At 46.1% G+C, this 288,358-nt stretch overlaps 2 protein-coding genes and 3 long non-coding RNA genes across 26 annotated transcripts; 3 read left to right on the forward strand and 2 right to left on the reverse strand.

The window, feature by feature from the left end:
• Window positions 1–7,248: 7,248 nt before the first annotated feature.
• Window positions 7,249–20,712, reverse strand: LOC144616727 (uncharacterized). 10 transcript variants are annotated; one of them, XR_013556421.2, is made up of 6 exons: window positions 13,830–19,374; window positions 12,987–13,069; window positions 11,887–12,146; window positions 9,816–10,110; window positions 9,531–9,575; window positions 8,263–8,659 (listed from the first exon to the last, which is right to left on the reverse strand). XR_013556421.2 is itself a non-coding variant. In XM_078448964.2 (5 exons), exons 1-5 carry the CDS (start codon window positions 13,970–13,972, stop codon window positions 9,629–9,631), a joined length of 570 nt encoding a protein of 189 aa, XP_078305090.1. In that variant the 5' UTR covers window positions 13,973–19,374; the 3' UTR covers window positions 9,565–9,628. The 10 variants fall into 10 exon arrangements, 2 of the variants coding, with proteins under 2 accessions (XP_078305090.1, XP_078305089.2); XR_013556414.2 differs by adding an exon at window positions 7,249–7,816 and having other exon boundaries at window positions 8,279–10,110; XR_014137782.1 differs by having other exon boundaries at window positions 8,263–10,110; window positions 13,830–13,947; window positions 14,316–19,374.
• Window positions 20,713–25,189: 4,477 nt separating this feature from the next.
• On the reverse strand, window positions 25,190–124,768 carry LOC132668748 (uncharacterized). Of its 10 annotated transcripts, none has more exons than XR_013556405.2 (12): window positions 123,878–124,768; window positions 85,077–85,221; window positions 83,402–83,973; window positions 81,344–83,000; window positions 77,015–77,171; window positions 76,326–76,373; window positions 71,690–71,846; window positions 70,386–70,510; window positions 69,866–69,924; window positions 69,583–69,750; window positions 50,039–50,124; window positions 25,190–29,909 (listed from the first exon to the last, which is right to left on the reverse strand). It is a non-coding gene; the product is annotated as an uncharacterized LOC132668748 (long non-coding RNA). The 10 variants fall into 10 exon arrangements; XR_013556406.2 differs by lacking the exon at window positions 70,386–70,510 and adding an exon at window positions 77,716–79,428; XR_013556410.2 differs by lacking the exon at window positions 70,386–70,510 and having other exon boundaries at window positions 124,148–124,768.
• NR2F2 (nuclear receptor subfamily 2 group F member 2) lies at window positions 122,880–136,255 on the forward strand. Of its 3 annotated transcripts, none has more exons than XM_060617752.3 (3): window positions 122,880–123,265; window positions 131,132–131,659; window positions 134,487–136,255. In XM_060617752.3, exons 1-3 carry the CDS (start codon window positions 123,223–123,225, stop codon window positions 134,759–134,761), a joined length of 846 nt encoding a protein of 281 aa, XP_060473735.1. In that variant the 5' UTR covers window positions 122,880–123,222; the 3' UTR covers window positions 134,762–136,255. The 3 variants fall into 3 exon arrangements, with proteins under 3 accessions (XP_060473735.1, XP_060473734.1, XP_060473736.1); XM_060617751.3 differs by lacking the exon at window positions 122,880–123,265 and adding an exon at window positions 128,408–129,542; XM_060617753.3 differs by lacking the exon at window positions 122,880–123,265 and adding an exon at window positions 130,422–130,967.
• A 14,912-nt stretch (window positions 136,256–151,167) lies between these two features.
• Window positions 151,168–216,412, forward strand: LOC132668750 (uncharacterized). Of its 2 annotated transcripts, XR_009605770.3 has the most exons (4): window positions 151,168–151,952; window positions 210,759–210,842; window positions 213,826–213,953; window positions 215,421–216,412. It is a non-coding gene; the product is annotated as an uncharacterized LOC132668750 (long non-coding RNA). The 2 variants fall into 2 exon arrangements; XR_009605769.3 differs by lacking the exon at window positions 215,421–216,412 and having other exon boundaries at window positions 151,274–151,952; window positions 213,826–214,510.
• LOC132668751 (uncharacterized) lies at window positions 189,969–192,823 on the forward strand. Its single transcript, XR_009605771.3, has 2 exons — window positions 189,969–190,696; window positions 190,867–192,823. It is a non-coding gene; the product is annotated as an uncharacterized LOC132668751 (long non-coding RNA).
• Window positions 216,413–288,358: the final 71,946 nt, after the last annotated feature.

Here is a 288,358-nt window from a genome sequence, read left to right on the forward strand (position 1 = left end):
GAGCTGCACAGAAGACAGGCGTTGGCGCATCACACGAAGCGAGCCTACAGGTGTTCTGAGCTGGGCTCACTGGTGGGTAGAGCAAACAACTGAGCTCTGGAATTTGAGCCTCTAAAGTGTTATCAGTTGAGCACCTGTCCCGAAGGAAGGACAACGCCTTTCATTCCATCACCCGCGGGCGGGTCGGCTCCGGGCTGTGTAGAGTTACAGCCGATCCGATTTAGGCACGCCGGCTGAGGCGCTCCTGCTCCAGGGCACGCTGCCAAGGGCTCAAGGTGAACGTCGGCAGAGACTATCTCCCTCCCCGTCTCCCTCTCTCCGCGCCATGCGCAGCGATGTGCCTCCCCCCCTGTCTCTTCCTACGTCTAGCGCTTACCGAGCATCCGCGGTGCGCCAGGCGCTGTCCCAGGTTTTCAGGACCGCACCGCCTCTCCCTTCTCCCGGCGCCACCACAAGGCCTCGAAAGACGACCCAGGGCACGTAGGTGCACCCTGGTGCACCCCAGGTCACGTGGGGCGAAGCGGCGGAACCGGGATCCGAAGCCGGGCTGCGTTTGGACGCCAGAACACCTGCCATTTCCGAGGCATGCACAGGTTGCCCCCAAGCCTCACCCTGCCGGCGGTCGTCCGTCCCCCCAAGGAGCTGGCCTCCTGGATGCCGTCCTTGACCCGGTGTCTTGGGGCTCGGCCCTGGTTCAGCCCTTCTTCCGTGGCCCCAGTCACCAGCCACCAAGTTTAAAACCCGTCTCTCCATCCTGGCCTTTCTCCTGCACAGCGAGCCTGGGGATTCGACTTGTTGCGCGCGTCTCCACTGCGATGGGGGGGCTCACGGGCTCCCCCGGCGCTGCCGCCTCCAGGACCGACCTGCGTGAGCCCGGTCCTCAGGGAGCCTCCCCTCCCCCACCTGGGCACCAACAGCCCCCCTCTCTCCCTTCTGCTCCTTCTTCGTTCCCACCACCCCTCAGACTCCACCTCCTCACTCTCAGATCTTTCCCACCATCCCCGTCACCTGCCCAGTCCAGCCATTCTCGACTGGGGACAAGTCTACGTCGCAGGGGGCATCTGCCTGGAGTCGTCACAACTTGGGGGGCAGGGGGGCAGGGGACGCCGCTGCCCTCCAGTGGGTAGAGCCCGGGGAGAGGGCTCCGTGCCCAGGACAGCTCCCGCAAGGCAGGTTATGCAGGGCAAGACGTCAGTGGTGCTGAGGTTGAGAAAGCCCAGCCTAGCCCAACCCGGCACCCCTCTCTTCCCCGAACTATTGTCGTAGCCCCAACCCATCTCTCCATAGCCACCGGACCCTCCTCAGCCCATTGCCCCCCCCCCCCCCCCGCCAGAAGGACCTTGTAAAAACGCACAGGCAATGCGTCCCCCTTCAAACCCACCGGTGGCTTCCCTCTGCGGATAAAATCCACCCTTGACCTGGCCGGGAGACCCAGCCTGTTTCTTTACCACCATCAAGCCACTCTTTCCCTTTATCTCGGCTTTCTTCTCGTGCCTTTTGCCTTTCGGAGTTCCTCAGCCCGTGCGCCTCTCACATTCCCCTCCTACCGTGGCTCAGATTTCCTCTGGACATAGAGGACTCCACTGAGTTCCCCAACTCGCCATCGACACATCCTACTGTGGTTATCTCTTATCTGGTAGCTTTGACATCACCGGGCACATTATATATTCCTTTGCCGCCGTCGTTGTTTTCTCCCTTCCCCAGCGAGCCTTGAGTTCCGTTACAATAGAGATGTGTCGTCTCTTGTTTGCTGTTGTATCACAACCTCCTGTAACTGTGCCCAGCACATAGCAGGTGCTCAATAGGCATGGGGGGGAGGGGGGGTGAAAAGTATAGAGGCACAGATATTTCGGCGTGTTCTTAATTCCCATATGTTCCCCATGTTCAGCATAAAAGGACCCCTGACATTTTCTGTTGCCGGACTAGCATAACAGAGACAATCACCTGCCAAGATTCCAGAGAAACCTCACCGAAAGCAAATAAAATGCTGATTCCGCCCAGCCGCTGACTGACAGCTGCAGGTACGCTGAACATCCAGGCCGTGTAGACCACCAGGCAGGCAAGTCAGCCACGAGCGAGGACCACACACCGCTTCCCACAACGCACAGCATTCGCATTGAACCACAAATCAGAAGCACCGGGCAATTTCCTCGTTTGCGGATGGGATTTACTATCGAAATCTGGGTGGACCAGAAAATCCAGGGAGCCTGGTCGTTATAGCCACGGGCCATCCACCTCTGGGCAGTAGACCGTTCCTTGCTGGGCCGCAGGTGCACCTGTCTCTGCCTTCGCAGGGAGAGAGGCAGCCTCTCTGGATGCCGAAATATCAGAATATTGAGAGATGTTGATGTCCTGGAACGCCGGACAGGTACAGTCACCATAACAAATAAAGGAGAAATAATTTCGGAGCAGTAGTAAATGAGGACAACGATGATGGTTATAGTAAGCGCAGCTGGCACGGGCTGATTGCTTACAATATGTCAGATACTATATACGGTCTCATTCAGTGTTCGCCACGCGGAGTTTTTTTTTATTTATTTATTTTAATGTTTATTTTTTGAGAGAGAAAGACAGAGCAGAAGCAGGGGAGGGGCAAGAGAGAGAGAGGGAGACGCAGAGTCCCAAACAGGCTCCAGGCTCCAAGCTGTCAGCACAGAGCCCGACGCGGGGCTCGAACCCACAGACTGTGAGATCGTGACCTGAGCTGAAGTCAGATGCTTAACTGACTGAGCCACCCGGGCGCCCCAGCAACGGGGAGTTTTATAGATGGGAAAACTCAAACACACTGAGGCTGGGTAACCTGCCCCCCCCCCCCATGTGGCTGGTGAGCTGCAAAGCAACGACATGACTGTTGGCTTCCAAAACTCAGGTTCTTTCGTCATTTTGCCTTTCCATGTAAAAAAAGGAGACCAAGCATCCTTCCAAGAGCTTTTTAAGCGACTTCCGTGACTGTAAAGATGGAAAGAGTAACACGGAAAGCATAAAAGGGAACAAGACGAGGCAGTAAATAAATCCCAAACAACCCAGTCTCCAAGTGCTTTTAAAGCGAGGGAAAGAGCAATATCCAGCTGAGCTGGGATCATCACGCTGGGCTTCACGAAGGAGGTGATGATTGAGTTGGATGTGCTTAGAAAGAGGGAGAGGATAACGAAGAGTTTTGCAAAAGGAGAAACAGCATAAGGAAAGCCGTGCCGTGAGAAATTCGAAAGACATATTTGGGGTTAAATAGACCAACGTGGCAAAAGCGAGAAGGTTAGCTAGGGTAGTGTTTCCCAAACCTTTCAACATGGTGCCCCTGCTTGTTATGCACAGAAAAGGGATTTGATGTTCACTGTGCTTGGGAAATGCTAAGTCAAACAAAAGTTTGCAGGACTTATCAGAGCCTTTAGTGAGGTTAACTGCATCGGGAATCTCGAGGACAGGATATAATTATAATGCTGGCTTTGTTTACCAATTCATTTGACAGGTAGGCCCCCCCATTTTTCTACAGAGGCCCAGTTATCGTCTCATTGAACTGGCAGTCCGTGGAACCAGTTTGGGAAGTTCTATTTGTGTAAACATCATGGATAACCGTACAGGAAAGCCTGACAGGGACCCTTCCACGGAGGGCCTCGCTGCTGCATTAGGGAGGTCTGTAACTGTAGCACCAGGGAGCTAGGGAAGGCTTCCGGACAGGGAGCAGTTGTTTGAGAAGACCGGTCTGACAGGAGAGGAACGCATCAGACCCAGGACTATCAAAGGGAACGACTGTGCGGTCCAGCTGGGAGGTCATGAGGGTCCAAACCCCAGGAAACCCTCTCTCCATCCCTCTCCATTACTCCAGTTTCTTGTCACCAACACTCTGAGGCCCTCATCCATTTCCAGAGATTGTTCAAACACCCACGGCCATGGCCGCGAGGGGGGAAGGGGGCAGTCAGCGAACGCTGTTGGGAGGCCGGCAGAGAACCTGTGGAAACGAATCTGATCGTATCACTACTTTAAAACCCTTCAGGGGTGCCTGGGTGGCTCAGTCGGTTAAGCGTCCGACTTCGGCTCAGGTCATGATCTCGCGGTCCGTGAGTTCGAGCCCCGCGTCGGGCTCTGTGCTGACAGCTCAGAGCCTGGAGCCTGTTTCGGATTCTGTGTCTCCCTCTCTCTCTGACCCTCCCCCGTTCATGCTCTCTCTCTGTCTCAAAAATAAATAAACGTTAAAAAAAATTTTTTTTTTTTTTAAATAAAACCCTTCAATGGCTCCTCATCTTTCTTAATGGCCAAAAGAAAATATTGCCCCTGGCCCACACGGGCCTTTCCGCCTCTCCTCCACACCCCAGACTGTGCCCACCTTTGGCCACAAATTCCCGGTGGGACAGCCTTCCCAGACGCTTCCTTTGACTGCCGGCCCTGTGAGGTCAGAAACACGTCTGTTTTTACTCCTCCCAGTGACCAGCACATAGTAGGAGCTCCAGAAACTCTGTCAAGCGAGTGCACGGATGGGCAGCTTATCCCCTGGAACAGATGGGGTGGGGGGGTGTGTTGGGATACCTTCCAGCAGATTCAAGCAACTTCCAGACCAATCCCCCAATATCAAGATTAACACGCTGTAAAACAAAACCTCTCCGGTGCCTACACAACTCTTTCTATTTGCCTTTATAGCTCACGTGACGTCTCATGTTTCTGTGAGTCAGAACCTCCAAGCTGGCAAGGATTCCATTTGTCATTTCTCCGCAGGCAGAAACCCAAACACCGCAATCTCTGATTGCTTTATCCCTCTTCCTATTCACAGATCGCCCCTCGGGAGGCATCACGTCTTGATTTCCCTTCCTGGCTGCTAACACCTGTCGAATTATGAAACGGGGCACATTTCTTTTCTCAATTCTTACCTCTCCTTGACCAAGATTTCAGGGGGGATTTCAATCAGGAGAGTCACGGCGGATACCTGCCCCTCCCGCCCCCGCTTCCGTCTCCCGAGGAACCTTCCTTATTGAGCTGCTTATGTAGGTTAAACCACACCATTTGTTTTCTGCGTTTCAGAAGAATATTCGAGATCCTCAGAGTCTTCCGGATTTAGCCCACACTAGATTTTTCTTCTCATCTCTCATACTGTCAACGAACGGGCGGTTCAAGCTGCCCCGAGTTGTGATGAGCTTCAGTGTCTAGAATCAAAGATTATTTCATTGTTGCTACCGTTTCCCACTGACCAAACTCTTTTCACAACTTCAGGCGGTGGCCTGTGCTGCTTGCCTCTTGCTCGGGCCAGCCAATCCGAGGTTTCAAATTGAGTCCGGCTCTCAGACACTGATTCGGATTTTAAGGGGTGGGGGGGGGGGGTCGGGTGACATTGGGGCTTTATTATGCCACGACGTCAGTTCTGTTACTACCACTCTTTCTAAGATATATTTGTGGAGACCAAGGAATGCTTTGAGTCTCCTTCTGGAAGAAACCTTTTCTTCATTACAAAATGCCAGATAAGGGGCTCCTGGGTGGCTCAGTCAGGTAGGCGTCTGACTCAGCTCAGGTCGTGATCTCACGGTTTGTGGGTTTGAGCCCCCACTTCTGGCTTAGAGCCTGGAGCCTGCTTCGGATTCTGTGCTTCGGCTCCCTCTGCCCCTCCCCCGCTCGCGCTCTGTCTCTGTCTCTCGAAATAAATAAACGTTAAAAAAAAAATTTTTTTGTTAATGCCAGATAAGCCCCAGGGCATTAAGGTTTTGCACACAGATCTGACCACCCTGCCGGGCCTAGAAACATTTCTCTGCAGTGCTTCCAGAAGGCATCCTGCCCTGATGATTCAGCCCCAGGCACACCCAGGATTCTTCACACCGCACCTCTTACAGCTAGAAAAGATTTCTCTGCATCCCTAGGCTAGCGCTTAAGCCAGAAGAGTGGGTCACAGAACACTTTCAGCCAGCTGAGCCGTTCTTAGGCGTGGTTTGTGAAGCTTTGCCTTGAGAACAGTCTAAAATGAATGACCGATTTGGCCACCCTCTGTTTTCCCTTTGTCTCCAGAAACCCCCGGAATGTTCTCCGAGATGCCAGGAGGTAAATTAAAAGCCCCACTCATTTATGTGTGCTGCCCAGCCGTGGTCCATCAACATCAGCACCTATCTTTGGACACTGCCCAGATAAGTTATATTTGATCTAGGGACCTATCGGTGAATTGTAGGTTATATCTAATTACACTCATCAGCCAGTGTAAGTCAGGAACAAACCTTTCTATTTCACTCCAAAATACCGTGAAACCCCTTCAGGGAGTCTAATGATTATACTGTAGGGGTTTGTATGAACCAACGAGGGTAAATAATTAGACTATATTGTTAATTAATATCGCAGTGCCTTCTAGCACAAAGAGATTTAAGATTATGATGGTATTGAAGTAACAGTAAGTGGAGAAACTCTTGCTGTTGATGAAGCCAGGAGGAACAAAGAAAGTTTTGTCAGACTGACAAAAATACCCTGCAATTCTGGCAATCTGATGTCAAAAGTTTCGAGCGTGTTTAAAGGAAGTTTTCAATTTAGCGAGTGCTCTGTTTGCCAAAATGAATGTTGGTCTTTATTACCAAAAAGAAATCCAGAGAAAATGAAAGGCAGGTACTGTACATTTCTACTTGGCATGACAGCAAAACTTTTTGTAATCATGTGAACTTTCTGGAAATAATAACAATTAACGCAGATTTCATAATGGGCACTGTTTCAATTTTTGTTTCATTAAGCTGCGTAAAAATACAGGCTCATGAAAAAGCCGGTTCAATTAAAGCGTGAACTTTTCATGATTTCTAACACATTTTACCTATTTTTAATTGATGGAAGTGTTACCGTATTTTGCCAACCCAAGAATTTTTCACACTTCTTTAATTCAAACCAGCTTGATTTTTGCAATTCAAATAGACAGGTTATTATTTGGCATTAACTGGAAATCAAATAAAGCAATAGTAAAATTTATTAAATAGATCACAATGCACACATTATTTCCTAAAGAAATTTATTGTACACCATCAAAATACAGGAAATCAATTTTTGTTTCGCCGTAGCTAATCCTTACAACTCCTTAATGAGGAGGATACTAATATTCTGCAAAGATGATTTGGCAAGGGAGCAAATCCAAGCTTTAAAAAGTTACCTAACTTGCCCAAGGTCATATAGCAAGCACAAGGTCCATGATCCTAACACAGGTAATCTGGCCACCTGTCATATCTTCTATAGGCTGAAGATAATAAGTTCCTTGAACAAGGGTTGTATCTTCCTTTTTCTTTTTTTTTTTTCTTGACATATTAATTTATATGTTTTTTTGTTTGCTTGCTTGTTTTTTTTTTCCCCGATGCACTGTTCCTGGGCAAGGCACCTATTAGTAAATCTAGTTAATGGCTTGTTTTCAGCTTTCTATTAAACACAGCTCTCTACAACCTACATCTCTATACATTTACGGTCAAGCAACACTTAATGTTAATTACGGTGATTCCTAAGTCATGGCTAGATAGCAAAGAGTCATGTGAAGCATCACAGAAAGGTAAAGTTATGTCCACGTGTATCTTGAGCTACAGATTAGTTTCTCCAACTACTGAATGAGTCGATCAACGCTGTTGGTCTTATAGACACCACAATTATATCACAGCCCAAAATGAACCAACTTTTTCACCTTCTACTCAAAATCTCTCTTCGCCCGAGCTTCCCAACTAGACCCCAGGGAGTAACCCTCGAGTACTTTTTTTTGTCACTCACCCCCATTTGGTCACAGAGTATCCATTCTACCCGCTAATTGTCTTTCGGTTCCATTCCCTCCTTTACGTCTTCAGTGCCTTGATTCAGACCCTTACGTTCTTCTGCCCAGAAGATTTTTTTTTGACTTTTTTTTTTTTATTTATTTTTGAGACAGAGAGAGACAGAGCATGAATGGGGGAGGGGCAGAGAGAGAGGGAGACACAGAATCGGAAGCAGGCTCCAGGCTCTGAGCCGTCAGCCCAGAGCCCGACGCGGGGCTCGAACTCACAGACTATGAGATCGTGACCTGAGCCGAAGTCGGACGCTCAACCGACTGAGCCACCCAGGTGCCCCCTTTCTTTTTTTTTTAATTTTTTTTTTTAATGTTTATTTATTTTTGAGACAGAGAGAGACAGAGCATGAATGGCGGAGGGGCAGAGAGAGAGGGAGACACAGAATCGGAAGCAGACTCCAGGCTCTGAGCCGTCAGCCCAGAGCCCGACGCGGGGCTCAAACTCACAGACTATGAGATCGTGACCTGAGCCGAAGTCGGACGCTCAACCGACTGAGCCACCCAGGTGCCCCTGCCCAGAAGATTTTTAACAACTTGGTTACAGGCCACCTTGCACCCAGTCTCTCACAATTGGTATTCTTCCTCGCAGGTGCCCACAGTTTCTCAAATAGAAACTATTCACTTCTTTTTTCAATTTTTTTTAACGTTTATTTATTTTGAGAGAGATCGGGGTGGGGGGGGAGGGGCAGAGAGAGAGGGAGACACAGAATCGGAAGCAGGCTCCAGGCTCTGAGCTGTCAGCACAGGACTCAAAACTCACGAACCGCAAGATCGTGACCTGAAACAAAGTCGGACACTCAACCAACTGAGCCGCCCAGGTACCCCAGAAACTGTTCACTTCGTAAAGACAGCTGACAGCTGTTCCTGCCTTAAAGACGTATTTCCCACCGTGAGATCCGTGGAACTCTGAAAACACTGTGAATAGGGAAAGACAAATAGGTTTAAGACAAGCTCTTGGAGGGGCAACTGGATGGCTCGGTCGGTTAAGCGTCCAACTTCAGCTCCGGTCATGTTCTCGAGGTTCATGGGTTCAAACCCCGCGTTGGGCTCTGTGCTGACAGCTCAGAGCCTGGAGCCTGCTTCGGATTCTGTGTCCCCCTCCCTCTCTCCCCCTCTCTGCCCCTCCCCTGCTCATGCCCCGTCTCCCTGTGTCTCTCAATAATAAATAAACGTTAAAAAGTTAAAAAAAAAAAAAAAAAAAAAAAGAGACAAGCTCTTGGAAATGTATAAGGCAGAGTCATATATTAAAGGCCCTGAGAAGTCCTGCAGGAAAGAACCCCATCCAACAGCCTAACCCTGCGTTCCCTACTTGTATTTGGCCTTAAAACCCCCTGTTTTCACAAACAATACCAATTACCACCTCAAGGAACCAGTATTCTTCGAAGGATAGCTTGAGAAAATACCGTCCTGCCAGATACATTCACTGCCATGCCAGCTCAGCCGCATGATTCACCACCTTCCTCAACCAATTACCAATTAGCCGTGTTCATGGCTCCTTCCGAGGTGATCACATACTCATTGTGTCGAGTTAAACACGAAGCCCCTTCAGAACAGAAGGTCTGTTCCCCGATGTTTCGATCTGAAGAACTTTTCCTAACAACTTCAAGACCCAGCTCAAACGTTAGCACTGCTCTCAAGCTCTCCTCAAGCCAGTCCTCCGTGCTGCTCCGCTGTGGGCCATCGTTCTAACATTGCACGCATTTGTTCACAGGCTCCCCTTCCCAACGAGGTTATTAGGCCCTTTTATGTTTGCATCTGGAGTACCTAGCGTATGGCAGCAACTCACCCAATGTCGATTGCAGGTCCATTTCGTCGTATTCTCATTCAGTACCTTCGAGATGGCAGGTGTCAATGCATATTTGTTACAAAATTTCTCATGACCGGTCAAATCGACTTGAAAGGACACGCAGCTGTAGGGGTGACAGCTGAGATAAAGGGGTGTTATCTCCCCCGGGAGAGGTACCAAAGGCCCCGCTCTAACTCAAGAGGCTAGATTCGGTCATCTAATCGACCTAGCGGTAGCCTTATTCCTCCCCGCCCCCAACCTCATCAGCACCCTCTGCATCTGTACCTCCCTGGGAGGGGACAATCGTCTCCAAAAAAGGAAGCCATATACTTGTCAGCCCCAGATACAACTCATCAGTGGAAGGCACTAGTGTGCACAAGGCACAATGTTGGATGCCCAAGGAGTCCACGCCCTTGCCCGGAAGTATATGGTACCCAATGAGGTATCCCAAGAGGAACGGCAGCTTCCTTACTACTCACTGCAGGACACAATCCACTGGGAAACAGTCTAGCTCTCCTTGGCTCTGAGGAAGTTAATTTCCAAAGAGTTGCATCGAATCCTTTTTGAGGATGAGGCGGACCTGTCAGAGGAGGATAAATGAGGCAGCATTTAAAACCATTTAACACCTTGCTCGGCACTCTCAATAAGAGTGTATCACATTTGATTCTGCTTCTCCTGGATTTTACAGTTTATAGAAATAAAAAGAGGAACCACTTACAAGAAATTAATAACCAGCTCAAAAATCAGCTACTCAGTGTATTTTGGACAGATCTATTTGTCTCTGCCATTCTCCATGTTAAATGAAAATTAAAACACACTCTTTAAAAACAAACAAACAAAAAAGCCCTCCTAATTCAGCAGAACAGCATTCAGCAGTCTGCATCCGAAGCCACCTAAATGTGCTGACTCAATTTATTGTCCAAAGTTTAGCAATTTGAGACCACAATGTCTTTAAGATAAGGTCTGGATACAACCTGGGCATGGATGGTCTGGCTCCGTCACAGGAGAGTTAGAAATTCTCGTTGGAATCTAGCAGAACATAAATGTTTCTTTCGTAAGGTTGGGACCTTTCAAATTATTTCCCATTATTTTGTGAGGGAGTCAGATGCATGCAGCAATTTAAACAAGCCAGGCAGGCAACAAGCCACAGCCTGCACTGGGGACTGGACGAAGTCACACACAAAGAAGACTTGAGGGGCGCCTGGGTGGCGCAGTCGGTTAAGCGTCCGACTTCAGCCAGGTCACGATCTCGCGGTCCGTGAGTTCGAGCCCCGCGTCAGGCTCTGGGCTGATGGCTCGGAGCCTGGAGCCTGTTTCCGATTCTGTGTCTCCCTCTCTCTCTGCCCCTCCCCCGTTCATGCTCTGTCTCTCTCTATCCCAAAAATAAATAAAAAAACGTTGAAAAAAAAAAATTTAAAAAAAAAAAAAAAAGAAAAGAAGACTTGAGCCGTCGGGGGGTCCGGGCCCCAGCTCTTAGGAGCATGCATGTTCCCAGGGTTGGAGTTAATGAGGCCATTGGTTCCCTCCTTCTCCTTTCCAGAGATTATCATGATCAATTTGCATGATGATTATGGAAAAAAATTAAAACACTATTCCCAAAGATCAAGTTAATAAAGGCCTTTGAGACACAGAGCTTCCTGGAGGAGAAAGCTATCTTTTTCTCTGAAAGAAGGAACAGCACTTAAGATGAGCTCCAGTCTAGCTCAGTGAAGCGATGGTGAATCCCTACCCCCCTCCCTATTTTTTTTTTTTAATTCATAGCCTCTTACACCTCGATTAGACCTCTCTCCCTTAAGAGCACGTAACGAATTTAATACAAATTCAGACTGAAATAAAAAGAGCAGGGAGAGAGGGGGGATTGGAATAAAGACAAGAAAAGAATATGAATCAGAGGAATTCTCTTGTGGTTGAAAAGCCATTTGCTGGGGCGCCTGGGTGGCTCAGTCGGTTGAGTGCCCGACCTCGGCTGAGGTCACAATCTCACGGTCTGTGAGTTCAAGCCCCGTGTCGGGCTCTGTTGCTGACAGCTCAGAGCCTGGAGCCTGCTTCGGATTCTGTGTCCCCCTCTCTCTCTCTGTCCCTTCCCCGCTCATGCTCTGTCTTTCTGTCTCTCTGTCAAAAATAAATAAACCTTTAAAAAAATGAAAAAAATAAAAGCCATTTTGCTCCTCCTTTCAGTGACAGATCCTACGTTTCCTAGATTCAAACAAAAAAAAATCATTTCTCCTTTGCGCCTAAGAGAGAGACATCTACGGTGACTCCTCTCTCCATAGGAGCCACAAAACTGTCCTTACTGCCTCGCTTAAAGGCAAGAGTCTCACATACAGAGCGATTCCTTCTTCAGTTCAGTTCTTACCCTGTTCCTGTCTCTTACGTGAGACAAGATCCTGCTTTTCCCTTCGAGGGAGGTTTGCCTTTTCTGTTCCGTAGAGAAAGCCTTTAACCACCTTGGCAGCCGGCTCGGAGGATGAAATGAATGAAACCAGTCGGCTCCCACTTCCCCTCTGACAGAATCTCTTGTTTGTAGGCAGTCGTGGTGAAAAGCCCAGGTGATGAAGGGGAAAACCTAGCCAAGGCACAAGATCGGCTTTCTTAAGCTTGTTCTTCGTGGTATCGCTACAGGACAGAGTGGGTGATAAAGCAGGACTGTATAAAAACGCAAAACAGAAGTCTGTGCAGCCCTTCCGTCTACTATGCATTTTACATTTAGCATCCGACCTATCTTTATCGGATTTGCAACAAGAAAAGTAGTAAAGCCAACAAACACTCTATATCACAACTAACTTTCCCGGCAAGTCATCTCCATGTCTCTATTTCGTCCCCCTTACCTCATGGTGGGGAGTCTCCTGGGTGTAAAGACATTCATACCCTTTCTCAATAATTTGTGTTACTGTTGATCCAGGCTTTTCCCTAACCCATGCTACTGTTGACTCCCGTAGTGCATGGTCACCAGGAAGCCACCTGTCACAGTTTATGTCCAGCAAACCCACAAAGAAGGAAATACAGTAAAACCTTGGTTTGTGGACACAGTTCATTCTGGAAACATGCTTGTAATCCAAAGCACTTGCATATCAAAGCAAATTTCAAGGGCCATTGGCTCGGTTGTGATCACGTGACCTTCGGTGTCAGGTCCTACTCTCCCTAAGCTAATCTCCCTATTGGGAGACGTTGCTTGTTTATCAAGATAAAATTCATTAGAAAGGTTTGCCCGTCTTGCAGAACACTCCCAGAACAAGTTACTCGCAATCCAAGGTTTTACTGTACTCTTTTCTCAGCACGGAATCTGACGAAGAAAACACTCTTAAGAAAAAAGGATACTCTTGGAGTGGCGTTTTTACATTTTATCTATAATTTATCCGTTATGTCTTGCCAATGACTGAAGTCACGTCTTTGAAAATTGAAGGCTGTCATTCTAGGACAGCTGTGGCCGTAATAAATCGATTCGAGAACGCTCACCCAGGATGCATGTTGTGCCCAGCACTGTGTGAAGTGAGATCCAGCTTCCACCAAGCCCAACACCCGGTGCTGGATCCACCCACCTGGAGGAAAGAAGGCCTTTTGGTCATCCCTCTGTCTCAAGGGGCACCTTTTCCTGATAATCATATTTGATTCAGGAAGCTCAGGGCTCGGGGATATAGAAAGCTTGTGATCTAATGACGCTAATTTGGTAGCAGATGATACAAATTACCCAAAAAGCAGTCTTTATGGATAAAAGGTAAACAGTGGAGAGGCCATTGCTTCCCCTTTATAGTTTCTATATCTAGTCTTTGGGCAAGCATAAAGACGCTGTCGTGTTCAGTCCTCTTAATTCTATGAGGCTCGCCTTCCGGTGAGTCAACTCACCCCCGACCACCCAGCAGCTAATATGTGACCCTGAGATCCCGTTTCTCCCCAAGGAAGGAGGACCCAGAAGAAGGAAGGTGGGAGGTTTCTGATGGGAACGTGTGGTATTTAGCACTAATCTCTAATGCCGGGCACAACTCTTGGCACATGGTGGACTCTCGAGATGTCTTTGTTGAACGGAGCTCAGGAGGGAAGGCTGGAGAACCAAGATTTTTTGAGCAGGTCTGGAAGGCGCCTAGAGGATCGTGTGTCAGGAGGTGATCGCTCTTGGGGTGGCCTCTTTCATATCGCTGTAGTGCCCGCCCTGCCCCCCCGCCCACTACTCACTGCCCCAACATCACTCCAAGGGATCGGGGACTTTTGTTCCCAAGCGTCACCAACAGGCAGGGAAGTTCAGACTACTTCCTGAAGTCTCCCCTCTCGCCTGCCAGTTGGCCTTTCTTCCAGTTCACGTACCTGCGCGAGGAGACGGGAAACCCCTTGAGGAAAGCTTCCCATCCATCTTCCTGGTGGTCTTTCATTTCTTTGCCAATAAGACGATCTGCTTCACAACACACTTCGATATATTTGACATCTGTCATAAAACCCGGGTCAGGCATATCTGTCTTCTGTTAAAATAAGCCACTCTACGGAGGCACTTCCTCTGCTGTTAAGGCCCCGCCAGAAATAATTATTGACACATTGTCCACACGTCCAGCCAACCCTCTTAATAGGAGCCATAACTTATGGGTCCTGGGTTCCCCCACTCCTCCAGAGAAACCAGGTAACACTTAGGGGACCAGAAGGAGACGCCATGATATTAAAACATGAAGGGAAAGCTGTAGCTGAAGCAACTGACTTGAAATGAACACCTTCCTGTAACATCTTTCAAAAGTTAGTGACTGTGGCGATACACAGCTGTTTCTTTGCGAGGAGGCATAAATTTTCCTCAAAACACTTTACCCAGATGACACCGATGTTCAGGCAACGCAGAAGGAAGCTGATACAAGTTTTCCGAATGACAGCGATCCCTCTTTAGACTTCACGTGGCTCAGCCTTTGGGAGGGTTCCTTACTGGGGACGATTCTGGACACTTGGACTGTCAGTGCATCCTGTGAACGTGAGAGCATTTGCTTCTGATTCTCGCTGCTCCCTTGACAGGCACCCATGGAAAGGGTAGCTCTCAGCTTCCCCCAAAGACCTGCCAGTTGGAAAACTTGTCTCGAGATTGTTAAAATCACTCCTACGCTCAAATGCATTATAGCCCTTTGAGCCTGTGCGGGCCAAGGACATACAGCAAATTATATAACGCAAATTATATAAGAGAGTGTGGGCATATATACCTCTCCCTGCTGATCAGGAAGGAAGAATAGAGATGACTTTTATGAAGGAAAAAGGACTTTTTTTTAAGTTTACCTATGTATTTTGAGAGAGGCAGAGAGAACATGAGCTAGGAGAGGGGCAGAAAGGGAGAGAGAGAGAGAAAGAATTCCAGGCTGACTCTGCAGCTCAGAGCCTGACACGGGGCTCGAACTCACACGCCGTGAGATCACGACCTGAGCCCAAATCAGGAGTCCTTTAACCGACCTAGCCACCCAGGCGCTCCAGTAAAAAAGGATTTTAGAAATGCATGTGCTAACTTCCTGTGGGTTTTGTTGGAGTAAGGAAGGGGGACCCCTTTTTGAAGATGGCTGCAAACGTTTCCTCATGGAAATAATTGCCAGGGAAGTGACACTTCAGCAGCTCAGATGTAGCAGGCAGGACAGAACACGTTCCTCGTAACAAATGTTCTACTAGGCGAAAGTAAAACATTTGTTGGAATGGATTTGGGTCAGCTTGACCACGTGAACAACCCAAATGGCTCTTCGGTGGGCACACAGGGCGGGGGTGTCCGGGAAGGGAGGGGTTGATGCATAACAAAACAATGCAAAGATTAAAACTAGAAGTGGCCTTTATTTGGGCCACTGGGGTAAAGAGACTAAGAAAATATCCCAGGATCCATGGTAAGAAAGTTTGTTCTCCCCGCAGACCCAGACAGGGCTTTTAAGAACAGAGGAAATGAGGGGCTCTTGGGTGGATCAGTTGGTTAAGCATCCAACTTTGGCTCAGGTCATGATCTCACGGTTTGTGAGCTTGAGCCCCGCATCAGGCTCTCGGCTGTCAGTACAGAGCCCACTTTGGATCCTCTGTCTCACTCTCTCTCTCTGCCCCTTCCCCACTCGTGCTCTCTCTCTCTCTCTGTCAAAAATAAACGTGGGGCGCCTGGGTGGCTCAGTCGGTTACGCGTCTGACTCCAGCTCAGGTCATGATCTTGCAGTCCGGGAGTTCAAGCCCTGCGTCAGGCTCTGTGCTGACAGCTCAGAGCCTGGAGCCTGCTTCAGATTCTGTGTCTTCCTCTCTCTCTCTCTCTCTCTCTCTCTCTCTCTCTGCCCCTCCCCTGCTCATGCTCTGTCTCTCTCTGTCTCAAAAACAAATAAACATTTTTAAAAAATTAAAAATATTAAAATAAAAAAATAAACGTTAAAAAAAATTAAAAAGCAAAAACAAGAGCAGAGAAAAATGCCCAAGTATCAAAAAGTGCACACAAGAGAGTAATAGTCCTGGCTGGCAACGTACTTTCCGGGTCCTTTTTCTCACCCCACGCTTGTAGAGATGCCAGACAATTTTGTTTGCACACACATAACCTGACTGCTCCATGCTAAAATGGGAAATAGACTGTCCTGTTCAAACTGGAATAAATTGTTGAAAGAAGCATAAGGGTTTAAGTGTCTTCTTCGGGATCAGGAAATCATCTATCATTGGGACTTTGAGTTAGAGCATTGTAAAGAAGAAACTTGTTCTGTACGTTTATGCTGCTAAACTAGGAAGAAAGACTGCTGTTGAAAGAGATGTTTTAGCAGTATCTGGACGAGAGATTAACTCTGCAGGAGGCAGAGGAAATCGCCAATTTCCCCTTTGTCCACCCCACTCAACTCAAACCACCCCGAACTGTCAGTGGACCTGAAATCGGAGGAAGCAGCTAATTGGATGACCAGTAACGACACCGGCGCTGAAGGATGTTAAGATAAGGGTAACGTAACTGGTGTTTCCAACTAGGAGCAGATCCGTTGCCGGAATCGAAAAACACCAGCAATGCCAACGGACCCCCAAAACGATCGGTCTTCAGTGTCCCACGCCACAAGTGTCCGAAGCAGAGTGTGGTTTATCCTCTGCCGAGTGGATGCCCACGTCCACACCAAAGTCGGAACGAACGCTTCCTCCCCAGGGTTTGTGCTAGACAAGCGGGTCCGGCGCTGGCCGGGACTCCCCAGCTTTTCCACAGATGAAGGGGCATCCATTTCTGAACTCAGCGAAAGGACCATCACCTGTTAGTTGGTGGCGTGTCTCAGGTCTCACAGGGTGAACGGTTGCTGAACAGCAGGCATTCCGAGATCTGCAGGGAATAAGAGCCTCCTACACGAGCCCACCCTCCCTCTCACGTGCAAAGTACCTCAACGAGATGCCTGCACCCCGTCCGGTGCCAGTGATAACAGAAGTCAGGCCGGGAAGGTTTTTCATTCTACGCCGGCAGCCAGTAGGGGATCGACGTCCCATGGAACGTTAAGTACCTTGCGCATCAAGGCCTTGGCATGTCGCTTACCTTGGCGGTTGGGGAGGGGGCCCATTCCCACCGAGTGCCGTCTACACACACGTGGCAGATGTGCTGGGGAAGAACTCCCCCACCTTCTTGCCAGATTCTGACGCGGTGCCCGATGCCCGCGTTTGGAGGGAATTGGTGGCACTTTTCGTACGACCGCACGTAAGACAGCGCGTTGTTTCTCCCTGAGAAATGGCTCGCCTCCGCTACGTAGGCGAAGAGCTGGGTTCTGATCCCAAGGACTGCTCTGGAGGCTGCTGCCCGTGTCCTAGGAATGGAACAACTTCCCGCCCACACATGATGACTTCTCTCGTCCCGGCGGTCCGGCTTCCGCGCAAAGGTCTGTTGTACAAAACCCTGGCCTGCCCCTTCTGACTTCTGCAAGTGTGATCTCCTTTCCATCCTGTGCAGCATGGAAAGCAAGTGACACGTGTTCAGGTTTTATGCTACCAAGGTCCTTGGCCTCGTCGTGCCCACATTTAAATGTGCCAAGACCGCGCATTTCGACGGCACAGTCTTCACTTCCCGACGCCGAAATCTGTGCCTGTAGGTGAGAGAGGACTGGATGCTATCACCCCGATGGCTGATGATTGATGATAATATTTCTACATCCATCGCTAAGCCTCTTAAGTTTCTTCTTCACTTTGGGAGTACTTAGCATCTCAGCCTCGCTCAGCCAGGCGCTCCATAAATGCACCTTTATAAACCTCTCAGGGGTAAACTGGGTCAGTTGATGTTGTTTCAGAACATCTGGAAAAGAGTCATCGGGGCGGGGAGGGCTGTAAAAGCTCTTTGTGCTCAGGCTCAGGGGATGGAATGAAAACACGGATGTGACACATACCAAATGATTCTAAAACATCCACTTGTTTGTAAGGGCCCCAGCTACGCGCTATCTGCTTTTGCTTCACATGGGAGGGGTTCGGCAAGGACACGGAGTTCAGATTATGTGTGAGTCCTCCCACACAGGCGTAAAAATCCCTTCTCTGGCATTTCTTAGGCGAGCGTTTAAGTTTTTATTTGTTTATTTTGAAAGAGAGAGAGAGAGAGAGAGAGAGCCAGGGAGGGGCAGAGAGGGAGGGAGAGAGAATCCCAAGCAGGTTCCCCACTGTCAGCGCAGAGCCCGACTCGGGGCTCGAACTCATGAACCGTGAGATCGTGACCTGAGCCGAAATCAAGGATGCTTAACTGACTGAGCCGCTCAGGCGCCCCCGCAGTATTTCCTTATAGGGAGGGACATCCAGACATTTCAGGGAAGGAAAAAGTCGTTCTTTAAGCATCTTGAATTCCAAGCGGGGGAATTTCGTAAGTGACGGAGGGATGCATTTTATGGTTCTCACTTCCCTTAAAATAGTAATTAAGAAAACACATAAGAGCTTCTCCTTAAGGGGCGCGCTGAGAGTTAAGCTTAGCTGGCCCTCCGCACTGGCCATATTGCACTGTCCTCCTGGATTAGCCCGGGTGCCAGGCTGTTCCTTCAAATTAAGACAATATGCTTGTAGTGATGAACTAATAGTGTTGACCATCCATCTTCCTTTTGTGACCTGGCTCTCGTCGAGCTGAAATGAAGCCACGTCTTCTGCCTGTGGCTGATTAAACACAGAGTAAATCCGCATCTCTAAGGAGGCTCTAATGATTCTCCACAGAGCCCAGGTCAGGCCAGCCGGCACCTGCCGGCCCCAGCTCGGCTGCTCCCATCATAAAACGGAGCATCGGTGTCAGAGACGTGGTAGGTTTCTTTCATCCGGTGTATCGCTCCGGCCAGACCGAATGAAGCTTGCTGGGGACACGAGGTGCCTGTCGCGCCACAGGTAACACACGGTCCCCAGGGAAGGCTCGTCCTCCTCAAGAGTGAAAAGCCCACCACTCTGGGCAAAAACCTGTGCCTTTGCTAGAAGTCTCCGCGGCTTACACCCTGCGGTCTTCTTTTAATAAAAGCGGGTCGGGAAACATCAAGGGGAATCTTTAAAATAAGGTAATCCTTTATTCATCCACTCATTTCTTCTTCTTCTTTTTTTAATGTTTATTTATTTCATAGAGAGAGACAGAGAGACCGTGAGAGTGAGGGGGAGGGCCAGAGAGAGACAGAGACACGGAACCGGAAGCAGGCTCCAGGCTCTGAGCTGTCAGCACAGAGCCCGATGCGGGGCTCGAACCCACAAACCCCGAGATCATGACCTGAACGGAAGCCGGACGCTTAACCGACTGAGCCACCCAGGCGCCCCTATTCTTTTTTTTTTCATTCATTCAGTGAAAGCTTGTCGAGCACCTGTTGTGAATGAGGCCCCATGCCAGGAACTCGGATTTGGACACGAACACGGGGTCAATGCCGCCCCTGCCCTCCTGGAGGTCACATCCTAGTGACAAGACAGATTCATGATGAATTAAGTACTTACCACTGTGAGCGGTACCCCAAAGAAGAAGGAGCACTGGGGGTAGATAAGGAGGGGACTGATGTTTTCTAGGCTTCAGGGAAGATTTCCCTGGGGAAGGGATAGTTGAGCTTAGACCTAAAGCACAAGGGGGTAGTAAGTTAATAAAGCGATGAAAGAGTATTTTCAGCCAAGGACACAGCATGTTCAAAGATCCTGGGGTGCAAAACTAATGCTTGGCCCATCTGAGCCCGGTGAGAGGGAGAATGTCTAAAGAGGAGGCTGGTTCCATAGCGGGGCTCAAAGGCCTTTAGGCTGAGGTAAGGAGTTAGAGTTTTGTCCCAAAAGCTTGACTGGAACTGGTGGTTTGTAAGCAGGAAAGTAAAATGAAATCACTTCTTGCCTTTTATGGAGCGGGACTAATGTCGCCGGGCTATATTTGCCGGGCGCGGTGCAGATTTGTAGTTTATGATCTCCAAAGATTTCAGCGTTCCTTTCAGGTGGGTATTTTTAGCCCCATCTTATAGGGAAGGAAACTGAGGCTCAGAGAGGGTAAGTGACTGGCCGAGATCACACAGCTGGCCAGGTGGGGCCAAGTCCCCTCAAGGTCAACCTCACACCCAGGTCCTTTCCTCTGCCTCACGCTGCCTGCCCACACACAGACTGAACGCTCGCCTGCGAAACACTTGTGACGTTCATGTAACCTCACTTTCTCCCAATGGCTTGACGTTGAGAGAATTTCCTATTTAGTGATTGGTAATAAATTAGAACTCCATTTAAATCGTGATAGAATTAAAGATTGGGTCGCAGACTTACCTCATCTCTTAGAAAGGAATCCTAGGACCAAAGTCTTAAATGAGTTCCCTTTATTATTATTTTTTTTAATAGTGAGCTCTGGGTTTGTTTTGTTTTCTTAATGTTTATTTATTTATTTTCAAGAGAGAGAGTGAAAGGCGGGGGGGAGGGGCAGAGGCAGAGGCAGACAGAGAATCCCAAGCAGGCTCTGAGTTGTCAGCACAGAGCCTGACGTGGGGCTCAAGCTCATAAGCCATGAGATCATGACCTGAGCCAAAATCAAGAGTTGGACGCTCAACCCGCTGAGCCACCCAGGTGGCCCGAAGGAGTTCGATTCAGAAGCTAAGAACCAAAGATCTGGATTCAGAGTGAACTGGGTTTAAATCCCAGCTTGTCTGGTAGCTGACGGCGTGATACAGGGGCGCCTGGGTGGCTCAGTCGGTTGAGCCTCCGACTTCAGCTCAGGTCATGATCTCATGGTTGGTGGGTTCAAGCCCCACGTCGGGCTCTGTGCTGACGGCTCGGAGCCTGGAGCCCGCTTCGGATTCTGTCTCCCTCGCTCTCTGCCCTTCCCCTGCTTGTGCTCTCTCTCTCTCTCTCTCTCAAAAATAAACAAATATTTTAAAAAATGTTAATGCTAAAAAATTAAATAGCACGTGGATACAAATGCGAAGTCTCAGTTTTATCCTCCGTAAGTGCCTATATTCGGACCAAGTTCACTTGGTTGCTGTTAGGATTAAATAAAATAGTGAAACAAACCAATTCTCCACGTTTCTGGCACACTCCATACTCGTTGGCCGCTAGCACGACCACCTGCACCATCATCGTGATTATGGTCATCACCATCCTCTGGTTAGTTCACCAGTTCACCACGTTAGTGGCCCATCAGACACAGCACCGCTTTCTCCTGGCGTGTGATTTCTGCCCTATTTCAAGGGCATCGCTCACGTCCCCGTCCTCGCGTCACTGAAAGGGATGTGCACTCACCCCAGGCAGGTAGCTGAAGACCACGTCCGCCTAATAACGCACGCAGCAATTAAGCTCAACCCTGTCTGAACACGACGCAAAGGAGCAAAGACCGAAACAACTTTGCAAAAGGAGATACCTAACGGAGACGGGTGGCTATGGGGCATTTAAAACGTAAGTCCCCTTTGAAATCAGTAGCTATGACAGATGGAAAGACTGTTTTGCCTGGAAAACTGCTTCCTTGTCTCGAGAGAGTCTCTTTTTTTTTTTTAAATACGGAAGCTATCAGAGCGATCGTTTTTCACCACGGACAGTTTACATACAGATATTATGTAAACAGCAGGCAGATGCTCGTAGGTCTGATGCAAGTTCCCACTGAAGGATCTCAAATATCTCAAATCCAGAAATATATCTGGGCAAAGCCGTCTGCTCCCTTGATGGTTATCTAATGCGATTCACAAAATTTACTGTTAAAATGTAACAACGCCGGGGAGGCGCCTGGCTGGCTCAGTCGGTTGAGCATCCGACTGCGGCTCAGGTCACCATCTCAGGGTTTGTGAGTTCGAGCCCCACATCCGCCTCTCTGCTGTCAACAGGGAGCCTTCTTCAGATCCTCTGTACCCCCCCTCTCTCCGCCCTTCCCTCGCTCACTCTCTCCATCTCTCTCTCTCTCTCAAAACAAATAAACATTTTTTTTTAAGTTTTTAAAAACTGTAACCGTGTTGGAAAAGCCCCCTGTCCAGTGCCTGGCACTCGTGCAGCCTTTGATTGATGTTAACTATTGCAATAATACGACGAAAATACTTCAGGTTGAACAGACTTCCCACCCCCTTTCCTTCACTGAGAGGCAATTGACATGTAACATGTGCACCTTTAAGGCATGCAAGGTGATGATTTGACACACCTACATATACCGCAAAATAATTACCACAGCAGGGTTAGTTAGCATCTCCCCATCACCTCACATAATTACCAATGCTCTTTTGTCGGCAGCGGAGGGACATTTGATAGCCACTCTGAGTACCTCTAGTCACCATGCTGTGCATAAGACCCTCCGAATTCGTTCATCTGATAACTGGAGGTTTGCATTCTTTGCCCAACATCTCCCCATTTCTCCCAGCCCCAAGATCCTGGTAACCACCATTCCGTCTGTCTCTATGGGTTCAGGTCTTTTAGACTATACGTGTAAAGGAGATCACACAAGGTTTGTTTTTGTCATCAGACGTATTTCGCTTAAAGCAATGCCCTCAGTGCCCACCCGTGTTGTCCAAAATGGCAGGATTTCCTTCTTTCTTGTGGCTACACTGTTATTTCTACGTGTGCACGTTAGATTCCCAGAAATGTATACATACCACAGCTTCTTTTTCCATTCATCCACAGGCACTTATAGGTTGTTTTTTTTCATGTGGGTTCTTGTGAAGAATACCGTAATGAACACAGGAGTACAGACACCTCATGGAAATCATGATTTCATTCCCTTTGGATACATACTCAGAAGCGGGATTTGGGACCATAGGGCAGTCTCTTTTCTTTTTAATTCTTAGAAGAACGTCCAAACTGTTTTCCATGGTAGTTCTGCCCATTGATGTTTCCACCAACAAAGCACAAGGGTTCCTTTTTATCCACATCCTCACCCACACTTATCTCTGGCCTTTTGGGTTTTTGGGGGTTTTTTTTGCTTTTGTTTTTGTTTTTTGTTGTTGTTGTTGTGTGAGTGTGAGTTGGGAGGGGCAGAGAGGAGAGAGAGACGGTCTTAAGCAGGCTCCACGCTTAGCTCAGAGGTCCTCGTGGGACTCTGTCCCACGACGGCGAGATCATGACCTGAGCCCAAACCAAGAGTCAGGCGCTTAACAACCGACTTAAGCAACTGATGCTTAACCCAGTCACATCACTCCTGTCTTTTTGATAACAGCCATTCTAACAGGTGTGAGGTGACACCATTATGATCTTGATTTCCATTTCCCTAACGAGTAGTGATGTTTGGTGTCTCTCAATGTACCTTCTGGCCATTTGCATGTCTTTTTTTGGGAAAACGTCTGTTTAGGTCTTTTGCCCACTTTTTCGACAGATTGTTTGGTTTTCCGCTACTGAGTCTTGTGAGTTTCTTAAGTATTTTGGATACTAATTCCTTATCAGATATACGGTTCCCAAGTATTTTCTCCCTTTGCATAGGTTGCCTTTTCATCCTGTTGTTTGCTTCTTTTGCTGTGCAGAAGACTTTTGTTTGAAATAGCCCCACTTGTTTATTTCTGCTTTTGTTCTTTGTGCTTCTGGAGTCAGATTCAAAACTCATTGCCGAGACCAATGTCAAGGAGATTTTCCCCTATGGTTTCTTCTGGGAGTTCTATAGTTTCAGGTCTTAGGTTTAAGTCTTCAGTCCATTTGGAGTTAATTTTTATGAATGGTGTTAGATAGATAGGGATCCAATTTTATTCTTTTCTATGTAATTATCCAGCTTTCCCACCACTATTGAAGACACAACCCTTTCTCAGTTGGGTATTCTTGGCTCCTTTGTCATATAGTCATTGACTATATATGTGTGAATTTATTTCTGGGCTCTCAATTTATTTCCAGTGGTCTATGTGTCTGTTTTTATGCGTTACCATGCTATTTTGATTATAATAGCTTTGTAATATAGTTCAAAATCAGGACATGTATGAGGCTTCCAGTTCTGGTCTTCTTTCCCAACACTGCTTTGTCTATTTGGGGTGTTTTGTGGTTCCATAGGACTTTTAGGATGTTTTTTTTCTATTTCTGTGAAAAACACCATTGGAACTTTGATAGGGATTGCACTGAATCTACAGATGGCTTTGGGTAGTGTGGACATGTTAACAATATTCTTCCAATCCAGAAGCATGGGATATCTTTCTGTTGATTAGTTCTCTTCAATTTTTTTTACATCAAAGTCATATAGTTTTCCAGGTAGAGATCGTTCATCTTGGTTACATTTATTTCTAAGTGTTTTATTCGTTTTTGGTTCTGGTGCCAATGTCATTGTTTTCTTCATTTCTTTCTTTTTTTTCTTTTTTTTTTTTTTTTTGGTTTTAAGTAAACTCTACACCTACCAACATGGGGCTTGAACTCACGACCCTCCATGTTCTAGCAGCTGAGCTAGCCAGCTCCCCCCCCCCCTTCATTTCTTTTTCAGGTATTTTGTTGTTAGTGTATAGACACACACCTGATTTCTGTATATTGATTTTGTATCCGGAAATTTTACCAGATTCCTTTTTAAGACGTTTTTGGTGGAATCTATAGGATTGTCCACATACAAGATCATATTATGTGGAAGTACACCCAATTCTCCTTTTTTCTTTCCAATTTGGATCTTTTCTTTCTTTCTTTCTATTTTTTTTTCTCTCCTCTCCTCTCCTCTCCTCTCCTCTCCTCTCCTCTCCTCCCCTACCCTCCCCTCTCCTCCTCTCCTCTCCTCCTCTCTCCTCTCCTTTCCTCCCCTTCCCTCCCCTCTCCTCTCATCCCCTCTCCTCTCCTCCCCTCTCCTCTCCTCTCTTCCCCTCTCCTCTCGTCCCCTCTCCTCCCCTCTCCTTTCCTCCCCTCCCCTCTCACTCGTCCCCTCTCCTCCCCTCTCCTTTCCTCCCCTCTCCTTTCCTCCCCTCTCCTCCCCTCTCCTCTCCTCTCCTCTCCTCTCCTCTCCTCCCCTCCCCTCTCCTCCCCTCCCCTCTCTTCTCGTCCCCTCTCCTCCCCTCTCCTTTCCTCCCCTCCCCTCTCCTCCCCTCCCCTCTCCTCTCCTCCTCTCATCCCCTCCCCTCTCCTCTCGTCTCCTCTCGTCTCCTCTCGTCTCCTCTCCTCTCCTCTTCTCTCCTCTCCTCCTCTCTCCTCCCCTCTCCTCTCATCCCCTCCCCTCTCCTCTCATCCCCTCCCCTCTCCTCTTGTCCCCTCCCTTCTCCTCTCCTCTCCTCTCTTCCCCTCTCCTCCCCTCCCCTCTCCTCTCCTCCTCCGCCCTCCCCTGTCCTCCCCTCCCCTTCCCTCTCCTCTCCTTTCCTCCCCTCCCCTCTTCTCCCCTCTCCTCCCCTCCCCTCCCATCCCCTTCCCTCCTCTCCCCTCCCCTCCCTTCTCCTCCCCTCTCCTCTCTTCTTTTTCACCCTAATTGCTCTGGCTAGGACTTCCCAAACTGTGTTAAGTAAGAGTAGTGAGAGTAGACACCCTTGTCTTGTTCCTGACTTTAGAGCAAGAGCCTTCAACGCTTCACTGAAAAAGACTTTTTTATTTATTTGTTTGTTTGTTTGTTTGTTTCAATCGAAGCATAGTTGACATACAATGCTATCTTCATTTCAGGTGTGCAGCACAGGGATTTGACGTTTGACATTTCTCTACCTTATGCAATGTGCACAAGGATGCGTGTAGTCACAAAATCATCCCGTTAACCCCTATGTTTCACAAATGACACAACTGTGCTCCAAAGAGGTCAGGACGCTTTCACATGATTTTATAGCTACTAAGACCAGAGCCTACCTGTGAGGGCATTAAGAAGTTGAGTCCATCTAGGGGCGCCTGGGTGGCTCCATTGGTTGAGCATCTGACTCTTGATTTTGGCTCAGGTCATGATCTCACCATTCAGGATTTCTGGGATTGAGCCCCTGCATCAGGCTCTGTGCTGACAGTGTGGAGTCTGCTTGGGATTTTCTGTCTCCCTCCCTCGGTCCCTCCCCGTTCTCCCTCTCCCTCTCTCTCTCTCAAAATAAATAAATAAACAAAAAAAAAAAAGTTCAGGCAATCTACACTCTGAAATAAGCAGAAAATTCCAGCACACTCACCTCTCTGAAAAAGATGACCCCATTTCATGGGGCTGTTCTTTCATCACATGAACCCAACCTTCATTCCCTTCTTCTCATCTACTCCCACTAAACTTATACGTTCCATGAAGACAAGGACAGTGCACCTGTCACTTCCCACCTTGTCCCACAGCTGCCTGACATGTTGTTGTAACGGGTGCTCATTAAACCATTTGTTGAATTGGATGGAAATGTATTAGCCCATAGCACACTGCCACGGGGCAAGCCAAATTGTTACACTGTCCAACCCAGAATTACGTGCGAGACTTACCTAAACGTTAAGTCTCTCACTGGAACTCTGAGAGTTCTAATTTTCATATTTTGTTTTATAAATAGTTGTAACCCAAAGATACAAGGTAGCACGTGCCCAACCGGTCCTGTTTTCGCTGTCGACCCATTCCCAGTACGACCTCCTGTCTATCTGAGTGATAACTCGGTCTACAATGAGCAAGACCAAGTAAAAATGAGGTGAAGACGGTCCAGCAACTCCAAGACTGACCCTGAAACTTAAGGAAAAACACACCGCGGGCACCTTGGAGACCACTTTCAGGCCAGAGATGGATTTCCACTAACCTCCATTTAAAAACCTCACCGCCAACCATGCTGAGGTTTGCTCGCGGCTGTTGAGAATATGGTTTGATGCTCCCTCCAGTCCAGGACGGGAGGTGCCGCAGCGATGGAGAAGTCCTGTGGTCTGTAGGAAGGCTTCTATCAACTGCCACCAACCTGACACAGGAATTCAGACATACCATTTCCCAGCAGCCCTCTCCCCATCACCCTTGTCTAGTGACTCTCCTTCCACCCACTGTCAAACGGCTCAAGAAAAGTGGAGTAAAAGACATGGAGGGAATCACAAATTGCTCTCTCTGAAGCTCAAGTTTATCATCTGTGACATAATGACTGTGGGGCACCTGGGTGGCTCAGTTGGTTACGCATCCAACTCTTGATTTTGGCGCAGGTCATAATCTCATGGTTTGTGAGTTCGAGCCCAGCGCGGGGCTCTGTGCTGACAGTGTGAGGCCTGCTTGGGATTCTCTCCTTCTCTCCTTGCCCCTCCCTCACTCATGCTCTCTCTCTCTCTTTCTCTCAAAAATAACTTAAAATTTTTTTTTTTAAAAGAAATAAGGATTGTAAGGCTCAGTTGGTTGAGCGTCTAACTCTTGACCGCCACATGGTTGTAAGAAAAGTCACAGACAGACATCTTCGGGAATATAAAGACTACATGATCATAAACTGGCTTTTTTTTTTCTCAAAAGCCTTCCACCAGGTGTCACGGGGCTAACAAAATGAACACCCCCACACAACCCTGCCCTTCGGGGCACTTACAGTCTAGTTTACACATCTAAGCATGGGCAGTTGAAAAAATACGCACGCATAGACGCAACATCGTTCTGCTACCGAATATCTTTGCAAAGGAGTACAATATAGGCCACGCTGAAGCACAACTGAAATCATCTTTGATTCTGAACACCCTTAGATCATTTCACTGAAATCGGGATATAAAATTTTCCATCTTTAGAAGGGAGGAATAAAGAATATGGAAACCGGGTCCTGTTAAGTTCAATTCTGTATAACTCAATTTAGAATCAGGCATAACTAAAATGGATCAGAAAGATGGCCCAGATCCCAGCTTGACCGACAGAAGTCATACACCGCAACGCGGTGTAAAGGATTTGTGTTGACACAAAGTTGGGATTTTTTTTCTTCCCCCTTATCAAAAAACAGGCATATTTGGCATTTTGCCCAAAGTGCTTAAAGTGGATTATATCTACATCTGACTTCGCGGTAAGTGCAAAGACAAAAATCTCTGAAATTTATAAACAAAAGTTTCTTTCTTCCTTCAGAGTTCAAGGCAAAAAACCAGCCTTCGCGACTCTCGGGCGTAGCACAGCTTGGAAGTTACAAGGATGTCAGATATATTTATTATTGTGGTAGCTCGAAATTTCCATCCTGCTACATTTAAACACTGAGTTGGAGTTTGCAAAAAATAGCATCGGCAGCATTGCCAGCGAGATCCTCTAACCTTAGCACAGAGTAAATATGAAAGGAGAAAAGAAATGTAACCTTTTCAAAGTTCTCTCTATGCAAATATCATGCAGAAGTCACTGATTCCTGAGCACTCTGTCGCTTTGATATCTGAACCAGCCTGCCAAACCATCACGGCAGGCGTCTTATTTTGATCTTTCACAGATTTCTTTAAATTCCCGTTCACTTTCTGTATCTACTAAAAGTAAGTTTCTTTAGCATCTACTACAGTCATAGCCACAAAATCACAAAAGAAGCCTTTTATGAAATGCCTGGGTCTGTTTATCCTTCGAGCGCAAATTGCCACTACACTCAGGCCATCTTCCAAAATGATCCATTAAAAATAAAATATACTAACAGTAGCAATGTCTGTGCTGAGACTTGGGGGGGCCACAAACCCCCTGTCTTGTTATCCCATTTATTTGAATGAGTGCATGTCCCATGTTGTTGGGGGTTTGGACTAACAGAGAAAAATTTTGGACAACAGACGTCCGTGAAGGCAGGAAAAGCCAGGTACGTGGAGAAGGGTGCGGTTTTCCCAGGGCTGGAAACTCAGTCTGACGCGTGAGAGAGACACTGCAGGAAGAGGCAGGGTCTATTTGGATGAAAGCCACAGGGAGACTCCGGTCCAAACTGCCACTGCCTCCAGGCTGAAGTGATAAAGTGGGACACACAGACAGAAGGACCTCCCCGCCCCACACACACTCCACTCACAGCCACTCTGACGCTCCGTGCTGAGCTGCAGGGGAGAACCGCCGAGCCCAGTGGAGCCCAGATGGAGTGATGGAAGGGACCAGGCAGGCACAGGAGGTCCTGTGGTGTCCAAGAGAGGCTCTCAAGAGCTAATTAAGGGTAATTCCACTTTATGCGTGCCCACAGCTAAGGGAGACCTACAAATATCCAAGTTCCCTTTGAGTTTCTTTATAACGTTCATGTATTTATTTTGGGAGAGAGAGAGAGAAAGAGAGAGAGAGAGAGAGAGAGAGAGAGAGAGAGAGAATCCCAAGCAGGCTCCATGCTCAGTGAGGAGCTCGACACGAGGCTCGATCCCATGACAGGGAGATCATCCTCTGAGCCGCAGTCAAGAGCATGACGCTTAACCGACTGAGCCACCCAGGCACCCCCGCAGGTTCCCTTTGCGTATGGAATATCCAGCTGACCACATATGACCCACCTGTGAAACATAGGAGTAATATTTGCTAAGTTTAAATGTAAAATTTGAGAATCGCTGACGCAACTCTTGGCAGTAAGTTACCTAAAATGCTCATTGACCGTGTGAAGCTGAATGGGGGTAGCCTGTCCCTGTGGCTCCTTTCTCTGGGACAGGCCGTCCACCGACGCTAACATACCGCTTCCGCATATTACCAAAAACTTCTGCAACATTATCTTCGTATAGCTTCTAAGGACGCCTAATTTACTACTAAGCCATTGCTCAAGCATTAGGAGAACCCCTCTCCCTGTCTTTCAAAACGCATTAAGAATTCATAAAACCTAAATATTGTGACTCATCTTCATTTAACGATTGCTGTCCTTAATCATGGGTGTTAATACGGAAGTCTACAATTCGGCATGCGCCTTGTGATGCATAATGAAGGATGCAGAAGTGATTGCTCTCGATAAACTACTCGGACAATCTGGGTGCGGAAGCAATCAGCAATTGATGGTATAGAATGAAAAAACACTCGTGTTGCAACATCAGAAGTCACCCAGTAACGGGGCAACCCAAACAGAGTAGAAAAAGTCTGAATTCAGTCTTTCTTCCAGCTTCTGGCAGGAGCTCTGAGCAAGAGGAAATAATCGAAATACCCAAGACAGTTTTGCCTTATATGCCTGTTGATTTGTTCTTGGTTTTTGAGGCAAGAGATCATTAGAATTTGTACCTGTAAAACCTGTATGACTTCTTTCCGCAGCATCACCGTCACCTTAGCAGTTAATGAAGAAGACGTGCCTTCCCTGAACTGGATAAAACAACACCCTGATCCAAAACAAGAACAAACAAACAAACAAAAATAGAATTGCGAGCAAGTTTTGCTCAATTAGTAAATCAAGGCCTTTTCTTATTCTAGAAAGGTGCGTGGGATCAAAAGCGGGGCATTCCCTTCGACCACACAATTAAGGATTTTTGCCCAGTTGTTCATCCAAAAGCATCTTCCTGCGCAAAGAACCGAGCGATCTGACAACGGGTCCGTATTTTAGCATTTTGAAAGCGTGCCTTTGTGAAAAACATGCCACAAAGAAAACATTTAAATGCGTCAAATTCAACAATCTGCTCATGTTGGTAACATGAAACACACACAGTCTTTCACGAGGTCCAAACTTTAAGACTATTTTAAATGACCAGTGAGCAAAGAAGTTAACAAAGAGTTGGCTTCAAACTTTCCTGTTTGATAGCAGTGATGTATTAGGGGAAAGAAAAAGCCGTCCTTGTCAAAACACCACTTTGTCTCCCCCGACCAGGTCTTCACAGGTATAACAATTGCAACCGAAGTTTTATTAAGCAGTTAAACTCCAGCCTTGATTCAAGATATTTAGTGCCGGGCCACATTTGTCCTAGAAATGTTTTCTTTCTTTCTTTTTTTATTTTTTTTAAGTTTTTGCCCAAACGAATGCATTTCTCAGCCCCATATATTTGATAGTAGACTCAGCGGATCTTGCCAAATATCATGGAAACCTTCGAAAAAAATCGCTCTTGTCAACTCGCGAGAAGCCAGAATGTGAAATGGATATTGCGTGGCAGTGGGCTCACCGTATCAAATCGGATGAGACGGTACTTTGTGAATGGTCGCCAAAGCCCCGTACGCGTGTGAAGTATTCACACTTCCGTCCCAGCTTCCTTCACCATGATGAAGGTGATGAGGACTGTGGTAATGAGAATATTAACAATGGCTATCATTTACTGAATGGTTCTCTTTTTTTGAGAGAGACAGAGAGAGACAGAGGCAAGTGAGAGCGTGAGTGCAAGAGGGACAGAGGAAGAGGGAGAGGGAGAACCTTAAGTGGACGCCACAGCCCGCTCAGAGCCCGAGCCCTACGTGGGGCTCGATCTCACGACTGTGAGATCACGACCTGAGCCGAAATCGAGTCAGACGCTTAGCCAACTGAGCCACCCGGGCACCCGCTGAGTGATTTCATTCTGTGCCAGCCACTATGCTAAGCACTCTACACGAAGTTGTTTGTTTACTACCAACAACCGTCAGTTGACATACAGAATATTATTCTCTCCACTCTACAGAGAAACACGGAGAGCTCAGAGAAGTTAAGCAAATTGCCCAAGGTCACACAGCTCATCGGCCTACGAGCACGAAAGTAGTTCTTGGTGCCCTCATGCCAATCGAAGCGTTGGCAGAGAATTCATGAATTGGGCCACCGTGTGGTGTGCCCCAGGTAACCCAACAGATGGTCATATTACCATGTAGTCATTGAAGAAAAGGGATACACATACAACTACACCCACCACCCCCACACATACACAAAGTTGAATTCACACAGAGTTGTTCTTGTCATGCGAAAAACGATGCATATAAGATGTGATTTTGCTATGCAAAGGGTCTCTCTGGCACAGAGCAAGCATCCGCTAAACGTTTGCTAAATGAGCACACGCTCCCCGGTGAGGCAGTATTTACCTTACTTTCTTGGCACAGCGCTCAGAAATCCTGGGTGTGCAAATGACGAAAACTCAACCAGCTCAAAGCTAAAGGACGAGCTGATTAGTTGACATAAGCGAAGGGTCTAGAGAACTTGAGGTTCCAGCATGGCTGAGTGCAGGCACTCAGGTAAGATGCCTTAGATTCATCCCACTCTGGAGGCTGCCCAGCTCTGCCCTGTCATCTTCACTGGCTTCCTTCTCAGCCAGGCTCTCTTTGCCAGCAGTTACGGGATTACCTATGGCTGTTCCGGGTAGGAGAGCACTTGCTCCTTTCTGTCACCAGCCGAAGTCCCAGGGAAGCCTTGAACTGGCTTAGCCTGGATCATACACCCCTTCTCGAACAAATCATCCCCTTCAGAGGGATAAGAATCCGATTGGCTAACAGAGAAGGGGGCCGGGGAGGAAGGGAAGAAAAGAGGAGGAAGAAGGGGATGCTGGTCATATCCAGAAGCGTGACACAAGAGAGGCCTCTCCGCCCAGAGGTATCTTGCTGGGTTTTATCTTCAATCTTATCTCAAAACTTTCGCTTCTAAGGCAGGGAGTGGATTACAGATCACCCCTCCTTCCTTTACAGATCACGTTATTTTATGGCTGCCTTATTTGTTATATTTAAAGGAAATGAACACAGAGCTTTGAGGATGGCAAGGCTTACTACGGGTGATGCCATTCAGGAGGGAAATTGTTTCTCCCTCTGCTTTATTATATTGGTCATAATTATGATCCGTACCATGGTGACACTTAATTACACTCTTCCAATAAATCCACATTTGTCTTCCAATTCATAAATTAACAAAAGGAGGCTACCCAGGGTGCCCCGTTACACACTTACGATTTTTTTTTTCAGACCCTAGAGAAACGATGGGAGTTTCCTGTGGTTCTTCCTCACACAGTCACATCCTTCGGCCCCATTGCACACAAAGGTCTCATTGATTAGAACAGGACACTTCTACGCAGGGGCTGAGGGTTGGGGATCCAGGAAATTCTCAACTGGTTTTACAAGAATGAGCACCACACCTTCTTAAAACTCTACGGTGACCGAGCCACAGAAATTGAGTCTGTAATGAGAATTCTGGAAAAATTAGAGAACTGCCTTCGGGCAGTTCAGGGTCTGTGGAGATTGAGAATTCAGAGAAGAGCAAATGAGTATCTCAGGCCCTTCGGCTTCATTCTCCCGTCACGTGTTTCCTAAGCCTTCTGAACCCCACCCTCGGCAGAGAGAGAAAGAGACCCTAATGGAGAGCCTTCCACAGCCAGACAGGTGCCTGTCCTCACTCCCTGAAGCCCCCAAAGCACCACTCTTCTTAAATCCTCTCCCTTCCCGTAACTTTTCCATCACCTTTTCTTTTTCTTTTAGACCCAGGGGCAGAACATTGAGTAAGTCATACTCCTCAACTCATTATCACTGCACGTTTGTGTATCCCCTTCCCCCTGCCATTTTCCTGTCCCCCATTCCATAAAAGCTAGTACCAGGTTTGACGATATCCTGGAATATGTATGTGTCTTCGTAAGACATGTAGTATTCTCTTGTTCTGTCTGAGTGTGTTTTCAGTTGATACGAATGATGTCCACAGACTTTGTTTTGTCTTCCTTCCTTCCTTTCTCCCTCCCTTCCCTCCCCCACTCTCTCTTTTCCTTCTTCCTTTCTTTCTCTTTCTTTCTTTCTCTTTCTTTCTTTCTTTCTTTCTTTCTTTCTTTCTTTCTCTTTCTGTCCTTCCTTCTTTCTTTCTCTTTCTTTCTTTCCTCTTTCTTTCTTTCTTTCTTCCCTTCCTCCTTCTTTCCTTCTTTCTCTCTTTCCCAGCACAGTCTTTAAGATCTACCTCTATGACTTCACACTGTTCCATGGTGTTGCACGAGAAGCCTCCTTGGCATCCCATTATCTGTCCTGCTCCCTGATGAACCCTGAGATTCCATCATCCTCATTACCACAAACAACACTGCGATGAACCTCTTCATCCAGCCTCCCCACAGGGACCTGATCAGAGCTTCCCCGGGCTCTACACTCAGACGTGGGACACTCAGGTCATGGGGCTAAAGGATGGGTCTCCATCTGGCTCCCCTGTTCTGACTCCTTTGTGGGAAACCTACCAGGGTGACGCCATCAGGTTCATATCATGTAAAGGGGAGAGTCCGAGGCTCCAAGAGGTTACGCGATGTGTGTAACTTCACGTCGCCAGTTAAGTAGAGAGTCAGGGTTTAAAGCCAAGTTTCTCTGACTCCCAGGTTAGCACCCTTCCATTGTACTATACTGCCTTCCACAGGAATCTTTTGATTGGATGGCCTAGGCTGGAGGCAACAAGGCCTTCCCTTTGTCCGGCACCCACTCCCTCAAGCTCCCTTCAAGTCAGCAGGGAGTGGCGAGCCCACCCTGCCCCAAGGGACCAGGTTTCTTACGCTTGGCCGACAGCGATGTGTAATCAGAGGTGAGGGACAGTCCTACTGGCTAGGGGCCAGGAGAGCTTAGCCTCCCCCCCCCCCCCCACGCACGCGCACATGCATACACACACACACACTCTCTTGACGCAAGCAGATTAACAGCTGCCATCTGGCAAGCAGAGTTTCTCCGTGCAAACTGCAACCCCACCCCCCCGCCCCTGGGTGAATCACTGGTGCTCCCAATACCAGTCAGGCCCAATGAAAACTTTGATGGCTCTATTAATGAAGATGAAAACTCGAGATATGCCAAATACAGATTAAATGGCATCTTGGGTAACATGATTATCTCTGAATTACTAGCTGCCCGGCGAGATAGCCAAGTGACTAATCCCTGGGCAGGCTGGGCCCTTCGGAGGCGGGATCCGCTACGGGCAGCCTCCAGAGTGTCGTGCATTGCATCAGGATGGCACTTCACCAAATGGAACACCAAGAGCGACTTCCTCTGTCGAAGCCGCACTTTTTGAGAGAAGACTTCATTTCTTAAGGTTCTGAGGTTCCAGATTTAGAGTGGTCTCTGACAAGATGCAGGGGGAGTGTGTCAGGCAGAAACAAGGAAAACACACGAGAATCTGTCTGATGCCCATGTTTACAGCACTGTTGATAAAAATGGGCAGAAGGGACAGGGTGGCGATGATAGAGAGGGGTCGCAAAGCCACAAGGCCTTCTCTCCCACTTTCTACTTCTGTCCCCCATGAGCTGTGATCCAGCAAGTTCTACATTAATGTCTTCAATACGTCAGCTACATTAGCACACGCAATTTCCACGAGGTAGGAGCTGTCGTTCTCATCTTCCGTAGGGGAAAGTTGAGGCTTACAAGTGTCAGTGACGTGTCGGAGATCCAACACCTAGTCTGGCCACACCGAAACTCAGTCTAGGGTCTTTTCACGTCCAAGGTTCGTACGGCCTTGCCACGCTTTGACCGCCCCGTTTTAGGGATTTCGAAAGGGCTCCAAGAATTATTCCCAACACAAATGGAACATCGGCGCAAGTAAAGAGGTTATGAAAAATTCATCTTTAAGACACAAGATTGGAGGAGGGCACCTGGCTGGCTCAGTCGGCAGAGCACGTTACTCTTGATCCCAGGGTCATGAATTCCAGTCCCATGGTAAGGGTAGAGATTACTTTAAAAAGAAAAAAAAAAAGGAGATACAAGATTGGAATTTGCCAAGTAGTTGTGTGTTGGGGGGTGGGGCTGTGTATGAAGATCTGTGAATAATTTGACGAGTAAAATGACTTGCAATTTGACTGGAATTGTGTAAAAAAAAAAAAGTCTTCATCTGGCAGCTAGGGAATGAACTATGAAAGCTCCAAGAATCCCACTTAGCCCTCAAATGTCTCTAGATATTACAGTTTAATTATAAGAGGCCAAGGACGTGAATCGGTGGCATGGCAATATGGGTCTAATTGTGTCTTGTAATAGCTTATCTAAATACATATTGAGAAAGCCCCACACTATCTCCTCTCTCTCTTTTTTAAGTTTATTTATTTATTTATTTCGAGAGCAGGGGAGAGGCAGAAAGACAGGGAGAAAGAGAATCCCAAGCCGACCCCATGTTGTCATTGCAGAGCCTGATGTGGGGCTTGATCTCATGACCTGAGCCAAAATTAAAAGTCAAGAGGCACCCCCTCCTGTCCCTTGAAGTGAGTGTATTTCCATGCACACAAGCTACGAAGCCAACCATCGGCTCTTGAGACTTCTGATACACTCTACCTTTTCAATCAGATGCATAATTGTGGTAGGACTGCTGCTGTTTATGTGCATCCCGCTAGAGACTTTAATTTTTGGTTAAGTTCTTAAAATCCCTTTCTGGCAAAACAAATGAGATCACAGTCTCCATTCTCCCGGTTAACAGTGTCATTATCACGCACAGATTCTCAAACAATCAGCTAAATTCCACTGTCATTCTGAATTTCTTCTCTTTCTTTTGTGATGCGTTCACAAAACTTATTCAGTCTTCTGCCTTCTCAATGGAAAAAAAAATTTTATAGAAACTACCATAAATGATACATAATTGTGAAAGGCTCTAAGAAGCCATATGGAAGGATGAATGATCTTCCCTTTTGTTTTCATCTTCCCTAAATACTCTTTCCGCTTTGGGTTTTGCGGTACCTTTTGCACCCAGCTTTGGTCAAAATTGTTGTTGGCCATTTGCCAGTTTGAAATGTCCTACAAAATGAATTGCTCCTTTTGTAAATAAGAACAAACTTTGAGAAATATTGCTTCAAAACACTGTGCTGGAGCTTCGGCTAGGCGGGGGCATTTTCTGTAGGGGCAAAGAGGGTGGCGAGTTTATTGTGTGTTCAGCATGTATAAATCATGATCTAGGTAATATTTTGTGCTTGCCTTCGTATCTTCTAGTGGCTGTGGTGCGGGGCATCACAAATATTCTTTCTGGAGAACAATCACCTACTTCCTATGTCAGGATGGCCTTTCACTTTGGATGAAACTTTCAAATGACACCAGCATCAGATGAAAATTGGGACAAATCTTTAACCGCCAATTTCTTGGCTGAGGCTTAACGAGGACACCATGAGTTCCAAGTGAATGAGTTCACCCACTTTTACTGCCTTCCTTTTCTTACTTTTTACTTGAAGAAGTTAATTTATTCCTCTTACAATTTAAATGCCAAGCTCTTCTAATATTATTCTTGCAAGGTAATTTCTGATTTAGCCACTCTTCCCTTTTTCCCAGATCACCCTATGCTTTTCAGAAAAAAAAAAAAAAAATATATATATATATATATATATATATATGGCACATCACAGATAAATATCAGAGTTGTGAGCTCATTCTTAAACCAAAGTGGTTGTCAAAGTTAACCCAATAATGCACTGTGGGCAATTCATGTAGAGGGCACATTATCATATAAATAATAATGTTTTGTAATTTTCACAAACTTAGAAATGACAATGGAAGCACACTTAAGGGAAGTTTTTAAAGCTCACATTTAGAAGAGATAAGGTTCTCTATTTTTGCCCAGTGAAATACACACACACACACACACACACACACACATATATATATACATATAAACACACACACACACACACACACATATATATACATATAAATACACACACACACATATATACATATACTCACACTATGATGATATGTAGGATTATTAAAATAACTGTCCTTTCAATATTTTACTTTTGAAAATACAATTACTCTTGAGTCACGTATCTTAATATAATATTCAAAATTATGAGGACAGGACAAAAAAAACTTTACTGAGACAGTGGACTCTGTAAGGCAGAATTGGATCGATGGTAAATGAAAACTGTATCTGTACATTTCCATTCATGATGCGGATTCTTTTTCTTCACTTCTCAAAATTAGCTGAAATAAGATACATTCTTCCCAGATCTCTGGGCAGGACATTGCCACTAGGTGTGAACAAGAGACAACCAATCTCTCCATCCTCGGTCATGTCTCTACTGAGAAGAAAAGACAACATATGCCAAAGATTCGCATATTTAGAAAAGTGCCATTTAAAATCAGTTTGTGTATTGGGGCACCTGGCAGCTCAGTTATGTGTCCGACTTCGGCTCAGGTCATGATCTCACGGTTTGTGGGTTCAAGCCCCGCATCAGGCTCTGTGCTCACAGCTCAGAGCCCGGAGCCCGCCTCAGATTCTGTGTCTCCCACTCTCTCTAACCCTCCCCCGCTCACACTCTGTGTGTGTGTGTGTGTGTGTGTGTGTGTGTGTGTGTCTCAAAAATGAATGAACCTCAGAAAAGTCTGGAAAAAATCCGTTTGTGTACAACCTATAGAGAAGAAGTGAATCACTCAATGAATGATATGTAAAACAACATCAAGCTTTGTTGATTTTAAGTGTCTCTCCCACAGAGTTCTTTATATGAAAAAAAATTAAGAAAAAAATCAGCTTATTAAATGTCTAATACAGAAGAGAAAAAACATATTTGGCATCTTGGCGCTCCTTAGACACACTGAAAAGAATAACAAAAGCTACTCAGGATCAATGCATATGAAACACATTATGAAATAGTAGAAATACTTCATAGCATAGTTACCAATTCATAGCCACATACTGGCTCAACAATACTCATTGTTGACGAGAGCCTGTTGAATAAGAGACACGCAGATTCTCCATCTTTCTAGATCATACCTCTATGATCTGAAAGACAACTTTCATCCTGGGAAAGACTTCATTCTAAAGACCAAGACCCAATACTCCAGCATCTTGGAGTTTAAACAGAGAATTTGGACAGCATAGTTTCAATGGAAATGTGAATGGAGACCAGCATTTACTGATGTCACTACAAATGATATACCATCTTAAAAAATATTAACTAACTCCTAGGCTTCACTGCCGTGTGTGTGTGTGTGTGTGTGTGTGTGTGTGCGCACGTTTTAATACAAGTGTGTTCTTCGAATCAACTCGGCCCAAAACTCCTTCTTTCGCTGTGAGTGTATTTTTGTTTTCATATGTGGCACTGAACGAATTCCTGTAGTTGTGAACAACTACATTTGATTAAAATCTGTCAGATTTATCTTTTTAGCAGGAGAAAAGAAATATGTGTTTCCCCAGAAAGGAAATCAATGTGTCTGTATGATAGATGCGGAGAGGAAAGCTGGATACTGTCACTTTAAGTGATGAAGCAGAAAGACAGGGTAGCTGTCTCGTGATCATCATTGGCTGCTGACATAATTGTTGGGAGGCAAAGCCCTGTTGAAATTTTATAATCCTTGTTTATAGGATAGACATACAGCCACTGACCTAATAGCTATCATTCCAACTGGGTACGTTACCGAGTCTCGTGTCTGAGGTGTCCACAGTTTGCTTTGTTTAAATTCTCTTAGCCATATCTTTTAGCCAGAGCTCTGCTCTGTTGCCCTTGTGCACCGTGAGAAAGAGTGATCCTTTCCCCATAGGAAGGCACCAGGTTTTCGGGGCAGACAACCGTAGCGGAGAATCTCCTTTCTCGAGGTAAACAGAAGAAAGAAACCTCAAAATCATCCCCCAGGCAATGCCAGAGACCAATGAAGCCGAGAGCATTCTCAAAGGGACAATTGGGAGACTGCTTCGTGACAAAAACCCGCCCAGAGATTTCCTCCTTTCTCTTGGGACCCACCAACCTCCCCAGGATCCCAAGTGTCTCCAGATACAGCTGTGCTAGATAGAAAAGAAAAGCTTCAGCCCTGGGATTGTGGGAGTAGAAAATTCTCCATTCAGAGGTGGTACACTTACCACAGGGTAAGAGGACACTTACCCTGTTAAGGCAGCCTAAGCAGACCAGGGTGAGCCAAGAAGTCTTTGCAGCGTGAGCCTTAGTGTCCCCATGGCTACAACCAGCAAAGCCATTTTAATGAGTTTCTTGCTTTTTTTAATTTATTTATTTTTGAGAGAGACAGAGACAGAGACAGAGCATGAGCAAGGGAGGGGCAGAGAGAGAGGGAGACACAGAATCCGAAGCGGGCTCCAGGCTCTGAGCCGCCAGCACAGAGCCCGACACGGGGCTCGAACCCACAAACCATGAGATCGTGACCTGAGCCGAAGTCGGATGCTTAACCAACTGAGCCACCCAGGCGCCCCATCCATTTTAATGACCTTCTAAATAATTGCCAGGATCGATGAACTTACATGTCAGTTAAAATTATCATCTCTCTTGCTTCGTGAATGGCATCTGTCAGTAAAGTATTTCAAGTGTTTCTTTGCAGCCTATTTCAATAATAATGTTCTATGTATAAGCCCTTCTATTAACTAACTTTTTAAAAAAATGACACGTTGTTCTTGTTCCTTTATGAACGAATGTTTCTAGAAGGCATTCCATTGATGTGAGTGTGCATGTATGCGCTCTGTTTGCATATTAACCCAGACCTGACTAAACCATTAAAAGACATTGTAGGCAGAGAACCTAGCCAAGGGTTTAGAACATGGTAGGTATTCCTTAAGGGGTCATTCTTTATTTATGATTCCTCTCTTCAATTGGCATCGCTTAAAAATGAAATAAATCAGCACAAATAACTAATACATTTGCCTAAAGCCAAATGACTCCTTCTCTTTCCCCCCAAAGTCCCCCTTCCCTCCTAGCCTCACTCCTACAATCTCCAAACTATTCAAGAATCAAAATTTAAGAATTAGACATTAACAATTCATGGGCCACCATCACATCCATTACAAGTGATTGGAAGTCTTCCCACAATTTATGTAAAATTGGAAGAGTTAAGATACATTCTTATATTCTGGCAATAGACTCTATCTGGTAATGGTGTCATATGCTTTTGACACACTGATGGATTTGATTTGCTAATATTCTGTACATAATTCTTTATACAAATTGGTATTCAAATTCTGTACTGTCCTAAGACTCTGTCTTCAGAAAATTATTTTAGTATCTTTCCTTTTTATGGTCGAATAGATTTTATATAACACTGCAATCGATTTTCAAAACTATAATGCAGGGTGCCTGGGTGGTTCAGTTGGTTAAGTGTCTGGCTCTTGATTTTGGCTCAGGTGATGATCTCATGGTCATGAGATCCCACATGGGGCTCCACACTGAGTGTGGAGCCTGCTTAAGATTCTCTCCCTTCCTCCCCCTCTGCCCTTCCTGCACTTGCACGTTCATTCTCTCTCTCTCTCTCTCTCTCTCTCTCTCTCTGTGTTTAAAAAAAACAAACCAAAACAAAAACAAACAAATAATGTAATGAATTCACTTGTAAAACCATCTAGGTCTGGTGCCTTTTTTAGTGATAGATCTTTTTCTTTCCAATGACTTCTACAATAATTGGTCTATTCATGTTTCTTAAAATAATTACTTTAAGAATTTTTATTTTTACCAGGGCATTTTCCACTGCCTCTAGATTTCCAAATTTATTTCTACAGAATTGTACATAACATCTACCAGTAAGTTTTCTTATCTCCATCTTTGTGGTTATATTCCTTAATAATGTCGTATTTATCTTGCTTTCTCTTTATCAAGCTTGTCAAGGGTGCATCTAGTTCAACAATCTTTCAAAGAAACTAATTTTGATTTTACGTATCCCTTTTTATGTTTGTTTTCTATTTCATTAGTTTTAGGTTTTATCTTATTAATTCCCTCCTTCTACATTCTTATTTTATTATGCTACTTTGGATTTGAGTTTTCTAAAATTTACTCTGAATCCTTATTGTGTCAAACAATAAGGGATCCCAATTTTGGGATACAAGTTATTTACTGAATAAAGTTTGCTTCAATGTCTCATGTAGTAAGTGTATACTCACACTATATTATAAATTTTTAATGTTTATTTTTTTTTGAGGGAGAGAGAGACAGAGCATGAGCAGGGGAGGGGCAGAGAGAGAGGGAGATACGGAATCTGAAGCAAGCTCCAGACTTGAGCTGTCAGCACAGATCCAAATGCAGGGGTCAGACCCAGGAACCACGAGATCATGACCTAAGCCACAGTCAGATACCCAACCGAATGAGCACCCAGGCATCCCACTCATAATATATTATAACTACACTTTTGTAGCTGAACATCACACCTCCACAGTTGCCACCTTTGTATTATAAATTTTATGTATATATATATATATATCACAAAGGTTAGGACATCTTCCTCTTTAAATAATTCTTTGTGTCCCCAGATTACTCAGTACAGCTTTTTGCCCGTGGTAGAATTAAAATGTTATGGAAAATTTTTTAAGTCATGGAAAGCAAAAACACTTGCTAGAGTATTTAACTCGGGGAAATCTATGTACACCTACCATTTACCTTTTAAGGATCAGGTGATGCTGGAAAAATGGACACTCAGTGCAGGTGATTCTGGTGCATTGGATGATGAGAAGATCTAGCATCAGATTTAAGCAAGATAGAGATGGGCTCCAACTCCACCTTATCCGTTTACCAGCTAAGTGATGTACCTTCTCAGAACCTCAATTTATTCCGATATAAAGTAGGTCTTAAAAAAATAGCTCCTTCCGCGGAGGGCTTTTATGAGGATTCAATGAGATAATGCATGAATGTGCCTGGCACATAATAAGAGCTCCATAATTGTGAGTTCCCAGCATTATTGTTATTAATATTATCATTTCAGTCGGGGCAGGGTACTGAGGTGGTAAACAGTTGGGCAGAAGCAAGGTAAGGGGAAGAGGAGCTGGGGAAAGGACGAGAAACAGAGAACCTTAGCTCAGTCTTAACTCAGTGGTCCTGGAACCAACGATTATTTAAGGAACGTTTAAATCGTTTCCCAATAATGGTGACATTTCTACAGGCTGGGTCTGTATCTTGTTTCCACTTCGCTAAATAACGTTCCACCAATCCTCTCAAAACAGTGCCCTTCCCACCCAATTCACCCCAAAGAGGGCCACAGGGATGGCGTGTGTCAGACGAGGTGAAATGACGCAGCAGTAATGGTACCACCAGCTGACCACTGAGCGCCCGTGATTGGAAAACTTCAGCATTCAGGGCCATTCTTGTGGAGAAAGGAAGCACCTCTTTTGTTTTTATTTTGTGGGTGAAATGAAGTCAGTGCAGGAGCAGCTGCAACTTATCACTGTCCCACGTGGCCAGAGATCTCTTCGAGGCAGCATGGGTTCCAGCCATATGGCTGGGTCCTAACCCCACTCCTGCCGTTGACTGGCTGTGTGGCCTTAGACAAAGTGCTTAACCTCTCTGTGTCTCAGTGAAAGGCGGACTTTCTCTACAAACAATTATGGCACTATTTTAAGCGTTTTACCTATGTTAACCTATTTAATCTTTCCAGCAAGCAGAAGAGCCAGGTCTGATAGGGTGTGGTGAGGAATAAATGGTGAATATATTTAAAGTACTTACAGTCCCTGTTTGGCATAAAAAGTGCTGTGAAAGTACGAGCTGGTATCGTCATCATTAATGTAAATGCTCTGCTTTAGCTGTAACCGTCACCACCATTATCATCATCATCACCACCATTATCACCATCATCATCACCATCACCACTGCACTACCATCATCATCATCATCACCATCATCACCATTATCATCACCATCATCATCATCATCATCAACCATCACCACCATCATCATCACCATCACCACCATTATCATCACCATCATCATCATCATCAACCATCACCACCATCATCATCACCAGCACCACCATTATCATCACCATCATCATCATCACCACTACACTACCATCACCATCAACATCATCATCATCATCACCATCATCATCACCACCATCATCACCATCATCACCACCATCATCACCACCATTCTACCATCATCATCATCAACCATCACCACCATCACCACCATCATCATCACCATCACCACCATTATCATCACCATCATCATCACCACCACCACCATCATCATCATCATCACTATCATTGGGTTCAGTTACAGTACTGCACTCGGAGACGATACCAAATCCTCTCCCCATTTCTCAGGCACACAGAATCATTTTAGTATCTCCTTCACACTCTTATCCTCTCCTCCTCCCCATCTTCCATTTACCCTCCTCTTGTTCTGAGACCCTACTTCTTCCCACCAACTTAAAAGAATGCCAACTCTTGCCAAGTATAATGTTAGGTGTTACCACCTACATACAGCCTGGACTCAAGGAGTCATGACCAGCCCAGTCAGAAAGCTGAGATTCAAACACCTGTCCATTGGTCTCCAAAGTCTACTCCTTGTCCTATTATAACCACATCACTGTAAAATATCCACCCCACTTTCTAAACTTTTTTTTTCAAGTTTTTATGTATTTTAAGTAATCTCTACACTTAACGTAGGGTTTGAACTCATGACCTCAAGATCAAGATTCACATGTTCTTCTCACTGAGCCAGCCAGGTGCCCCCAAACATTTTTTTACCTATCATTTTCTAACACTGAACTGGTTTGTTCACAAGGCATATCATCCAAGTTTTTAAAATAAAGACTCATGCTGGGCGCCTGGGTGGCTCAATAGGTTAAGCATCCGACTTCAGCTCAGGTCATGATCTCACGGTTCACGGGTTTGAGCCCAACATCAGGCTCTATGCTGACAGCTCAGATCCTGGAGCCTGCTTCAGAGCCTGTGTCTCCCTCTCTCTCTGCCTGTATACATGCTCTGTCTCTCTGTCTCTCTCTCAAAAATGAACAAACATTAAAAACTTAAAATAAAGACTCATGTTAACTTGATGTACTCATATCTTATTCTCAGTCTTCTATAGGTCCCAAATTTTTTAAAAAAGATACATGAACTGATTTGTAGCACACAATATGCCTTCTCAACAAACAATAGTTTCTTAGTCAAGTACATCAACCTCTTGAGATGATTATGCCAATCAAGATGTCTTACTACATACATTTTAGACCAATATGTTGACAGGGAGAAAAGTTAGGAATGACCTGAATGTTGCGGCACCTGGGTGGCTCAGTCAGCTAAGTGTCCAACTCTTGGTTTTGGCTCAGGTCATGATCTCACGGTTCGTGAGTTCGAGCCTCACATCAGGCTCCATACTGACTGTGCGGAGCCTGCTTGGGATTCTCTCTCTCCCTCTCTTTCTGTCCCACCCCTGTTCACTCACTCTGTCTCTCTCTCAACAATGAGTAAACCTAAAAAATAATTTTAAACAGGAAATGACCGGAATGTTTAATAAAAGTGAATTGTTAAATACACATTAGTAAATCCAGAAAATGGAATCGTTTGAAGCCATAAAATAATACCAAATAAATAGATCTGTGTATGTGGAACAGGATATGATTTTATGTACTGAAAGGATATATAGGAATGGGATCACAACAGCTGATTTGTTGTTTTTTTTAATGTTTATTTATTTTTGAAGGAGAGAGAGACAGAGCATGGGCGGGGAAGGGGCAGAGAGAGAGGGAGACACAGAATCTGAAGCAGGCTCCAGGCTCCGAGCTGTCAGCACAGAGCCCGACGCGGGGCTGGAACTCACAAACCGCGAAGTCATGACCTGAGCCAAAGTTGGACGCTCAACCGACTGAGCCACCCAGGCGTCCCCCCAACAGCCTATTTGTAATGGAAAGGAAAACTCATTTTAAGGATGTTCTTAGTTTTGCTCTTTACATATTCTAAGTTTTCTCTGTAACAAGTATACATGGCTTTCCTAATATCAAAAACAATAGAAGAACCTAGATTCTGGTGGAAAACACAGCTGCACCTATCTCAACCAGCTCAAACTGTCCCCACTTAAGCTTTTAATCTTCTGTCTCATCAGGCTGTGCGTTTGTCTGATAGATGGCTGAGTTGCCTCTGGCCTGTCACTGTTATTTGTTTTGAACTCTACACATCTGGGTGGCAAAGTCGGTGGCTGTTTAATATTGGGGGGGGGGGGGGTTAGTGTTTGAATACATAGAAAAAATACATTAAAATTCTTCAGATCATCAGCATGGAATTAAGAACAACTAGTCCTACCCTTTAAAGGCAAAATCAGGGGCGCCTGGGTGGCGCAGTCGGTTAAGCGTCCGACTTCAGCCAGGTCACGATCTCGCGGTCCGTGAGTTCGAGCCCCGCGTCAGGCTCTGGGCTGATGGCTCGGAGCCTGGAGCCTGTTTCCGATTCTGTGTCTCCCTCTCTCTCTGCCCCTCCCCCGTTCATGCTCTGTCTCTCTCTGTCCCAAAAATAAATAAAAAACGTTGAAAAAAAATTAAAGGCAAAATCAGCTGCATAAGCTCAGTGCAAGAAGAGGAACAAAGATTGACCCACATCACGCTCCTGTGTCCCCTTCCAGGGGCATCCGACACAGCACAGGACACTGAGTGCCCTTAGCAGTGTTGGAAACAATCACACATGCAGGTTCCTTACCCGCCCGCTGCATTTTCTTCCTGGCATAACTGGAGTTCTCCTATGCAAACTGCCCCTATGCTTCAATATAGTTAACTGTGCTCATTAACGGTTTTTAAAGTTCTCATTTTCCTTACCATTCCAAACGTGCACTTTATATATCAATGAAAATGAACACGTGTTCAGGAAATAGTAAAGATCCGCATTTAGATTTTTTATTGAATTTATATTTTATATGTATATTTTCTGATTAAAAATCAGAAGGATGGGGCGCCTGGCTGGCTCAGCCGGTCGAGCGTCCGACTCCCGATTTGGGCCCAGGTCACCATCCCAGCCAGGGTCGTGGGACTGAGCCCTGCGTCGAGCTACACACTGAGTGTGGAACCTGCTTAAGATTCACTCTCTCTCTCTCTCTCTCTCTCTCTCTCTCTCTTTGTCTGCCCCTCTCCCCCGCTCGTCATCTTTCTCTCACTTTCTAATATATATAAAAAAAAAATCAGGATAGTTGGTATTTTGTTGACTTTTACAGGAGAGAAAGAGAGGGGTTGTGGCTGCTCAAAACCAAAAATGTATCTGAAAAACCAAACTTTCAGTTCAACATCCAGATACTCTATCTTCCTCACGTCAAAAACATAAAGAATTGGGTTTGGGGAATTTTTTTTTTAATTTTTATTTAGCCAATTGGCATTGTGTAGAATGCCATAGTGGAACTGAAAAACTCTCCTGTATTTCAAAAACCGGAATAAAATGCATTGATTTTTTTTTTCTTGTATCTTTCTCAGAGCTTTTTGGAAAACCTGAAGAGCGTAGGTTAAAAGTATTAAGAGCCACGTGTTTGTATATAAGAGCTGTAAGACGGACATAGCTGAATATTAAGAAGTACTCAAGAGCCAAAGACACTGGAGAAAAATTAGCCTGGAAAAGAGAAGGCTGGGAGTGATTTAACAATCAGTTTCAAATAAATAACAGGATGGGAGAAAGAAGAGAGTAACCATCTTCTGCCAGTCCCACTTAAAGACAAATATGAGAATTGGCTTTCAACCCTGTTATGTGTTAGACCAGACATAGCTCAAGGCTGGGCACATGATGAATATCCTTCAATACATTCTATTCAATACATCTCCCATATGCAGGCCCATGTGACCTTGTGAGACAGGGAGACAGATCTGTGCTATGCCACCTACCATAGAGGCGAATCCAGAATATTCCAATAGGAGCCACTAATAACCGAGGCAAGCTTCAAGAAAGGGCAGCTGTGTGGAAGAGAAAGGCATCAACTGTCTGAGTTGAGTTTGATGGGTGAAGACACAAGGATTCCAGGGAGAGGGAGCTATACGTTCAAAGGTAGTAATGTCCCATCATGTGGTCAGGGGACACGCTTCCATGTGACTACAGAGCAGGATATGTGGCAAGAGGTGGCCCTGGAGAATCTGGCCCAGCCCACATTTGCAAGAGTCGTCCTTTGGCCATGTTAAAAAGTTTGGGTTTTGTCTCCAAGGCAATTGTAGTACTCTTGCAGCAAGGGCCTTTTAGGATAAACTTTTTTTAAAGGTTATTTATCTTTGAAAGAGAGAGAGAGAGAGAGAGAGAGTAGGGGAGGGGCAGAGAGAGAAGGAGTCACAGAATCCGAAGCAGGCTCCAGGCTCTGAGCTTTAGGCACAAAGCACGTCATGGGGCTCGAACTCACGAACTGCAAGATCATTCCCTGAGCCAAAGTCGGCGCTTTACTGACTGAGCCACCCAGGCATCCCAGGAAGGACCTTTTACAAGGAAATGCCAGAATGATGTTAGCATTTTATGTTAACGATACCATTCTGGCAACAGTATGAAAACTGGATTGGTAAGAAAGCATTACTGGAGGCTGGTGCAATATTCCAGACAAATATATACATACATATGTATACGTATGAATGAAGATGGGGTGGGGTGCCTGGGTGGCTCTGTCAGTTAAGCGTCCGACTCGATACCAGCCCAGTTCATGATCTCTTGGCCCGGCCCGTTGAGTTCCAGCCCTGCATCAGGCTCTACACTGACAGCACGGAGACTGCTTGGGATCCTCACCTCCCTCTCTCTCTGCCCCTCCCCTGCTTGTTTTCTCTCTGTCTCAAAGTAAATAAATATTTTTTTTTTAAATATTTTAAAGAACCTAATTAAGGGTGTTACCATTAGGGATGGAAAAAAGGAAGCAGAGTCAAACAGTGGTAGGTCGTTAGCACGGACAGAGCTTGTGGGTTGCTCTGGTGAAGAGGAAAGATGAAGAGAAGAGCCTAGGATCATCCTGGGTTTTTGCCTGGAACAACTGGGTGGCACATTTTCCCAAACTGGGGCATACGGGAGGAGAAACAGATTTTTAGAAGGGAGGTAATTAGGGGAGATGGCACATTTAGGTTTCTAGCATGGCGTTCGTGGTGTCTATAAGATGTCTAGGGAAAAAGTTGCACTTACTAGAATGTAAGATCCATGAGGCAGGGACCTTGTTGGTTTAGTTCAACCCATCAAACAACGTGGCTTTCAGCATAATCATTGCTTACTTAGCACAACACGTGGCAGATGACAAATGCTCAGTAAATGCCAGCTGAATAGGTGCTCTTGGATGAACTTGTGGGTCTGGATCTCAGGACAGCCTTGTAGGCAATTATTCAACGCTCTTTGGTGTCCTTGCGTAGAGAATTCTAGAACCTCCTTTGATGTTCACCAAGACCATTTTAAACCTTGAAATATTGTGATTCTGGTCCACTCCCAAAGGACTGAATTACAAAAATGCTGCTAAGGTTCCTAGCGGCCCTATTCCTCTTTGTTTACAAATATAAGCAAGGTGGTTTTTAACTGACGGAAGAGGACAAATTGCGAAATAAATTTTGGAAGTGGTCAGATTGAGCGAAATCAGTGGTAAAGTCACAGCATTGGAGTGAGCCTCTGGTATTTTTTTTTTTTTAATCAGACATAGGGCTTTCAAGTTCCTATTGAAAAGGCCAGGACAACCAAGGAGAATTGTTGAGGATGGCTGTGATCCACATATACTAACTCTAAAGGAGATTCTTGCATGAGAATAAGTAGCAAGGAGAAGTGCGTAGCTCCAGCAGAAATCTGGAAAAGACTTTAAGAAAGAAGAAAGCAAATCCCCCTAGTAAATGGCTCTGTTTCTTGGAGGAGTTGGAACAAATCTTCCTTGCCAGAGAAGCTTGAATTACCTGCCTATCCCTTTAAGCATTTTCACGTACAAATCAAACACAGATGGCCCATTACGTTTATGACCTCCTGTCAATTACTCTAGATGGAGCATGCATTAATTATTGAAATATTTTCATAGTATACAAGTTTTTAGTGGTTCCATTGCCTCAGATAATTTCAACTTTCTGATTAGAAGCCGGTATAAACTATTTTATTTATGAAAATTAATCTCTTGAATGTAGTAAAAGCTACAAATACAGTAGTAGATTTTTTTTTTCCACTTAACAAAGCCAAACTAAAAATCCTGGCCTCTATCTTTGGAAGTCGGCGTTATGTTAGCAGGGTATGCAATCCATAAACTCTGCCAAAATCTATTACAATTGTAGTAAATTTTGATTACTGGAGTTGTTTGTTATTTATGTCTAGAAGATAAAGATAATATTGGGAATAGCCCTCTTCTATTCGATGTATAAATTACATCCATAAAATACCTTGTTTTGTAAACAGTAAAATAAAAAAAAAAAGAAGCCTAAACTTGGTTGAAGCTTCAAATATTTGCATCTACTTTCTTTGAATCAATAAACATTTTGGAGGATGTGAAACTCCACGGAATGTTTAGACTTTTAACTATGCCACTAGTGTTGGTCCGGCACGGTAAACAAAATACTGGGGCCATTTGACTGCTAGAGAACAATAAGAATATTCCGACGAAGCATCACTTTGAGAGAATGTGAAGAAAGTTGAGAAGGGAACTCAGAAAAAGGCTTACGTATTTTCTGTCACTCTGGAAGGAAGCTAGTCATTCAGTAAACATCCAACACCTACTATGTGCAGAGAACCTCTCTGGGCACTTGGAGGACACTGGGGAACCAAACAAATATTTCTGCTCCTATCAGTATAGATTCTAATAGAATCGATTGCCTCCTTTAATCCTCACTGTACAGAGAAGAAAGCAGAAGCCCAGAGAGGCAAGCTAACTCACCTAACATCACCCAGCAAGAAGGCCCAGAGAGGTAGGCTAACTTATGTACCATCACCCAGCAAGAAAGTTAGAATAAGAGCCCAGGCCATTGGAGCCCATCTTCTTAACCCATCCTATCTTTCAGGCCTTTACCATTTCCAACTGACCTTTTTCTGGGTCCTTGAGAAGTTAATCCTTGCATGTAATTAGCTGGACTCTCTTCAGTAGATGTCTTCAGCTAGAGAGACTCACCCTAAAAAAAAAAAAAAAAGAAACTTTTTTTTTTAATTTAAAAAATTAGTTGTCTGTGTTTCTTCTCTCTGAAATCCACTGATGTTTAGGCAAAGAATGTTATAAATGAGATACCATCACAGGAATGCTGATTTCACAGACCAGTGGGAGAAGGTGGCCCTAGAGGCAGCGAAGTTGACACATAATCATTGACTTCTTTTTCTGGCCAAAGCCAAAGAGGGATTGAAAACGGGAACTCTAGGTCAAACACAAATGGAGGGTGCCATTGGCACTGTGCTGTCACAATGGGCTTACGCAACATGAAAGAGAGCGATCTCTACATACCATGGTGGCAACTTGGGCCAAAAAATATGGTCCCCAGCTAGAATCTTGCATAGGGGGAAATCTAGCCTATGTGTCAGGTGAAAACGATGCTTATCTATTGGATTCCTCTTGTAGGCATTCACCAAAAAACACAGCCAATGGAGAGAAGTCACGGAAATATTAATGATATTAATTAAATGCTGCTCAATTAATTTGGCGTGTTAATTTTGCCAATTAAAAAAATATATTTTCCGACCATGAATACTAAAAAAAAAAAAACACAGTTTTTTAGCACTTCATACTTTCTACAACCTTCTCGCTATTGGTGACACAAAGTCACTTGTGCCTGAGGTCACATCAGATCTGACAGAGAACAGCCTACAACCCAAGATTCCTGATTTGTAACATCAAGCTCTGGATACTCTTTCGGGCTTCTTCTGATTTGGTCCTCGTCAAAGTAGATAGAGAAAGTATTATCATGGCCATTGGCCACATGAGCCCCTGAAGCTCAGGGACACAGCACAAGTCAATGCCCGACTCGGTTCAGAGAGAAGTAACGGCATACAAAGTCCATTAAGGGTCGGCAAGAAGGAGGGCATGTATAGGAGAAGCTGAATCGCTCAAAACTGAAAGATGAATTATGCGGTAATAAAAGTACGTACAAGATAAAGAAGTTGTACAGAGGTAGACGTAATTCATTTCATCAAAGACTGAGTAATAGTCTAACCAGTTAGAAATATACCTAAGTGGCTGTAATCAAAACTGTAACGATATTGTAACTTGCTAGGCAGTGTCGAAAGCTGTTGTTTCTTAGGAGAGAACATCATAATTGAAAAACTGCAGTCTCGTGCTTAATGAATTAGCACCTTTGGACCCTACAGCATAGGAATCTGGTTTTTAACAAGCCATATTTGGGGCCCACGGGTCTAGAGCCTTGCTACTCAGAGTATGGTCTCTGGGCCAGCAGCCTTTTAGGAATGAGAAATCTTGGGCACTCTGATTCAGAAGATGCATCTTACCAAAATCCTTAAGCGACTTCCTCCACACATTACAGGTTTTTTTTAAGTCGATTTATTTATTTTAAGAGAGAGAGAGAGAGAGACAGAAGGGGAGGGAGACAGAAAATCCAAAGCGGGCTGTCTGTTGTCAACACAGCCCGATGCGAGGCTCGAACTCATGAACTTCGAGGTCATGACCTGAGCCGAAGTCAGACGCTTAACTAACTGAGCCACCCAGGTGCCCCTACACATCACAGTTTGAAGAGTACTGGTCTATAACATCCCTCGCCTGCTATGTTTTCACCTTATCAGAAAAAATAAGTCAGCTTGACATAGAGTGTTCTCAGTGAACCCATGTGGGACCCACATGATCTCTGCTTCTATCCCCAACTCCCTTCCCAGCCTGACGTTCTAAATCTCCTTCACCCTCTGATAAAAAAATTACCAAACATCCAATTAAGATTTTCTCCTAAATCCTGTTGAAACTCCGCATCTAATTCACGGGCTATCGAGTGTTTCAAGCATTTCCCAAAGTCACCTGTGAAATATTTTGGAAAGTAAATCACCACTTGCAGATCTCTCAATTTCCAGTAAATCTCCCATTTTCTACAGTTCCTTGAAGACTAGTCAGGCACTCTGGCAATCCCATCTGCTAGTTTTCTTTGCCCCCCCACCCCACAAGATAATCAATCCATCAAGATCAGGAGACAAGGGTGTGTTTATAGTAGCTGGGGAAGATATGACGAATCCTACCCCTGTGCTGAAGCATCAGGTTCCTCTTACAAGTGTTTGTTTAAACCAGTCTCCTTAAGGAGAATTGGTACAGTTTCTCCTTGTTTGTAAGGGCAACGCGTCCTCTGCCCTACTTAGGAGAAAGCCCTCCCGCTGCCGCCATTCTGGGATAACAGAGGAAGGAATCCTCTCCCTCCAGCCCAGGGGGGCCCCACAATACAGCTGGTGCAATGCTTGGATTTTGATATCCACTCAATATTTCATTCTAGGAAATAAATTGTTAAAGAAATAAAATTACTTGCAATTCTACCACGCTGGCAAGTTCATGGGCGATCTGCATCTAGAGTTAGGTTCCCATATGGGTTTGCCATTTCACTGTCCTTAAGGGTATGTCAAAAAGAGTTTTCAATATTGTTACGGCCTTCACAGCGATTTCAGTGTTGATCTGCTATGTGTATGTCACCAGTCTACTCCTCTTGGACATACAGTTGGCTTCTAATTTTTCATCATTAGAAATAAGTTGCAACAGCTAGTTTTTAGAGACCCAATCCCAATGATTGCCAATTATCTTTAAAGAAAAGAAAAGTTGGTCCGTGGCCAGGATTTACGTGGCTAACTTCCATTAGGCTACTCCTAAGTATATATACCATTAGTTAGATGGGGGGGAACAGGAAGAAAAGTATGAAGAAAATGATATAAAATCAATGCTCTTTATCTTAAAAATCAACCAAAAGTATACGTTCTACTAAGCGACCCCAAAGTATCGTTTTCGTCCGTGAATTACTATACATAATATAGACTAAACATGTTATTCATATCCATTGGGTAAGCTCCTCTGCGGTACATAGGAGGCCATTTCCTGGTTAGATGCTTGCACTAAGGTAGCACTGAATAGAAACGCTGTAGCCTAACATTTTCATTCAGCTGTAATTTCATTACATTCTCACTTTCTGCTGTAGGCTGTAGAATTGAAAACACATAGGGGCACCCGGGTGGCTCAGTCAGTTGACCGTCCGACTCTTAATTTCGGCTCAGGTCACGATCTCACAGTTCGTGGTCTGGAGCCCCGCGTTGGGCTCTGCCCTCTCTCTCAAAGTAAATGAACTTAAAAAAAAAAAAGAGAGAGAGAGAGAAAACACATTGCCATCCATCACGTAGAATCTGCTTAACCTTTGTTGAGATTATACTCAGTCCAGCCATTTTACGTAGTACTAACCCAACATCCAATTTCTGTTTTCCCTTCCTTGTGCTAATACCTGTGGCTGTCCCCCCAGACAATGGTGACACTGGTTTTGGTGGGACATGGGGAAGATGGCACAAGCCACATCGAGTCACCCACTTTGAGGACAAGGTCTCCTCTGGAGTTCAGGGAATGGCATCCCAGGTCAGGGGAAGAGCAGGAAGGGAGCAAGGTTGAAGGAATCATGATCATTCTGTTTTGCTAAGCTGAAGATAGAGAAAGGAGGAGAAAATGCGTTTTAAAAGACTGATCTGGGGACAAATCATGGAGGACCTTGAGCAGTAGAATAAGGAGTCTGAATAATAAGCAAATATTGTAAAGGTGCCTGGGTGGCTCAGTCAGCTAATCGCCCGACTTCAGCCTAGGTCACGATCTCGGCTTTCCTGAGTTCGAGCCCTGCATCGGGCTCTGTGCTGACGGCTCAGAGCCTGGAGCCTGCTTCGGATTCTGTGCCTCCCTCTCTCTCTGCCCCTCCCCACCTCAAAAATAAATAAACATTAAAAAATATATAAAGAAAAGAAAATATTGTAAACAAGAACTAATCTGAACTAGATTTGTGTTTCATGGATTTAACGGATGCAATGCATGGAAAAAAGGAGGGTGTGCTGGGGTAAATACAGACCTACCATATTGTTTAAAGAGCTGGTGGGGGGCGCCTGGGTGGCTTGGTCGGTTAAGCTTCCGACTTCAGCTCAGGTCATGATCTCACGGTCTGTGAGTTCGAGCCCCGAGTCGGGCTCTGTGCTGACAGCTCAGAGCCTGGAGCCTGTTTCAGATTCTGTGTTTCCCTCTCTCTCTGCTCCTCCCCCGTTCATGCTCTGTCTCTCTCTGTCTCAAAAATAAAATAAAACGTTAAAAAAATTAAAAAAAAATAAAATAAAATAAATAAAGAGCTGGTGGGGATGGGGAGGGTCTGAAGAGGCAGCAATGAAGATGGAGAGGAGAACATGGGCATGAGGTACTGCAGAGAGGAACAGAAATTCACTGAGTGAAGGGGACAAGGAAAGTTGTTCTTGGCAGCTTGTTCCAGAACAATGTCCCTCCCAGGCCGTAAGTCCTGAGCAAACACCACCTTTGTCGCAAGGCTGTCTCCTCAAACGCTAAACACCTGCAGGCCTTAAGTATGAATTATCCGAAACAATTGTTTGATTTGGGCATCAATGTCATGGTTGAAATAGAAACACGTAGTGATTGACTTTCCGAACCCATTTGAAAAGGATTCATAGTGGGTTCAGTTTGGTCTGGTGCTGTGACCCATGCTGCACAATCCCTGACTAGCCGGCCACCTCAGTGGGCCTGAAAAGCCCAATTTCTAGACATCTGGCAGGTGACTGGGCTGCCCCGCCCAACTTGCCCTGGCACGAGGACAACTCGGTGAGAAAGCTCTTTAGATGGTCTCCATCTTCTTGAAGAAGCAAAGGCAACATTTTTTTTAATTTTTTTTTAACGTTTTATTTATTTTTGAGACAGAGAGAGACAGAGCATGAACGGGGGAGGGGCAGAGAGAGAGGGAGACACAGAATCGGAAGCAGGCTTCAGGCTCTGAGCCATCAGCCCAGAGCCCGACACGGGGCTCGAACCCACGGACCGCGAGATCGTGACCTGAGCCGAAGTCGGATGCTTAACCGACGGAGCCACCCAGGCGCCCCAAAGGCAACATTTTTAAACAAAGAACGAGAGTGACCAAGTGGCATGTAGGCTTGAGTAGAATTGAGTGGAATCGGAGATTCTAGGAGGACTTTCATTTAGAATTGCTAGGTAGTTTGGCAGTAGGAAAATAAAATATACATCCCCAGCAATTCCACGTTAGGTGCCCATGCTCAGAAAATACTGACAGCATATGAGCATTAGGAGTGTTACGCATGGAAGCATATGGGAAATACTTGAGTACATAAGGAAGTATGTCCAAGCATATTCAGTGTAACACAGTAGAAGGATATGTGTACAGCGTATGGGAATAACTCAATGAGCGTTGATGGGCATTGGTATATCGTACCCTGGAAAATTCCTGAAGCACTTGGAAAGAATGGTGTATATCTCTTTCTCCTCACAACGCCCAAACCTCCCAGACACTGATGAGTGAAAATAGCCAGTGCACAATGAGACGTTGCCGATTATGATACACTCTTTAGGGCTTCTCTGGCTGGAAAGACAAAAGCAAGCCTTTGCTAACATAGGTCACATCAAGAAAGCTGGAGAAAACGACTCAGGTTGCAGGTAGTGGCAGGGAGAGCGTTAGCCTTATGCTCTAAACTCTAGTATTTACAAGGACAGTAAGTGTATAGTAATTGCTCTGAGCTTCAAAATTCGTTTAAAAATGTTAAATACCTTAGCCCAGAGGAATTGCGCTTTTTTTCCCCCACCAAATATCTGCTCTTATGCCAAAGATATCTTTCCTCTAAAATGATGCCTTTTTTTTTCCTTTCTGAAGTGAAGGAGGGGACACCTGGGGGGCTCAGTCGATGAAGTGTCCAACGCTAGATTTCAGCTCAGGTCATGATCACGCGGTTTGTGGGATAGAGCCCCACATCGGGCTCTGTGCTGACAGTGCGGAGCCTGCTTGGGATTATCTCTCTCTCCCTCTCTCTCTGCCCATCCTGTCCCCCTCTCTCTCTCTCAAAATAAATAAATTTTTAAAAATTAAAAAAAAATAAAGTCAGTGAAGCACTGGTTTAATCCAAGAGTTAAGGGTTGACTAGCAATGGAAAGATAGATAGATAGATAGATAGATAGATAGATAGATAGATGATAGATAGATAGATAGATAGATGATAGATAGATAGATAGATATAGATAAGTGATAGATGATAGGTAGATAGATAGATGATAGATAGATAGATAGATAGATAGATAGATATAGAGATAGAAATAGATAAGTGATAGATGATAGATAGGTAGATAGATAGATAGATAGATAGATATAGATAAGTGATAGATAATAGGTAGATAGATAATAGATAGATAGATAATAGATAGGTAGATAGATGATAGATAGATAGATAGATAGATAGATATAGAGATAGAAATAGATAAGTGATAGATGATAGATAGGTAGATAGATAGATAGATAGATAGATAGATAGATAGATATAGATAAGTGATAGATAATAGGTAGATAGATAATAGATAGATAATAGATAGGTAGATAGATGATAGATAGATAGATAGATAGATAGATAGATAGATAGATATAGATAGGTGATAGATGATAGATAGGTAGATAGATAGATGATAGATAGATAGATAGATAGATAGATAGACAATAGACATGCAAACCTCCACTGGCCAATCTCCTTTAGAGCTACCAATTTCATCCAGGATTCCCAAGGCAACTCTGGTCAATGTAATCGTGCGGTCCCCACAGCTTAAATAACACGGCAAAATAAATACCAATGGCACGCCACTGAATTGCCAATGCAGAGACATCCCTGTGTATGTCACATTTAAAAGGGGATGTGAAACACCTGTCTTCCCGGAAATGAGATCCATGAACAGAGCTGATTTAAAATCAGAACTAAATAATCTCGATGGGAATTTATTCACTGGAATATTTCTCTAGGTTCAGAAATAAGTGGAAGCAAATTATTTTCTAAATTAGAAACTATGTCTACAGTACCTTTATATGACTTCCAATCTTTGAGGACAAGTAGAGCTGATACAACTTTAATATGGTTTAGCAGATAGTGATTCCTGCAAAACAGTCGTCTGCTCCCTCAGGATTTTTTTTTCGCTTCAGAACCTGATGGTGTTTGGGGTAAAGTGTTCTAAGAGGGATTCAAGCACATGACAGAAAAGAAAACATTAACCCACCATGTAGCCAAGAGCTGGATTAATCTTTTAAGCAATTCAGAAGAGAATCCCACCATGAACCCTAAAAGACCATTCAAATAATCTGGAAAATGCTAAGCTATCTCTGCTTGTAAGAGACCACAGTGATGGGTTTTTCCGTTATTTGAGGCATAACTTTGACTCCTTGATTCAGAAGTAAGCTTTAGTGTAAGTTGTTTTAGTTTTCATGTGTTTGGAAGTAATAACCACCGGACATTTCTTTGAGCCTAAAGCTGGACACAGTCTGCCACCCCGGGCACATGAGAGTCACTCTGAGAAAGGGTGTTTAATGAGTAACTCTGCAGTAAAAGTCCTCGAAAAACTTCTTGTAAACATTAGACCCCGTACTTTCTTTCTGAAATACATTAACAGCCTCCAGAAGGTTCAGAGATGCTGTGGCAGCCCTGTTAGTCAGACTTCAGAAGTCCCTGATATCTCAAGTGAGTCGAAAGGTTTGTGCACACTCCCCACCCCTCCCCACCCCATCCCTGCTCTCTGCCCACCCCCCCAAGCCCACCCCCTCCACCCCCCAGCCAGTGTCTGGAGATCGCGTTGACTGCAGTTCTCCCGGAGAGAAAGATTGATAAAGCAAAGCAATCGGAGTTATTTCCTATGCATGAAATTGATTAAATGCTTCACTAAATGGCTTATAAATTTGCTTCTCATATTTCTGTCACCGCTGAAAAGATTACAGAATCTCTGCATATAACCATGTTGTATACAATACCAAATTACAAAAGGTTGTAAAAACTAATGTTTTGTTTAAAGTTTTGAGCAGGACCATATGCCTCCAGTGACCTTGAGTAAGCTATTTTAATTCAAACCATTTCAAAGAATAGAAAGGGGAGAAATATTCCACTCCGTAACGAACCAGACAAGTTGGTGGGTAAACCTCAGTTAACTACGCTGAACCCCTGCTCTTTCCTGCGAGGGTGTGGAGTGAATCCTCTCCAGCAAAGGCCTTGCGTCTCCAAAGCTGGGAAACACATGTGGTGTCAACAGGGATATATTTACAAAGGAGATGAAAATAAGGGCTTTGAGACCTCCCAAAGCTGAATTTGCCCCATTATTTTTCATTCAGAGACATCTCCTAATGAGTTCTGAGTCTTGCGCGGACTTGCGGGACCGTGTTGAAAAAAGATGACAAATATTAGCACGGGGGGTGGGGTTGTCTTATGTTTAGGGTTTTTGTTTGTTTACTTTTCATCTTTGACATCTCGCAAATGCCGGTTAAGTCCCATTCTTCCTTCCATGTGAGAATTGCTTCCAAGGCTGGTATAACAATCGAGGCGGGGGGAGGGGGGGGGGCGGGTTAGCAAAGAAGTAATTTATAGGCCAGCACGTGACCCGCGGATGTTACTTGGGAAACGAATCCCATTCTTAACCTGCCCTTCAAAGCACCTTCACTTCTACGGGAAAAATGATATTCTTTCATAACATTTATTAGACATTACGTCCCCAGCAAGAATTAACATTTGGCATGAACAGGCAGCTCTGTAAGAACTTCAAGAGAGGAAGGTTTACAACCAAGGATGTGCTTAAGATCTCCACTGGGCTGACCTCCGTTAGTGCCCTTTCCCCAACCACCTATCACCTTCAGGAAGAGCCAGTGTGGAAACCAAGGTGGACCCATAGCCACAGCCATCTGGAACCCAGGGAGGTGGAAACTATCAGGGCAATACTGTCCAAGGGGAACAGAAGGGCTCGCCAGGATCAGGCGAGGTTCACATCTCCTTTCGTGTGGAGTTTCTGGGGTACATACGGGGAGTAGCCATGGAATTACCTCTCATTTGTGAAAACACAATGGAATCTCACCAGTAAAATCCAGATTTTTTTTTCTCTCTCTCTCTGTCTCTCTGTCTCTCTCTCTCTCTTTTTAAATTAGTACCTGTTCTGGGAGATATGCCAAAAATTCAGGGATAATTTAACCTGACCATCAACAGCTGGACAACTTATTTAACTCTTTGGTGATGGTTACGTGAACTTTCTCGTTGGCTTTAAGCCACCACGTAATTAATGTTGATGTCAGACACAGAGGGTTTAATAAATCATAACAAAGAAAGCGGTCCATTATTGTACAACACAGAGAATAACTACCTTGTGCCCACAGGTGTTTGCCATCTTAAAACATTTGAATCCATGCTTCCTAAAGTTTACTCCTTGAAACGCTAATTCTCTAAGATTATCCTTCGCAAAAGGGTTTTGTCGATCAAATCCATTGGGCAACGCTGTCCTGGAGACTTACAGTGCGTGGTAACATGTTAGAGGCCTCTGCTGCAAACCATCCGGCTTGACTCAGTTTAACCTAGAGTTTTTCGCTTGACCCGGACTTCTTTTTGTATTAATGTTTCGAGCGTCGGAACCGTTCTGTAAACATACTCAGGGTAAGATATTTAAACCTACTGCCTGTCTGGCTGACTAGCCCACCTCTTTTGAAAGTTCAGCAAGCTCTGGGCTGCCCCTTCTGTAAGATTCTCAGCCAAGATAAGAGAAATACTCCAGGGGTGTCTGAGTGGTTCGGCCGGTTAAGTGTCCAACTCTTGCTTTCGGCCCAGGTCACGATCTCACGGCTAGTGGGTTCGAGTCCCACGTCGGGCTTGGCACCATTGGTGCCTGGGATTCTCTCTCTCTCTCTCTACCCCTCCCCTGCTCTCTCTCTCTCTCTCTCTCTCTCAAAAATAAGAGAATGGCATTGAATGCCCAGATGAGTATTATTTCCATTTGTAAGTGAATGTTCCACATACATTGATTTTTTTTTTTCTTACGGATTATTTTTGGCCTATGAGGATTATTCACAAAGTCACTTCTCCTTTCTATTTTATTTTTTTAAACACTTTTCTAACATTTATTCATTTTTGAGAGAGAGAGAGAGAGAGACAGAGTGCAAGCGGGGGAGGGGCACAGAGAGAGAGGGAGACACAGAATCCGAAACAGGCTCCAGGCTCCGAGCTGTCAGCACGGAGCCCAACGCGGGGCTCGAACTCACGAACCGTGAGATCGTGACCTGAGCCGAAGTCAGATGCTTAACCGACTGAGCCAGCCAGGCGCCCCTCCTCTCTATTGCAAATAATAGATTTCAAAAGCCATGTTTCTTCTTCCGTTTCTAGAATCAAAGTCACTCATGCATCAAGATCGTTCAAGAAAACCTGTGCGAGCGTAGGAGAGTGACGTAATTCTAGAGATAAGCCGGGATTTACCTTCATTTAATTTTTTAAGGAAATCATTTATTTGCACACTTCTGCCTCTTAACTTGTTTGAGTAACAAAGGCATCATGTGGTGCATCAGGGGTGACAGAGGACAGCATAAGCCCTGGTGAGGATCTTTGGCTCGAAGTTGTACTTCGATTCCCAAACCTGTAAGGTGCCTCAGGGTCCCCCAGAGGCCGTGTTGGGAGCACAGACCTCCGAGGCCCCGCGCCCAGAGCTCCTGCTTTGGTCAGCTTGGAGAGGGCCCTGAGAATCTGCATTTCCAACAAGCTCCCAGGAGATGAGGCCTGCCCCAGGCCTCTTCAAAGCGCAGGAAGGCTGAGGACCCGGGGATGCCTCATCCAATAACTTGTCCAGTAATTGGTATATTGATTGCTAATGTCACCATGTTTTAGTACCTATAAACCCCTCACTCTATTACACAGCCCCCAACAATCCAAAAAGTCATTGTTTATTCATTGTGACTCCCAAACTGGCCCTTGTCAGTTCCTGCTGGAAGGCTTGCTGATAAAAATCAGCAGATGATTGGACGCACACATTCTTAACATGACTGACCCATGACATCTCCGAGGGCAGTCAGGGAGCCTGTCATTATAGTACAATACTTCTCTTTCTTCCTCCTTATCTAGCCCCAGATGACTTTGAGATTTTTATTAACTCATTAATGACTGAAGATGTCATTAGAGCCACGAGAAGGTTCCCCCTCACCCCCGCCACCACTTCTCTTTCTTCTTCCTTTTTTTTTAATAGGAATCAGCATACAATTTGCTCATGGTGGGGGGGGGGGGGCAGCCAAGACAAACCAAATGGAGGGACCCTTTCACTTTATTAGAATTTGAAATCTGATTGATGGGTACTAGGATTGAAAATCTGCACCCGGAAATACCAAGTTGTTCCAGAAATACGGTGGGCAAGAAAAACAGGGCAGTTCAAAAAAGAAACAGCAACCCATAAAATTCAGCAGTTTCTATCATGTTGCAGGCTCAGTCTTTCCAACCTAACCGCTACATTAAAAAAAAAATAAAAATTCAGAGGAAGGCCACTGAAACCTCTAAATGTTTCTTACCTACACATTCATTAAAACATATCTTGTTTCTGCGTGCCTTTAATTTTCACATCTGCAGAATTGCTTTTAAAAATCAAATTAGATCTTTTGAAGGCACTTAAATTGCAACAGCCTTATGTTTTTTTATATGTTCCCCGGGTTTCAGCCTTTTTATCTGGGTTGTGTGTCCAATTAATGGCCTATCTCAAGGAAGTGCTAATCATTTCGAAAACTTGAGAATATAAAAAGCAAGCAGATTATTTTCATTAGAACTGATTGGATTGAGAATAAGCTACAGAGGAAATGCTCAATAATCATAACTTTTTTTAGATGAGATCACCAAAAAGGTCAGTCACAGAAGGTGCTTTTCATTGCAGTCAAGTCTTTGAAGACCTGTTTTAGTTGTTTGGTTTTTTGTTTAAGTTTATTTATTTATTTTGAGAGAGAGGGAGAGAGCGAGCACAAGCGGGGGTGGGGCAGAGAGAGAGAGAGAGAGAGAGAGAGAGGGAGAGAAAGAGAATCTCACGCAGGCTCCACGCTGCCAGGACAGAGCCTGACCAGACTTGATTCCACAAACCGTGAGATCATGACCTGAGCCAAAATCAAGAGGCAGACGCTTAACTGACTGAGCCATCCAGCTGCCCCCAAAGACCTGTTTTCATTCCATTCCTCTTGGGGGTTCAGCTGTGGGCATGTCAGGAGGCCGGGTGGAGAGTGGGTTTACACTGATTTTATCAGGCCAGATCATTCACTTGGCAAAGAAAATGTCTGTTACTAGATGTATCTCATATGTTATTAAGTGTTTACAAAACTTTACTATTGTCAAAACACATTGTAAATTCACAGATCCTCATAATACATGGAGACTCTACTCCCTGAAAGAAAAAAAAAAAAAAAAAAAAAGAGTGTCCAAAGACCTAAAAAGATTTTGGCCCAAGGAAACTGCTGTCGATAAACTATGACCAAGATTGAAACATGCCTCAAGCTAAGTTTTTTCTTAAATCACCTAATTACATCTTTCTCTCGGTATTTACTGGCCTGGTGGAAAAATTTTCTTCATTAAATGTTATGTGAAATAGAATAATTAGTTAATATTTGCAGATTAACTGAATATAAAAATTGTGTCTAATTCAGCAGTAATAGCATTAAATTCTTTTTCCCCCTTTCTGTCCATGATGCCAACCACCAGATAAATAAGAGTCAAAAACCCAGATGTTTTTAAAGCTCCAGATGTTTGCATGTTGCTCCATGTAGACATGGTCTTAATCTGCTCAGTCATAATCACAACGTTCTTTAATATCATTTGCCAATATTTGAGGCCCTTCCCCACCAAATTATGTCTAACAGTCCCGTTTAATTCATTCATAGGGGAAAACACAAAGATATTTTCTTCAGAAAATACTGAGTCCTCAACGGACTCAAAATACAGGAACACCAGCCAGAACGGTGCCCAAGTCTTTAGGTTGAAGAAAGTTTCCTATCTGCATTTTTTAATGATGAAAAATAATACAGCTTAAATGGATGGAATTTTAACTGACATGTGCGTGCTAACTTCGATTCTGGTAAGTCGTTGAGAATAACCAGCTCTCAAATGCAAATGGCGGCCATCTTTTCAACCGGCTCCTTCCCCAAACTCACTCCCTTGCTGCCAGGTCCCATAAGAGATGACACATTGGGAACAATTTCTGCTCTGGTGACTTTGGGTCAGAGAAGCACTAGCAAGGTAAAGCCTTGGTGAGCCTCAGCACCTTCGTGTTCTGTGTGACCCTGAGTTTGTCACTTAAGCACTGAGCCTCGATTTTTACCTCTTCAAAACGGGAATAATAACCCTGCCCCCAATAAAGCTGAGGATCTCATGAAAGAACTCTGGAACCACAACTGCAAATGCACATGATCATCAACATTTAAAATATTTTACCAGGGGCGGCTGGGTGGCTCAGTCGGTTAAGCGTCTGGCTTCGGCTCAGGTCACGATCTCACGGTCCGTGAATTCGAGCCCCGCGTCGGGCTCTGTGCTGACGGCTCAGAGCCTGGAGCCTGTTTCAGATTCTGTGTCTCCCTCTCTCTCTGACCCTCCCCCGTTCATACTCTGTCTCTCTCTGTCTCAAAAATAAATAAAACATTAAAAAAATTTTTTTAATAAAATATTTTACCATGAAGTTTACATATTATTGTTTAAATATTATTACATAAAAGTATCGTGACTGTTAATGTGGAATCCAGGGCACAAGAGAGACAGCCACACTCAAAAAAGATCTGGCCAGCTAGGGGCGCTTGGGTGGCTCAGTCGGTTAAACATCCACCTCTTGATCTCAGCTCGGGTCAGATCTCACAGTTCTTGAGTTCGAGCCCCTCATCGGGCTCTGCACTGATGGCATGGAACCTGTTGGGGATTCGGACTCTCCTTCTCTCTGCCCCTCCCCCATTTGTGTGCGTGCGCGTGCTAGAGCTCTCTCTCTCGCTCTCAAATAAATAAATTAATTAAAAAAAAAAAAAAGATCTGGCCAGCAATTTACTGTTTACAAATTGGACACAGGAATGACCATAACCCCTGGGTGTGCAAAACAACGCCAGATTCTCCTCCCCTGTGTTCCTGTGTCCTTCCTGAACTTCACCTGGTTGAACTGAGAAATCGTTTTAGTACTACTCTCTCTATGGTCACTAAATAGATGACTCATAGATCCCACTGGCTGGGTCTGTATTACAATTAGGGCACTTCTGCCAATCGGGAACCATAACCTTGATGAACTGTTGGCCTTAACTTTGAGGCAGCTCACACACCCTCTTGGCCAATGGCAAAGACTCCAGCCTTTGCATATGGCAGTTTCGCGTCCTGCCGAATATTCAGACAGACCTCACGGTTTCTATCAAGGAACATTGCTCTCATGTTTTGTTTTGTCTTTTACTATTAACAAAGCGTATGTCCTGGGAAGTTGTCACGGAAAAACACGTCAACCTTCCTCCCAACAACGCAAGAGCGTGTCTAAGTGAGAAATCAGCTCCCACCCCTGTAAAATGCTAAGCACTAAAACACCTTTCCAGCATTTCAATCTTACACCTTTTTGTCATAGCTCCAAGATCTTTGGAAAATACCTCTAATTTTGAATTCTACTTTTAAGATATCAAAAGCTTTCCACAGGATAAAACAAAACAAAACAAACAAACAAATGGGAACAAAACGAATGAAAGGAAGGCGATGCGGTTCATTTAAAATTTGTAACGTATCTGCGGTGTCAGAATGCTCCGGTAAAACGAAAGCTCCCATATTAAGAAATGTCTTGAAAAGTTTAGTCTAACTTTGTGCTCAATTACATGACCGCTGGGCGGGCGGGGGGATGACCGATCGAGTTTTCGTTTCTTCGCCTTTTTGAAGTCACAAATCACCCATTAGCATGTTGCTGTATTCGAGTGCTCGCTTCGGAGAGCCAGGAGTCAATACAAAAGGAAACAATAATAGGAAAGGGAAAGATTGTACCGTCATAATAGGGAAAGGTGTGTGAGCTGGAAGAAAGTACAGTAGAGAAGCTCATGACAAGTCATGATAAATGGGTCGTTATAAAATTCATGTTTAGGCAGCACCAGGCCGGGGATAATGCCATTCGTCATGGCAACACTAGGCCGCTAATGAGCCCTCATTGCATATTCATGTTTGCTGTGGTTCTTTTCTCCCTCCCACCCTGAGCTAGTGCCTGGAAATACCTCCACCTCAAGCTGAAGCTCCACTAGGCCTTCTTCGTCTTCTCCTCCTTCTTCTTCTTCTTCCCTTTTTTTTTTTTTTTTTTTTGTATTTGTTATTGTTGTAGCAATTACACTGTAAAAGTGCTGCCCAAGATTGATTGCTCTGATCTGTAGTTCAATTGTAAATTAGAATACACATCCCCCCAGGGACACACGGCCCCTATTTGTGATTAAGAAAAAAGCCCCATAATAGACTAATAGCTAAAGTTCTCTCTCTTTTACTTTCAGGCAATTAGCTTGATGAAATGGCCTCTTTTTGTGTACCCTGGAAGTATAAACCGATATCATAATGAAGTATATGATGTTTATTCTATCATTTTCACCTTGCAGGGTCTGCAGGAATGCATAAGTAATGGCCGCTTTGTCTAGTGCGTTTACTGATTCACAAGTAAACTATTTCTTAAAGATGCAGTGCGTGCATTTTGAGGCTCGACCTAAGTAACCCCTCCCTGTGGGCTCACCTCCCAAGGCAAAAGACTGTCTACTAAAGAGGCAAAAAACCGAATTGCTCAAGTCAGGGTAAAGGCAGCTTGTGATATTCAAGAGCCATCCAACTACTGGACCGCTCTGGGCTGGATGAGGTGGCTGGCGCTCAGGATCAGTAAAGACCCCCGGGGCACTGTAGCAAAGTGCCCCGTGGCGACGTTGTGCCCCCCCCCCCCCCGGGAGCCCCCGTGGTCAGCTGACCATAATGTAGCCCTTCAGCTCCACGAATCGGTGGCGGAACACCAACTCGATTTCTCCTCTTGGGTGGCCGAAGGCAGCCCTACAATGTACTGGCCATTTTTAAACGTGTCGCACCCTCCCCCACTCCAAACGTCTTGTCTTTTCAAGATCCAAAACTTTGATCTCCCAAGTCGACAAGAAAGCATTCCTTAGCTTCCTACATGCACCAGCTGACGGAGGTATTGACCAGCAAGCCAATGAATACAACCACTTGTAGTTGGTCCATTTCCAAAGCCACTTGTGTTGTTCCTCTACAGTCTTTTAATATTTGTTTTCATTTCATTCATGAGGGTCTCAAGAGTAAAGTGGGGGGGGGGGAGTGTTCCAACTGGCATGATACAAATAGGAAAGAAGGAAAAACAGAAGAGAACAAAACAAATCTACCTTGGTCTAAAATGGTTTATGGTTTTATACTTCTCCAGATGTTAATTATGGTTCCAATTCCATAGTCTAATTCCCAGTCACTCATCAATAAGCCAGTTTGCACTACCCACCAAACGTTTTCTGGGCTTGTGTTGTCTGAATAAATTCATCCCTGTCCTCTTTAATACGAACCCGATCTGAGTCTCTAGAAAGTCATTTTTTTATAGCAAAAAGATCTCACTAACGTTTTTCGTACTGACCTGGATGTGCATTTTTAGATTTGTCAGATTGTAAAACTGATGTCTGAGAGAGAGTCTTCTGTTACAGATAAAATGTTTGCATTTCTTCCCAGTTACGCGAGCTACTTCCTGGTTAAATAAAACTTTTTGAGAAAGTTTATTACTATATCCCGAAAAGTGATTCTAATGTTATATCATTTCCAAACATGCTACAAAATGAGCTACCCAGGAATATCCCAGGAAAATTCACTTTGATATCTTTCTTGCTATAAATCACAAGGTTTTACCAGGCTTTATTTGGGGACTGACTTCCTCGTTCGCAATATTTATATATTGAATTTCTTGCCACGTAAATGATAAACCTGCAACATAATGTAAATTTCCATTGCTTTCAGAAATGTTTGAACGTCTGGCTGTTACATTGCCACCATATTTGAAATACGTTATTGTAAACTTTCAAGTGACGTTGAGCCTGGGAGGGTCTCGTCCACACTTACAGCACCTACTTCCAGTAACCAGTAACATTTTTTAAGGATACACTATTGTATAACAACAATGCCTGATATTGACCAAGTGCCTTATGGTTTTTGAATCTCTTTCAGACAGATCCCCTCACATGCATACTTCCATGAGACAAATGAGGCAAATAATTTAATTGTCACCCCAGAGTTGGAAGGGAGGACACTGAGGCTCAGAGAGGTTAAGTGACTTGCCCAAAGTCACAAGTCAGCAATCGCAAAGTTGAACCTTGTCCCCAGGCATTTGACTCCAAACTCTGACCTCCTTCTGGCTGGCCATGTTGCCTTTATACTAGCTACACATTCACCATTGGGAGTAACCCTCCAGAATCTCAAAGCTTTTATGAAAAACAAATCTTGTGATCTTCATTTATATCTGGGCAAGATAGACAAATAAATGTAAAGATCCTGCGTGCACACACACACACACACACACACACACACACCTTGATAAAAGCCTACAAGGAAAGGAGGGAAGGGATGGAATTCACACAGATTATTACCTACCTACCTAAATATAAGATAAAGAATCTACATTTGATTACTAACATATGCCTAGACTAGGTAGGTACTAGCCACAAAATTGAAGAAATTATCTAGAGAACTCAACTTTGAGGGACAGGGGGAAGACCACTCTTTTCAAGAGACATGGGTTTGTATCCTAATTTTCCAGAGGCTTGGTTGAGCCTTCTTATCAGACTTATCTCCAGGACCTTTACACACACCACTGCCTCTGCCTCACCCTTACCTCCTGTCACATATTCCCATAGAACTAATTCAAATCTGACCATCAATCTAGAATTAGCTCAAAGATCATTCCTCCATGGAGATGGTCCCTGGCTTCTCTCTCTCTCTCTCTCTCTCCCTGTTCCACATACCTCTTAGATTTGATCCACAAGTGAGCCTCCTTCGTCCCCATCCATAATGACCTTTTCCATCCTGAAGCCAGTGAAGACAGGATTTGGATCTAGAATCCAGCTACCGACTCTTCCAAGGGTGTGCTGGACCTGTCTGCTGAAATGTCCCCACTGTCAAGATCACCAACGTATCAAAGTGCCATGCTCAGAGAGCCCTGAGATCAGCAAAGAAGCTCCGGGCCATTCTTTGCCAATGAATGGCCATGACATTGATGAGGAATGGCCACTCCTTTGTTGGCGTGGCCTTGAAATGACCACATAAAACACACAAAACAGAATCCACTGGAATAGGCCAAACCGGAGACCAAATCACCTCAGCCATGATTTCCTACGAAAAGCTATTCCTGCCTGAACATGAGAAAGACCTCAGAAGTGAACCCAAAACAAATGATCCCCAAACAAAGAGTTTATAAATATGTCCAAATCCCAGATGGGACATTCCTTAAACTTAAGGGAGAAAGGAGGGGCCGTATCATTATGTCATTCATTCATCTATCCTTCCATTCAATAAATCATTCAACAAATATTTATTGAACGTTGAGGAGATAATCACAACAGTAGACATCATCCTTGCCCTCACGGAACTCACAGTGTAATAGGGGAGACAGATATGTAATTGTATCATCGAATATAAGATTATATATGTAATGCATGCAAGAGGCATCAGTACAGATAAAATGAGACTCTTGGTGGCAACTTCATAGAGACAGACGCTTCAGTATAGAAAGTCTTACAATACAAGCCTGAAGAATGAGGTTACAGATGAAGGTACAAGGGGGAAGCATGGGCAAAGGCCCAGGAGTGGAACACGGCTTAGCAAGTTAAAGGGCCATTAAACAGTCCAGCGAGACTGGATCCCTGGGACCTGGAAGCAAAGTGGAATGTGACCAGCCCGGGGACATAGGAAGGTTGGGCCAGACCACGCAGGGCCTTTTAGGCCACAGTAAGAATTTTGGATGCCACCTGGAGTCCAGCGCAAGTCAACTGAGGGGCTTCTGAGCGGGAAACGCCCAGAATCACATTGGTAATAGGCTAGCTGATGATAGTACGGTGACAGTCTGGATGAGGAACCTAGATGTTTAAAGCGTACAATGGTTTTCTTTTTCTGGCACGGTGTACCATCCCCGCTCTAGGGAACCACATCCCCCTTACCGCTAGAGAACAGACCTCTCTCCACCCCCTGTTCTGTGCGAGCCCAGCTCCGGGCCTCCCAGCGTTGAGCAGGGAAGATCTGGCGTATCGGGCATGACATCAAAGAGCATCCGAGTCAGTTCTAAGAAACAATGACCGCTCTTTTGGTAGCAAGCCCTCCGTTCACAGGCAACAGCCAGAGCTAGGAGATGCCATATAGGCTCTGAATGAAGCAGGCTGTCCAAAGATCCTGTAAGCGGTCATTCTCAACATCTTGAAAAGCGGGTCACAGGACATGCTCCTGAGTCACTTTCCCGCACCCTTTGACCAGGTCAGGACCTACTCACTTTGAGCCCCCCGCCCTGTGGTAGAACCTCTGCTGCCATCACTTGTTAAGGGTCTTGTCTTCTCCACTCGACAGTAAGAGCCACAGAACGGGAGGTATGCCTCTTAATCCCTTTATGGCTAATGTACCTGTTAGTGCTCAGTAATGGAGGGCTGTTTCATTTGCTCTGTGGTATACAACTCTGTGTTGATTCTTTTTCTGTCTCCTTCTGGGAGTTCCTTGAGAGCAGAGTCAATGCCTCCAACTTTGTGTCCCCAGTTGGTACTTGCTATAGGATTGATTATTTTCTTAGTCAACTAATACACGGATAAGGGGTCCTCGTTAAGACAACCAATCCTACCTCCCCTTGAGTCAGCCACAGGCTATGCAAAACCGCATCATCTGAGGATATTTTACACCATCAATACTTACCAGTGAGAGATGTTTCTTAACACTGATGGTCAATGCATTTCTCCATATTAATATAGACCCTAAAAGAGAATGCATAAAAAAAACTGTTTAAGTCCAAATAAGGTCTATAGCTGCGATAACACTGCTGAATCAATTTCCTAATGTCGACAAGGTACTATGGTTGTATGAGATGCTATCCTAGGGGGAAATTGGGTAAAGAGGACAGAGGATCCCTCTGAATTATTTTTACAACTTCCTGTGAGTCCTAAAACTTTTCAAATAAAATAGGATAACTTTTTTAAAAACACATTTTTATTTTTTGTTCTTATAGTCATACGCCTTCATATTTTTATTTATATACATATTTTTTTAGTTTCATATGTATTTGTAGAACAGCAAAGAACCATCGTAAGGATTAAATGATGCTATCCTGCATGACACTAGCATAGAGGAAAGGCAATGCCCTAATTCTGGGCATTGTTCTCCTGGTCTGATCAGGCTGGCCTGTCAAATATGCTGGAAGGAGAGGGAGGTACATTACTTTTGTCTGATTCAAGCTCATCCTCAAAATGATGTTTTCATAAACAAAGCGCCGACGGCTATGATCTTATCTTCTCTTTTCCTTTTATCCTAATTCAGGTCAATAACAGGTATTTCTGCTGTCTTCTGCAGATTCCAGGTTTTGGAAGAGAGAGAGCTATTATAAGCTACAGGGAAGTGTTAGTGAAAAACTCACAAGAAGCCAGCGTGCCTTTAAAGTTCTTTCTACCTTAACATGTCTTTAAAAAAAATTAAGGCCAATTTTATGTATTTTTTAAAAAAATATTTATTTATTTTGAGAGAGAGAGAGAGAGTGCAAGCGGGGGAGGGCAGAGAGAGGGAAACAGAGAATCCCAAGCAGGTTCCACATCATCAGCACAGAGCCTGACACAGGAGTCAAACTCACAAACTGTGAGATCATGACCTGAGCCAAAATCAAGAGACAGCCGTTTAACCAACGTAGCCACTCGGGTGCCCCAGTTTTCCTTTTTTTACTTTTTATTTTTAAGAGAGAGCTAGAGAGCGAGCGGGGGAGGGGCAGCGAGAGAGGGAGACAGAATTCTAAGCAGGCTTTGCATTGTCAGCACAGAGCCCGACGTTGGGCTCGAACTCACAAGCCGAGAGATCGTGACCTGAGCCGAAATCAAGAGTCAGATGCTTAACCATTAAAGTGCCATTTTAAAAAGAGATGCTTCAAACAAATAAGGCTGGTGTTTGTGCTCCGACCGTGTTCCTGGAGTTTTGTTTTGTTTTTTTTTTAATTTTTTTTAACGTTTATTTATTTTTGAGACAGAGAGAGACAAAGCATGAACAGGGGAGGGTCAGAGAGAGAGGGAGACACAGAATTTGAAGCAGGCTCCAGGCTCCGAGCCATCAGCACAGAGCCCGACGTGGGGCTTGAAGTCACAAACTGCGAGATCATGACCTGAGCCAAAGTCGGCCGCCCAACCGACTGAGCCACCCAGGCGCCCCATGTAGTTTTTACATCACACGTTCAAGAACCCGCGGTGGGTTACGCACATAACAATGTGGGTCATTGGATCAAAACTCTTCTGAAGCATAGTAGGCAGTTTTTCTACAATTGAGAGATCCGAGAACCACCCACGGGAAATTCCTATGCACGGAGATCGAGGTAAAAGTTCAGTTTGGCTTCAACATGGAAATTTAAAAAGGACTCCCTCGGCGTAAGAAGCTGCCATTTATAATACTGTTCGGTTTATAAGCTTCCGGTAGTCCATACCGCGAGAATTACCCCCTCGTTTTGTGATCACGTGCTTAAATTAAGTTCCGCTCGAGGTGTGATACCGTAGCCGCATCTTAGTGACCCACAGGCTTGCGCAGAAAAGATTTAGCAGGATACTGTATGCCAACCAGGTGCAGGAAAAGAACGCCTGTCCGGTTGCTAAAAAAGCTCATCAGAGAAGGCCATCCATCTTTACTTCTTCAGGATAATATCCAGAAGCTGTAAAGACAGAGTTTCCCTTAATAAAAAAAAAAAAAAAAAGGAGAAAAAATGCAGAACTGTTTTTACCATTTGCCTTATTGATGCGGGAACCAAAGAAAACACACACACACACACACACACACAATCACCTGTGGCTCCGCCAGAACTGAGCGATTTCTTCCGCACAACCTTTTCAGGAGCAAGAACAAAGCTTTCCTCCAAAGAAAATCCACTTTAAAATACCCACAAGATTCTGCAGCTCTTTAATGCTTGCCATGGGCCAAATCGTCCAATTAGAATCAGTCACTTTAAGTGCTAAAGTCATATAATGCTAATAGATCACTTTATAATGTGAGCAGTTTTTAAAAGTCGTATTTAATTTTCCATTATTACTGTACTGAATGCTAGCTGCGTCCGTCCATTCAGTCATAGATTCTTAAGTCCAGAGAGGGAGGGGACAGGATGCCGCTGGCCGAGGCATTGCTCGATTCTGGTTTTAATTCTCAGAGAATTAAGAACTCCAAACAGGCCCGATTTCAACCCTCTTCCTAAATGTGTTTGTTGTTATTTCTGAACCAAAGGATGGGGGCTCCTTTTGGTTTCGTAATTATTTTATTTCCAAACATACAGATCGGGGCAAAAGCCTCACTGATGTGTGTGTGTGTGTGTGTGTGTGTGTGTGTGTGTGAGCGTGTGCACACACGTGTGTGGTTTTCTTTAAGAAAATGAAATGAAGCATAAAATAGCCCCTTAACGGTAACCTAAGGAATAAAACAAAATCATTTACAACACACGGGATTGTTGCAGGATATGTCAAGATTAGATGGTTTAAGGGCACTATCCCGAATGTGGAAGCAATTATAATGAAATTCACGACTCATTAGCAAACATTCCATATTGTGTTTCTCATTTCTGGGTCAATGTTACCGGGAAATATAGACTTAAGATTGAGATGTTTCATTGACTTCGCCGCTAGATTATATAGTTGGACCACGCAGTGACACAAAGCAAAGACTCCACGATGAAGTTCCTCGTTTCTCAGACGCTGGCAATTTGGTCCTCGAGCCAAGTATGAACAAACTAACCTCGAGAGCATATTGGGAAGAATTAAGTTGGTGATAGAAGGGTTGACTAGCGTGAGACAAATACGAACCGGCGGATGGTGGGGGTGGGGGGGGTCGATTTCGCATGCACACTGCTTGGTATGCAAAATGCCTGGTGAACTCAAGTACCCAATACTGTACGTAATGGGAACCAGATGTCTAACAGAGAGAGAAAAATATTTTATAGCAATAAATGTGACATTGGCTCTTAAAAGGTTTGCCGCTTTTAAACAACTTCCCCGTCTTACTTTCCCTCATGTTTCCAAAGAGCTTCGAGTGGATTGTGTAAAGAGATGATTTTCCTATTTGAAAAAAGAAAAAGAAAAAAAAAAGTGTTTCACCTGCCGCGGACTTCTCAAATAAATGCATATGTAAGGAGAAATGATCTGAAAGCGATAATTTGGGAACACATTCGTTCACGAAAGCACTGTGCTCGGCGATGCAAAAAGGAAATTGAGGCAACTAAAGCAAAACTCCCCCTGCCCCTTGCGAACTTAAACTCTACAGGCTGCTGCGAGGTGCGCAAAGCTGCCATGAGGTCGTGGCACGAGGGAGCCCGGGGAAAGAGACACAGAGCGTTTTGAGAATTCACAGGAGGAAGAGGAAACTCCTGTGCTGGCAGATCCCACGGAGGAAGGTCTAACTCCATGTATCCCCCATCCACCCCCTTCTCTGCACCGCACGGACGCTGCTCGGTGCGGCCCTCCCGCTCTCCTGCCGGCCACGGCAGCGGACAGGCACTAAGCCCCCCTGCTCTGTCTGTCGGCCTCTCCTACCCACTCCCAAAGCAAGCCTGCCTTGGCTGCCGGGGTAGTGGTTCTGAAGCACGGATGCCATCTGGGAGTCAAGTGGTGGGCTCTGTAGTCAGGCCTGAGGTCCCCTTCCTGCTCTGCCAACTGACTGGTTGTGACCTTGGGGAAGTCACTTAAGCAACCTCCTTCTATCCGTCTTTCCTCATCTGTAAGGCGAGGGGAATAAAAGCACACGTCTCCTGGGCTCGGTGTCAGGACGTAATGAGGTTCTGCACATATCGTACTCTGCAAGGTGCCACCATTGAGGTCAGGGCACTGTTAGTAGGCACTCTTTGTAGCTATTCTTTGATCAGTCACCAGCTCCAGTTCTAATAGCAAAAAAAAATCCAAATTCCTTACTTTGGCATGCCTCCCCAGCTCTTTTCTCTCGGTCCCTTCCTTCGAATATCCAACTCCTCTCCCGTCCCATCTGTTTGTCACCACCCAAGCAGGCCTCTGTGCCCAAGCCCCAGTACCTTTGCACATGCTATTCTGCTCGCCATGGGTGGTCCACCCTCCGCCTGAGCAACTTCTTGCTTACCCTGCAGCCTCCTTTCTAGCACAGCTCTCTGGGGAAGCATAAAGGCCCCTTAACTAGGCCTGTGGTCATAAGCCCGTGGCTCATCCAGATAGCAAACGTGGTGGGGACAGTGCTAAAAAAGAGAACCCAAGCCCTGGCTAACGGATCAGCCACTCCTCACTGCTGTCGGGGTAAAATGAGGGCTCGGTATTACCAATACTTCCATTTTATTGTTTGTTTGTTTCCAAAGGGAGACAGAAATCTCCAGTTGTTAACTGCTGGCAACTAAAAATGTTTTAAGTGCTGTAGCTTTGGACCAACCAACACCCTCTGGAGACCATCAGGCTAACCGTGCGGACCTTGGCTCGGGAATTTCCTTACGCGGAACCTCCTCCATTCTGGCAAATTTAACTTGGACCTAGAATTGTGTGTACATCTGCTTGTCCAACAGACAATGCTCCTTGAAGACAAGGAGGCTGTTGGGTTTTCTCAGCACAGTGGATGGCTCAAAGAAGCATCTCACGGGATCTCATGTGGATATTTCCTAAGCCAGGAAGCCAAGGAAGGGTCTACAGGTGGATCATCCCCAGCAGGTCAAGGGATCAAGGGGTTCTTATTTCCAATATTCTTATTTCTAGAGAGGAAAGACTGCCTAGGGATCATTCAGCCCTGGTCAGTATCTGACTTCCTTAGAACAGTCTAGAACTCTTCCTCAAAGCTCCAAAGCCCACTCCGTAGTTAGCAGGAGTCAGCTCTGAGAATATAAACCGATCCTTTAAGCCTAGTTTATACACAAACTTAATCTGCACCTGGCATGTGAGCGCATAACTGAACGAGTGAGTGAAATCTACTCGGAAGAGCCTCCATTTAAGTGTCCGATGTAAAAATCAACAAGTAAGTAAATAAATAAAAGAAATGTCAGATGTGACCCGGTTTTCATTTTGTTGGAAGCTGAGCGTACAACAGATCCTGGACCCAGAAAGAGACACGCTGTCTCTGAAACTGTGGACAAGAAAAACATGGGAAAGCCTGGGGTGTAGACAACTTAGATAATTCAGCAAAAGCAGTGACAGTTCTGAACTCTTCAATGTCCATCATCTGTGGTCTGAAGATGCAACTTCCAGCACTTTTCTTAAGAAAATCATGCATGGGGCGCCTGGGTGGCTCAGTCGGTAAAGCGGCCGACTTCGGCTCAGGTCCTCGCGGTTCGCGAGTTCGAGCCCCGCGTCGGGCTCTGTGCTGACAGCTCAGAGCCTGGAGCGTGCTTCAGATTCTGTGTCTCCCTCTCTCTCTGCCTCTCTCCTGCTCGCTCCCTGTCTCTCTCTCTCAAGAATAAATAAACATTTTTTAAAAATTTTTAATAAGTAAATAAACAAATGAAAGACAAGCATGCGTAAATATTTGGGGATCTTCATTACAGCTTTGATTATAATGCTGAAAAACTGGGGGGTCGTTTCATGAGTAATTACAGACAATTTAGGATTTTGATCATTTGTACAACCATCCGCAAAAATCTACTGAAGGCTTACTTGTGTGGCAGATTGTGTCCTGGGGATGTTTGATACATTACATCACTTGACCATATTGTTATATCCATGTTACAGATGCGGACTCTGAGACACAGAGTGTTTAAGTAATTTGCCCAAATCACATACCAAACTAAGTGGCAAAGCAGGCAGGACTTAGTGCTACCTAACGCCAGAGTTTGAGTAGGATGGTCCACTTTCCCCATAAATATTCAAACATCCACAGCTGTCCCAAATTTATAATCTGGAAGAATGGATAACGACACCCCCCCCCAAAAAAAGCTTATGAACCATGATTAAGTGAAAAGAGCAGGTGGCCAAGGAGTGTCCCCTCTCTCAACTATTGTTAGGTGGAAATACCAGAATCCCACAGATACAGCTCCCCCAATGAGGAAGGATGTCAGATACGAATAAAAGACCAGGGCACAAAATTCCCCGCGGGAGTGAGTGCCAGGATCCAAGCAAAGCCTGTCAGCAACTGTCTTCTCTACTTGTCTCTTGCAAACCACCTTCTCCAATAAAGCTTTAGGCTTCCAAGTGAAAATTCCAATTCCCACCTTGATGTGCTGTTATGGCTCCAGATCCTAATATCATCTGGTTTCATCCTAAGGCGAGAGCAGATGGCCACAGAGGTTCAATTAGCTGGGGCCCGAGACTGTAGATGTGTAACAGTTGAGTCTACAAACCGGGAGCGCCTGGGGGGGGGGGGGGGGGGGCTCGGTGGGTTAAGCCCTGACTTCACCTCAGGGCACGATCTCATCGTTCATGGGTCCGAGCCCCGCATCGGACTCTGCACTGACAGTGCAGAGCCTGCTTGGGATTGTCTCTTCCCCTCGCTTACTGCCCCTCCCCTGCTCAAAATGAATAAACTGAAATAGTTTGTAATGAATAAATACACATTTAAAAAAAGAGAAAACAGTTGAATCTGTAAAACAGCAAACCACCCGAAGGAAGGCACTGCCCACTACGTAGATGATAGTGGTTCTATTTTGTTGCAAATCAAAATGCTGAGTATGGAGGGGTCAACAATGTTGATGTCTACGATGTTTGTTTCCTTATGGTGTTTTTGCGGGTTCTAGGTTTTCCACAGCAGGTATGTATCGCTTTTATACGAAGAGGAGGAAAGGATCCCAGTCTGCATGAGGATTAAAAGTGAATGTCTATAGTGGATAATATTTGGAGACCAGAGACCAAGACGAGGGGGGAAACATGTCTTTAGGGGTGATGGGACATAAGACACTCTTACCAGACAAAGGTGGGCAGCTGAGCAACATATCCCGCCTGGAAGTCCGTGGGTGTGGACGAGGCTTCACCGCGAAGATGTCAAAACTGTATCTGACAGATATGCTGGGCGTTGGGCACACCAGGGGCCATGGCCCTGCGACACGCCAGACAGACGGCACCTAAGATAAGACAAGTCAGACAAAGAAAGGCATGAGCTACATGGACGGAAGTCATGGTGTTAGAAGGCAACAGACAATGGCCCCAAGGAGGGAGCCCTCAATGAAAATACAGATTTGCAAGCGGGCAGGTGAGTGGGACGGAGAAGGGCAGGGAGAGCTACTGGTCTGACAAGGGCAGCGGAGAAGCCAAACTCGAGGGAGAGGAAGGGGGTGGTGCGTCTTTTCCACGCACAGAAAGTATAAGGTGATGACCAAGGGAGAGAAAGTGATGGAGACAGCTTTCGGATCACAGAAGAATAACGTGGTTGAAAGCAGGGATGGTTGGTTGGAATGCAGGTGAGGCAGGGGGAGAGAAAACAGGTCACAAGATAAGAAGGTATCAAGAACAAACACGAGGGCTTGGATAAAGCGAGCCGGAACACCCACTCCAGAGTTAGGGGATGTTAGCCGCAGCCATCTGATTCGCCCGCAAAGCCCTCCCGAAGATAAGAGGCCAGTGCCCCCCCCCCCAGTGCCTCAGGCCTCTCCACATGCAAGAGCTGACCTTGTACCCCACTTGGTGCATATCCCTCTACCGCCCCACCCTTCTGGAGCCTGGATATTTCATTCGTTTGCGAGGATCACTGGGTTGACTTTCAGAGCTCCAGCTAGACAAGAAGGTTTGAAGGTCGAGAACAGGGGACGTCGTGACTGGACATCTTGGTGGTTTTCAGCCACAGCCACAGCTTCTGGAACACTCCTCAGATCCAGAGGAAGCGTCTGCGTGCCTTCTCCTTGAATCTGAGCTGAGCTTCCTCACTCGTGGACCCACAAAGTATTGCCTGGGCCGGGCCAGAGAGGAAGGTTCAGCTTCCACCTTGCTCCCCTTGGGTTACTCGCCTTGGAGCCCCCAGTAGACCAGGAGAGAAGCACAGGGATGAGATGTGGTGAGAAGTGAGCAGGACCCAGCCGAGGCTGCGGCAAGGGCCAGCGTCAGTCCTCGCGTGCCGGTGGGGAAGCCTTACGGGCGACCCCAGCCTGGGCCACCAGCGGACCTCATCGTATCTCCCGATACGTTTTCTCTCTGTCTCACCCTCCACAATTTTACGTTCCTTAGTCAGGTTCTTCTTGTCTTCCAGTCTCTGCCTCACCCTGTTTTCCGTCTCTCTCTCTCTCTCTCTCTTCAAATACAGAATTCTCCCCCTTTTCTTTTAATTTTTTTTGAATGTTTCTTTATTTTTGAGAGAGAGAGAGAGAGAGAGAGGCAGAGCACGAGCAGGGGAGGGGGAGAGAGAGGGAGACACAGAATCCGAAGTAGGCTCCAGGCTCTGAGCTGTCAGCACAGAGCTCAACGCAGGGGTTGAACTCACGAGCCGTGAGATCATGACTTGAGCCGAAGCCGGACGTTCAACCGACAGCCACCCAGCACCCCAACTCCCCTTTTTGTTTAATGGCCAGGGGACTTGTGGAAGAGAGCACCACATTCTCTTATACCTATAAAAGGCTTCTGTTTTCTCTTTTTTGGCATACATAAGCTCAGATCCTTTAAAAAATAACCGTTCCCATTTTTGTTGTCCTTTGCTGCTACCATCCCTCCTTCCTGAAGGATCTCTGGGCCTCGGGCGTACTTTTTGGGTTGTAAAAACTATATGAACAAGGGGTGCCTGGGGGGCTCAGTCAGTTGAGCCTCTGACTCTTTTTTTTAAGTTTATTTTTACTTATTTCGATAGAGATATAGGAAGCAAGCAGGGGAAGGGCAGAGAGAGAAGCAGACAGAATCCCAAGTAGGCACGGGGCTGTCAGCACACAGACTGATGCGGGCCTCGAACTCACACCCTGTGCAGATCATGACCTGAGCCAAAATCGCGAGTCAGACGCCTAACCGACGGAGCCACCCACGTGCCCCCCGGGGGCTTCTGACTCTCTATCTCGGCTCGGGTCATGATCTCACACTCGTGAGCTTGAACCCTGAGTGGGGCACCCAGCTCCGCACGGAGCCCGCTTGGGATTCTCCCTCTCTCTTTCTCTTTCTCTCCCCCTCCCTCCACTCATGCTCGCTCTCTCTTTCAAAAAACAAAACAAAAACAAACATCAACGACCACAACTGTGAACGAGATACTCTCCCCAGTGATGATATTATCTAGCCTCTTCTGGAAAGCACCATTGTTCGGGCCACCCTCGGATCTTCCGGTCGCTGTCCCGCCCACCTGCTGCGGGGGAGTCCTGACTCGCTTTCCCCAGCCGGGACAGGGGTGTGCAGGCTGCAGCTGATCAGGAGCTTGAGTGGGAAGACAGCAGGGTGGGGGATGGGGGGAGGGGGTCAGGATCGCTGTGAGGACGCCCCAAGTGCAGCTCCAAATAAGACCTCCTAGGAAGGGTGCAGAGACCGCCCGGTCACCTTGCTCAGAGAGGGGGTGACGCCCAGAACGGTCACCGAGCGGCTGGTTGAGCAATGGAGGCTGAGGGATGGGGCAAACACCGGACCAGGACACGTCCCCGCTCACTGAGTGGAAGGGAGCGTCTCCCACCGACGCTGCCCCCAAGGGTAACCTGAGCCACCACCTCGAAATGCCACCTAGGTGGGTGCACGTGGACAGATTCAGGCGCTTGCACAGATGCCCAGAACTCTGGAGGGGCACAGCACCCCCCCAGCAATGGCAGGCACGTGGCTCAGAGGACCGCGTGCGGGCCTGGCCGAGCGCACCCCTGGCAGGAAAAGTAATACCATCTCAGGTCAAGGAGAAAGCCCCGCAGCCCAAAATAGCCGCCCTTCCCAGTTGCCACACGGTCTAAAATTATACCATTGAAGATTTATTCCTTTGCACACCTCGCTTCCATGGGGGCCCGGCCTGGAGCCGGAGGGGAGAACCCATAAAATGTCTTCACGTTAAGGTGTAAAAGGCCCGGCTGTCCCACAGAGTTCTGTAGGGGCGGGAACGGAGGGAGGTGTTGAAAGGAGAGGAAGAAGGCAAAGGACACGTGGGTGAGGGAAACCAAAAGGGCACTTCTCCCATTTCAGGGCTTCTCCCGGAAGGAGCCTGGCAGACTGCTACCTCGTAAACCCGAGGCCCACGCACTTTGCCAGTAAATTTGAACCGTGCGTGCAAACAATGCTAATAATTGATTCCTTGAAAATGCCTTTCTAATACATTATCGTGCAAAGCTGCACGGGCCTCTCCTTCGAATTGCCTACATGGGAAAAAACTAAAAGTGAATTAAGGGGCAATTAGAAAGAATAAACGCTGTATGCCTATCATATTCTGGAACACGGAAGGACGCTACAAGCAGGCAATCAGGTCATTTTAACCAAAGCCTCCGTTTTCTGTGGGGGAAGGATTGCCTCAGAAATTCAGGCAAAGCCCCTGTCTTTCTAGAAGTTTGGTTAATCTGACCCCAGAAGACCCAGCAGTAACCAAAATAAAAGCAAGCAACCGCTGTTGGAAATACACCTCCAGTCCCGTTTCAGCTGGCAAAAGTGCCATCCGATTCCATGTTTCAAGTCCTTAAGAAATAGACAACATTTCAGGGGTGCCTGGGTGGCTGGCTCAGTCAGTTAGGTGGCCACCTGTTGATTTCGGCTCAGGTCACGATCTCCCAACTGTGAGATCAAGACCCACGTCGGGGCTCTGCACTGACGGCTCGGAATCTGCTTAGGATTTTCTGTCTCTCTCTGCCCCTCCCCTCCTCGTGCTCGCTCTCTCTCAAAATACATAAATAAACTTAAAAAAGAAAAGAAAAGAAAAAGACAGTATTTCAGAAAAGTAACCACGGCCCTCCCAACCCCTGTGCCGCCCTCACCTAAGTCACTTAGCGGAAAGCTAAGCGCCACGGGGGCCACCGATGAGTTTTAGGCAGAGGCAGGGACAAAAACAGGGAACCGAGAAAACAAGGAAGGAGACAGGAAAGAGAGAAGAAAGGGTGTGCAGGGCTGAGGAGGAGAGACCAGGTGACTTCCCCAAGGTCATCCAAGGGAGGTGGCTGGGGACACGGCAAAGTGCTTCACACCCACTGGTGTCTAACTAAGTTCCCTGGGTTTTTTTCTACTCCGACGGTCTTTGGAGTTACAGAATGTCGGGATTCAAGAAGTGTAACTCCTGGGTCTGTGGGAACTTACTGGACGATTTCTATAACTAAGGCTTCCCTTCTCCACCTCCATTCATTCACTCACCCAACAACTAAGGATGGAGTCTTACCTCCTGCCAGGCATTGTCTGGGAGCGTGGGTTCACCTTCATGGAGATTTCACACAGATGCTTGCTTGAGGGCCAGCTCAACCGGCCCCTTTTCAGAGAGTTACTCCCTGACCGTGCAATCTCATGGGGCCCCTTCCATCCTCTGCCAACCACTCTTCTCTAATTTTCCCGTAGTACTTAAGACGACTGGAGACCATGTCGTTCACCTTTATTCACTATGTCGCTGCTCGTCTTCTCTAGGAAATTGGGTCGTTCAAACAAGGACCCTGTCTCATTCAACGCTGTCCCTCCAATACTTACAATGATTCCTGCACGCAGTAGGTACTCAAAAAAAAAAAAAAAAAGCTGCCCAATAAGTGGAATAAATACCAAGGAGAGCTTTTTTCCGGTGCCTACTACGTGCCAAAGCCATATGAGACTATTCACATCAATCAGCTCATTTAATCAAGATCGGATACACCAAAACAGAAAATACCTGACGAAGACAGAGTTCTAAGGATGGCGAAGCGCTTGGAAAAATTAAAGCAGAACTTGAAACGCCCGGACCCCAGGCCCCTTCATGCAAGAACAAGGGCCATCCTGTGACGTTAAAAGGTAACAAATTTAAAATGAAAAAAAAAAAAGGAAATACTTCTTAAAACAGCGTATAATCTACCTGTGGAATTCACTGCCGCAGGGTATTATTGAGGCAAATAGTCTAGCAAGATTCAAGAAAGGATTAGACATTTATATGAATAGAAATAATATTGGCAGTTACACTAACTAGGTTAAAAAGTTACAAGGCATGGCCGTCCTGGGCTCCAGGGCATAACTGTTCACCAGCTGGGGTGAGGAAGGAATTTCCCCTCGCGACGGAGCATTGCATAATTGGCCAGATGCATGATGGCTCGGATTTTTGCCGTCTTCCGTAACATGGGCAGAGACGACTGCCCAGGGAAAGCTCCTGGAGAAGGCAGCCCAACGACTTCTTCCCATGGCGTTTCCGACTCCATACTGCACAATCCCGGATAAGAGGTAGGGAGTCCGCAGAAAGTCCTTTGGGGGATTCACACCCGAAAATGTTGCCACTTCCGAACAACAGAAACGGTGCAAAATAATTTTCTTCATCCTGATGATGAAAATATTTCATGGGCTGTTATCGGGCCCCAGCTGTAATCTTATTAGCGCCCAGAGGCTGTATGGGCATCTCTAAACCTCAGCCCATCAGAGTCCTGGGAGAATCTTCTACAAAGGCATCACCCACCCATTTGTCACATCCGTCTAACACTGTGCCTTACGCACCCGCGCTTGGCAAAGGTGTGTCTAACGGAAGTGCCTTTCTGCAGGTGCGCTAAGGAAAGCTATTCATAATGCCGTCCACTCGCATTCCAAAGCTTTTCTCGATTACACTGCCAGGCACAGACATGGATTCTTGGTGATGTGTGTCGTGCATTGTTTTTTTTCACCCTACCATGGAAAATCCAGAAGGCAGTCGTGAGCCTTGCGTCCAAATCCAAGCATTCACGGCAACACATTGCAACTAAATTCCTCATGAGACTCGACTGACTTCACAAACCTTAGTGTCGCAGGTGTAGACGAGGCTCCGAAGAAACCGTAGGGGCGTCTGGAGCACCAGCAAAACAACACCCCCCACCCCACGTCGGGGGACAAAGAACATTCTGCAAGCCAAAACACAAGGGGACATTTTGATTTAAACCTTCAACCCAGCCACGACCCTGAAAGCTTTCAAAAGTAAACAGATATATAACAAAACGCGACACAGATGTACACGTACATTTTTTCCCCCCCGGAATCAGACACCACAGTTGCCACCAACATTGTCGAATGCATTCTCGCACAAAATAAGTTAAGAACCGCCAGTCTAGGGCCTGGTCCTCAAGAGAATTCTCAAGTCTCTTTGGACAAAGTCTTTCCCACCTAAATGCAAGATTTGCTTCCTTGTAAAATTTACTTCCTTATATTGGCAGAATACTATTAATTGGATTCTCTCAGCGAAAGAGAGAATTAATTCCCATCCAGAGAAAAGACTTAAACAGTAACTGTTGCTTCAGATACCCACCTGGCATGTTATTGGCTGGTCGCCGATGAGCTTTTTCAACTTTGGCGCGTTCTCTTGGTCTAAGCTTTGCTACGTACTTTTCAGTGTGATTACCAGAAGAGCAAAGTTTGTCAGATTTGTGTGTGTTGGTGCTGGCTTGTTTGGGGTTTGGAGTTTGGGGGCTTCTTTCCAGGGTCTGTTGAGGGGGGGGTTGGGTGGCTAATATATGTTCTTTACTTAAAATTATCCGCATAAAGGATGCGTGGGTGGCTCAGTCGATTAAGCGTCCCGACTTTTGATTTCAGCTCAGGTCATGATTTCATGGTTCGTGGGATCGAGCCCCACGTAGGGCTCTGTGCTGACGGTGGGAGGCTGCTTGGGATTCTCTCTCTCCGCTCCTTATCCACGTACACATGGGTGCACGCTCTCTCTTGTTCTCTCAAGATAAATCAATAAGCATTAAAAAATAAAATTATCCACACGTCATGAGGAATGATAAGATAAGAGTGTAAACTCTGTCGTCAACCAGGATGGGGTTCAATTCTCACCCCAGCAGTCCGACCTCAGATAATCCAGTGAACCTTCCTCTTTATCTGTAAAATGGAGACCAAAAAAATCTGGCTTAATCTGGCGGGCACACCCAAGGAGGCAGTGATTACAAAGGATCTGACACATCGCCTGTCATATATTAAGGAGACAATAAATGTCATCCATTATGATGACTGAGCATATCTTGCCCACATATCTGTAATCATCAGGAGTACACATCCTATCCCGATGTTATGACATCATTTGCCAACCAACATCAAGAAAACATTTGATAGTTCCATGTCCCATATTCTCAGGTTTACATTAAGATTCTAAGTACTGTAAACAGTAGTTTAAAGAACATCTTGGAGGGGCACCTGGTTGGCTCAGTCCGGTGGAGCATGTGACTCTGGATCTCGGGCTTGTGAGTTCGAACCCCATGCGGGGTGTAGAAATTCCTTAAATAAATAAAACTTTTGAAAAATTAAAATTAAAAAAAAAGTAAAGAACACCTTTGAGCAGTTGTTGTTGTTGTTGTTGGTACTGAGATGGATTCCCAGGAGTAAAATCATTTGCTCAAGGGTTACGAAAAATGTTTATGGTCTTGACATACTGCCAAATGAGTTTCCAAAAAGGGTTTTGACAATATACCCCAGCTATATTCGACTCCCCCTTTTTTTTTAAATAACTCCAAGTGTGGGTCTATTTTTTTTAATCTTTATTTTCGAGGAAGAGAGAGACAGAGTGCGAGTGGGGGAGGAACAGAGAGAGAGAGGGAGACACAGAATCCGAAGCAGGCTCCAGGCTCCGAGCTGTCAGCACAGATCCCGACGCAGGGCTCGAACTCACGCACCCGTGAGATCATGACCTGAGCCAAAGTCAGACGCTCAACCGACTGAGACCCAGGCGCCCCTGTAGGACTCACTTTTGACCACTGCCCTGTAAACAATGGGAATCACCATTACCAGGAATAAAAAGCAGGGGGGGCGGTTGGAATAAATAAATAACAGAAAGACCGTGTACAAGTAAGCTTTTGTGTTTCCAGATCTAGAAAAAAATGCTGTGAATGGTACAAATTTCCATTCCCTCAACATCTGTCAGTTTCCTTCCAAGCCCTTTCTCCAAGTATCCTACTCAACCTCTCAGCAATGTCTCATCCGACGGGCACACACCTCGTAGTTTTCTGGCTAAGCGAAGTCACGGCTTCCTATTTTCTGCCAGATGTCCAGTGGTCCCGTGAAGGCCAGCGATTCGACTGCCCGCCCCTGGCATGAAGACAGCCTGCTCAGAAGCAATCCCAGAGGAAACGAGACCTGGTGAGGCCCAGATAGAAATATTTTCTTTGCAAGTTGGAGTCACAATGACACAGCCCACATCTGACCACAAAACATGGAAGGTGTAACCCAAGGAGACATATCGCCTGAGCTCTGGAAGGCATAATCTGAGGAGGGACAGTTGGTCTGTGCAGCTTTGCAAGAGACCTAAATAATACCTGGTTTTGTGGGAAGAAAACAAGAGAGAAAGAGAACCTTTGGCCTTCGCTAGTGAGTTTAGCACACGTGAAAGGTGAGGGCTTGACAAGGTCGAAATGGAAATTTTCTAACGCAAGCAACCAGACAGAGGCTTCTCCTCACCCTTTCCACACCAACGTCCTGGTGACCCCTTCTTCCTCTTGAAACCAGTCCTGAGGAGCCCCAAAATTTCATCTGAAGCCTGCATGGGCATTTTTCTAATGAGGGGACATCTGATCCCCGCTCATCCCCATAAAACTCCAAGGAGAAATCTCTCCTGGGTTGCTATCTCTTATGAGGAGCGTTCAGCCACTTCTCCTGGCTCCGTCACAATGGCGTAGGGCACACGTCACAGCTGGACTCTTTCGACGCTTCTGGATGGCGCGTGGCACCCTTTGCTAAATTCCAGAACCTGGCGTTAGTTAAACAGGCTAGTGAAGACTAGTTACTCCAATGATGGGGATCATCGGCATGGCCTTTTTGCCTGGTTCCATGGATGCCTGCACGGCTGGGTATGAAACCCCCCTACAAGCAGGCCCCAGGGTTGGAGAAATAAAGACTCAGCCTCCTATCGCTTACTACCCGTGTGACCCAACGCGAGCAGTGAACCGGTCTGAGCCTCCGCTGCCTCCACGTTAACGGGAAATAGTAACACCCGCCTTGCACAGTTATTGTGGGGGAAGTCCCTGTTCCTGGTACACAGAGGTTGTTATGTCCACACACACACACACACACACACACACACACACACGCACGCATGACGCATATGCAAATACAGGTGCGTGCACTTGAGTTTTTGAAAATCAATTACTCCTCTCCATTTTTATAGCTCACAAGGTGATTTTTGAAAAGTCAATCAAGAAAGGAAGGAAAGAAACAGATTTTCCTCTCCAACAAGGAAAAGCAATTAAACGTCAAATATTAACTGTTCCTGGGAGTAAATTTTTTTAATGGGTTAAAGGCCTGGCCATTACAGGCCTCCACTATGTAATTTCTAAGAAAGGACCAGGTAATATTTTTAAAAATTAAGTGGAAGATAAAATGCTAGAACCAGCGCATCTATTCAGAAACCACTTTTTTATCCATTTTCAGGGGCTTCCCAATTGCATCATGCCTTTTAAGAGACCCAATCTGTTTAAGAGCACTTTATTTCAAACCTTCACTTGCGAGAAGCATTGATTTATGATAGGGCTGATTAAAGCAATGGTGTCTTAAGCAATAATGATTTCAATTATAGGACTTTTCACCAATGTGCATTATTCTGGTTTGCTCTCCACATGTCTATTCACTAAGGGAGGGAGTAGAGGTAGGTGTAATTTTGAAAAGTCCCTGGACAAATTTAATACCAGAAAGGAATGTAGAGACAGGTGGACTGATGTATCCTTTTTGATGATGTGAATGTATTGTATTTTAATATGCTCTGACAAACTTGAACAATTCCCTGATGGGCTCCTACCCGATATCATTAGGGTTATTTAGAGCTCCAATTCTGCTCTATTCCCATGGGGGTATATTCAAGTCATAGGAATGTGCCCACTACAAAATCCCTCCAAGCACAGTACGTAAGAGTCTCCAGTCTCGGGCTGGAGAAAACCATTAAGCTCAAGGTTAGAGCTTTAACTCATTCACATCTGACATCAATAGAACACATACCAGGGGCGCCTGGGTGGCTCAGTCGGGTAAGCGTCCGACTCTTGATTTCAGCCCAGGTCATGATCTCGAGGTTTCATGCGTTAGAGCCCCGTGTGCGATTTTCTCTCTCCCCCTCTCTCTCTGCCCTTCCCCAGCTCATGTGTGCTCTCTCTCTCTCTCTCTCTCTCTCTCTCTCTCTCTCTCAAAATAAATAAATGAACTTTTAAAAAAAGGGAAAAAATATAACACATACCAAATATCCTCCCCTTATCTGAGTGTCTATCCCATGGACCAGCCTGGTAGGTAAGAAAGTGAAGTCATCCTAGAGTCAAATGTTTAAGTGGCAATAGGAAGGAGCCCGGTCTAATGGGGGCACCTGCTCTTGGGTCCCAGCTAATTGTCACCATATATAACTGTGGAACAAATAGTGCCACACCCTCAGAACTGTCAAAAGAATCCAGAAATCCATATTGTTTTTGTGAAGTTCAAGTCTTCCGATTTTTAAAATTTAGACAAACTCTGGTTAATTGATCTAGTAACTGGGGGGGGGGGGGGGAGATGGCATGACATCTTTTTGTTTAATTAACAAAGTATTTGGGGGCACCTGGGTGGCTCAGACAGTTGAGAGGCTGACTTCGGCTCAGGTCATGATCTCACAGTTCGTGAGTTCGAGCCCCGTGTCGGCTGGCGGACTGCTTTGACTCTCTCTCAAAAATAAATTAAAAAAAAAAAATTTTAAGAAAATATTTTGATGCTGCTACTTCATAAACATTTAATAAAAATCTAATATCGTGCTAAGAACCATGTGCCAGGCATTGGGAAAGCAAAAATGAATATCCATTTTCTCCCATCAAGTAACTAACAGTCTTGGGGCATGTGGGTGGCTCAGTTGGTTAAGCATCTGAGTCGATCTGGGCTCAGGTCATGATCTCCATCTGTGAGTTCGAGCCCTGTGCCGACAGCTTGGGATTTTGTCTCTCCCTCCCTCTGCCGCTCCCCTGCTCACTCTCTCCCTTTGTCTCTCAAAATAAATTAAAAAACTTAAAACAGAGAGAGAGAGAGAGAGAGAGAGAGAGAGAACTGATAGCCTAGCACTTAGTATAAGAAGTATGAGGGATTTCATGTTCAAAAAATTTAGGAGAAGTGCAACCTAACATTGGGATTCAATCTATTACTTTTTTTTATAGTAAGTTTCTCCTTTGCTATTCTTCAGGTCAGTTAGTTTGTCCTTTGGCTCAGCTTTGAAGCTCCATTTTAATTTGAGAGCTAGTCCCGTGAATACTAAAATTCAGGTAGGATATATTCCCTGCAAGGGAAAATTCAGATCACACCTTGACAGTGTTCTTCCCTCCGTCAAATCAACTTTACAGGTTTCTTAATTCTGTGCTATTAATTGGACTCTCACGCAATTTCAATCTAGCTCTTAATCTCCACTATTCTGTGATGCTGTGGGCTTGATGAGTGCTGACCAGCAAAATGCTTTATGCATTAATCCCTCTGCAAAATCACCTTAATACATTTTTTAACTTCTTTTTTTTTTTTGGAATTATAGAAGTCCCACGAGATGCAAATGAAAGGGTTTGGGTCCAGCCGTTAGAATTTTCAACTTAGCACTTGAAAAATGATGAGCCTAATTGCTTCACAGAAGAAAATCAGATCAAAGTTAAGATTCTTTCTTTTTAAACTTCATAATTATTTCTCAGACACCTCCTTGAAATGCCTTAAAAATACTTCCATTGAAATGTATATGGGCTTCTTCCCTGTTCTTTTCAAATATGCTCAGTCGTGACTTTGCTGGGTCGCCTTCCACTGCCCCTCTTTGATGGAACTGCCTGAAAGGAAAGTTCTCAAACATCACCACCACTGGCTGGGTATAGAGACAGACAAAACAGGTGGTTCGCTGTGCTAACAACTAGGCATCCACCGTTTTAAACACAGCATTTGATACATTCTGTAGCTCAGAAACAGGCAATTACAGGAGACCTCATTTCCTTCTTTGCATAAAATTTCAGCCAACGCTTAGCACACAGATCTCCTTTCTGTCCCGTCCTTCCCAGCCCAGCCCCGTAGCAAACCCGTGTCCTGCTTCCCAGGAGCATTAAATCACAGCTAATACACTTCAACTGCTCTGGGCACTGGCTGTTGGGGGAACATCTGAACCTTCTCGTTTGCTTTACATAGCAGCCAATTCTTGCAAGGTTAGAAGCTACCTTGGTGATTCTTCTCCAACCCCTTTATTGGACAAACGAAAGGGGAAAGACCCAAGGAGAGAAAGTGACTTGCCCAGGCTCACACAGCGGGACCCTGTGACTTTCCTTCCGGTGCTGTTCCCACGTCCACTCCCAGCCATTGTGCCAGACCAAGAAACGGTTCTCAAAACTGGGATTTTACACAGGCATCGCCATGAAAATGGATTTATTATAAAAGCATTGATGGGCCCCTATTTTGTGCCAAGTGCTGTGTTCGTCTCCAGAGACTCGATAAACCATGCAAAGCATTCTAATACTGATTCGATCACCCGCTAATGATCCCTCCTCGCTGAGCTCATGCACAGAGCTCCTACTGACTGCACGTTGCACACGGGGTGAAAGCTGGGAGGAACCTTAGAACTTTCATCCTGACTTCTTGTTTTATAGGGGAGGAAACTGTGACCCTGAGAGGCCTTAGAGTCAGTTCATGTCCCAGGCAGGTGGAGGGCCGGATGGTGTCAGAGGCAGGTCTAGAACCCACGATGCCGATCACTAAAGTCACATTCGCTTTGCTTCAGGACATTCATTTCGTTCATACATTCAACCTAACATGGGGGCTCAACCTATCACATTTATCATAAACATCGTCTTTGTTACCTGTGCCTATGCTGTGCCCTGAAGCTCCATTTTAATTTGAGGACTTCTCTATGAATACAAAAGACCATGTAGGATATTCCCATTACAATCCCCACCAGCGGGGTGCCTGGAGGCGCAGTCAGGTAAGCAAGCATTGGCCTGTTCATCTTGGCTCAGGGCATGATCTCACAGTTCCTGAGTTCGAGCCCCACCTCGGGCTCTGAACTGATTGTGCATTGCCTGCTTGAGATTCTGTCTCTCCTTCTCTCTGCCCCTCCCCGGCTTGTTCTCTCTCTCTCAAAATAAATACACAGACTGAAAAAAAATGGGGAGCACTTGGGTGGCGCAGTCGGTTAAGCACCTGACTCTTGGTTTTGGCTCAGGTCATGATCTTACAGTTCGTGAGTTCGAGCCCCATGTGGAGCCTGCTTGGGATTCTCTCTCTCTCTCTCTCTCTCTCTCTCTCTCTCTCTCTCTCTTTCTACCTCTGTCTCTGTCCCTCCTCTACTTGTTCACTCTCTCTCTCTCTCAAAATAAATAAATAAACTTTAAAAAAATATATATTTTATTATAAATAAATATTTTAAAAATTATAAATAAATAAATAAAATCCCACCAGCAATTGGACAGTGGTCCCTGGGACCCAGAGTTTAGCTAAAACCTGTGCAGTAGAACTATAGTGACTTTCACGGTATGCATGGGAACGGCATACACCCATTCCTCTAATCCCTTCTAGATAAATCCAAAGGACTGGTGTGATGAGCCAGATCAACAGAAACACTAAGGGTAGTGTTTGCACCGGTACCATACTAATGGAATTGTTAGCATTACCATAGACCTATTTAAAATAGTCACGGCAGTTTATATATATTTCCAATAATCTTGTAAATCAACAGTGTTCAATAATCTTAGCTGACGCTATAAATGCTATCCGGACCCATTAAAGAAGAAATAAGTTAGAACTTCTATCTTTTTTTTTTTTTTTTTAATGTGGTCTTCCAGGAAGCTGCCTCTGGACATAACTACAGAAAATTAACACAATAAGTAAAGCATTATAGAAGAGCTATTAAATGATTACGCTAATAAAAACCAAATGGGGGCCTTAATTCTGCCCCTCTGGGAGAGAAGGACAGATAAAATAAACAACAGAAAAAGAACACGGAGTAAAGGATAATTGACTTTAAACAATAATAATACAGAAACCTCCCACCAAGCAACCAAAAAAAAAAAAAAAAAAAAAAAAAAAAGTCCAGATTGTTACCTTCACTTGGGGAAACATCGAAGAGAAACTTCATTCCGCCTTGTTAAGACCTCAGTTTGATACTGATCAGGGTGCTTTCCAGGCCAACAAACTGGAAAAATTAAGGCGGGCTAACAAGGACGTTCTTAAATGCCAGGCACCTGGCCACAACGACTATTTTGCCCTCATATCGAAATGAGGAGCCCTTCCTGTCCCGCTCAGAGGCACTCAAAATCTAAACATTCAGAGCTCATGCTCGATCAGGCGGGGACGGCAGGTGGGGTCCAGTGATGTCTGGCCTCCATGGAAAGGGCCAACCCAGGCAGAGGAGAAGAGGAAAGCAGGGACTGGAAACCCCAAGAACCCACCCGGTGCACAGCACTGCCTGTCAGCTAAACCCTGAAATCCTCGAGCGTGCTTGCAATTAACTCTGTGTAGCAGAGAAAGGCCTTTTCTTTCCATTTTGTTAGCTATAACATGGCCTGTGCCCCTGCCTTCAAACGTGCCCAGAAGCTTACACTTTGTCTCCGTAAGTGCCTGGTAGGTACCAAGTGTCCAGATGCTTTACACACATTGTCTGTCGTCCTAACGTTTTACCGGTAATGACCCCCAATTTAGAATCGCAGAAATGCGGTCTCAGAATAATACGGAGACCATGCGTTCAGCTTCCCAAGGCTGTCGGGCCCGACCCTCTCCAAAGCACTCAACCCTTCTCTCGCCACATAGGTGACCCCAACTATGAGTAACCGTTGCTCTCACTCTTCTTCCCAGTCTCCCCCGTGGAACCAACCCTCCTCGCACAGCAGCCGCAAAATCCCAGGTCATTGTTACTTTTTGCCGGGAAAAAAAGTCAGCAAACGCAAATGAAACGGTTCCTACGTGAGACAACAGTGGAGCGTTTTCTCAAAATGCAACCATTAAAAAAAAAAAAAAAATCTTCCACAAGACGCTAACTTTGAAGGTGGCGGAAAATAGCCTGGCCGTCTCATATGCTGTGCTAAGCAAAACGATAGCAGTTCAGGTTTGCCATGAGTGTGGTGGTCTGAGAATTGATCTCCCCCAGAGGAATGTGGGTTTTTAGAAAAGAAATTTCAGGAGGTAAGTGATGAGGTTGTCTGTATAGAGAAAGTCTTTGCGTACGAAAAGGGTAAGACTTGTTCAGTGCTGGGCAGGGAGGGATGGGAGTCATCCAAGGGGACCAGTGAACAGAAGGCTGACGAGGGGGATTGCCATTTGAAGCCAAAAGCACTTTCCAAAAGCCAGAGTTCTTCAAAACTGCCATGTATTCAAGCCATCACATTTAATAGTCAAATATCAGAGGCATTTCAAATAAAGAATGTTTTTAAATAATCTGAAAGTTCTAATCATTTGCAATACGACAGGAAAAAATGAAAAAATGACATAATTTGTTGGAAGAGAGCAAAATTAGCTCTATTTGCAGATAATAGTTACCTATATGCTCCAAAAGAATCGATTAGCGGGGGAACCTGGGTGGCTCAGTCGGTTGAGCGGCTGACTTCGGCTCAAGTCATGATCTTGTGGTTCGTGAGTCCGAGCCCCGCGTTGGGGTCTGTGCTGATAGCTCAGGGCCTGGAGCCTGCTTTGGGTTCTGTGTCCCCCTCTCTGTCCACCCCACCCCTGCTTGTGCTCTGTCTCTCTCCGTCTTTCAACAATGAATAAACATTAATTTTTTTTTTTTTTTAAAGAATCAATTGGCAAACTCTCTAAATAAAAAACAGAAGAGTGGCTGGGGCACCTGGGTGGCGCAGTCGGTTAAGCATCCGACTTCAGCTCAGGTCATGATGTCACAGTTTGTGGGTTCAAGCCCCACATCGGACTTGGCACTGATTGTGCAGAGCCTGCTTCGGATTCGGTGTCTCCCTCTCTCTGCCCTCCCCTGCTCTCTCTCTGTCTCTCAAAAAAAAAAATTTAAGCAGTGAAGTGGCAAATAGCAAATAAAAATATGTAAGTAACGTTCCTCTGCAGTGGTGAAATTTAATAGAGAAATTGTATTCATAACAACACTGAATAAACTTGAGACTGTAGTGAGAAGTTACACATGGAAGCTACAACTTGGCAGGAATCCGGAGGAAAAGATAAATGGTAGATGAGAAAACTCAGAATTAAAGACTTCAAGTCCCCACACATTAATGCGTAACTTGCGCTCACATTTTGAACTGGATGAGTTCGTGCGGAATAACAAAGAGGGGGGCATAACCCAGAAATTAATTGTAGGGATGACAAATTTGTATTGCTGGACATGAAAGCATATTCTTTTTTTAATGTTTATTTTTGAGAGAGAGAGACAGTGTGCGAGCAGGGGAGGGGCCGAGAGAGAGGGAGACACAGAATCCGAAGCAGGCTCCAGGTTCCGAGCTGTCAGCACAGAGCCCGACACGGGGCTCGAACCGTGAAATCATGACCCAAGACGAAGTGGGATGCTTAACTGACTGAGCCACCCAGGCGTCTCTATGAAATACTCTTAAATTGCAATCAGAAAAAGGGAGAGTTTTGGCCGAAGTAGTGGAGGCATACAGATAATGCAATAAAATTTAAAAAATACAGAAAAAGACCCAATAGCATTCAAGATTTAGATCAGTAAGCAAATGAGGTTTCAGTACCTAGATTCTTACCACACAGACCAAAATAAATTCCAACAACTGAGAGATTTAAACACTTTTTTTAAAAAAATAAAAAGAGGGGCGCCTGGGTGGCTCAGTCGGTTAAGCATCCGACTTCAGCTCAGGTCACGATCTTGCGGTCCGTGAGTTCGAGCCCCACGTCAGGCTCTGGGCTGATGGCTCGGAGCCTGGAGCCTGCTTCCCGTTCTGTGTCTCCCTCTCTCTCTGCCCCTCCCCCGTTCATGCTCTGTCTCTCTCTGTCTCAAAAATAAATAAACGTTAAAAAAATAAAAAGAGCCACAAAAATACCAGTAGAAAATGTAGATTAATATCTCTCTGACCCTGGGATGTGCAAGGTCTTTCTGAACATAAAAGCAGAGGAAGGAAGAACAAAGAAAAATATTTATGTACTTGGATTTATAAACGCACACCTTAAGAATCCATTAACAATTAAAAATCAAATGATAAAACGGATAAAATGTTTGCAGTGCCTGATAGTGAAAGAGTTAATAAGCCATGCGAAGAAGGTTTCCAATTTAACAGAAACTCAATTTCATAAATTTTTAAATACGTAAAAGTGGAAATGACAGACAAATCACATACACACAAAACAAGCCAAGCAGCCAAGAAACATGAAGAAAGTTAGCATCACAAATAATCAAAGAAATACAAACCATAATTGGATTCTAAATTTCTTATCTTAGTTTGGGGAGACTTAATGATGGTTGGTGAATTCTGCATTCTCGTTCACTGCAGGTGGGAATATAAATTGGCATAAATACTTTGGGCTCTGCAAATCTTAGTCCAAAAAAAAAAAAAAAAAAGGCTTCGACCCAGGAATTTTGCCTACAGTCATTTCTAAAGGAAATGGAGATGTATACAAAGATTTTATAAAAGCAAAAAGTGATAAACAATATGAATATCTAACAGGAGGTCAATTGAGTCACGATACCTACAAATGAGGAAACAGGGCGCCAACCTAAAAGTCATGTTTTACAATGGTTTTAACCACATGAGCAAATACTGTGACTTGTCCGATGGGAAAGCCAGATGACAAACTAACGGATGATAGCAAGGAGTCAATCTTGCTGTTCAAACATACACATGCATGCACGTAAAAAAGTAGAGTTAGAAGATTAGAAAAGTATGGGGGCACCTGGGTGGCTCAGATGGTTGAGCTCCGGACTTGATCGGCTGGGGTCACGATCTCGAGATTCGTGAGCTCGATCGAGCCCCAACATCAGCGCGGAGCCTGCCTCAGATCCCCTGTCCGCCCCCCACCCCCCGACCTTCCCCAGGTCTCAAAATTAAAAATAAAACCAAAAAAAAAAAAAAAATGCTAAAAGAAAAAAAAAAACATACCAAAGCGTTGGCAACGATTTTACTCAAGCGATGGGTCCATAGGTCATTTTCATTTTACTTCTACCTGTGTTTCCATAATTTCCAAAGGTTCTACAACGGACTTGCATTATTTTTGCAATGGAGGCGGTAACATTTTTTTCTTGTGTGTTTTCCAGTCTAGTCGGCCGGAATCGTGGAAGCCTCACGTCAAGATGCTGCAGGAGAATAAAGCGGGACCTGGTCTGCAGCCTGCTCAAGCGTGTGAGTCCTGTGGCTTCACCTTATTCCGGCTGGTGTGTTTGTTTGTTTGTGGTGGATCTTTTTAAATCTGTTCTCAGACAGCGTGCAATTTCTGACACTGTTTCATTTGCTCCTCCCGCGAGTAACAGAGCAGAGTGTCCCAACAATACTCAGTGTATTTCGCGTCAGGGGCCCGTGGGTCAGCAAGGTTATTAATAAACATAGCCTCTCGTTCTAATTTAGCTCCCTTCTCTCCTTCGTGTCTCTCCTCCTGCCCTGCTTTTCCCTGCGCTGGTCTGTCTGACCCTCTTCCCTTTCTCCCTGATAGAAAGGATTCTGCCTTCCTTTTCGCTCAACTTCTGGCGCTTTTCCCAAAAGCGCTTTTCTGATGCTCTTGTTGGTCCTGTTAAGTTTTCACGGGGAATTTAATTTTTGCGGAAATGCATAGTGTCCTAAATGGATTCCAGACGGGCCGATGCGATACCACGATCTGCCACGCCTCGCTGAGTGCAAGATTGAGACAAAATGTGGACGAGCCACGAGGGCCACCTTGTTTTGCGAAACTGAAGTCTATTCAACGAGATTCCCAGACACAAAACTAGATAGACGCGAGAGGCCGCCACGGTCAGCCCTACATAAAAGGAAATGAAGTTGAAAGGCACAAGGCAGCTTTGAATTTTATTATTTTTCTATTGTCTTTTTAAAATTGTTTTTTAAATATTTATTCTTGAAAGAGAGATCGAGCACAGGCAGGGCAGTGGGGGAGGTGGGTGGGTAGGGGCAGAGAGAGAGGGACACACAGAACCCCAAGCAGACTTCAGGCTCTGAGCCGTCAGCACAGAGCCCGACGCCGGGCTTGAACCCACGAACCGTGGGATCATGACCTGAGCCAAAGTCGGACGCGGAACCAACTGAGCCACCCAGGCACCCCTGTTACATTTGATGAGACAAAGAGCATTTACAGAGTTGATTGTGTATATTTGGAGTGTGTGTATCAATTTTATTTTCTGTTTAGATCATAATGTACTACCTAAACTTATATTTATTTTTAGTTTTGCTGTTTGATTTTTGCTGATGTTATTACACAGGTAGGAGTGGCTGCAGGGTCGTCCTGACTTACCGAATTTTTGGCCACGTGCCCTACAAATCCTCTGGTCTTTGTCCAAATCCTGTTCCAATTTTTTTCACTGTCAACATTTCCTAGCTACAACTTCAAACCATAGAAGATTACTCTGTGAACTGAAAAGAGTCAGGTCCCGCACACACACACGCACACACGAACACACGCACACGCGCGTGTACAAACGTCTTTCCACATGTATTGAACTTCAGTGGTTACTGTATTCTAATAAACACAATATCGCATCTCCTGTCAGGGACCTCAGGAAGTCACATGTACCAACGGGGAGTTTGCTTAACAATGACAAAGCAACAGCTTGATATGGGAAAATACGTAAAAAGAAATGCGTGGTTCTGCATTGAATTATTCATACTTTTCAAATTAACCTATTGCACTTCTTCCTGTTCGAGAACACAGTAGTGTTTGAATATGACCTAGACTACCTTTTCTCGAATAAGTGAAAGTCTTTTACAGTGATGCAATTTTTTAACACGTGATTAATTCCACTCCCAACGAGGGTCCTCATCTTGAAGAAATGAGAACCGAAAAATGAAGAAATGACAGAGAAGCGAAATTTATTCCGGAGAAAGATAGTTTTCTATGTCCAAATTCATTATCAGGAAGCATACCACTTTTATAGCATTAGTAGGATTGCGCCCGACGTTTGGTCTTTCCCAAACTAAGGAAGAAAATCTCTGTGCCCTTTGAATGAATCACGCATTCAACGTTCAACTTCTTAAAATGGTCTCCCTTCACCACTGCACATTGATAGAGAGGCAAGGCTCCTATACTCAGCTAAAATAGCCACTGGAAGTAGTCATTAATCGCGCTTGACTGAATGTCTAGTTCGGTCCCTTTTTATTTTTTCCTTTTCCTTTTAAATAGATCATTCTCATCTGCCCTCTAACAACCATCAAAGGAGGAGCATGGCTTTAAATGTGTCCTGGTACATGTATGGCCATTTGTCATTCATGGAATTCTATTTAAGTTATTTTCTTTAAAGGCAGTATTTTTCTTAACATACATAGGCTTGCGTGAGCGTTAAATTATTATTAGACCGTGGTGGGGAAAAAGAGGAAAAAGGAGGAGGAGGAAGAGGAGGAGTTGACCGAGTGCCTACTTTGTGCCATACAGTGTGACAGCTGCATCCATTCATTCAGTGGAACTTTTATGTTGTGCTGAGTGCTTCCGCATAACCTTTTCTGGTGTTGTCTACACAGCACCACAATGAAGAAGATATGAGTCACCTCAGGAGGCAGATGAGAAGACTGGGGTTTAGAGAGGTCAAGCAACATACCCCAGACGCACACTCAGGGCGACACGGAGCAGGGACTCGAGCCGAGGCTCTCCTCGCCAAACTCCAGCCTTTTCAACGATTGGGGGTAGCCGACATCCTCGTTGACAGTGGCAGGTACTCAGGGTAGAAACGAAATCCTGGAGTTGACCGCATTCTGGGCTTGAGGTCAGTGACACATGATGGTTTCTAAGGGGTGATGTGGGCACGTCTGGAAGAGCAAGAAAGAGGTCCCCGAGAATCACTGTAGATACCATGGTGGACAGCATCATGAAAGGGCTAACACGGTAATTCTCATGGGAGCATGACAACACGTCTGTTCCTATATCAGAATACCCATGACCGGGGCGCCTGGGTGGCTCAGTCGGTTACATGTCCGACTTCGGCTCAGGTCATGATCTCGCCGTCCGTGAGTTCGAGCCCCGCGTCGGGCTCTGTGCTGACAGCTCCGAGCCTGGAGCCTGTTTCAGATTCTGTGTCTCCCTCTCTCTCTGACCCTCCCCTGTTCGTGCTGTGTCTCTCTTTGTCTCAAAAATAAATAAACGTTAAAAAAAAAAAAAAGAACACCCATGACCCTGTGGGACTCGAGTGGACAAACTGGTAAATTTCAAAACCTGGGCATCTTTGTGCCCTTGCTTTAGGTATTTTAAGTACTCTGTATTAAAGAGGGTCATTGGTTCCAAGGTGTTCCTTTACGTTTTGATAAATAAATGTTCTGAGGACCGTCTATGGGGAATTCTTCCCTCGCATAATAAGGTTGGATGCAAACGTCTGCCCTGTAGCAGATCTTTTGTGCGTTTTTTTTTTTTTTTTAGGTTTTGTTTTGCTTCGAAGTCTTTTCTTTTGTTTTTTTTTTTTGTTGTTGTTGTTTTTGTGTGTTTTTGTTTTTTTATGCCCACTCTGAGTTAGCTTCCTCCGACTCCCAGCCTGGGCTCGGCAGGCTGTAGGACGAGGAGAGGGTGGTGCTTGTCGGGCTACAGTTCTGAATGCTCCGGGGCTAAGATTTCTTATGAAAACCGGCAGCTTTTTTGTTCTTCCTCGGCCTTTTCTCATACACGGCCAGGTCTCTCTCTGTGTAGCTGCGCCCGCCGTGGCTGCGGCTGTCCCGGGCTAAATTTTATGCCGCTGACAAGTGCCATTGAAGTGCTATCGGTGGCAGAGTCAGTGGGAGTTGTGTGTATGTAAGCACAGGCCGACTTTGGCCCGCTGAGTGTAATAGCATATCTGCCTTGGGAGATTATGGGGATGATATGGGCGAGGCGTAATGGAGAGGGCAGTCTGTGTACAAATTTCAAATGACTTGCTACACCCCTCCAGGATGGTTGCTGTCAAGAGTATTAGCACTTTAGACACACAACAACTGCGTATCATATTACCGGTGGCCCCTGCTCCCACAGAGTGGCTCCTCCCACGTCTCCCAGAAGGTAATTGCTTCGGGGGTACCTATTGAACACATACAAAGGAGAAAACACTGGCGAATTTTATGCTTTGAGCTCCACTGTCGTCATATAGAAGGAGGAAAACACTGACCCTGTTTAAATTAGCATGGATGGAAGTTCAAAGGGAATTACGGGGGGGGGGGGGGGGTGGCGGGGAGGAAGGTGTCTCTGAACGATTTCAATTCGCCATCCAAGTAGGACCTGATGTCATATACCGAAGCTGAACCCAGGGGAGCGTTCTGTCGCTGTGCCCGTAAACCAAGACCCACCCTGATGTTGGTTGGCACTTTCGTTTCGGTGTTAGTGGAGAGGTAGGGGAATGCAGAAACTTCCAGGCCATGGATGATGTCTAAAAACATTTCATTTATTTTAGCATGGAGTTCTGAATGAGTCTGCCCAATGCCGAGGACTCTGCAAAAGTTGAAACCACGTGCGGATCTGACCAAGGGACGCTAGCATTCTTTGGTTGAGCTCCTTCCTGCGCTAAAAATAGACAGTGTCTCCTCTCAGCTTGGTACAAGCAAATTAAGCAGAGCCTTTCTTTTTTTTTTTTTTTTTTTTTTTTTTTTTTTTTTTTTGCCTGAGTTGAGACCGGGGACTGGATCTAAGTGCGTATGTGACTTTTCTGGCCTTCCATGCTAAATGGAGGCATAACAGATTAACATCAATAAAGACAACAGTGACATGGATGATCCTTCACGGAAAAATTAGCAGCAAAATCACCACCATGATGATGGTCTGAGGTTGAATGCGCTTATCCAACCTGTTTCCCGCGTCAAGATCTTTCTTATAGTAACACTGAAAATCTGTTAGCGTTAGAGGCCATCGCGTTGATTATACTCCCTGCTTGCATCAGTGTCTAAAACGCTGCGGCACCTCTGTTGTCCATTTACCCAATACATTAGCCCCAAATATATTCCAGGCACAGTACAAGTCTCTGGAGATACAGCTATACGTGGTCCCCGTCCTTAGGGATCTTGTCTTGATTTACTTTCTTTACACAATAAATAGTGCATGTTAGGTGCCTTTCGCTTTACCATCGGTGATAGTTACATTATCATCTCCATTTACAGATGAGGAAACTGAGGCACAGACAGGTTAAAGCCACATGCCCCAGGTCACACATCTGGTGTATCAGGAGACTCAGGATTTAAACCCAGGCAAATCTACTTCCAGAGACCCTACCATTAATCACTGCTTATGAGCCTATGGAAGAAATAAACCTGTAACTCTCTTCAGTATAATTACCAGGGGCATCAAAGATCCTCGTAACTCCAGAAACCCAGGATTCTGCAATATTTACATCAATACCTGGGCAATGCTTTGTAAAAGAGGAGCACTTTGGCTGGCTCGTTTGGTAGAGCATGCGACTCTAAATCTTGGGGTTGTGAGCTCAAGCCCCACGTTGGGGGTGGAGCTAACTCAAAAAAAAAATAAAAGTGGGAGTCAATTTGTAAAGGCACAGAAGATGAGAGAGACAGACTCTGTAAGCTACCAAAAAGCCAAGTCAAAATGCAATTTAATGGGGATAAACATGAGACGTTCTTAAATGCAATAAATCCCCTGTACAAGCCCTAGATGGCTGAGATCTGACTCCTGGGATGGGGGCTCCTCCCTGGCTCACGGCTCTGTGTAAAGCCAGTCACAGGACCTAGTGGACGGCGCTGGTCGCGAGATGTCTAAGTATTTTATTTGTTTCCGGACACTTAAGAGAATCTGGCAAACCAAAGCCAACCGAAGAAGACCAAACCTCCGAGTCCGGGTCATATGTGGGAAGGAGAGAATTTCGCCAATAAAACAAAAGCGGTGGGGTACCTGGGTGACTCAGTCTGTGAATCACCCAACTCCAGATTTTGGCCCCGGTTATGATCTCACGGTCGTGGGATTGAGCCCCACATCAGCCTCCTTGCTGAGCATGGAGACTGCTCGAAATTCTGTCTCCCTCACTCTCTGCCCCTCTCCTTCACTCGCATGCTCTCTCTCTCTCTCTCTCTGTCAAAATACATAAATAAACATTTTTTTTTTCAGTGGTGGTTTTGAGAGGGTGGGGAAAGGGCAAGTTGTCTTCAAGTGTTTGAGGGTCTGTCATATGATAGAGGAACGAGGTCAAGTTGTATAGCTTCTGAAGACAGAATCCAACCCAGCAGAAAGATACTCCAGAGACATGAATTTTTGCTTCCATAGAAGGAACAAAAATTTCTAAAAACAAAGCTCCCAACAGCGGTAGCCTTGGAGAGAGTCAACCCTGCCCCTCCCATCTCCTGGGTGGCTGGCCTTGACCAGTCTGGCAGCCTTCGCCCAGACCATCACACCTTTATGTCAGCCTGACCATCTGCCCATCTCCAGACCTCTGGCCTCGGCGAAAAGTTGGACCGGTGTCCTCCAAGCTTCCTTCAAAGGAAAAGACGCCATGACTTCTTGATTCCATTACAAAGCCTTGAATTCCAAAGCATTTTTTTAAAACCAGTTACCCCTGCTTTATAGATGAAGAAATATCGCAGGACTGAGTAACCAATGGAATCAGGGACAGATAAAATCTCCCCTTTCATACCTAGATTCCTGCTCACACTTGAGTAACTATTTCTACACAACCAACCTTAGCATTGTTCCAGAGCAACTTAGCCCTAACCTTATTCTAGAAAATTGGTCTGGTCCCCCGTGGCCACTAGATCATTTAGCTGAGAGCTTACTATCATTTCTCAGTTAATTTGTGAGTTAATTGTATGTGTCAGGAGGCTCTGACACTGCAGAAAGTGGTAAATTATTGAGATAAACCAGGGTCAGGAAAATCCCTGTTGTTTGTTGATCAGTTTTTATCAGAAAAATATGGTTGACATGGGAGGGGACTGAAAGGGCACCAAATAGGAGTTGCCTCCGAAGACAGCCTCCACTAAGTGGACACTTGATTCTTGAGTGAGGAAAATGCTTTGGACACCAAGATTCCCGTAACACTCCACGACCACCACGTCAATCACGTTTTCATCTAAATAACTATCCAACCCATAGTACTTTCATTTTTAATGCTAGTTTGAAATTTTTTGTAATGTTTATTTATTTTTGAGAGAGAGACAGAGTGCAAGCAAGGGAGAGGCTGAGAGAGAGGGAGACACAGAATCCGAAGCAGGCTCCAGGCTCCGAGCTGTCAGCACAGAGCCCGACGCGGGGCTCGAACCCACGAACGGAGAGATCGTGACCTGAGCTGACCTTGGACGCTTAACCCACTGAGCCACCCAGGTGCTCCCCCTCCCTATAGAACTTTGAAAAGAAGAGCTCAGTCCCTGCCTGGGACATTTCCAATGGTCTAAATGTGGTACTGAGAGCGGTTAGATCATAAATCTCTGAGCACATACGCATTACGGCTATCGGCAAAATAACGGCTTGTCTTTTCCACACCGCTGCGTTTGGCAGGCCTGTGCCCCCCATTTCTCCTCCTTGCTGTTTGACCTTTGTGGTTCCCTTCCCCCGGCAAGGTCAAGCCCTTAACATCAGGATTATGTTAAAAGAAGGACGAAAATTTTCAAAAAACTTCTGGAATCATCGATCGCGTTTGCGCAAAGTGGGAACTGGTCCTCCTTTGGAAAGGGAGCAAACTGAGTCTCAAGCCCAAATGATTCAAATCCCTACCAGCTTCTGAGTTGGGGACCACACGGTGCCTCTTTGTTGCCCGCCATGGCTTGGCCACTATCTATGTCTGACTATGCTCAGCAGTGCAGGCTCATGGCATGATTTCACACTCTATCATTTGTTACTGATTAATCCTCAGTACGTTGGCAAACGGGGCTAAACCGGAGTGCTGTGGGAATCAGGCAAAGGACGTCAGAGAGCTTTTATTTTTTTAACTTCCTCTGCAAAAATGATTTTGGAGGAGTAGCAAGCTGAAAAACCAGATCCTGACACATCATACCCGGTCGGACCCTCGTCTGGATAAGAGGATCCGGTGATAAAAGAACCCATGCTTTCACATGCAGGGATGTACGTGTTCAATGTCTTACCTAGAAGACAATACTCCATTCCCCATCCACTTTACAGCCAACAGCAACAAGGCTTTTCTTTAATTTTATTTTAATGTTTATTTCTTTTGGTGGGGGGGGGGGGAGGCATGAGCAGGGGAGGGGGAGAGGGAGACGGAGACACAGAATCCGAAGCAAGATCCAGATGCTGAGCCATCAGCCCAGAGCCCGAGGCGGGGCTCGAACCCACGAACCGTGAGATCATGACCTGGGCCGAAGTCAGACGCTTAACCGACTGAGCCCCCCCCCCCCCCCCCCCCCCGCAGGCGCCCCTCAACAAACCTCTTCTCTCTGCTTTTTCCTACGCTGAGACACACGGGTCAAAAGAGAAGTCAAGTTAGGCCAAAATTGCTATAATTTTCAATCTCCAGTCTGTGGGCCAAAGCCAACGGGGTCTTGGCTACAAAACGTAAACAGAGCATTGTTGCCTCTTAATCTGGGTAATTGGTCCCAAATGCTGTTGCCACTTTTCAGATCCGATGCTCTCCATACTTTTTTACAGAACCTGGAACTTTTCTCCTTTGGCAGGGAAAAGTTTGGAGCGTGAGCTGTCTTCTCATCAGCGCTAACACTCCTATAAACAGCCAGGTGATTCCATTCGGGGGCCTGTAAACACAGGAGGCTTGGGCCTGCTTCGAGAGTTCCACTCCGTTTTCAAATGTTCATTCATCTATCACTTGCTCCCACACCCGAACCGACTTCGGTGTGTTTACTTAACATGCACAAGCTCCTGCAAGAGCTGAGCAGACAGGGCCACCTCTCAGAGGATGCCAGCCAGAATTCAGGAGCCGGCCCATGTCTCACTCTGGCATAATGTGTTCTTATCGGGACGTTCCTTGAGGGTAATGCACCGTAATGAATTTGGCCGAAAACCAGTGGTTTTATGACATCATTTTCTGGGCAAAGCCCTAGGAAGGCTGTGTGAGAGAAGCCAGTGGGGTGTTCTGAGAAGAGACCGGGCTTTGGAACACTCAGGGGGACTGCAGGCTGTGTGAGCCCAGGCAGGTAACAGAACTTCTCTGAGCCTCGGTTGTCAGATCTATAAAGCGGGTGATAAATAGCTCGCAAACCCATCACAAGAATGAAATGAGAAGGTGAATATAAAAGTTATGGAGGCCTGCCACCTACAAAGCAATTGTGGGGTTGTTGTTTTTTTTTTTTAAGTTTTTAAAATGTATTTTGAGAGACACAGAGACGGTGCAAGTGGGGCAGGGGAAGAGAGAGAGGGAGAATCCCAAGCAGGCTTTGGGGCAGCTCAGAGCCCGACACGGGGCTTGAACTCACCAAAGCGCAAGGTCATGACCTGAGCCCACATCAAGAGCGAGACGAGGGGCGCCTGGGTGGCGCAGTCGGTTAAGCGTCCGACTTCAGCCAGGTCACGATCTCGCGGTCCGTGAGTTCGAGCCCCGCGTCGGGCTCTGGGCTGATGGCTCGGAGCCTGGAGCCTGTTTCCGATTCTGTGTCTCCCTCTCTCTCTGCCCCTCCCCCGTTCATGCTCTGTCTCTCTCTGTCCCAAAAATAAATAAAAAACGTTGAAAAAAAAAATTAAAAAAAAAAAAAAAGAGTGAGACGATTAACCCACTGAGCTACCCAGGCACGGTTTTTAAGCCATAGTGTTTTAGCCTATCTTTAAGCCTCAACAACACAAGGCGGGGAAGAAAATCTGTCTTTCCTGTGAAATCTCTAGCTCGGGCTTCAGTATTCCAAGAAAACAGAGCTTGCATTATGGACCCGGCAAGACATTGACACAAATCTGAATTCCCTTAATTTGCTTTTCTCGCAGACTTGCTGTTTTACCGATTTCCAATCTCCTTCATGACATTTTTAGGCCCTTCCTTTCTCCTGTAAATGTGTCTAGAATCCTGTTGAGTTCTACATTAACTGATGCTTCTCCAAGTTTGACTTAGTTAGTTTTTTTGTTTGTTTGTTTTCATCTTTCTTCCCCAATCTCTCACTGGGTCGTTCTTGTACTTTTTCTAAATTCCACTCCATTTATCTCTATCACCTTAGCATTAAGGTATTCTACATATGTAGCATTCCAAGTGCAAGCTCAGCAAAGGCTTATGGGAGATTTGGGATGTCAACTCCCTTCCCACTTCTGGGATAAGGTTAGACAAGAGCGAGCTTTCTCTCCTTTGGCTTTTCCCATTAAATTTACTACCGTTCTCAGTAGTTTAAGAACAGGAAAATGGGGCGCCTGGCTGATTCAGTCGGTTGAGCATCCAACTCTTGATTTCATCTCCGGCCATGATCTCACGGGTTCGTGAGTTCGAGCCCCGCATCAGACTCTGCACTGACAGCGTGGAGCCTTCTTGGGATTCTCTCTCTCTCCCTCTCTCTCTGACCCTCCCTTACTTGCCCTTGCTCCTTCTCACTCTCTCTCTCAGAATAAAAATAAGCATTTAAAAATTTTAAAACTAAAAATAAAAACAGAAAGATCTCTCTCTCTCATTCCTAGTCTGTGGCGGTTTGTTTTCCAAACAACACCATAATTGTATTCCCTCTGTGGGGTCAGGAGGTGCTGAAGCGCAGAGATCCCAGGACCAGACGTTCTGGGGTTCAAATCCCCTTTCGGAACAATGTAACCTTGGGCGAGTTACGTAACTTCCCCGTGCCTGCTCTTTCTTATCAACAAAATGGAGATAATAGTGTTTGTCCGGTACTGTGATGGCAAACCGTGTTGGATCACCCTACATAAAGTGCTTCGACCGGTGCCTGATTATAGCAAGCACTCAAGAAATGTTGGTGAACGATATTCCATCTGGATCCTCCTTTTCAAACAATCCTATGTACGTTTCACTGTCAGTCCTTCCTCTGTCTCTCATACGCGGTCATCTTTCCACACACATTGAAAGTTTGCTTCAAATGCTATTCTTCCCCACTTCTGAAATTTACAGGAAATGTGAAGAAAAAAAAAAAAGAGAGAGACAAACAGCAACGTCAAAACCATCTTCTGGTTCTCTTCCCCAGTGCATCATCTGTTCATCATTAGCTAAAGCGGGATGAAAGTTTCACTGTGAACCCACAACAGAACCCCAGTGTACCTAAAGTTAGTGAGTCTGGGTCAGGTTCAGGAAAACCTGGTTTGAATTTTAGGTGAACCTCCTTTCTACTCTCAAATGCCAGAAGAGGATTTATAGTTTCAGGTGGATAGCAAATGAAATTTGGTAAGTTCATCCGGGTTTTACTTAGGGTTTGTCATTTGAATGAACTCAAATTTCATGCAGCCTTAATCCTTATATTTATGGGTTTTCTGCCATATTCACCCCAGTTGATAAAAAAAAATTTTTTTAATACAAATTGAGGCATGCTGTATGGTATTTGAGCAAACTGCAATATTATCGAAGGCATGCATTTCTTTGTCTTGATAATACAAAATTACAAGGAAAATATATTTGGGGTAACATGTGCTTGAAGGAGTCAAGCTATTTTGGCAAATATTTCTCTTTATAACATACTGTGTTTGTTGGCCATGAGATCCCAACCTGACCAGATGATAATTAACAAAATTATCTATTTCTGTGGACACTTAAAGATCTGCATCATCTTTTATCACTGGCTCAGTTAAACTGTGACTTTAAAATCAAATTTGTACAATTTAAGCTTTCTCCATTTTTGCATTTCATCCCCCAGAAGTCAGAAGCCCAGACTTTAAACTAGCCAATTTCCTCAAATTATATGCTAGAGGTTTGAGGAGATTTAAGGATAGATCTTTTATGTCAAAATGATAGGTTCACAGTTTGTGACTGATGATCTTGTACATATAAATGATATATGCCCATTAGATAAAGGGGCCTTCTGGGATGAGAAGATTGGGCAAGAGTGAGCTTAGAGAAATTTCTAAATCCTACCTTTACAGCAACATGCTTCCACTTTCCCTTTTATTATAAGCCCAAATAATCTTAAATAACTTACATATGGAGATTAATATATCAATGACCCCTAAAAAGATTATTTGCCTCAAAGCGCATTTTTCACTCCAACCGTTAAGTGGAAGGAAGCATTGTAGTTACATTACTTTGAACATCTATTTCTTCATTTAACTAAATAAAGTTATTCTGGGATTAAATGTTTTTAATTTTTTTTTCCCTGAAGAAATATGCCCTGGATAAAATTTCCCCAAATACTGCAAATACCTTTTCATAAACTGACCACATTTTAAAAATCAAAATCTAAAAACACAAAATGTCATGGTTTTCTTCTTCTTCTTCTTCTTCTTCTTCTTCTTCTTCTTCTTCTTCTTCGAATCTGTAGTCCCCAAATGACCGCTCATAAAAATAAACTTTACAACATCTTCGAGAATCCCAAAGAACCCCGGTCAAGATTTTTTTGGCTAGAAAAGAAAGCAGTTTTGATATTCAGAAATTTGGCCTTCCTTAGTCAATCCCCAAAAGGGAAAAAAAATCAGCTAATCTTAGAAAGATGGTAAATTTAAGTATTTCTCTAATCCAAGTTAGTCCTCAATCATGTTTTGAAGTATGATCAGACAATAAGTACTGGGAAAAGTCAGAGAAAGCTTCAAAAATAACTCAAGATAGAAAAATTAAGCATTTCTTTACGAGGCTTTTCTGTTTCTAAATTCGAGGATGAATAGCATCTTACTGGAAAATAGCAGCAAAGTGTGTGCTGGCGTGCCCCCTCCATGGTAACAACGACAACAAAAAAGATCCACTAACGTATTCTATTACTGGATCGTTTAAAGCAGCATTAAACATCAGATTTGGGCTGGTCGACTCTCCCAGGTGTCACACCGGACAGCGAAACCAGCTCAACACGAACCCATCTCCACGCAGGCTCTAACACACAATAAACAACCCGGCAGGCACGCACCCTCGCACACGCATGCGCACACACAAACGTACACACGCGAAACCTGACCAGGCTTTGCTCTGAGTCCCTGATAAGTCTGGCCCTGGAAAGAATTTTAATCTACATGGTTTGAAAATAGGGGCCTTTTAAATATGCTGCAAACAATTTGTGATGGTCATGTCTAAAATGCTGCCCCATTATCCTTTTCCATTTGGAATGAATGAGGCTAATTAATTTCAGGCCATACTTGATGAGGTCAGCACCATACGAGGGGTGCGTGCTAGACATTGCTAATCTCTTTCAGCTGAGAGTGATGAATTAAAGATGAAGCATGCCTTTGCAGGCCTAATTTAGAATGTATATCAAAAAACCTACAGCAAATAATACTATACCCTACAACAAAGGAAAACTTGTTCTCTCAGGCTCCCTGAGTTGTGTTGATTTTAAAGACATTTTCAGCCTTCTTTGGAATCCCAGCTGGGGATGGGTGAACCATATCAAGAAAATCAAGCCATCTCTCACACATGGCCATGTGGACAAAAAGTGGGATTAAAGGAAAGAAAGAAAGAAAACAAAAACAAAATACAACAATCAGGGTTTGATCCCTTGTGTATTAAAATTCCACCTACACATTAGGCTTCCCCCCCCCCCCCCCCCCAGAGCTACCAGACTGACAAAGATCCCAAATTAGCAATACCTGTATTCAAGCGGTGACCACCCAGTTCTGCTGGGACATTTCAAAGCAACATGCTAAATGAGGCAGCCTGTTGTTTTTAAAGCAGATATCCTAATGAGGCTTATTAGGTTTTTCCATGTCTCTATTTTGAAAGCCAATAGAGATTGACCAGGTAGATAATGTGATACCTTTTATTAAGCCAAGAAAGAAATTGTAATACAGATGCCTCCGGGCCAAAGTGTTCTTATGAAAGTTAATGCTAAGCCAACTTCCGAGTTGTGAAAAAGGGAGCTACTCACTGATCCCAACTCGAAAGAGAAGGAATTAGTCATGATTTCTCAAAGATGACTACCACAAGTCCCTAAGGGTGGCAAGGAAGGTGACAGAGCCCAGACACGAGAGAATACACCTCGCAAAAAATATTTCAGCAAACCTAGCAAGAGCAATCCTGACAGATTATCCTAAGGAGTCTGAATTTCCAACTGGGGGCCACCAAGAGCTCCTCACTCGGTATCCCGGTAGCTTTCATTAGGACAAAGCTGCTTCGAATTAGGTCCAATCTACATGCTGAATCAATCTTTCATCCTTTTGATTGCTTCTGAAAATATTTATATTTCTTAATAATGCACATTTTGTCTTGCAACTTCTGATGAAACCCAGACGGGGGTTCCCAAAGCAGGCAATGTATGTGGAAGGGTGATTTGGGACAGGAAAAGGAAGATAAAAAAACACAGGTTTTTCCCATTGGGGAACCATTAGAGAATATAAATCTAGCAAGTTTAGTTATGTATACATCAGAGGAGGCTTGTAATAAATACAGATTGGAATATTACAGTGACCTAATGGAGATTACAGCATATTCTGTTACTGTGTGATTCTTCATAGCAGCTGCGACTGTTTGGCTGGTTAACTTAGTAGATTTTATGAAAAGTTATTTGTGGGAGAGATTTAGGAAGAGCTCACGTTACAACCAGTAATAACGCACATAACGTATCATGTCAAAAAATGGAGTCACAGAAGGGCGCCTGGGTGGCTCGGTCGGTTAAGCATCCAACTCCTGATCTAGGCTCAGGTCATGATCTCAAGATGGTGAGATCGAGCCCTGTGTCGTTCTCTGCGCCGGGGTGGGGACTGCTTCAGATTTTTCTCTCTCCCTCTGCCCCTCTCCCCTGCTAGCATGCACTTGATTGTGCTCTCTCTCTCAAAAAAAAAAAAAAAAAAAAAAAAAATAGAGTAACAGTCATAATGGAGCCATGGCCAGATGATCTAGTCTGTTTTTGTGGAGGCATCTGGGTGGTCCAACTTCGGCTCAGGTCATGATCTCACGGTCTGTGGGTTCGAGCCCTGCATTGGGCTCTGTGCTAACAGCTCAGAGCCTGGAGCCTTCTTCAGATCCTGTGTCTCCCTCTCTCTCTGCCCCTCCCCCACTGGTGCGCTCGCTCGCTCTGTCTCTAAAAAGTAAGTAAACATTAAAAAAAAATTAAAAATGAAGTATGTTTTTGTGGAATGAGGAGCAGAGAATTGGGAAGATGTTTTTGGGGGGGGGGCGGGGCACTGGGAGTGGATTCCTGGTTTAGGGGGCTGAGAGAAAAGGGGCTTACTTTCACCTTGTCACCAATCAGCTGGGTGACCTTATGTAAGTCACCTAACGGCTCCGGACCTCGGGTTTTTCCTCTTCTCTCTGGGAAAGTTTTCTTGTCTGGTTTCTTAAAGAACTACCATTGTCTTAAGTATTCAGTGCTCTCAGCAAGCGGAGAGAAGGAAAGCAGAGACCTCATCCAAAGCTGAGTGTCTCCAGTTGGAGAGATGTTAGTGACACCTTCTCAAAGTGCCCTACACATTACTCGTCCCCCTCACCCCCTCAGACCACGGCCGCTGCCCCGGGTCCTCATTTCTTTCCTCTCAGACGCCATGACAGAAGAAAGCACCCAAAACCCATGTGTGTAGTTTCATTAACTCCAACCCTCCCATTTCAGAGATGAGGAAAATAAAAACCAAAGATGTTGAGGTCACACAGTAACTGGTAAAGCTAGAATTTAAACCCAGGTCTCCTTATTTCCAAACCAGGGTCTATTCTGCTATGACAAACTGTCTCAGAGTCTGAGGGACTTCGCGTTCCAAAAATCACTGGGATTTCTTGTGACGGCCCCATAGCATTGAAGATCCCTTGCAATTAGAAACGGGAACATAGTCCAGGGCAGTGGCTTTGAAATGTAGATTTCCTGGGTTTGCGGAACACGTCCCCAGCTTACTGGCAATGTGAGTTTCGGGTGAGTCCCCAAACTCTGTTAAGACTCGGGTTCTTTTGGCTCTAGGATCATGGAAATAATAACTGTATTTACCTCCGAGAGTTGGATAGAGATTAAAATGAATATCTTATATATGAATATATCGAGGTGAAATGAAATGACACGTGTAGAAGTTTCCCGTTCTTGCCTATAGTAAATGTTACCTGCTATTAGTTTCATTGTCATTATCTTCTTCTTCATTTACATAATGACTCGCCACGGAGAGACACTGAAAGGAACCTAGGAATCGTAGTTAAGAATTCTGGCTGTGGGGAGCCTGGGTGGCTCGGTCGATTACGCTTCTGACTTCGGCTCAGGTCACGATCTCGCGGTTCGTGAGTTCGAGCCCCGCGTCAGGCTCTGTGCCTGGCACCTGCTTCAGACTCTGTGTCTGCCCTTCCCCTGCTCATGCTCTGTCTCTGTCTGTCTCTCAATAATAAATAAGCATGAACAAATTAAAAATAAAAAAAGACTTCTGGCTGTGCTCCTTTTAGCTTCATGGCCTCAGATAACTCTCTGAGCCTCAGTCAATTCAGCAGCAGAATGGGAATTCAAAGTATCGGCCTGTGAAGAATTTCTGTGACAATCCAGTGAGCTGTGAATGTGAGACAACGTATAAACAGGTGGAACCCTCCGAAAGCCCAAGGGTTCATGGTCGTATTCAAACATTATTATTCCTAGGTTGGAAACCCTCCGGCTGCCTGGACTTGGTTAGCAGATCATAAAAGAGATAACGCCACTGTTTTATTTCTCGAGTAAGCCACCTTAGACATAAAACACCATTAAATCATAAAAGGATAGATGCGTTTCCTCAATTATCACCGTTATCCTTTTAATCCTATTCTACTGTTCTCTACCTAAGCATGTGGTTCTCTCATAATTTTACCTTACCAGAGGATTAGATCATGAGTAGCTCACAGGGACAGGGTTTAGAACAGGAAAACAGCACACCCACTCTCCTCGTTGCCTTCCAAAGTAAGGGGGAGAGATATCTCGAAGCAAAGAAAATGCACTGCACGAAATACTAAACGCAGGCTTCTGAGAAGCCTTCACACCCTCGTTAAAATACTATCAAACTTTGCTATTGACTAGCTGCCCATGGCACGTGAACTTAAAAACATATTCGTTATTGAGATACAATTTTGTTTCAGCTAAAGAAGCATCGTGGGCTCGGGAATTGTTTTCTGAGTGGGATTATTAAAGGGCTTGGGGCCTAAAGGTGTATGTCTATTTTAAAAAGAAATTTTCTGATTGCAGATAACTTCTCAATTTGATTTAGTGTCGAACGATAGTGATGGGGTTGATAAGTGAGCGTTCATCGGTAATTCATCTTGTGCTGGTAGAAATTTACAGCAAAGCAGTGCTTTCCCAACAGTGACAAGCCCTATTAATCTTCTTCAGACACATTTCAATAGGTGTTCCCATCTGTGGCCAACATCTAAACACTCTGGCATCACCAGCGACTTGAAGACACCTTCATTTCAAGTTACACTACTGAAAATGTGATACTAGATTGTACTCTATTTTTTAACCTAATTCTCTCTCTTCATTCAATTAGCCTTTCTTGCCTGGATTTTCTGCTCATGTGTAACATCATTTCCCAGGGAGAGCTCTCAAAGATTCGGTTTCTTAGAGATGCACAATCTCCTCCAAGGTTAACAACCAACAACTTTTTTACAAATGAAAATTGCATAGATTCCAGTTCTGACAGTCACTGGCCTCTGATTGCATATGTCCTTAGAAAGCACACCCTGCTCAAAGAAAGCCCGCCAGTGCTTTTGAGAGGGCTTAGGAAAAGGAGAAGGCTGTAAGATCCATTTGTGTTCATATTCAGAATGCAATTTGTTATCCTGAACTGTGATGTTAAATTTCAGTGCAGAAGAAGGCTGAGAAAGGGAGAGGCAATTAAGAAAAGAGGGTGATGGAAATGTAGCCCCACGTTCAAATAGCCACATTTACTCAGCAGATTCATTCCATAGGGTAAAATCCTCTCCTATTCCTTTGCATCTGCTGGGGGACCTCCCATTAGAGAAAGAAATACAATAATCACTTTAGGAATAGATTATTTCACCTAAATTGGCTTTATTCTACAGGCAACATGCTCTCTCTGGCTACGAGGTTAGTCAAGGCAAAAAATGTGGAGGGAGTGTTTGATTTTGGATTGCACCTAAGTGCTTTTTTTGTGCCATTTTCAACCTCATAATGGACTTGGTCTTGCAAAGAAATAGGATTTGAACAGCATTTTTCTTGTGCACTTCAGAAACCTTTCAAACGAGAAGACTCCCTGACACATTCCTACTTTGGAAAGGTTAGATATTACCTGCATAATGAAGGGAATCATTTCTAACTTCATTGAACTTTTTTGTCCCTATGTGATCTGAAATACATACGTGTTACTAGTAAGTGTGTGTGTGTGTGTGTGTGTGCGCACGCACACGTGTGTATGATCATTTGAGTTTGTTATAGATCTCAATAACCTTATTGTAGGTGGCAAGTTTAAATGTGCCATATTAATAACTTGTTTTCCAAGACAAATTAAGTCCTTATGTGTCAAAAGCACTCCACACTGGATTATCTACAAGACAAGTATTTATTGAATAAATGTTCAGTCCAATTTCATTTTAATGTGACTGACTGTATGTTTCAGCCTCTTAGGCAGAGATAAAAACACTCAGACCTATAACTGTGTTGCAACATTACACCTAACTTGTCTATTTCCATTATTGTCTCCTAACTTAGAATATGGAAAGAAGGCTTTTTTTTTTTTTTTTTTTTTTTTTTTGGTTGTTGTTGTTCTCAAGAGCAGGGAGAGAGATAGAAAAACGGCTGGCATTCAGCCTAAAGAGAAATCATTGAAACAAATTAATCCTATGCCGTTTAAATTGACATGGTAATCCATCATCAGAGAAGGCAAACTCTGAAAGCAATCTAGAATCTGCCCTCTGTTCTTTCACTGGCCCTCCAGGCACAAAGACAGATAGTAAAGGAAGGGGGGTGGGGGGGGGAAGTATCATAAAAGTTAGGAATGACTTTAGAAAATAATAAAATTGATTAGACCAGCTCTCACTGTCCAGCCTCTGCAAACCTCCTTCAGAAAGGAGAGGTTAACTTTCAACAGTTGCTTTCAAAGTTTACCTCGAAATGGTAGGTCATCTGCAGGGGAACAGTTTGCTTCCTTCTCTAGGCGGCCAGGCTGCTGACGGGTGTGACCATTGCCTGGCGTGTTTAAAAAGTAGACCAACTGGGAGTTCTGGCAGGACCCACAGTCACACAGAAACTTTCCCTCCAGTGGTAAGGGGCTTCTTATGTGGGGTGTAGGATTGGGGCTTATTTTTGTGTTTGGCTTTTATTGGGTGGGGGGGGGGAGGCATCTTTTTCTTCCTTTTTTCTGCTATCATCATCTTGCTCTGCCCTCAGTGAGAATGCATGTTATTGTGATGTTTCAGTGTAACTCGCATAACATCTTGAAAAACCCACCCGAGCCACCGTGCCCTGCCTCTTATTTGTGTTTCTTTTTTTTCTTTTGGAAGCTGATTTTTCAAATCTTCCGTCACTTCCTTCACTCCTGTGATGATATGTTGTTTAAAACTGGTTTAAAAATCATAAATTGTGTATAAAACCGAACTGTCATATCCTGGTGGAGAGTTAAGATGAAAAAAAGCCTTACTACGAGCTCCGTTGTAAAAACAGCGTGCTTGTATTTCCAACACACTGAATCCTAAGGTGTTGGGTTTTTTTGTTTTTTTGTTTTTTATCTCTCTTTAGTGTGTTTATGTAATGCTTTTATTTTTGTTTTTGTTTTTTGGGAGGCAAGGGGGGGGGTTGCAGAATCTCACCTCCTCATTATTGCCTAGACATGTAAACTTGAACACAGAAATGAATATTATTTTTAATTTAATAATACATCCAGCTATAAAAGCAAGACAACTTGAATTTTTTTTTTTAATGTCAAAACCTACTCTGTTAACAATAGACAGTGTGTGAGGACAAAAACCCAGATACCTTAGTGCCAAAGGCAAGAAGGTGGAAGGACACGGGTATAACCGTACCCCACAGCTGCCCTATTTAGGTTTATCTAGGGTACAGTTTCTTCTAGTTTATTAAGAAAACTTCGTATGTTCCTGAAACTTCAAAGTAAACATCACACCTCTTTCCTAGACTCAGGTTTTTTTATTCCCTGGTTTTTTAAAAGAGGGTGAATAATTCTTGCATATTGAGTAATGCTTTTTAAAGCACGTAAGCACAAAAGACACATTAAATGCATTTCCAGGGTAAAGAGAAAGAGAGTTAAAGGCTCTATAAAACATTCATCCACAGCCATGCCCGCAACAATTTTAAGAGTTGTTAGCAAAGAAGAATAGGTTTAGATGTGTGTAAGCGTGTTTGTTTTAAGTAGAAGCTAGGAAATTTAAATAGCAGTTCTTCAATAACTGAACAGTCAATTGCACTTTCTGAAAAAGATCTGCGTTTGATTTTGTTTTCTATTTATAAACAATGTAGACTCCAGCAAAATAGTATATGATTTTAAAAGCCATTAAATTAAGCAATATCCTATGAAAAGAATCAATGAGGAAATAAGCATGAAGTCTTGGAGACTGAAAAAAAATTACTTTTTAGCCCCACCCCTTCACCCCCCAAGCCCCCTTACATTTTTCAATGCTAGCTTCCTTCTAACTGTATGGGTAATATGGCAGCAAAGTATATGCAAAATGAAAATCTGCATAACTTTTGGAGTCAGGAAATGAGCTATTAACATACATTCTGCCAAGAAGTAGGGTTGCCTAATTTGTTAACTTGCCTCTGACATATGATGTGATGTGGTCCTGTCAGGAAATACCCAATGTGACATTTTTCACGGAGGCCAATATTCCCTTCCTCTTATGTTTTCACTTTTGCTTTAAACTGTTTTAAGTGATATCATCTAAATCAATTTACCTCAGTCAAGCGCTTCGTAATCTCTTAGATAAGGTTGATTAATTTATTATAAATTGTAATGGACAGATGGGAAAAGGAGCTTTCTCTATCCCATATTCAAAATAAAAGGGCCAGTGTGCGTTCTATTTAAATACTACACTTTGTAAACTCTCAGGATGAAACTTCCTGTGGTCAAGAAGCTGAACATTATGTGAAACATCTTCCTCTTCATTTTGGACAGAAGTCCTGTCTTTTTCATGTGTCCCTTCAACATTTCAGGAAATCAGCCTTTTAAGAGGAGAAAGGCAATTGGTAATTAATTAATTATGTTTTCGAAATTCACACATAGTGCTTTTCTCCCCTGGCGATGTGTCTCTGCTCATGCACTTGTTTAAGTCTATGCTTTATGTTGAAACTTTGCTTTTTGCCTCCTCAAAACCAACAGAATAAAAACTGCTCCTTCCATTATTTTTCTCCTTCCAAAATTCACCTTGAGTTTGTGGCTAAAGGAAATTAAATCAGATAACCCCCCTTTGTTGTTCTGTTTGCATTTGATTCAAGTACAGGGATCCCACTAAGCAGCAACAATAATTTCTCTGGATATGTGCCTTACTAACCCCTTCACATTTAAATGACTGGCACTTGATGTCATTTGATTCATGCTTTTTGTGACATACCCAAAATGAACTGTCATTTTGAAAATTTCATAACCAGGCTCTTGTGAGAAGGGGGGAAACATACATGGAATTAGATGATCTTTCCTCACTCTGTCCACTTCTGAGAACTGGAGTCCACATGGCTTTAGATGTCTTTAGAACTTTCTCATCAGGAGCTGCCTTACACGATAATATTAAAAGCGTGTATAGCCCACATGAGACTTGGTTACACAGGCAACAAGCCCCTTATGCTAGCATCTGTATGTAGCACCTCTCCTCTTTTAATTCTTCAATTCACTGAGAAGTAAAATAGGGTGGAATGTTGAAACACCTACATTAGGCAAAAGACGCTCACCTTTTGTTTAAGTGGCCTGCCAAAGCTACTACCCTGAAAACTGACATTTTTACTTTGAAGTGCCTTTTTATGATTCTGCAAGGCACAATAGCTTTACCATTACTAACTTGCTTCAGCTTGTATTTCAACAATAGTGATTCCAAGGAGCTTATTCAGAACTCTTTTTTGCACTGCTTTCTGCCAGACCCCCAGCATGTACACATGAGTGACAGCCTCTATCTAATGCTTGAGTATATGAACCTTTAATCCATCATGGAACTTCTAACACCCTAAGAATATATACACACCCACGTGCATACACCTTCACGCACATAACTGTTACATAACTACCCATTAAAATGCCACCAGGTTTGAAGCCAGCAGAATGAATATTTTCCTAATCTCATCCAGATCTTGTGGCTATAATTTGGCTACTGGCAAGATTCTAAATTAGCTTTTACTTAAATGAAAGAAGGTAAGATATGTAGTGGGTTTGGGGGGAGGAGGGGTTAAACCCCCTCCCGCAATACTCTACTGTTGTACACATGTTAGAAATTTTTTTTTTTTTTAAGGGAACTGGGTGGTCAGTTAAATGGAAGAAAATATTTCACTACATTATGCTTTCTTATTCCCTAAAGTCCACCTTCATGGAGTGAGCTTCCTTGATGGATGAGACTGTTGTCTCTCTGAATGGAAACCTGCTTTCCTAGGAAGGACGGGGGTGGGGGAGACCAGTGAAGGGCAGGGAGCCTGAAAATCCCTGCAACTAGGGCGAATTTTCCCTCCCTCGCCCCCTCCCTCTTTTCTTCGTCCCTGCCTTCCTTCCTTCCTTCCTTTCTCCTCCGCTTCCTCCTCCTTTCTCTCTCCCTTCTTTGCTACAGCCCCTTTGGTACATGAGTGTAGTTAACCTCCGCTCTGGCCAAGACCAGGAAGGGTTAATGGAGACCGGGGGTCCTGACAGTGTCCAGGTGTCCAGTGTCCAAATACTGTGCAGCTAACATCGCAAGAATTAGAGTCTCACCGAGCCAGGGATTCCAGGCACCAATCGCCTCACACCTGAACACACTGCGCCAATCCATTAGGATTCATATTGAAAACTAATAATAATAACTACCCCTTCTGGAAAACGGTTAATTGGATCTGAAGTTCTATTTCCTGTTGCACTGAGGGGCCAGGCAGGGCGACCTGAACTGAATTCCTCAAGCTGCCAAGAAAATCGAGCAATTTGGGGGGAAGAAGGATGGATGGATGGATGGATGGATGGATAGATAAATAGATAAATAAATAAGTAAGTAAATAAATAAATAAATCTATCCGCTTTTCGGCAAGAGCAGATTTTTAAGAAAAGGCCAGGTGTCGGAAAAGGAAGAAGAAACGAATCAGATTCTCCCCTTGCCTCACCTTCCGCCCCTCCTTCCCCCCCCAAAATTAGTGTCTTCTTGATTATTTGCAGCTGTGTCGAGCCTCGAGGTTTGTTCGCAGTCACCAGCGAGGCGCCCGCTTCTAGAAGTGAAAAGCCATTTTCACGCCAGGACTTTGCTGCTTGACTTTGGGGAGAAGGCTTCCTCACCCTCCCAGCAAACTCCCCCCCCCCCCAAAGCCTGGCTAACTTCAGCGAGCCCTGCGAGCCTTTACCCCTCTGCCACTTGAGGCTCCTGCACGCAGCCCTGGGGCCACAGACCGATTTCCACCGCTGGAGCGTGGCTTGAAGCCCCCAAAGCTAATTCCCCGCCCTGGAGGGAACCGAGACGTCCTGGGGGCTTCGCTGGTGTCTGTCACCCAGCCCCCGACTGCCTCGTCGGCCTCAGACTTCCTCCCACCTGCCCAGGAGCCCCGAACCTGGAATCCACTAGCCCTGTGGTCCGCAGCGGGTTCCGCCACCCGGCGGCCGCCCTAGACACTGGGTGGGTGGGAGGGACAGGCAGCTAGCGGGGCTGGGCCGCCGCGTCCTCTTTAGGAACATCAAAGGAGGAGAGGGACAGAGATGTATCAAGGAGAAAGTTCCAGGATGCTGCGGGTCGCGGCTGGGGCGGAAAAATGCAGCCCTTTTGGGTCACACCTTTACTCCAGGAGGTCGCCTGGAGAGATGCGCTGTGGGGGGACCTGCCAGCGTCCCCGCGCCGGGCCTGCGATCCACTGCGGCGGCCACCTGACCACTGTCACCCGCAGCGTGGAGCCCGTGGCTCCCAAGCCTTTGGCCCCGTGGCGGCCGCGCAACCCTCCCCCGGCGGCGGCCCGCAGGAGCCGGGCCTCGGCCGACTCCCTGCGGACTGCCGCGCCCCTGCGTCTCCCGTCGAGTAGGGAGGGACGGAGGCCTGCGCCCGGGAGCTCCCTGGCGGTGGTCCGGCCGCCCCCCTCGAGGGTTGCTCCCCCTTCTCAGCCTCGCCAAATCCCTGAAAGCCTGGGCCCCCTTCGTCACCCCGGGGGCTTCTAATCACTCCGTATCGATTTCCCTAACTCTTTTCATCCCGTTGAAGACACATCTTAAAACACTCCAGCCCGGAGTGTGCTCTGGGCTTTATCCACACTAATAAAATGATTTACCCTTCTCTCTGCGCTCTTCTCACAGAGGAAAATCGTTCGAGCCCCGGCTACTTGTGTGTGATCAGTAAATATTTAGTGCGGTGACATCCTCAGCTAGTCTTCGGATCGATTCGGGGACCACCGGGAGGTGCACACGGTCCGGGCGGGGCCGCGCCAAGCCCGCCGAGGGGGCTGCTCCCGCCCTCGCCGCCGGCCTCTGATTTACGGCCTCGGCAACCAGCAAAAGGGGGCGAAAGCGCGCCTGGAAAATTGGCTTTTCAACCTTTTTACTTTTGACATTCAGCCACCTCCCCAGGCTCTAATTCTCGCCTCTGCTCCTGCCCACCCCGCGCCGCGCCCGACCAAGGGCGCCCTGTGCGCCCCGCGCCACCCTGCCCGCGGCAGCGCGCTGCGCTCGCGCCCCCGCGGCCCGGGGACCACCTATCACAACCCTGCGCCGCGACGCGGGGAGGCCCAGGCCCCTGCTCTGGGGGTCTTCGCCTTCGTGGTGAGGTGCACTCTGCCCGCCCACACCTCAGAGGCTGGCGAGAGGGTGGAGAGGCCCAGATCTCCATTCGCCCAAGGAGCCAGTCTCCTCGCTACCTTTTCTCCGACCCTCGGTCATTTCCCCCATTCCTGCGCCTGGTCCTCGACGCCCTTCGGGCCGGATGGCGTCGAGTGGGAACTTTACTTTCCCCGCAGAGGAGCTCCCGTTTCCTTAGAAGCGAAAAGCGCTGAGCTTGGATGTGCTGGGAAGGGGGCCTCCTACCCTGATCTTGACTGCCGCAGGGCTGCGGCCGCCGCAGTGGCAGTGTCCGCGTCCCCTTGGCCCTCCCAGCCTCCCCTGGGCGCACGCTCTCATTGCAAGGCCGAGCCCTGGACCCGGACACCGGGCGATGGGCCCGACCTGGCACGGGGCACGGCACTCTCTCGCCACCCCCCCCCCCCCCCGCCACTCCTGCGGGACCCGCCACCTCAGCCGACTACATTGTCCGTCCGAGTAAGGAGACGGGAGGGCTACTAACGCCCTGGGTTCCACCTCTCTTCGGCCGGGGTCGGGGGCTCGGGCCTGACCACCTGTTAGCGGGCCTGCTCTCCTCTCACCTGAGGCCCGGGCCTCTGCAGTTCCCTCGGGCCCAGCGAGGAAGGCAAAGGCGACCTTGCTGGGTTCGCGCACCCCTCCCCAACGCTAGCGCCCTCTCCTTTGTCCTACGCATGATTTTCTAAACTGCCTTATCTGCAGACTATATCTTTATACTAATGCATACTTAATTGGTCCGTCTTGACTGTCCATATAAAACAATTTAATTAGGGTGCTTTCTTGCTTTGGAGAGCAAAGAAAAAAAAAATCTGCCCACTGCTTATTGTATTTAGCACCAATACAGGCAGAAAATGTAGCACAAGTTTTTGGTTGAAAGAGCACCTCTGTGCCCATTGAAGGGCGTTGATCCGAAAAGACAGAAAGGACAAGTAAAATCGATTTGAAGCGACCCTCTCTGTCCCTTTCACACCATTCAGAAACTCCATTCCTTCTAAGACAAAGACCAGCGCCTTGGGAATTCTCAGGGAAAAAGAGGACTCCAGTCCCACAAGCCTAGGGCACTTTTTAAAAAATCCTTAATATTGCACTTAAAACCGGCCCTCGGTTCTGTGCCCCCCACTTGTGGGTTTCACAGACACCCCCTCGGAAGCGTCAGGCAGTATGGCTGGCCACACCACCCACCCCCCACCTCTCCCTAGCTCGGCCTTCTGGCCAGGCCAGACAAGCCTTTTAGGGTTAGTGCAGCCCTCACCTTTGACCCCCAAGATCGGAGTGGCTGTCACGCTCCAGAGTGCAGAGTTACAACTCAGGCCAAAGTTAAAACAAAACAAAACAAAAAACATTTCTCTGCTCCCAAACCGGTTCTGGTTCCGCCGCCTGAGCCACCTTGCCCAATAACCCCTTCCACACTCAACTTTTTTTTTTTTCCCCCCTTCTCTTGCCATGAACTGCCCTAGCCATCTCTGAAAGAAGGAACTTAAGATGCCAGGGCAGCGTGGCTGGGTTGCGGTGAGTTGTCCTCCATTAGGAACCAGAATGCCAGGTTACCCGACAGGCGCCCAGGCTGGGGACGGCGGTCATCGATCAGACCTGGCAGGGAAGGGAGGAGGGAGAAATGAAGAGAAGAGGGCAGGGGAGAGGAGAGGCTGGGCAGTGATCACCTTCACCTGCCCTGAGCCCAGCCCCCCCACCCCCATCTCCTCGCGTTCAACTATCCCCCCCGACCTTCTGCCGGGGTTAAAGGGGGCGGGGGCGGAAGGGAGGGGGCACCCCCTGAGTTACACAAGTGGCCTCCTTCTACAAGAGAATGAGTTCACCACCTCCCCAGAGAAACCTCACTATCCATCCACTCGATATAACTGATGAGACAAACCACAAGGAAAAACTTCTGTAGCCCATATTTATGGTATTAATGAATAGTTAAAAAAAGATTTACACTTCTTATGATCAATATTCTGAGTTATTTCCCTCAAAGTATATAATTACAGTGTCTTCAGAGTTTTCATCATTGTTTGAGGTGGCAAAACCATTTGTAATTTTCATTAGCCAGTAAACATGTAATTAACATTCAGCACTGTGTTTAACTTAATTCCTGTTTAAGACAAGGACAAGAAGCAGCCGAAGAGCGTTAGTTCCATTTGTCAAGTCTGACATACATCTTACCATAACAGTTTCCTAAAATAAAAGATCCGTGTTTCCCCATTATTCTTCTCTTAAAACAAAACAAAACAAAAAAATCCATTAGTTAAAACTGTATTAAACTGCAAGAGGCAGGATAGTTTTTCCTCAATTTTCTCTAGTTACTGTATTCCTGCTTCCTTTTTCCATTTGGGAGGGTGGGTGGAGGGAGGGGGTTAATTAAGCATTCATTATTTGAAGGCTTGAAATTGGGAACCCCTCCCCCCCCCAAAAGAAATAGGTTTCCTCCTCAGGAAAGTTCTAGAATGGGGACTGGAAAAGGGGGGCACGGCTCTGCAGGGGAGTGGGAAAAATCACTTGGGGGGACATGAGTTAAAAGTAGAAAATGAGGATTCCAACGGATTCCTAGGAAAAATGTTGCCCTCCTGCTTCAAGTTCTATCTTTGATCCAGGGTGAGGGGAGCCTGTCTGCCAGTCTGCTAGGAGGCTGCTTTTTCCCCCTCCTCTCCCACCTCTGTTTTTTTCCAACTTGCTTTAGGATTAGCCTCCATCCCTCTCGACCCCAAACAGTGGAATTTGGCTGTGCCTCGGGTCGTCTTGCTTTGCAATATCGCCTATAGTTGCTGGCGGTTTTCCGCCGAGGCTGAGCCGTTTGCTCCAGCCTCCGACTAAACTCATTAAGTTGGGAGATTTTTTTCAATTGGACGGGTGTTTTTAAAGTCTCGTCTTTCCAGCCCCAAACAAGGTGTAACAACGCACTCTTCCTTCTAAGGAATGAGATGAGAGACAAGGATCACTCCAGACATCTCCTACCTACGGTTTGGGGTTTTTTTTCTTAAAGGCGAGGCTCGCATTCCTCAGCAGCTATGTACAAAGCTCCCTGAAACCTCGTCTCTCTAAAGTTAGTGTGCAGGGCTTTCCAAGGCTGAGAACGCCTAATACATGGGGAAGCACTTCCTTGAGGTGGAAGGTCTCTCCCTTCACCTTTCCTCTTTTTCCCTGCAGGCTAGTGCCTACTTTTTATCAGTTTGCACAATCGCTTAGATAAACACCGAGGAGGAGATTCTCTTTAATTATCAAAGACACATCTTTTCAGGGGGCCAACAAAGCGTTTATTTCACCCGCCAAACTAAAGGAGAGTTATTCCAGTTTAGAAGGAAGATGCAAGCGGTTTGGGACCTTGAACAAGGCAAATATGGTTTTGGTATGTTTACTTACAGTATTTTTTCTCTCTCTCTCTCTCCTTTCTCACTTTTCTCCTTGTGCTGTGTGGGGCTGGGGGTGACTTGGGGCTTTTCAAAAAATCGGTTTGCTAACGTGTCTGAAATGCCTAGGACTGTGGTTTCAGGGGTTTGGGGAGGGGGGGGGACAGTCAATTCAATGCATTGCCATATTTTATTACATGTGTGTGATAGGGGAGGTGGTGGAGGGGGGAAGAGGGGGGGAAAATACAATTGCAAAGCTGCCAAAATATGATTAAACCGAAGCGTAAAGACTGCCGTGCCTCCCCATCGCCTCGTCCTGTCTCCTCAAACTCCTTTCCTTCCAGAGAGCAAACTAAAAAAGCCAGTCCTATAAGCGTGTTTTTCCAAGCAACAGACGACTCGGTTTTCTAGCAAAGGAGCTGCGAGGCTCGCTCTACGTATCAGCATTTACTGTTCGATTTGCCTCTGCGCTTCATTTTGCAACCTTGTGCAACTGACAGCCAGCCAGGCAGGGAGGGAGGAAAGTCCTGCCCGGCGCCCTCGGCCGCGGCTCGGGGAGGCAAGCGCTCGGTTAAAGCTAGGAGGAGAATCGCAACGAGAAGGGTACTCACCATCGGGCGGGGTGGCGGAACTGGCGTGCGGATTTCAGGCAAACGTTTACCTTTTGGCTGTCTATTGCAACCGCGTCGGGCTGACTTAAGAAGCAATTCTGTGCTCTGTCCAGAACATTCAAGGAACGGTTCCTCATTTTTAAAAAGCCAGCGAGAGAGACGACAGAGACAGAGAAAGAAAAAGAGAGGAGGGGGTGAGGGGGACGCACATAAACCCAGTTCAGGGAGGAAAAAAAAAAAAAAAAAAAAAAAAAAAAAAAAGAAGATCACCTCTCCCCGCCAGTGACTCGGGAAACGCAGCGGTGGCGAGATCCGAGTCCGGTCCAACCAAGCTAGAGCCAATTAATTTTAAATCCTGAAGAATTATTCAGATTAAAATGTACAGAAGTTTCATTCTCGTATGCCTACGTGAGCTCCAAGTCGTTTCCCTTTAAGAGCTCCTTTTCTTTTAAAGTTGAATTTTAGGCAGCGAGGACTCTTACACTAGGGGGCAGACAGATACTGTACTTGCTCCAATGTTAAGCAATTTTTTTCCCTCCCAGCATATGCTCTGATTTAGCACTGTAAATTTTTCAGAGGACCCAACTCTGACAGCCCCTGGTGATTTTCAAAGTACCACAAGCCAGTGGTTAAAAATTGCATTGACTTGGAAGTTCAGAGGGACACAATGGAAACCCCTTTCCCTATTCATGGAGCTCCAGTGTGGTGGAAGAGAAAAAACACACACGAACTAGATTGAGGGAAAGGAGGAATTCAATGAATCCTGGTGGACAGAACTGGTTTCTACCGAGTTCAGAGTTAAACTCGGCATTTGCTGGGGTCTGTATTCATATTGTGATTTCATTTGGGGAGAATGACAGCCGTCAGGCCACTTGCTGCAAGAAAATCATATTCCTGGGTGGGTTTGCTTTACTTTTTTTTTTTTTCCACCAGAGTAAAACAAATGTTTTTCCAACTTTCTCCAGCCAAATTAAAGCTTGCCATTCCCCTCATTAAAATAAATTTACATCTGCAATAAAAGACTGGGCTGGATTTTTTTTTTTTTTGAACAGTAACGACATATTGATATTTCTCTTTTAGTCTTAGAGCTGTTTTATTCAAGGGAAATGAGCATCTCTGAAGAAGGCATTTGAAAATATTCTCCCCTCCTTTTTTTTTTTTCTCAGTCTGCAGTCCTTTCTCTTCTTATATGCAGTAAAATTAACTACAATTGATATGGTCATTTATTTATTGTTTTGAATTTCTAATAGCATCCCCATAACTGAATGAATCTAAAATACAGAGTGAAACACGTCTGACTTCATGGGAAGCCTGTGGTCGTGTGCTGTGGCAGGCTCCAGTTTTGTAGGAGGTTGGGAAATTCTTCATTTTAAATCTAAGTCCATCAGAGCAGAGCATACTTCAAACACCAAAAATCTCTAAGTGCCCTGTGGAAGCTGTTGCTTTTCAGAAATTTCCCACTGCATGTCTGTAAAAGGTGATCTTGCTATGGAAGTGTCTGCACTCAAGAGGCAAGATTAAGATTTCCCTACAATCAATTATTCTCTTCTATTAAATTGAGATGGGTATGTCCATTAGATTTCCTGTCTCATCCCAGCCCCACCACATCTCTGCTGAGATTGCCCCTAATCTACTGACATTTGTAGCATTAGGCAATCCCTTGAATCATAGGAGTTGAAAGGGGGGAAAAAAAAACCTTTGAAATGATTTCTTTTCCATCCTTCTGTCCTCTTTAAGAGAAAGTGATATTGTGTCTCTAATCAACCTGAAATTCTCAGCCTGCCTTCTCTGTGGCAATCTCATTGTACACCAGGTTTATGATAGTACAGTGTCCACTGTAGTTGGTTTGTTTGTTTTTTTTTTACAGCTTTCAAATAATCCCAGCACCTGCAGCTTTAGTGAAATACGTGATTTCAGCGGAGAAAGGGTGAGGACTAAGAAGGTTTCAGCAAGGAAGTGTAAAGAGGGTTTCTCCTCTCCTAAAAACTAGCCCCTGTCTGCCTATATCTTCACTTAGTACCTACCTTGTATTCTGCCTGTGGGTAAAGGGTATTTATTGAATGCAAAGAGCACACACCAGCACAGGTCAATCGTATGTGTGGTCTATGGTTGGTTTTTTTTACACCTTTCATCTCGTCCATTTTTTGCACTATCAAGGATGCTTTCCTGGGGTCATTACTTTACTCTTCATATGTGTTCATGTTTCCTGAAACTCAGCGTGGTTGATGTAAAATATTTCAACTGTTCATAAACCTGGTTGGCTTCCAACTTTACAGTTTTTCTTGGGGCAAAATGTGTGCGATGCTGTCAAAATTTTGTTTTCTAAACGTTGAACAATCATAATGAACTTCTCATGATCATACCGAAAGGTGCCTGCCCTGAAATACAGTGTGTTCCGTGGGGCCAACTCTAGATGTGTGATGTTTAAAGCCAAACGCCCTGGAGTTCAGAGACACATCCATGTTGATGATTTTAGCACATTGAAGCAGACTGGCATAGGCTATGAAGTTGTTCTTATTGCAGTGAATCTCTTGAGGTGGCCTGTGGCTTGTGTGTGGTTCCTGTGAGTTGTGCTTGGTATTATTTCCAATCTGGAGCAGAATCGCTGGTCGTGTTTTAATGACTCAATGGATGCCTAAAAGGAACCTGAGGAACAATGAAGTTCGTCCTCAACTGTTCCATGACCTAGAAGCATAGGCGCTGAAGTCTTTGTCTGTGTACATTGACAAATATGCATCTGATACATGTGCGCTTACATGTATGTACAGAGGGTATGCACAGGGGAGGCTAGGAGGCTGGGAGGCTGCCTCCGCTCCTCCATCAGCGGACAGAACGGTCTATTCACCTCTCTCCACGACTGGGTAGTGTGGCAGGACGTTGGCTTGTGAGTTAGCTACAACTAATGAGAGAGGATGAAGTTGAGGAAAATTGATTTTAATTGCGTCATGACAATGAGATGAAGTCTACTTGTGCTTCTCAGCATCCGAGATGTTTCATTTGAGCAATTAAAATGTCAGGCCACATACCTGTGAAATGTTAACCCTGCAAGGAAAAGAGAGATACCAAATGGCTTCTTTCTTTTTTCCCTCTAAAAAGGAAAAAAAAAAAAAAAATGTCTATCAAGCCACAAAACCAAGCAAGTGATCAGAGTTGCTTAAGAGAAGGGTCTACCGTCACCCGGATCTGACCAAATGTTTCGTTTGCAAAATGCCTCCAAGCTCGGTTCTCGGCACCTATCCCGACCCCCACCCACTACCCCTCTGCAAAGAAACCGGGGAACTTTTCTCTTTCTCTGGCACTGTGGGCACAAAGATGCGCCGGGAGTCCCGGGTGGTGCGCGAGCGACGGATTTCGTGGCATCGCCAAGTTGCGGGAGGCGAAGTCCTCGATTCCATCCAAAGCCTCTCGCGGAGCCTTTAAGAGGCGTTGTGTGTGCGCGCCGCGCTCCTCTCCCCGCTGGGGCGGAAACCTCCGGTGCGGGGTGCGGAGAGCTCGGGGGCCGCGTGCCCGGGGCCGGCCCGGGCCCATCCCCCGCCCGGCGGTGGTGGCGGCGCGGCCGCCCCCTCCCCGCCCCCCTTGGCCCCCCGCGCGCCCCGCGCCGCGGCCGCGACGCCGCTCGCGCTAGGACCGGGCTGAGCCCGCGGCCGCCATGGCGGGGCCGCCGCGCTCCGGCCAATGACGACGAGGGGGCGGCGCGCGCGCGCCTGGCCAGGCCAACCCCGGCTGCTGCCTTATAAGGCGCGCCGTCACCATGGCAACGTGCGCTAAGTTGCAGCAGTCGTGTCAAAGTTCACTATATAGAGAGCTCAGTGAGCTGATCGCGGAGAAGCCACTTCTGCCAGCCCCGGCGCCTATAAATCGCATTCCCTCCCGCGCCCCCCTTTTTAGCATATTTGATCACTTTGATTCTCTGTTCTTTTCTCTCCGCGGTGTGTGTGTGCGTGCGCGCGTGTGTGTTTTCTTCTCCTCCTCCTCCTCTCCCCGAGTTGCCTCCTTTCTCCGGGTGCCGTGCTGCCTTTTTTTCCCTTCTTTCATTCTTTCTCTCCGTCTTTTTCTCCCCCCTCTGCGCACGAAGGATGTGCTTCTAGGTGGTGATCTGCCCTCCTCTCTCTCTTTTATCATTTCTCCCCCGCCGCCGGCGAGTTGACTCTTTCCCTATGTGTGTGAGGCGGCGGCGGCAGCAGCAGCAGCAGCGGCTCCGGCGGCGGCAGCAGCGGCAGCAGCGGCTTCAGCGGCGGCGGCGGCGCTAGACGCGGCGGCTCCGGGCCCGACCCGGCGGCTTCGGCGGCGGCGGCGGCGGCTCCGGCGGCGGCGGCGGCCCGGGCGGCCCGCAGGGAGCGGCGAGCGGCCTCCATCCGGCGAAAGCGGGCGGCGGCGGCCAGAGCGAGCGAGGCGCGCGCCGGGCGCCCGTGGCAGGCGGCGGCGGCGGCCCAGCGCCAGGACGACGCCGCGCAGCGCCCGACGCGGACCACTTTCATGCTGATTCCCCCGGACCCGGGCAGCGCTCCGGCCACTCCGCGGGCCGCCGGCCTCCGCCCCGGCCTGCCCGGCTCTCTGGGCGCGCCCGCGACCGGCGCCTCCGCTCTCCCAGTCCTCCTGATTTCGATGGCTTTCCTGAATGGCTGACTGTGGGCTGCCCTGGACTTGGCCCCCGGACAGTCGCCTCTCCTCCTCCTCCTCCTCCTCCTCCTCCTCTTCCTCCTCCTCTTCCTCCTCCTACTCCAACTCCTCGGCACACCAGCTCTGAGAGCGAGAGAGTGAACGAGAGAGGGAGGGAGAGAGTGAGAGCGAGCGAGATCTTTGGAGAGATTTTTTTTTTTTTTTTTTTTGCCTCCTACTTCTGTCTTGAAGCCAGACAATCGACTTGCAGCTCTCCCTCCCCTCCCTCTCTCTCCACGTTCTGCTCCCACTCTCTCTCCCCTGGCCCCTTCCCCTCCCCTCCGGGCCGAAAGCCCCCCGAAACCAACAAAGCTGAGCCGAGGGAAACAAACAAAACAAACACACCGGGCCAGACAAGCAATCGACAAAACTTTGCAAAAGCAGAAACAAAAAAGGAAAAACTAACCAACCTCAACCAACCAGCCCCCGAGCCACCCGGGGCGCCCTCCCGCGCCCTCTCGCACCCTCGCACACACAAAAGGCGGCGCGCCGGAGCCCGAGACCCGGGAGCCGCCGCCGCCCGCAGCCAGGGGAGCAGGAAGTCCGGACGCGGCCCCCATAGATATGGCAATGGTAGTCAGCACGTGGCGCGACCCCCAGGACGAGGTGCCCGGCTCGCAGGGCAGCCAGGCCTCGCAGGCGCCGCCTGTGCCCGGCCCGCCGCCCGGCGCCCCGCACACGCCACAGACGCCGGGCCAAGGGGGCCCGGCCAGCACGCCGGCCCAGACGGCGGCCGGTGGCCAGGGCGGCCCTGGCGGCCCCGGCGGCGACAAACAGCAGCAGCAGCAGCACATCGAGTGCGTGGTGTGCGGGGACAAGTCGAGCGGCAAGCACTACGGCCAGTTCACGTGCGAGGGCTGCAAGAGCTTCTTCAAGCGCAGCGTGCGGAGGAACCTGAGCTACACGTGCCGCGCCAACCGGAACTGTCCCATCGACCAGCACCACCGCAACCAGTGCCAGTACTGCCGCCTCAAAAAGTGCCTCAAAGTGGGCATGAGACGGGAAGGTATCGGCCTCTCATTTCTCCCCCCCACCCTCGCCTGGGGTCCCGGGGCCCTGGGTGCGTTTGGCTAGCCTGCTCTGGGTAAGGACGCAGAAGCCCCAAGCTCTTCTCTTCGTATTGCAGCTGAAAGGGGTTTTATACTAGAAGCAAGTTCTGCACTGGAACCCAGACCCCCCAAATCCGCATGCTTTGGCCGACTGATTTCCTCCTCTACTTTCTCTTCGGGCTGTTTCATTTTCTTTGCATTGATTGCGAGTTCATTCGAGTTCGCCTTTCTGCGAGGGATGGGGTGTTGTCTGTTGTTGTTTTAAAAGCCTGGTTTACTTCTCCGTCTTTCCTCTCGATTTCTCCCTCTCTCCCCCTTGTTTTTCCTGCATGTTCAACATATGTCCCTCCTCCCCACCCCTTTCCCCAGCCCCCACCCTCTCAAAAAAAAAAAAAAACCAACCTGAGATTGTACTTTTGTACAGGAGGTTCAAATTACAAATGGCAATTTTATGCACTTCGCCGTATTAACGCTGCCGCCCGGGCAGCGCTCATGTGACCCTCCGTGGATTAACATTCTGCTAAAAAAAAAAAAAAATACCTCTGTTTTCTTTTTTCCTTTCACTTTTGAAAGGAGGAGAGCGCGATAGGAGTAGGGACGGGTGGGCGAGGGGCCCTCGGCGGCTGCTTTCGCTCTGCGCGAGTTGGGTCTTTGTGATATGAAATTCGCCGAGCGCCGCGAGCTGTGCTCGGCCAATGGCGCGCTCGGCGCCGGGCGCGGGCTCCGGGCTTGGGCGAGCGAACGCCGGGCTTTCTTTGTGTTTCTGCGAGAGCGACTCTCCCGGTCCGGCGTCAGATAACAGCCCGAGCCCGAGCCTCGCCAGCTTTCCCCGGCCGTCTCGGGCCCTACCCGGGCTGCGCCGGCGCCGGCCGCCTGCTCCCCGCCTCTCCCCGGCTTCCTCTCGCCTCGGCCGGCCTCTCTCTCCGCCCTCTCCCTCCGTCTCTCTTTCTTCGAGCACACTGATCAGGCTGCCGCCAGACCTCGGCTCTCTGCTCTTCTCTCACCGGGGGGCTCCCCGCCGGGCTGGGGCTGGGGCTGCCGGGTTGGGGGGAGAGTCGTGGCACGGTGGCCGCAGGCCGTCTGGGGTGAACCCTTGTGTCTTTTGCAAAAGCGTCTCACCCTCCCCCCCAGACTCGCCCCTCCCGCTCCCTCTCCTCCAATCAATAAGAAATATCAGCTGTTTAGCAGTAAAGAAGAAAGATGCCCCCAGAATGCTCCATCCCGCCCACAGTGCCGGGGACCCCGAGGCAAAGCGGCCAATTCTGGGTCCTCGGCGGCCCAGCCCCGAGCGGGCCTCGGAGGCAAGTGTGCCGCTCTGGCCGCCAGAGCTTGCCTGGGTGGTGGCTTGAGTGGAGTGCTGCCGGGCTCCCGGCGACTTCCAGGTCTGTGGCCCTGGCGCGCTGGCGAGAGGGGCAGGCCTGCCTGTTCGGGCGCGGTGCGGGCTCTGGGTCAGGCGGGGGTCGGGCTGGGGCAGACCCTGCCGGGGGAGCTGGGCGACCGACGAGGCTGGTCATTAACGGCGGGGTGTCTCCTTTCCTCCCCGCAGCGGTGCAGAGGGGCAGGATGCCGCCCACCCAGCCAACCCACGGGCAGTTTGCGCTGACCAACGGGGACCCTCTCAACTGCCACTCGTACCTGTCCGGATATATTTCTCTGCTGCTGCGCGCCGAGCCCTACCCCACGTCGCGCTTCGGCAGCCAGTGCATGCAGCCCAACAACATCATGGGCATCGAGAACATTTGCGAACTGGCCGCGCGGATGCTCTTCAGCGCCGTCGAGTGGGCCCGGAACATCCCCTTCTTCCCTGACCTGCAGATCACCGACCAGGTGGCCCTGCTTCGCCTCACCTGGAGCGAGCTGTTCGTGCTGAACGCGGCACAGTGCTCCATGCCTCTCCACGTCGCCCCGCTCCTGGCCGCCGCTGGCCTACACGCCTCACCCATGTCCGCCGACCGAGTGGTCGCCTTTATGGACCACATACGGATCTTCCAAGAGCAAGTGGAGAAGCTCAAAGCGCTGCACGTCGACTCCGCCGAGTACAGCTGTCTCAAGGCCATAGTCCTGTTCACCTCAGGTAGGAAGGAGCCCTGCCCTCTCCTGCCCAAGGACTCCTAGCTCCGAGTTAGGGCCCAGAGAACTTGGGAGTCCCCAGAGTGAGCCCAGCCTCCCCCTGGAAAGGCCAGCCTGTTGAGGGCAACCTGGAGTGGGGACTTTGTAGAGCTGCTGGGCCTCGCCAGGCCTGTCCTGGGGACAAGAGAGGAAGGCTGGGGCTTCGGGAAGGTCCCTTAGGGCACATGCTCTCAAAATGGGCCACGGGGAAGCCTCTCAAGCCTGCCAGACTGGCATGCGTGTTCCTGTGCCCTCCCTTGGCCCAGGCCTCCTAGGCTGGCTGGTCCTGTGCAGCCTCCTCTGCCCCAGGGCGCTCTCTCTGTCACCCTGACTGAGTCTCCAGGAGATACCCCTGGGCCCTGCAGCTGCCCTGGCATCATCTCTGCAGGGGAAAAGTTTGCCCCTGCAGGGGAAAAGTTTGCCTGCTAACTCAGTGGGAGCTGGAGCTCCAGGCAAACCCAACCTGAGGGCAGCAGTTTTCAAAATCATATTCTTATTAAAACAATGCAGACTGCCAGGAGAGGAGGAAGGCTGTCAGGAAGGGGGCAAGAGGAAGAAAGGGGGCATCATAACTGTCCAGGATGTCTGCAAGGGGTTGAAGACTCTGGCCTCTAGCTTGATCTGCCCAGGCAAACACTTCAGACAATTTTCAGACAACCCAAAATGTATGCCAACTTGGGCTGGGTATGAATGTTGCCAGAGATATAAAACCATCATTGACTGCATTATGAAATCTAATTAGTTTGTATGTAGTTTAACCTGTGTGAGTAATAGATCTAATATTAATTAACTCTTGAGGCCAAATGATTTCTGAAGGTGTCTGGCTTTCCACTTTGGGCCACACCTGAGCCTTTTGGCTGCCTCCAGGCTGAGTTCAGCACATCCCAGGTGGGTGGAAATCACCCCCTCTCCATTCTCTTTCTAAGTTGTCAGCTGATCCCTTTGTCGTGGCTGAGAGGGGGGGAAAGAGGTTCCCAATTAAGAATTACAAACATTTGGACGTTTGTGGGGCTTGGAACCTAGGAACTGCAGTTTTTTACAGCTTGTAACCAGGACACTCGGAGAGCTGGGTAGTTCTCGTGGCAGACAAAAAGATTCACAGTCTCTTCCTTATTGTTTGAAGGAAATCTGGGGACCCAAGTCATTAGCTCAATCGATTGCAGGTTCTGAGTCCTTAACCCACTGTCTGTTATACGCTGCTGGTTTGTTTTTTGTTTTTTTTTAACACATAACCTCCCCCCACAGCCACCCCAAATTCTGCCTTTGAAAGTCCTTAGGTAATCAATCAAAGGGCAGTGTCTGGGCAAGGAAGAGCTGTATAGAGAGGCTTGGATCTGGAGTATTTTTCTCAGGGGAACTGTCATAACTAGAACATTTGCCTGATGCAAATGTACAGGCAGGATATTCCCCTAACCCCATAGCCCCCTTCACCCCCAGCCCACAACCCTCCACCCAGCCAAGGATCCCAGACGTTGGGGGGGGGGGGTGTTGTTAATTTCTCCATATCATTGTTAGCTCTTAGCCTTACCCTTGGTCTCTTCAAGGAAAGAAATGCCTGATACTGTCGTAAGAGTTTAATTTATTACTATTTGCAAAATGCAGAGGCCTGTGTGGAGAATGCAGATCGCCTCACAAAGAGATAAAGGTCCCTCTTATCTGATTCGTAGGGAGACACACAGTGTACCCATGCAAAGGGAGGGAGTCCAATGCAGACAGATCTTTTAATTCCTGACCACAGACACCTATGCATTCTTTACATGCAGAGTCCCTGGATACACACATGAGAAAATTACATGTGTCTTCTGGTTCTGGGGGCTGGAGGTAGTGGCGGCTGTTTTCAAGTATCTGTTTTAAGGATTCACAGTATGCATGTGTTAGCCCCAAGTCTTGTCTGGGGCGCCCAAAAAGGTCAGGTCACAACCTGCGCCGCCTTCACTGAGAAGCCTCTCATTTCAAAGACACTTATTGTATTTCCACATACCCCAAAGAGAAAAGTGTTTTCCTGAAGATAACAGGGAGGGGTTTCTTCTGGGAGGGAAGTGGGTTTTAAAATAAATAAATAAATAAATAAATAAATAAATAAATAAAGGGGGGTAGGAGAAAAAAGGAGAGAGAAGAAAAGGGGGGAAAAGAAACAGCTCAAATGAACAGAGAGATCACAGTTTGCATGGCTGCCCTTCAATAGGGCTAAACTGACAAGATCAGTTTTAAAGGGCCACTTAAATCAGTTTCAAAGACTGGAGAAAAATGAGTCGCCCTCTTTGGGGAGAATCTGAGGCTGGGTCGTGGACGCCATTACTAGAGGCTGGGCCAGGTTGTGGCCCTCCTCTCCCACCACCACCCCCACCCCCCCCCCCCAATATATAATTATAAGCCAAACTCTTATTTACAGAGGAGGAGGGGGAGGAGCACTGGCTGTTTTGGTTTCATCTGTTTGTCTGTCCGTCAACTGACTTGAGCCAGATTCACCCAGTGCACTTTGCTTGGGCCTCCCAGGGACCAAGCCTGAGTTCTGGTGGCGTGAAAGCCTGCGGTGCACTGAGCTGTGTTTTACTTTAAAGCAAATACCCCCAGGACCATCTCGTGCTCTCCAACCCCCCCCCCCCCCCTCCATCCAAGTTTTCAGTATACTGGCATTTGCTCCAACTCCGGTTGGGGCAGTTTGACAAAGCACTGCACACACACCTCATGTGACCCATTTCAAACCTCTTAATCTGATGACTGAATCCTTCTTCTTCTTCTCTTTCTCCTTCTTCTTCTTTTTTTTTTTTTTGTTTTAAACTTTCTTCCAGATGCCTGTGGTCTCTCTGATGTAGCCCATGTGGAAAGCTTGCAGGAAAAGTCCCAGTGTGCTTTGGAAGAGTACGTTAGGAGCCAGTACCCCAACCAACCAACGCGATTCGGAAAGCTTTTGCTTCGCCTCCCTTCCCTCCGCACGGTCTCCTCCTCAGTCATAGAGCAATTGTTTTTCGTCCGTTTGGTAGGTAAAACCCCCATCGAAACCCTCATCCGGGATATGTTACTGTCCGGCAGCAGTTTTAACTGGCCGTATATGGCAATTCAATAAATAAGAAATCAAAATAAGAAGGGGGAGTGAAACAGAGAGAAAGAAAAGGCAAAAGACTGGTTTGTTTGCTTAAATTCCTTCTGTTAAGAAAGGATATAAAAGGATGTTACAAGTTTGCTAAAAGAAGAGAGGGGAAGAATTTAATGGACTGTGAATTTCAAAAAAAAAAAAAAAGACTGTCAAATGAACTTTTACAGAATGCATTAAAAAAAAAAAACTCCTGTGTCGGTCAGAACAACTTGCTACTTATCATTTTTGTATAAAAAGGAAATTAGTCTTTTTCTTTTTTTGGTAAATTTTTGAAAAATATTGCTAAAAGTGCATTTAAGGAGATTGGGAGAAAATTAGCAGAATGGAGAAAGTAAGTCTTTTTTTTTTTTTTTCCAAATTATTAATTGTCCTGTGTCTATGTACCTCTAGCTGTTCTTTTTTGTACTTTTCTGGTTCCAAACCAGTTTATTCTGTGGTTCTATAATAAGTTTTGATATAATCTTGGCTTCTTAAAAACTGTGTATCCTTAAACTATATGTTCTGCAAGAATTAAAACTGAGTCCATGAAAATACCATAGGAAGACATAAAACTTTAAAAGGCAACTCAAAGGTGATGGAAACGCACTTACAAGTGGTGACCAAAAATTTTAGGTGAAGTTGAGCACTCTTTAATTTGAGAACTGGAGGAACCACACACAACACTTAACTTCCCCTACCCTGCCCCCCCCCCAAAAAAAGACACCATGACAAACCTAGCTTTTTAAAAATATTTTAAGAAAGAGAATGAACTGTGGAATTTATTGGCAGCCAAGGAATGTGTCCAAGACACGTGCTGAGGTTTTGAATAAAAAGTGAACTTTTGTAATTTGAATTGGGTCCCGCTTAGTTCTTGAATTGTTATGAAAATCCTATATCTGTTTGTATATTTGCAAACCCTTTGTATTATAATTGTTGATATTTTCCCTTTTTAAAAAATACCATTGAAATCAGCATGACAAAATAACACTGTTGGCACTTATAGGTAACGTGATTGATTCAGTATCTTAGAGTTTACAGTTTGTGTTTTAAAAAAAAAACTGAAGGTTTTTTTTTTTAAGTGCAACATTTCTGTATACTGTAAAAGTTATAATAACTGAACTGTTTGGTCGAGTCTTTGTGTGTTATATTCCAAGGAAAATTGAAAGTATTCAGAAATTAAAATATTATTTGATATCTGAAATCTGTTTGGCTGTCCCCACTCACTGTCTTTCCATCGAGAAGAGCCCCTGTGAGCTCTCGCTGAGCCGGGCTGGGGGCTTTCATGTGTTTACTCCCCTCAGTTTGTTCAAAGGTGGACTAGTGTATTTATTTGCCTGTTTAATTTGGGTGTGTGTGGGGGGGGAGAAGCTGAAGTTAATGGTTTATCTATGGTTTAGGAAGTGCCATACTGATATAGTAAACCACCCCCATTCACCTAATCCTCCTTTTAATTAAAAATGGATTTTCCAGGAAAAAAAAAAAAAAGGCCCTTATATTTGTCACACTTAAGTGCCTGCTTAGGGAAGGTATTGTGGAAAGTATTAGAAATCTTGAGATCAGTATCTATTTTATGATCAGAAAAAAATACTGTTTTGTACATTTCTGACAGTTCAGCAAAAGACAGTTCTAGCAAGCTAATCACAGCATTGTAAATAGAGGGCAGTTGTTTGCAGTGAGTTTTTCCTTAAGTAGGTGTGATTTTTTAAAAATACTCTGTGGTTCTCATCTAGCTTGGTTGTTGAGAGGATTTCAAATTCAGTGATATAGCTTATAGTGCTGAAGGGTCTGTTGTTAGTGTATATATGATAACTTGCCGCTGGCCTGTCTTTCCCCTCCCCCCCCCTTTACGTTCATTCTGTGAGAGCATGACCACAGGTCAAGGGAGTCTTTTCCACTGGAGTTATGTACATAAAAACACATCGACATTTTGACATTTTGGATTGTGTAGATACAATCTGTACTGCTCTTGGGATCCTTTGTCCTTAGAAGCCAAATTAAGAAAAAGAAGAGAAAGAAAGAAGGAAGGAAACTTTACAGGGTGTGCTGATTTGGAAGTAGTGACTATTTTGTTTTGGAGGTTTTTTATTTTTTCCTCTTTCTCTTTTCCTGGTTTGGAGGAAGCTCAGTGTGTGGGAGCTTGCAATTTTGTTCTTATTGAGGCTTTCCAGCACCACCCCCCACCATACTTCCCCATGTTGTGGTTCAATTTTAAAAGCGGGTGGGTAGGGCAGGTGGAAGAAAGGGGATCATTTTGTAAAGTGTATTAAACTTTGATACTCAGTTCCAGTCAATATATGTAGACCAGAAAAATCTGTCTGATGTGTGCATTTGAGCAGAGTTCTCCAGCTGACCCTCAGCTTCTTTCTGTAGATATATACATCCAGAAATACAAGTATGTTCTTAGGGCAGAATATCGCTGACCTTTTTAGCTCCAGGTTTGTCGGTTGCTGTTTATTTTCTCCTCTTGCAAGTGCTATCCATGTGAGTGTGTGAAGTTTCTCTAATAAGTAAAACACAGGCCCTTTTCCTTGTTTGTTTTGTGTTAGTTTATTGTAAACAGCCATTTGTTGTAAATTATTATTGGCATTAAATTATAATTTATGATTTTCAAAGCAAAAGCCAGTCCCTGTTTTATTATGCTTTAAGCATGTGTTCTAGTCATTGGAAATCTCTCTCTCACTCTTAAGTTTCAGCAAGGAGCTTGGGGGTCTGCGAGGCAGAAAAACAGGACCCAAAATTTTTCAAACGGGTTAAAACAAAACCCCTTGTATATGTTTAGAGTGGCCGGAGGAGGATCTGTTTAGAGTCTTGAGTTTGGTTTAAGTTTATTGCATTTAAAGAAAGTTTTTCTTTTCACGCTGAGTTAGAACAAAAGATCTTTGCTGCAACTGAACTGGACAAAAGACGAGGGCTGGGACCCAGCGAGTGCGTTCTGTGTGAAATTGACGAGATCTTTAAAAAAGCTGCTAAACATGGCGACTCTTTCCCTTTAAGTGTCTCTTTTTCCTTGCTGGTTTCTTTTTCTTTTTTTTTTTTTTTTTCTCCTCCATCTGATCTGAGCTCGCTTTATTTCTTTTCCCAACCCGCTCCCCCTCCTCCTCTTGGCGCTCGGGGGTGTGAGAGAACCCAGTTAGACGCGAAATGCAACAATAGTCCGAGGAGAGAGAGAGGGGCGATCGCTGCTTCTCGCCACTTTCAAACAAACCTGGGGGAAAGACTGAGCTGGGGGTGGTGGTGGGAGGCGGGGGGGGGGGGGGGGGGGGAGGATCGTAGCCCGTTCGCTCGGCTCGCGGTCGCCCTGCCTCGGCCTTGCAGCGTTAGTTCTCTCTCTGGGCCGCGAGGGGCTGGGGCTGAAAGTTAGCGGGCGATGTCCGGGGCTGGTTCCGCGGAGACGCCTGGGTTCGCATCCGGCCGGCGTGCAGGGACGGGGGCCTGGAGTTGGCAGCAGCTGCGGAAAAGTGCCTGCCCCCCCCCCCAGCCCCCGCCCCCCACTTACGTGCGGCGGAATTCCGCCAGCGCCCCGGGAAAGTCCGGGGTGCCGGGCGCGCGGAGCTGCACTCCCTGGATGTGCACGAAGCGGCGGCGGGCGGGGGGCGGGGGCGGGGGCGGGGGGCGGTCAGGGGGAGCTCGAGCGTGTGAAACTCTGCCTCGAAGCTCGCTTTTGACTTGGTCCTATGAGCTGAGCCAACATGGCGTCTCCCATTGCACCGCGAGCGCCGGGCTGCCAGGCACGGCAGGGCCGGGTAATAGAAAACACATTGGTTACCAAAAAAGAAAAAAAAAAAAGAAAAAAAGAGGTGGGGGGGGGGCGACCAAAGACCATTGCATCTGCAGGCAGAAAACCCTCTTTTAAACTCTTGCTGGCGAGTGAGTGCGGCCCTCGATTGTTCTGTAATTAGAGCAGCAGAATTCGTAGGGGAAAGATTGGTAACGCAGTGTCCCCTTCTCCCTTCGCTCCCCTCCCCCCTTGTAATTAGAGTTTATTTCATGTCTCCCCTCCCAACAGGAGCCAAATTAGAAAAAGCAAAAGTCTCTTATCCTCAAAGCATCTTAAATGTCTGAATGGTATAGGGGGAGGGGAGAGGCCAGTATTTACAGACCTGGTCAGCGCTCGCGCTCATTAATGCAGGGGCTGCGCCGGGGTTTGTGCGGGCCGGGTCCAGCTGGGGGTGGAGGCTGGGCTGCGAACCCCGCCAGGCGTGGGCAGAACTTGCTGCTTGCCTGTCAAAGTTACAGCAAAGGTGGCTTTCCGGGCGGAGGGCTGACTTGGGGGCGCGCAGCGGCGGAGGGCGGGTTCCGGGCGGGTGGTCGCAGGCCCAAGAAATGTGTGAGCCTGCGTGGACGGCGCCCCTGGCAGGAGCGCGCCTGCAGCTGAAGATCCCCTTTCTTTAATAGGTTTGAGCGGGCGAGGCCGGCCGTGGGACAGATTTGGCCTCCCAGAGAGGGTCTTCAGAGGGCCTCTGGAGAGAGAGTGGATTGGCCCGGGCTGAGCTCTCAGCGGATGGGGGAATCGCCCCTTACGTCCAATGCCAGCCCCTGCCCGGGCCTGGAGACCCCTACCCTCAGCCGCCTGGGAGGGAAGCGAGGTACTCTGTGAATTCCGGGCCTCGTCAAGATTTATTGAAGTTGGGTTTTAAAAACGTGCTTCAGATGATTTTTCCCATTTTCTCAGATTTCAAAGGCTCCCTGCAGTGCGGCTGCCTAATTAATGGTGAAATTCAACTAAATCTAATTATGCAGTAATTTTAAAGCAGTTAGTGCTGGGCGTTGGTTTGTAATAGGACCCCAGTTTTTTAAAGTTTGCTTACTGTGTTGGTTTAGGGGAAAGCCATCTTTTGTATGGCAAAGAAAGACGGGGAAATAGTTTTGCTGCACAAACCGGAGGGCTGAGGACCGCCCCCACCCCCTCACCTCTGTCCCCATCCCTGTGTCTGCCTCCTGTCCCTTCTTCTCTCTCTCCCTGTTTTGCCCTCTCTCAGCTCAAGCTCAAAAGCTGAGCGAGGGGCTCACCCAGCAGAGAGCCCCGTTTTCATAGCCAAATGGGAATGAGACAATTTTTCATAAGGAGACACAAAGGGGCTTCGTATCTGCCCTCCTGGACCCATCTGTAAGTGCCCCAAAACAGGGAAGGGACTCTCATCTTCTCTAATAAAGAACAGATTTCCTCCCCTTCACATCCATTGTCATTAAGGCGAAAAGCTGACTCTTGGAGTTATAAATCTTATCGTCCTTCTGATAACACACTTGTAATAAGTTAGCGTCCTATTCAAAGTGAATTGTAAAACTGCCTCATTTAATATGGCATCTGTGTCATTAAAACTTTTATTATTTTTTTCCCCCTCGCGTCTTGCAGGCCTGGCATTCTGTGGAGCTCGGAGGTGCCTATTGGCCTCTGGGGTAGGGCCAAGGGGGGAGAAGGTGTGAGAGATGGGCTGCCTGGTTTCAGCCTCTGGATCCTAGTCTGGGGTGAGAGACCCCTGAGGCAGAGAGGGCCTGGGGTGTGTGTGTGTGTGTGTGTGTGTGTGTGTGTGTGTGTGCCGTGTCCCCCTTTCCCATCCCCCGGAGCGGCCCCCTCGAAATGACGTTCCTTGAAAGAAACATGCTTGTGATTAGCTAAGCAAACACATCTGCTTTCGGAGTTGGGCCTTCGTTAATTAGCTGAACAAAGGGCCGTTTTGCCTTTTACCTTTTGCTGGGGGAGAGTGTGTTATTTCAGGAGTGTCGCGGGCCCACCTCTTTTCAATTGCAGCCACGACGTTAATTTTATTGGGATTACTGATGGGAAATGAGGTGGCGCAGGCTTCCGAGAGGAAAAGCTTGATCATTACCCCCTTTGGAACTATATTTTTCCACCAACCTCCTGCTCGCGAGGAGGGGGTGGGGGGGGTGCAAAACTGCGCCGCAAGTTCGGAGCCATTGGAATCAGGCTCGCGGTACGCTGATCTCGGGTGACAGAGCGTGTGTTGGAGCTGAACTCTATAATTTGCGCTTCTGTTCCTTTATTAGCCCTGGACAACGAACTAATGAGCTTTGGCCCAGCACAGTGTCACTTGTATTTATTTTCTTATGGCAACTTTGAGATAGCGGAAGTGTTCCTTACCAAGAGCCAGAGAGGGCCGGGAGTGCTGACCGCTGCCTTCCTGGCCCAGGTCAGTGGCTGCATCCCAGGGGAGCCAGGGCCCGCGCAGAACAGACGGAGCTTGGGGACCGGGCCTTTAGGCAAGGTCTTGCGGGTGCTCGGGAAGGCGTTAGGCCCTTTGGAGGCCCAGGCATTCCTGCAGGTCCAGCTGCCGAGGTTGAGGTCGAGGGACGCGGGCCAAGTCTGGGGCAGGTCCCCAGGCACGAGATGGTGGAGGTGCAAAGGTGGCGTGGTGCTCTTCTGGCCTAGGAAGGGGGAGGGATCCGCTGAGCAGAGCAAGTCAGGCCAAGTCACCCTGGGAGCAGCCGGGGGTATCGTGCCCTGTGGCCACGGGGACTGCCTGCTTTGTGCTGAAGGAGGCCCGGCTCAGCTCTCTGGCCAACTGTTTGGGGCATGAGTGGGGTGGAGAGGTTGCTTTAAAGGAGCTCTGGAGTCCTCGGGTGCGGAGGCTCCTTTCGCTCTACTCCCGCTGCTCCAAGGAGTCTCAGTTGGAGAGGCCTGGAATAAAGTAGAGGTGTGGGGGGTGGGGACAGATGGGGGCGATAAAGGCAATGCGGACGTCCCTTGTGCCCTGGTAGAGAGAAAAGGAGCCCCTCACGCTGCCAAGTGCGTGTGTGGAAGGGGGTGGGGGGAGAGCCAGGGAAGGGGAAGCCCAGGGAACTGCCAAGCGAGCGGGGGACTTCTCCGCTCGGCAGCCCGCGACTTCCTGCGGCTCTCGCCTCGCTCCCCGCCAGGCAGCCTTTGCTAATAACGCCCAGGCTCGGTGCCCCCCGCCCGCCCCATCTCTCCTCGCCTCTCCTGGCTTTATCCCTCTGCCTTCCTACCCCTCCCCACCTCTTCCTTCCTTCCTGCAAATGGGTGTTAACGTGGGTCTTTATGTTCTGTCTATAACTAGGATGTAATCACGCGCCCCATGCCTCTCTCTAAAAGCATTTAATAAATGTCTATTAAAGCGCTACAAATGTAAGATGAATTTAGTGGCGCGGCTGCCTCCCTGAATCCGAACAGTAATGATGGATTTATCAACGGGGATTCGCCTTCAGCACAGCGAGGGAGGTTTACTCAGCAAATATGTCGGGGAGCACCCACCCAAATACAATCATTTGACCCCCCGTGCGGGGTGCTAGCCGCCTCACCCATTCTGCCGGGTCAGCACCGAGCAGGGAAGACCCAGAGGGGCATGGCCGCTCTCCTGGCCTCTCACCCCCTCCTCTGTCTCTCCCCGCCCCCCACCCCCCAGCCTGCAGGGCTCTTGGCGGGGGCGTGGGGGACCTGGCATGGAGGTTTGGAGGTGGGGAGCTGGTGGGGGCAGTGTTAGATCACACGATGAAGTGTAGGCTGTTCTTGGATTTGCCGGGAGACTTCAGTGGGCGCTCTCGTGACCCTCTTGGGTCTGAAGGGGTGATAATTGTTTCAGTCTGCGAGTGGGCTCTCGAGTACCTTGACTTTGACCAAATCTTAGGTCATGGGGTCCTCGCTGGACCCGCAGGCCTATTCTAGGGGAGGGAGCGCCGAGACAGACACCCCCCTGGCTCCCAGGCCCTCAGAGGGGCCTAAGTGTGCCCAGGGTGGGTGCCTTGCCCATCCACCTTCCTGGGGCTCCCTGAATCCCAACCATCCAAGGCAGAGGCAGGCGCCTGTTATCCAAGGGTAGGGTGTAGCCTCCAAGGTGGGGGCAAAACTCCCAAGTCTCCTCTTGCCCTGCACAGATCCGGCTTCTCTGGCACCTGCCCCAGCAGGGCCCACCTGGCCATTTTAAAGTTTTCGTGGCTGTGGATTTTGAGAATTTGGTTCGGACTGTAATCGTTAGCACACGCAGCCCCAGTGACCACCACCCCTTTCTTTTTGTCTTTTATCTTTCTTTCCGAGGGGGAGGAAAGTGCTGGCCTGTTCCATCAAGCCCAGTTCGCATTTGCTTTGGCCTCTGATTTCTCTTTCTTCTTTGGAAATTTCATTGAGATGTCTCTGTACTTCGCTTGTCAGTTATCTTTGTTCCTTTTAAATAAAGGGCTTTTAAATGGACTTATTGCTCCCAGCGTGGGTTCCTCTCTCTAAATGTTAGAAAATTGTGCCATCTACCCGCTATGCTGAGTACTGTCACACTCGGAGACCTCAGGGACCTCCGGGCCGGCTTCAATGCTGCCGTGTCAGGGGCCGCGGGCGGCAGGAGGAGGGGGCGGCTCACGTGGATTTTTACAGATCTCCGCCTGCAGCCGGCCCGCGTGGCCACGCCAGGGCACGGCCCGCGACGAGCGCAGCCGCCAGCTTGATGGCGGCCGCGAACTTGGCGGCAGTGGCTGATCGCGGACCAAATCGCAGGCGTGGCTGGGACCCTTCCCTCCTCGGAGATGCCCGGGCCCCGGAGGGGTGTCGTGAGGGGGTGGGGGTGGGGGGACGCTGGTTTAGAAGGAACAGCCGCTGGGGGGGGGGGGTCAGGGATAGCAGAGGACAATGGGGGGGGGGCTGCCTGGGAGGAGCAGGGAGCGGTTTTGTCGCGCAGCTTTGGGGAGCTCCTGCCGGCCTCCAGCTCCCCCTCTCCCTCCGGAGAAGCCGGGCTGAGGCCGATGGAGAGCGACGGCCGCCGCCGAGTGGCTTCCCGGTGTTTGGCTGCAACTTTCAGCTCCGTTTCCCGGGGTAGAGAGAGATTTCTGGTGTCTTCTGGAAGGCCCGAACTTCCTTTCCTTTAGGGGAGTGTGGTTTAGATGGACCACGTTTGAAACAGGTCAGATGTCTGATGTGGGGTCTCCTCGCCCCGACCCCTCGTCTGCAAAACGTCCCTCCCGCAACCTCAGGTTCTTTTTGAATGAGTTAAAATGGATTAACAGTTTAGATTTTATTATGTGGCTACCTCTCTCACACGGCTGTTTTTTTTTTTTTTTTTTTAACCCCTTAGGGGTATTAGCTAAGATTTCCAAATGTCAGTTGGGTATTTATGCTTGTGGGGGAAAAAAAAATTCTCCGATACGGTTTATGACTTTTATTACATGTTTCACACTGTTCGAGAAATGGAGTTTTAAGCAACATACAATTAAACCTATATTGCTCTTTGGAGAAGGGCCAAGGAACTCGACAATCAATTAGTTTAGATCTTTTGATACTTGTTGCTAAAATTAAGTGTAAAAATACAACCCCAAGGTCTGGCTGCTTCCTCATTTTTCCTAAGGTCATGGAGCCACCTCGTAGGAAATGGCACTTGCTGTTTCTTCCTCCCCAAGTTGTTTTTCCTGATTATTCTGCACAGATTAGTCTTTAAAGAATCAGGCCCTTTTCTCCATGTTTCCTTCTCTGTCTCTCGCTCTCACTGCAGTCTCTCCTCTCCTGCCTTTATCGTCCAGGGTTCATTTTTACAAACACACTCATTTCAAATTGGTATTATTTGAAAAATGAATTTTCCTTTCGCCCTCTCTCTCATCCCTGCTCCCCTTGCCTGACACTAAGAAGGGAAACTGTGTTGTTTAATAACCGCAAAGATATGGTCTTTTCTAGACAAAGACAAAATTATATTCTTTATAATCACAACAGGATGGGGATTGGGGATGCTCTCTCTCTCTCTCTCTCTCCCTCTTGGTCTCTCTCTCTCTCTCTCTCTCTCATCTCTGTCTCTTTAAATAAGCAGCTTAGGAAATATAATCTCTGCCATTGAACAGAAACTGCTTCCTTCTTGAAAATGCCACCGCTCCCACTCCCCTGGCTCTCTCTGGGCAAATCCCCTCTGCTGCCTGGCAGGTATCTGCTCGCCCTTGGTCCTGAGTAGGGGTGGGGGCGGGCCCATGGAGATCCCAGGGCCCATGAGAAAACTGCTGTGGGGTCCTGCCCGCCTGTCCCCCGGCAGCAGAGGCAGAGCGATAGCAAATTCCAAAGAGGGGCTTGCTAATTTATTAAATAATTCTTACCTCCCCTCTTCTCCCTATAGCCACCCATGTTCCTAAAAGGATGGGGGAGGGGTCTGGGAGCGCACATCTACCCCCCTATTTCCTTTTCCTCTTTCCAGCCCCTCACCCCCACCGGCTCACCAGCCTCATCACTAATTTAAAAACCCCGTGGCTTTGGGACTGAGCAGGCCAGTCATTGAACTGTCAATCTCCACCAGGATGGAATGTCTAGAATATCCTCCCTTCTCCAAAAACAGGTTCGAAACCAAGTGAAGCGATTGGGCAGAGTGCCATTACCCCCCCCCCCCCCTTCAGAAGCCTTCCTTCCTTTTCCTCCCAGGACTGGAGGCACCTTGGCCTCCACCCAGTGCTGTGGCCCCTGCTAGGTCGCCTTCGACCTCTCGCCCCTCTTGCGCCCATCCCTATGCCACTGCCCTAATTGTAAAGCAGGTCTGGGAAACATTTTCTCTGTGCTAATTTTATATTTCCCCTTTCCCCCTTGCAACATTAAACATAATTTTGCGCTGTCACTGTCACTAAGACTGTGGTTTGTTGATGTCTCTACTTGGAAACACGACCCCTTTGCCTCCAACAGGGAGTCCTCCCCAGGCAGCCTCTGGGAGGCCCATTCTCCATAGGTGACTTTAGGGTTTCTGTGAAAAGGCCAAGGGGGGCGGAGAGAGACCACAGCAGTGAAGGCCAGAAGGGTTCCTACCGGAACCCCATAATCATTTCAAACTCTCTTTCCCTCTGACAACGGGAGCAAATGTGTTTTTGATGTGCTTTTAGTTGTTGGCTTGTTTGTTTAATAAAATCCCTGTGTGTGTGTGTGTGTGTGTGTGTGTGTGTGTGTGTGTGTTAATGTCTCAGTGTCTGTGACATATGTAACCACAGCCACTCGACTCTTCAAATTTCCCTTTGAATTTCTTTTTTGTTTGTTTGTTTTTGTGTCTGTCCTCTTCAACTTCTCTCTCTGTTCTTTAGCCCTCCACCCCACCGTCCCCACCCCGCCCCCGTATATTTTCTCTGGCTAAGCAATAATCCTCTGGCCCGGTAGCCACGTTCCTGGAGATAAAATCCATTTATCCCTTGTGTTGCCTCACCAAGGCCCGGTTATCCGGGGCCTTTGGTGACAGACTGGTGCAAGAGAGATGAAGACATTTCTCATTTCCCAGGCCCCGCTCCTCCCTTTAATGTGCCAGCCTAGGGCAGCAGGGGCGGGAGGGGGGGCGGGGGTGGCGTGGTGGGGGAGGCTCCACAGTTGAACAAATGTACCCAATGTCTATAGGTTTGCTCTCTCGGTGCCTGGTTGTGGCTGTGCCTGCTTGCATTTGTTTGCCTTTTCTTTGGAGGAGCTGGCTAGTTACTCTCCACAACAGTGTTTCAGAGCTCGTTTGCACCAAGACTGGTGGGTTTCAGAGCGATTATCTCATTTCGCTGGTGCAGAGCGAAGCTGCTTGCAGCCCCTGGGTCAGGCATTCAATGCAGGGCCCATGTCACAGACCCAACCCCGAAGGTTAATTTTCCCTCATTAGCATCTCCATAGTTCTCTCCTTGCACAGGATCTCAGGTCCTTGCCTGCTGTCTTCTCCCTGCTCCCCCCACCCCCCACCCCCCACCCCCAAGTCTCTGGCATGTTCTCTCTCATGGTTCCCTCTGCACCGGCTTATATTCTGCAGGTTCCTGTTGGACCCATAGACTCTGATCATTGAAAACCCATCTCATCAATTTCCAGTTTGCCTACGTTTATCCCAGAGCCCCTCTCCTCCGTCCACATCTCCCCTCCTCTCTCTCCCTCTCTCTCTCCCCTCCACCTCATTTACAAACGCATTCTGCTTTATTTGAATTAGTTCTCTTCTCCTCTCTTACTTTATCCCACCACCCCCCTCATTCGTTTATTCACTGCTAGAAAAAGCAAAAGATACAAAATGGCAAAGTTCAGCTGCGCGTGCATGGGGGGAGCCCGCCATCCCAGCCACCTAGAAAGAGGCTGGAGATTTGTAATGACAGAAGAAACAACAAAGAAAAGAGAATTGCATTTGCGGCTTAAGTGGGCAAGTGTGTTTGTGTGTCTATATCTGTGTGTGTTTTTAAGATTTCTTTGAACTGCTTTTGTGCTGACTCGACAGAGGCATTTGCCGAAGCTAGTCACGGTATAGGAACTTTGAGTTAACCTCTTATATCAAATGAATCTTTTCATTTAGAGACCAATAAATCTCCATCTCTAGCTACCTTTTGTAGCCTGAGCTCCTCATGGACAAGACTGAGGTTTATAATAAAGGCCAGATAAAGTTTGCCAAAGTTATTTTTCCCCTTCCATCTCTTTTTCACCAATCTGGAAAATTCCCCCATCCAACAAATAAAAGTTCAGGGAAGTAGCAGCTTTTCCTCGGTGAGTAGAAGGTTGGAAATTTCTTTACCTTTTCACAGCAAGCCTGTTGACTGAAGTGGCTTTCCAAGCTCAGACAACCGAAATGATTTATAGTTTTTCAACAAGTCATTATTTTGGTGCGGTTGTTGAGGTGGGGCTGAGACAATCTAATAATCAATGTAAGACTGGGGGAGGGGATTGTCTGTGACCAAGAGGAGAGTTAACACCAGAAACATGAAAGCCAGGCGGGTCTCGAGGGATGGAATTTTGGAAAGAGCCTGCACACGTCTGCTCCTGGGCTATAAAGAAATACATTGTTAACAACAACAAAACAGACAATGCCCTGAGCTCTGCCTTGATTCAGAGCTGAGCTACTTTCAAGATTTTTTAGCAGCACTGTTCATTTTGATGGGGTTTCTGGGCCATTTGAAATTCAACCTTTAGCCAGCCTGCTCATGGGGTATGGTTACAGAATTCATTTTCTGATTTACTACCCCTCCTCCTATATTTTCTTTATTTCCTGATGGCCTCCCATGGGGCTAATCTTTTTTTTTTCCTTTCTTTTATTTTTTCCAGTTTTGTTCTCCTCACTAACGACTCAGTGTTTTTCCTGTTTCTACTGATCACTCATTTGCTTCCTTTCTCTCTTTCCTTCCTTAAGAGACAGAGGAAAATAAAAAGCATGGGAGGGGGATTTCCAAATGATTCCTAAGTGTTATTAATTACTGTTACAAGGCAGGCGATTCTTAACTAATAACAAAGTTGTAAATTACCACTGACTTTCAGATATTTCTCATTTGTCAGCGCTGATTGACTTGATTAATATTTCACTCTTTGAAATAATTTTAGCAACACTTACAATCAGCTTCAGCCATGAAGCAAAGAGCAGATCGCCACCCCCTGCACGGGACCCTCTCCCACTGGTTTTACTCTTCATGTGAAGTTTTGGTTTCCGTTCTGAGGCCTGATTTGGACGGGACAGCAGTGGTGGAAAGGTTCACAGGCCGTGAAAACCGCAGGGATGGAGTTCACTGGCAGACCTGTAGATGTTCAGTGATTTCTACGTAATTTGGAAAACACTGTCGAGGAAATTGATCGTGTGGAAAGAACCAAACAATATCATTTCCTGGGTCTCCTGAACATTTTTTTCCCCTCCAGATTCAAGGCTGAAGGAGTAGATCTTTGAAGGATCCCTAAATCCATGAAATCCCCCCCCCCCAAGCAAAGCCCTATTTCTCCTTAACCTCCTCCTTGACATTTCTATGAAAGAGCCAGCCTATTCTCTGCTCACCTATCAAAGATGGGGATTATTGGTGGTGGTAGGGGGAAGGTGTGGGGGGGGGGTGGGGAGCAGGGTCAAAGGGACTCCCAGGACAGGAGAGCAGAGAAGACCTCACATGTTGGGAACGGGGTTATATTTTCCAGAGGTCCCTTTCCCTTCCACCATCATATCCAGAATGCAATTTTTGAAGCTATCAATACCTGCTGCCTCCAATACCTCTCGAGTTTTAATCTTAATTATATTATTAAGCGAAGTGGTGTGCAGTCAGGGAGTTGAACGTGATTTATGACGTCTGCCTATTAAAGGATCGATTGTGAATATCGCTACTATCATCTATCAATATTCTTAGGCCGGGGGTATTTCTCGCTCCATGGTTGTTATTTGTAATACCGAAATGATAGACTGCAGGAAAAGACTATTGCTGCTTCTTCGCAGGACTAGCTTTCCAGGTGCAGCGGGGAGTCCGTGTGGGGAGACAGGGGACTCTGCGTGCTCCAACCACATCTCACACCCAGAGAGAGTTTAAAGATTTTTTTTTTTTTTTTAACCAGTGAATTCCCCCTTAGGTCTACTAGAAGAAGGAAAGCCAGAGTCGTTTTTCGGGAATGAAGTAACCTCTGCAGGTCGATAACAGGGGCGAGCGTTTTCCAGCTGCCAGGTGATTTGCAAGGAGACTAGAAAGGAAGAGGAAAAAAAAAAAAAAGCAACGAGGGGCCCCCTTTATACAAGGATGTCTGGATGGGGGGCTGGTGGGGAGTGCTGGGGGCAGACTGTGTATTTTTGGAGCAGATGCCCGGGGCCGTGCCTATGCCCTTGGAGGTGTCCAACTTCTGGGATCAATCAAGGCTCTCTGCTCCAAGCCACCCCTACAGCGACACTTCCACCGGCACCAGTCTCTTCTGCATAGGTGGAGGCGGGTGCGAAACGCGCCGCGGCTAAGCCTGGAGGAGCCTGAGCGCGGAGGCCTTTTGTCTCCAGACAGAGCGCAGCGCCTGCTTTTTTCCACCCGCGCGGGGCACGGCACGGGGTCACGGGCTAGTCTCAGCCCCTGCTTTAGGCGGATGGGAGGGAGAAGCAGTGAATGCAGCAAAACTCCTGCTCCCGGGAAGCGGCCTCGGAAGGCGAGGCGGAGAAACCCGGCGGGGTGAGGTGGGGCCGGGAGCGTCCGGAATGCTCCCAGGGCAATCCGGCCTGCGCCCTGCTGCTGGCCTCGGCGCGCACCAGGCCTCAGAGGCCGGAGACTCCCTCCTCGGCTGCGGAGGCCCCGGAGGCGGTCAAGCGCCCCCTGGCACCACGAGGGAGGCGCACCTCGCCTGGAGCAGCGCGGCCGCGACCTGGGCAGAGCAGGCGCAGGACGCGGGGGCCCCCCCGGGCCTGGCTGGGAGCCTGCCCTACGCGCACCGAGCGCTCGCCATCCGCCCGGGGCTGGCCTTCACGGCCCTTGGCCGCCCAATCGACTTCCCTCCAGGGCTCCAGTGCGAAGAAGTGGGAATGTCACTGAAAACTGTTAGGCCTTTCCTCTGCCCTGCTACAGACGACCGCAGGCGGGGAGGGAGGAAGCATTGGCCGGGTTCCTGGCTGCCAGCGGCGCCCCGCCTCTCCTGGCCCGGAGAATGCGTTGCGGGGCAGAAACCTCCACCCCCGCCACACAATGGCACCTATCTAGCTACCTGCCTGCCCCATCTCGGCCTCCGTTGCTCCAATGGCCAACCCTTGGCCACCATGTTTGACCTCAGATTTGGAGGCTTCCAGGGGTATGGGCACAATGACTGTATATAGTAAGCACTCAATAAATGTTAGCTGTTATTATCACGAGGCACATCAAATCTCCTCCATGGGCATCTCAGTCTCTGGCACACATTTATCCCAGACCAATCACCGCATAGCTGGGGTCCCCAAGATCCCTACCCCTGCCCCCTCTGAGCCCTGGAGCCACAGCCCTCCACCCTAACACGCCTGCAGAAAACGTAAGGCCTCTGTGGTTCTTCCCCCCAGGGTGTTTGTCCGGGCCTGGGCCGCTGAAGCCTGAAGCAAACGTTGCACTCTGCCTCGGTCAGCGCGGGGGCTGGGGAATTTCGGTTAGATAAGAGCATCCTGGGACAGGGGGTGGTGGTTCATCGTTTCAAAACAATAAAAAAAAAGGGGGGGGGAACCCTTCGGTGAGGAAGAGAGACAAGAGAGAAACAGAAAGTGCGTGGGGGTGGGGATCAGGGACAGGCGGAGGCAGGCGTGCCAATCGTAGATGAGTCAGAAGCAGCGGCATGACACCTTTTTCTTCCAGAAACAATTATTTGAGTAGGCTTTTAATCGCCAGGCCGAAGGGAATGAGCTGTCCGAGACAGCGCCACCAAATACACGGACCACGCCGGGAAGCCGGGTTTTAGTGTTTGACCTCCAACAAATAGAAGCCCGTCTTCCTGATTCCTCTGATTATCAGCAGTACTAAAAATACTGTTTTTGTTATTTTGCAAACGACATTTCAGAGGGCCCTCGGAGCCGGGCAGGAGCCACGCCCAGGACCGCGATCACCTGCTGCGCAAGCGGCCGGGACTTGGTCCCCCTCCTCTCCTCTGCCCTCCCCCACCCCCCAGGCTGGTGGCTATTCTTGGATGTGGACCCCTTTAAAAATGACAAATGTCTTGTCAATACAGACCATCCATCCTCTCTTGCTTTCTCATCATTTTTCGGCGTGAGGAGGGACCCAGGCGCAGGCCCGGCGACGCGTGTCACGCGGCCTGCATTGTACCGTAATCGCCAAAACCTTGGCCTAATTTGCAGCTAATATATCTCGAGCGAAGGAGTCGGCCGAGAAATCAGTGGCCCAAGGAGCTAGATTTAAGCTTTGGAGGGATCGGAAATTAAGGGACTGCAAGGGGGATGTGATTCATATTATTCTCCCCTCTCCCCCTCCCACACACGACCATACGTCTCTCCGCTCGGCCTGCAGGGACGCGGCCCTTATCTCTCCGCGGCCTGTGTCCCTGTCGCTTGCTTGTCTCGCTCCGGACCACTGTGTCTGGGGCGCCCTCCGCCTGGTTTCTCCTCGCCCCCGGGAGGAGGCGCTGGTGTCCGGGTCGGCCTCTGGTCCCTCCCAGCCGGCGTCCCGGAGCCCCCATTCACAAAGCCCGGCTTGGAGGAGGCGACACCACACACACACACACACACACACACACACACACACACACGCACACACACCCCGAAGAGGGGAGTTTGATCTTGTCTCATTGGCGTCTCGGGCCTGAAAGGAAAATCGTTTGGGTAAACAGCCAAGCTTCCAGGCTTAACGCCCGGCTGCCGCCCCCGCCCCTCCGCCCCCTCCCGCCTCCCCCACTCCCCTTCCACCCCACCCGCCACCCACACTCCGCTCCGCAGCCGGGCCCCGAGCGAGCTCCGCGCGCCCGGGCGGGAGCCGAGGGCTCCCCGGGTTCAAAGGGCCGCAGCCCCGAGGGAATGCCCTCCTCGCTGTGCCCCGAGGGGCAGAAGCGGACCGCAGGGCGGTGGGACCGGCCCGGGCCACGGTAGGAACCGCGAAACCTCCCGCTTCCCTAAGTAGACCTCGTCCCGGGGGAGGGCGCCGGGGAGTTCGGAGCCCGCAGGGACCTTTTCGCCAAGACCCAGCGAAGGCCGAGCCCGAGCCCGGGCCGCAGGCTGCGCCTCGGCGCTCCGCCCCGGCCACGGCGGGGCACCCTGGGCCCACCAGGCTGTCGCAGGCGTGTGGACACGTGTGGCCCGACCACGGGCGGGGGCGGTGAGCCTCTGCTGGCCGTGCTGAGCTCCGCACCCCCTTGGGTGATTACCGGGTTCCCACCTCCCGCGGCTCCAGGAAAAAGCCTTTAATCAGATATTAAGCGTTTTCCGAAGTTTGATTCTTTCCAAAGGACAGTTTTTCAGCTAACTGGCTGTAAACATAATTAATAGTTATTAACATGCAAAAAAAAAAAAAAAAACCCTCTGTGGTGTTTGAAAGGATATTGGTCTCTCTCTAGCTCACACTCTCAAGCCTGGAGAGAACATTGAATTCGGAAAATATCCTGATTAGATTATTAGACCTGATTCTGTGATGCTTCCCCTCCCCCCTCCTCTAATGAAATTCCTCTCTCTTCTCCCTTCCTGTCTCTCTCCTGTTCTCGCTCTCTCTTTCTCCTCCCAGTCTCAATCTCGCTCTAATCCAGGAGTCATTAGCAACACCCTCTGGCTACATGTTTTGCATCAGTGAAACATTGTGACATAGTTGTAATACAAACTCTGCGCCTTACACTGCATCTCGCGGTAGGAAGTGTAATAGCAATAAAAACCATTTTTCATCTCCAGGCATTATTCAGTACAAAAAAAAAAAAACCCAGAAAATCTGAATGTGAGCAGGGGTGGAGGGAGAGAGAAATGAAGGGAAGGAGAAGAAGGAGGGAGGGAAGGAAAGAGAGAAAGAGAGAGAGAAAGGAGAAAACCTTTCTAATTTAGAGACTCCCCTTCTCAAGCATTTCATTTGCTGATCCTTCTCCCTTCTGTTTTTGCCCCTGCCCCTCACCCTTGTCCCTCAGTGGATCCCAGGACCCTCCCTGCGAGTACCTCTTAGCTCCCAGGATCTCTCAACACCTTCCTCCGCCCGGAGGTAGCATCCCTCCAGACAGGAAGACCCCAAGACTCCCAGAGGCCAGGCCACCCCTCCTCCGCTGGCCAGAGTGAGAGATCCTCATTCAAGTCCTGCTAAGAAATTAGGGCCTCTTTCCTGTGTGGTCCCTTTTAGGAATTCTTCCTAGGCCGATGGGGAAGGACAAACAACCAGAAAAACAACCTGGCTTCCCCCTCCCCCCCTCCCCCGCACAGCCCTGTAGTTTCTGAGCGGGGCAGAAAGTACTGGTCACAGTGAGAGACGGAGCACACCCTCCATCACCACCCTGTGAACTTAGGGAGACCGAAGTTTCAAGAAAGGGTCTCTATGTTGGATTTGCTCAGGCAGGAAAATAAGGGGGCTTATGCGCACCGTCACACCTACGTTCTCCTCCACCCCATGGGCCCCAGTTCCGCCATCATTTATACGTGCGATCCACTGAGTTCCTTAAAACAAAAACCAAAAGAAACTTGTGGTGGAAACTGCGTTAGAAAAAGGACTGTACCCCCCCCCCCCCGGAAAACAAAGAAACCACACAAATGCTCTCAGCACCACCAGATACATACCCTACTTTTAACACCACGTTTGGAATCTTCGCAGGAAAAAAAAAAAACCACAAAACTTGTTTCGTGAAATTTGTGTTTTACTTATCCCTTCTGTCTCTGGGATGGTGCACTTTGAAAACAAGTCGAAGCAAAGCCTCACTATATTCAGCGAATTAATTTTGCTGTATATTTTTTTAGTCGTGAGGGTTTAAGAGCCGGGCGAGCCTCTTAAGTTTTCAACTGGAGGAAATAGGGTCCAATGCAGTATAATCCATGCTTCTCGCTGGTGCTGCTTTCGCCTGCCGACAGGTGTATATGTTTAAGGGCTGCGTTTTGTGATTATTTTGTCAGCAGAGCCGAAGGCTGTGGGATATGAGGTTTGGTAGGCTGGCCACTGGCATGGCATGGAAAAGTCCCTCTTATGTCCGACTGACCAGAATGAGTGAATTTGGGTGGGCTTACAATTGGGAAGGGAAGGCTTCATAGGCCTCATCGGAGATGTTTGCACTGGCCTCAGCTGACTGGCCCGAGCTCGGCGGCCCGAACCCATGGGCCTCCAAGAAAACATCTCTCATTTAGTTTATCTTTCGTATCAAAGCAGTATCACAGCTTGGACTTGGTGAAATTAGACCTATTTTTTTTTTCTCTTTCTCCTGCTATTTTCCCTTCACCCCAATGCAGACATTGTGCGATACGTCGGTCACAGATAATGGGTTTTAACCGATGGGAAGAAGGCCTGTGCGTTTCGGCTTCTCGTAAGGTTTTGACGAAGGAAAAAAGTCCGGTGACGGTCAAGTTAGGCTGCAGAAGGCTGGGAACGTGGCCATGCCATTCCAGTTTCCGCAGCGAGGTGGCGCTCCAGGGTACGGCAGCGACGCAGCGGCCGCGGAGCCGGGTTCGCGCCGGTCCCTGTCGCCTCTGCACCCGAAGTCGGAGAGCGCTCAGCCCCCTCTGGGCCGACCGGTCCGCAGGGCGGGCGAAGGCCTGAGGCCACGAGCGGGGAAGACGGGCGGCGGCGGCGAGCCGCGACCCGGCCGGGGCCGGTGCACACTCCCGGCGCTGTTGCTCCGGGGAATCTGCGAAGTTCGCGTTCGCGGTGGGACCCGGGCGGGGCCGACGCCAGGGTGCGGGGACCTCGGAGCCTCCGGGATCCGCGCGCCGGGCTTCAGCCTCCGCCGGGTTTGCGGGGAGGCCCGCGCTCCACACACCAGAGCGTCGCCCACCTCCTCCACCCCCAGGATCGGCAGACTTGGCTGCTCCTTTCTCTTTTCTTGTTTTAAGAAAAAATAAAGGAAAGAAAATCGTATGCGCTCCCTATTGCTTTGTGCTCCAAAGTAGGCAGTTTTTCTGTTTAGTAGGTTTTTCTTTTTCTTTCCTGTCATTTTCCTTTCCTTCTCTTTTCGTTCCTTATTTTTTCCCCCCTCTTCCTTCCTTTGTTTTCTGTTTTCTTAATTTTCTTTTCTTTTCTTAACCTACTTCTAAGAGATGGTTCTGAGTGAGCGGGTGGGAAAGAGAGAGAAGGGTCTGAGTGGCACGAGCCCTAGAGGACTCAGCGTTGGCAAATGGCAGCAAAATTGAAGAAGAAACTATTTCGATTTATTGAACGCACTTGCGTCCTAGCGATGTCGTTTCCACACTTCTGCCTTCCCTGGGTATCTCACAAGCTCTAGGTCAACGCCGACCCGGAGGAAATGCCTTTCACCCGGTCACACTCCACCTGTGGTTGTCGGAACGGGGGGGGGGGGGGGGGCTTCCAAAACATTTTTGCAACAATGATAGGAATAATAATAGTAACAGTAAAAATGAACAGCCTTTCCACTCTGCATGAATTTCTTCCTGGGTTTGCAGCCCGGCTCCGTGAAGCAAGAGCAAGGCGGGCATCGAGCGGCTGTTAGCCTGGGCCCTCTTTCCAGCAGTTGGTTGCCCTGGAACGCCCTGACCCGGGAGCCGCCACCCTTCCCAGTGGCCTCGGGTGCCCGGCCTGGGCCACGGTGGCCGCTGGCAAGCTTTGCTGAACCTGCACCCTATCGCTTCCTACCAGCTGTGCTGCTTCTTTTAGCCGGTTTCTGGCCAACCTCACTTTCCTTGAAGTTGTCTAGCGTAAATGCAGGAATTTTCGGCCCAATTGAGAAGTCTACAGAAACTCCGGCGGGTCAGGTCATTAGGAATGTGAACGTAGCGACCAAGAATTATAAACATGATCTAAAAGTCTCTTCCAATTCATTTCTTCAAGTATTTATTTGAGTTAAGTGATGAAAAGTGACAGTTGTGAAATAGACAGCTTTTAAAAGTAATGAAGTCAGATGAGGCTTTAACCTGTCGATTGCTATAAATCAACTTCGAAAAAGACGAATGAAGAATATTATTTGGGCGCCTAACAGCCAACATTTGCTGTGCGGGTTGCGGGTCCTGGAGTCGGCCTGCGGGGGGCTTCCGGAGTGGCGGATCCCCAGGTCCCTGCGTTGGGAGCCAGCCCGAGTGAGACCCACGCTGTCTGCAACGACATTTTGTGGTGGGCGGGTCTCCATTTCCGCTGAGACTTCGGCCACGGATCTGGCCCACCGTAGTGTGTCTGGACAGTCATCAGCACAGTTGGAAATTCAGGGGACTGAATGCCACAATGTAGATGGGCGCTCAGCCTGGCTCCCCAGCTGGCTGAGGGTCTCCTTTTCTTGATCCAAACGCGTGGGGAAGGGCCAGGGCCTGAAAGACCCTTACTCTTTGGAAATGGTGGTGGCTGAGGTGGGGGAGGAAGGTGAGGAAGATGAGCAGGAAATTATATTTCCTTGAGGCCCTGGGGAGGGGGGCCCTTTGGGCTCTCAGTGACATCAACGGGCCCTAATCTGGGAGGGAGCTCCAGGACAGAGGGGGACTGGGGCAGGAAGTTGAAGGTCTCCTAATGGGGGAGAAGGTTCTCAATTCTGCACCTGCCGGGGGTCACAGACCAGATATGGTTTCTGGAGGGTGAACTGGTGGGGTGTTTTAAATAAATTTTAAACACTTTCTTGTAGATCACATTTCCCCACCACTGCAAGGTGGGTCACAGCCAGACTCGGGGCATGGCCCTCTTCCCAGTGACTTCAACTGGTGTCCCCATCCTATCCCAAGTCTGAGCGAGGAAAACACACCCCGGGGTGCCTGGCCTTCTGGGTCTGTTGCTTGCTCTTTGTCCCAACACTTCCCCGAGGTGGGGAGGACACAGATGCTTCCCTCTCTCTCTTTTATCGCCCTGCGTCGTTGCTTCTAGGTCAAGTCGGTCACCTAGCGACCTCCCCAGACTGCTGGACCACCAGCAACAGGTTCTGGTGTACTTCCTCCCTGACTCTTCCACCCGTTTCCCTCTCATTTCTGGGTCAGGTGGGTGGAGATGGAGCACCTCTCGCCCTCTTCCCGCTTGACCAGCGAGTGCAACCCTCGAGAGGCGAGGAGGCGGCGCCCGCATCTTTGGGCAAGTTGCCTGGCTGGGTGGCTCTAAGGACCATCGGTGGCCCCGCATTCTCCTAGCTCAACATTCCCAGACTGTTGACTGGTGGCAGCAACTCAGAGGACCCTCTGAGGATAAGATCCAAGAGAAAGTATAGGGGGGAAGTGGGGGGGGGTAGGGAGTGAAGTGGACCACGCCCTCCCCTGGGACAGTCCCTAACCTCTTGGGGGCAGGCTGGGCTGGTGGCTCCATTCGGGGCCCCACCCTGGCCTACGACGCCTCCTCGCTGCTTGGGGGCCTGGTGCCGACCTTGAGCAACATCCCCTCCCCCCGCCTTCAGGTCCGATTTCCTTTTTTTTTTTTTTTTTTTTGGAGACCCGAACGTGGGAAAGGAGGCTCCCGCTCTATCTGCGCCCAACTTGCCCTCCGGGTCAGCTGGGGCTGGAACCTGCCCGCCCGAGACTCTGCAGCAGGCTGCGCGGCCACCGCCCCCGCCCGCCCCGCTGGCGCCAGGGTGCCCGGAGTCCCAGGCTGGGGCGCCGAGGGCGCGGGGGCCTCCAGGACCCGCCTGGGTGGAGGGTGGGGAGGAGGGACGGCAACTTCCAGCTTCCGGCGGGGCGGTGGTGGTGGTGGTGGTGGTGGTGGTGGCGGCGGGGGGTGTGGGGGGGGACTCTTCGGAGGAGGCCGGTGGAAACTCCTCCTCCACTCCGCCCCGAGGCAGCCGGGACTCGGCTGGCGGCGCGTCTCCGCCCGCCCGAGCGTTTCCATAAATCAGGCCGCTGGCAGGCTGCTAATTAGCTCAGGCCGAAAAGAATAGGAAGAGGGAGAGTCCAGTAGTGCTCGGCGGGGTGGGGGTGGGAGCGCCGTAGGTGGGAGATCAGAATTGCCCCAGGACCTGCGGGCGACTGCCTGGGGCACCGCAGCAGCCCCCCGCGGAGGCCACCGCAGATCGCTTTCCCCCAGCCGGGGCCTCCGAGCTGGGGCCTCCCGATCACACGCCTCCCGCGCTGCGCGCACCCGGGTGTTGGACCCGGCCCGCCCACCCACGCCGAGGCCCCCTCTCCCACTCGCTGAGCGAGCCCGGCGTTAATTAACTCTCCCCTCGCCCCCTGCAATATCGGAAGACTTTCAAAACTCATCCCCAAGTGTTTCCTCTTTAAGCCTGAAGCCTGCGCTTGGAAACAACCGCCAGGAAAAGAGGGAGCTGGGTCTGGAAGGAGGGTCGGTCACCTCAAGGCTCCGGGGTAACAGGGCTCCCCCAAGGACTGCGGGTTGTAGGCGGGGAGGCTGTAACCCCACACCTCCTCCCCCAGTGAAAAAAGGCAAGACGGGTCAATCAAGATCAGAAATAACCCTAAAGTCGGATTATTGATTTCCATGTAAATCCGGAGCAGAGGACGCGGCGAGTGAGAGCGATTTCTGTTTATTTTCTTTCCGTTCCTCCCCCACCCTTCTCTCAGCCCGCCGGGTTTGGCGCCCCTCCCAGTCCTCTCCGCCCTCCGCCGGGAAGGGACTCTGCGATGACATCACCGCGGAGACCCGCGGCCTCCCCGCCCCCGGCCCCGGGACCCCGGAGCGGAGATTGACAGGTGTCGCTCGCAAGGACAATGCCTTCCAGGTGTCACCGTCACAGTCTCATCCCTCCTAACCCGCCCTCTCTGCCCCCTTCCCTTCCAACGCTCCTGGCCGCCCCACCCCCCTTTTCTTCTCCGAGGGAAGCTCTCTCGTCCCCCCCCCCCCTCGCCCCCCAGCTCCGCGCATCTGGGTCCCGGGTCTAGATATGCGGGCAGTGGGCCGGCGTGGAAGGGCAGGGATGGCGGGGACTCGGCTTGCTGTCTGCCGCAGGGCGGCTCGGAGATCCCAGAGCCGCGGGAAGGGTCCACGCGGCCGTAGCCCGAGAGTGGGCAAAGAGGGAACGGGCGTGTGTTTTTAAGGAACCAGCGCGGTCTCTGGACTTCCTGCCTTCCCTCTGCACCCGCTCCCCCCCCCCCCACCCACACGCATAATATAACAGACGCTAAAATAATCCTGCCATCTGGCAAATCCCAAATTTGGCGACCAAGCTCCTAAAGCAACGGCGAGGTGTCATCCCGGGAGTAGGTGGCTGGTCCTGTCCCGCTCTCCCGAGCGGGGACAAGGGCATCGAGCTCGGCCCGCACCTGCCCCCACCACACCACGGCCGGACCTCGTCCCCCCCCCCCCCATCCTTGCTCTGACCCTGGCGACTTTGTGGCGCTTTCCTCCCCATCTGGGCACCGGCTCTGGGGGGTGGGGGGGAGGTCGGGGGGTCGGGAATGGGGGTGCAAGAGTTGGGGGGGGGCTTCCGCTCCAGTTTCCACCAAAATTGCTCAATGAGCTAAAACCCAAATTCGCCTTCATTATGTAACACCGAATGTAATTTATAGCCGGGCGGCCTGTCGGCGGCGATTTAGATCATTTGGTGCTAAGGATCACACTTATTAGATTTCTTCAAAGCCGATGGGGGTTTTCTTTTTCTTTCCTTTTCTTTTTCTCTCTTTCTCTCTCTCTCTTTCTTTTTCTTTCTTTCTTTCTTTCTTTCTTTCTTTTTTAAGGAGGGTATTTGTACTAAATTGCCCAGTGCTGGTGTGATAACTGTCAAAAGTTTGACATCAAAGGAGCTAATATTATTCAGTTACCAGAGAAGCTGTCTGTCTAAATAAGAATATCTTAATTACTGCATCACAAAGGTAGGAAAGGGGTCGGATCTGAAAACGGCAGAGGCATTCAGCCGCTCCTTTTGATACGCTATCTACGTTAGACCGATGCGCGGCTCCTAATCAGGCCTAGTCCGATTTCCTTTCCTCTCCCTGTCGGTCCTCTGAACTTTATAACTATATGTAAACACGTTGTCAGTGGGGACCTAATCTTCTCGGGTTCTTATTAGAAGAAATTTCCATCCTCTCTCGTTCTAGATTAGGCAGTGGAGTCCGCTCCGTCAATGAAGGGACTAAGGTTTCGTGGACAATAATGTGGCAATTGTTGATGGTTTGTGACCCATAAAATGTGGAGGTGACTGTTCTGGCTTTGGTATGTAATTATGCAAAACACTTTCCATAAAGACTTGCCATTCGATCTAATGGCAGTCCCTGCGGTCTATTTCAAAAAGGGAGGGTCTATGTACAGAGAGAGAAAAGTAACATTTGTTTTAACACAGGTTTTATGGGGGGGGGGGGATGGATAAATACAAACACATCGCAACGCCGCCCAAAGTATTTTTTGGAGTCAAATTAAAATAATTACGAAGGGGTTTAATAAGTTAATCATAGCAACACGGCCCATCCAAACACAGAGGGAGGGGTGTTCAGGCTGTAGCTCACCACCTCCCAGCCCGGAACTGTCCTTGAGGGTGGCGATTTACCTTCTGCTTGTGCAGGGGTGGGGTGCGGCTGTGTCTCAGCTCAGCCCACCTAGGTGCCCCTCTGGGATCTGAAGCCCCAGTGGGGGGCTGAAATGGGGGGGATGGGTGATGTCATCGACCCCCAAATCTCGTCTGTGGAGTTATTTGACAGAGGGCACTTGTAACAAAGCAGCTCTCTCTGAAGAAGCCCCCCCCCACCCTCCCTTTACCTCTAGTGCCCCCAGGGCCCCAGGATTTAGGGATCCCCAGAAAGGCAGCTCGGAGGGAGTGCCAGGCAGTGCCTGGCCGGTTTGGGTGAGGAGTCTCAACCCCGAGCCCACGCTCAGAGACGTCTGCAGCCCAGCGGGGCCAACTCCCAGCTGCTAGAGCACCTTTGCCAAGCACCCGAGGTTTTATTTTATGTGTGTGGTTTTTGAAATACAACATAAAGAATTTTCAAAGGCCTGAGGAGGAAAGGTGGAACGAGAAGGGTCATCATCACCGGTCCCGACCCAGCTCCGGTCGCCAGTTAATACAAGCATTTCTCTGCCACTTCCAGGGCCCCCATCCTGCCTGGATCCACCCCCCCCCCCGCACTCCCCCAGAACTGCTCTGCCACCAGCTCGGAGGCCTCACTGCCCACCACACAGCGACACTGTAGTGTGAGCCCCACAGAGGCAGGCGACAGGGGATTTTTCAAGGGGGAAATGATGATTAAAAGACAGAATCATCTAAATATCAAAGTGACACATGGGAGACCTGGAAAAAATATTTAAGCTAATGAAAAGCAAATAAAGAAGGAGGCACTGAGGATGGGAAATTAAATATTATGTTTAAGATGGCGCTTTTGTGTGGGCTTGAAGATTTCCGATTCATGTACACATAATAAACACTTAGGTTTGTCATCTGGAGGTGCAAATCTGAAAGATATTCCAACAAATAAAGTGCTGGCAGAGAGAGGAATAAAGAGATCGGCGCCTGTCAGGGGTCAGGCAGCCTGAGATTGCTTCTAGAGATCTTTTGAAAATTTCACACGATTGAAGGCTTAGGGGCTTCACTACGCTCGCATTTCAAACTCAGATCAGTGGGATCACAATCAAAAATAGAGGTCTGGAAAATTGTGATGCAGAGATGGCCACGGGCTGCAGGACCTCTCTCACGAGTGCTCTCTCACGCGCGCTCTCTCTCTCTCCCTCTCTCTCTCTCCCTCGCTCTTTCTTCTCTTCAAGACAGATACTCTGACATGGGCTGTGATCCTTTGGATGACAGTTGTCAGAAAAGAAAGAGAAAATTGCATCTTGTCTCGTAACTTCCTTCTAGTCAAAAGGAATTTAGGGTCTTATGTCCAAGAAAAGAGGGAAAAATTATTCTTTGCTAGCTAGCATAGGACCATAGCTCAAGAGTTTGGGTTTCCCTAATTAGTGATCTACTCCTGGACTTTTAGATCTGGTTTGTTAACACGATTTCTCATTTAGCGTGTTTTCCTGCAGCACACTGAAATTTCTTACCCCTGGCAATTTATCCAAGTTCAGGTATGTAGACAGGAATATACACTTACACGCACACGTATGCACACACAACTTTAATCACTAAACCCAGAGATTGGCCTGGTTGCCTCTTATTTGGTGAGAGTTAATGCTCACTCATATTTCGCGCCCCCCCCCCCAAGATGTCAGCACTTTCTGGTTCAAACAGGACACAGAAAAATCAATTGTCTCTGTGATTGATCCACCAGGGGAAAGAAAATAAAAGGAACTGGTGGGAAGGGCAGTTCTATGAGAACAGACCAAAGTAAGGAATTTGAAATGGGACCAGGCTGAGCAGAAGAAGAAGAAAAAAAATACTGGTTAGACAGCTAGGGCTGGAGAACACGTTGGGGACAACCAGAAGCAATGAATGTCAACTTTGCCAAAATAGGAATCATCTCCAATTAGCTTCTACTGGTTTGGGGAACTTTAGGAGGAGTAAAACAAAGGGCTAATTTATCATCACTGCCAACTCTAATTTTTAGCTGGCTATCTTAGATAAACAAGAAGTTATTTGGGGGAAACGATTTGAATTATAGTTGGGTTTCATTTCCTCTGAGACCAAGATGAGCACAAGTGAGTTTCCTAAGAACTTCCCTTAAGTGCAGGTTTTAGGAGATCTCTCTTGAGGAGGGACCCCCCCCCCTCCCAGGGTAGAAGAGGCCGGTGTAAAGAATGACTCCTGTTTTCCTGAATTACCGACTTAAACCGTTAATAACGTGTGTTCTTTAACAGGTGGGCAGAAACGGAAAAGTTTCTAAGAGTTGCACTAACTGGTTTCACAAGTTCAAATCCGTGACTCCTCCCGCGTCTGGAGTTTGGGGCAGCGGCTGCGGGAGCCCCAGGTTTGAGGCGCTGCGGGAGGACCCCGCAGGCCGCCGGGCGGTGGGACAGGCCCCAGCCCCTGCAGCTTTGCTGCGCCGGCCGGAGAGGGAGCGAGAACGCGGCCGCAGGCGCCCTGGGTTTGGTGATTCTGGAAGCAAGGTGGAGAAAAGTGGAGCGTGCGTGCCCCTCGAGTCCTATAGGACTTTCGAGCTTTCGCAGACACCCGAGGAGTCAATTCCGACCGCAGAACTGGAGGCCCTGTGTCTGAAGGGCGGCCTCTACCCTCAAAATCGGCCTCTCGGTTCCCCGCCCCCCAGAATCACAGTACCGGAAGAGCGAGCAGGTTCCAAGAAGAACTTTAAAAAGCTCGAGCAGAGCTGCAAACGAAGGGGAGCTTTCTCTTTGCAGAAGGGCCACCGCAGGGCTCTAAGTCTCGCTCCCGATCGCCCATCAAGGACCAAGCCCTCCCAGCCGGGCTTTAAAAGCGAGCTTTCGTGCAGCGAATACTATGGGGCCTTTCCTGGCACCCCGGAGAAGCTCACGGAGTGCAAAAGGGGCCGGCAAGGATAAGCAGAAGGAAGGAAGCCGGGAGACTGAGGAAGGGACCCCCCCCCCCGGGGCCGGAGGGGGCTGCGTGTGCTCGGAGCCGGAGCCGCACCCGGGCCCCAGCGGGGAGGCGGCGCACGCGGGCCAGGGTTCGGTCGCCATCGACGCCACCGCGGGCGTGCTCAGGGCCCGGGATTTCCCCCAAGCAGGCCGGAGCGGGGGTCCAGGCTGCTCCGCTGGAAAGTGGGAGGTCTTGGGGTAACTCTCCCTGCAGAATGCAGACCCGGCCGGAGCCTCCGTGAAAAACACCAATAGCGAATTGGTCGTGAGGGCTGCCCGCTTGGCTCGGACCAGGAAGGGAGGCGAAACCCGCGAAACTCGGACCCCTCCTGCAACCGCTTAACCAGGAACTCCAGGGGCGGGGACAAGCGTGACAACTCCAAACCACAGGCTGCCGGTGACCTCTGGTTATGTTGATGGCTCCCTGTTTCCTACCATCGCCGGCCCTGGGAGCGGAGGACAGGCGAGGAACCTTCCTCTAGCCGTCCCATTCTCGCCTTACGAGAAAAAAAGAAAGAAAGAAGAAAAGGGCAGGGCCGGGCCCAGCGGAGAATTGTAAACTGGAGGTCAGAGGCTTCACGGGGCTGGAGAAGAACCCGCGCCTCTAGGTTTTAAAGCAAACAAAGCCAAAAACAACCCAAACACGTCTGGCTGTGCGTGGCCCAGAGCCCAGTGCGTCCAGGGCAGAGCGCGCGCCGAGCACTCTGCTCCGGCATCATTTCGGTCCAAACTCGGGGCCGGGCCCCGCGCGCCACGGCCTCGGCTCGCCTCGACTCAGGAGACCCTGTGTGCACCCTTCTTTGCAGCTGCCGAGCCCCTCCGGCCAGGCTGGCTCTGGGAGGGGCGGGGAGGGGGCAGCGCCCAGGCCAGGGAAGGCGTGGGGTCAGGTGGAAAGCTCAGGGGCACTGGTGGCAGGGAGGCCACCGCCGGGACCCCATCCAAACCTCTGTATCTCGCGCTCTGCCCTCTCCGGGAGTAAAGCACTAAAACATCCCCGGGTCTAGCGAGTGCTGGCTAGGGAGAAGCGGCGCCACCGGAGACGTCTTCCGGCTGCGTTAACACTGGCGCGGAAAACCGAGCGTTTCCACGTCGGAAACATCCCGTGGCTGCTGGGGGAGTCCCGCCCCGCGGGGCGGCGAGAAAGCGCTCGAATTCCCACGTAGCCATCTTGGCCTTTTCTGAAATGAGGTTTTAAACAACTAATCATGAAACTAAAAACTCCAGGCGAGCCAACGCGTTTCTTCCCGTTTTGATACGACATCCACTAAATAAACATGCGCTTTTAGGCCATCTCCTCTCCAGCTTCAAAGGAGCGAATGTTAATTTTGCCTTCATCTAAATGATTGCCCAGGCTGCCTGGTGAGGGCCTCTCCCCCTCCTCCAACCCTCCCTCCAGATTTTAACGTGTGGAGTAGAGTAATGATTTACCACTGTCCTGGAGAGCAAGCAGCTCGTTCCGGCCTCGTCCCCACCCCCCAACACCTTACTGCATTTTTGTTGATATTCTTAATTTCACGCAACGCTATTTAGAGTTTAGCATGAACTGCACGTGCCGTGACACCAATGGCGAACGTGTCTGTTCTCTCCAATGAACTCCAAGTGCGGCCCCCTAGGAGCAGACCCGACCTCTCCTTGGGTGCCTGCGGACCACGTCACATGGGCTTCGGTGGGCACCATGCCCTGGGACGAGGCTCTCTAGCGGAAGCCCGGCCATGGACCCAGGCGCACCTAGGTGGCCACATTCCCAGGCGACTTTGCCACCGGGGACTACAGCTCTATTCCTTGGGGGCCACGGCTATGGCGGTGGAAGGAAAGGAGAGGAACTTCGGGAGATCTTTTTGAGCCACGTCCAGCTTTTAGGATCCGGTGCAAATTTCTCAGTGTGTTTCTGTCCAGATAGACAAAGCTCTTTGGAGTTAATTAACCAGAGGTCCAGCTACAATTAATAGAGAGCGAGGAAAAGACGGAAAGGGGGGGGGATTTGTAAGAGGAGCGGAAAATAAAATAAGTAACGTCCGTTTGGCCACATTCCTTTGCACTGCTCGGTCGCAGTTAGTTACCGACTTTCCAGCTGCGAGGACGATGTGCGCCATTGGCTGTAATTGAATTGCTGTTGTAACACCTTTCAGGTGGACGGCAAAGCGTTTCAAAAAAGTTGTGCGCGCGGCCTGCGGCTGCCTGGCCTCTCCCTGCCGTGGCCGGCCGGCCGCCCAGCAGGCAGAGCGGCCACACCGGGATTGGGGACACAGGGCTCGAGGCGCCCCCGGGCGGAGCTCGGAGAAACCTGGTCCCTGGCGAATCCATCCCGGGCGGTGGACGTCCCTACCCTGGCTGATACTCTGGGGAAGCCGGGCACCCCGAGTGGGCTGGAACTCGGAGCGGAGACTGAATAAGGTTATGAGGTCAGGATCAGGAATTGCAGACACCGGGAAAGTCAATGCGCGGTCGGGAGTGAACTCCGCGCTGCGAAGGCCTTTGCCCTCACCGTTCCACTGGATTTGAATTCGCAGTGCTCGGTGCGGCGGCTCCAGGTGGTTCGGGAGCGCCACCTCCTCCCCCCAGCCTTGGCCTGGCCTCTCCAGGTACCAACTCGCCCAGAGGAGGTAGGAAGGTTTCCCGCCCCGGGGCTAGAAGCCAAAGGTTGGGGCCTGATGCTGAAACGCCCCCTCGTGTGCTCCGCCTACCCAGCTCGGTCTCCGATGGTGCTCCCTAGCCTCGGGTTTCTGCCTTGAGGGCCTGGGCAGAACGTTCGAGGCAGCAAGATTCGTCAACTCCTTCTCTCGCGAAACCTCTGGCCTCCTTCTTGGGCTTGTGGAACTTACCCTCACCCTTTCTGCCCTCGGGCGCGGCTCCCCTACCCCGCAAGTGTCCTCGTTGTGACCGCAGGGCCAATGCTTTTCTCTGTCACCTCTCACTCCGCGCTCGCCCCTCTCGCGGGCTCCACGCAGCTTTCTAGGCACAAAGAACAAGATTGAGAATCGTACGACGCTCCCCCCAACACACACATACACACACACACACACACACACACACCGCCCCCCAGCCTGGACCCCCCCTCCCCCGGCCTTCAGCGCACCGTCTGCGCCGCTGTTACCAGAAGAGCAGCAGGTTGAAAGAAGTAGGGGAGAGGGTAGGGCAATCTCCGGACCCGCTGCCCTGAGTTAAGATCCCCATGGCCCGTTTAAAGGCTGGGAAAAGGGAACGACAAGTACTAGAGACGGGAGGGTGCCTCACAGGCCCTGGGAGGCCACCCGAGTGAGGCTGGGCCCAGGACCCTGGGCCCAGAGGGTACCCCGCGGACCTGACCATTCTGTCTCAGACACGCAGGTCAGCCAGAGAAGGCTAAGACATTCGCAGCCACGCCGGGCTCCCCTCTCGGTCCAGCGCTGTGCGGGGCAGAAGTCAGTTAGGCTAGAAAGAACTGTCCAGGGGAGGTCGAGGCTGAAGCCAGAGGGCAGAACAGGCGAGAAGGAGCCACCATTGGGTTTGGCCCCGCGAGGCCCGGTGGGAAAGACTTATGGCCTTTGTTTGGGGCTCACCTAACCAATGTCTGTGCGCGTCTGTGCGCAAGGTGGGGGTGGTGACAGGAAGACAAGGGGCTGGGAAACTTGGCATCCACCACACGCGTCACTGGGACCCCAACCCGTCCTTTCTTTTCCTGGGGGAACTTCCGCCTCCCCCGGGGCTTGCTAGACCTAATTGGCCTTGGGAATCCAAAAGTCTATTGGAGGCTTCCAGCAGGGCGAGCTGACGCCTCTCCTCTCCTCCCCCGCAACCACCCCACCGCCTACATCTCCTTTTCTTCAACCCAGTTCTTTTCCTTTCCTGCGTGATCAGGAGATGATGGGTACAGGGTTCCCTGCCCCTGGTCCTCGTGGCCTCCTGCAACATCCGAGCAGGTTTGAGATGGAGTGGTTGGGGAACTCGGTATTATCGGCAAGAACTTGGGAAAGTGGCTTTGACGGGGAGGCCTCCCTCCGCGTTGGGGGTAGATTACTTCAAGGCTCAGCTGAGGACAGAAGAGCAGGACCCAGTCCGCATCTGGCCCCAATTTTCTCTGCTCGGAACCCCCCTCCCCCTCTCCCCGCTCTTGGATTTGCAGCCCAGCGTCCCCTAGATCCACAGTCCCGCGCTTGCCTCGCTCTGCATCATGGTGAGAGCAAGGAGACACCCAGGGGAGGCAGGGCTTCAGAACACGTTAGGGAGTCAAGGGCAAAAGCCTCGTTCTTCTCACCCTGGATCAGGAGCGAGACCTGGGTGGGTCTGGTCAACAAGAGACCCTTCTCACCCGGAATGGCAGCCAAAGCTGGACTTGGAACTCGGGCTTTGGCTGCGGCCCTTTTCCCCGTTTCCCCTCTTCCACCGTCCAGTCCTGATGAAATCCACACGCGCTTTTGACCCCGCCTCCCATCTCTAAACTTTGCCCAGCAATTAACACACGGGGTGTTAACCTTCCTGCAACGACTTTGTCAACAGCTAGAAAGATTTCCTGGGAAAGATGCGGAGAAAAATAGAAATAAAGGGTCAGAAATACATTCTGGAGCCCTGCAGGTGGCCAGGCCTGTTACTTGTAGTTATGTCTTTACACCCTCACACACCCCTGAGACATAGGTACTACAATGGCCTCCTATTTTTTTTTTTTTTTTTTTTCCTGCTGGGGAAAGGAAGCTTCAGGGAGGTTGAGAGCCCTGACCAAGCTTAGCCAGCTAGCAGTATGCCAGACCTGGATGGAACCAGGCAGATCCTACTGGAGGCCAGCTTCTGTCCTAACCCTCACTCAGGAGAGAAATCGGTGCACTTGGAGAGCAAAATGGAGCCTCTCTCTGGGACCGAGCAGTGGCCTTGCTTGGCGATCTGACCCCCCCCCCCCACCCATTGCAGAGCCAGTGAGGGGCTTCAGTGCCTGAACCCCTCAGCTGAGGTCAGGGATTCCCCTCCATGCTTCTAGGGCTGAGAGCCATGACTTTGCACTTTCTGTATTTTATTTTTTTAAGTTTATTGATTTATTTTGAGAGGATGAGAAGATCATCATTCCTTTCTGAGGTCCCACGGAAAGAGCGCTTGCCTTTGGATGTAAGGGGTGGGGGTGGAAGGAGGAAAAAAAAGAAAAGAGAGCACCTGTACTATGGGGCAACGCTTGTGCAGATTTATTCTGGAGATGGGTGCGGCTTGGTGCGAGGCACGTAACGCAATTTGTAGCCCCAAAGCAACATTTCAAACACCCCAACACGTTCCCCGTTATGACGGGGAGAGACACTGATGTAAACAAACACACGAAGGAGAGCTTCCCTTTTACTAAAAAGTCCCGTTTCCTCAGGGGACCCCAGAAAAATGTTCTCAGGGTGGAACCGAGAGCTGTCCCCTTGTGTCACCGGAAGGACCTGTCTGCAGGTGTTAATGGAGGGACATAATAGCAAGGAGGACGTCTCCCCCCTTTTTTCTCGTCTACTTCCGTGCTGTCTTCACAGACTTACGTAGTACCAATGATAGAGAGCCATGAACTATCTTACCAAATTGGGATGGGTAGTATTTGACCTCGCCATTTTTCTTTACTTTTTTTTTTTTTTTAATTTTTTTTTTCAACGTTTTTTATTTATTTTTGGGACAGAGAGAGACAGAGCATGAACAGGGGAGGGGCAGAGAGAGAGGGAGACACAGAATCGGAAACAGGCTCCAGGCTCCAAGCCATCAGCCCAGAGCCTGACGCGGGGCTCGAACTCACAGACCACGAGATTGTGACCTGGCTGAAGTCGGACGCTTAACCGACTGCGCCACCCAGGCGCCCCATTTTTCTTTACTTTTTAAGGTGTTCCTTCTTCAACATTCTCACGAGGGTGGTTTCTTAGCTAAGCAAGTTCACGTTCCGTAAATTTAAGAAAATACCCTCCTTATTAGAACCCCCCCTCCCTGTATGATTCTCTGTAATTATATATTTGCATTCTCTGTAAATATATATTTCTATACTCTATATATTGCTATTTGCTTCAAGTACATATACGAACATATATGTTACATATTATTGGATAAGTAATATAAAAGCAAGCAAGCAAATAACAAATGAGATCTATGGCTGTTGTCCTGATGGTAACCACATAGACCTGCACCTGGCAGGTGGAAGCAACGAGACGCTGTGAGGATAATTCTATCTGTAGCCTGTCGTTTCCAATGTTAATACCTGTCGCATCAGGTGTTCACTTTTATCTGAAGGACCCCTCAGCTGTGTGAGCCAGACAGGTTCCCACTTCACTATTTATGTCAGATACCTTAACTCTTGCAACAGGCATAGGATGCTATTCGTTATACTATCTCCGTATTGTCGATGTGGGTACCAAGGCAGAGAGAGGTCACCTAATGGGCCCAAGGTCATCCACAGCTAGTCAGCGGCAGAGGCAAGATTAGAACCAAGATTCTTTCATCACAGGGTTTCTGCTAATAAAATCAGTAGTACCAAGTTGTCCATTTTGGCTATATGCAAAAGCGTTCCTGAATTTCAGAATCTATTCTTTTTTTTTTTTTTAAGTTGATGTATTTATTTTGAGAGAGATAGAGAGAGACAGAGAGCGGAAGAGAGAGAATCCCAAGCAGGCTCCGTGCCGTCCGCACAGAGCCTGAACCGGGACTCGAACACAGGAACCGTGAGATCATGACCTGAGCCCAAATCAAGAGCTTAACCAACTGAGCCACCCAGAGGCCCCTCAGAATCTATTCTTTTGGGGGGATGGGTGGATCAAAGGATGGGCAATGTGACTTTAACTCTATTTCTCCTTCCCCCAGTTGTCTCCATTTTCCGTTCCGTGATCATCTTCAAAATCATTACTTCCTTAAGAGATCTAAATGTCTTTCCCTGTTTTAGGTGCAATGCCACATGTGTAGGTCTCTACAGACATTCGGATGGTTGGTTGGTTTTTTGTTTTTTGTTTTTTGTTTTGTTTTGTTTTTCTGTTTCACTGACTGCTTGGGATCGTTTTCTCACCTATGAGAAGAACCTTTGCCTGTTGGTCATAGGCGGGGCGTGACTGCGCCTGAAAACCCTGCGAGGACATTGTTCTTGAGGGGTGGGACCTGTCTGGATGCTGAGATGCTAAGGGGGCCAAAGCCTTGTCCCCAGGGAAACCGGAGCAGGATCCTTTGGCCACAGCCCACTGACTCACGCTAGAAGTGCCAACCTTAGTTCACGGAAATAAGACAGCCCCAGTTTTTTCTGCTTACCCTCTTTGGCTGATCAGTGGGGGACCGGAAGGCAGCTGACAGCACAGGTTTTCAGCCAAACAGGAGGGAGAATCCAAAGCAAAACTACCTGGCGATTCAGATTCAAATCTGGTAACCTGGTTCAAGCTAAAGTTACATCTCCGTAAGACGAAGGCATCTCCATAAGGCCAAGCAGCTAATATATTGTTTAAATTATTTTATGGTTTATTTATTCATCCTGAGTGAGACAGAGACAGCACAATTGGGGAAAGGGCAGAGAGAAGGAGAGACAGAGAATCCCAAGCAGGCTCCAAGCTACCAGCACAGAGCCTGATATGGGGCTCGAACTCATGAAGCCAGGAGATCATGACCTGAGCCGAAAACCAAGAGTCGGACACTTAACCGACTGAGCCACCCAAGGGCACCGAAGCATCTAATATTTTCAAGGCCACTGTAGAATCAATGTACCTAGGTAGTCGTTATTATGTTGGTTCAAAACAGCAGAATGACAGATAGCATTCAGATCTTCAGTTTGTAGGAGGGAATCATCAACGCGTGTGTTACTCCTCTGGAGGGAGGTGGTTAGCTTGGGTCAGTCAGTCCTAGAGGGACACCGATGGTCAGGATTGGCTGTGTCTACTGGTTATACCCCAGGCCTATCCTGCATTTAAAGCTCCCTGGCTTGGCAAGTGGGTCCTGGGCTGCAGTAGAAGTGTGGGTGGGGCCATGGGTATATAACGTGGGGAATACAGAACCTAGTAGAAGGGGAAGGAATGGTTATTTTCCTGCTCTTCAGGGAATCTTTCTCACTTATGCATGCATTTAACATCTGCCTATTGAGTAGGGAAGATGTTCCCAGCCTGGGGTGACTGAGTAGCTCAGTTGGTGAAGCATCTGACTTCGGCTCAGGTCATGATCTCATAGTTTGGGGGTTCGAGCCCCACACCGGGCTCTCTGTTGTCGGTGCAGAGCCCTTTGGGATCCTCTGTCCCCCTGTCTCTCTGCCCCTCCCCCTCTCGTGCTCTCTCTTTCTCTCTCTCAAAAATAAGTAAACATTAAAAAAAAAAAAAATGTTCCCAGCCTAGAGCAAGGTACTTGTGGACACAAAGATTAGGAAGTCATGGGCCCTGGCCTCAAGGAATTTTCAAGTTTGCAGGGACGGGTAAGAAAATGTAACCTACTGATTCTGACAATGGATACAAAGAGTTTTGGAAGCGTGAAAGAAAGAGCGGTCCCTCCTGCCACAGAAAACTACCTGGGCAAGACCTCATAGTGGAGACGATCTCACCTGGGACTCAGAAGCCGCAGCAGGTGAGGCAGAACAAGGGTGGGGACAAGAGAGAGACATTGGTGGCGCAGAGTACAGGCAGAGAAGGTCAGATCAGGTTCTTCTTTCTTGGGGTAACAAAGGCAACGCTCCTTGGCTTATCGGGGGCCTGTGTAAAGAAGCTGTAGGTTTCGCATACAGCGTGTCTTCTGCCCGCCTGTCCTTTTCATGGAGGGGAGGAGGTAGGCGAGACTGTTTCCCAAAGGAAGGAGTTTCTTTTTAGTCCAGCTGATGAGCCACATTTAGATTTCCTTCTAGAGGGAATAAATGCAGCTCCTTGTGCCCTGAGCGTTCACTGAAGGTTTAAGACAGCGAGAAGGACGCATACGAGTAGACCAAGTTGTGGAAACGTCAGGTCAGAGGAGATTAGCGTATTGAGCGCTGTGGCAAAAAAGAAAAAACAAATTCCTGCCAGAATGTATTCCTGACTCTGCAAGTATGCCAAAAAGTCCTGGTACCAATTGGCTTCCTCTTCGGGGCTCGCGCTTCTATCAGAACAGATGAAACACGATGCTTTGGTGAGTTTCATGTGTCTGCCTCTCCCTTGGAGGCTGGGAGCTTAGCTGATTCACTTCTGCTCTCAGCCCCTGGCACAGTGCCAGGCGCATAAGAAGAGCTCAGTACATTCTGAATGAGCGAGGGATACAAGTCGAAGATTATTGGTTTTTCATTTGTGTTCGTGAGAGGTGGAGCATCTGAAGGTTGTCTTCGGCTTATCATTTGGAGTTTTCACCTGTGATTGCACAGAGTGATTGCAACGCAAACCGGTTCTTATAAAACTAGTCTTTATTGACGGCGGGGACTGGCCTGCCGAAGTGAAGGGTAAAAGCACCGTAGATATTAAACTGTGTCCTCTTGCCTTGACCTTGGGCAGTCACCTCCAAGAAACTCAAGACCCGCAAGTTTGAAAAACACTGGGCTGGTGGCTTCAAATCCATGCCCAATTTTTTGCCTTCGTTACTTCTCAGCATGACAGGAAGGCTCAACCGTGCTCTCTTTCTTGGTCTTTGTACCATTCAGAGCTACAGTGAAGTCTCATATGACCAAAACTCACTTGGGTGTGCATGTTTTGTTGTTGTTTGTCATTTTATGTGTTGTCTGTACATTGGCCAAGATACTTTCTCAATTAGGCTCAACTGTGGTTCTTCCTGTGGCTTCCTTATAACTTTGGGTGACCTGAGGAATGCCAATAATCTGGATTCTTAAAAGTTAGTACCTTATGGCCACTTGCCCAGGGAAAGGGCAAGATCTATGTGGGAGGACAGATTAATCTAAGATGTTTTGATGCCCTTCTTTTGTACCACTGTTCTGCGTTAACGTTCTCTAACATAGGCACCAATTAGATCTTGGAAACAAGCATGAAGAAAAGCATAAAATGAGATCAAAACATGATCGGCTCCCTTTGAATTCTACCTTATGTTTTAGCCAGTCTATTGGCTCCTTGGCTTGGAGAAATTTCAAATTCCCACTGGCTTAATGGCAACATATCTTCCTATTCTTCTTTTCTAAATACGTTCTCCCTTAAAAAAAAAAAAAAAAAAAAAAAAATCCTCCCGACCCCGGTATCTCTACTGTGAATTCTCTTTTTAGAATTCGAATTGCAAAGGAATTCACAAGTGAAACAGAACACATTTTTGAGAACTATGTTTACTGTTGTGCGTAGCTCCTGGGAGCAGCAGACACTTTCAGTAAAGAAGTTTATAGCTTTTGTTTGCTTTGAGTTGAGGGGGCCGTGGTAGCCTTGATAATCATCTCAGAGATCCTGACCTGAGCCTCAGTATCCAGAGAGCTGAGATGTTGTCTGAATGTCATCCGGCCATCGGCATATGACTCAAAGAAAGGCACAACTTTGAGGGCTGTGGGTTCCCCGGGGGCAAAGATCAAACTTTCCCATTAGCAATATGAAAACAAGGTTCCAGAGAGCCCATGCCGAGAGAGTCCAAGGGGGTCGGACGCACAAAATGCAAAAGATGGGGGAATTCAGCTTTTGGTCAATTGCCAGCCCTTCAGCATCCGGGCGGTTCTGTGGAGACCACAAAACACAGAGCCTTCACTTTTGGGATTCGGATAGGAAGCCAATAGCTTCTTCCACCTTGGAGAACTGTCTCCATGTGCACGTGCCTACTCTTAAGTATCTAAATAATTGTTACAACAAATATATGGATTTAACATTCTTGATTCAGGCATTTCTAAGAAATACCAAGGAGGGAAGAGCAATCACGTCATCATGGGACGATTACAAATAACATTCTGCAGCCCATGATTGTCTTTATTCGCTGCAAAAAAAAAAAAATAAATAAAAAAAGTGGAAGGAAAATGAAACATTCATTAATCATTGAACAGTGATGCAATATCTAGATGTTCAGGAGTTTTTATATAAATCATGGAGCACATTTCCTGCTTTGCAACCATAGCCTTGGCTTCGTGCACATAGATCCAATCTGTTTTTCATTCCCGGGCAAAACAAAGGAAGGGCTGATACTAAATTCGGTCTCTTGCTGAGAAAAGCAAAGCTGAGAACAAAGAGTTAATATTTACCTGTCAGGAAAGCAAGCATTTCAGAGCAATGAGCTATTATCTTGGCATAAATCTGGAACTGAAAAAAAAAACAACATATATGGAAGTAAAGTGAGTTCAAGAAAGAAGGTTTTCTTGGATTTCCCCAGTTTGAGGAAGAAGCGCTTAAAAATGGTAAAATGTGGGCTAAGAGGAGGATTTTGTGTGAGGGGGCAATTATCCCAAACCTGAAATTATAAACGTGTGAATTAAAAAGATAAAAATTATTTTCATTTAAAACTTGGGATGCCAATAGATTTCCTTTTGTATGAAGTATGGCTACCTGTCCTGTCTTTACTTGTACGAAATGGCCTTTAATAATCTTCCATGGTAGTCCATGAAAAAATTCTTCCTATGTTGCCAATTTAGTGAGCATAATTTACTGGGAACTTTATATGGAATAAATTATGTTCTTAAGCCTTCTCAGATGTGCAGCCAATAGCGATTTTAAAGCAGAAAGCGAAATGCACAACTTAGCTCGAAGGGGCATTGGTTGTATTTGGAGCCTTCTCCGGAGTTGTTTTCTCTCTACCCCTGTGAGGGGATTACAGGGGCTGCATTCCAACCTGAGGCTTTCTTAGCCACATGCGGCTCTTCAGAAACCTGCATGGGGTTTTCTTCTTGGATTTAAATAGAGCGACAAGGAATATTGCAAAGTGGATGTGGCGGGTGGGCCCAAGGAAGAAGAAAAAAAAGAAAAAGGAAGGAGAAGAACTCCGCTTGAGTCACACACAGGACAAAGAGGGAAGGGGTCTCTGACCCCGGATGTGCCATTACCTGACTTTCGTGCTTTTGATGAGAACCCCGAGCTACCATTTTTTTTTTAATTTTTTTGCAAAACCATCGTAAGTGCAATTCATGGGTACTCGTGAATGCAAGGTAAGTTTAATTGATTTGTGGTTTTCCACATTGCCGACGATGAAATGGTGCTTTGGCTGTTGAAAGGTGAGGGGAACTCGATTTCACCGCAGAGATGAGATCCTCTCCACTGACAGATGGAAAGTCCGCTTCAGAATTCATTATTTGCTGTGAAGGACAATGGTGGAAATCTGAATCTGCTAAACAGTTCGACAGGTCAAAATACAGACCATTAAAAGTTAAATGAATTGGAACGTTGCAAATCATTGGCGAATACGCGTAGGTGGCAGTTTCTAGCTTCCCTGATGATCTTTCTCTGACAGCCTTTTCTGTGTCACTGGGAGTGTGCCCCACTCTCTTTGAGCTAGCTGGGACGGCGCCCAACTAGAACTTTGGGTCCATGCAGTATCTCGACACATAAATGGAAATAACACCCCTCCGTTAAATTCCCCCCAGACATCTTGGTGGGGGGAATTGATGTAATTTTGGTTTCCTGTGGAGAGGGTAAGAAAGAGGAGAAGGCCTACCCTACCCCCTATGTCTAATGAGTCTCCATTCCCGTCCCAAGCACACGGTCATAAACAGTATATTAATAGAAAATTAAGTTATAAAATAGCACTTGTCAATTATAATCCGTCAAAGCACGGGCGTGTGCGTAAAGACGGCTTTAACAGTTTTCTTTCCAGTCAGCTCCGCTCCGTGGTTTTAAAATTATATCCAGGGATTCTCTGATGTTTCCCTCTTTGAGAGCTGGAGCCTGATTTTGAGACGCGGCGTAGAACTACTTTGGAGACTAAATGAAAAGTAATAAAAAGCCAATTGTGGCTTTTGGTTTGGATGCGTGTTCTCTCTTTTTTCTTTCTTTGGATCTCTGGCTCTGGGAAGCCTTCCAGAAGGGTCCACATGGCAAGGAACTGGCGTAACAATTGGTAATAGCCAGCCAGGAACACCTAGGTGAGTGAATTTGGATCCAGATTCTTCAGCTTCCATAAGCCTTAAGAGGACCTCACCTCCAGCCAATAACTTGACCGCAATCGCACAAGAGACTGAGCCAAAAGCAACCCCCCCACTCCAGGCTCTTTTCCAACTCCTCACCCACAGAAACTGTGAGACCATCAGCGTTTGTTGTTTTTACTTATCAAGTTTTGGGTTAATTTGTTACATAGCGATGGGTAACGAGTACATCCCTAAGAAGTAAGTCGCACAGTTTCTGGGATTGACTAGAAAGCTCATAAATATTTGTGGAGACTGTGAATCAAAATGAATACATGAAAAGCTTAACGTACATCCTTTCACATCTTTTCGTATAGCCTCTTCTAAAATAGCTTCACAGAAGAGTGTTTCTGAAGGAGGATCTCTTTAATTATTAAAAGTTCAGTCCTTGTGCAAGTATTTATCGCTGCCCACTAGTGGGACCACTCCTTAACTACGAAATACTTCTGAGCCCATTTGAACATCTGCCAGCATTTTGTTAAAGGAATACTTGCTGAAGCCCTCTCTTTACGTCTCACTGCTTACAGAAGTTAAAACCCAGATTTTGCGTTTGGTAGGTAGACGCGACCAACCCAGATGAGTAAGGGTGTCACCACAGTGATATACTCAAGGTATTCATGGGTGAGAATGAGTCCAACCACCAAACTGAAGGATGTGGATAATGCAAGGCATTTAACAGTTAGTGGGAGAAACTTGCAGGGGGAGGTGGGGCTCACCTATGCCTTCTGTGGTGCCATATGAGATCAGAGCTGGCCTTTGGGTCAGATGACCCGGCTCAGAATCCCACCTCTTTATTTACAAACCGTGAGAACTTAAAGAATTCATTTAATCCCCTGGAGCCTCATTTTCTTCATCTATAAGTCAAGCAAACAAAGAGTGTGATAGAGGGCTTTTTATTTTTATTTTATTTTATTTTTTTTTTTATTATGAAATTTAGTGTCGAATTGGTTTCCATACAACACCCAGTGCTCATCCCAACAGGTGCCCTGTAGAGGGTTTTTTAAAAGACAAGGTATGAAAAGGTTTAGCTTACCTACCCCCTGGCGTGCAGGAGGTCTCTCGAAACTTGCCCCTTTCCGTGATGAGTTTTTCTGTTTCCTACATTGTTAGACCACTCGGCTGCCCTTCTTACCCACCAGCAGTATGGTGGGATTGCCTGAAAAGCTGGAGACAAGAAGTATGATTAAAGCATGGTTTGACCGCTCTGCTACCGTAGGAGGAGCCTGACGAGGTAGGATAAGGATAGTAGGGACACGTTTTTACAGCCTGTAGGGCTGGACTCTGGAGAAGGTGCTGAACATTCCTGCTCCTGTTCTATCAGTTCCAAATGGCCTTCTGTCCAGTGTCGGTTCTGCCCTTTGACTGGTCTCTCTTAATGCATTTGGAGACTCCTCTTCCACCACTCAAGGTGACCTTGAAGCCGTAATTCTGAGGTTTGAGCTATAGGCGCCATTGCAGAAATGGCTCGAGCGGACTTCAAGGCTATTTAGTGAGGGACTCAGGTCACTAAGTGGTTCTCTTGTCCGTCACTTGGTTACTTCACCTTGACTCCACCATGCTTGAAATTGTATGAGACTCCCTGCATATCCTTGTCTCCTTTTTTATTTTTATCATGTTAACCTTGCTCGCTTTGCCAATGTCTTCTTCTAGTCCCATCCAGTCCTGTAATCTCCGTCGTTTCCTCCTTCCTCTTTCCCATCTACCTCTCTGCCATGGAGAATGAAGTAGGGGAGAAGAAAACCAGGAGTCGGGCTGGATCCATTTTACTTCCTTCCTTTCCTGCCTTTTCCTCACTCGTGTTATGTGCTTCTGTTTAAAGGCACTTTGAAATTGGCCAAGCTTGCCTGGGTGGCTCAGTCGGTTGAGCGTCCGACTTCGGCTCAGGTCATGATCTCGCGGTCCGTGAGTTCGAGCCCCGCGTCAGGCTCTGGGCTGATGGCTCAGATTCTGTGTCTCCCTCTCTCTCTGTCCCTCCCCCGTTCATGCTCTGTCTCTCTCTGTCTCAAAATAAATAAATGTTAAAAAAAAAAAATTAAAAAAAAAAAATTGGCCAAGCAAATGGGTTTTTTTTTTTTTTTTTTTTTGGATGGGTCCCGTGATATTTTATATTTTAGGTGGAAGTCTAGTGTTCGATAAAAAGCGTTCGATAAAAAGTGAGTGTTCGATAAAAAGTGAGTGTTCGATAAAAAGCGTGAAAGTCTTCGGATAACACAGACAAATATCCTTCTCATTTGTCTTGCTTCCTTCCATCAAGTATATCATTATTCCTATTCTCAACCTTTCGGTGTTTTCCTTGAAGGGGTCTTCTGACCTTTTGGCAAAACAGGAATACATAAAATTTATCATAGTAAATTGGGACAAACTTCTTGGTTCTGAGAGTAGAGGTACAATGAGTGCAGCCAGGAATATGATGCTATTTACTAGATTTCTTAAAATGTCCTTGTTTTGCAAGTTGCTTGGGCCACATCTGCAAACAAATATGACCGATGCATTAAATGTGATATCTAATTCTGGTAACTCTACATGTCTATTCACTACACGTTTACATTAACATATGTATCTTTCCAGTCTGACGTCTATTTTTCTGACATTTAGTAAGATAAAACACCCCTTTTAATTTTTTTTTTTTTTTGAAAAAAAATTCCAATTTGGCGGGACAAATTGGAAGACGTAGTCAAGGAAATCTCAGAGAATGCCCCCTCCTGAGGGCAGAGAAACCCCATGGCCTCTCCTTACCCCCATCTCTCCCTCCAACTTATAAAGGAAAATATCCTAGCAGATCTGTGGGTTTCGTAGCTTCTTTTTGCTCTAAACCCCATTATTTCAACGTAGGAAACATATATGCCTAGCAACTTTAGCGAGTAAAAGAAAATGATTTTATCATTCAGGATAAGCTAGGTTATGCTGCTGTAACAAAGGCTTGTTGCCTAACAAAACAGAGGGTTATTTCTTGTTCATATTTCATGCCGGTTGCAAGTTGGCAAGGGGACTCTGTTCCAAATACCCACCCGAGGGGCCGATGACAGAGGCTCTGCCATCGACAAATAGGCCATTTTGAATTAGTGGCATCCTCTGTGGCCACAGCAAAGGAAGAGAGTTCTGGAATGTCTCGTGCCCAGAAGTGACCTGTCGCTCTTTTGCTCATGGGCGGTTGGCAAGAACTCGCCACCTGTCCAAGCATAACTATAAATAGTCTACGTGCCTGAAAGGGAGAGAAAAGCCATATCCGGGAGCGCAGCAGCGATGCCCATCCCATTATACAATTCAATCCTTTCAGGACAATTGAGCCCCGGAGGTAGTTGTGTCCTCGGTCACAAAATAAGCCAGCGGTAGAGCCAGTAACTAAAACCTAGCTCTTTCGATGCCAGGTATTACTTCTGTTATTATTTATATAGTGGTTAACTCTTTTGTGTATGGAAATTGATGACACGACGAGGTTGCAGAGCTTTAGAATATGTCCGAGAAAGCATCGAGCGTGGCTGAAAAATGAAGACTTTCTTGTGTTTTTTAGCTTCTCCTTCTCCTTCTCCTTCTCCTTCTCCTTCTCCTTCTCCTTCTCCTTCTTCTTCTTCTTTTTCCTATCCCACCCCAGGCCAGGCTTATCTTCTGGTTGTGGCTTGGGGGATTTCTACGCCATCTCCTCTGGTACCACAATGAAGGAAATCTTCTCTCTTGCTCAGGCAAATGCAGGTTTTTGACATCAGAAATAGTCACGATACCTTGCATGGGCCTTCAACTTCCCAAGTCATTTCCAGGTAACTTTTCTTGTTTGCTTCACATACAATGTACCGGAGGTAGGCAGGTTGAATCGCTGACTTAGTTTTACAGATACCCGGGGCAATGACATGATATGCTCAAGCTCACACAGCCAATTAATGGGACTGGAATCCAAAGCTTTGAATTCCAAGACTAGTGCCGGAGCACAAGCTAGTTTTTTCCTTCCTCTTTCCCGGCATTCTCCATTTCCTGGCGTGAAGGAATGATTAGGCGGCTGGCTCCAAATTTCAACAGCTTTTCAGTGGCAGAATGAGGATAATTTGACTCTTAACCAAAGTGCTTTTTATAGATTCTTATGTTGATACAAATACAATACCTGTTAACATCTGGAAGGTGTTACCTCCAGGCTAAACTTCCATCTCAAGCGCTTGGCTGTCTTCTGGAACACTGAATTCTCTTTTTGGGTTCCTTAGTGGGCACCGTGAGAATAATGATTCCACCAAACACATGGGATGAAAAGAGCACCTGTCACATTGAATGTGCTGTATGCGTATTTGCTGTGACGTTTAGTCAACGTGCTGGAAGGATCAAGAATGATGAAGGAAAGTGAAACGTTTACAGAAGTAAATCCCAGCTCCGCAGATTTTCTTTCAGTGTCTTCTGTCGATTTCTGAGAAGCCATCAGAGTCCTGGCAGACAAAACATGTAATTCATAGAAACATTGCACAACTGATAAATCCCCTTGGGTGAGTTGAGGTTGCTTTCAGTTGCAAGTAACAGAACCTCGCTAGAAACTGGCTTAATCGAAAAGAGAATGTATTAGCTCACCTGATGGAAAAGAACAGGGGGACAGATGAGTGTGCCCAGAAGGCCCCTGGGAAACTTGTTTTTATCTTTTGGCTCCACTTTTCTTCGCTGTTGGCCTTATCCTCAAGTAGGTTCGCTTCAAGGGGCAGCCAAGATGGCTACCAGCACCTCAGCGATGCTGTCTTAGAAGTTTAGCCTCTTTCCCAATAGTTGCGCCAAACCTTGCGGGTTTGATACCCAGAGGTCCTGATTGGGTCCCTGGCCCAGACTTAAAAACACAAACCAAAAAAAAAAAAAAAAAAAGAACCCAATCACCGCCATTTTGATTGGTCAGGGTGAGGCCACCCGCCCACCATTGGAAACAACAGGTGGAGTCAGCCCCAATGAAATCTTAAGGACTGAGAGTAGAGAAAGGGGATCGTGTCTTAAAGGGAAACGGAGGTGCGGAATGGATGTTGAACAGAGCAAACCTGCAGGCATCTATTCTCCCGCTCAGCGCTACGCGTGAGTACTCGCCAAGTGCGGGTGAGAAAATACACTGTTGTAGTCAAGGGTGTTATTTTATGCGAAAAGCGACAAGAGTTACAATGCTAAGGACAGGTGGAAAACTCTGATGGTTGAAACTGGATCTCAAGTTACCTTCTTCCCTTTAACACGACATCTCCCCAGCGAGGTAACAGCAGTGGGTAACGTCTTTTACATTTTCATTTTCTATGGAAAAATACATCAAGGGGAGGACGTACAGGCTATAAAACAAAATTTTGAGGCCTTATGAGTGATCAGTCTTCTCCAAGTAAATACATGTGGAAATGCTGGTCTCTTCTTTTGATAAGATCATTTTTTAATCCCCAGGAAATCCCTGTTATTGAAATGGATTTGCCTTTGCTTAATCTGTGAGCAGTGCTGGTCCCAGCACAGCTGTGTTCAGAAGAGGAACCTTGTCTTTGATGTTCTATTTTTCTGTAGGTGCCAATTACTATGTCCCCAAGCCTGGAGTTCATGGTTATGGGACAGACGCTTCCTTCTTCAAGTCACATCCATTTATCTGTGTGGGCAAAGTCCGTCATTTTCATCCATTTATCATATCTGGTTTGGGTGGAACTCATTCCCAACTGTCACACATAAAATACTCCCTAAACACCAACTGAATTCGTACAAATCCATCAACAGACTACACTTGTAAATAAACCTTATCAGCTGATATTTGTATAGCACATTCCTGTTTCCTAAGTTCTTGCATGTAAGGCATTTCTTTCACCCAATCATCATGGGAGCTTTGGAAGGCAGGCAGGGTAGACATTATTATTCTCATACCACGAATGATGAAACCGGGAGTCAACCCAGATAATTAGTGCAAGTCTTCAGATTCCGGACCTCAAGTTTTCCCCATTACATCAGGTTATCTGAGATTGGGTGAGGGCAGGAGCGTAGGCTGGTATCTAAGAAGAAAACTCTAATCAGATGACCAATGGTTTGGAGACTGGCTTTACCCATTGGGAGTCGTGTGACCTTGGGCAAATATCTTAATCGCTTAGCCTCAAAATACTCATCTGTATTGTTATAATTCTTCCACGCCTCATAGGATTCTTGTGATCATTAAATGGCATAATGCCCAGACAGTGCTTAGCAGAGGTTCCATAGTTGGCCCCGGCTTGAATATGCTAGTTACTGTTGAATCTCGAAATGTCGTTTCAGCCTGCATTCACAAAGAGAGAATAAAGAACTGAATCGTTCATCTGTAGTGCTCCATGTTTCTGCCTCTATTAACTGCAACTTTCAGGTCTGGGTGAAATGGGAGGGATGAATTGCGTGAATCAGTCCTTTACCTTGCTATTCTTGCCACCTTCTTCCTCCTCCCCTCCTCCTCCTCCTCCTTCTCCTCCTTCCCCTCCTCCTCCTCTTCTTCTTCTTTTTCTTCTTCTTCTTCTTTTCTCCTTCCCCTCCTCCTCCTTCTCCTTCTTCTCCTCTTTCTTCTTCTTCTTCTTCTTCTTCTTCTTCTTCTTCTTCTTCTTCTTCTCCTTCCCCTCCTCCTCCTCCTTCTCCTTCTTCTCCTCTTTCTCCTCCTCCTCCTCCTCCTCCTTCTTCTTCTTCTTCTTCTTCTTCTTCTTCTTCTTCTCCCTCTCCCTCTCCTCCTTCTTCTTCTCCTTCACCTCCTCCTCCTTCTCCCTCCTTTCTTCTTCTTCTTCTTCTTCTTCTTCTTCTTCTTCTTCTTCTCCCTCTCCTCCTTCTTCCTCTTCTCCTTCACCTCCTCCTCCTTCTCCCCCCTTTCTTCTTCTTTTTATTTTTTATTCCTTCTTTTTTATTTTTTATTTCTTCTTTTATTTTTTTTTCCCATTCCAGTTGCCCACCACAAAGCCAAGTATACACTGTGTGTACTTAAAAGATTATAAGGTTAATACCCTTTGCATATTTTAGCAGATAAATGTGAACTCAACAGTGAGACTGAACAATTAAGTTTAGACTTATGTGAAAACAACAGCCATCTGAGTCTTTCTTCTTAGACTAACTAAGCCCCAAAGAAAGAATTTCTTAACTTTGTTTCAAACTTTTCCAATGCAGACTGCATTATAGATTTCCCAGTGTCTTTTTTTTTTTTAAATTAAGATTTTGTTCTTTCTAAGTAATCTCTATGCCCAACGCGGGGCTCAAACTCATGACTCCAAGATCAAGAGTCCATGTTCCTCTGACTGAGCTAGCCAGGCGCCATATTAGTTTTTTAAAAGATAAACCATGTAGTTCCACACAACTCTGATAGTGACTCTTCTGTCATATAATGGTGAAAACAGCCATTTCATTTGAGCAGCCCTTCCTTAGCACGTGGTTTGGCAGAGTAAAGGCAAATGAAAATAGCATGATTCTATGAAGGGGCGGGCTTCCTCTTTTTTTTTTTTTTAATTTTTAAAATGTTTTTATTTATTTTTGAGACAGAGTGAGACAGAGCACGAGCAGGGGAGGGGCAGAGAGAGGGAGAGACACTGAATCTGAAGTGGGCTCCAGGTTCCGAGCCATCAGCACAGAGCCCGATGCGGGGCTTGAACTCACAGAGTGTGAGATCATGACTTGAGCTGAAGTCGGACGCTCAACCGACTGAGCCACCCAGGCGCCCCAAGGGCAGGCTTCCTCTTGATCTTGGTTGCTTCTTTGAGCCGTTCAGGACTTTGAACAGCATGTCAGAAGCGGAGCTCAGTGGTGGGGAGCAACGGTGAGCACACAAGACCAAATCCTTGCCACGCGGAGCTTGCAGTCTGATGGTGGGAACGGAAAGTAAACAAATAATGGAAGATGGCAGTGGAAGCAGAGGGAGCTGTGAGCGAGTGTATAAGGAACACCCCAGTCGGATTTAGGGACTTCTTCTCCGAATAGATGACATCTGAGCAGAGGGCTGGTGGGTGAGTGCGAGTGAGCCAAATGGGGGTTTGGTTGGGGGAGACCAGAGGCAAGTAAGGGAAGGGAGGACACCTAGCTGGGTTGCAAAGCATAGGACTTATGGAGAAATCTGGCAGGAGAGGGGCAGAGGAAAGAGGAGGACGGAAGGGGGAGGGAGTGTAACAATGGGAGCTTCTCCCACTCTGGCCCCCAAATCCACGAGACAGGAAATGACCTCCACTTGTCCTTCTCTCTCTCCCAGGGGAAAGACGACTTCCCTTAAAACCCAGGCTTTCTGGGGATCGAAGGAAAATAAGCACCTCTGAGCACTTACTATGCACCAGGCACGGTTTTGGTGATTTCATATCGGTTTAAACTTCCGAGCAATCCTATGGCGTAGGCAATATTGTTCTACGCATTTTACAGAAGAGGATGTCCACGCAAGGGGAGTGAAAAGATTTTCCCAAGGTCATCCAGCTGATGAGAGGCAGAGCCACAGCTGGATGCCAGGCTGTCTGGTTCCAGAGATTGTCCCCTCCACAAATGAGTGCTTGTAGCAATGAGGTGTCCCATGAGCTGATTCAGGAATGCCTTGTAGAGTTTTTCCAACGCAGTGTCCTGGCAGTGAGAGACAACTTTGCTGACGTTAACACGGAGATATATACTTTCGTCTTTTTTTTAGTCTTCAGGTCAGGACGATGTTTTCATAGAACATGCTTATGAAAACAAGGATGTCTGTAAGTTCAGATTAGATCTACGATTTCAAGTTGCGGAGAACTTCCAGACACCTTTGCTTTTTATGTTTGCTTTTTCTTTAACATAGGTGATAAAACTAGACAGATCAATGTCCCTTAAAGTCGGTAACGCTTCCTGGTTCTCAGGAGGTGACAATGATGGCTTTTCAGCCCTGCTGCGCTTCTGTGAAATTCAATGACTCGGTTTTACTATGACTTGTTCAAGACTCTGTTTTGTAATTTTGGAAAGCAAAATTTCCCTTTTTCGTAGACTGTGCCCAAACACAAATGCAGGCTCCAGTGACACCTGAAATGCCTTTTTAGTGTCTCTTTCTGAAGCTCATGAATTAGAATGGCAAAGGTACAATATTCCTTTTTTTTTTTTTAAAGATTTTATTTTTACGTAATCTCTACACCAATGTGGGGCTCGAACCCACAACCCCTGAGATCAAGAGTCTCACGCTCTACCGACTCAGCCAGCTAGGCGCCCCTGCTTTTTTTTTTTTTTAACATAAAGTGTTATATTAGTTTCAGGTGTACAATATAGGGGTTCAACAACTGTATACATCTCCCAGAGCGGATCGCAGATGCCCTCCTTAATCCCCCTCACCTATTTCGCCCATCTCCCCACCCAACCTCCCCTCTGGTAACCATCAGTTTGTTCTCTGTAGTCCAGAGTCTGTTTCTTGGTTTGCCTCTTTCTTCTTCATTCGTTTGTTTTGTTTCTTGAATTCCACACGTGAATGAAATCATATGGTGTTTGCCTCTCTCTGCAATGTTGCTTTCGATACATCCGTGGCAGCGCAAAGGGAAGTCCCAGAGACAACACGTTTCCAAGAAAAATAAGGTAAAGAGCTGAGATCGATTTCAAAGGAAAAAGATGCTGAATTGAACCTGTGATGACTTTATCAAAGATGTTTATTACCGACCTTCACCATGACAGCCCCCAAATTAGCATTGTCTTGCCAATATTTCCCCTGCATTCGCAGCTTTCGACTGAACTCCACTTTCCACTGGGAAAAAGCAAAGTCATAAATGTTAAGCGTGATCAGGTTTGGTAGACGTACTCCAAGAAGACTTGTCGGAGAATCAGATCAAAAAACGAAAACGTTGTGCGATATTTATACGGCCAGAAAAAAAAAATGCTTTGGCAAAAAAAAAAAAAAGAAACAACATTTTAGGAACACCTATAATTAGTTCCTAAAATTGATCTGGGCATTGTTTAATGTTTTGTCCCTGTCAAAAAACATTTGTCATGTTGGATCAGATCATTTGATCTTTATATCCTATTTCCGATTTCCTTCCAGGACGTGTGAGCACGGGCAAAGACTTTTTAATTATCCTGATCAGGTGTGGGGGACATCTTTTCGCTGACCCCACTTGTAATCAACTGTGATCTCCTAGAAGCAGGCGAATTGATTGCTTCTATCCTTCCCAACTCGCCAGCGGAGTGGGTCATGCATTTTCCTGCCCCTTTGAAAAATCCAGCTCAGTGATTGATTTTATGACTGCCCGTGGCAGCGAATTCCTCCGAAAGAATTCTACCAGGTGAAGAAGTATTTCCTATAACTTGCTTTAAATTTCCTTAGCATTCACTGTGCAGCGCAGTGCGGTCTCTTTGGGGACAATGTAATAAGGATCCATCAGTTTTCCTGGCCAGTACATATCTTTAATGCCTAACATGCCCGAGTAAATCTCTCTTATTTTCCAGCCCAGATGTAGTAATGCCAACTTTTGAAATCTCCTGTCACGAGCGAGTCTACAGTGCACTCAATTTCTTGCCCTGCCTTGGAGTTCTGCTATCTTTGTATCACATCATTCCTTCAGGTGAGGAAGTGAGAGGTGAAGACAGGACACAAAGGAACATGTAGTATTCTCTTCTGTGATGCTTTTGTACTATGTTCTTTCCTTCCTTCCTCCCTCCCTCTCTTCCCTCCCTCTCTCCGTCCCTCCCTCTCTTCCTCCCTTCCTTCCTTCCTTTCTTCCTCTGTGCCTCCCTCCCTCTCTTCCTCCCTTCCTTCCTTCTTCCCTTCCTCTCTCCCTTTCTTTTCTTTCTTTCTTTCTTTCTTTCTTTCTTTCTTTCTTTCTTCCCTTCTGTCTTCTTGATTTCTCTGCACACACACCAAAGAAAGAGAAGTTCATTGAAAGCAAGGGAAAATTTCTTGGAAGGATTTTTATCTAATTCATACACTGTGTAGTGTCTGGTCCCTATACAGCCCTGTATAGCTTGGGACTTTTTATCCTACGGGAAATGTCCTAAAGGGGCTTGGACACGACTTTGTTCCAATTTTGACACCCCCTGGGGGCAAGCAACTCTTCTTTTTTCTAAGTAGGGTAGACATCATTTGAGTAACTAAATGGACACCTCAAGCATTAGTTACTAATGAAATAAAAATTTACCTAAAATGTCTAGCTCTCCAAAGGCCCCGTTTTCTCTAGATTTTTGCCAAGATGTGCCTCGTTCCCACCTGCATCCCCCAAATAATATGGTTCCTGGTGGCTTATTTTTATTAGTTTTTGCAAAACTAATGTCATTGTCAAGATGGAATTCGTTGATGTCTTAAAACTTCTGTAAGATTTTCAAAACTTAAATGGAAAAATTGTATTTTAGTAAGACATATCTTGCCAGTTATTTATTGAGATGTTGTGTGAGAGAGAATGATATTTCGCGCTTGTTGGGTAAATTGGCTTTGAAATACATTTGAACTGTGGGGGCCCAGAATGATCATAACGAAGGATTAAATTGGGGTACACACTGAAAGAGGGAGGCTTTTAACTTTATTTTAATGTTCGTGTTTCTGTAAAGAGGAGAAAATTGAGGAGGGAGGAACAAAGAGAAAGAGAGGCCAATGAGTGTGTGTGTGTGCGTGTGCGTGTGTGTGTGTGTGTGTGTGTGTGTGTGTGTGGTGGGGCGGTAACGACAAATTAGAAATGCCTCCACAGTGACACCTTTTTATGCCTTTCTTCTCTTCTTCCTCTTCCCTCCCTTTCTCCTTCCCTTCTCCCTTTGTCTCTTTCTGTCTTTTCTCTTTGACTCCCATCAAAGATTACTAAGCACCTATTCTGTGCAAGCACTGAGGGACAATGGGAAGAAGGCAATAGTCCCTGAGCTCACAGAGCAGGAAACAAACCCTCGAAAAAACAATTGCATAAAGTTCATTAGTCATCTTTTGGGAACCAGAGCCCCGTGGATGAAGAGGCCAGGTCCTGGTTGGGGGCGGGGGGGGGGGGGGGGGATGAAGGTTTCCGGTGGGAAACCATGTTAAAACTGATGTGGGAGGGATGGGGAGAAGTTGGCCGAAGGAGGAAGAAGGAGTTAGGGGGAGAAAAAGTCATCCACAAAGCACACAGATCTTGTGGCAGAAGAACCCAACAGAGCTGGATGGGTGGGTGACAGGGGTCTAGGGGAGGGTTTGCTCCTGAGGCCATCAGAGCTCGGAGTGCCAGCAACTCTTTTGAAAAGAGTAACGACAGTGTTTGGAAAGCTATTTGGGGGACAAGAGGGCGTACTTTTCCCCAAAGTGAATAAAGATTAGGTAGAGTTGCAATTATTACAATGAAGTTCTTTGAAGTGGCTTCAGAACTTCAAGGAAGAGAACATTAGACCTTCAAGAACATACCAGACATCGGCCTCCCTGTCTCCCGCTCTCTGGATGGGGACCTGGCTATAGGGTAGGGGCAGCCCAGGGAGACGGGCTGGGAGCAGCAAAGGTTACTTGTCTGTAAACCAGCAAAGAAGCACACCTTGTAGAGAGAGATCTCTCTACAAGTGCTCCTCAGTATCAGACACACATAACTTAGAAGACGCCTTTTCAGGTACTTCACACTTTAATATTAGCTTTCAAAATATTCTTTCTCTCTTTCTTTTCTTTTCTTCCTTCCTTTCTTTTTCTTTGCCTTTCTGCCTTCCTTCCTTCCGTCCTTCCTTCTTTCCTTCTTTCTTCCTTCCTTCCTGTAGCCAAAGCCATAAAAGTCACAAAAATCAAGCAACTTTTTAACTGTCTCACCCAGGGAGAGGGTTACTTGGTTGACAATGAAAGAAAATTAAAGGTCAAGGTCATGTTCCCCTTGCTCCTCTTTTTATTGGTGCAGAAAGATAAACGCAGGGCTCCGAATGTGCCCGGAGATAAAAGCTTTAGCCCCCTGCATGTATCCATCCGTGTCCCCACGACTGACAGGATGCCGAGAGGTAGTCAGCCTTAAGTGGGAAAGAAAATTTGCTCGAAAAGGCCTCCCCCGAGCCCAGCAGAGCTTTGCCACTGGAGTTCTGACGCATGGGACATCAAGAATGCAGTGGGGGCTGCGGGGAGGGCGCTTGAGTGGTTCAGTCCATTAAGCGTCTGACTTTGGCTCAGGTCATGATCTCACGGTTCGTGGGTTCGAGCCCCGCACTGGGTTCTGTGCTAACAGCTCAGAGCCTGGAGCCTGCTTCAGATTCTGTGTCTCCTTCATTTTCGGCCCCTCTCCTGCTCATGCTGTCTCTCTCTCTCTCAAAAATGAATAAACATTTAAAAAATCAAAATAAAAAAAGAATGTAGTGTGGGACCACATCCTTCTTCCAAATAATTCTTGATGAATTAGCTCAACTGCTCAGTTTAATAGACTATCTGTTCACCTACTCTTCTTCTTCTTTTAATGTTTTATTTATTTTTGAAAGAGAGAGAGAAACAGAGTGTGAGCGGAGGAGGGGCAGACAGAGAGAGGGAGACACAGAAACAGAAGCAGGCTCCAGGCTCTGAGCTGTCAGCACGGAGTCTGACGCGGGGCTCGAACTCACAGACCTCAAGATTATGACCTGAGCTGATGTGGGAGCTCAATCGACTGAGCCACTCAGGCGCCCCTGCAGGGTGTATTTTCAAAGGATTTTAATAAGAAATTATTTTATTCAAATATATATATATATTTGTATATATATATTTGTATATATATGTATATATAGTATATACATATATATTATGTATACATATATACATACATATATATAGTATATACATATATATTGTATATACATATATACATACATGTATATATACATATATATGTATGTGTGTATATATATGTATGTATCTCCATGTATATATATTTTTTGTGGAGGACAGGGATCAGGGTGAGTGTCTGTTAATTCAGATTCAGAGGCCAATCTTTTATTTTGAGGGACTGTCTGCAACGTGGCACGGCACCATTTACTGGACAGCCGCGTCTGTGGAATCCCCCTGTGTCCGCCGAGTGCCGGTGGGGCAGGGACCATGTGGGGTTCACCTGTATCCTGGTGACAACCCTTTACCGGGTCTTCTGCAGAGAAGCTTCTCACAGTGCATTTGTTGAACCGAATTGAAAGACCGACCTGGCTCAGGCATCCGAGGCCACTGAAACCCCCAGCCTCAGTGTCCATGCCTGAGCCCTGCTGGTGCCAACCCCGTTCCTGCCTATTTCCTGTTCTGGACAGAAAACAAATATCCGTAGCTGGGTAGTCCCCTGGCAACAGTGATGCCATAGGAACTGAGACTCAGCACTCACTATGCACCAGAGACCATGCTGGGCACGGTTGTTTTCTGGGATCCTTACTCGAGGAGGGGGTATGTCCCTTACTGTTACTATTTCCATTTGGCAACCAAAGAAGAGTGAGGCTTAGAGAACAAGGGCTAAGGGCTCGTGGCCCAGAGCTGGGAGGGGGTCGACCCAGCACTCAGGTTGGTTTCTGTTTTCTGATTCTGGACACCTGTTACCCTTCATCATGATCCCGACGCATTGGACTGGACCTTTAAGCACCGAATGTTCTAGAAAAGAAGAGGGATTTCCCCGTGCACCCAAAGCAAACTTAGAGTGAGAGATGTCTCCTGGGGACTGGTTCTGTCTTTCTTTCCTTTGTCCTTCCTCTCTTTTTCTCACAATGCCCTTAAGCTGTGCTAGGAATGGTGAGCAGGGGTGGGAGAGAGGAAAGAGAAAGACGTTGCTCATTCTGACCCTCTGCCCTCTTCCTGTTCTTCCCACAGGACCAATGGGCTGAACGGTCTTAAAACCTGGCTGTGGCCAGCCCTTTGGACGACTCCAACAGACCCACGTGTCCTGTAGTTCAACTTTCCAAACCCACCCTGTTTGTGATTCCTTGGCAGGATTCTGGGCCCCGCTGTCAGATTTCAGCTTTACAGTTAATCAAAAATATTTTGATCCAAATTTGCCCTTAGTGTCGTGCTTTATTAACGTGATATGACTCGTATTAGCGAGTGCCTGCTTTTGAGCCATATGCCCTGAATAAGTTATCAGGTTTCGCTGTTTACCCTTAGTTAAAAAAAAAAAAAAAAAATTCCATACACTCTGACCTCATGACACCTAAACCCTGCCCATGCAGTTAAAACAGGAAAACTAGTTATCTGATCTCGTGAAGGCAAATTAGCTGGTAGGTGCCCTCAGATGTTTCCATTTCCACCCGGACTCGGGTATTGTGGGGAGCCATCGATTATTAATGAGGAATGCACAGGAGAGAAGTTCTTTTGGGCTTGTTTGTCAATTTCCAAAACAAACCCAGCACAAAGAGACACAGCTCCGGCCCTTGTATTTTTCACACATCATTATGGCATCATGTAAGAATTGCCCAAAGAAAGAAAGAAAAAAAAAATCACCGCATGGATTGTTTAATGGCCCTCCCCGCTCCGCCTGCCTGTGGAGTTGTCTGCGAAAGGAAAAACATGAGCATTAGTCAGGCCCTCAGGGTGAGGAGGCTTCTTACCGTGAGCCAGTGCCAGGTTAGCCTGGGTGTCTGTAGAACAGGCTTTGGCAGGCCACCAGAGAGAGGGCATTTCATAATCCAGGACTCATCCCAGAGGATTCTGAGCCAGCGAAGCACTAATGGGAATCCGGGGTGAGAGGAGAGTGAGGGAATTTATTCTGTGGATCAAAACCTTCAACACGGAAAGACGTTTCCTTTCTAGTTTTGATTTCTTTTTATTTTAGCGGTGGCACTTTTTTTTTTTTTCTTTCCTCACCAGATTATACAATGCATGGAACTGTTCTGTCTTTGGCTCCCTTGAATGCGTTGTTACACAGATTCATCAGGAAAGAATATACTGGCTATTTTGGGAAGGGGTTGGGGGGAAAGATGCTGGGTTTTGTAATAAGCTATAAAAATAATGAACATTAACTGAGCACTTACTTGTACCAAGTGGTGTGCCCAACTGGGATATCTCACTAACTCTCAGATCCTTAGTGTCTGGGTACTATTTTACCAAGCCTAACTTCAGCTGAGGAAACAAAATAATACCTGAGGTCCCAGAACAAGTAAGCAGCCAAGGCAAGAAGTAAACCCCTGTAGCTTGATCAAGTTCAAGTTCAAAGGGCGGTGACAGCTCTTGCCTTGGTGTCTATCAGGTGCCGTTGGTGGGGTCTGGGTTTCCATCATTGCTAAATGCCTATTCTGCTGACCGATATGTACTTGAAAACTACCCGAAACGAAACAAAAAAAAACCCAAAAACTGCACTGAGTTGGAAGATACTTTGACAGTTTCTTACAAAAGTAAACACACTCTTACCATCCGACCTAGTAATCACATTCTTTGGCGATTCTGAGTTCCGTCTGAGTTGAAGATTTCTGTCCACGCAGAAACCTGCCCATGAGTTCATAGCAACTGTTTTCATAGTTGGCAAAACTTAGAACCAATCAAGATGTCCTTCAGTAGGTGAATGGATAGACAAAGTGTAATACATCCAGACACTGGAATAGTGTATATCAAGAAAAAGAAATGAGCCATCAGGGCACCTGGGTGGCTCAGTTGGTTAAACGTCAAACTCGTGGTTTCGGCTCAGGTCATGATTGCATGGTTTGTGAGATCAAGCTCCGCATTGGGCTCTGTGCTGAAAGTGTGGAGGCTGCTTGGGATTCTCTCTCTCTCTCTCTCTCTCTCTCTTTCTCTCTCTCTCTCCGTCCCCCCTGCCTCTCTCTCTCAAAATGAATAAGTAAACATTAAAATAAAGAAGAAATGAACTCTTAAGCCATGCACAGATATGGAGGAAAAGTTTCCTCCAATACATGTGTATTGTTAAGCCAGCCTGAAAAGGCAACATACTGTATGATTCCAACTACTCGCATTCTGGAAAAAGCAAAAGTATGGAGACAGTAAAAAAAAAAAAAAAAAAAAATCAGCTGTTTCCAGAGGTTTTTTAGGGGAGGAAAGATGACTAGGTAAAACACAGGGGATTTTTAGGGCAGTGGAACTATTTCTTATGATGCCATGATGGTGGATACATGTCATTACACAGTTGCCAAAACCCACAGAAGGTACAACACAAAGAGTGAACCTAATGTAAACTATGAACTGTATCTAATAATAATGCCTCAATATTGGCTTATCAATTCTAACAAATGTGCCATACTAAAGCGAAATGTTAATCATCGGCAGGGAAGGTGGGGAGAGGTGCACGGGGGTATAGGACCTTTTTATACTTTCCACTCAATTTTTCTATAAACCTAAAATTGCTCCAAAAAAGTCTATTAATTAAAAAAAAAGGGGGGGGGGTTGTTGCTGGGGCACCTGGGTGGCTCAGTCTCTTAAGTGTCTGACTTCGGCTCAGGTCATGATCTCGCGGTTCGTGAGTTCGAGCCCCGCGTCGGGCTCTGTGCCGACAGCTCAGGGCCTGGAGCCTGGTTCCGATTCCGTGTCTCCCTCTCTGTCCGGTCCTTCCCTACTTGCACTGTGTTTCCTTCTCTCTCACAAAAATAAACAATTATTTTAAAAGTGGGGGGGTGGGGCACGTGGGTCACTCAGTTGGTTGAGCGTCCAACTTCAGCTCAGGTCATGATCTCACAGTTCGTAGGTTCGAGCCTCACATCAGGCTCTGTGCTGACAGCTCAGAACCTGGAGCCTGTTTTGGATTCTCTGTGTCCCTCTCTCTTTGCCTTTCCCCTACTCATGCTCTGTCTCTGTCTCTGTCTCTTTCTCAAAAATAAGTAAACATTAAAAAAATTTTAAAAAGGGGGGCATTGGTAGTTTGGATAGGGGGGCTGAAAAATAGGACTGGATGAATATTTTTCACCTTTTATTACCTCCTGCATGTATTTATTACTTCTTTTTAAGACAGATTAAATATATAAAAGACAGCACAGGAAAGAATTCTTAACTTGGGTATGATCCCAAGACTGTGGCTTCAAGTTTGGCCCATTTCTAGTAGTAGAATCTGGGTCTTCCATATTCTTGACGTGTTAGAAGTCCCACGTTTGGGAATGACCCCCTTGGCTAGACAGTGACCGAGGCGAAGTCCAAGGGCACCAAGTTGGAAGTTGGTATAAATCTTCATGCTGCCTGCTCGGACCCTTCCCAATTTCACACCCTTCCAAATCTGTTCTTTAGAGACTCAGTGGAGAGCCCACTCTGGTAGGCTAGTTTGCATTCTGAGGTTGCCGAGGTGAGACAATGCTCGGGAGGAAGAGGAGAAAAAAGAAGGCAAGGGGGGAAAAAGAACAAAGCAAGGGAGAGAGGAAGGAACAAAGGAAGGAAGGGTAAAAAGGAGGGAGGGGGAATGTAATTTTGATGGGTCAATCAAATGCCCGGTGTAGCCACCCATCAAAGGTCTGCTCTTGGCAAATGATCCTGGAAAAAGCAAGAAGGGTGCCTTCAGATTTTCTAGCAAAAAATGGGGCTGGAATTTTTCCTGATTCCTTTCTACTTCAAAGCTTGGAAGGAGCATTAACCAAAAAGGGGACCAGCTCATGTCTGTCACCGTTTCCTGCATTCTCCCCACCAGGCCTGGTAGATGCCATTAATCACACAATGCGTCCATCTGTGTGCCTGTCATTTGAGCCGCTCCCTATGGTCAGCAAAGCAGATGACAGGCAAATGCCAGACACTTGGCTATGTGGGTCTTCAGTGGTGACTGCGTAGACGAGTTACTTCTTTTTGCCTATGTTTTAATTTTCCCGAAATCTAATTTACTCTTCCAGGATGAGGCAGTTATGTTTAGGGAGAATGGAGTGAACCCAATTCCATCTGGCTTTATTGCTGAACTGAAGACATTAGAGGTTTTAAATATCACTGGGCAGTTGATACAGTGGAAACACACACACACACACACACACACACACACACACACACCAAATCTGACACAATGAATCAGCAGTAGGGTCTATCTGCACAAACTGGCTTTCTTTCTAATCATTCAAGGAATGTTTGGTTTTATATACAGAAGTGTTGTATACATCCCGCACAAGCATTTTATTTAGTGACGTATAAATGGCTTCAGGTTGGCAACTTCCAGTTTTTACCAGCTCCCCCATCCCCCAGGGAGATTATACTCATGAACTCTGATATCCCACGGTGTCTCCTAAACTTTGAAAAATTATTTTCAACGTGAAATATTATTCCAGATATATAGGCCACCCCCACCCCTCCAAAGGCCCAAATAAAACATAGCCATTGGCTTAACGTAAAGCTCCCAGAGAACCAGGGCTGATGGCTCCTTCCCAGGCAGGGTAGATTTTCCGAGAACCGCCTGGTTCCGTCTACAGATACTGAAGGCTGCTGGCTTCAGGGTCTCTTTAAGTTCTTTTAAGATGCATCTTTAAGTGGCATCTCAGTCTATTCTTACATACAAATTCCAGAAAGGTTTGATCCTGTATGCAGAAGTGAATGTATCGTAGCAGGAAGTAAACAATATAGTCCAACTGTCTACATTCTCCTTCAGCTCTTAAGACTCCTCTTTGGGTCAGTGAAACACATTCCCCGAGTCTCCTTTCATCTGTTTTCTTCAGCAGTAGAGTGGACTTGGGTTGTCTACTCCAACCCACTCTCGCAAGGGCTTCTCATCCCCAGCCCGGTGGGACGAATTCGTGCGAGGCCAAGGTAGGAGTTAAGGTCATGGGACAAAGAAAGATAACCGGGCCTTGTTCTCAGCTTGCCTTCGTCCATGCCATCCTCTACCAGTTTAGCCTCTCTGTCCAGGCGTGATGAGCTGCTCAGGGGAACTCTCGAAGAATGCATTTCTTTCCAAAGTGAGTCTTTCACTCGTTTCCACTGGATCTCTGAATGAGGCCACGACAAGCCCATTTACCGGAGGCCTTTCCTGGTTCGGCCACCATGGCAAATGTCTCCCACGCTTTACATCTACAACCTTCTTGCTGTTATGTCTGCCCTACAGATGAAGATTCCAGCACTTAGCGAGCTTACTTCAGTTTCCAAGACAGAAGTGATGGTGCTTCACACGGATTTAGGACTAAGTCCTTCCCAGACGGGTGGGAAGCATGATACCTCATGAAACCTCAAACAAGTTTGTAAAGTAAGGACTATTGTTTTTAATGTTTATTTATTTTTGAGAGAGAGCACGAGCGGGGGAAGGGCAGGGAGAGAGAAAGAGAGGGAGACCCAGAATCCGAAGCAGTTCCAGGCTCCGAGCTGTCAACACAGAGCCCGGACGTGGGGCTCGAACTCATGGACCGTGAGGTCATGACCCGCGCCGAAGTCAGCGCTTTTCCTATACTTAAAACATCTTTAATACTTGCGAAAGTAAAGGTTAGATAATAAGATGATGTCAGGTCCTGGGGCAATACAGTGAATGCTTTTTTTTTTTCCTCAAGCATGTGACTCATACACTGGGTTGTTGTTAACGCTCAGGAAGTCCAAATCGTTTGCAGAAATCATAACTTGGGGTTGCAAGGACTGTATGTCAAAATAAATAAATAATAAAACATAGTATCAGACTATGACATAGTATCAGTCATAGAATCAGGAGACTTTCTGTGAGAAAAGAAGGATGTGCGAAAAGAAAACTTATTTAAGAAAGTGTAAAAAAAACTTTTGAAAAAAATCGCCTTATTTCATATATTTTTTCGCGGTCGAGACCAATCGGAGCATCCTGGCCACGGCTAAGCGCCTCTCGATGACTTTTATCGATGCACTTTGAGTGCAGGTTGGTAAGGTACAAGAGGGGCTGCGGGGGCGATGTGGTTGCATATGGCGGCCGCCCAGAACACAAAGGGAGTCAGCCTGCTGAAGTTTCAAGGACCTGTACCAATCTTTCTGCCTCCGGTGTTTCCATCGCTGCCCCTTTCCCACTGCCAGCACTCACGAGCGTCACAGGAGGGGGGGAAGTTTATTCGCCATAAACAATTCGCTCTTTGGCCACTCTTGGAGCGTGCCAACCAGGTTGCCAATTCTGATGTAGACACCTGTCCATTTGGAACAGGAATGAAAACAGCCACTCATTTCCTAGAAGCCATCAAACACCCTGTCAGCGAACAACAGCTCTGCGTTAACTGCAATCTGGGCGAGACAAGAATGGGTCACATTGATAGCCAATTACCCATCCTCTAAGCCATTGAGTTTCCTTCGGATTGATCACAATTTCTAATTGTTTTGCTACAGTAGCGTTTGAGGAGGGTTATCGTTTAATCATGGCGGTGCCCTGCTAAAACTCTGTGTTAGGCGATTGCGAACCAGAACTTGCTATTAAGAGTCCAAGGCCAATCCATATTTTAAGGTGGCTTCCTGAGTGACACCTTCATCGTTCGAACAACGGCGAAAATGATTTCCAACCACCTTACCATTGGATTCTGGAAAATTTCAGTAGTTGCAAATAGAAGCAAGTATGTGTGTGTGTGTGTGTGTGTGTGTGTGTGTGTGTGTGTGTTGGGGGCTCTTTGGCTCTTCACCTGTTCCTCGGTTTTTTGTCTTGTAAGACACTCGCCCGGTCTTTCCAAGGATGGCATCCTCATGCATCTTGGATGAAAAATATTCTAGGCTAGTGCTTCTTGTCACTTTCAGACGACATGTCAGCATCGAAGTGAACTTTTTGAGAAGCCTAGGTCCCATGGTTAGGAGTTCCTGTCTGGCGGAGGAGGCTGGAGACTAATGTGGGCTTAATGTTGTTATGAGCCAGGCGGCGGAGCGGGGTAACAATACGAGTCTGTTGGACATGTCTTCTGGGTTGTCACGTTCAATTTGCACATGACCTCTTGGCCAAAAAATGGGAAAGAAGTGCTAGAATGTGGGACTGAAAGCTCATATTATTGCTTTGACAGCTTCACTCATCTAGAAGTAATGCAAAATGCAATTTATATTTATACACTCTGACCTCCTGCGCAGAGAGGGAAAGTATCTAATGATGGGCCGAGGTAGCGGAGGAAGAAACGGATCTCAATACGGCTGGAATTTGTCTACATTTTTGCTTTTCAACCATTCAATTACGGTCAAAAGAGAAATGAAACACGAACAGGGCACTGGTGAGGCAGTGACACAATTATTTTATAGTGACTGGGTTCTGGCTTTGAGTCTTGGCAAAGGTGGTGGCAACACGCCTTATTTCACTGGAGACAGATAATCTGCCTGCCCTCACCGGACAAAGGCCCTCTGCTTGGAGGTGCATCATTATGCCCATCAGAGAGGAAAAAAGACACCAGCGAGTCAGTGACCCTCCAGATCTGCATTTGGAAATTCTTGAGAGGGGCTGACACGTTAATCCTATTAACCAAGATAAATCAAGTCAGGCCTGGTGGTAACTGGGGCATTATTCGCTTTCGAGTGGAAATAGGCAGTGGGCAGAAAGCACCCGTTTCTTTTGTGCGGCGGGAAATTTACTGGCTTTTACATGCCCCCAAATGGCTTCCTTCTGAATAGAGCCTATGAGCTAACTGGGGAGAATGGGGCTATAATTGTCAGGCTCCTCAAATACGTCCTGAGTGTTTCCGAACAGTGTTTTAAATGAATACTGTTTCTAGGATTCGCAACCTCATAGTTTCTACAAAAAGTAGGACACACGGGGGGACAGGGAGTCTGGCTTTGTGCAGAGATTAAAAGGGACAGTAATAATCACCTTCATAAAGGCAGGAGCACTGGCCCAACTGATAGCAAACTAACCACTTTCAGATGCCCACGTCCCAGGACGTCCTAGAGACCCACCCATCAAGCTTGAGAAATAAAACAAAGGAGAAATGAGGGATGGCAAGAAACTGCACGGTGGACTATTTCTAAAACAATTGCTCAACTAGAAATGCCTTTTCTGTGTTCTTGCTATTTTTCCCCTTAATTTTCTCTCTTTCGGGGGATTAAAAGCCTCCCCTGCTTAAGTTTGCCCAGATCCATTAAACTCCTCCCCACTAGATCTCACCAGCTCCTTTCCGTGCAGAAGACAGAAATGCATTTGTTTTGCTTAACTAAACAGAATGGACTTTGATGGGGAGGAACAAGAAAATAACCGCTACTCTCAAATCACATGGTTCCACTCTCCGTCTCTTATCACAATTTGTGACACAAACTCTTCCTTCTCCCTCCCACTCCCCCCTGCCCCCAAAGAAATCGCCTGCAGAGTTCAGCTGGCCATTTTCTGCAGGTTTCCTTTGGGGGACAGAACGTGGTTTGGGTTTTTCAAGTATTGCTTATTAAGGTTGAACTGGCTTCCGGGCGTAGAAAGAAATCAGCAGACAGTGTGTGAATTGGCAGAGAGGGGTGGGCACAGGAAGTCTGGAATCTCAGCTGGACAGACCAGAGTCAGTGGGCATCTCTTTTGGAGAAGGTCAAGGGAGGCAGGCCGAGGGTGCGAGATCAGGGAAAGCTGTTTCTGCCTCACAGCTGGATGAGAATAACTTCACAGCCCCCCTCCTCGCTTGGGGGACCTGGAAGACTTGTGGGGTTGGACAGGGGGCCTCCGGGATCAGGAAGGGGACACTCACACCGTCTCTTTGCCTGGCCACCCTACTTCCTTCTTTAAACAGATAAACCAAGGACACAAGGAGGCACCAGGAAGACAGTGGCAGGGATCCTGGCTTGGCTCCTCTTTCCCAGTCCTGACACAACCTTACCGGCCTTCCCCATCCTCCTCCCCAAGCGGGTGACTTCTGTCACAGATGGTGAAAGTCACATGAGAAATATTTGGTCGATTCCACCTCTCCCATCAGCGACCTTAGAGAATGCTAAGGTGACATCTCCGAGCGGGGGTCCTTCTAAATGCATAATGGTGGCTGCTGGAGAGGGGTGTTTCAGACAACTGGGACGGGGGAGGGGGAATTGCGAAGCCAGAGTGCGCTTTGGGGGGGGGGGCTCACCCCTGCAGGAAGATAACACATCCGGGGTTGGGCAGCCGAACGCCCTGGCCCTCTGGGGCTCCCCATCCTTGGTGAGTTCACACCGCTGTCCCGTGTGAACCCTTAACGTTCACAGGTCGGATAGAAAAATCTCGAACACATGTTACGAAAAGAATTACAGGATGGGTCTCCCTAACGAAGGAAAATGGTTCGGCCCAGTTAAAGAACCAACCCAGTGAGAAGCGCCCCCCCCCCCCCCCCCCCCGCCCTTGCTGGCCGCGGTGACCTCGGGATCATTCAATGTGACCCTATCCAGGTCTGTTCCTCTCTGTCAACCTCACCCCCTACCCCATTAAAAAAGTAGGAGGAGGAGGAGGAGAAGAAACGAAATGTGCAAACAGCCTCTTCTCATTTTGAGGAACACGCCTTGGCAACACGTGTGCGCGCAGCCCCAGAAGCCCAGAACTTTCTCCCAGAGCCCAGCCCGGAGGCTGCAGGGGACGCACCCGCACCCGCACCCGCACCCGGCCGGCATCTGGGAGCGCGGGGCCGGCCCCGCAGGAGTTAAAGCCCGAGGCGGACAAAAGGGAGGCCGCCTCGGCTCCTGTCCTCGGCTATCAGTTGCAAATGGAAAGACTGGCCTCTGGACGCTACCTCCCGCCAGAAAGGGCATTTTATTACAGGTTATGACAAGTTGCCGAGAGACACGGAGAACTCAATAAGAAGGAGCGGCGGGTGGAATCACAAATGCTCGAGATGTTTGGAAGACAGAGCGAAGATGGCTTCAAATGATAGGTGTGAGCCGGGCTCGAGATGGAATCCGGGTGGGCGCCGCGGCGCGTGGGTGCGCGGGGCCCGCGGGGCGACGCGCGGGGGCCGGGGCGCCGCCCCCCTGCGTCCCCCTGGGCCCTAGGGCGCCGGGTGCCACCAACCCGCGCCCTCCCTCCCGGAGCCGCGCCGCCCACGGCCCCGCGATCGGCCCAGAAAATTCGCGCCACCCACCCCTTTCCCAGCGCGCAAATTTGCGTCTTAGGTTCCAGGCGGCAAGCGTGCATTTCCCTGTGTCCCCGGCTCTGTTTCTTTGCCGACCTCTGCGAGAACAGGGATGTGCCTCCTGCCATCCACGGGATATGCCCCCCACACGCTCCCCCTAGAGCTCCTTTGAGTTGTTTTGGGTTTACTCTGAGTTTACATCCTCTCGCCTAGTTAAAACAGAAAAAAAAAGAAAAAGAAAAAAGAAAAAGGAATCGAGCAGACTTTTATTTTCTGTAAGGTGGGAGACGCGGCCTTGGGGGTTTCTGCTAAGTCTGCTGATGTTGCAGGGTGGGGAACGCGTCCTCTCTCTCTCCCTGGCAGCGTTTCAAATGTTTTTCATCACCCATCGCCAGTGGAAAATAGTTTTGTCTCTGTGAGTGCTCAGACCTGCCTCGCCTGGCCCTCAACTCGGAGTAGGGTAGGGGACCCCAAACGGAGCACAAAGCCAGCGCCCCACAGGGAAGTGAGCTTGCAAGGTTTGGGTTGGTCTGGGGATGCCAGTTGAGTAGGGGTCGGGGTGGTGGCTCAGTTATCTGCAGAAATGCAGGACAAAAGGGGCGGGGGGCAACGTTGTATCCTCCAAAGGGTGATCTGTTTCTCCAAATTCTAGCCCCATTTCTCATATCTAGAGAAGGCGTGGCTAGCAGTTTCAAAAGCAAGCCTCCGTCCAAAATTCGTTGCTTTGAAGGATTCGAACTCAGTGAAAGCCAGAAAACTAGAAAGTTTCTCCCAGCAGTGCTTAGCGCGCCATAGCAAAATGCGTTAAGCACAAAAACAAAACCCCAAACCCTACAGATCCTTCTTTCCCCCCTCCCGACGCCCGGCTTAAAAAAATTATGCAAATAAAACATGAACCTCTATCGTTGAGGAGGGAGAGAAATTAGATAAACTGAACAAACAGCTAGGGTCCATCAGTATTTCCCATTCAAGAAAGAGGGCTGGGTCCTGAGGGGTGTTTGAAAAATTGTTCCAGGGCTTGGCTGATGAGTGAAGCGGATAAAGTGTATCAACCCGAAAAAGTTGTAGGGAGTGGTTTTAAATAGACAGTTTCTTGGAAGCACGGTCTTGGGCACATTGTACCCCTCCCCCACACCATGCAACAAGACCGGTGTAAACCCAAGTTAGTTTTTCTAACTTCAATACAATCTTTTACTTAGTTTTTTTTCCAAAACTATTTATTCTCTTGTCAAATATGCCTGATTTTTTTTTTTTTATAAACCATTGTTTGCTGTTCCACTGGAACTTTCGGTTAAACGTCCCTCCCCCTCCCCAACCACTTTGTCAGACAGACAAATAGATCTACAAGTTGGGAAGGTTCATATTGTAACAACTGAGGCTGAAAAGCAAGTCGTGAGTGCCCACGGTGGGCACCTGCTGCAGAAAAGACGCTGAATTTAAAGAGCCACTAAACTGAGTGGAAAAGGCGCCTAAAATAGATAATTTTTATAGCACTGAAGTTACAGAATGAATAGGATAGGAGATACTATTTTTCTGTCATGACGTGTGCCATTAGTACCTTGAAGATGAAACTATATTTCCCCCAAAGACCGGTTTACTGGGTTATTTTTGTTGGCAAACTCTTAAGAACTGAAACATGCAAAATGCTTGTTCTTTATCCGCCTGGCCATCAACAACCAATCAGCTAAAAGGTTTGCAGAACTCTAGGGTTCTTTTCATGGAAAAAGTAACCCGTAGAAAAAGTTTTAGCCCCCACGATGGATAAACTTTCCTCTAATGTTTGGCTTTTTGAAAAGATTGGGAGAGAGAAATTGTAAACGAAATCACTCCCGGGCTTGGTCTGTGTAGAGTGGAATGCTTAGAAATCTGATGAGGCAACAGGAGCCATAGGGGAATGAAAACTGCGTAAACATGATGCTCATTTCTGTGTTGGGGCACAGTCTCACCACCTAAGAATCAATCTTTATTTATCTTTTTGTTCTCTCTTCCTTTTTGGAATCTGGACACACACACACACACACACACACCAACTTGTTCTCCAGAACCAAACTTAAATATGCTTAAAACTTCATTGATTTCTCTATACTGTGCCCCTCCCTCTTTCTGGAAAGAACCAATTATTGAGTGAAGAAAATCACATATCTCAACCCTCCCCCCCCCCACACACCCTTCCAAAAAGAAAGAGGACAGAGAGATTTAAAAGTAGAAGATACACGAAGCTGTCACAAACAGTGCCCCGGGAGGAGGGAAAAAGTTGTAAAAGGGAGAAAGGTCATGTGTAAGAAAGTTACAACAAGAGTTGTCATCTGTAACTGACTGAAATTGACCTGGCAGAGGTGTTCTGTACTGTGGCAAAAAAAAAAAAAAAAAAAAAGGGAACAGAATTGCCACTGGGAAGAGAATAAGTATGAAGGCACTAGTGAGGAGGAAAGGAGAGGTAAATGGAAATCCGCAAAGTCCCCAGGAATATTTTTTGGCTCCCCTGTCCCATCTTTACAAATCTTCCAGTCAGCTTGCAGAACTGGAAAGCAGGGTCAGCAAGACAACATAGAATTCTGAGGAAGCCTCAAACTGGCGGAGCCCCTTTGTAAGAAGAGCGGGAACATCTCTTTTTATGGTTTTCCTCCCTTCTGAGGCTGAGAATAATAAACTCAAGTGGCTGCCCGTCAGCCCCTGTCCATCTTCTTTAGCAAACTTGACATAGTGGAAGAAATATGACACGTGAATTATTAAAGAGGAGCTAGTTGACTTCTAACCCTGATTGCTTTTCTCAGACCCCATTACCTGCACATTTATCTAGCAATACAGTGCAGGAATTGCAGGGCGTGCAAGCTAGGCAGAAAAGAGGAGAAAGCGAAGCCAGGGTTTGTGAAAATACCAGGGAAAAGCAGGGTGTTTTACGTTCCCAGTTGCCCCACTCAAGGGGGTGTTAAAGAAAACAAACCACTCTTCTGAGAAAAGGTTCAGTTTCTCTGTCCAGGAGAGCAGAGACAAGAGTGTAAAGGGACTTCAGCAACACCTTACATCTGATTCCCAATTCCCTTTACGAAAAGCGTCCCGGGATTTTGGTTTTCTTGATCTTCAACCTGATGGAAATGAGTTCTTCACTGTCTTTTAAGGAGAGCGCCAAGACCCTAAGTTGGACTCTCCCAAGACCAGGGGAGACATCCAGAGACGATTTAATTTAGGCAACTGATAATATTATAAAAATCAGCAATAATCATTCAGGCATGCACACAAAAGTTTCTTTGTGTTAATTAAGCGGCCATTATCCCATGGGCTTGAGTAACTGGGCGGCTGTTGGTTAGGCTAAAATAGGAAGGGGTTTTTGAACACTTAGGAGCTTCTTGTTTTAAAAGGAACAAAGGGAGAGAGGTGCAGCAGCAATAATAATAATTAATACCAATAATAACAACGTCCTTTGGGCAGAGATTCGTATATCCCGTTGCCAGGGTGAAGGTAATAATTGAATCTATCCCAAACCTGAGTGATGGAGCAGTCAGAAACGACTCCATCTGACAGAGGAGCCAGGAGGCGAGTGATGGATACTATTGTCCAAACGTGACCCTCCATTAACACCACCTATCAGCATCTGGATCCTGTCACCGTGTCCCATCGCAGAGCCAAGAGGCTGCCCGGCACATTCCAAGTGCTTCCAGGGTTTTCCGGCTGCACTCAACCTTGCATCAACTAAATGGGTGGGGAGGCTGACCCAAACCTCGCTTTCTCTCTCTCTCTGCACTCGCCTTATTACCCTTTCGCAGGCCCGTTGTCTGGCAGGTGCTGGCAATTTGCTCTTTATCGCGCCTCTGTTTACGAGGGCTTTTTCTTAATACTAACAAAGGGAGAAATGGTATTAATATGAATTAACACAATGAAATGAGACAGTTTTGGGACTCCACCAAATGAAACATCTCCTTCTCTAATTGGAGCTGGAGAGAAAGGGGAGGGGGAGGGGAGGAGCTGGGGGAGGGGGAAGGGGGAGATACAGATGACCTACTGGGTGACAGGCACAGGTTGGAAGGGTGACATTTTATTGTAAGCCTCCCAATGAAAGGAAGAAAAGGAAGGGACCAGTCAATTTAATGCGGGGACCAAGAGTGCAAGAGTGTTGCTAAGAGACAGAGATGCTGCTAAAGTTCTATCAGAAGCACTACTCTGACCTTATGCAAATAGAGGCGGCCAACTCTTTGTGGAGCGGCTGAAAATTCCACCCCCTGTGTCACCAATACCTGGCATCGAGCCTTTTATTCAAATGTTCTCTAAACACACACACAGAGAATGTGACAAAGCATGACACATTTAGGGGCTGAAGGGAAAAAAAAAAAAAACAGACAAAATTGGGGGAATGATGATAATAGTAATAATTTTTAAAAACCCAGAAAAAAAAAAAAAACCCGACACCAGATCGTGCTGTGGAAATGTCACCCATCTTTACCTTCTGTCACTGTCATTTTCCTGAGGCTGAGAAGTAACCTAAAGATTCAGAAATTGCCGTCTCATGGCAGAAACAAGCCTATTAAGACCCCGCCGTGGCGCCTAAAGTACTGCCCCTAATTTACACCCCAGGAGTGTGGGAAGGGGGTGGTGTGAGGGTGCGTGGGCAGGGGGTGTGAAAGCCTAGTGCAGCCTAGCGCTATGACACCATGCGCGCGCCCCCAACAAAATCAAATACGTATGATTTTCCTTCTGTTTTGACTATCCACTCTAGGATGGGGTTAAATGCGAGAGGCAAGAGGGGTTCGGAGCCGGTTGGGTCTTCCAGGAAGTTGACTGTCCTTATGCTGGCACAGACTGGGAAGGCGACACGTTCCGGAGGGCGGCCTGGGGGCGGCACCCAGGTGGGCGGGGCTCGGACCTGAGCGGAAGGTGGGCGCACGGACCCACCCGCCTGCGAGCCCTGGCCGAAGGGGACGCCCCCCGCCCCTCGCTGCCCCTCTGCAGCAGACGGTGCATCTCCAGCCCCAGCCCCCCCCCCCCCCCCCCCCCCGGGCTGCACTGTGCAGCTCTCGAGGGGCCGTCGAGACAAACTGTATCCTAGGGCTCGGTGTTGCCGTCTTGGAGCCTCTGGGTTTGCCTCCCTCGGGCCGCTTTGGGCGGCGGGACCTTGGGGTTACGGGGTGTGCACCAGCCCTTCCAACGGTCCAGGCCACATTCCTTCTCTTCCTTCCCCCTCCTCTCCTTTTCCCTCCAGGGTAGCATTTGCCCCTCGCTGCTCCGTTGCAAAACACGTGGCAAGGGAACCACGTTTCTCAGGGCAATCTTCCTGCCAGAGAGCCACCCGAACTTAGGGTGCCAGTTCTGAGAAGTTGCCAAACAGATGACACGGTTCTCGGGGGAGGTTCCCCCTCCCCCCGAGGCCACCCCAGGACTGCAGCCTTGGGAACTTCTAGGGCTTAGAGCCAGGCGTACGGGGAAGGGGAGCGGGGAGGAGAGGGCGGCCTCACCCACCGCCCCGCCGGCGCTTGGAGCCTCCGCCTCGGACCGGCTGCGGCCAGAACCCAGCCCAACCTGGAAACTTCTGCCGGTTCCTCAGGCGCCCCCTTGCCCCCCAGGGACGCCTAGCTGCGGCGGTGTACAAACATCTGTAAGTCACGGCAAAGCACCGACACGCACAACTTTGCAAACTCAATTTAACCAGCGGGCTTTTTACCCACTTGCCTCCCTCCTTCGCTTCTGATTTCCGTGTTGATAAAATGCCCACCGTTTCGCGTCTTTATGGTAATAGTCGCAAATGAATTCATGTAATGACCTGGGAGGGGGGCGTTGGGGGGCATTTCAAGCGTTCAGTGGAGGATAACTTCCCAGGGCAACTTCTCCCTAGGACCCTCCCGCGTCCCCTCTTAATGGTGGGACTTTTCATAATGTGCACAATACTATTAAAATTTCATATTAGCAGTGTGTATGGTGAACTTTGTAATGGGAAATTCAATAGCTGCTGTAAATATTAATGGAATATGAAATGAAGCCACAGCCTCGACCAGCCCTGACAGTAAAACGGAGTGAGCATGTGGCGGCCCCGGGGCGAGAGAGGCCTTTCCTCTTGTCGCTCTCGCTTTATTACATTAGCGCGGGCCTCCCCGCGCCGGCGTGGGCTCAGAAGCCGAGGCGCCGGGTCACCCATGACAAATGTCCCCGTGTCTCGCCAACAGGCCCCGCCTGGCCCTGCCACTCCATCTGCCCAACAGGTCCCCGGGGAGTGCTTGCGGGTGTCAGTTTCAGGTAAAGAGCTCTTGAAAGCGCCAAGTCTCCAAAAAGGCTGCAAGGATTCCAGCGCCTCCCCCCGTCCCCGAGGCCCGGGTCGCCGCCACCGCGAGCTGAAGCCGCACCCGGGGGAGGGGGGGAGAGGGTCGGGGGTCGGGAGGGGACCTCAAGCGAGTTTCCAGGATGGAAAGCGCTCATAGGGGAGCCAGATCCCTCCTTTCCTCCCTCCCTCACCTGGATCCCTCCCCGCCTCCGGCCCAGGGGACTGAGCCTCCGAGTTGGACGTGGGGCGTGGGCAGGGAGTCTGCCGGGGGACTGGGGCCTGTTGGGGCCGAGGGGGTCCGTGCAGGCCGGCCGTCCCGGTCCGGTTCTTTGCCGGGTCTCCATCTGTCGCCTTCTGCGCCTACGTGGCACAGGCCGCCCAGGCAAGCCTGCGACAGTGCGGGGCAAGGAGCGGTTCTCGGCGACCTAAGTCGCCCCCGTCGCAGACCCCTGGGTCCCCAAAAGCAGCCTCTCCCCGCGCGAATCTTCGGGAAACCAGAGGGGAGGGCGTGCGTGGCCGGGGGAGGAGCCGCGCCTAGTGCGGCCGCGCTCGCGCGCGTTGGATTGGTTCCGAGCCCCGGTCGCCGCCGAGGAGGGTCCCGCGCGGCTCCGCGCGCTGACAAACGTGGCCGTCAGCACCTCCGGCGGCCCCGGCGGGTTATTTCAACAGGCTGGGAAAGATCGGCGTTTTGAGTGGCAGGCGACGCCTCGCCACGCTCGCAGTGTTTGGGCTGGAGCGACGGCACTTAGGAGAGCTTAGTGTGAGATGGGACATTAATCTGCACTCGTTAAGAGACAGCCCGTCGGCACTTCCCCGGGGCTCTCCCCCCCCTCCTGGCCTCCGACGCCCTCTCCGGCGCTCGGCCACTCCCCGCCCGGCCCTGCCCCGGGCGCGCGGTGTCGCGGGTCCACGCGCGACCGAGGAGAGGACCCCGGGGTTCCACTAGAGGCCAGGCGGCCGCGTGTGGGTGGGTGGGGGGACAGCGGGCTCCAGGCGAAGGTTAAAGTCAACATCGACTTACGGTCCAGCCTGGGCCGGCGCTCTGGAGGGTCCTGGCACCAACCCCCTGTCATTGTCGCCTGTTTGCAAGCGGGGAGAGTGGCTCCTTAATCACCGATGGGCTTTTTCTCAAGCCACAGAGCACACAGGCGCTTAGCACCCTCGCTGCGAACTCAGGGCAGTTGTCTCCCTGTTTCCCTAGTACTGACCCCCCCCCCCCCCCAAATTTCACCGGTGTGCAGTCAGCCACGATCACCCCTTTACCACCGGGTCTATGGGGTCACTTTTCTAAGTTCACTGGAGCCCCCCTTCCCACCCCGCCCCCGCCTGTTAAATGATTTCCTGTCCAGCAACCCCCCTCCATCCCCCCCCTCCCCCCCCCCCCCCCCCCCCCCCCCCGCCTCGCAATAAATCCGGAATGGTTCTCTCATCTGCTCCAGAGGCAGGCAAACTGCAGAGCTGAAATAAGAACGGAATTGAAATAACGCGCGTTTGCTTGTGCACCCGGGGGCTTCCCTGCGGGGGTAGTTTCAACAAGGGTATCCACTTTTTTTTTTGAGACCCACTGCAAAGCTTCAGGCATGGTTTGCATTCTGCGGGGGAGGGGGACGCTCCGGCCGGTTCCCCCACCCCCATGGCTGTTATTTGTACACCCCCCCGCCCGGGTTAGGCTGCCGCGTCTGTTTCTTTGGGTCCATTAAATCCCCTTCCTCCACCCGAGATGGCTCAACTTCTTTCCCCTGCTCTTGAAAAGAGTAACACTTTGGAAAGAAAAAAAAAAAAAAAAAAAAAAAAGGACAAGAAATGGATATAGGTTTTGTAAGTGTTAAATAACTTTCTCAGCGTGTATTAAAGGAAGATTGTATTTTATCAACAGCTGATTGATGCAGCCGTGTGATCCTGTCGGTTTGTCTATAGTATCATATTTATTTAACCTGCTGAGGGACCGTGTTCAGGGGCAGCCTGCTCATGCTGACAAGATCATGCACATTACACACTACCCCAGGTATTTTGATTGATTGTTCCCACCCCAAAGCCTTTGGTTCATAATTTAGCCCAGCAGGCTCTGCATCACAGGCTAGGTTTCAAAAAAAAAAAAAAAAAAAAATATCCTGTAAGAGATTTCAATGAACAACTACGGCCAAGAAACCTTTCTCCACCTGCAACCCCCAAATATTTTAAATACCTCCTGAGATGGTTCAGTGTGGGTAATTACAGGGCACACAACCTTTATTTACTCTGGTGCCCCAAGTGTAATCAGATTATTCATTTTGATTTGTGGCTGGGCTAACATTTCCTTAGCTGCAGGGTGGCAAGGTGGTTGGGTGTCGTGGTGGTGGTGGTGGTGGTGGTGGTGGTGGTGGTGGTGGTGGTGAAAATGTCAAATAGTGTGGGCTTCTCTTTTGCTTTTCCTTTGCTCTCTTTCAATAACAGCTATGGGATGTGGAAAGCAGTAGGAAGGGAGACAAAATGGTTTTTGGGTTTTTTTTTTTTTTTTTACAGTTTTCTGAGGTTGCACTGGGAATTGGTTCCTAACCTCCTCTGGCAGCAGACTGGATTGTTACTAATATTCAATGGCCCCAGACCCCCAACCCCGTGGGTGAGAAAACGATTCTTCCCCCCCCCCCCCCCACAAGAACAAACTGTCCATACATACACTTTCATACTATTTGGGTCTTTTCAAGTAAATGATCCTAATGATCTGGGCACATCCTAGTGAAATTAGCACTACCTATTGACGGACCAGTGAATAATTACTTCCTATGAGATTTCTGGAGGAAAAGAGCTTTCTCCTTGACTTTTGAAAAACTAACACCAACAGAGTACGCATGGGTATGGGTACTAATTTGTGCTTGAAAAAATAGTGTTTCCAAAAATGGAACACGTTTTTTGGTGCATCTTCTTGGGTTTCTATCAATCGGGTTAGCAACGGGTGTGTGTGTGTGTGTGTATAAAAGTAAAGTTTCAAATGTGTGTTCTTTTCTCAGTAATAGACATACTGTTGTTTATTGTGCTTGCTACTTTTATGTTTGTCCTTCAGAAACTCTTGGGATGACTCATGAAGCCTGGAAAGGCCACCTTAGCACTGTTATGAATCTCTTTGTCGATCAGAGTTTCATTTTGTCATTCTAGATCAGATGGGAAGGTCATTATCAGTGTGGTTAATTGCATAAGTATATAATGCTGCACCGGAGGGTGAAGATTCATAGCATTTTAAAAAGATGTTAAGTGCATAATTGCCCCCCAAATAAGTCAGCGCATCTAAAGTAATTATTTTTTCTCGTCAGGTCTTAGGTTAACATTGCAGGAAAAATTCTTGTATATCCCAGTGATAGCAACAATGGCAACATTTATAATTAAAACTTTCTTACTCTCTCATCCATTCATCTACTCATTCATTCATTTCCCTCCCTTTCGTGCTGTTATTCACAAAAATGCATCTTTTGGCTTGATTGTATACTTTATAATGATGGTAAAGAGATTAATCAAATGTGATCTCTACTTTCCATTCCGGCGACCATTTCCTTTTAATTGTCCCTTAGACTTGGGGCAGGTGTGGGTGACTCTGATGGCATACCTTCTTTGCTGACAATACTAAGTTCAGCAATTTTTTTCAATCCTTTGATGGTGCTATTTATCCCTAGATGGTGTTCAGTGACAAGACCCAAACTATTTGCAAAACTCCAGGACATGCGTCTTTCTGCGGAGAAAAACAGACATTATCAAAAGTAAGTACAGACACAACATCCACAGAGACAGAGAAGAGGGTAGGCTGACAAAGGAAATATTTACCTATGACAGAGTGTCAGTCAGGGGGCCCTAAGGTAGCAAATGAAGCAAGATGAAGGAAAGGCCAATTTGTGGTGAACGGAATCTCCACATTTTAATGAGGTGAGCTAAGGAGTTTTGAGCTACGCTGTAAATCAATTTGCAGCCTTTTCCCAAACTGTTTTTACAAATCATTGGTTTGCATTGAACGTCAACCTTTTTTTAAAGCCATCCACCACCAGGTTTCTTTAATAGAATGCAATGTATATTACCCCCAATAATGACAAAAAAAAAAAATACTTTCCTATATTGTCTCCGGGGAGACCAATAAATTGGCTGGGCTCCCATTTCTTTTCAAGGGGGCACCTTTGCGGTGTTTAATACATGCTCACGCACAGACACGACGCGACTGAACTTGTTTCAAGTTTGACCGCTTCTTAGCTCTGCAGCCCCGGGCACACGTTACTACAATTCTCTGCCCCTCAGTTTCCTCATCTAGTGAAATTATAATAGTGCCTGCCTCGGGGGTTGCTGTAAGGAGCGAGTTAAGACACAACCCTCCTAAGGCAGCGTCCGCCGTGTATCTATTACTAGGCTGGCATCTGCTATCCTCGCAGACCACCATTTGCATCAGGGTCGCATTGTGTTATTGACAACAGTGTTTTTTGTTTTTTTAACGTTTGTTTATTTTTGAGACAGAGAGAGACAGAGCTTGAACGGGGGAGGGTCAGAGAGAGAGAGGGAGACACAGAATCTGAAACAGGCTCCAGGCTCTGAGCCGTCAGCCCAGAGCCCGACGGGGGGCTCGAACCCACGGACCGCGAGATCGTGACCTGAGCCGAAGTCGGACGCTTAACCGACCGAGCCACCCAGGCGCCCCAATAGTGCTTTTATTTACGGTCACCCACAGCGTTGCGATTAGACTCCAAAACTTCAACTCTGTATTTGAAGTGGTTCTATGAAGGCGCTGAACTGCAGTGCAAAACTGTCCCTGGGGCCGAGCTATGACTGTCTTGCTCCCAGTCTCCCGAGCCCCAGTAAGTCGCCTTCCTTGTAAATGTCAAGCTGAAACGCTGCTGCAGGGTGTGGTTGGCACGCCACTGAATGGTTTGTAGGCTGAGTCACAGGAAAATTCCGCTAAGAGCCTCTAAAAAGGCTAACAGCTATGTGACTTCTTAGCCCCTGGTTTGGTAAGGGTGCCAGCACACTGCCTCCCCATTTTGCCTTATGTACTTAAGTCCTTCGTGGCAAATTTTAACAGCCTCTGGGTTTTATGATATTCTTTTCCTATGTGCTAGGAATTATCTTCTATGAAGCTGTTCAAGTTTAAATGTATTAAAGAATTTTTTTTTTTTTAAAGTTTAGGGGCACGGGGCGCCCGGGTGGCTCAGTCCGACTTCGGCTCAGATCATGATCTCATGGTAGGTGAGTTCCAGCCCCGCGTCGGGCTCTGTGCTGACAGCTCAGAGCCTGGAGCCTGCTTGGGATTCTGTGTCTCCCTCTCTCTCTGCCCCTCCCCTGCTCATGCTCTGTCTCTTTCTGTCTCAAAAATAAATAAAACATTAAAAATTTTTTTTAAAAGTTTAGGGGCACCTGGGTGGCTCAATCAGTTAAGCGTCAAACTCTTGGTATAAGCGTCCATAATACGATCTCACGGTTCCTGAGTTCGAGCCCTGAGTCTGGCTCTGTGCTGACGGCATGGAACCTGCTTGGGATTCTCTCTCTCCCTCTCCCTCTGCCCCTCTCCTGCTGGCACTGTCTCTGTCTCTCTCAAAATAAACAAGTACACTTAAAAAAAATAAAGGTTTAAAAAAGAATTTTTTAAGTGTATTTATTTTAAGAGAGAGAAAGAGAGTAAGCAGGGGAGAGGCAGAAGGAGAGAGAGAGACAGTGACAGAGAGACAGAGAGAGAGAGAGAGAGAGAGAGAGAATCCCAAGCAGGCTGCACGCTGTCAGCACAGAGCCTGACTCAGGGATTGGACTCAGGAACTGTGAGATCATGACCTGAGCTGAAACCAAGAGTCTGACCTTTAACTGATTGAGCCACCCAGGTGCCCCAAGTTTAAATTTCTTTTTTAACAGAAAAGGATGTTTCCTCATTTCCTCATGTTAGGATATTGATTAAAAACTAGAGTCTTGGTATGAAAAGGAATAGAGTTAGATAATACACTTTTTTCAGGGTTTGATTTTTTCTCACATGTTGACTTTTGGAATTAAGACAAAGCCAGTTTCGACTGGGAATAAAATCAGCATTGCCTCAACTATGGGATATCTTTCTTTATGTTTTTGAGCTGCTCTAGTGCCATTCCAGATAGTAACTCAAGATCTGGGCTAAATGGAACCAGAGTCCTTGAATGGCAGCTAACAGCACCCGTCCCCAGTCCCTCCAAGTCACCCTCCAAGGATACAGAATATGACTTGCTTTTGTTACAATTAGATCGCAGAACCTCAGGTAGGAATAGTTTTCATTTTATGTCACTTCCCAAACCAGATCTTGCAAACATGTCCAGACAGGAGCTGGTGTTTTCTTACACATGTTAACATTGACCTTGCCATCTAGAATCAACCCCCCCCCCCATCTGTTTAAATCAGCATTCCATATCCCTTTCACATCTGTTCTTTTCCACCTGCTCCGTGGGGTAAGCCAGTCTGTTTCCACTCTGCACATACACCAAAAATCTGTAGAGTCCCAAGAAGTTGGGACTTTCAGTGACTTTAAGATGCAGATAAACAGGCATGCAATTTGCTCATTGGCTGACATATTTCCTTCTAAATACCTGCCGTTGCTGTGTTTGATAGGAAAAGTGCATCTCAGATATTTCAAGTCAGTTTCAGTGTTAAGTATTTTCTCACCTTTTAATTAATTCACTCTTAGATCAGGGAAAGGTAACCTCAGTGAAATATACATAACTTCCTGTGTGTCTTTTTGTGGTTATTCCACAGGCCTGGAAGGAATCTTTGACTTTCTCCCATTTGAACAAACAATAGCTTCAAAGTTGTCGACAGTGTACTAAACAATGATACGAGAATATCCCCAGAAAGGAAAATACGCCACGACGAAGTTGTTTCCTGTATGTGAATGCTGAGATTTAAGGAAATATCGTGGCTCCCCTTTAACTCACAAATAAATTCTTTTTTTTTTTTTTGAACAATTGCTCCCTTTGAGATTTGCAAATAGTTCTACTAGTTTACACAGTTCTTTTTTCCTCCTTCCTTTTAAGTGTACCTCTTAAGTAAGCAGACACTTTAACTTGCCTTCTTATTAGACAGCTTTTTCTTTATTGCCTTTTCATAGCACAGCTATCAAAAATAAGATAATACGCAAGATCTGGGACCTAATCAGCTTTCTAGCTGAGTTTAAAGAGTCTAGAGGCTGTTTAAAGGTAGCTCTGGTTATGTGTGCGGGCTTTACTGCCTTGTTTGCTCGACCACATTTTGATGGAGAGGGTAATGTGTTTGCTAGATAAGGCAAAAGGGACCAGCCAAAAAAGCAAGGCTCTGTTTGATAAACCCTGACATATTTAGCCATTTTTCTCCCACATGAAAGGAAGCTTTAAAACTCTAAGAAAAATAGAGGTGTCAGTTCAAGCACACTAATGTTGATCAAGACAAAAAAAAAAAAAAAGAAGTAAATAAAGAAAATGGGCATCTTTTAGTCTATTAAATTAATTAGCTCCAGAGCTTATCATGCAGTTGAAAAGCTGGATAAAATACAAGTCTGTTTCTCGTTGTTGTCATTTGATGTGAAGGGTGAGTTCTTTAAGTCAGTGTACGTTGAAAAGACAGTTATTCTGTTCAGCTTGACTTGCCCTGGTAGAAGGTTTGAACCCTGTATGAAGGAGCTCATTAAGTAAAGTTAAACTCTTATAAAGCCGATCAGCATGGACTTGGGATGAGAACTCAGTCTGAAATTAGGGTTGAACACACATGATGACAGTCTTTGTTAAGTGGCCTATAGCCTGAAAACAGATTTAAAAAGCCAGAATCAAAATATGTCACCGGACATCTACCGGTAACTAGAGGTCCATAGATAGCTTTACAATCTGGAATGATGTAAAAATGTTGGAGGTGAATTATTGATTATCTTATAATAATTTTCCTTTTCTAGAAAAAGAAAAGGAATAAAATATCAGAAAGCTTCACAAGATAGAGCTGTCTCTCAAAATGAGACTTGAACTGGTGTAGGTATAAAAATAATTTGGGGCTCAATTTTTTTTTTTTTTTTCAACGTTTATTTATTTTTGGGACAGAGAGAGACAGAGCATGAACGGGGGAGGGACAGAGAGAGAGGGAGACACAGAATCGGAAACAGGCTCCAGGCTCTGAGCCATCAGCCCAGAGCCTGACGCGGGGCTCGAACTCACGGACCGTGAGATCGTGACCTGGCTGAAGTCGGACGCTTAACCGACTGCGCCACCCAGGCGCCCCAAGGGGGCTCAATTTTTATACCATGATCACTTTCAGTTAATGTAGAAGGAAATATCAATCCTAAATCAATATCCTAGTAAAATTTTCTATTTTTTTTTTTTTTTCTCTAGAAAAGACACTTTTCATGGTGCCTCGGTGGCTCAGTCGGTTAAGCATCTGACTTCAGCTTGGGTCATGATGTCACAGTTTGTGGGTTCGAGCCCCGTGTCGGGCTCTGTGCTGACAGCTCGGAGTCTGGAGGCTGCTTGGGATTCTGTGTCTCCCTCTCTCTCTGCCCCTCCCCTGCTTGTGTGTGCGCACTCTCTCTCTCTCTCTCTCTCAAAAGTAAATAAACATTTTAAAAAATTTAAAAAAAAAGGAAAAGATATTTTTCTGATTTCTTGTTTTTCTAAATCACAAGTATTTTTATTATTTTATTTTATTTTAAGATTTTATTTTTTTAAGTAATCTCTACACCTGAGGCAGAGCTCAGACTCACAATTCAGAGATCAAGAGTCATATGCTACACTGACTGAACCAGCCAGGTGCTCTGAGAGTGGGTTTTTTTGTTTGTTTGTTTTTTAAGATTTTATTTTTAGGTAATCTCTCCACCCAACCTGGTGCTTGAACTCACAACTTGGAGAGAAAGAGTCACATGCTCTGCTGACTGAATCAGCCAGGCGCCCCTATAGAACGTTATAAAATATAATCACTTGAATTTTTAGAACTGTGTTTCTTCTATATATTAATCATTTTAAACATTTTTTATGGCTTAGTGTTAATAATCTCTATGAGTGTAGATTTTTAGATGAATTTAATGTCAACTAGGGATTAATGTGAATTAATTAAATTGACTGTATCTTCTTTAATGAGAAAAAAAGGATTTAGTTTTAATACTGATGATCTTAATAAAGCTTCTCTCTACTTATCTGTATTTTCTCAACATTAGGAATTATTTTTATTAGAAGGTGAATTAATTTAATAACGGCAGAGTGGGAAAACTTGAAATAAATCAAGTGATTGCAAACTGACTTTGCTATTGTTCTTGAGGCTGTGTAATCAAACCGAATAACTTTCAATTAGGAAAGACCCAATTTGTTGAAGCCACTTAAAAATAAAAACATAAATTGGAGTTCACGTTTATTTGTCTTTTGAAACAGCCATCCAACAGAATTTGAAACAATATCTACAACGGAAGGTAAACGAGCGTTTAACACACCTGACTCTACTCGGTAAATTATAAGAAAAAAATCACATGTTACAAACGCATCTCCAGTAGAATCATTGTCCCTAAGGATGCACTACCATGAAATAAAATCCTAGCAGAAATCTGTGGATCTCTGAACGCCTGGGTGACTTAGTTGGTTAAGCGATCGCCGGTTGATTTCGGCTCAGCTCATGAGCTCACAGTTGGTGGGATCGAGCCCTGTGTCGGGGTCTGTGCTGACAGCATGGAACCTGCTTGGGATTCTCTCTCTCTCTCTCTCTCTCTCTCTCTCTCTCTCTCTCTCTCCCCCCATCTCCCACTTGAGCTTTCTCTCTCTCTCTCAAATAATACATAAATGAACTTAAAAAAAAAAAAGAAATCTTGGAGCTCTCTGAAATTAACTCATGGCTAAGTGACAAAGACACATCGAACACCAAGCACATATCTGAAGCACGTAGGTTTTATGACGCCTGTTGTACAAGGTAAGACGAATGGTTGTTGAGCACGTTAGACCACTGTGTAGCTCTTCTTCTGTATTTTGGGGAGCATTCATTGGACTTATAGGCTACAGTTCTTTTTTTAAATTAAGTTTTCACTTATTTGTTGTTTTTAATATTTGACTTATTTTTGATAGAGACAGAGCACAAGTGGGGGAGGGGCAGAGAGAGGGAGACACAGAGTCCAAAGCAGGCTCTGGGCTCTGAGCTCTCAGCACAGAGCCCGAGGCGCGGCTCGAACTCATGGGCCGTGAGATCGTGACCTGAGCCGAAGTCAGTTGCTCAACCGACTGAGCCACCCAGGCGCCCCGCTATCCTTCCCCTTATTCTGTTGAGACTGTTGTCTTGTGCTTAAGGGCCCGACAAGCTCATTTCCAATGGCCTGCGCTTACAGATGGACGCATGTGATGGGTGATGCATTCTGCAGGCCCATGCTGGCGTCTTCCAGGGTGCATCACCCAGCCAGTCAGACCTGAGGCTGCGTCTAAAACAAATGACTCGCTGATATGCTTACTCACTTTAAACCTGACAATATAGTGTTCTAGATCAGGAAGCTCCCAGTTTAAAACATTCCATGCCCAGATCTGACTACCAAGTGGTGCCAGGCCGCTGTAGCTTTGACTAACACGACAGTGTAGCTTTGGCCCCCGTTCTGGCTTTGCCAGGGAAAGAGTGGGTAATAGAATTCACTTCTCTGTCTTGTTGAGAATGCGAGAGAAGGGATCCAAAGTCCCTAGCTCTGCGTCTGATACAGAAGATCTTCATAGGGGACGAATCTCATCATTACTCCTGAGGATGATGACTGTAATGGATGTCAGTTCCTAAATAAAGTAAAGATCAGTTGAGACATTGTTGGGATGGGATGTGCTAAATGTCCCAATAGAGCTTTCAAAGGGGATCAAGTAGAAAACAGGCATTGCAGGTGGTGGACTTCAGTATAAAAAAGTGGACTCAGTATAAAAAAGAACTTTCCAATAATTCGATTGGCTTATAAACATTTAAAAAAATGACCACCCTGGGGTGCCTGGGTGGCTCAGTCAGTTGTGTCCGACTTCGGCTCAGGTCATGATCTCACGGTTCGTGAGTTCAAGCTCCACATCGGACTCGATGCTGACAGCTCAGAGCCTGGAACCTGCTTCAGATCCTGTGTCTTCCTCTTTCTCTGCCCCTCCCCCGTTCGTGCTCCGTCTCTCTCTCTCTCTCTCAAAAATAAATAAACATTAAAAAAATTAAGTAAATAAATAAAAGTGACCATCCCATCTGTCAGGGGTGGCAGAGAGCAGATAATTGTGTTAGTTGGGGTTGAACAAATCAGTGTTTCCTAAACCTGGTTGCATGAAATGGAATCACCTGGGAAGCTTTAAAAATCCGCATTTTACAGATACATGAGAAACCTCTTCCCGCACAAACACAAGCATACCATTTCCAAGAGTAATTGCTGGTATTTGTTAGAAATGACACACTTTGACTATGTAATACCGAGACAAGATGCCGCCCGCGCGAGAACAAAACTGTTTGCTTCTTAGATTGTTTCCTGCGAAACTCAGCAAATTACACCGTGCCTCCCTTTTCCAAATAACATTCTGGACAACTCTCATGAACGTAAACATCAAGGACAGCCACAAAGGAAGAAGATACAGAACCACAACACAGAGAGCATCCCCAAGCCAGGGTTTCGTTCCAAGTTCTTTTTTTCTGTTAATAAATGATATTGTAATGGTAGCTCCCATTTATAGAAGACATTATCCTGTTCCTAAATTGCTAGCTGAATGTTCCTAAACTCTCTGACACGAGCTTTACTTTCGCGATTGGGGGGATGGGAGCGTGGAACCAGATCGGGACTGATCATTCCAAATGCACACGGGGGCATGAAGGGGACTGTAGGTGGGTTGTGGGGACCAGGTGTGGTCATGGAGAGCGGTGGGGACCATGGCAACACGGACAGCATGGACCTTTTCTAAAGAGGCATGCCACTATTTGACCCCTTGTTAACTGTGACCTTGTGGAAACACAGATTCAATTTTATCACAGGTTTTGATTTTTCAAGATAGCCTAGGAATTCCAAACTTCAAAATGTGAAGGTGGCCATTTAAAATATCATTTCGCAGTTCCAGACGGAGAATCCTGGAGGCTGGATCCAGCCTATGGGTCACTGGTGCTTAATCTATCCGGACCGGCTGATGGCTATGGGTGCCTTCCATCATGAGTATTTTCCAGCAGCATTTCTCAAACTTTGATGTGCATAAGAATCGCCTGGAGGGCTTGTTAAATCACAGACTTCCGGGTTTCATAGTAAGAGACTCTGATTGGGATTTCTTGCAAGTTCTCTGTTGGTACCGAGACGGACATTTGCCCGTGACTGTGTAAGCCAGGACTCGGTCATAGTCCTGCCCCCCTTTGGCTTGGTTAGTGTTGGGTATTCATTTGATCAATTCAGGGAGTCTCCCTGACTCCTCTTGTTCTGCTTCTCCTGTCTCCCTCCCTCCCGGTATCAAGGTGACACCTTAGGAAAGGTTGTAGCTGGCACTTTTGCATTAGGGCAGGGGAAGCAGGGCAGTATTAATGTGCTTAGATCCAGTCCGGTTAACTTGGCAGGAAATGCTGGATCCTGTTCATTTATTGTTATTATTCGTAAACATTCGGTAAGCTTAAGGTGTACAACATGTTGATTTGATACAACATGTATATTGCAACATGACTCCCACTGTAGTGTTAGCCAACACCTCTCTCCTGTCACATAATTGTCGTTTCTCTTGTGGTGAGGACATTTGAGAATCTAGTTTCTTAGCAACTTTCAAGCATGTAATACAGTATTGTTAACTATAATCATGCTGTACATTAGATCTTCAGAACTTATTCATCTGACCACACATTTATACCCTTTGTCTAACATTTCCCCATTTCCCCCGCCTCCCAGCTTCCGGTAACTATCATTCCGATCTCTGTGTCTATGAGCTAGGTTTGTTTGTTTGTTTGTTTGTTTTAGATTCCACAGATACCACATCTAAGTGATATCATACAGTATTTGTCCTTTTCTATCGGATTCATCTCACTTAGCATAATCCCTTCAAGGTCCATGTTGTCTCACATGGTAGGATTTACTTCTTTTTCATGGAAGAATAATATTCCAGTGTGTGTGTGTGTGTGTGTGTGTGTGCGTGTGTGTGTGTGCGCGTATCACATCTTCTTTATCCGTTCATCCATTGACTCATCAACAGACACTTAGGTTGTTTCCATATCTCGGCCGTTGCGAATAAATAGTGCAATAAACATGAGAGAGTAGACAACTCTTTGAGATCCTGCTTTCATTTCCTTTGGGTCTATGCCCAGAAGTGGGATTGCTGGATTGTATGGTAGTTTTGGTTTTAGTTTGTTGGGGAATCTCCATACTGATTTCCATAGTGGCCGTACCAATTTACATTTCCCATCAACAGTCCACGAGTGTTGTATTGTCACCACATCCTTGCCAACGCTGGTGGCCTCTTGTCAACAGTGGTTGACAATGGAATGGTTGATCCTAACCATTCCAACAGGTGTTGTGAGGTGATATCTCATTGTGGTTTTGATTGTCATTTCCCTGATGATTAGTGATGTAGAGTATCCCTTCATGTACTTATTAGCCATTTGGATGTCTTCTCTGGAAAAATGTCTATGCAGTTCCTCCTCGCTTTTTTCTTTTTTTAATTGGGCTGGGGTTTGTTGTTGTTGTTGTTGCTGCTGTTGTTATTGAGCTGTATAAATTCTTTATAGATGTTGAATATTAACCTCTTATCAGATATATGGTTGGCAAATATTTCCCCCCATTTTTAGGTTCCCTTTTCATTTTGTTGATGGTTTCTTTGGTTGTGCAGAAGTTCTTATATTTTTTTTAAGGTTTATTCATTTATTTTGAGAGAGAGAGAGGGGAGGGACGGAGAGAGACAGAGAGAGAATCCCAAGCAGGCTCCATGCACGACCCAATGCAGAGCTCGATCTTGTGAACCGTGAGATCATGACCGGAGCCTAAATCAAGAGTCGGACACTTAACTGACTGAAACACCCATGTGCCCCATGCAGAACCTTTTTAGTTTGATGTAGTCCTACTTGTGGAGTTTTGCTTTTCTTGCTTGTACTCAATCCTGTGTAGAAATAGGGTCACCCCTAAACACTTTACAGATAACCAGCTTCATAAGTAAGTATATTCAGTGACGCACTGGTGATTACTCAGTGCTGGGCAATGTGCAAGGTATTTTTTCTGTGCTACCTTTAGTGCGAACAACCGTTTCTGAGATAGATATTTTCATTCCTACTTCACTGAGTCTCAGAGAAGTTGCATACCTTCTCTTAGGCCACACAGACACTAAGTGGCAGAGGAGAAATTTAAAGGAAAGCAGCATGGTTCCAAAGCCTATGCTCCTTCTGGGATACTTCCAAACTTACATGTGCACACAGTAGTATAACTTGATAGAGTAAAATTAGTATCAGATAAAAATCATACCTTGCCCCATAAAGGATGCAAAGTGACGAACGAAAATGTCAATTATATTGCCACATAAATTAGAAGCAAATAAAATAAAACAAGAAGGAAAGAAAGATGAAGTACCAAAAGGCTTTGCCTGAAGTTGTATTCCCTCAGTAGCAGTGGCTCATGAACCTGACCCTGAGCTCCTAAAGAAAGGGTAGTGTCTAAGGGCACCATGTTAGGCGGTGATAGGCCATGTGAAGGTGGAGTGGTCTCTATCCTGAGTCCAGTATGCTCGTGACCACCTGAGGAGACTCTGGAGGTGTTCATGGATCTACCTGTGTCTCCAATCCCCGGAGAAGTATTGGGTGCTGGCTATGAACAACCCTCATTGCTACTGACCTCAAACAACCTGCATGGTACTGTAGATTTGAAGCCTGGGATCCTGTCCAGGTAATTCCATCTGTCTGGCACAACACTGTAGACAGACAGGTTATGAGTTCAAACACTGCCAGCAGGTTGATGATAATCCTTCGGATTAATTGCTTTAAATTAAATATACAATCACGGCCATCATGCACTTCAACCCTGGAAGTCTGTCTTTGTTCTCCCACTTCACTTGTTTTAAGGTTCAGTACCTTTGATTGGTTGACGCATACAGAGAGCTTTCTGATAGATGACTTCAGAAGAAGAAGAAACAAAATGAACCACGGGGAAGAAATAAGATAAATACAAAACAGAAATATCTCCTGTTCAAGGGCAAGGAGACTCGCTCACATTTGAGAAAAGTTCCTAGAGATCTTATCTGCAAGTTTCCCCATCTGAAAATGAGGAGGTTGGCGTGCTATCGACATTTAAGGTTCTTTCTGTCTGCAAGACTCGGGAAGGCACGATTCAGACTGTGATGTGATGGCGTCAGAGGTGAGCACAGGAGAAGGAGGAAGTAATCCCCAGAACGCCACGGCCGAGCCTCCATCAGAGATGTAGCCAAGCAGCCTGAGCAGAGACTAATGCAGGGCTCAGTCTCATGAATTGTGACATCATGACCTGAGCCAAAATCAAGAGTTGGAGAACTGAGACACCCAGGCATCCCGTTGCCCGCTTTTCAAATTAAGTTTGCAATCTGAAAACATGCCCCTTCCTATTTTTATTTCAACTTGTTGTTTGGTTAGTGCAAATCAAGTTAAACTAAGCAGAAACAAACCAACAAAGTACTTTCTGAAGCTTCCACATACGGCAGGTACAATAGTTTGTCCTCATGACTTCTGGATTCTCACATAGCTGACCTGACTTGCCAGGTTTGTTCAGAGGACCATGGTCTGGGATCTCTGGGATCGCTACATAGTTACGTCTCCTTTATATACAGCAAAACCTTGGATTGCGAGTAACTTATTCTGCGAGCGTTCTGCGAGACGAGCAGACATTTCCAATAAATTTTAACCTGGTAAACGAGCGATGTCTTGCAATGTGAAGAGTAAGTGATGCCGAATGTCACATGATCACAACTGAGCCAAAGGTCCTTGAAATGCACTTAGATATACAAGTGCCTTGGATTACAAGAATGTTTCCGGAACGAATTGGGCTCAGAAGCCAAGGTTTTGCCGTCCTTCACTCTGGATGTTGTTGTTTGTACTTCAGAGTGTATAAGCAACTGGATGGCTGGGCGCACATTTTAAAACAAATGAGTTTTTTGAAAAAAAGGTCAAACACAAAACAAATCAAGGCATGTTACATTCCAGCCTGTTTAGTTTTGAGGCTATGTTGGTGGATGGTAGATATACGCTGCATTACCTACCCCTTACTCTCTAGCTTCTAGTTCTCGCTCCTGCCCTCATTTTCCCCGGGGAGCCATCTCTTCTCTACAATCAGTTCTTAGGGCTCTGGTGGGGCTGCCTCCATTATGCTTCCTTGACCATGGCGACTGGTCCAGAGCTTAGCGAGCAGTCCGTCAGAGCCAATCAAAGCTTGTAGCAATTAGAATGAAGTTTGGAAAGACATCCAAAATGAGAGTGGCTTCAATAAAAGGCACTTTATTTCTGCCTCATGGATAAGTCCAGAGGTAGACTGTTTTAGAACAGATACACTAGCTCTGTTCCAGACTTTTTTTTTTTTTTTTTGGAAGAAATTGACATGCTGATTCTGACATTTACATAGATGTGCAAAGAACCTAGAATAGCCAACATTTTATAGAAGAATACAGTGAGAAAACTTTCAGCACTTTATTTCAAGACTTATTGTAAAATTATAACAATTAAGCAGTGTTGTATGGTATAAGGAGGACAAATAGGCTAATGAAACAAAATATAGTCCAGAAACAGCCCCACTCATATATAGTCAGTCAGTTTTCAACAGGGACACAGAGCAATTCAGTGAAAAAAAAAAAGAAGGTGTTTTCCATAAATGGTTCTGGAACAATTGAGATGGGAAAATGAAAAATATGGTACCTATGTTATAGCATATACAAACTATAGTTCCAGACAGACGATGTAAAGTGTAAGCAATAATCATATTCTTTAAGAATATGGGGTAGGCAAATATCTCTCAGAATATAAAGGCATTTTAAAAAAAGATAAAAATCTGGGGCACCTGGATGGCTCAGTCGGTTAAACCTGTGACCTCAGCTCAGGTCAGGATCTCACAGTTTGTGAGTTGGAGCCCCCATCGGGCTCTGTGCTGACAGCTCGGAACCTGGAGTCTGCTTCGGACTCTGTGTCTCCCTCCCCCCCACTCAAGAATAAATAAACATTAAAATAAATAAATAGGGGCGCCTGGGTGGCTCGGTCGGTTAAGCGTCCGACTTCGGCTCAGGTCATGATCTCACGGTCCGTGGGTTCGAGCCCCGCGTCGGGCTCTGTGCTGACAGCTCAGAGCCTGGAGCCTGTTTCAGATTCTGTGTCTCCCTCTCTCTGTGACCCTCCCCCCGTTCACGCTCTGTCTCTCTCTGTCTCAAAAATAAACGTTAAAAAAAAAAATTTAAAAAAAAAATAAATAAATAAAGATAAAAATTAAATAGAAAAAGATAAACTGCTTCATCAAAATATTAGTTCTATTTTATAAAAGGCATTATTAAGAAAATGAATGAGGGGCACCTGGGTGGCTCAGTCGGTTAAGCGTCCGACTTTGGCTCAGGTCATGATCTCGTGGTCTGTGAGTTCAAGCCCCGCATCGGGCTCTGTGCTGACTGCTCGGAGCCTGGAGCCTGTTTCAGATTCTGTGTCTCCCTCTCTCTCTCTGACCCTCCCCCGTTCATGCTCTGTCTCTCTCTGTCTCAAAAAAAAAAAAAAAAAAAGTTAAAAAAAATTAAAAAAAAGAAAAGAAAATGAATGGTATTTTAAAAAAAGAAATGAATGGGATTTGTTTTTGTCTCCATTTCACAGAACTTTAATATAATTTGGATTCTTTAGTATTTAGTAAAATGTATAGTTTTTTGAACCTTGCTTAGAAAGAAAGGTACTGGGGCGCCTGGGTGGTTCAGTCGGTTAAGAGTCTGACTTCAGCTCAGGTCATGATCTCACGGTTCCTCATGAGTTCGAGCCCCGCATCGGGCTCTGTGCTGACAGCTGGGAGCCTGGAGCCTGCATCAGATTCTGTGTCTCCCTCTCTTCTGCCCCTCCCCTGCTCATGCTCTGTCCCTCTCTCAAAAATAAATATTTAAAAAAAGAAAAAAAGAAAAGAAAGATATTTTTCAACTTGCTTTTTTTCTCCCTAAAACTTCCTTTGCCTTCTTTGTCGCTATCAAGCACCTACATAACTCTGTGCCTTTTACCTCTCAAACCCCAGATTTGCTAACTTCAGTATCATCAGAATATTATTTGCCTTTCTACATGTACGAAGTCTTAGAGCCAATTCATTCCATCTATGCAATTACCCCTTTGTCTATAAAGATCTCCACTGGGATTTCCCTGGAAATATTTCAGTGATAGCTTCATTTTGCAGACAAAGGAAATGGAGAGAATCAAACATTTCCTGGAAATTTGACAGTCTTGGCGTTGAAAAGTTAAGCACTGTAAATTTAACAGATGCAAACAAATTAGTCCCCCTAATACTAATGTCAGAGCATCCCCTGAATTCCTATGTGATCGCAGCTCCAGAGACAGGCTCTCTAGAAAGCCTTCCCCATCCTGAGTTCCTTCTTTGTAATACCTGAATATTACCAGTTAAGCCTGCACGAGGATTATTTTATCGGTAGCTTTATAAAATGGGGTCTGGGTGCATGTGTGTCTGTGTGTGTATTTAGTATACTTTGTGCCTATGTATTCTTCCTCACCACAATTTCTTAAAATTCTTAAAATTAAAAAAAATTCCTTAAAACTCATTTTTGCTGATTAAAACCTGATATTGTTGGGGCGCCTGGGTGGCTCAGTCGGTTGAGCAGCCGACTTCGGCTCAGGTCATGATCTCGTGGTCCGTGAGGGCTGTGAGTTCGAGCCCCGCGTCGGGCTCTGTGCTGACGGCTCAGAGCCTGGAGCCTGTTTCAGATTCTGTGTCTCCCTCTCTCTGACCCTCCCCTGTTCACGCTCTGCTTCTCTCTGTCTCAAAACTAAATAAATGTTAAAAAAAAAATAAATAAATAAAATAAAACCTGATATTGTTAAAAGAGAGGATAGGGGAATAGTGGCCGAGGGAAGAGAATGGCTTATCTCCCACAGATTCTGTGTACATAGGTGTCAATGTTTCTTTCGTTAAAGATTTTTTGTTCAAAAAAATTTTCTTTATGTTTTATTTATTTTTGAGAGCAAGAGAGACAGAGCACGAGCGGGGAGGGGCAGAGGGAGAGAGGGAGACCCAGAATCCGAATCAGGCTCCAGGCTCCGAGCGGTCAGCCCAGAGCCTGATGCGGGGCTCAAGCTCACAGGCCCCGAGATCACGACCTAACCGACTGAGCCACGCAGGTGCCCCTAAAGATTTTTATTTTTAAATAATCTCTACGCCCAATGTGGGGTTCGAACTCACGACTCCAAGATCGAAGGTCGCAAGTTCCACTGACTGAGCCAGCCGCCTTCATGGTGCCTACCTTTCTAATACGTGTCTGGTGGGGCTGATACCCCACTTTGCATTTGCAGACTGGGCTGTGTTTTATGAAGGATATTCACAGACATGGCATTACGTAATCCCAGACAATACGAGAACTCTGCTAGTGTATAATGTCTCCTGGTTTTACGAATCCTTTCCCAGCGTGGGTCCTTCAAAAGACTGTGGTTGCCCGAAGCTCCCCAGGGAGGAGTTATACTGCCTCCCCCCACCCCCGTCCCCCAACCTCCAACGACGTGATTCCAATGGTGTTTTATCTTCACGAGGTTCCATGGATTCTTCATGAATTTGACTGTGACCACCCCGGGTTGTGAGGTTGTCCAGAACGCATGCACACCTCTCCCGCCACCCATCCTGTGCAACGTTCCGGGACTGATATGCTGCCAGAGCAGTCCGGAGGGACACGTCTTTCTTTCCTCTGTCCCAGTACAAACAGACTGGGGCGTGTGTCCTAAGCCTTGCAGATAGGTGGGAGCAGGTGTAAGACCATCCTCGTCCGATACTTCTGGCCAGGAGATTCCTTTTTACTGAGTTTATTTACTTATTTTGAGACAGGGAGCGTGAACACGAAAACAAGGGAGGGGCAGACGGAGAGGGAGCGAGAGAGAGTCCCAAGCAGGGGTCAAACTCATGCACTGTGAGCTCACGACCTGAGCCGAAATCAAGAGTGGGGCGCTCAATGGACCGAGCCACCCAGGTGCCCCTACCCCGCAGACCCCTATAGTGAGGGTGGCCTTGGGGGCCTTGCCTCCACCCTCAAGAGTCGCCTCTGTTCCCATCTGCTCCCAAACCTGGTTCTATAGCCTTCCTGTTCCTAATCTCCTTCCAACAGATTTTCTTCGCTTGACATTGGCCGGCGTCATTTTTCTGTTGTCTCCCCTCAAAGCGCCCGTCTGTGTAAGTTCTCTTTTGGAAACGTCATCAGATGTTGTTTGCCAAAGTGGTTTGCAAGTGGGAGCGGGTGCGGATTTCGGTAACAATACCTTGATTCCCTCGAACAGAAAGGAGGAAGCTGCCGGAGGACAGGACTTGATAGAACTTTTGCCCAAATAACACAACTCCTATGCTTCCATTTTCCGAGGTCTCCTACCAGTCACAGAGATGAACCAGGCTGTCTGCCCACGTGAACACCGAATTCTGTTTGACATTAAACTGTGCACGAAGCTGACCATTTGCCAAACGAACTAGGTGGTACTCATGCCTAGGATTTTCCAGGCATCAAGGGTTATGCTAAACATTGTCTGTGCATTATCTCATTTAATTCTGAAAAAGACTTGATGAGATAAGCACCATTATTATCCTCATTTTACTGATGAACCAATAAAGTTAAGTCGCTGGTACATGGCAGAGCCAGCATCCAAACTGAGGGACTGAGTCACATCGCATACCAACCACTCTGTGCTAATATAATAATTATGTGCTGCATCGCAAGGCCTATTTTCTGATTACACAGATTGTGGAAATAGATAATTTTTATTCTTCATGTTTATTCTTAGCTCCAACCACACATCTAATTAATAGATTTCATATTTATTTTATTTGTTTATAAAAATATGCTTTGCTTTTATGATGAAGTGGCTAAGTGTCAGGGACTATAACTTACCTAATTACGTATTGCTTAATTGGTGTAATAGTTAATTATACGGAGTTAATTTTTAAAATTAAGTCATTGTATTATATAACATGTTACTCTGCTGATGTCGATCATATTTCTCTGTTAACTTTGAAACTTTGACTCAAGCATTATTAGATGTATCAATAGTTCATTTTAATACTAAATTAGTATACGTTAGCAGTAAGATTATAGACCCACACAGTGTTATCTATTAAAACCATTTATTTGCACAATATGCAAAAAATATTAAATATGAAGAAAAGCCTGCACGTAACTGCCAAAAGTCAGTCTCAATGTTGAGATCAGTTGGGACATTTTATTTACTTTTGGCATTTCTTAGTCTTAGTATTCTCTCCTGTCATTTAAATAGAAACAATTCTAAGTTGAAAACCTACTGAGAGAAAATGACTTAACTATGTTGTCACATTCTCTAGGACAGGGTCACTGCTTTATATTCTTCGCGCGGAATAGCTCCCGGCACAATACATGTTTGTAGAATTTGAATTTTGAATTTAAGTGAAATGATGCTGAAAATTTTACATTAGCTACAGCCATCCATCTGAATTTAAGCCAACAGTTGCTATCTTGCATAGGGGAATCCTTAATGAGGTTTCTGGTGAGATCATTTTGGTGACAGTACAAAATGAAACATTTCTTCTCCTTTGAGTTTTCTGTTTCAGTCATGCGTGGCTTAGTCTTTAGGCTAGGGTCTCTGACTCCAGTGAAAATTAGAACATTCGTGATCGTTAAGATTTCTGATACTTTATGGGATAAGAAATTAATACATTCCACTCTATCACCTATTTTCGTAAGGATAAAGAAACTGAAGCCCAGAGAGGTAGAATGATTTATTAATGTCACACAGCTCCTAGTACTAGAAGTGCCTTTTGAGTGTAGTGACTCTGGGTCTCAGTTCAGTATTTCTTCTACGGCACCTGTCACCGAACATCGCATTGCGCGATTAGAAATGAGTTGTAACCCATTACTGAGCTTAACTCTTCCCTACCAGTGTCTCAGTTTCGATCCTTATTCCATGTACGGGATGCATCACGAAAACAAAATGTTCTAGGTGGCCACTTCAAGATAAGAATTTCCTATGAATAAGAATTTCCAACACTCAGAATGAGGAGAGTTTAGGACTCCACTGCCGTGGTATTGTAAGTTGGGACAACCTTACCGGAGAGAGTTTAGCAAGAGATATCTACAACTTTTTATTTATTTTTTTTAATATAATTTTTGTCAAATTGGCTTCCAGAGAGATATCTGCAACCTTAAAAAGCATATTCCCTTCGGGGCGCGTGGGTGGCTCCGTTGGTTAAGCGTCCGACTTCAGCTCAGGTCATGATCTCACTGTTCGTGAGATCGAGCCCCGCATCAGGCTCTGGGCTGACAGTGCGGAGCCTGCTTGGGATTCTCTCTCTCTCTCTGCCTCTCTCCAACTTGCACTCTCTCTCTCTCAAAAAAAAAGAAAAAGAAAAAGCATATTCCCTTCAATTTAGCGGTTCCTTGCTAAGATGTTATCCAAAGGAAACATATCTGGCAAATGCACTGACACGAACAGGTGTGCACGTGTGCCCACACGCAATCATCACAGCACTGTTTAAAAGGAAAAGTTGAAAAAAAAAAAATAAAAAATAAATAAAAGGAAAAGGTGAAAGCATGCGCATGTCCGTCAGTGGGGGTTGGTTCTGGTACATACTTGCCAGAGATTTGCAAAGAAAATGCAGCCTTTCTATTTCGTGATATTTGATTGGATGCTTCTATGAGGACCGACCTTCTTGGAGGGTAATAGTGGGGTTGCTGGTGGGTGCTTGAACTTTCAATGTGCCGCTTAGTGAAATACAAGCTTCTCTGCTTTCAACTGTCTGCAAAACTGTCTCTTCGGGGCCAATGCACAGTGTTTTGGGTTTCTTTCCTTCCCTGCTGCTTTTTCCTGTGGTCGTCAGGGATGAGGAAGAGCTTGGCTTTAGGTGGCCTCTCCTGTGCTCTTACTGGTCTCTGCTCCCATCTGGCCTTTTTCGAGTAGTTGTGTTCTTGGATTCACTGTGGGAGTGTACGGTCTTAGACATTTCTTCTTGGTCTCAGAATGTGACCACAATGGATTCTCCCCACTCTCCCCTTCTTTGCTGGTAAGCATGCTGGGAATGTGGCTGTCCAGCCAGAGACTAAATTCCCCAGTGGCTCTTTGTAGGGAAATGTGCCCATGTAAGTGACAGAGTAGGACAGAAGTGATATATGCCACTTCATTGGTTGGTCCTTAAAACATTGTGTGCACACTCTCCTGAGTTTTCTTTCCTCTGTTATTACTGTAATTACTGGGACCCAGCTTTGGCCCAGCAGCCAGCCTCCCCACTCAAGACTGTTATGGTGGAGAGAAATACATATCTTCATTTTTTAAAAAAATGTTTATTTCCTTATTTTGAGAGCGAGAGTGAGTGCAAATGCAAGCTGGGGAGGGGCACAGAGAGAGGGAGAGAGAGAATCCCAAGCAGGCTCCACAATGTCAGCACAGAGCCCAATGAGAGGCTTGATCCCATGAACTGTGAGATCATGACCTGAGCCGAAATCAAGAGCTAAATGCTGAACTGACTGAGCCACCCAGAGGCCCCCCAAAATGATAGCTTTCTGAGAAAGAGTGAATGGAAGGAAAATTTTAGAGACACATCTGAATGTATCTGTATTTTAGCCTTTAGTTTTATACTTAGTTTGGCTGGGTATAGAAATCTAAGTTAGAGATCATTTGACTTTGAAATTTTGAAAAATTTTGCCCCAGAGAATAAACTTCCAGTCCTTTGTATCTAAGGTGAGGGTGGGCTATTTCTTGGGTATGTGATCTTAAAAGAAGATCTAGATATTTGACTTGTTCTTCAGCAGATTTAAAAAAAATTTTTTTCTTTATTTTACTGTCCCAATCTCTCCTTCCCCTCTCACTATAGGTTTTAGACATATTTGATGCTATGCATATTTGCATCCTTGGAGATTATTTTATGTAATTCATATCTGTTCACAGATTTCCTTCATGCTTGGCTTATGGTTCAGTTTTCTGGGATCTGCTAATTCAGTGACCAGACTTTCACCCGCTTTATAGATTCCAAACTTTGATTGCTTTAATATTATCTTTCATTCTCCCTATCCTTGTAGACTTATGTCTTAAAAAAAATCCTTTTCTAGTATTTCGTGGGTTGGAGAAAAGAGAAATGAGTGAAAGCATATGTATATGAGTAAAAGCATCATGTATAATACTTGATTAAGAATTTGGAATAGTTCCTTATTTTCCTTTAGACTTCTACTGTATTCTAATTGTGAATATTTTATTGTTCAACTGTAGAGTTAAAAGTGTATTTAGGAGCACTTGGCTGGCTCCGTTTGTAGAACATGCAATTTTTGATCTCAGGGTTGTGAGTGTGAGCCCCATGTTGGGTGTAGAGATTACTTAAAATTAAAATCTAAAACTAAGCTTATTCAGGGGCACTTGGGTGGCTCAGTTGGTTAAGTGTCCAAATCTTGATCATGACCAAGTTCAGGTCATGATTCCAGGGTCTTGCAGCTCAGAGCCTGCTTGGGATGCTCTTTCTCCCTCTCTCTCAGCCCCTCCTCTGCTCACATGCACACTTTCTCTCTCAAAATAAAGAAATAAACTTAAAAAAAAGCCTATTCAAAAATGTCTTTTTTTAAAGCTTATTTATTTATTTTGAAAGAGAGAGAGAGAGAGTGTGTGTGTGTGTGTGTGTGCCCACGAGCAGGGGAGAGACAGAAAGAGAGAGGGAGAGAGAGAATCCCCAGCTGGTTCTGTGCTGTCAGTGCAGAGCTTGACTTGGGGCTCGATCCCAGGAACTGTGAGATCATGACCTGAGCTGAAATCGAGAATCGGACACTTAACCCGCTGAGCCATCTAGGTGCCCCTCAAAAACCATTTTCTTTTTTTAAATTTATTTATTTATTTATTTATTTATTTATTTATTCATTCATTCATTTATTTTGAGAGAGAAGGGAGAGAGAGAGGGAGAGAGAGAGAGAGAGAGAGAGAGAACCTGAGCAGGGGAGGGACAGAGAGAGGGAGACAAAATCCCAAGCAGACTCTGCACCATCAGCACAGAGCCCGATGTGGAGCTCGAACTCACAAACCATGAGATCATCACCTGAGCCGAAATCAAGGGTCAGATGCTTAACCGACTGAGCCGCCCAGGCGCCCCAACCATTTTCTTAATGAAAAAACAGGGCGTGCAAACTGGTGCAGCCACTCTGGAAAACAGTATGGAGATTCCTCAAAAAACTAAAAATAGAACTACCCTACGACCCAGCAATGGTGCTACTAGGCATTTATCCAAGGGATACAGGTGTGCTGTTTCGAAGGGACACATGCACCCCCATGTTTATAGCAGCACTATCAATGATAGCCAAAGTATGGAAAGAGCCCAGATGTCCATTGAGGGATGAATGGATAAAGACGACATGATAATATATATACGTATGTATATATATATGTATATATATGTATATATATGTATACATACATAATATATGTATATATATTATCACATCTTCTTTATCCATTCATCCCTCCATCCATTCATCCCATCCATTCATCCCATCCATTTATATATATATATAATATATATATTATTATATATAATATATAACTATATATAATATATAATAATATATTAATATAATATATTAATATATAATAATATAATATAATAATAATTGTTATATATATATATATATATATATATATATATATATATATATATAATGGAGTTTTACTCAGCAATCGAAAAGAATGAAATCTTGCCACTTGCAACTACGTGGATGGAACTGGAGGGTATTATGCTAAGTGAAATTAGTCAGTCAGAGAAAGACAAAAATCAGATGACTTCACTCATCTGAGGACTTTAAGACACAGACCAGATGAACATAAAAGGAGGGAAGAAAAATAATATAAACACAGGGAGGGGGACAAAGCAGAAGAGACTCCTAAATATGGACAACAAACTGAGGGTTAGCGGAGGGGGTGTGGGAGGGGGGATGGGCTACATGGGGAAGGGGCACTAAGGAATCCACTCCTGAAATCATTGTTGCACTAGATGCTAACTCATTGGGATGTAAATTTAAAAAATAATAATAAAATTTAAAAAAAAGAAAAAAGAAAAAGAAAAAACAAAACTACTTGACAGCATAAACTTTGTAGCTCATGAGATGTTCACTTTCTCATGTGCCGTTTTCGTTTTTCCATTTTCTGGTTGAGAGAAGAGAACTTGGGGAACCACTGCATCACTGAAAAGCAGGCATCTTGAATGTTTCATGAAGAACCATGTTTTATTCTTGGAGTCCCGGGGAATACTCTTTTGGTCGCGTGATGTATCTGAATGACTCATGCCATCCTCTCTCATTCTCTCTTTTATGAACACGGCACGGGAATTTGCAAAAATAGACGGGACTGGGGTCGCTGTCCTGGATTGTGGCACCAAGCGACGTAAGAATTTGGGGTGCCATATCCACATCCTGGCCTGAGAAGTAACCCTAACTTCTCGACCGAAATAATGCATTCTGGACGCAACACGCCAGCCTTGCTCTTCAGGAGTCAAAGAACCTTCTCCAGAGACAACCCAGCGTATGGAACCTCATCAAGCAAGAGCCTGTGTGGTTCTCCCCGTCTGAAATGACCGCCAGTTTTCTTGGTGACAAATGTATCTGTGGGATGGTTCCGGGAGTCTACAATTTTGGGGCGGGAGGAGATTTGGAGAATGTCCAATCTGGCTGCCTTTTGAAGGCTGAGGTAATACCCACCACAGGAATGCCAAGACATTTTATGGGCAGAGATTAAAGGCTTCCAGTGTCCTTAAAACCCTGGACACAGTCAGGAAGACGTTGTCTCTGAGGACCACATATTCCCCTCTCCAGACTGCCATTCCCTCTTCCCCATGTGGGGCTCGAACTCATGACCCTGAGATCCAGAGTCACGTGCTCTTCCGGCTGAGCCAGCCAGGCGCCCCTCTACTAAGTGTTCTAAGGAAAAGATAAGAGTGTCCACGGTTACCACCTTGGAAATCACACGCATTTTAATTAGGGCTTCGAGATCTCACAGCCTTCATTTTCTCATCCGTCCAATGGAGCTAACACCGCCTACAGCGAAGAGCTGTTTAAATAGTTGGAATAAAGGAAAAAGCCGACCGCGATGCCTGGTAGTTGCCACTATGGTGAAAGGAGAAATTTTATGGCAGGGATTATACCTGCCCTCTCTCCTGAATCTGGGCTTCTGCCTGCCTGCGGGGCTATCTGCCATTGCAGAGAAACTTATCAACCAGCTTTGGGATGGGTCGATTGATGGAAATCTTAAAAATACTTCAGGATTTCCAAGCTGCTCTTGGAAATATGTGTTTATTGGGGCGCCTGGGTGGCTCAGTTGGTTAAGTGGCCGACCTTGGCTCGGATCATGATCTCAGGGCTCGCGAGTTCGAGACCCGCGTCGGGCTCTGGGCTGACACATCAGAGCCTGGAGCCTGCTTTGGATTCTGTGTCTCCCTCTCTCTCTGCCCCTCCCCCCCCCAAAAAAAAAACATTAAAAAAAATTTTTTTAAAGAAAATATGTGTTTATTAACTAGCTTAGTGGAATAAAACCTCTTTTTATCGCAGGCACGGTGGAATCCTCGTGGACAAGAGTGCTGGTCCACGTTTGGCTGATCAAATGCAAAAGTAAACATTCTAAGTGGCTTTAGATTCTTTCCATTGTATTTTTTCCCAGGCATAGGGAAACCAATGAAATAAATCAAGCCTGTGATATCAAGGAAAATAAGTAAAAAGAGAAGCCAAAAAAAAAAAAAAAAGATTACTCATAAGGGTTATTTTATTTCCTCCAAAGGTGTCTCCCGACATTTACAGGGAATAGATAGGGTCCTACAGTGCCTGCAAGAGATTGAATGTGTGTGTCCTCCCCAAATTCAAGTGCTGACGTTCTAACCCCAGTATGGTCGCACCAGGAGGGGGATCAGGTCACGAGGGGGGGGAGCCCCCATGGGTGGGGTTAGTGCTCTAATAAAAGAGGCCCCAGAGAGCTCCCTCACCCCTTGCGCCGAGTGAGGATACAACCCAGCCATTTCTGAACAAGGAAATTCGGCTGTCACCACACACTGAATTTGCCAGTGCCTTGATATGTACTTCTCAGCTTCCAGAGCTGTGAGAAATACATTTCTGTAGTTTACAAGCCACTCAATCTGTGGGATTCTGGTAGAGCAGTCTGAACGCACCAAAGAAACACCCAAAGGTAGAGCCTACGCCCACGGCAACGTTTCCAACCATCTTTCCAGCACGGGGTCCTTAATTTTAGTTTTTTATATTCTAACCGCTTGGAAAATCAGTTCTAGATGAAAGCCACCTTGGAAATCACCGTTTCGTTGCTACGTTTAAAGAAACAAATGGTCCAATCGCTAAATGAGAATTTGAATCGCTATTTGGGAATTCATCTTGTCTTTCAGAATTCGACCCAGTTTACCTTGGCCCATTTACACATGAGGCAAGTAGACTTTACATTTGATGCAGAGGAAGAAGGAGACTACAATGACAAGGCTCTGTTCTCTAGTTTTCCGACAGCATTTAAGAGTATGGAGAAATGATCCTAGAGGGTAAATGAAAAAAAAGTCAAGTTGAATAATATTTAGAACATGATTTCGATTTTGTCAGGAATCTGCATTTGTATATGAGCATAGGACAAAGAGCTTAGTGTTTATGCTACAAAACGTCCACCATGGCTTTCGGGAATATTTTGCTCTTGGGACATTTTTTGCGTGCATCATATTTACCCTGAAGATCCTGCCTTCTCCTTAAAATGCAGGGGAAAAAAAAAAGTTGTTGATAAGAGAATTTTCTCTTTTGGTTTCTGCGGCTATCTCCAAATGCATCATTTGTCCATTTAAGCTAGACCTGAATTTTTATGAAGTTAAAAACAAGTATTTTTACAGAGCGGTTACAGGTTGCCCCCGCTTTTATAAACTCTGTTTTTGAGTAACATCTACTCGATGAAATTATTTTTGGTTTCCTAAAATAAGGGCCAGCTAAACTCGTAGGAACATCCCAATGGATTACATAATGAACTTTGGTTTCTTTTCTTGTGGTGGCAGTCGAAAAGATTTTGGCCAAGTCGCAGCCAAGACCAAGGCTAAAGTGGAGTCATTTGTTCCCAGGACAGCAAACTAAGACTTAATTGCAGTTTCAACCACCCGAGGGGTAGAATTTTAAGCTAATCAATCTGGAATTTTCTGGGCCGCACCCAGGAGCCATCACAGAGGATCTACCTATAAGAAGACCCCCCTACCTTCCTCCTCAGGGAAGGTGGACTCACGTGGGCTAATCTTTTCTTTTGCAAAAACTTCCTCGCCCCATCCTCCTTCCTATAAAACCTTGCATTTTGTACACATCTTTGGAGCTTCTCTGTATTTGCTAAATGGGGTTCTGGTCGATGGATGAATCACTTAATTAGGCCAATTAAACCTTCAAATTTATTTAGTTGAATTTTTGTAAGTTTTTAATTATTATTTTTAAATGTTTATTTATTTTTGAGAGAGAGACAGAGTGTGAGCAGGGGAGGGGCAGAGAGAGAGGGAGACACAGAATCTGAAGCGGGCTCCAGGCTCTGAGCTGTCAGCACAGAGCCCAACGTGGGGCTTGAACTCACGGACCTTGACCCTAACTGACTGAGCCACCCGGCGCCCTGAATTTTCGTTATTTAACAGACTTCTAGGATCAGTTTATGGGGCAGGGGACATGATGGGACATTAAAGTTGGAATGACCATCTGGATCATTCCAGAAGAGAGGAAAGCTCAGAGAAGTTGCCTAAGGCCTCGGGGCAACTTGTCATTGGCTGACCAGCAGAGATAGTCTAGCATCTGTTACTCAAAACTGACTCTACCTTCTTCCCCCCCGTCCTGACATCCCTAAATCCCAGCACATCAGTTGATGGGCTTGTTTTCTGGGGGCTTTAGGTAAGTTGTGGTTGACTTTTTTTTCTTTTAAAATTTTTTTTTTTTTACATTTATTTATTTTTGAGAGACAGAGACAGGCAGAGTATGAGCAGGGGAGGGGCAGAGAAAGAGAGAGAGAGACACAGAATCGGAAGCAGCCTCCAGGCTCTGAGCTGTCAGCACAGAGCCCGACGTAGGGCTTGAACTCACAAACCACAAGATCATGACCTGAACCGAAGTCGGATGCCTAACCGACTGAGCCACCCAGGCGCCCCAACTGTGGTCGACTTTTTAAATTAAATTAAATTTTTAAAATTTTATTTATTTATTGAGAGAGAGGGAGAGAGAGAATCCCAAGCAGGTTTTGCAGTCAGTGCAGAGCGTGATGCAGGGCTTGATCCCAGGAACCTGTGAGATCGTAACCTGAGCCGAAATCAACACCCTGTGCCACCCAGGTGCCCCTGACTTTTGTCATTTTAAAATAGAAATCTTTCCTCAACAATCTTTTCTACATTTGAAATGCAAATCGATACTAACACACCCCCTCAGGGGGGATACTTAATGCTTGGGGGAGAACTTAAAATTAAAAAAAAAAATTTTTTTAATGTTTTTATTTATTTTTGACAGACAGAGTGTGAGTGAGGAGGGGCAGAGCGAGAGAGAAAGAGAGAGAGAGAGAGGGACACACAGAATCCCGAGCAGGCTCCAGGCTCCGAGCTGTCAGCACAGATCCCAATGCGGGGGCTCGAACCCACCAACCGTGAGATCATGACCTGAGCTGAAGTCAGATGCCCAACCACAGGCGCCCCTAAAATTTTTTTTTTTAATGTTTATTCATTTGAGAGACAGAGAGACAAAGAATCCAAAGCAGGCTCTGTGCTGCCAGTAGACAGCCTAGCCGGGACTCGAACTGACGAAGAACTCACAAACTGTGAGACCGTGACCTGAGCCGAAGTCATCCTTAACCTACTGAGCCACCTAGGTGCCCCTGGCAGGGAGAACTTTGTGGACCACCCTGACGCTAGAGGGAGGTACTTACTTATGTATCCCAAGCACTGAGTATGGGAGTTCTAAGCTGGTGCTTTTCACTGTGAAAATGAGATTTTTAGTAACCTATGCTGTTTCAAGTTTCTTAAGGCTCAGTTTTGTGAAAGTACCTCTGACCCCAGCTCCAGAAGTTCTGCCTTAGGGTTCAGGCCCCCCCCCCACCCCTCACAACTATAGGAACTTTAGTGGTTTAACGTCCCTGCTCATCCAAAGGTAAAGAGCTCGAGGATACGATGATACGTGATGAAGGCATTTCGTTAAATATGTTGCTTTCAAATGGATCCCTCTGGAATTTGGAGTCGAGCAGCTGAAGTATTATTATGCTTCCAAAATGGAACTCTCCTCCTCTCTCATCCAACTAACACGCTGACTGACGCACACACCCTTCCCCTTCTTTTGTTCCTGAATCCTTAACTCGGGGGTGACAAGAAGTTGCCATTTACTAATAGGTGCTCTTTGGGTAGTAGGGTGAACATCTTGAAGAACCAGATGGAAACTCAGTTGGAAAATCACAGGAACAATCTAAATGAGAAATAGCCGACTTGGGACAAGGACAACAGAGAGCGGGAAGTAAACCGTGTCTGTGCAAAGTGCAGTAAGACCGGCTAAATTCTCGCCATCAACCCGCTTTCTTGGCAGTCGGGTGGGCATCGAGGTCTCCCCTGGGGGCTGTGCACACCTGTTCCCTGGGGGGGGAAGGGGGGTGGGGGGGCTGCCTGGGCTGTGCTTGCTGAGAGGGGTCACATTTTCCTAATTTGCACACGGCTATCAGAGGGATTTCGTGGTAAAGCTGGTCTAAATGTCAGCAAAAACAGTCCTGAGTCAATATTGAGTCGCCGACAAAGAGCTGATATTCTTATAGATTAAGGCAGGACAGGAAACGCCTACATTACAGCAGGATTTAGGCCGGATTGAGAGGTTTTGAAGGAAAAGACACACTGCTTTCTCTCTCCGATGGTTCTGGATCAGCAATCGCGCTGACGTTTAGTGGCCCCGTAGGCTTTTATGAGACCCTCGAGTCACTGCAACAGAAACTTCAAACGTCTCCATTTTTCCCGTTGGCGTAACTACGCGCTAAACTGTGTCGGTTCCTTCGACAGGAGAGTGACACGTGTGGCTGGCAATTCGCTTATACAAAAACGCTGAGGTTTAGTGATTCTGACATATCAGGACAAATGTATAAAATAGACAGTAAAATGTATATAGATGCAATCGACACGGAATCTCACTTGGCCTTCGGGGGGTGGAGTCTGGAGGCACTGCCTTCTGACCGCTGGGCCCTACGGCGATGTGACTGTCCCTTGGCCTACTTACTCTCGGCCTCCGGTCTTTCAAAAGGGGTCCTTCATACAGTGGAGTTAGGAAGCTGGCAAAATAAGGTCAACTAAAAGTCAGAGTGATTATCTAGCACACCATAATAAAAGATCAAGAGTTCCTGCTTATTATCTTATTTTTCCTGCTTGCTTCACCAGGCGAAGGCCCAGTCTGGTTATGGATTAACACGGTGATCAATAGTAAGCCTGCTGTCTCTCTCTCGGCGGGGGAAAATGAACTCAAAATGCAGTCAAAGTCTTATTGATCAAGGATATAGGTCTCACTTTCATTACCTCTGTCTCCTGATAACCCACAAATAATGTGATGAGCTGCTAATCTCTCTGATTTTCAATGGACCCTTCACCCCTCCTGTCTGCACAGAGTAGCTTTTATTTTCATCTTTCTACCCACTCTGTGTAAGTCACGTAGCACTAACTCTCACTCTCTTACCGCCAGCCCTGGTCAATCAGAGCGAATGGTCTCACTCTTCACTGGGGACGGCGGCTCTGGTGAGTTCAAGACAGAGTCCCCAAACATGGCCAGGAAATCAAGGCTCCTTCTTACGGGGACAGAGGGATGTGGCGTCTTCCTGGTGAAGGGGCGCTCGAATTGGTAGTAACCTTCTCAGGACCCGCCCCGCTTCTGCCATGGGAGCCCCCACGTTACAAATACAAGAGGTCAAATCTCTTCTTTCTTTCTTTCTTTCTTTCTTTCTTTCTTTCTTTCTTTCTTTCTTCTTTCTCTTTCTTTCATAATCTTTATGTGGGGCTTGAACTCACAACCCCGAGATTAAGAATCTTAGGCTCTCCTGGCCGAGTCAGCCGGGCTTCTTTGGTCAAATCTCTTGTATGGCTAATCCTACCTTGGCTTCTGCTTCTCAGTAGATCTGAACTACTGCAGGAGAGCCTTTTACCAGTGGGAATATTGGCTTTCAAGGTAGTCATGGGCTGTGATGCCAGGAGACGAATGTCCCCTCATCTTTGGTGTCTTAATGACCTCGGTAAGTTTCTGTTACATGGCTGTAGAAAATACTCTGAGAGAAACCTAGAAGATTGAGGGTATTTCAAATATGGTATTGTGTTGGTTTCACTCATCGAAGGCCGTGTGGTGTGACAAAACCAAGGTGACTTTGGAGTCCAAAGCCCGACTCTGACTTTCTGAGTTCTCTACCCCCCTCAGAGAGGGAAATGAAGGGGTTGTGCTTGGCAATATTAGATCACTTCACTTTCGCCTAGAAAACTCTCATCTGCTTGAAGCTACGAGACGAAAACAGAACCCAACGAGACCCTCAGGGAAACAGCTATTTTTAGAAGCTGAGTTTTTATTATTTTTATTTTTTGATTTGTTGATAACTCATCATGACTTTATGACTTTTGGGGGAGGGACCTACAAGTTATTACTTTATTCATTTATTTTAAAATTTTATTCTAGAGAGAAGGAAAGAGAGTGAGTGGGGGAGGGGGCAGACGGGGGGAGAGAGAGAGAGAGAGAGAGAGAGAGAGAGAATCTTAAGCAGGCTTCCTGCTCAGCATGGAGCCTGACTCAGGGCTCTATCCCATGACCTGAGCCGAAATCAAGAGTCAGACATCTAACTGACTGAGCCACCCAGGCACCCTTATTATTTTCTTAAAAGCCAAGTGAAAAAAGAAAAAAAGCCAACTTCTGTAATATGTCATGTCAGTCACATTGGTTAGGTATCAGGGTGGTAAGAGATCCTCAAATAAAATGATTATCAGGGGCTCCTGGGTGGTTCAGTCCGTTGAGTGTCCAACTCTTGATTTCGGCTCAGGTCATGATCTCATGGTCTGTAGATGGAACCCCCCCCTTTGGGCTCTGCACTGAGTGTGGAGCCTGCTTGAGATTCTCTCTCTCTCTCTCTCTCTCTCTCTCTCTCTCAATCCTCCCCTGCCTCAAATAAACAAATACAATTAAATGGTTAGCAACCATGAGTACCAGAAAGACTGTACTGAAATTCATGATTTCCTCGGTCCGATAGTTGAAGTTGAATAAGCCAGCAAAGTTGCCTTGCCTCTCTGACATAAAACCAGTGAATGCTCACTTAACTGAACCGCTTTTGGGAGGACAGTTGTAGCATTCTCAGCTGCCAATCTGAGGAAAACAAATGCCACGGACGGGAATAAGAAAGTCCTCTCTTTCTTGGAGAAAACACTGAGCGACCAACCGCAACTCAACTACTGAAATCACCCGCTTTCATTTTCAGCCCCTGGGGGCTGAGTGGTGTTTTCTTGCTTCGGTCCAAACAATTTGTACACCTGTTGAAGAGAACATAAAATCTGACGGCGGTACAAAGTCCGGGGGATTAAAGCGATTTGCGCTGAGCTCTTAAAGCCGAGATAATTGCGGGTCTCGGTTTCTTCTTTTGTTCTGCAGAATGGCATCTGAAATTTGACAAGCAAGTCCTCTCCCCACACCCCCTTTTTTTTTGTTGCAAGGGACCGGGTGGAGATTTCGCCAGATCTCTCCCTTTCTGCGAGGCTGTGTCTTCCTTGGAATGCTCTGGTCTCACCTGGCTTCGCGGCGCGTGGTCAAGCGAGGACCAATCCAGTGCTGACTCTGGCTTCCTTGGTGCTTCCATCAGTTAAGCCTCAGACTCTTAGTTTCGGCTCAGGTCGTGAACTCACGGTTCACGGGTTCGAGCCCCACATGGCACTTTGGGCTGGCATCACAGAGCCTGCTTGAGAGCCCCTCTCTGCCCCTCCCCTGCTCGTGCTCTGTCTCTCTCAAAGTAAATAAATTAAGAAAAAAAAAAAAAATAACCAAAGTCTGAGGTCAGAAATCCGGGAGGATGAGAGGGAAGAGAGGGCTGAAGCTGGTGAGGAAGCCTACACAGCTTTTCATAAATGTGGCCGAAGTGACTTCAGAGAGTCCCTTTGCCCTCCCAGGGTCCGTGTGTCATATACATTCAGGCTCTGATTTGTTATACTTCTCAAGCTGAACGTAGGCTACTGGATACCTTTGATGTTGCCATAATTGTGTGTGGGATCTTCAATCATGATGTCATCAAATTTTATTAAACTTAATATGGATAAAACCAAGACGTTATTGATTAGTTCTGCCAGGCAAACCTCCCAGGCTTCCTCTCAGAGTGGTTTTCTTCTGGGGAAGCTGTCTTTATCCTTTCGATAATACTCATGCCCTCAGAGCCACTGCGGCTTCGGAGTTTTCTTTTGAAGCCCACATCAATCATATAATTAAGACGTCTTAATACAACGGCAACAATCCCGCCATATTGCGAGGCACGCTCTCTGGTCGGCTGCTGAAATTTTAATTCATGCCCCTCTTTCATGTGGGTGTAATTACTGCTGCTCTTTGTTTAGGGTTTTGTGCATGTGTGTGTGTGTGTGTATGGCGTATTTTCCGTTGATCCAGATTTAACCAGCTAGACCCCTATTTGGATCTCAACTTTTCTACCTTATTGATAAGATTAATTTGGTTCCCACAAAGTAAGCCGTATTCTCTTTTCCCATCTTCTCCGCCACGCTCTCCATAAAGGCTGTCTGATGGTGTCCAAATGACGCTTAAACATTCAGCTGGAGAAATGTAGAATTCAGACAACCTTCCAGATGCCCCAGATGACCAGATGTTTGATATCATGGCCAAGCAGCGAGATCGCTGACTTCTTAAAGCACTCATTTTTCGCCTGGGTGTTCTGGTGTTAGGCAAACGCATGAAATTTCCAATTTCCGGTTTTCATGCCTCTGTCCTATTTTTTCTCCTTCTACCTTATTATCAAATCTTGTAGTCTCTTTATTTTTCTTCTTTAACTCCTTCTCTGTATTCATGTTGAGAGTCCAATCCTAACATCTAACATGGAAGTGTGGACTGGAAAGCAGGGAGGGGCAGTGTGGGAAGCACAATTCTGGGGGGAAGATCAGAGATTTCTGATTCGCTGTCTTTCCACGGTATCAAACAACTTTGGGTCTCAACCAGGTATCTGCACTTCCCGAAAAGAACTAGACCCACTTTCAGATGAAAATATTGGCTCTCTCTGAAGAAAAAAAAAACACCAAAGGTAATACCTTTGGTGTTTTTTTTTTTTTTTTTTTTTTTTGAATAGGGTTGGCCTCCTTCTGAACTTGAAAAAAAAGTCTCACTCTTAAAAGACAAGCAATGAAGATTAACAACTTTTCTTCCTGTCCGGTGTGTAAAGCATACAGTTTCCAGCCTAAAGAAGATCAGGAAATATCTTCACTACAGGTTTCGTTAGAGGATTCTTTCATGGGTTGTTGACCATGCGGCATCTGCTAGAGGTTTGTTCAAACATCTCATATTCGTTTAGCGTGTTCGATTAAAAAAGAAGGAGAAAGAGAGGGAGAAGTAGGGGGAGGAGAAGGAGAAAGAGAAGGAGAAGGAGGAGGAGGAGGAGGAGAAGGAGGAGAAGGAGGAGGAGGAGGAAGAGGAAGAGGAGGAAGGGGAAGAGGAGGGGGAAGAGGAGGAAGGGGAGGAGGAGGGGGAAGAGGAGGAAGGGGAGGAGGAAGGGGAAGAGGAGGAAGGGGAGGAGGAGGGGGAAGAGGAGGAAGGGGAGGAGGAGGGGGAAGAGGAGGAAGGGGAGGAGGAGGGGGAAGAGGAGGAAGGGGAGGAGGAGGGGGAGGAGGGGGAGGAGAACCAGCCATAGCGTCATTTTGCCCTGGTCCCTGGAGTAAAGGCTTTCCTGACTTGCGCATTAATGGTGTGAACCTGGTGACTTACCAACGTCTGCAGGAGGACATTTGGACAAAGTGTGCGCACCGCTTTCTTAAAACCGTACTTGACGTTAGCAACTTTTCCACAAAACCCTTATAAAAAGATAATACACTTCTTTCTGACTTGAGTCTAGTTTCTGGACAAAATGTCAACGAAAACTGGTGCGGGTCCAGTCTTTTAGCTAAAAAGGAAAACTGCTCACCCAGGGCACGTCCTGTTTGGCCTTAGCTACTGAGAACCTCTCTAATTTGTCATCAGTGCCGAGCATCTGGGACGTGAGAACATCTGTTCCCTTTCTGCCTTTGGAAAAGTGGTTTTCAACCCTGGCTGCACGTTGTCATTTTCTGAGTGGTTTTTTTTTTTTTTTTTTTTTTTATACTGAAGCCTGAGATCTGCCCCCTGGAAGTTTTGAGTTGATTGATTTTGACTCAGAGCTTATTTGGTAAACGCTTTTGGAAGTTGGCGGAGTAGATACGCAGGATAAACAGACTATGTTAAATCTTGTGTTGAAAATAAGACAAGGTATGCATACATGTATACAGAACACTGATACACCAGCAAAGAAACTCCCAAGGGGACCCCCGGACAAGCCACTTAACCTGCCTGGCTTTGCTGCCTGCGGCAGGGCCCCGCTCTGGCCTGGGGTTCCCCCGCCAGCCTTCCCCAGCCCTTGGCCTCTTATCCTCCAATTGGCCCAATCTTCTGTGCCTCTGATAATCTTTTATGCCTGCTGTTTCCATTCTCCTTTTCTCAAGACCCTCCAATGACTTCCCATTAGCTTCTGGGTCATATTCAAATTATTACCTATTGGTTTCAAGACCTTTAGCCAGGCAATCCCTTTTTATGTCACTTTTAATCTCTCCCCTTCCTGCTCCCTTTGTGGCTGTCAGGATCGTCTTCACCAAGCCATCTTTGTCACTCTTTATCTCTCTTCTTCTGAGCACTGCTTGCTTTCGGCCGTGGGCCAAAACTTTCTAGATTGTGCGCACCTGACTTGAGCCTCTTTCTCATCATCCTACTGTTTAACCCTCCGCACACACCTCAGTTACCTGCTGGTGTTTGCGACCACGTAACCAGCTCTAGCTGGCCCGAGGACAGCCAGAAAGTCACCGGGCAGTTGTCCAGGGACCCCTTTACGTCAAACCACGTAGAGGTGAGCCAACAGAGGAAGGCATTTAAAAACCGCAGATGGTGTGATCTACAGTCTTTGCCCACGCTCCAGGCCGCTTGATGGTTCCCCCAAATCGCTCAATAAATCACTTGTTCCCCTGCTCCTCTCCTCTCACGTATGTTTCCTTTCCACTGCTAAGTAAGTCCTTAAAATGAAGATAGAATCCGATATCCGAGACTTGGGGCTAACATGATTAATTTCTTGTTGTAAAATTGTTACAAATTGTTATTGTACCATGAATTTGAATCTCCGGTGATGGATTCTCTAGCTTTCAAATGCAATTGACGATCGGTTACCATATGTCTTGCTTGGGATTTATTTCGTAATCGTCCCTTAGATAGGAGGGGACGAAAGAAATTAATCTTAAATATCATGTAGCTTCTGGACATCTTCCGTTACACACAGAAGCGTTCAGCACATTTTATTTATTTATTTATTTATTTAGGATGAAGTAAAACCATTTTCAGAGCTGTTTTACTTCTCGAACTACTAGTAACAGAATCACTGGTTAGAGATGGTGTGTGTGTGTGCGTGTGTGTGTGTGTGTGTGTGTGTGTACACATATGGGGGGGGGTGTCTCTTAGGCTCAGTCAGATTCTAAAGCCTTACACTAGATTCACTGAATTTTAACAAGCGCTCAGGGAGTTTTTATGCACATTAATATTTGAAAACCGCGGCCTTACGATAATGTTCAAATGTAGTTTATTACAAATTTTATCCAAGATTCAGAAAGTATCAGCTCAGATAAAACAAGTACACAAATAAGGCCTTTTCCTATATCTTACGCATCCGCCCACATCAACAGGCCGTTACTGAGGTTCAGAGAATCTCTGTCAGTCTTGTCCCTAAATCTTTTTCATCACATTATAAGACTAAAGTCAGAGTGTGGCCCAGACTGTTAACCAGCTTACTTGTCTTTTAGTCCCGACAGTCTATCCTTGGCCATCCAATGGAAGAAATAGATCAGTATGCATACCCAGTATTTTAAACGTTTCTAATTCTCAAAGACCTCATATTTTAAAGACAATATATGAAAATGACAATATTTTCCAATGCATACTGATTTGAAGCTATCAACCATCAACTATAATACAATAAGAAATAATGGTAAGAAGGATGAGAATAGAGTTTCTTTTTTTTCAAATGTTTATTAATTTACCTTTGAGGGAGAGCACAGGAAAGGGAGAGGCAGAGAGAGAGAGAGACAGGGGGAGACACAGAATCTGAAGCAGGCTCTAACCCATGAAACATGAAATCACGACCTGAGCTGAAGTTGGACGCTTAACTGACTGAGCCACCCAGGTGCCCTGAGAATAGAGAGTCTGATTGTCCTGGTAAAATATTCCTTTTTAGGCTGTTCCTGAAGTGGGTCATGATCAAGCAAATGATTTTTATGACCATGATGGGCAGTGCTTATGCTGTTTGCTTTCTAGCCTGTGTTGGGCCACTTGAGACAATGTGGAAAGGAAAAAAAAAAAAAAAAAAAAAAAAAAAACCCAGAAAGAAAAGAAAAGAAAAGAAAACAAAAACAAGCCAGAAATACCACATCCACATACATTGATGTCTAAAATCCTAAGATTTCTCTAAGATTTATACCCCTTGGCTAGTTGTGTAGCCTGTTTGAAAACAGCCACCCTATGCTTTGGCTGCCTTAACCCTGAATCCCTAGCGGACGAACTCTGTTGTTGGGAAATTTACACTGCGTGTTGACCCTCCACCTGGGAAATTCGGTTTGAACAGTTAATGGTTTCTCAAAGAACTTTCAAACCTCAACGAAAGACAGACCCAATTGGATCTGCTTAAAATAAATGATTTTGAACGGTAATTGATGAAGTATGAATTTTGAGTGGGGTGCTAAATACAGGACATTTGTCTATTCTCTATCTATCATCTATCTATTATCTATTTATCAGTCGTATCAAGCATCTGTCTATCCCTACCTATCCATCCATTTCTGGAATGGAATGCGCGTCACGGGGTTATTGTGATCATTGATTGCAGGAATCCATTGCCAAGTGCTTAGTGCTGTGCATATCGGGTAAGTGCCCAACAGAAACTGTTGTTATTATTGCTGTCTTTACTGTTATTTCTCCTATCAACTATACCTTCCGTGTGTAAAACATACAATATAAATTGTCCGGCGTAATTTAAAACCACGTTCGATTTCAAGGCTGAATACTCGAGAACTTCAACGATGGGGTGCCAAGACAATCCTGGACTTGAATTTTATTGTTCCAGGAATGTGGGCACACTCTGTAAGGTACCCACCATTTTTCACGTCATTGAGAAAATCCATTGTCTGCTCTAATTGGAAGCAGGCAGAGATTTTACACTATGGTAGAAAGGCAAAGGCATCTTTGTGTCCTGTTTCTACCTGGCTAAATCAAGGTGGGATTGATTCCCTGGGCTTGGGGATTAGGCCACCAGAGGGGCAGAACCTCCCTTCTCCCCAGTCCACGGGCCCCTATGTGTAGACTGACTTTCAATGCCAAAGCCTCCTTTATAGTTTTCTTTTCTTTTTTTTCAATGCATTGCTTTTGTTTTTGTCAACAAACTGTGTCATTTACCATAGTAAGAAAACTCCTGTTGTTCGAGGTCTTTATCAGAGTTCCTACAAATCAGGTTAATTGGTGATCAACAGAGCTTTTCTGCCTTTAATGAGGCCTAGTAGCCCAAGGCAAGGCCTACCTCTTGATAAGGGACTTTCTTTTTTCTTATTCTGAACTCTTTGATCACTTCAAAAAAAAAAAAAAAAAAAAAAAAAAAAAACCCAGGAAGAACAACCACCGGGAATGTCATTGTTTTTTAATTGCCTGATTACCAAATGTTGGAGATAAAAGATAGATGTTCTCAATTAATAACATTTACATAGATTAGCATCACTAACAAGCCTCATTAGTAGCTGCTGATTTTTGTTTAGATGGTGTCCCATGTCATTTGCTCTCTCTCTGGTTGTGCAATCGAAAGCACCTTTAGTATGACAAAACATTGCCTTCTAATCTATTTCTATTAATCAAACAGTAAGGCATTTTAATACGCAGTCAGGTTTTTAATTAATTAAAAGTTAGTATTACCTAGCGTGGATTAACGAAAGGTTTCCTATGTTAATAAAGTCAAGCAACTGTTTCTAAACTCTGGCTGTCTTTTCTAGAGACTAAACACCTTCACTGGGTTCATCACGGCACAAACACATCTACATTCACGTAGAAGAGCACCATAGAAATACGGTCCACGTACTGGGTGCCCGCCACGCGCCTGGCACTTTCCACACATCGTCCGGTTAATCTGCCAACAGTCTGTGAAGGAGGGAACATTAGCATCATCACTGTACGCACGGAAACGAAGGCTCAGGGGAAGGGCCCAAGGTCCCTCAGACCTAGCTCTGAGTTTTAAGTCCATGATCACGGACTGTTGCTGCTTTACGTATGCATCTAGAAAAAGAATTCTTTGCTACTCTGAGCCGAACAAAATGTTCAAGATAGCCTACAACTAACCATGAGTCCTATTTGAAACAGCATCGTTCGTCTTTTCATTCATGAAAACAAACGGAAAATAAACAACTAAAACTAATCGGCAAATGTGTGCTGTAAATAGCAGGAGATATCTGAATTGGGAGATATCTGAGTATATCATGATCTATGACCATAAAAATGTCTAAAAGTCTGAAGCTTAAAGATCACAGAATAGACACGAATTTTCTGTCATGCTAAGTGTGTCCATACACTATGTTTGTCAAAAGAGACGTTTTCCCCCTAAATATTGTGAGAAAAATGTAAAATTATTGTTTTTTTAACATCTTATGGGAAAAAAGTGTGTGTCTAATATTATGATAAATATTTTAGGCAGAAAAAACATGTTTTCACACTCTCTAAGATACCAATTTAAACTTCTTACCAAAAAAGAAGATGGAAGCCATAAAACAGATTAAAAAACAATTGATGATTAAAACTTTGAGGGAAAGAAACATTTGAAAAGACCAAAGAAAGATATCTTAAAAAAAATTTACTTATTTCTTTGGAGAGACTGAGAGAGAGAGAGAGAGAGAGAGAGAGCACTGGAGGGGGAGGAGCAGAGAGAGAGAGAGAATCCCAAGCAGGATCTGCATTGTTAGCGCAAAGCCTGATGTGGGCTTCAAACTCACGACGAACTATGAGATCATGACCTGAGCCGAAGTTGGAGGCTTAACTGACTGAGCCACCCAGGTACCCCCAAGAAAGACAGCTTTTTTTCTTTTTTTAATTTTTTTTTAACGTTTATTAATTTTTGAGACAGAGAGAGACACAGCATGAACGGGGGAGGGTCAGAGAGAGGGAGACACAGAATCTGAAACAGGCTCCAGGCTCTGAGCTGTCAGCACAGAGCCCGATGCGGGGCTCGAACTCACGGACCGCGAGATCATGACCGGAGCCGAAGTCGGCCGCTTAACTGACTGAGCCACCCAGGCGCCCCCAGCTTTTTTTTTTTTTTTTTAACATTTGTTTATTTATATTGAGAAAGAGTGTGTGATTGGGGGAGGGGCAGAGAGAAAGGGCGAGAAAGAACGAGAGAGAGAGAGAGAAAGAGAAGGAGAGAGACTCCCAAGCAGGCCCTTTGGACTTCATATGCAATATATACGGCATAGATTTTTGAGAAGATGATCAGATCCATTATATTTTGAGAAACGTTAAAAAAAAAATCTGTAGCGTTCTTAAAGGCAACAGCTGTTCATTTTTCACTCTGCTGTTCTCAGGACTCAGCCCAAGCCTGGCTCAATATGTATTTATTGAAATGAATGAGTCAAAGAAAACATCGTTTGTAAAGTGCTGTCAGTATCTTTATCGTCCCCTTTCGATGATTAAATTAAGATCTGTGGGTTGTAAACTTTCACGCAGTACAAACATATATTTAACTCAGAAGGTGAAAATACCTATGAAATGAGGTCGTTGTGAATGCTTTTGTTGTGCTGTCTTAGCTCCACCAAATAAGTACAACTGGCGGTCATGCTCCGAGGGTTCGTAACATTTTTAGCTCTGCCTGAGCATCTGGGCAGCCATGGCTACCCAAGTTCACCAGCCGGACTTTTAGTGAACCCACTGGCCTTGGCATCCTACCTGGGTTGGATGGTTTTCTGGAAAGGTCACAGGATTTAAAAAAGACACAAAATCCCATTCATACAATCGTTCTGGTGGATCTGGGATTTCATATTGGTACGGTAAATCCTCCTTTTACTTCTGTGAAATGACAGAAGTTACACTCAAGATCTCTACGCATTATGCAAACTTGAACGCATGGGTACCACACCCTGAGACTTGAAATTAGCTTGCTGCTTTAATTAGTTATCTAATAAAGACGGCAATCCTTATTCTCAGACTATCGTGCCAGAGGTGGATACAGAAAAACCTCCTTGTCTAATTGCTATTTTATCGGATCATCAGTTGCTACCAATAAATAAATAAATAAGTAAATAAATAAAACAGAGAGAGAGAGAGAGAGAGCTATTTAAATTGTCTCATAAAGAAACATCTACCTGGAAAATAAACCCATACCATCTTCTAGAGCCTCCAGGGTTTAAGTGATTTGCCCAAGGTCACCCACCCAAGATTAGGAGCCAATTCTCCCGGCTCCCAGACAATTGCATTTCTGACTTCACCACTGGAATAGTTGCACTGGTAACGGTGGATAATGAAGCCTTGGAAAAATACCTGGATGCACCATCAGGGTCTCTAACATAGGCTGTGGTCCCAAAGCTAAGTGTCCTCGTGGAGCCGCTGGAGAGAGGAAGAATGAAACTCACTGACAAGTTGAAAGCTGTTCACAAAGATATTCCTTTTATTGAGTATGTGCTCTAATTGTGTATGTGCGTGGATGTCAATAGTCAACAGATTGGACGACTTCGTCATCAGCATCTGTAGCTTATTAGTTGGGACGTGAGATGAACATCTTTTTATAATCCTAGCCTCGCCAGCTTCCGCCTGACTTCCAATTCAATAATATTCAAGTGAGTAGCTTGTAATAGTCTACAATGCAGTCGTCTAGATTTTCTCCCTGGATTTCTGTGTTGGAAATTTGCGGAAGCTAAAATAGAAGTAAAATGAGGGAGAATAATTCTTATCCTTTCCCAGGCATGGCAGCGCCGGTTCTGCTCGCTTTCAGATCATTAATGCCCCTGACATTCCCCAAGGTTCCTGGCACACGATTCCACCCATTTGCCTGATGAGGGTATTCAGTGATGACAATGGATTTCGAGGTTGAAAGTCTTGCCTCGGGCCTTGGAGCTAGCTAGGCACAGGGAAGCCACTTGAGTGTACGATTCTCTAAAATTTTTCAGCTTCTTTATCTGTTAGTTTCGGATGTTTGGGAAAACATCGCGAATGTGGCGGGTTTTCTTAGAAATTTGGTGCGTTTAAAAACAGCTCTGAGCAGGGCGCAGTTAAAAAAAAAACGCACAACAGAATCACTCAGAGTGTCACGAAATGATCCCCACAAAATACAAAGGTTTAATTTCATCAGGGAATTTCTAATTAATGATGTTTGAGTGGGTTTTAAATTCCCCAACCACATTCCCACCATCCTGACTCACCACTTGGGGAAGGTTTAAGCCTTAGGGCATCTTTTAGATGAATACTGGTAGTCCCATTTCGGCCGAATGGAGCATCACTAGTAATGCAATTATAGCAGAAAGGAAACCTTGCATCCCCAGGATATTTCACTCAAACTCCATTACGATGTCTCATCCATGTTTCTTTGTTTCATTGCATTAAAGAGTCATGGCAAATGGCTACCGCCAAGAATAAAACAAGGGCTTTATTTCACATTTCCCTTGAATAACCAAAGAGGCACTCCCTTATTCCTGGGTGGGTGCGGTTGAGCATTGATCCCTGCAACTGCTTTTCTAACCCATGATTTCAACGGCAGGTAGCTGTCTTACCTGATCCTTTGGTAGCCAACTCGGGTAAGCTGCATTCCGTTCACTCTGGGATTCCATGGTGGGTGCAAGAGATTATTTCTAGAAGGGGCTTAGAGTCCTAGGGGAGCTGATTCCACTCGGCAGGGTGAGCAGCTCACGCACACAGGTCCATTCACTCCCTGTAGGATTAGATTTCTGTTCGGGCTGCCAAGAATCTCTGAACCCTCTCACTATGCTGGCACATAAGGGTTTCTTCGGTTAAATGGAGAGTCAGTAGAAAATGGGTTAGAATCAAGATGAAAGGGGGAAAAGGGTGCCCTGTGGTTCAAGGTTTCAGGCTATAGGAAGTATGTCCGCATTTTCTTCCATGCTCCAGACATCTCTATAGATATACGCAATGGAATGCTACTTGGCAATGAGAAAGAATGAAATGTGGCCTTTTGTCGCAACGTGGATGGAACTGGAGAGTGTGATGCTAAGCAAAATAAGTCATACAGAGAAAGACAGATACCATATGTTTTCACTCTTCTGTGGATCCTGAGAAACTTAACAGAAGACCATGGGGGAGGGGAAGGAAAAAAAAAACTTAGAGAGGGAGGGAGCCAAGCCATAAAAGACCCTTAAAAACTGAGAATAAACTGAGGGTTGATTGGGGGGTGGGAGGGAGGGGTGGGTGGGTGATGGGTATTGAGGGCACCTGTTGGGATGAGCACTGAGTGTTGTATGGAAACCAATTTGACAATAAATTTCATATTTAAAAAAAAAAACCAGAAATGCATTTTTGGAAATTGCCACGTGTACCACTTTAAACATTTATAATTTCTAGTTCAGAGACTGGCTTTGTGACCCTAAATGGTCTTTATTTATTGCAAAGGTGCTATGAAATTCTTAAACTGAAGTTACCTTTAATTAATTATACAAGTAACGTGTGTATGTCCATATGGGCTCTTAATAATATTTTAGAAGGAATCATTCTTTTTTTTTTAATGTTTATTTATTTGAGAGAGAGAGAGAAAGAGAGAGAGAGAAAGCCAGGGAGAGACAGAGAGAGAGGGAGAGAGAGAAAATCCCAAGCAGGCTCTGCACTGTGAATGTAGAGTCCGATGCGGGGCTTGAACCTACTAAATGTGAGACCGTGACCTGAGCTGAAATCAAGAGTCAGATGCCTAACATACTGAGCCACCCAGGCACCCCCCGGGAGGTGTTTTTTTTTTTTTTTTAAATATGAAATTTATGGTCAAATTGGTTTCCATACAACACCCAGTGCTCATCCCGACAGGTGCCCTCCTCAGTACCCCTCACCCACCCTCCCCTCCCTCCCACCCCCCCCCCCAACCTTTTAAAGCCATCTAAGACTGAAAAGTTGTGGTGGCATTATAGACGCTGAGTAACAAGGAACCCTCAGACAGAGAGATTATCAAAATGGCACCAAAACCAAGTTTGCGATGGGTAATCACAGGTTTCAATGCTGCTGTGGCTGCAGAAGTGTGAATATAGAATAAAAAACACCGTGAGTGGAAAAATACTACTTACACGTATGTGCATATATTTGTCTGCTGTGAAAAAGGTAAGCCATATCTTTAGGACATTTGGTGACAAAGGAGTTAATAACAACAGCAGCCAACAACAAAGACTATTCAGAGCCTGTGAAATCTCCTACTTTCCATCGCACTCCACAATTGTCCATCATCACGTTTGAAAGATGATTTATCATATCAACATTTCGCAGAGATTTGCCCCAGATCTGGAAACACCAGAGACAGTGTTCTAAATATTCGAAGTCGCAGGTACCGCATGGCCTGGAGGTCCTGACTCAGTGGATGAGACGAGATTGTGGGATCGGATTTTTTTTTTTTTTTCAGCAAGTCCTAAAAATGGTGATTCTACTGTGCAGTTGGGTTGAACACGTCTCAGCCTGGCTTCTTGCCATCATACATTCGAGAACAAAAACCCAAACAATCCAAACGAGGTAGTTCAGTAAGAAAAATACGTAGTTACATGTGTTTAAAAAATGTTTATGTATTTTGAGAGAGACAGAAAAAGCGCATGGGCGAGTAGGGGGAGGGGCAGAGAGAGAGAGAGAGAGAGAGAGCGAGAGAGAGAATCTCAAGCAGGTTCTGCACTGTCAGCTCAGAGCCCGATGTGGGCTTGAACCCATGAACCATGCGATCATGATGTGAGCTGAAATCAAGATTTGGACGCTTAAACGACAGAGCCACCCAGGCACCCTGGTAGTTATGTTTGCTTAACCAAGGACTTCAGGTGGCTTAGAAAAATCTATTTCAAGAGATCTTCCGGGTAGCAGGGTGGCAATTTAGAGTGACCAATGACTGTCCTCTTGGTACAATGTGTAGACGTGATCAACGTAAGTTGTGTTGTTTTATCCTTTTAGAAAGCAGCAAAGCGTGGGGTTCCTGCTTGGGTGTGCCATGTTGTTTTTTTTTTTTTTTTTTTTTTTTTTTTTTTTTAGCTCCATTTCCCCATCTGTTGGGACGAAGAGGAGACTGCTGACAATATCTAGAGCATCAACTATACGTTCGGTCCAGTACTAAGCATTTTGCACCAATGGTGTCATTTTGACCTTCACGCAGACACGAAGAGGCAAGGTAGGGCTGTAAAATGAGAAAACCAAGGCGTGACGGGGTTGAGCGACGTCCCTAAGGACACATGCTAATGAATGGCAGAGCAGGAATTCAAACCGGGAGGGCTGACTTGGCACTCAGTTTTGGAACCAAAAATGCGTACGTTTGACGCCGCGGGTTGGGGTCAGTGGATAACTACAGATACTGCCCTGTGCCCCCTTCAGATGATAATACTGCTTAGCTGGAAGGAAATTCGTGATTATTTTTTCCCCATAATTTCTCCTCTCCCCACCTCCTCTCTAATACCTCGGAGCTGTGCCAGATGATAAGGTTGCAAGGCGTGAATTGTTTGAAGCTTACCAACGTGGTTTCAAATATCAATCTTATTATAGTGCACCTTGCTGCCACATGGCTTAAAAAAAAAAATTTTCCCCCCATCTGTGACATATTACTTACAATGGTCAGATCACGAGCTTGTGAGGTTTGACAACTTTTCCTTTTGATAATTCCGTTGAAATTATGGTTCAAATGATGGAAGAAGTCGAGGCATTAAATAACATGGACACCACGAAAGAGGAAAAAAAAATTATTATTTAATTAGAGGACTGCCCTTTCTATTGTTACTTTATTTTCAAGTTCCGTGGAAATAGGATCCCTGCTGTTTGCAGTTGCTGGCTATCTTAATTCCCCTCGTTATTAATTCCTTTTACCCCCTCCCTCTAATCAGCCCCAGTGCCGCGTGTTTGGAAGCCTGGTTTTACTGCACATTTCATTTTGGATTCCAGGGTGACTAGTAGACCCAGGCAAAGAGTCAGGCAGTAGCCAAGGTCAAGGGCATACCTGGTGAACACCACAGCCGCATCTCACACACAGTTTATGCCACTGTTACACTTCAGTGTCAGAGTTCATCGAGAATTTCCATAAATCTGATGGGTAATGTGCCAAATGAGATTAGAGAGGGCTTCATGCGATCGCGGTCAAATGAAAATATCTTATGTTAATTTCCTTGCCTAAGCTTGAGGCAGGTAGTTAATACTTTTTGTGAAAAGCCAGAGACACATACAGGGAGGAAACACAAGCTGTTGTCTACATAGAAAGAGGAAGCATGTGGGGCTCCTAAGAAAGAAAAAATATAGATGCTGGTATTTGTGGAATTTTGCCACTAAGTCTTAGACGCCACCCCCCTCATGTTTTTTACATTGTCTGTTGACTCTTACCCTAATTGGTACCCTAAAACACATTTTTCACTTAGATCAATTTTATGGGTTGCATTTATATATTTAGATGTCAACACATTCTTCAAGTTATTTTGTGGCAAAAAAAAAAAAAAAAAAAAAAAAACCAACAAAACCCAACAAACACCCAGAAGGACAAAAGAGCATTAGCAAATGGAGGGCTGTTTACGGATTTAATCTCTAACTACTTATCCATACACACATTTTTCTTTTAAGCCTTGACCCGAATCAACCCAATTCAGAAAAGTGCATTTTAAACCATCCATCTTGGAATTGATACAAAAACATCGGCTCACTTATATTTGAAAAGAAGACATCATTAATATTTTAAGGCAGTCGTAAGAAGAGGACTTAAGAAAACAGACCTGTCAGCTCTCCCTGGCCTTCTGGTCACCGAAGACCGCGGAGAACACAGAGTCTTAACCTTCGTCTTGGACGTTCATTGAATACGCCGAGAAATGCCCAGATGTAAAGGCAACTCAAAAAATAGATTCGGGGGTTGAAGCAACTATTACTGATGACCAGGGCTGTTTGTTAGTATTACAGAAATTTAATTTCACTTAGCACGCATTTAGTGAGCCCCTACCCTGTCCCTCACAAGGCTTCGGGGATTACCGATGGTGTGGAGACCCTCAGGAAGAATCAGATGGCTTCTGCAGAAAGCCTGTAAAAATCTCATTAGGGAGACAAGGTCTTCATAACAAATAAGCAGGAAACAATGCCAGAAGGTGCGTGATTAAATGATGGCCTGGTAAATACAGGCAGGACCACTATAGATGGCTTTGGAGGAAGACATAGGATTTGGGTAAGAAGAAAAGGAAAACAGGGGCACTTTGAGGTGGTGAGAATAGCGTGGGATCAGGTGGGACGATGGGTCCGGTTTTGTTCCAGATTCCTCGAGCTGAGTTAGCAAAAGCTCATGGGAGACAGGAGACTCCAATTCCTGTTCTGCCTCTGACACTTCCGTCCTGCAAGACCAGGTAAAATTTAAAAGTTTTTTGATGTTTATTTATTCTTTGATATAGAGAGACAGAGTGCCGGCGGGGGAGGGGCAGAGAGAGAGGGAGGCACCAGAATCTGCAGGCTCCAGACGCTGACCCGTCGGCACAGAGCCCGACTGGGGGCTCGAACCCACAAACCGTGACATCATGACCTGAGCCGAAGTCGGACGCTTAACCGACTGAGCCACGCAGGTGCCCAGTGACCAGGTAAGATTTAGTTAACCTATTTCCTCCTCAGTAAAATGAGAGCATCAGCGCGGCATCTTTGAGGTTCTTTCTAGCTCTAAAGCTCAGGGAGCCCTGAAACTCAATGGCTCTGATTTTAGGTCTGGAGACAAAGAGAACTGAGTTCTATTCCTGGCTTTCGCTAGTCGTGAGAGCTAGCTTCCTAACTACGGGGAATCTGTTACTCATCTATAAAAGGAGGACGATATGGCATACAGTGGTTGAAAAAAGTGAATATGTTTGACATGCAGTGGTTCTTAGAACGAGTTAATGGTTTGCAAATTCTATGAAGATTGATTTTTTTTAAAGGGAGATCTGACTGGGGCAGATCTATCATCTATCTATCATCTATCTACCTACCTATCTATTATCTATCTATCTACCTATTATCTATCTATCTATCTATCTATCTATCTACCTATCTATCTCTGTATCTATCTTCTATCTGTCTATCTATCTATCCATCCATCCATGTATCTATCATCTATCTGTCATCTGTCTATCCATCTATCTCCTATTTATGTATTTATTTATTTGCAAAGGATATCTGATTCAGTAGCAAACGTGGGTAAGCTGCATTCAGTTCACTCTGGGATTCCATGGTGGGTGCAAGAGATTATTTCTAGAAGGGTCTTAGTGTCCTAGGGGAGCTGATTCCCCTCAGCAGGGTGAGTAGCTCATGCACACAGGTCCATTTACTCCCTGTAGGACCAAATTTCTATTTTGGCTGCCAAGAATCTCTAAACCCTTTCCTCAAGGGGGTGCATAAGGCGGACAGAGGATGTTGGTTGGTCTCTACCAATCAGTAATGATTACTAGTGGATTAATTGATTGATTACTGGTAGATTGAGTAAAGCAGGGTTTTTTTGTTTTTTGTTTTTTGTTTTTTGTTTTTTTTTTTTTTTTTGTTTTTTTTTTTGGAAAATTGTGAAGACCTTGCTTGCCAAGATGACAAAGTTGGAGTTTATCTAATGGGGAATGAAGACTCATCATGGATGAATCGTAGAGGTGTCAAAAAGGAAGTGGCATTTTAGGAAGATGAATCCAGAGGCAGGTACGTAGATTTGATTTTGAGAAAAATAAAGAAGTCTAGGTATAATGTATATTAGAGGTTGGGCCATGGCATTGCGGAGCGTGGTTTGATCAGAGAGAAGGCAGAGAAGGAATTTGGTAACTCCTTAGGTGATGGCAAGAACATGAATACCTATGATTCCTAGCCCTGGTGCCGGGAGAGTGGTGGCGGCCAGGATAGACAGAGGAGGTTTGGAGATGAATCAAATGTAATGGGATGTAGGGCCGGGGAGGAAGCCTATGGAAGGTACTAGCGCCTTGGATTCTTCCCCAGATGATTCTGATATAATTGGTCTGGTGTGCAGTCTGGGCCTGGGGATTTTTAAAACCCCAACAGGTAGGGAGGGAAGACAGCAAGAGCTCAGCACACTCTTTTAATGAGTGAGAAGCATCTGATGAAACTTTACCCGTTAGGTGCCAGGCCATCGGTCTGGGAGCTTTGTATCTCTGTTATCTGGTGTGATGCTCACAACGGTTCTCTGCTTCTCCCAGAAGGGCACCAGCTCACTCCAGCTTGGGATTCCAAAAGCTCGTAGAACACACAGAAGTCCTCCTAGCCTTAACTCTCCAATTGTTGTTTTTAAGGGAATAAGAGTCCCTTGGCTAGAGTGTCCCCGTCATAGTCCAGATCTCGCTGATAGCGCACGTCACCTCTCTGAAAGCAAGAATCTAAGTTTAACGTGACAACAATATCTATAAAATATCCTAAATTTATTGAGTGCTTTACTTTGTTCGACATTTTTCACGGTCTCACTCAGGAGCGAAACGTTTCCGCTGCAACACCGTTCAGAGCAGCTTAGTAATCTGGTGTGCCAGCTCAGTCAGGAAGGCCTAATAATTCTGGAGGGGAGAGGCAGGTATGCAAGGACTAGCTGGTAATCAGGAAGCCAAGAAAAAGGCTTGGCAGTAGAAACGCGACATTTCTGGAGTCTGTCCTACGTGCCAGGTGCTGCGAGAGACGCTTACCGTAGGTCCCTCACCTAACTCGTGTAGGAGATGGCTCGTCTTTCCAGCAGCTGAACCCATTCGTCTTTGGGGAGCATCTCGGTGGTGTGGGTTTTGGGGAAGCAGAAGCACGCGTGATGGTAGAGAGACAACTAGAGACTGTTGATATCACGCCCCTATCATGGCGGCAAAAAGATCTGATGGTGGTGCGTCTGGTGAGGTCCTTCCAACTGGACAGCCAGGGGCCTGGCTTCTCCTCGGCTCTCTGCTTCCTGGCTTCTTGGTTCCTCTTCATTTCCTGTGTCTAGTTTTCCATGTGTTCCTTTAATTCAGCGAGTTCCCCGATGTCTTTCTAAACGCTTCTTTTCCGCTTTGAGTTGCTGGAGACCCTTTCTCTTCTTGGCAGCTGAGAACGTTGATTGGCACAGAGGCGTAGGACAACTCTGAGACACTGATTTTATGATGTCCCTTCTTAGAAATGAGGAAGCAGATTCAGAGAGGTTAAGCAACTTGTCCGAGATCACAGAGCTAGAGAGCGGCAGAGCTCGGGTCCCCTACTGGGTTTGTTTCCTGCACAGGCTGTCCTACGAGGGGGCAACAGCCCTAACCCTTAAAATACCCCAAGGACTTCATTGTTTCATTTCATACAATGAAAATGAGACTTCTTTGACCTTGGGGTACTGTTAAGTCATAATTATTTCAGAGAAAAGAAGAAGGTTTACTATCAATTTTCAAGCAACAAACCCTTTTTTATGGGTGGCTCATTTAAGCCTACAACTCTTGATTTCGGCTCAGGTCACGATCTCACGGTTCGTGAGTTCCAGCCCTGCATTGGGCTCTGTGCTGACAGCGTGGAGCCTGCTTGGGATTCTCTCTCTCTCTCTCTCTCTCTCTCTCTCTCTGCCTTTCCCCTGCTCTCTCTGTCTCTGTCTCTCTCTCACTCAAAATAAATAAACATTAAAAAACCTGGTTTTGTAAGATTTCACCGAATCTGCATTGCAAGAAGAACTATTTGAATGCTTACAGGTAAAGTTTTTGGCTCACTAGAAAATTCCCTCATGCAGAACACGTTTGACAGAGGCAGGTGCAAAGTTTTCATCTAACAAGTAAGAAAAGGAGGGATTCCCAAATGCACGGATTTCCTTGGAGAGACGCACTTTGCTGGGCCCGTTTGGGCACAGCGGGAGCAGTTGGACAAGACGTGTAAGCACGAGGCGGAGACATGAGTGGAACTCTTGTCATCCTGCGAGTTGCTGTCACGCAGCCCTGGAAGCGTGCGTCGTGTTCCCCAAACCCTCGGAGGGCGATTGTGACCGATTACACAAGATGCCATGTTCCCTAATCATATCACTTACGTTCCTCTGAATGGTGGTGACAGGGTTCGAAGGCAGATCACAGCTGTCTGATAATAATAATAATAATAATAATAATATAATAATAATAATATAATAATCAGATAAAGCAGACAGCCTTGGAGCCCGCAGATCACACACTGGCCCGTGAAGGAGGCTTGGCCGATGGGGTTTTGCCTTGTTTCTAACCCAGCTTACTGCCCCCCCATCCCCCCGCCCATTCTCTTGTCTCCAGAACCCCTTGGTCACATGGTGATGGGGGCTGGGCAGGTGTGGCTCCTAGCCTGGGTTTATTTATTTATTATATTAGCTCATGCTCCCTGTTCTGTGAAGTGAACATTGTCACTTGGGTAAATTTGGGAAATTTCCCACTGCCAGAATCTAAACAGCTCTTGTGAATCAAAGGAAAGCTCTGGGCCACCCCCCCCCCCCCACCTCCGCCCTGCGCTTCTCTGAAGCCGCCCTAAGCTTAAGACACCACCTCTCTATTCTGCCACTCCGTTTTTAATCTGTCTTCAAAGAGAAAGCCAACTGTCTTGAATTAAACACAAGGCAGTTCTTGAAGTCATGTGTGATGAAAGTGATTAAATAATTAATTCAAACAAAGGTGACTTCTCAGGCAGGTTGGAGGTCAGGAGAGAAAGGCTTGATTTAAAGCAGCATTTTCTCGGCCTGCTATGGGAAAAAAAAAATTAATGTGATATGAAATGACCACGCTGGAGAGCATTAACCTCTCTCCCTTGCTTCCTTAGCTCGAGACACATTGGTCTCTTGCTTCTGCCCGAACAGATGAAGGCCATTTTTCTCGGCCTCAAGGACGCTGGTTCTTCTTTTCCTTCTTCTGGAAGACTCCTCACCCCACTCTTTACCTGGGTCATTCTTTTTCAGGCATGTGGGTCTCCATTCAGCTCCTCTGAGAGGTCTTTCCTGACCGTCTTACCTCCGCTATTGCCTTGCCCCCCCCCCCCCACCTCGCTTATACCCTCTTCTCATTTCTTTATAATTCCTATGATTGTCATGTATTAATTCTGTTTTCTTGTCGCTCTCCCCTACCAGAACGTAAACTCCAAGAAGAGAGTATTTTACCTGCTCTTTGCCCCCTGTGGAGTTCCCAACGCCTAGAATAGTGTTCAGCACAGAATACATAGCAACAGATAGTTGATCGATGAAACAACAAGCGTATGAACTTTCAAGTTCAGTCTTGTCTACCATTGAAAACAGCTCTCAGAAATGCTTTAGGTAATGAACTAACTTCTAAGTTAGAAAACAACCCCCCCCCCCCCCGAATTATAAATTCGGATTCAGGCTGAAACTGACATCGTAAGAAACAAAAGGGAACAATGCCAACGCTTTCGACCGGCTGCCTTCCTGGCTTTGAAACAAACCATCGGCCTGTTGAGATTTCCTTCTCCAAAGAGTCAAGAATGTTTATCAGGAGTCATGTATGGCTTCCATTTTTGTGATGAAATATGTCCCAGGAGGAGCCTACCTCCCCGTGCGCTTGGCTGGGTGTATATATCTGGTTTATAGCAAGTGAGCTGAAGCGGACAGTTCTTGAGCCAGTGTTTTGAGTGTAAGTGACAGCCAGTGTGATGGGGACTAAATTGTGCATGTGAGCCTGGCTGTATCCAGCTGTTTGGAACCACCACACACAATTGTTTGGTAAGCCCTTGACCCTTCACCTGTCCAAAGTGGCAAGTACGTAAGTGGATTTGGAATGGTAATTATTCTCAGTGTCTCAATACTGTGTTCTAATCTCTGCTATCTCTAGACGACCTGTTAGATTTCTCTACGAGCCCAATGCTGATGATAAAACTCACAGCCCCAGACTTCTCTTAAATCAGATACTCTGACCAATTAGATAATGTTGAGTTTTAAAGCTAGAGAACATTCCTTCTCTTAATGAAGTCATCCCAGTGATATTTTATTCATGATACTATGCAGCAGAACGAGCACAGACAAAAAAACAAAACAAAACAAAACAAAAAACCTTAGATAAAATAGTAATTATTTATGTGTGGAAATTAACCACCCGTAGAAAAATGAAAACACAGAGCAGTGTGAGATTTTGAAGCCACTGGCATCATGCAAGTGGGCTTCGTGCAAGGGATTCTGGGAGAAGCAGGAAGTTTGGCCCAGGTGGTATAGGGACCTAGAGGCATAAGTGTCAAACGTCTGAAGGGCATTTGCAGATTCAGGTGTGTGTGGGGGGGTTCAAGATAGAGGAGGCTAGCGTAAGAGCAGAAGAAAAAGCCTAGCATTCATTGCCATGGGTGGTAAGAGGCAGTGAGCCACAGTTCGTGGTTAGAGTCCTGGCCTTTAGGGCAGAGGTCAGGAAAGGCAGCCTTTGAGTCAGGGTTCTGGGTACCAGGGGGACACGGGAGAGAGGTTTCCATTTCATGGGCAGTTGAAGCGCACATCAAAGAAACTAAGGCCAGAAGTCACCTATATATCACTGTAACCAGCATAGGCTGAGGTTGGAAAGCGTGAGCCAGAAGCCATTCAGGTGGAAAATGACCATGTCGGTTCCTTCTTTTTTTAAATTTATTTTGAGAGAGACAGAGAGATAGCACAAGTGGGGCAGAGGCAGAGAGAAAGGAGGACAGAGGATCCAAAGCAGGCTCTGTGCTATCAACGGAGAGCCTGATGTAGGGCTGGAACTCACGAACCATGAGATCATGACCTGAGCGGAAGTCAGAAGCTTAACTGACCGAGCCCCCAAGCACCCCATGACCATGTCGGTTCTTGAGAATCTTTGGCTTTTGGGCTCTGGGGCAGCCGGTGAATTTTAATTTGTGCTCTCTTTCCAGCCCCTGTTAAGTCAAAACAAAGGTATTACATGTATAGATAAACTCTGTTAATCAAAATAGCTCTTTAAATTGCATCTACAGGCAATTATTTCCTGCGATGATTTAACGTTTTCAGTAAATATTTGTGATTCTTTTTAGCGGAGGATGACATATTATAATTAAATAATTAGGTCTAGATATTATGTCATGGTTATAACTATGAACACAAGAGCATCATTAAAAATTTCAAGACCAATGAATAAGCTTCATTTAAAAGTCTTCTGTCTTTAGGAGAATTCAAATGGAAATAGTGTGGTTGGAAGGGACCAGAAATTGTATGAATGTTATGATATATAGAGACATAATTGCTGTCAATGTAAGTAATGTGGCTTTGCTGAGTAAAATGAGATGATTGCTTAGGGTTTTCCAAAACCTCCTAAAATTGCTTCTCCACCACATGTAACCACATGTGGTATAAATAAAATGTGAGTCAAAGGAATGAGGAAAGATAAACATATAATTAAAAACAGCTCAGTAGATACTTGGGCTCATTCATTTCAATGATGGCATCTGCAGTTTATGGAGCGGTTATAGACCCGCAATATATCGGCGTTGACTACATGCCGTAAAACACATCAATGCAGCTTGGGCCCAAATTATTATACACAAACAATAAATCCATCCTGTTAACAGGATAAATATGATAACTGTTGATAATGTTGGAAAGTGGCAGAATGTGACCCCTAAGTAAATAGTTATGTGTTCTTAAGAAACAAAGATTACTTTAGCTTTTAGTGCCCTCCCATGACTTCCTTTCTATTATCTGTATTATCTGTAGTTTGAATTAAAAGAAAGATTGTGGCCTTGAAAGCACACTGATTACTGTTTGTGATTCTAATAAAAGACATCAGTCCAGCCATTTATTTGCGAAAATGAAATCTTCATATGTTGAAGGTCAGTTTTAGTTGAAGTAATATAATAGGCAAGAGTCAAGGTTCCTTTACCATTAAAATTACTCCTGAAGCAAATCTTTGGTGTTTTACCCTTAACCTTGAATTCTGCCCTGTATGTTGTAAGAAAAATACTAAATTCTTATTACAATACGATGATGGAATCACCATGGCTTTGAGATATTCTTTAAGAAATAGTTACCCAATCAGATGGAAAACCTCTTCACAAACATTACTAAATGAAATAGTCTGATAAAATGTATTTAAACATGGATTGGGAATTAGCTTTTCATCAACCCTAGTCTGAATTTGCCCTCTAAAAAATGGAGTTTTTTTTTTTTTTCTTTTGCAGTATGGTTTACATCAAGGGCTACAGTAAGTGTTTAGGGAAACTGAAAATGCTATTTCATATACTGTTGTATAGAACGTACGTATGGATCGTAATTTTCTGAGTGCGGAGGAAACAAGCGAACAAGTACATATAAAATTTTATTGAAGACTCAATTTTTACAGCTATTATTTTGGATAACGGGCACTTTATTCTGCATGGATGTAAAGGTTTCATTCAAAAAGTATATCCATGGGTAATACTGTGTGGTGTGTGCGTGTGTGTATGGGTTTACATACACGTATATTTACAGTTTTTCTCTTTGAAGACTTTTTACTCAACTTCACTGAAGTATAATTTACATACAACAAAGGTCACCAATTTTAAGAGACACTGTGATGAGTTTTGACAAATGCAGATGGTTGTGTGGTCATCACTATCATGATGTAGCATTTCCATGATATCAGTCTCCCACATGATTCTCTCCCACATGATTCTCTCCCGCTTGTTATTCTGTCCCTTTCTGGCCTGTGACAACCACTAACATATATTTTCAATCACTGTAGTTTTGTCTGTTCTAAACCTTCATATAAATGGAATGATACCTTACATGGTATTTTGTGTTTGGCCTTTTCCACTTGGTACACTACAATGCTTTTGAGATTAATTCACGATGCTCTGTGTATCAGTAGTTTTTTCGTTTTCATTGTTGGGTCACAGGGTAGATGTATACGTAACTCTGTAAGAACATCCCAAACTTGTTTCCAAAGTGGCTGTCCCATTTAACATGCCACTAGGGGCACAAAAGATAATTCCAGTTTCACACATTTGCCAACACTTGATAGCGTTAGTCTTTTTAATTTTAGCCATTATAATGAGTTTGTAGTAGAAACTCCTTGTGATTTTGATTTGCATTTCCCTGATGACTAATGATGTTGAATACCTTTCATGTAGTTGTTTTTGGTCATTCAGGTATCTTCTTCTGTTGCTTTCTGTGCACTTTACGCATTAGGTTGTTTGTCCTCTTCTATGTGTTGGATAAAAGCTCTTTTTCACAGAGATCTTTTGGACACATTTTACCCTCGTTTTATAGTTTTCTTTCTCATTTTTTAAGAGTCTCTTGAAGAGAACAATTAAAAATATTTGATGAAATCTAATTCGTATGTATTTTTTTTATTAAAAAAATTTTTAAACGTTTATTTATTTTTGAGAGAGACAGAGCGTGAGCGGCCGAGGGGCAGAGAGAGAGAGACACACACACACAGAATTGGAAGCAGACTCTGGGTGCTGAGCTGGCAGCATGGAGCCCCATGCGGGGCTCGAGCCCACAGACTGCGAGATCATGACCTGAGCCGAAGTCAGATGCTTAACCGACTGAGCCACCCAGGCACCCTGTATATATTTTTAATAGTTAATGTCTCTCTGGGGCGCCTGGGTGGCTCAGTCAGTTAAGCATCTGACTTCGGCTCAAGTCATGATCTTGCAGTCTGTGAGTTGGAGCCCCGTGTCGGGCTCTGTGCTGACAGCTCAGAGCTCTGGAGCCTGCTTCAGATTCTGTGCCTCTCTCTCTCTCTCTCTCTTTCTGCCCCTCACCTGCTCATGCTCTGTCTCTCTTTCTCTCTCTCTCTCAAAAATAAATAAACATTAAAAAAAATTTAAAGAATAGTTAATGTCTCTGTCCTATCCAAAAAATTCATCTGGGCAAACATATTTTTGGCAAATGTCACAGATTTTCCCTTATATTTTCTTCTGGAAGTTTAACAGTTTTAGCCATTATATTAGGTCTACTATTATCTTCTTTATTTAACTTAAAAAATGTTTATTTATTTATTTTGAGAGAGAGAGAAAGCATGCATGCACGAGCAGGGGAGGGGCGGAGAGAGAGGGAGAGAGAATCCCAAGCAGGATCTATGCTCAGAGCACAGTCGGTTGTTGGCTCGATCCCACAAACCGTGAGATCATGCACTGAGCCAAAATCAACAGCCAGATGCTTCACCTACTGAGCCACCCAGGCACCCTCACTTTAGTTAATTTTGTTGATGATGAGATAAGCATCGAAATTCATTTTTCAGGTAAGGCTGTGCAATTGTTAAAATGCCTGTGTTGGGAATATTATCCTTTTCCCATTGAATTGTCTTGGCATCTCTCTTGAAAATTCATTTGTTTTATGCATCTGGGTTTGTTTCGGGACGCTCAGTTCTATTCCATCGTACTAGTTTTTAACCTCATGCCAATACCATGCCCTTATGATTATTGTAGCTTTCTAATAGGTCTGAAAAAGAAACTGTAAGTTTTCCAAATTTATTCTTTTTTATCAGAATTGGGTATTTTGGGTCCTTTGGATTTCTATATAAATTTTAGAATCATTTGTTTATTCCTACAAAAATTCCTTCTTATATTTTGATTAGAATTTCATTGAGCATATGTATCAATTTAGGGGTAATCTGTATCTTCACAATACTGAACATATGAACATGGTGTTTTGCTTCATTTATTTAAGTATTCTCTAATTTCTCTCAGTGGTGCTCTGCACATATTTTGTTAAATGTGTCCCAAAGTAACTTATGTTTTTAATGTTGTTGCAAATGTTACAACTTTTATATTTCTATTTACAATTGTTTATTCCTAATATATGGGAATATAATTAATTTTTTAAGACATTGACCTTAAAGCCTATAAACTTTATGAAATTCACTATTATTATAGTAGCTTTTAAAAACATAGATTTCTTAGGATATTTTACCTAGGTGATCATGTTGTTCGTGAATGAAGAAAATTTTGCTTCTTGTTTTTCAATATATATGCTTTTAATTTATTTTTTTCTTGCCTTATTACACCAGCTAGGACCTCTAGTGGAATGTTGAATTATGAGTATTGGGGGCAGACATCTGATCTCATTCCTTTGCTGTAGGGGAAAGCTTTCAGTCTTTCACCAATAAGTATGGTGTTGTAGTTTTTGTTTTTTCTTTTGATTTTTAGATTCCTTTTCTCAGGTCGAGGAAGTTTACCATGTGATGAATAGATGTTGGATTTTGTCAAATGCTTTTTTGTCCTCTCTTAAAGTAATCAGTTTGTAGTCGTTGTTAGTCTGTTAATATGGTGAACTATATTGTTTGATTCGCAGATGTTAAACCAATTTTGCATTCTTGGGATCAACTCCACTTTGTCATGATGTAATACCCTACTTACATATTTTTGGATTTGATTTCAAAAAAATTTTTAAGTTTGTGTTCATGTTCATCAGGGATACTGGTCTGTAAGTAATTTTTCTTGTAAATTTTGTCTAGATTTCATAGTAATGGCCAAACCAAGGCCTCATAAAATAAGTTGGAATGAGTTTCCTCCTTCTTTGATTTCTGGAGGAGTTTATGTAAACTGCTATTATTCATTCCTTAATTGTTTGGTAGAATTCACCAGTGAAGCCATCTGGCTCTGGATATTTCTTTGTGTGAAGGTTTTATAACCATAAGGTAAATTTTTAAAATAGATGTAAGGCTATTGGCATTAGCTAATTCTTCTTGAATGAGCAAGTTTTGGTGGTTTGTATCTTTCAAGGGATTTGTCCATATCATCTAAATTGTTGACTATCTTGGTATAAAGTTGTTCATAATATTCTTTTGCTAACCTTGTAAAATCTGAAGCATCTGTAGTGAGGTCCACTCTTTCGCTCTTGATAAGAGTAATTTGTGTATTCTCTCTCTTTCTTCCTGTTTAGGTTAGCTAGAGCTGTTGTTTTCAAGAACACTGACTTTTCAAACAGTTTTCCTGTTTTCTATTTTGTAGTTCTCGTTCTTATCTTTATCATTTCATTTCTTCATTTGTGGCTTTAACCTAATCTTCTTTTTCTAGTTTCAATGGATTAAAATGTGAGTCAAGGACTTGCTTTCTTTTTCTTCTTTAATATAAGCACTTAATTCTAATAAATATCCCTCCAGATGCACACAATTTTTTAGTGATAGCACACAAATTTTGACATATTTTGCTTTCATTTTTATCAAGTTAATGTTTTTTCTAATTTCCCTTGTAATTTCTTCTTTGACACTTGGACACTTAGAAGTGCATTGCTGAATTTCCAAATATTTTCAGATTTTGCAGATGTCTTTTTGTTTTCACTCTCTAATTTTAATTCTGTTGTGGTCGGAGAACACACTTTTTGTTTCAGTTCTGTTAAAATTATTGAGTCATCTTATATGGTTCAGAGTATTGTCAGTCTTGGTAAATGTTCTGTATACACTTGAAAAGAATGTGTTTTCTGCTGTTGCTGGAAAATGTTCTATAAATGCCTATAAAGGTCAGGTTGATTGATAGTGTTGTCCAGATCTTCTAAATTCTTACTGGTTTTCTATCTAATCGTTCTATCAATTACTGAAAGAGGAATGTGGAAATTTCAAACGTAAGTGTGGATTTGCTCATTTTTCCTTTTAGATCTATCAGTTTTGCCTCATGTATTTCAAAGCTCAGTTAATGAGTGCATACACATAAAGAATTGCTTTGTCTCCTCGACGAATTATCATTATAAAATATCCCCTTTAAACAATAGCCTTTATTTTGGTAATATTTATTGTTCTATTTACTTTGTCTGATAATACCATATCCACTCAACTTCCTTTGGGTTAGTATTTGCATATATATCTTTTCCCACTCTTGCATGTTTAACGTGTTATTGTTTTTATATTTCAATGATCTCTCTTGGAGTTAGCGTATGGTTGAGTCTTGCATAGTTTAATCAGATTCGACCAAATTTGCCTTTTACTTGATGTGTTTAAACCAGTGCAATGATCAAATTGTTGTAGTTTAACCTACAGTTGGGCTATTTGTGTTACGTTTTTCCTTTTTTCTTTTTCTTTTGTATTGGCTTGCTATGATTCCATTTTTTCTTCATTATTTATTTATGAGTTTTTGTTTTGCTTTATTTTACTTTTAAGGGGTTGCTATAGAGTTTACAGTATATAACATTGTCTTATCACAGATGGGCTTTAAATAATATTGCACCACTTTATGTATATAGTGGAAGAATCTTGTTCCAATACATTTCCATTCATACACCCTCTTGTTCTCTGTGTGTCATACATTTTGTTTTCCATTTTATATGTTTATTTATTTTTGAGAAAGAGAGAGAGAGAGGGGGAGAGAGTGCACACAAGGGGGGAAGGGGCAGTGAGGGGGCCAGAGGATCTGAAGTGGACTCCACACTGGCAGGGGAGAACCAGACTCGGGGCTTGAACCCACGAACCACGAGATCATGACCTGAGCCAAAGTCAGATGCTTCACCGGCTAACCACCCAGGTGCCCCAATATGGTCTTAATTTTTAAAATCTAATGTTTTTCTAAAAAATGGCTTCTTTTTAAAGATTTTTAAAGACTTTTAAGTAATCTCTACACCCAACGCGGGACTTGAACCCACAACCCCGAGATCAAGAGAGTCACACGCTCCATCCACTGAGCCATCCAGATGCCCGTAAAAATTGCTTTTAGATAGCCATATACCTTAAAAAGATTAAAACATGAAACAAACCCAGTTTTTTTTCATTTTCAGACATATTACTGTAGAAAACATTGCATAATTGTTGAGTTTCAGCTGTGACGAAAGAACACTCTAGGTGATAGGTTTTGGAGAACATATATGCACACTTCTGATGCACACAGACCCAGAAGTTTAATTGCTAGGGTCACACGATATGCACATATTTAGCTTTCGTGGATAACACCAAAGAGTTTTCCAAAGTATTGTGGAATCTATCACGTTTATAACCCATTTGAATGACTCATTTAAATTCCCTGTTTATCAGCAGTGTAGAATTTCTGGTTGTTTGGGGACTTTTATTAAGATCTGCAATATAGTCTCCCTATATCCTTCGGGAATGCATTCTTTTACTGAGAAGACCAGAGACAAAAACATGAACAAAACAAAACAAAAACAAAAACAAAACAACTTATGTCAAACTGAAGGACAAATGATAGACACGTATTCAGGCAGATCAACACTGAGAAAGTGGCATAACCAAATCTTCATGAAGGAAATGGAAGTTTGAACTGGGGCCTTGAAGGATGAGATTCTTCTTAGAGACAAGAGGAAGGCAGCAAAGATTCTAGGCAGAGATACTGGCATGAGCGATGTGGCCGAGAAGCTATGTAGTTCAACTGGGTGTTAGCCTAAAACCCAGCTGTTCGCTTATTAATGGCTTTTGGATCATCTCCTGAGCGTCAGGCTGTGCCTTAGATTCAGAGTGGGAAAGAGACACGGTCACCACCCTGAAGTCGCTATCAGATGATCAGGGGAGGCCACCGCGTGTGTCATGCTGTTGAGTGCAATGCTGTGACATCTGTTATTTAAATGTAACACAAGGGGTACCTGGGTGACTCAGTCAGTTGAGAATCCGACTCTTGGTTTTGGCTCAGGTCGTGGTCTCATCATGCGATCAAGCCCTACGTTGGGCTGCCTGCTGGCAATGTGGAACTTGCTTGGGATTCTCTCTCTTTCTCTCTCTCTGCCCCTCCCCCACTCATGCACGTGCTCTCTCTCTCTCCAAATAAACCTCACAAACATTTTTTTTTTTTTTTTACAAAAGTAACACAAGTCTAGGGAATAGGAAAATTCATTAAAGTCCGAGGACTCTTGTGTAGATTATAATAATGTTCCACAGGTAGGAGGTAAAGGCTAAGTTTGTGTGTTCCCTTTTCTTTCCCTGCCAATCCCTGCCACAGGCAAAGGAAACTGCCTTGTGTGGCTAGCAAGGTGAACCACAATCGGGTGGTTCCTACAGCCCTTTCTTCTTCACGCTACGAGAGCCATGGCAGCCATCAGCGTCAATGGCTTTTTTCTACAGCTGACATGAATGCAGTGGTTTGTTCCAACCCGGTCTTCCTGCCTCCACCTCCTGTTCCTCAGCAGAGTTGGGAGGGAAGTAGAGAAGGGGCTTTAGACTGTGACATGGCGTTTAATAAATCATTATAATTCAGTTCGAAAGGAAAACTTGGACTAGTGTAGGTGGTATTGAAATGGGCGGCCAGGACCAAACGTGTACTGACATTCCACCCCATTTTACCACTGGAAGTCTGAAGAAGAAAGGGAGGTAACTCGCTAAGTGCTGCGGGAGCTCAAGAGATGTAGCAATGACTAGGAGGACTTAAGGCACGGCAGTGGCCAACAAAGCACCTTGCTTCCTGTACCGAAAGACCTCGAGTAGAATTGGTTGACGAGAAAATGTATTGACTGGGGCGGATGTGAACCCTATATGCAGAATTCAAGTGACCCACTTGCCTTTCACGTTGGGGACTCCATTGGAGACAAATCTATTATGTGCCCAATGGTCACATGTTCTCTATCCCATAATCAGACGCGTGGTCTTGCGATAACAATGCTTCTATGGGTACCCCAGAGCATGATATTTAAATAAAAACCACCAAGAATGTTCTATTGCTTCATCTACAGAGATATTTATTGGGCCTCATTATTCAGTTTTTAGGGTAGGGCACTTTCCTGGGCTGTCTTCTATTGTCTCTGGGATAAGAGAGACTTTTCATCTGATTTTATTCCAGTATCATTCCATCTAATAAGTATCCCAGTACTTCTATTTGTAAGAGTCAATACACACACACACACACACACACACACACACACACACACTATTTTGAAGATGCCTTATCTGTAGTTTAGTGTATTTCTAAGTTAAAAACAAACAAGGAATGCCTGGTGGCTCAGTCGGTTAAACATCCAGCTGACTCTTGATTTCGGCTCAGGTCAGGATCTCACGGTTGGTGGGACAGAGCCCTGCATCGGGCTCTGTGCTGACAACATAGAGCCTGCATGGGATTCTTTCCCTTCCTCTCTCTCTCTGCCTCTCCCCCTCTGCCAGTGTGCGTGCGCTCTCTCTCTCTCTCTCAAAATAAATAAACATTAAAAAAAACAAAAAAAACAAAAATGGGAATGATGAATCCAGACATTTTTCTCAAAAAAAAAAAAAAAACCCATTAAGAATAATCACTGTAATTTTCTATTTCTGTGATACAGATCTTTCTTAAATAAACTGGCCTGTCTATTCAGTCTGTAGAGCCTATTTTAGGATAGTAATGTCATAATCTTTCTGCATATTTTTTTTTCACAGAAGGTTTTTTCTTAGAGAAAAGCTATCCAACCAACTAAAGATAAAAATAGACCTGGTGAACTTTTGAACTTCACCTCTAATCCTCAGGCTAAAAGAAAAGTTTGATGAAAGAAAATATCCCAAATAGGAAATTTGCCAAATGCCCCAATTTTCTAGAATAAATAGGAAACCGTAGAAGGGCTACAGAAATTCCAAGCATGGTCTGATTTAAAGTTTTTAATATTCTTAAAGCAGGAAGGTAGCTCATTATTTTTCCATGGTCTTGGCAAATAATTGTGACAGTAGCTGACATTTGCTGAGTCTTCTGTCCCTATCGGGCACATTATGCTAAGTGCTTTAGGTGTATTGTGTCATTTAGCACTTACAAAACCCGAGGAGGTATGACAATACCCATGATTCCTACTTGGTAAGTGAGGAAACTGACCCAAGGAGCTTGTGAATCTTGCCCCTGTTCCTTTGCTGGTCAGCAGTAAAGACCCAAGTGTGGCCTGTTTTACCCCAAATCATCAGGCTCCAACGGCAGGGGAGGCTTGGGGGAAAGGCATCTTCGGTTACGCTTCGTGATTTTCCATTAAGAGCCGGCCTGCGTTCTGTGTCTCCTGTGAGAACAAACTTTCCCGTCTTTAAAAAAATCAATGGGCTCCGATTCTCGAAGACGTAGTAACAAAATGAATCAAATAAAAATTGCGATGTTACTTCGCCAAAGTAACCGGTTTGATATATGAAAAACCAAATGAAATCATAGGGCATATACTATTTTGAAAAAAGTTATTTTTACCTTATAATATACCGTGAACATGTTTCAGTGGCGTTCTATTTTCTTTTCCCACGTCTTAAAAATATGGTATGCAATCCCGATCTTGGCTGCCTGATTGCATAACCAATTGTTATGTTTTGTTGAGAACTGGCTAGGTCCCAGCCTGCCACTAAGCGTTTTATACGTCTTTGCTTGTTTAATGCTGGTGTGAACTTAACTAATTCTCTTGGCCCAGACGCTTTCTTTCTTCTTTTTCTGGGGGGGACGGCCAGTAGTATAAAGAACCATGAGTGCGCACAGAACCTTAGCCATAAGAATATTCACTGCAACTCTGTTTTCCTTTAATAAGAGAAATTCATTTTTTAAAGGTGGGCTTTCTTGTTGGCGAGGCAGATAATTGCGGAAATCAGGACTGACCCGGAGGACTTTCACAAAATTGGGCTGTGGCTATTTGGAGGCTGAGGACATGCGTTTTGGTCTTGCACGTTGAAGCTCTGTGAATTCCATGTTAGAGTAAGGAGAGAAGCATGAAGCAGACTCACTGTGAAGGAAGAAGATTGCTTCTCCCCTCCTCACCTTAACAGAGGAGTGAATGGGGCATCCATGCTCCCCAAATGCCTCCTGTTGTAGACCTCCGATTACTTCTTAAGTGAAGCGAGTCTTGGTTTTTATAGTATCCTTGCTAAAATCACGGTCTTTAGAAATACTTTGTGCTGGGCTGGAAATGGGTACTTTTATGGGGCTCCTGGCTGGCTCAGCAGGCTGAGCAGCTGACTCTTGGTTGCAGCTCAGGTCATGATCCTACGGTTCATGGGATCGAGCCCCGAGTCAGGCTCCACTTTAATTGTGTGGACCAGCTTGGGATTATCTCTCTCTGTCTCCTTCTGCCCTTCCTCTGCTCTCTCTCTCTCTCTCAAAATTAATAAACTTAAAAAAAAAAAAAGAAATGGCCACTTTTATGACTCTAGCTATATGTTGAAGACTTCTGATTAATTCTTAAAATGAAATAAATATCAGCATTACTGCTTTACGTAGGGTCATTTCTAAAATCGCAACCCTTGGGGCACCTGAGTGGCTCAGTCCGTTAAGCATCAGACTTCAGCTCAGGTCATGATCTTGCTGTTCTGGAGTTCAAGCCCCGTCGGGCCCTGTGCTGACAGCTCAGAGCCTGGGTCCTGCTTCAGATTCTGTGCCTCCCTCTCTCTGCCCCTCTCCTGTTCGCGCGCTCTCTCTCCCCAAAAGAAACAAACATTAAAAAAATAAATAAAATCACAATCCTTAAGAATACTTTTCGTTGGGTGCTCCTGGGTGGCTCAGTCGGTTGAGCACCTGACTTTGGCTCCGGTCATGATCTCATGGTTCGTGAGTTCGAGTCTCCACCGGGCTCATTGCTGTGCACGCAGAACCCGCTTCGGATCCTCTGATTGTATTGCAGTCTGCATACACTCCCGGGAGACCCGTTATAGTTCAGAGTGTGGGTGTGGGTTCAGATTCTGTGGGTTTAGGTAAATGGGTAAGAATGGATACTCCAGAAGGGCTACACATGCGCTCATCATGCACCATTTTTTTTTAGAGCTGGGAAACCCAGGCTGTAGAACCTAGAAAGAATTCGGGTTGGCTCTGGGGTTGGGCGAGGTGGGGTGAGAGTAGAATCCAGTAGTGCCCAAGGGCTGAGTGTGTGGGTTCTTACGGTGGACCACCTCGTGTTGTCTCCTGCCGGCTGTATTGAGCTTTTCTAAGCCTGGAGGATTAAGTCACCCTTTGTCACGAGGACAAAGCATTCGAAAAAGGGTTAACCGCACTTGCTGTGGGCTGCTTTCAGTTTTCGAAACTTCCAGAGGCTTGAAAAATACGGAATCAGAATCAAACAATGTATGTCCGTGTCATCACGATCTAGATTTAAGAGCTGTTAATATTTTATCTTTTTTTTTTTTTTTTGCATTTACACACACACACACACACACACACACACACACAATCAAAAAGAGAGAGAACATCCCGGATAAAATAGCAGTCCTTTCGATACTCTACCCAGTCCCAAACCACCTTTGCCTCCATGAGAAATAACCACCGTCATATTCTTCCAGCTGTTCTGGATGCTTTTCTATATTAATAAATACCTCCAAAATAATATTTCCTAGCATTTGAACTCATATATAAATGTTACGTGCTAAAAGTATCACGTGGTAGTTTTGTCCTTCATTTAGCTTAATATATTTGAGAAGTACCTTTGTTGATAGATATATATATTATATATCATATGCATATACTATATTGAATTCATTCATTCAAACCGTTGCATAGTATTTCAGCGTATAAAGCCCAGTTTATTTTTCTTTCCTTCTATTAGTGTACATTAATCTTTTCCATTTTTTTTGGTTTGCCATGACAAGGAATCTGTAACAAATATCTTAGGGTAGTTCCTCTATGTTCACAGTTTAGTCTCTCTAAACAGAATAGATCAGGGCAGAAGTGTTGGATTGTACGAAAGATGAACTTCCAGCGTCTCTAGATAGTGCCCAATTTGCATCAATTTTCCCTCCCATGCACAGTGCACTCCTATGTTTCCTTATCCTTTATAGTATTTGATATGTTAGAATAAAACTTTTACCAATAGGATGAGTATAACATGTCACCGTTATTGCTTTAATTTTTATTTCTTGGGATTACTCTTCTATACTCTTGGCTTATCATAGAAATGGGTTTGGATCTGGGATTCGGAACAGGGGACGTTGGGATGGGGCCACGAATTTGAGGGGCAGCCTGGAATATAAGTTAAGGTGACCCAGGATGGATGTCCAATGGCCTGACTCATTGGCTTTCACATTGTGCTCTGCTGTCCCAGAGAATCCTTGAAATTCCCTCTCAGGGGGTCCTGTGGCAGTGGGCGAGTGGGGGTGGGGCGCAGGGTGGGGAGGTGCTGGGGCACAGACACAGGGCAGGCTGAGCAGGGGCTCTGAGCCAATTTCCACTACAGCATCTTTGCCTGTATTGTCTTTATGAGCTTTTATGTGATTTCGTTCAAATAAAGTGCCCAATGGTTGAAGTAAGTTCGAAAACCACTGGTTTCAAATAAGGGTATAAGTGGACATTGGCATATTCTATTAGAGGACATTTATGGAATTTTTATGCTTACTGCCTAGGAAACTCCTCAAACCACCAACGTAGCACGCTTTGGTTGATTTGGACAAAATGACTATAACTAGCAAGGAGGAAATAATCTATTTCTTTCGGGGAAAAAAAGAAGGAGACTGATCTCTCGGAAAAATGAATTTCTTTCGTCTTGCCCCAGAGAAGAGTCCCTGTCCTTTGGGCCAGAGCCTCAATGTGGAGGGGAACAAATCGATGAGAATTGTCAAAATGACTCTCATAATAATACTAAGGTTGTTTTTGCCTTTTTCATTTTTATTCTCTCGTGAGTTTACAGTGGAACTTTCCAGAGGCTGCAAGCTGTGTGATATTACATGAGATAAAATGCAGAAGCAGACATGAGACTCCAGCTGTTTTTTTTTTTATCAAGCCAAACTTTGAATGGATTTATAAAAACGTCAACCAAGCCTACTCTCCTCACAGGTTTTTTTTTTTTTTGCGATTATTATTTTTCATTAAATGTGTTATTTATGCTAGCATGCGATGGTTTATTTTGGTTATCCTAGAATTAATTAAAATTAACATTTGAAATACTTCTCAGTTTTAATTTCTAATACTGCAAATGTTGACACATGTAACCTACCGAATCAAATATTCTCTGCTTACTTCATTTTTTTTTTTTTTGAGTGTGAGACCAATCTTTAGAGCATGTGATCTGATAAAAAGACATTCGAGATTTACTGCTAGTTTTTGGTGCCGAGAGATTGGAATTCTCTCGTTCAATGCCTCGCGTTGGGATTCACCATAGTGAACCCTGCTATACCAATGTGCAGACCTCCCAGACCGTGGCATTGGCCAGAAAGAAGGACTGTGGGGGGGGGGGGGGTAAGAGTCATGAAGGATGATTCTATGGAGGAGAACATCGGCTACTGGCCCTCCAATCTGGGAATGATACAATATGGTCTGTCCACCAGGGTAGTAAGTCTGTGAGTGTGGGACCCGGCAGAGGATCTGAAGCTGCAGGTGTTCTGTACATCTGTCTGGTCTTCTTGGGGTCACAGGTAGGGAGGAAATGAAGGTTTCCTTCCTCATCATGGCCTCCTCTCCCAACTCTTGTACCGGGCAGCTGTTGCTAAGTTTAGCACCTTGTCTTAGTCTTTGGAGTGTTCCCTTTTTTTCCGGAAAAAATAGGACCAACTGTCAGCCTAGAGGATTTGTCAAATATGGTGTGACACTCCCGGAAACTCGCCAGGGGCAGCAACATCCTCTGTGTTAGTTGAAGGTGATGCTCCAGAAGGCTGTTCTGGGACCACCCTCTCCGGACATGGCTATACATTCACCTGTTCAGCCATCACTCAACTAAGAGTGGCCAAAATAGAGAAGCTACTGGCTAGATCTCTTCACCCAGGGCCTCAAGGGACCCCATACGGGTGTGAATCTTCAGGTGGCATCCCCAAAGCCCCAGGCCTCTTACTCATTCACTGGACAGTCTGAGCATGTTGTCGGGCAGACTGTAGAGTGACGTCATGAGCCAGCTATTGTCTAAACTCCAGACAGCAGGCAAGGTCAGAGGTTACCTTCCGTCATTCATTCACGTGCCAGTACTAATACAATCCTACGGCCAACGAGTATTTATTGAACACCTGCTATGTGCCAGCTATCATTCTAGGCATTGGAGATACGGCAGGGGACACAACACTCAAAAATCCCTGCTCTTGCTTTCTAGTAGGATACACTCAATAAATAAGACAAATACATATAATAAAGTGTGTGTGTTGAACAAGCTTGGTGGGTGTCATAAAAGGCTTATGAACAAAGAAGAAACCAGGGCAAACAAGTTTATATGCAACATCCAAGGGGATGGATAAATAACATGAGTTAAATGCCTGAATACATTCTTTTTTTTTCTTTTTTTTTTTTTATTAAGATCTCTTCCCTTTATTTCCCTATGGCTAAGAGCCTGGATTCTTTACTAATAAACAAACAACACACACACACACACACACACACACACACACAAGCACATGCACACACACAAAACAAGAACCAAACTACTTACTAAGGCAGAAAACAGGGTGACTTTGTATCCTGGCCAGTCGGAAAGGACATGTGACGCAGTGTGTGACAGAAAGCAAAAAGGCATTTAGGACCATACACCCAGTCCAATAGATGACCATCCAAATATCCCTATGGGGTCCCCATTGATGTCAGCCGTCTTGTTAGCTCATGCTGATTGAGAATTTGGGGTGCCCGGGTGGCTCAGTCAGCTAAGTGTCCGACTTGGGGTCAGGTCATGATCTCACGGTTTGTGGGTTCGAGCCCCGTGTCGGGCTCTGTGCTGACAGCTCAGAGCCTGGAGCCTGCTTGGCATTCTGTGTCTCCCTCTCTCTCTGCTCCTCCTCTGCTCACTCCCTCTCTCTAAAATAAATAAACATTAAAAAATTAAAAAAAAAGAATTAATTGTGTGTTATGTATGTAATTGCAATTTCCTCAATGAACAAAGAATTTTGTGCTTTTGTCTGTGTCAGGATCCAAAGGGAAGGACCTGGGGCAAAACAGCCACGACCACAACACGACCACAACACGACCACAACAATACGCACTTCTCTTTTGGGTTTCAGTGTGAAAAGCAAGGCTGGCTTAGGAGGATCTAAAAGTCTGTCGTTGTCCTGGCCAAAGACCCCTCTCGCCATCGTGAGAGAGTTTCCATGAGTCTGCTGGCAGGTGGCTGGCATCCCTCCGTCCTCCTTGCCCCACTCTGGAATGGATTCTTGTTGCCCACCACCCCTGTAACCATGGTAACTGCTGGCAAACCATGAGCCATGAGAATTACTGTGGGTTTTCAGAAAACCAGGAGTGGGCCACCCATCTGACTTTTCTCTCCTACTCTGCCCATCAACATCGTTCCTTCTCTTGGTAAAGCGTTGGGGTACCTCTAAGGAAGACATTATTGGTTGCCCACCACTAACTACCCGATGGTGGTTATTTGGAAATGTCAGATACTTGTTTCCTAGGCTCCATTGCATGATTCTATCCTAGAGAGAGATCTGAAGGAAATCTTCCTTTCCTCCTCCCCTCCCCCCTGCCTCCCTCCTTCCCTCCCTCCCTTGCTCCTTCCTTCCTTCTTTCCTTCCTTCCTTCCTTCCTTCCTTCCTTCCTTCCTTCCTTCTTTCCTTCCTTCCTTCTTCCCTCCCTCCCTCCCTTCCTTCCTCCCTCCCTCCCTCCCTCCCTTCCTCCCTCCCTCCCTTCCTTCCTTCCCCTATCCCTCTTTCTTTCTCTCTTTCTTCCTTTTGGGTTGGGACAGGCAGGAAGTGGGATGGGAGAGTTGGACACCTTCTGAGAAACATTTTTCTTCCTGTACCAGTCAGGGTCCCAGCAGGAAACAGATGGCTCACTCAGACAGGGTCATTAAGGAGGATTTAATCAAGTGACTGCAAAGTTCTGAGCCAGGTTAAGGGAAACTTGCAAGGGATGGTTAAGGAGATCTGTGGTGGAGCTAGAATCAGAGAGGGACATTACCACCCTAGGATCGAAAGGGCACATGGAGAATGGTTATCAGAACCCAGAGAGACTAGTTGTCACTGTGGGAGAGGGCCACCCAATCGGAGCCGTGGCTTTCAGCCAAGGTATGCAGCCAACTGGAGAAGAGGAGGAAGCCAAATGCAACTGAAGGGCAGAGACCAAGGGAGGCTATCTAGGTTCAGGAAGGTCAACCTCCAAGGCACGCAGAGGGTGGAGGAGGTGGGGAAGTGGAAAGCGGACGTAGAAAAAGACATATCCAAGGTACTGCCAGAAAAGAGAGAGACCGATCCAGAGAGCCCAAGAGAGAAGATCTAAAAGGAGTATGTTCACCTGCCTTCATCGTTCAGCACTTGCTCTGAGAGGTCAGCTGATCAAAGCCATGGTGGTGGTTTTGTACCTATGTGGATGGAGAAGGTGGAGACAATCTCGTGCGAGCCCCGTTGTGGTGACTGGGCTCTGGGACCACCTCTTCCAGTCTCGTGTCAGATGAGAAACATGAGTGGCTGTTGTCTCAACCCCTTTTATTCAGGGGTTTACTTGCTGTCTTAACATCTTAATGGATGCAATCACCTACACAAAAGTAAGGGAATGAGGATTTTCTGAGTGCATACTATGTACCAGAGCCTTTTCACACACACTGGATTAGTTCTTTCAATAAGCCCTTCGGGTGACAATCACTGTTGTTATTATTTCCATGTCATGGACAAGGGACCCACGACTAAGAGAGAGAGACAGAGGTCAGAAGTTAAGGGCTAAGCTGGAATCATGGTTAGGGCTAACTCATGATTTCTCTTCATGCTCACTGCCTAGATTTTCTTGGTCCCTCGGACTTTCCCTCCTTTGAACCAAGAAAGCCATCCTGACATTGAACGGTTTGTGTGTTGACCTCAGGGAGGTCTCCTTGAACCCCACCTCTCTCTCTCAGTAACTTCTGGAGTCTTCACTCGTCTCAGCAGAAAGAGACACCTGGTGTTTCAAGTTTTGCTTTATGATTCCAGGGAGAACACAGTCCCAATCCCTCGAAGGGCCACCGGGAGACTAATTCTCCCTGTCTCTGAGCTGGTGAGGTGTACCATATGCCAGCTCACCTCATTATTTTCATCACTGATTTGACAGCTATTTGTGGAGCCCTGGTTATGTTCCAGGCAGTATTTTTAGCATCTAAGGGACCAGCAGGGGCCTGACAGAGCTTGTGTACTAGGGTAAAAAACAGGCAAATAAACAAGACGATTTCACATAACAATAAAGAGTCTAAAAAATGTAATATGATAGACACCGAGGTGTGCAGGAGGAGCCTTTAGATGAGATGGTCCAGAAAGTTCTCTGAAGACTTGACATTGGAGCTGACAATGTCAGCTCAATCTAGGGACACGTCCAGCAGGAGAGAATGATGGAATAAGAGAGCTAGGAGGTGAGTTCACGTGATCAAGGACCAAAAATATACACATGTGGCTAGAGGAGGGAGGACTAAGAAGAAACTGGGGGATAGGCAGGGCTGTAGGGCCTTGAAGTCTATGGAAGGAATTGGAATTTTATTCTAGGAGTAAGAAGAAGGCATTGGGTTCCAAAAGAAGGAGTGATCTAATTTTGATTTTACAAACAGTGTTCAGAATGCTGGGTGGAGAACAGAATGGATTGGGGCAAACATGGAGGCAGGGGGCCGGTGATGAGGACATGTGCGAATGAGAGAGGGAAGCTTGGACCAAGGTGATTGCACTGGGAATGGAGAGTCACGAAGAAATTTGGGGCGTGTGTTGAAAGTTGAATGTTGGTGGTGGAAAAGAGGGGGAAATAATCCAATGGCGACATAGAGCTTTAGCTTTAGCAAAACCCTTTGGATTGAATACTTCACCAAGATTTTGCCTGTGGCATCCCTGACAACCAACATCACCTCTGCACCTGGGCCGAATATCTGTTGAGGCACTTTCCGATTTGAGCAAGAATTAAGTTAGGATTATACAATGTTTGATCTTGAGAAGATCGTAAAGGTTTTTAAAGCCAATCTTGTCTCTTTGAATTTGAGGAGAAGGTGGTGCAGAAAGATTGACTTGTACTTGTAGGAGAGATAAGCAAGAATTGGACAGGATCTCAGGACTGCTTTTGCCTGCCCAGCATATTGTATGAGAATTTGTTTTAACTATAAAATGTGTTTTCTAAAGTGATCCCTTTTTTTCCACACGCAGAAAACTGCCTTGAGATTAAAAAAAAAAAATCTGGAAAACACCAACTCAAAAAAAAAAAATGAAATTCTGAATTTTGTGAAATCTTACATAGTAGCAGCTCTGCTGGGACCAAAAATCACGACAATTTTCATTGATTCCTTTATGTAGTAACACCGCTTGCAACGGTTTCACCAGACGACCCAGAAGAGGGCAGCTGCCTGTCTGTATCTGCCCAATAAGTGTAGGAAAGTGTAACCAAGCAATGCCAATTCCAGACACATTCCTTGGTTTGTATCTTGGCCACATCCAGAGTATTGATATGTATGACGTCAAATGGGCAAAACATTTCTTTGGCAAGCCACTCTGTGGCTAAGTAGCAAGTGCTTAAAATGCCAGCTCATAAGGGCTCCTCAGAATCAAGGTTGGGAAAATGTGTTGATAAACTTCGGATCTCTTAATTACACAATTAGATGGTCAAACAATGGCTAGTACATTCCGTATGCCTAACATGTGATTGGTGCTTTATATAACTTAACCCATAACATCCTTATGTTAAGCATGTGAAGGGGGATAGAATACACCATGTGCCCATATTTTCCTTTTCCCACACCTTTGTCGTATTCACTATGGGTGGAAATACTTTCCTATCCCATTGATGTTGGGCTTGGCTAAGAAACTTGCTTTGGTTATGGGCATGTAGAGTGTCAGTGTTAGGAACGAAGGCTGTAAGAGGCTTCATGGGTTTTCCTTCATCTCACTTAGTTTTCTGACCTCTTCCAATGGGAAGAGTGTACCCCACATCCCAGATTGAAAACATGGAGGGCAAACCTCCATCTCACCCAAAGTCCGCAGTCCAGCCGAGTTCAGCTAAGTCCAGCCAGAATCAGCTGAACCTTAGCCAACATCCAAAGTCAGATTTAAGAAATGTTTGTTACAGGACACTGTCACAGCAGTAGCTGACTGATACACTAAGTGTGCGTTATTATAATGAAGCCAAGTCTTGGAGCTATTAATGGTCTGCCTCAGTTTATAGCACTGAGAGGTGGCTCAGATCAAATTGGGCCCTTCAAATTTTCGTGCCCTCTTCGCCCAGCGAAATGTGTTCTCGCCCCTCCCCCACATGGAGAAGGGCAGAGATTTTATCGTTTGGTCTGTTATTTTCCTTTGTTGCTGGTGTTCTAATTTCTTATAAGGTCTTCATTCCATAACATCCACACAGTGACACAGAGTGAAAGACATATTAAGTATATAGATTGCTATAAAAGGTTACCTACAAATTTAATGATTCATTTCTGCACTCAATTATATTGTGAGTCATGAGCGAAAAATAATCTTTATGCTTTGTGGAAATGTTGAATTTAGCCTTTAAAAATTAGTACAGTATCTACTCACGCTGTACAATATCATCCAGAGAGGTGAACATTATTCTCCTCAGTTCATGGAATAAATTAAGACGGATGGATGATTCACTTACTTTTACCTCATAGCAAGGTAGTATATTGATTTCTCCCCTCTTTTCTTTGAAGTCTAAAGGAAAACTTCCAATAAAACCTAATTACATCACTCGGATTCTGAACCCTTCTAGAAATTACAGAGCTATCAATATCAAGTACATTTACGCCGATTTGCAAATCTACTCGGCCCAGACACGTGCCCAGCGCCACTTTGGCTTTTGTGCAGCTGAGCTCCTAACGGTGGTGTAACATGTTTTTTCTTACTTTATACTAGATTAGTCGAGATTTTCAAGGGCAAGATGGGAAATTGGACGGAGACTTAAAAGTGAATGTGTTCACATAAGCAAATGGGAATGAAAAGGCAGGCGGCTCTGCCCAATGAGACCAGCTCAGAGGGTGCAAATTTTCAGGAAAGCGTAGGCTGGTTGGGCGGTGGGGGTTACAAGAAAGTTCCAACCTGCCGCGTGGCACAGAAATGATCCCGGGTCCCCCAGTTCCTTTACGTTCAGATTCAGAGGACCTCCAGGTAAAATCACTTCATAACATTCCATTCAAAGATGAACTGGAAGAATACTAATCAGTCACAGCGATGACAGTGACACAGATCATCCCTCACTGGGGATCAGGACTGTGCTGTACACAGAGACCTCAGGCCACGGTCCTCCCATTCAACCCCCCGCTCCAATGCCCAAGGAGAGGCACATAAAGGGGAGAGGGAAGGTGGCCAGTTTCTGAAAAGAGATCCTATGCCTGGCAGTGCTGGTAAGGAGCTCTCATCTCGGAAACACAGGGTGGGGAAATGGTCACAGCTGAAAAGGAGAAGCAAAAGCCTGGACCCTCACGGTCTGCTGACTTCTAATCCTGCCTCTGCACCTGCCTCATTAAGAGACATTAGGCAAATCCCCCATTAGCTTCCTCTCATAAAGAGGAGGAAGTGCCGAGAGACAGGAGGCTGACGTGAACAGCCCTGGCTTTTGAGAAGGGGGAGAGAGGATTTTGCAAACTGTAGACCTGTGAGCTTAATGTCAATCCCGAGTGAAATTCTAGAATGGATTATTAAGAAGATGGTTTGCGAGCCCTTGACCAAAGGCAGTGGTGGTCTTGGGAACCGGGGTGGATTTGCTGAGAATGAATCTTGCCAGATTAATAACTTCATTTCCTTTTTGGATGCAGTTACAAGTCAGGTAGAGATAAGTGAGAATGGATTTCCGAAAGACAATTGATGCAGACTCTCCCCGAGCCTTATAAAATAAGGTGGAGAAATGCCAATTAGGTGGTAGTGACATTTGGGGCTGGCGGATCGATTACCTTGTAGGGTGTTGCATAAAGTACTCCTACTTGTCCTGAAGGTGGTCTCAGGCTCTTCTCAATCCAATCAGGCCAGTCTAGTTTCTGCTGGTGAGAACGGCTACAGTGGGTGGCCATTTGATCTAGAACTAAATCTACTGCTGAGGTGAGGGTGCGTCTTGCCAAGCAGATGTTGCAGGGGCTGGACCAGGAGCAGGTCAACTGGCAAAGGCTACGGAGGCTGAAGCTCAGGTCAGCCAGCATCAAGGTCTGCCATTGGGGGCTGGTTGACAGAAAGTTAAGTGATGGTTAGTGGACAGCCATGGTCTGTGGCCTCTCAGTACCTATCAGTTATGTTGTGAAAAGCCCAAGTTTTCATTTGGGGATCCACCATATCCCTATTTTATGTGCACGTGGTTCCTGTACACTCCCACTTCCTGCTCTAGGAAATACCACGTGACCCAGACGTGGCCAATCGAGGCAGCAGATCTCACAAGGGACAGCGATTGGCTCAGGGATGTGCGCTTGGTTGGGCTGGTTAATCAGGATCGAGGAGACAGGTGTTTGGCACTTCTGATTGAGTTGTGTAGGAGCTGATCTCACTACTCTGTCGGCGTCAGAACATGCCTTGATGTGGTGATAATGTGCGTCTGGTGCCCTCAGTGGAGCCCGAGAATGAAGCCAATGTTGGAATTAGACACAGTCCAACAGCTAGAGAGAAGACAAATCCCGATGATACTGTCCGAACCGTGAGTTCAGAATAAAATCTACATCTGCACTTTGCTGCTACATGAGGTAGTGAATTCCCTCTCTTGCTTAAATCTCTGTGTGTGGAATTTTCTATTATCTGTAGCAGGAGTCCTGACATATGCGGAATCTTTGGAGCTTGTCAGTGAGGAAGCCAAGAAGAGGTGATGATAAGAGCTATATAGCAGGGGGGAAACATCAGAAAAGTAGCGTCCTTATCACCATGCTTGGTTTGGGGAGGAAGCTGGTCCCAGAGGAAAAGAAGGAAGGGAGAATGCAACAGCAATTGTAGCAGAGACAATACCCCGTGCTCATCAAGTCCTGTGTCATTTTACTTTTCCAAGACACATAGGAAGCCTTCCCTGCTGTTGGGTGTGTGTGTGACGAGGTGTTTCTCCATGTTCTGACCCCTGGTGCCATGTGAAATGACTTGTGTGATATCCGGGAGGAGGCACTGAAGGGCAGATGTGGGCTCCCTGTGCTCCCTCTCTTGCTGTGGTGACTGTGCGGGCCACACGCTGAAATGGTAGCACTGTGAAATGGAATCTGTCTAGAAGCGAACTCTCCAATGCTGCATAAGTGTGAGACAAAGTTGGGTTTGTTACTGACTGAGCTTTAGGGATTTGTTTGTTCCTGCACATAGCCTAGCTTAATTGAACTAACATGGTCCTCGTGCAGCTAATGCGCTAGTCTAATTACCAACCCAAGGACCAGAACACCAAGGAGTTAATCGGCAGTCCAGGGGATCAGAGCTGGAGGAAATAGGTTGAGCTGAGGCTCGGATTCTGAGTACGAAGCTCCTTCAAAGTCTCTTTTCCAGGATCAGGATTGGTTCTAGAGGCTGGGATTAGGAACATCTGCTAATGCGGAGTCAAGAGAATTTCACTTTGTGGGAAAAGAGGAGCTTAAAACCAAGCCATGACAGATTTTCCTTGCATGGTAGAGGTGAGATCATTGGTGTCTGGCTTCACTCATTCGAGAATAAAACAAGGCAGAAGGGGAAATGGCTGTTTTTCATGACAGACTGCAGGAGCCCCATAGATAGACTAGCAGGCTGGACCATGGGCTTAGCATCAGCTTTATGGGGATAAAGTCCTGCACCTAGATCTTAAAGATACAGAAAGACCTGGAGCTTCATTTCCCCTAATTTTGGCATGAATAGGCAGGGTAATCAGGGAGTCAAATCCTAACACCATTCCGTGTTGTATTAAGAGTAATGTAGCATCCTTAGAAGGGCTGTGCTAGTTTTTCCCGGCTTAAAGGCCGGATCACCCATGGAGATTCTATTTCATTTTGGCTCCACGTTCTATGAAGGATGGTAAAAAGTTGCTACAGCTTTCTTTTTTTTTTTTTTTCAATATATGAAGTTTATTGTCAAATTGGTTTCCATACAACACCCAGTGCTCATCCCAACAGGTGCCCTCCTCAATGCCCATCACCCACCCTCCCCTCCCTCCCACCCCCCTCAACCCTCAGTTTGTTCTCAGTTTTTAAGAGTCTCTTATGCTTTGGCTCTCTTCCACTCTAACCTCCACGTCACTACAGCTTTCAAGACAAACATTTAAGCATTTATAGCCTTTCTAAGTATACCCTTTAGCATTTATAGAGAACTCACTGTGTGCCAGACACAGTGCTGAGTCTTGAGGATGAGGAATGAGTAAGAAATGGAGCCTGCTCTAGAAAAGCTTGGGTTTCGAGGCTCGGGTGTCATCTCATTGGTTACAGTGATGAAAGTGTAAAGGAGTTGGGGAGGGAATTTCTAGCTTGAATTAAGGAAGACTTAAATAGAGAGGCATAATTACTGTCTCTTGCTGGTTTCAGGGTTTCCACATAAAATACAGATTAAACCTGTCTTACAGGGCCCTAGTAGGCAGAATTTCAACGAAAGGGTAAACATTCAGCTGATTTTGTGGAGGCACAAAGGGAAGGGTCTTAAAATAAAAATGTCTGCTATGCACAGTACCGAGCTTCCTATTGTTAACGGTCTTCAAGTGGATATGGGGTGACCGATTAGGGAAGTAACAGAGCACTTAACATTCAAATCCCAGCCCCTCTGGATTTGGCCAGCCATTTAATTTCTCAGTTCCTCCCTGTGTAAGATGGGCCAGTAATAGCCAAGTCAGAGAGTCGATGGGAAGATCAGTGGAATGATACTCGAGGAGGGCCAAGCGCAGTGGCTGTTGAGTTGATGCTCTGATAGAGACCCTGATGCTAAATATGGTACCTGCTGAAGCTGCTGATGACATGGTCATGGGCATCTGAACGTCCAGAGAACACAACCACCCAAGACCCTTTCCGATCCTGAACGTTCACGAGTTTATGATTCTGTACTTCAGTTTGCTTGTCTGTGATAAGGAAAGAACTCCGTCAAGTTCTGAACGCCAACGTAAGGCCACTATTGCCTTGGTTCTGCAGACGTACATCTCATACAGGATCCATGTCTTCCGACTGTTGATGTTCTTTCCGACTCGGGCAACCCTCTCCAACTGGCTTCGCTTTGCCTCCTGAGCCTGTGTCTGAGGGCCGACATTGGCCTCAGATCTGAACTTACACTGAGGTTTTGTCTTCCCTGTAATCCCTCTTCAGTTTTGTGAAA

Source organism: Panthera onca, chromosome B3 (genome assembly GCF_046562875.1).
Source record: "Panthera onca isolate mPanOnc1 chromosome B3, mPanOnc1 haplotype 2, whole genome shotgun sequence".
Classification (NCBI taxonomy): Eukaryota; Metazoa; Chordata; class Mammalia; order Carnivora; family Felidae; genus Panthera; species Panthera onca.

What these genes read in the sequence shown, in the direction of transcription:
- LOC144616727 (XM_078448963.2), bottom strand. Translation starts at nt 13,972, where the DNA reads ATGCCTGACCCGGGTTTTATGACAGATGTCAAATATATCGAAGTGTGT. An exon ending in TTTCCCGTCTCCTCGCGCAG is followed by an intron (nt 13,070 to 13,829) that starts GTACGTGAACTG and finishes TCTTTCCTCCAG; the next exon opens with GTGGGTGGATCCAGCACCGG. An exon ending in CCAGTGGATTGTGTCCTGCA is followed by an intron (nt 9,655 to 10,009) that starts GTGAGTAGTAAG and finishes TCACCCCTACAG; the next exon opens with CTGCGTGTCCTTTCAAGTCG.
- NR2F2 (XM_060617751.3), top strand. Translation starts at nt 129,101, where the DNA reads ATGGCAATGGTAGTCAGCACGTGGCGCGACCCCCAGGACGAGGTGCCC. An exon ending in AGTGGGCATGAGACGGGAAG is followed by an intron (nt 129,543 to 131,131) that starts GTATCGGCCTCT and finishes TCCTCCCCGCAG; the next exon opens with CGGTGCAGAGGGGCAGGATG. An exon ending in CATAGTCCTGTTCACCTCAG is followed by an intron (nt 131,660 to 134,486) that starts GTAGGAAGGAGC and finishes ACTTTCTTCCAG; the next exon opens with ATGCCTGTGGTCTCTCTGAT.